Source organism: Rhipicephalus sanguineus, unplaced genomic scaffold (assembly GCF_013339695.2).
Source record: "Rhipicephalus sanguineus isolate Rsan-2018 unplaced genomic scaffold, BIME_Rsan_1.4 Seq560, whole genome shotgun sequence".
NCBI classification, from domain to species: Eukaryota; Metazoa; Arthropoda; class Arachnida; order Ixodida; family Ixodidae; genus Rhipicephalus; species Rhipicephalus sanguineus.
In genome coordinates this window covers 149856-438213 of record NW_023615514.1, presented here as the reverse complement: position 1 = coordinate 438213, position 288358 = coordinate 149856, and the positions used below count along the sequence as shown (strand labels likewise).

The 288358-nt window shown below is 48.2% G+C and overlaps 4 protein-coding genes and 2 long non-coding RNA genes across 7 annotated transcripts; 3 read left to right on the top strand and 3 right to left on the bottom strand.

The window, feature by feature from the left end:
- Positions 1 to 48613: 48613 nt before the first annotated feature.
- Positions 48614 to 49613, bottom strand: LOC125756728 (uncharacterized). The gene is made up of 3 exons (XR_007414704.1): positions 49423 to 49613; positions 48861 to 48964; positions 48614 to 48735 (listed from the first exon to the last, which is right to left on the bottom strand). It is a non-coding gene; the product is annotated as an uncharacterized LOC125756728 (long non-coding RNA).
- A 10958-nt stretch (positions 49614 to 60571) lies between these two features.
- On the bottom strand, positions 60572 to 122876 carry LOC119377737 (uncharacterized). The gene is made up of 5 exons (XM_049411641.1): positions 122144 to 122876; positions 90198 to 90404; positions 64107 to 64175; positions 62423 to 62512; positions 60572 to 60688 (listed from the first exon to the last, which is right to left on the bottom strand). The coding sequence occupies exons 1-5, from the start codon at positions 122855 to 122857 to the stop codon at positions 60572 to 60574; spliced, it is 1197 nt and encodes a 398-aa protein (XP_049267598.1). The 5' UTR covers positions 122858 to 122876.
- Positions 69376 to 155844, top strand: LOC125756725 (uncharacterized protein K02A2.6-like). 2 transcript variants are annotated; one of them, XM_049411638.1, is made up of 3 exons: positions 69376 to 71165; positions 154041 to 154796; positions 154909 to 155844. In XM_049411638.1, the coding sequence occupies exons 2-3, from the start codon at positions 154669 to 154671 to the stop codon at positions 155660 to 155662; spliced, it is 882 nt and encodes a 293-aa protein (XP_049267595.1). In that variant the 5' UTR covers positions 69376 to 71165; positions 154041 to 154668; the 3' UTR covers positions 155663 to 155844. The 2 variants fall into 2 exon arrangements, with proteins under 2 accessions (XP_049267595.1, XP_049267596.1); XM_049411639.1 differs by lacking the exon at positions 69376 to 71165 and having other exon boundaries at positions 153988 to 154796.
- Positions 71210 to 73020, top strand: LOC125756727 (uncharacterized protein K02A2.6-like). Its single transcript, XM_049411640.1, has 2 exons — positions 71210 to 71935; positions 72048 to 73020. The coding sequence occupies exons 1-2, from the start codon at positions 71808 to 71810 to the stop codon at positions 72346 to 72348; spliced, it is 429 nt and encodes a 142-aa protein (XP_049267597.1). The 5' UTR covers positions 71210 to 71807; the 3' UTR covers positions 72349 to 73020.
- A 10308-nt stretch (positions 155845 to 166152) lies between the features above and the next one.
- Positions 166153 to 172808, bottom strand: LOC119377740 (uncharacterized). The gene is made up of 3 exons (XR_005180859.2): positions 172706 to 172808; positions 168234 to 168354; positions 166153 to 166222 (listed from the first exon to the last, which is right to left on the bottom strand). It is a non-coding gene; the product is annotated as an uncharacterized LOC119377740 (long non-coding RNA).
- A 69147-nt stretch (positions 172809 to 241955) lies between these two features.
- LOC119377736 (uncharacterized) lies at positions 241956 to 247256 on the top strand. The gene is made up of 2 exons (XM_037647083.1): positions 241956 to 242055; positions 244861 to 247256. The coding sequence occupies exons 1-2, from the start codon at positions 241956 to 241958 to the stop codon at positions 247254 to 247256; spliced, it is 2496 nt and encodes an 831-aa protein (XP_037503011.1).
- The last annotated feature ends 41102 nt before the right edge of the window (positions 247257 to 288358 follow it).

Sequence of the window (288358 nt, the reverse complement as noted above, 5' to 3'; positions counted from 1 at the left end):
GTACCTTTGTTAGCTTGAGCATTCTCCGTCAGTGTTCTCGAGACCTAATAATTGGAATGGACTTTCTCAGAGAGCACGGTGCTATCATCGACACTCGACAACGCCTCGTCACATTCTCGACAAAGAGTGCCACAGCAGCGAACGACACTAGCCACCATCGAGTATGTCTGCGTGTAATAGACGACGCTGTCACGATACCACCGCGTGCAAGTGTCGTGGTTAAAGTGGCGTGCGACGGATTAGCACACGGCGAAGTGGTGGCGGAAAGCAATCTTCCCTACTCCTTCCCAAGGTGTCTGCGTAGCACGAAGCCTGGTGACCTCCGTGAAGGCCAACGCGAGGTTTTGTCACAAACTTCAGCTACGCCCACGGCACCTTTTCCCGTTACTGCATCGCCTACGCCGACCCAGTAGCCGATGTCACTGATGTTGCTTCCGAGGCGATCGACACTGCTGAAGCACCTCTCCGCGGAGTCGACATAAGTCCCACTCTTCCTGGCGAAGACAACAAAGACTACGCGACCTGTTGCTGGAGTTCCACACTTGCTTTGCACGTTCGTCGAAGATACGTCAGACATCGATTACGAAACACCGTATCATCACCTACGACGACGCGCACCCTATACGGCAGCAGCCTTACCGAGTTTCACCAACCGAACGACGCGCAATTCAAACGCAGGTGAAGGAAATGCTTCAAGACGGCGTAATACAGCCCTCAAGCAGCCCGTGGTCATCGCCTGTCGTCCTGGTGAAAAAGAAGGATGGCTCCCTTCGGTTTTTGGTCGATTATAGGAAGCTGAATAACGTCACAAAGAAAGACGTGTACCCGTTGCCTCGGGTCGACGATTCTCTAGACAGGCTCAGGCGCGCAAAGTACTTCTCCTCAATCGACCTGAAAAGTGGCTATTGGCAAATAGAGGTCGATGAGCGGGACCGCGAAAAAACTGCTTTGTAACTCCGGACGGCCTTTACGAATTTCGAGTGCTCCCTTTCGGCCTCTGTTCCGCTCCGGCCACATTCCAACGAATGATGGATACCGTTCTCGCTGACCTCAAATGGAAAAGTTGCCTTGTCTACCTGGATGATGTCGTTGTCTTTTCGGAAACGTTTGACGAGCACCTACGTCGCCTTCGGAGTGTTCTCGAAGCCATTCGATCGGCTGACCTCACCCTCAAGCCTGAGAAATGCCATTTCGGCTACGAAGAGCTAAAGTTCCTCGGCCACGTTGTGAGCGCTGCTGGTGTTCGGCCCGATCCCGAGAAGACTGCTGCCGTGGCTGCTTTTCCAGCCCCTACGGACAAGAAAAGTCTTCGACGATTTCTGGGTCTGTGTGCGTATTATCGCCGCTTTATTGAAAATTTCTCTAAGATTGCGGAGCCACTAATCAGACTTACGCGTGACGACGCACCATTTCTATGGGCTGACGAACAATCGACTGCCTTTGCGGAACTGCAACATAGATTGTCTTCTCCTCCTGTACTTGGCCATTTCGATGAGGACGCTGACACAGAGGTACGCACTGACGCCAGCAACATTGGTCTCGGAGCTATCCTGGTGCAAACTCAAGATGGGACCGAAAGAGTTATCGCCTACGCGAGCCGCACTTTGTCACGAGCCGAGATCAACTATTCAACGTCAGAGAAGGAGTGCCTCGCGGTAATATGGGCTATTACGAAGTTTAGACCTTATCTCTACGGGCGCCCATTTAAAGTTGTGACTGATCATCACTCTTTATGCTGGTTGGCTAACCTCCGAGACCCTTCTGGCCGATTAGCAAGATGGAGTCTGCGACTTCAGGAATTCGACGTCACCATCGTATACAAGTCAGGTAGAAAGCATGAAGATGCCGACACCTATCACGAGCCCCTCTCGAATCTGAAAGTGCAGCCGCAGAAGACGACAGCGCCTTCCTGGGGACTCTCAGCGGGGCGGATCTGATCGCTAAACAACGAAGGGACGCTGAGTTAAGGCTCATCATTGATCATTTAGAAGGTGGCACCGCGTCAATCCCTCGTCCTATTTCGCGAACGTTGCCGTCATTTTGCTTACGAGAGGGCATATTATACAAACTGAACACCGGTGTCGGCAGCAGATCTCATCTTCTAGTCGTGCCTCAAGGCCTTCGCGATGACATCCTGTTAGCTTGCCACGACGAGCCGACATCTGGCCATCTGGGCTACTCGAGGACTCTTGATCGGGTGCGACAACAATATTACTGGCCTAAACTGGCTGCTTGCGTCAAGCGCTACGTGAAAGGATGCCGTGAATGTCAGCGTCGCAAGTCGCCACCTTTAAAACCTGCAGGCCTCCTACAACCCATCGATCCACCACGTACGCCGTTTGACCAGGTTGGAATGGACCTCCTTGGGCCGTTTCCTTTGTCCTACTCCGGAAACAAGTGGATCATTGTCGCCACTGATTACTTGACCCGTTACGCTGAGACGAAGGCACTACCCCGCGGGACAGCATCCGAAGTCGCCCAGTTTTTCATGCATCACATTGTGCTTCGTCACGGCGCCCCGTCATTCATCATCACTGACCGAGGGACAGCGTTTACGGCAAAGCTCTTGGACGACATCTTCAAGCTCAGTTACACGAACCACCGGAAGACCACTGCGTACCACCCTCAGACTAATGGTTTGACAGAAAGGCTCAACAAAACGCTGGCGGACATGATCTCTATGTACGTGGATGCGCAGCATAAAACGTGGGACGAAATCCTACCGTACGTAACGTTTGCGTACAACACCGCAACACAGGAAACGACTCGATTCACGCCATTCCGCCTCGTTTATGGTCGAGATGTTCAATCCATGCTAGACGCCATGATTCCTTATGACGACACCTCCCAGCACGAGCAGTTAGCTCCTGACGTCGAAGATTACATTCAGCGCGCAGAGGAAGCGCGTCAACTGGCCCGCTGCACATAAGACGCAGCAGTGTGCAGATGCACGAAGGTACAACATCCACCATCGACAAGTTACCTATGAACCTGGTGACCAAGTTTGGGTTTGGACTCCCATTCGACGACGAGGTCTCAGCGAGAAACTCCTGAGCAAGTACTTCGGACCGTACAAAGTACTAAGGCGTGTGAGCGAAGTTAACTATGAAGTTATCCCAGACGGAGGCTCAGCATCGTCCCAACGCCGTGTACCGCGCACAGAGGTTGTACATGTTGTACGCCTAAAACCATATTTTACGCGGTGATTATTTTGGTGACTATTTTCGTCGTGCAGCAAACTTTCTTTTCCCTTTGCCGTTGTCGGTTAGCTCTCCAAAGAACTGTGAACTGCGTTTTTTGCTTTTATTGCGGACCCCAGACCTCATTTTCTTTCGCGTGCATCTACGCTATGTGTTATAACGTACTTCTTTCACTTTTTTTTCTCTTGTTCATTTTTTTTTCGTTATCGGCCTCTTCAGTGTATCTCCTGTGTATCAGCATCGAGTCGATGCTCCGTTGGGAGGGGGAATAATGCCACCTGGTGTTTTGAGCCAGCATGCCGTGGCAAGCCGAAAAGGCGAAGAAGACGAAGGCGAGGAGCGCTAGCCGTTGGACCGTGTCTGTCATTCGCGTCTTGCTGCTCCGGTGTTCTTGCCCTACAACGCCTATAAGTGCGTGACAATATATAATAATAAAGACGTGTATTAGCGGGCACTCGGCGATGATACACGACTGCGACAGTCAAGGCGGGGTGCCGACTCTGAGCGCGAGGAGCGTGCTGTCCGAGAAGAGCGGAATAGGACGACCCACTAGTAAGCGCTCGAGAGGGCGACCCATTACAGGCTTCCAACGCTTCGCTACAATTAGCCCGGGTACAAAAAGGAAGCCGCCTGGCCACCTAACTGCTTGTCACTATGAGCGAGTCATGGTAGGGTTTCAGGCACTCAACGTTGACGATGTCGCGCCCTCGACGGCGCATGTCCGAAGATGGTTCAAGGGGTCCGATCACGTAGTTGAACGGGGACATGCGTTCGACGAAACGGTAGGGGCCGCCGTATTTCGGCAGTAATTTTGAAGAGAGTACAGGTGCAGTGGTAGGGACCGAGAGCCATACGAGTGCTCCAGGGAGGAACGTGGGCGCAGAAGTGGTGGTGTCACCGCGAATGCTCTTCTGCCGCTCTTGGTCATGCGTAGTAAATGTCTTGGCGATCTCCCGACACTCCTCACCAAGTCTTGCTGTGGCAGAAATAGGCGCACACTCAGACGGATCCGGCTTGTATGGAAGGATTGTGTCGATTGTGTGCGACGGGTGCCTGCCGTACAATAAGAAAAAGGGCGAGAAACCAGTAGTGCTCTGAGGGGCGGTATTATAGGCGCAGGTGACGAAAGGCAGAATGGCATCCCAATTTGTGTGATCGGCGGCGACGTACATCGAGAGCATGTCGCCGAGCGTGCGGTTAAAGCGTTCGGTGAGGCCATTCGTCTGCGGGTGGTAAGCAGTCGTTTTCGGGTGAACAACGTTGCACTCTTTGAGAATGGCTTCGACTACTTCGGACAAGAAGACACGACCTCGATCGCTGAGCAGCTCCTGGGGTGGACCGTGGCGCAGCATGAATCGGTGCAGCAGGAAGGAGGCAACATCGCGCGCTGTAGCCGCTGGGAGGGCGGCAGTTTCGGCGTATCGCGTAAGGTGGTCAACAGCCACGATGGCCCAGCGGTTACCAGCCGACGTTAGAGGAAGTGGTCCATACAAATCGATGCCAACGCGCCCAAACGGCCGGTCAGGGCAAGGTAGAGGTTGCAGACCTGCCGGCGACAGGTGCATTGAAGTTTTGCGGCGCTGACAATCGATGCAGGAGCGAACGAACTTCTGCACGTGGCGGTACATCCCTCGCCAAAAGTACCATTGGCGAATGCGGTGGTAGGTTTTTGATACCCCAGAGTGTGCACACTGCGGATCAGAGTGGAACGACTCGCATATGTCAGAACGCAGACTGCGGGGTATTACGAGTAGCCACTGGCGGCCGTCGCCGTAATTGCGTCGGTGGAGGAGGTCGTCGCGAAAGGCGAAATGGTGCGCTTGACGACGCAACGCGCGAGTGGATGGTGTCGCCGATGGATCAGAAAGCAAGGCTATCAGTGAGGCAATGCAGTGATCCTTACGCTGTTCAGTAGCGATGGTGTGAATGTCGATAGAGGAAACGGCATTGTGAAACACTGAGTTGGGAGTATTGTCGTCAGGCAAGGGGGAGCACGAGAGTGCGTCGGCGTCAGCATGCTGGCGTCCGTTGCGGTACATCACGCGGATATCGTAGTCCTGTAGGCGAAGTGATCAGCGGGCGAGGCGGCCTGAGGGATCCTTCAATGACGACAACCAGCATAGTGCATGATGGTCGGTGATGACATCAAATGGGCGACCATACAAATAAGGTCGGAATTTCGTAAGGGCCCAGATGATCGCCAGGCATTCCTTTTCGTTGACGGTGTACGACTTGCATATGCTACGACATATTCAGGAAACCCTGGTTTGCGCTGCGCAAGGACAGCGCCAAGGCCAACGCCGCTAGCGTCTTTGTGCACCTCTGTAGGGGCCGTAGGGTCGTAGTGGCGTAGAATGGGAGTTGCACACCGGCGTCGCACAAACGCGTCAAAACATGCCGTAGGCATTGAAGATGCGTGGAGAAGTCCGGAGCAAACACGACGACGTCGTCGAGGTAGCACAAGCACGTCATTTTAGGTTGCGCAGAACGGTATCCATCATGCGCTCAAAGGTGGCGGGCGCATTACACGGCCCAAACGGCATGACGTTGAATTTGTACAGGCCGTCGGGCGTGACAAAGGCGGTCTTCTGTCGAATGTCATCAGCCATAGGTACTTGCCAGTACCCTGAGTGCAAATTGAGAGATGAAAAGAATTCGGCGCCTTCCAGGCTGTCAATCGCGTCGTCTTTTCGCGGCAGTGGATACACGTTCTTACGAGTGATCTTGTTGAGTCGTCTGTAGTCCACACAGAACCACACAGAACTGTCCTTCTTCGCAACAAGAACGACAGGAAACGCCCAGGGGCTGTTAGAGGGTCAAATGACATCGCGTCGAAGCATGTCGTCGACTTGCTCGATGATTACACTGCGTTCTGCGGGAGATACGCGATATGGACGTTGCCGCAGTGCCAGGTGGTCGCCAGTGTCGATGCCATGCGTAACGGCCGACGTGCGGCCGAGAGAAGTTTGAGATCGAAAGAAGGGGGAAATTCATCCAACAGGTCCAGAGGATGGGAACGCTGGACCTGCATAAGGCTGTCAGCTATGGAGTAACCAAATACGTCAGCGGGTAATGAACCAGACGTCGAAACAGCACTGAGCGTACTGGAACTTCGGCCGTGCGAGTCATCGGGCTCGTCCATAACTTGTGCGTCTTCGAGGGGTTCCACGCTGCCGAGACATTCCCCTCGCACCAACATAGCACTGTACGGGGAGGGGTTGATTACAAAAATAGAGGTGCTGCCCTGAGTGACTTGAACGGTCCCGAAAGGCACCAGCAAGCCTTTCCTTGTGCAAACACGGTCATATAGTGAGAGGAGTGCAACGGTGTCGGATAGACTGGCGCAGTACACCGCCGTTGACGAGTTTGCAGGCACTTTGATGTCGTCTTTGACGAGTACCTTGCTCGCAGCCGATGGACTGTCTGCCGGCGTCAAATTAGAGAATGGTGAGAGCTCTATTTCGGAGGCTGCGCAATGAATTACGGCGTCGTGGCGGGAGAGAAAATCCCATCCGAGGATGACGTCGTGAGAGCATGCAGGAATTATGATCAATTCGACGGCGTACATAGCGTCCTTAATCATGACGCGGGCTGTGCACACCGCTGTAGGGTGAATACTTTGGGCGCTGGCTGTACGGAGGGAGAGCCCGTAAAGTGGCGTCGTCACTTTTCGCAGTATTCGGCTAAGCTTTGCGTCCATAACGGATACGGCGGTTCCAGTGTCGATAAGGGCAGATGCACGAACACCGTCCACAAACACGTCTATCACGTTCGATAGGCTTCGCGAGGGCTTTCGCAGTTCGATAGCATCGCAGCCCTTGCCTCCTGGACTGCGACGACTAGTTTTCCTGGTCGCGTGGGAGCAGACGTGGCTGCATTGGTGACAGCGAGCGGCGTCGTGGTGACTGTGAACGGCGGGTAGATGGAGCGGGGCGAGACGTCGGCGACAGAGGCGTAGGTGGGTCGTAATATGGGCGGTTCGACAGGCTGGTGGCAGGGCGACGCGACTCTAGGCGGCTGCACACGATTGCAATAGCGCGCCACGTGGCCGGCGTAACCGCATGCGAAGCATATAGGGCGGTTGTCAGGTGTGCGCCATCGGTTCGCTGGGGCAGGGCCCGCGCATGGTGCAGGACGGGATTGACGGGGCGGCAACTGATAGGACTGGATGGTGGGCTGCAGTCGTGGCCTGTGCGTGACATCGGCGCAGGTTACCGGTACATCCGCTTCGAAAGAGTGAGGCCGAGTGGAGGCTTCGGCGTAAATGTGTGGGGCAGCCGTAGGGATTGCTGGGGGCGTTCTTGCGACCACTTGGGCGTAACTGAAGGGGTGCAGGAGCCGTATGGTGCTGGTGGTACCCGGGCATGACCTCTGCGATTTCTTGCTCAATTGCTCGACGCAACGGAGGCAGAAGTGTGGTCGAAGGGTGTTGAACGTACTGCGGGCGAGCAAAGTCCAGCAGAGAGAACTGGCGCACGATTTCCTCGCGCACGAATGTCTTCATCTCTGCGAGCAACGCGAAGTGGTCGGATATGGTCGACAAGTCAGCGAGCTCGGCGTCGCGTGATGGAGACCGACGGGTCATCGATCGCTGCCGGCGCAGCTCCTCATAGCATTGGCAGAGCGTTATGACCTCTGCCACTCTGCTGGAGTTCTTGGCTTACGAACGTTCTTGGCTTACGAGCTTACGAACGGCAGGGCGGCCAAACACATTGATAATGGCAGTCTTGAAGTCGGACCACGTCGTAAAATCTGATGCGTGGTTGTTGTACCACAAGCCCGCCACACCCGCGACGTAGAAAACCAGGTTAGTCAGTTTTCCTGCCTCGTCCCATTTATTGAGGACACTCACGCGCTCGTAAATCGCGAGCCACTCCTCTACGTCGGTGCCATCTGCGCCAATGAAGACCGGAGGGTCGCGGATACGATGGACACCTGGACATGAGGCCGGTGTAGGCGGGGGCGTTTGCTGGGAGGCGTCTTGAGGCATCGTAGGCGGCAGGGTACGGGATCGAAGAGCCAGGGGCATCGAATGAGGGCCGAAGTTGTTGTGGAAGCCCAGCACCCTCCACCAAATTATAAAGACGTTTATTAGCGGGCACTCGGCGATGATACACTACTGCGACAGTCAAGGCGGGGTGCCGACTCTGAGCGCGAGGAGCGTGCTATCCGAGAAGAGCGGAATACGACGACCCCCTAGTAAGCGCTCGAGAGGGCGACCCATTACAGGCTTCCAACGCTTCGCTACAATTATTATATATATATATATATATATATATATGAATAACGAGAACTTATTCTGGCTACCGTAATAAAAATTGTGAAAGACTTCGTACTACAATATAGGAAACAAATATTTATTTTACCCTGACAGTTTCGGCTGGAAGACCAGCCTTCTTCAAAGGATGTAAGTGAAATGAAACGGCCATTGCCGAACCCGCTGCACAAGGGCCGCCCACCCGGTTTGGGGGCCAGACAATACTTTCAAAAAAAAACAGAGAAAAAATAGAAAAAGGAAGCGAGAACTCACGAAGGAAGCAACAGTGACAAAACGAAGGAGGGAAAGAACAGCGGCAGGAGAGGCGGCGGGCTATGCCCGTCTTATCTTCGTACGGTAGATAAGAAGCGGCGTGAGCAAGGGGAAAAGACAAATGTCGCTTCTACACATCACACACGCGGCGTACAAGTTCAGATGGCTCGGCGGTTAGCTCGCGGCGCGCCGGGCCGCGTACATACATACGACCCGCTCCAGCTTTGGGAAGACTCTGGCCACGATACAAGGCTAAATATATATATATTGCCACGGGCGTTTCCTATGATCACTTTTGCTTTATTCGGTTTTCGCCCACAAAGACTGTCAGCAATGCTCAGCGCGAACCGCGCCTCATTGTTCGAGAAGCTTCCCGATCATTGTAGATCGTTTTGTTAAGATTGCGCGCAAGACGCGCACACTCGAGCTCATTCTAGAATTTGCGCGACAGCCAGCGATAACGCTGGAATATTCGACGGCACATGTTTAAATGCCGACGCGCTTGACCGCTTGTCAGTTGATCGACGGACGACGCCCTGTTCGCCGCTATCATTGTACAGCGTGTATTGCCGTAGTTCCAATTCTCAGTTTCTCGGCCACAAGTTCGGCCAAATAAACAGTTTCATCTCGGACGTGCTGACTGTTGTCTTCGTCGACGTCACGACCACGTGACATCTGGTGGAGGTGCTGCTTCTTCCATGATCCGGACGCCCCCGCGAAGCGCTGACCCAAGCCCAAGCCGCGAGGAGCACGACGGCAAAGAAAACCCGGATCGTCGAGCAAGCCGCAGGCAACAAGGTCTACCGCCAGAGCACGGGCTTCTACCTGAAAAGACCCGGCAAACAAAGATCCTGACCTCGACCACAGCGACGATGACAGATGCTGTGCCGCCCGCACCGATCCTTCTCCGGACGCCCAAGGAGCCGCCAACCTTCCGCGGATCGTCGTTCGAAGACCCGGAAAGCTGGCTCGAAGCCTACGACCGAGTCGCCGTTTTTAACGCCTGGACCAGCGAAGACAAGCTACGGCATGTCTATTTCGCTTTGGCAGACGCCGCTCGGACCTGGTTCGAGAACCAAGAGCGAAGCCTGACAACGTGGGATATCTTTCGCACCAGGTTCCTTGCGACATTCACAAGCGTCGTCAGGAAAGAGCGTGCCGAGGCTCTGCTCGAGACCCGCGTGCAGATGCCGAACGAAAACGTGGCGCTCTTCACGGAAGAGATGACAAGGCTGTTCCGTCATGCAGACCCTGTCATGCCCGAGGACAAGAAGGTCCGCTTTCTTATGCGAGGAGTCAAACAGGAGCTCTTCGCCGGGCTGATGCGGAAACCCCCTTTGACAGTGCAAGAATTCGTTTCGGAAGCAACGACCATCGAGAAGACGCTCGAGATGCGCACCCGGCAGTACAATCGCCGCGCATTTCAAGACAGCGCAGCTGTTCATGGCCTCAGCTCCGACGACTTCCGCGAAACGATCCGAGCCATCGTGCGAGAGGAGCTGCGAAAGCTTGCGCCGTTTGCACAGCCGGAAGTTACGGCGATTGCTGACGTTGTACGCGAGGAAATCACAGTCACTGGGTGTTCCTCAGCCGACACCGCCGCAGTTGCAAGCCATGAGCTATGCTGCTGCAGCCCGACGCAACGTCCCCCCTCCTCGTCCACGTCAAGACGCCGCGCCACCCCAGCAGTTCCGCCGCCAGGCACCACCGCCGCCACCACCGACATCATACCGCCCGCCAGCCGGCCAGCGATACACGCCGAGGAAGACCGACGTCTGGCGCGCCCCTGACAACCGCCCGCTCTGCTACCACTGCGGGGAGGCTGGCCACACGTACCGCCGCTGTCAGTACCGACAGATGGGGCTACGAGGATTCGCCGTCAACGCGCCGCGCCCGCAGCCAGGCGAACGGCCTCGCGACATCGATGACTACCTCACCGGAACACAGTGGCAAGAACAACGACCTTCCCGCTCGCCGTCGCCGGGCCGCTACATGTCACAGCACCGCCGGCAGAACACTGGCCCAAGCCGGGGCCGGTCGCCTAGCCCGTATCCGGGAAACTAAGGGCAGCAACCGATGGAGGTGCGGTTGCTGTACGACGAAATGCCGAAGATCCTCCGCGGCCGCCGCCGACGACAACGCGACGAGACCTTCAGAAGACGACGCGAACCAGACAGACCCCTGACGACGAACCTTCGCGGACCGAAGTAGACTTAACGACGCAATGCGGAAGCAGCGGAACAAACCGACGTAGCCGTGACCCGACGCCGCGACGTAACCGCAACGCAAGACGGCGGACTAGCGACCTCGACGTTCAGATCGACGGCCACAACGTCACCGCTCTCGTCGATACTGGAGCCGACTATTCCGTCATCAGTGGGCCGTTCGCAGCAAAGTTGAAGAAAGTTAGGACTGCTTGGGAAGGCCCCGAGATCCGGACCGCTGGAGGCCATCTCATAACGCCGATTGGTGTCTGCACGGCGAGAGTCACCATCAACAACCGGACTTATCCTGCGAGCTTAGTAATCCTACAAAACTGCTCCAGGGATGTGATACTTGGAATCGACTTCCTAAGTGACCACGGCGCCGTCATCGACTTAAGAACCAAGTCGATAACCCTATCGTCGGAGAAAGCGACACCGCCGGATACGAACCCATGCCAATATGCCCTGAATGTGCTCGAGGATCAAGTCACCATTCCACCTAGATCCAGCATCATAATTCCCGTCGGCACCGAAACGGCTGAATGCATCGAAGGTGTCATCGAGAGCGATCAGCGTTTGCTGCTAGACCGTGACATTTGCGTTGCAAGAGGCATTGCTCGGCTGTATGAAGGGAAAGGAAGCGTGATGCTAACGAATTTCAGCCAAGAATACAGACACCTGAGCAGGGGCACCACGATTGCGTACATCGAAGAAATCTTGGCTGTCAGCGATGCGTTTGCCTTTTCAGATTCTGACGAAGCTACAACGACAACCGCAATGCCTGAGCCATCCTTCGACGTAAACCCAAGCCTTCCGCCCGCCAACAACAACAGCTCCGATGCCTTCTGAAGAAATACAAGGACTGTTTCTCGTCGTCATCACGGGTCCGGCAAACGCCCCTTGCTAAACACCGTATCATAACGGAAGAAAATGCTCGACCATTCCGTCAGAGTCCCTACCGGGTTTCGACGCGAGAAAGGGACGCCGTTAAGAAGCAAGTCGACGAAATGCTACGCGACGACATCATCCAGCCGTCCAAGAGTCCGTGGGCGTCTCCCGTAGTATTAGTGAGGAAGGATGGAACCCTACGTTTCTGTGTCGATTATCGTCGCCTGAACAAAATCACGAAGAAGGACGTGTACCCTCTTCCACGGATAGACGACGCCCTGGATCGACTCCACAACGCGAAGTACTTTTCGTCGATGGACCTCAAGACCGGCTACTGGCAAATCGAAGTCGACGAGAGAGACCGAGAAAAGACGGCCTTTATACACCAGACGGCCTCTTCGAGTTCAAGGTCATGCCCTTCGGTCTTTGTTCGGCACCTGCGACATTCCAACGAGTTATGGACACAGTGCTGGCTGGCTTGAAGTGGCAGACGTGCCTCGTATACTTGGACGACGTCGTTGTGTTTGCCTCAAGCTTCGACGAACACCTCCGGCGCCTTGAAGCCGTACTTGAAGCAATCAAGACCTCCAGCCTCACCTTGAAGCCTGAAAAGTGCCGCTTCGCGTACGAGGAGCTCTTGTTCTTGGGTCACGTTATCAGCATGGATGGTGTTCGCCCAGACCCGCGGAAAACAGCTGCCATCGCTGCCTTCCCGCCCCCGACACCAAAGCCGTGCGCCGTTTTCTAGGCTTGTGCGCTACTACAGGCGCTTCGTCAAGGAATTTTCACGAATCGCCGAGCCGCTAACTCACCTTACGAAGACCGACGTGCAATTCAAGTGGGAAACGGCGCAAGTCGAAGCATTTGAAGAACTGAAACGACGCTTTCAGATGCCTCCGATACTAGCGCATTTCGATGAATACGCCGATACAGAAATCCACACCGACGCAAGCAGCGTAGGACTCGGCGCCGTCCTTGTGCAGAAGACTGCCTGGCAGGAAAGGGTCATCGGTTATGCTAGCCGGTCGCTATCAAAGGCAGAAACGAACTATTCCACAACTGAAAAGGAGTGCCTAGCGATCATCTGGGCTACATCCAAGTTTCGCCCCTACCTCTACGGCAGGCCCTTCAAAGTTGTGAGCGACCACCACGCATTGTGTTGTCTAGCTAACTTGAAGGACCCTTCAGGTCGGCTCGCACGGTGGAGCCTACGACTTCAAGAATTCGACATTACCGTCGTTTACAAGTCCGGAAGAAAACATTCCGACGCTGCTGCCTGTCTCGCGCCCCGTCGACCCACCGCCGCAGGACGACAAGGAGGACGACTGCTTCTTAGGAACCATAAGTGCCGACGACTTCGCCGAACGACAGCGAGTGGACCCAGACTCAGGGGCCTTGTGGAATACCTCGAGGGCAGGACCACCGTTGTTCCGAAGGTATTCACGCGCGGACTGACGTCGTTTTTCTTGCGCAATGGTGTTCTCCTAATGAAGAACTTCTCACCGCTTCGAGCCGATTGCCTTCTCGTGGTACCCTCGACATTGCGGCCAGAGGTCCTCCAGGCTCTGCACGACGACCCGACGTCTGGACACCTGGGTGTTTCTGGCACGCTAGCAAGAATACAGAGAAGTACTACTGGCCGCGCCTTTCCGCCGACGTCACCCGTTACGTAAAGACCTGCCGGGACTGTCAGCGACGCAAGACACCGCCCACTAGGCCAGCCGGACTTCTGCAGCCTATTGAGCCACCACGGCGGCCGTTCCAGCAAATCGGGATGGACTTACTGGGGCCGTTCCGACGTCCAATACCGGAAACAAGTGGATCGTCGTGGCAACTGACTACCTCACCCGCTACGCCGAGACAAAGGCCTTGCCCAAAGGCAGTGCCGCCGAGGTAGCCAAGTTCTTCGTGGAGCACATCGTCTTACGTCATGGCGCCCAGAGGTTCTCATCACCGACAGAGGTACGGCGTTTACGGCTGTCCTAACTCAAGCGATCTTGAAATACAGCACACAAGCCACCGCCGGACCACCGCGTACCACCCACAGACCAACGGCCTGACCGAGCGTCTCAATAAGACCATCGCCGACATGCTGGCTATGTACGTCGACGTCGAACACAACGTGGGACGCCATCCTTCCATATGTGACCTTCGCGTACAACACGGCCGTCCAAGAAACGACGCAGATGACTCCATACAAGTTGGTCTACGGACGGAGCCCGGCAACAACGCTCGACGCCATGTTACCAAACGTGACCGACGAGGAAAATATGGACGTGACCACCTACCTACAGCGCGCCGAAGAAGCACGACAGCTGGCCCGCCTGCGCATCAAAACCCAGCAGCACACCGACAGCCGTCGCTACAATCTTCGACGACGCTTCATCGAGTACCAGCCCGGCGACCGTGTCTGGGTCTGGACGCCAATACGACGACGCGGACTGAGCGAGAAGCTTCTTCGCCGATACTTCGGACCGTACAGGGTACTTCGGCGCCTGGGCGCACTCGACTACGATGTTGTCCCTGACGGCATTTCGAACTCTCAGCGGCGCCGTGCACGACCTGAAGTCGTCCATGTCGTGCGCCTCAAACCATATTACGCCCGTTAGCGAATCTGAGGACTGTCATTTTGCTTTAATATTGTACTTTTTGCTTATTCTTTTTATTTATTGTTGCATACATTGGCCTGTTCTGTTTTAAGCATCGGGACGATGCTTTTCAGAGGGGGGCATTGCCACGGGCGTTTCCTATTATCGCTTTTGCTTTATTCGGTTTTCGCCCACAAAGACTGTCAGCAACGCTCAGCGCGAACCGCGCCTCATTGTTCGAGAAGCTTCCCGATCATTGTGGATCGTTTTGTTAAGATTGCGCGCAAGACGCGCACACTCGAGCTCATTCTAGAATTTGCGCGACAGCCAGCGATAACGCTGGAATATTCGACGGCACATGTTTAAATGCCGACGCGCTTCACCGCTTGTCAGTTGATCGACGGACGACGCGTTCGCCGCTATCATTGTACAGCGTGTATTGCTGTAGTTCCAGTTCTCAGTTTCTCGGACACAAGTTCGCCAAATAAACAGTTTCATCTCGGACGTGCTGACTGTTGTCTTCGTCGACGTCACGACCACGTGACAATATATATATATATATATATATATATATAATATATATATATATATATATTATTGTAGCGAAGCGTTGGAAGCCTCTAATGGTCGCCCTCTCGAGCGCTTACTAGTGGGTCGTCCTCTTCCGCTCTTCTGGGACAGCACGCTCCTCGCGCTCAGAGTCGGCACCCCGCCTTGACTGTCGCAGTCGTTTATCGTCGCCGAGTGCCGCTAATAAACGTCTTATAATTTGGTGGACGGTGCTGGGCTTTCACAACTTCGGCCCTCATGATGCCCCTGGCTCTTCGATCCCGTACCCTGCCGCCTACGATGCCTCAAGACGCCTCCCAGCAAACGGCCCCGCCGCTACACCTCCTCCTGCCCAGGTGCCTCGTATCCGCGACCCTCCGGTCTTCACTGGCGCAGATGGCACGACGTGGAGGACTGGCTCGCGATTTACGAGCGCGTGAGTGTCCCCAATATGGGACGAGGCAGGAAAGCTGACTAACCTCGTTTTCTACGTCGCGGGTGTGGCGGGCTTGTGGTACAACAACCACGCATCAGATTTTACAACGTGGTCCTTCAAGACCGCCATTATCAATGTGTTTGGCCGCCCTGCCGTTCGTAAGCTGCAGGCCGAACAGCGCTTACGTCGCGCTCAGCAGGCGGTGAATCATTCACCAGTTACATTGAAGACGTCCTCGATTTCTGTAAGAAAGCCGACGCCACCATGTCCGAATCAGACAAGATCCGGCACATCATCCGCCAAGAACCCCAGCAGTGGCTGAGGTCATAACGCTCTGCCAAAGCTATGAGGAGCTGCGCCGGCAGCGATCGATGACCCGTCGCTCTCCATCACGCGACGCCGAGCTCGCTGGCTTGCCGACCTATCCGACACTCCGCGTTGCTCGCAAGATGAAGACATTCGTGCGCGAGGAAATCCGCGCCAATTCTCTCTGCTGGACTTTGCTCGCCCGCAGTACTCCAACAGCCGTCGACCACCCTTCTGCTCCGCTCCGTCGAGCAATTGAGCAAGAAATCGCAGAGGTCATGCCCGAGTACCACCAGCACCATACGGCTCCTGCACCCTTGAGCTACGCCCAAGTGGTCGCAAGAACGCCCCAGCAATCCCTACGGCTGCCCCACATTTACGCCGAAGCCTCCGCTCGACCTCATTCTTTCGAAGCGGATGTGCCGGTAACCTGCGCCGACGTCACGCACAGGCCACGACTGCAGCCCACCGTCCAGTCCTATCAGTTGCCGCCCCGTCAATCCCGTCCTGCACCATGGGCGGGCCCTGCCCCAGCGAACCGATGGCGCACACCTGACAACCGCCCCATATGCTTCGCATGCGGTTACGCCGGCCACGTGGCGCGGTATTGCAATCGCGTGCAGCCGCCTAGAGTCGCGTCGCCTGCCACCACCCGGCGAACCGCCCATATTACGACCCACCTACGCCACTGTCGCCGACGTCTCGCCCGCTCCTCTACCCGCCGTTCCCCGTCACCACGACGCCGCTCGCTGTCACCGATGCGGCCACGTCTGGTCCCACGAGACCAGGAAACTAGTCGTCGCAGTCCACGAGGCAAGGGCTGCGATGCTGTCGAACTGCGAAAGCCCTCAGCGAAGCCCATCGAACGTGATAGACGTGTTTGGACGGTGTTCGTGCATCTGCCTTATCGACACTGGAGCCGCCGTATCCGTTATGGACGCAAAGCTCAGCCGAATACTGCGAAAAGTGACGACGCCACTTTCCGGGCTCTCCCTCCGTACAGCCAGCGCCCAAAGCATTCAGCCTACAGCGGTATGCCCGCCCCGTCATGATTAAGGACGCTATGTACGCCGTCGAATTGATCATAATTCCTGCATGCTCTCACGACGTCATCCTCGGATGGGTTTTCTCTCCCCCGACGCCGTAATTCATTGCGCACCCCCGAAATAGAGTCTCACCATTCTCTAATTTGACGCCGGCAGACAGTCCATCGGCTGCGAGCAAGATACTCGTCAAAGACGACATAAAAGTGCCTGCAAACTCGTCGTAATATATATATTATATAATATATATATATTATATATATAATTATATATATATATATCGTAGAAGAACTTCTTGTTGGGCGAGTTGGTGCATGACTTATTGCATCGTTTTTTCCTGTGTTCGTCCGAGCTTTGCGCACATACCCTACAATATAGATATCGACTAGATGTTTCGGAGCCAGCTGTGGTCACTCATGCGTCGGTGTTATAGTTTTTATCTAAAGAAATCGCTGAACGTCACTGTGAAACGTTCGCGCGAGATGCGTGCATTGCTTCAAGCCTTCACCATACAAAATCAAAACACTTTAAAACAACTCATTCTCAACTTCAGATATGTTCACGGTTCTCGGCGGTTAGGGTTCGCCCGGTTCAGAGACTTTACAAAAAGATGTGGACGAGTAGTTACATAAAATGCAACTCTTTCCGCGGCAATTGAGTGCGTGTGAACAGAGCACCCGACCGCAATTTCCCGCTTTTTCCTGATGACCCCAATATAGCGTCCACCACAATTTCGTGCTGAAGCTCCGGGTACTTAAAAGGCGTGTCTGTCATCTTGAATAATATGAGATGACCAGACGGGTAAAGCAAGCCTCTTTTGTCCCGCAGACGCGTGTAATCAGCTGCTCTGAACTGAGAATCACGTTTGTTTTCGGGCGATCGCTCGTAATATGAAATGAGGCATATATAATGTTGCACTGTTATCGTTTCATTTAGTTTGGTTTGTCTTGTTTTTTTTACGGCTGAAGCCTTAGATGCCTCATCAAGCACGAAAATTGACCGTCGGCGTCCCGCGTCGTCAACACGAGTGATGCACAAAATCATCACGCGATGACGTCACCATGACGTCACAGATCGACGAAACTTGCGACGTCACTATGACGTCTTTAACGTGACGTCATATGATGGCACCATCAGATGACATGGTCGCTTTACATTGCCTCCATGATCAGGAGCCGATCACGGAGGCAATGTAAAAACATGTGAGGTGCAGAAAGCTTGCAATGCCTTCGATCCTGTGGGCAGTCCGAAACTTATGTGCAGAAAGCTTTCGGAGAGGGGCGAAGGAGGATCAATGCATCGACTGACGAAAAAGATGGCTTTCGTTTTCGAGTCGTCTCAGGCGAATGCATATAAGGGACGGTGCTTTTTTTATGTAATTTTTTGCATACATTTTACCTATGCGGTCAGTTCTTCAAAATGTATGGGTAAGTCTTACATGTTAGCATCGATATTAGAGACCACCACGTTTTTTATCTCCTGACGGAAAGATAACGTCAGACCCCACATCGTCAGAATTATTTCTGGCTAAAGAAAGCGGGTTTGCGTGCCACACACCATATTATTATTGCTAGTCGTTACGCAAATTGCAGGCATGTCAAGTTAGTGATGAGATGACCGATAGGTCGTGTTAGGCATACGTACGTTCGTGACCCTCCGTGCCAATTTTCATGTATACCAAGTGAACGAGACGCAAGTTACGCGAGTAATTTTTTACTTTTGGTACCGCGGCCGCGCCGACTGACACATTCGGCTTCGCATGATGGCTTGAAGGAGCAGAGCGCGGGAGGCAGCCTTGTAAAACAAATCGAATGCACGAAATAAAAGATAGGATATGAACGGTGCAAACGCGTTAGCATGAGCTAGTTACTACGTGCATATCTGCTACGTCCTCCTGGTTATCTCCAGTTTATTCTCTCCTGCAGCAAGTGTACACTCGTCATTCCACACGAAAGCAAATTAAGCGCCTTCTCTCACGATGAAGTGCACGCAGAATGCGGTCCTCAAGCAGCCGCGTAAGTGTAGACCATCGCGGTGACAAACCAGTTGAAAGGAAATATACAAAATTCCCTTTCACAACGCCCAAACGCGTTCTCTGTGCGATGAGTATCTGCAGTATTATGTTGCAGTGACGCACTCTTAAGTATTGCCCAAATTCCCACAATTTTGGCTAATAGCGGCCAATAGGCCAATAGATCAGGCGCGAAGCAAACGCTCGCCACTTTGACGCGGCTTCCGCCGCAGAGAAAGCCCACGGGTCCGGCACGGCAGCGCCGCGGCGCGAAAGTTCACCGCAACAGGCCCTCGCTCGCTCCTCCCATGTATTCGCGCAGCGCTTTGGACACTCCCCCTATTCTAGGTAACTCTATTCTGCGCTTTCCAGAGGAGTGACGTCGTAGCCTTGGCAGCGTATTGACGCCGGCGCGCGCGCGGCTATTCGCCTTCGCTGTGCATTCGCCGTCTGACACTGCGCTGGAGCCGCTTGATAGCGCCTCTGACTGGCGTTTGCAGGTGGGTAACGCCATGGAGAAGGAGAGCGCAAATGCTGCTCAACGGCGCAGAAGAGCCAAGAAGCTTATCTCATCGGATCCCGTAGTTGCCTGGCAATTAGCGGTTCAGCGTACCAAGAATGAACAGAAGAAGGCGAATAATCCTAGACAATCTGGAAAGCTAAGAAGAATCAGCTGAACCTTTGCTAACGCTGCGTATATCCTGGCATAGCCGAGCTAAGCCACTGCAAATTTTTTTCACTGAGTCCACGTCGGCGTATCAGCGTCCAGACCCAGACGTGGTCGTCGAGCTGGTGTTACACGTGGCGTCGTCGAAGGTTGTAACGATGGCTGTCGATCTTTTGCTGGCTCTGGATGCGCAGACGGGCGAGTTGTCTGGCTTCTTCGGTACGCTGAAGGTAGATGGTGACGTCGAGGTTTTCTTTGTCGGTGATGTAGGGTGCGAAAACTAGAAGCAGCACGAGAAAAAAAACAGCGACAAAAAAGGAACACACACAAAAGGACTAGCGCTGTGTGTCTATTCTTTTTTTTTTCTCGAAGTTTTTCTCGCGCTGCTTCTAGTTTTCGCATCATTAACCGACTCGCCCAAACCAACAAGTTGTTGCTAACACTGACGTTGGGTAGCATGTCGTCGAGCGTCGTTGCCGGGCTGCTTCCGTAGACCAATTTGTACGGCGTCATCTGCGTCGTTTCTTGCACCGCCGTGTTGTATGTGAAGGTCACGTACGGAGTGATGGCAACCCACGTCTCGTGTTCGACGTCGACGTACATGGCCAGCATGTCGGCGACGGTCTTATTTACACGCTCGCTAAGGCCGTAGCGCACTAGCGCGGGCTACTAGAATCCGGCCAGGAAACGACGACGACGACGATGAAACAAACCTCACGAGACGGTCGCGCGTGTTCTCGTTCGCGTTTGTGTAAATGGTTCCGGACGAAATATATGTGTTGCGGTCTCACAGCATCGACATCTGTCTGCCTGTTTCCTACAAATTGGTGACCCGGACTTCGCCTGATCGCTCTCGCTTCATGATTTGCGCTCGCCTCAGCCGCTTCGCTTGGCCTGCAGCTGCCAGAAACTCGAGCACCGCAGCCCTTCCGAAGCCGACAGTCATGACCTCTGAGCAGATACCGTTATCATAGCCGCAGCCCCGCGAGCCCGAGGTTTCCGCTCTCAAGCTCCCTGAGTTCTGGTCGTCGGACTCGAAACTTTGTAACTGTTGAGGCTTGGGCTAGTTGGTTAATAATCATACTGGCAGGTTTTTGCAGCGCGCGAACATGGGAAAATTGACAGAGTAGACAGAATTAGCGCTCACTTCCAACTGATTTTATTTCGCAAAGTGGCAAAACATATATGAGCGGAAAAGGAACATAAAACGCAAACATACTAGCCTAATCAAAATATCTGTAATCGTGTGGAAATTCTTATGGCGGCTAGACCGCCAGGTGCGTAAAAGACTGCCTGCGAGAGCACCGAAATATATGTGCATAATGCGGTACAAGGGCACCTTGGCATCCATTGGCAGTACTGCGGTTGCACTCCCCTCTTCGATCGATGCGCGATAAAGGCAAGGCACAGGGATCAGTTAACCCGCGAGATCATCGGAGCAGAAAAAATTCCCTCACTAGGTGAAAACTGCGTAAGCTCCCCATCAGTTGCATTATCACAGTTAGAATGTGAATACTTGGCCGGGCGTTAAGGCAATAGTGGATCCGTCACACGTGCTTTGATTACAGATACTTTGATTAGGCTAGTATGTTTGCGTTTTATCTTCCTTTTACGGTCATATATCTTTTGCCTCTTTGCGAAATAAAGTCAGTTGGAAGTCAGCGCTCTTTCTGTCTACTCTGTCCAATTTTACTATGTTTACGAGCTGCAAAAACCTGTCGAAACTTTGGTTCATCACCGTGGACTCATTGTTGCGTCCTCATCGGCTCACCTCGCAGTTGACGTAGCGCTTCAGCCTCATACTGCTGCGGTCTTTCGCGGCGTTCTACTCTCTCCTCCAGCCGATCATTCTTACAATCATCTTAAGGGGACCCTCATCAGGCGTACTATCGACAGCGAACAACATCGACTGCAGCAACTCCTTGCATTAGAGGAGCTCGGCGATCGTAAACCTACTGACCTACTGCATCGCATGCAAACCTTGGTGCCCGATCTCCTTGCGTCTCCGAACACCGCCCTTCTTCGGGAAATTTTTCTACAGCGCCTTCCAACACAGATCCCCGTGATTTTGAGCGTCTTCAGCATCCACACTGGAATCTCTAGCTCAGTTGGCTGACAAGATTATGGATGTTGGTTTTCCCTCCGTGGCCACGCTTGGTCACCCTCAAGACCCTTCGCCCAACAGCACAGCTAGTGGCGACAGTTATGCGCCTCTCCTCACGGCTAATGAGGAGCTCACCCGAACAGTAGAACGACTAACAGCTCAAGTCGCCGCCTTCTGCACAAACCAGCCGCGTCCTTCATAACGAACTCACCGCCCAGACCTAATCACTCCGGCCGCCGTTCTACTAGCCCCGATGGCCTTTGCTTGTAGCACCGTCGCTGCGGGACGCGTGCAAACAACTGTCGCCAGCCTTGTTCGTACGTGGGAAGCGACCGGGCCGAACAGTGACGGCGACATGTGTTCCCGGCCCTAGGCACAGTCGCCTCTTCCACGTTACCGACCGTCGCACCAAGGTCCGCTACCTCGTCGATACTGGCGCTGAAATCTGCGTCTTTCCTCCTACATTGACTGAAAGACGCCATCCTCCCGACTCCCCTCCTCTAAACGCGGTCAACGGATCGACTATCAGGGCTTACGGCCAAAAGTCAGTGACTCTTGACATTGGCCTCAGACGTACGTTTCGCTGGCTCTTTGTCATCGCGGACGTGCGCCAACCAATAATCGGAGCCGACTTCCTATGGCATTACAAGCTCATCGTGGACATGCAGCATAGCCGCATCCTGGACTCTGAGACAAGCTTAGCCATCGAAGGCGCTTCCTGTCGCGTTTCACCACTTCGGCTTCTTCAGGCACACACAACCGTTCCCGACCCTTGGTCAAGTGTCATTGCCGAGTTTCCGGATGTCTTCCGACCACCCTCCTTTCAGTCCTCGGCCGCCCACAGCGTGACACATCACATCGTCACGAAGGGCCCTCTTGTGTTTGCCCGGGCTCGTCGGCTCGCACCTGATCGTCTCGCTGTTGCCAATACTGCCATATCTCCCACTGAAGGTAACCATGTGCGGATGCGAAGCAGCCCTGGGTGTTCACTTGTGTTTCCATTGTTTCATTTGTATGCTTCCGTGTATGTTTCATTTGTGTGTGGAGTTATGTATATGTTGTGTACCGCCTGTTACCCCCCCCCCGCTCGATGTTTCCGTTGCGCTTCAGCTTCGCGTTGCCTCGCAGCTTCGAGATTCGCTTGCCGGCATTGCCGTTTACGTTTAGCTTCGCGAGCGTCCATAGCGCCGTTGCGAAGGAGAGTGCAGCGGGAACGAGCACGCGCCGCATTATATGCGAGCGCACAGCTGTGGCGGAGAGAGAGAAACGGGAGAAGAAAAATGAAGCGGAGGCAGCGCTAACGCCACCTCCTACCACCTCCTCGCGCTCACTCGAGGAGAGGGGGGAGAGTTGGCGCATGCGCAGTGGGGAGCGGACGCGCAAGGGCAGGACAGACACAGCACCGAGCAAAAGCTGCTTCGCATCTAAAATGAGTTTGAGCACATGCTTGATCTTGGATTCAGTCGTCCCACCTCCTGTCCTTGGGCCTTACCACTCCACATTTTCCCTAAAAAAACCGGTGATTGGCGCCCATGCGGTGATTACCGTGCTCTTAACAAGGCCACTGTTCCGGATCGGGGCCCGATTCCCCATATTCAGGATTTCACTTCAGCACTGCATTACTGCACCATTTTAGCAAGATCGACCTGGTCAAAGCCTATCACCAAATCCCAGCAGAACCCGCAGACATTCCGAAGACAGCCGCTATAACACCCTATGGCCTGTTCGAATATTTATATACGCATGCCATATGGTCTTCGCAACGCGGAAAAAACCTTTCAACGTTTCGTCGACCAGGTGTTACGTGGCTTGACCTGCTGCTTCGCATATCTCGACGATATACTCGTCTTCAGTACATCTACTGAAGCTCACAAGCGCCGTCTACGTCAAGTGCTTGAGAGACTGAGGAAGTTCGGCCTCGTTGTTAACGGCCCTAAGAGTGAGTGCGGGGTCACGCAGCTGGACTTCCTCGGCCATCGCGCCAATGCACACGACATTCGTCCACTACTGACTCGTGTAACTTGTCAAAATGTACTTTTGGGCTAGTTGGTTCATAATCGTAGTAGAACAGCGCCGTGTTACGTGTCCTTCTCCTCGTCTGGTCTGTTGTTTTCGCCGGCGCTGTTCTACTACGATGACTCGTGTAACTGCCATTCCTGAGTTTCCTCAGCCATCTACCACCAGGCAGCTGTGGGAATTTCTTGGCCTCTCCAACTTTTATCGTCGTTAGGAAAGAATTCAGCCCAAAATGACACAAGGACGAGAAAGGGCGACACAACACGTGCGCTAACTTTCAACAAAATGGTTTATTTGAAACGAAGCACGAATATATACAGTGGTGATGCTCAATCGCTACAGCCAGATGTCATGCGCAGAGAAGTAATTTTTGTCATTCTGATTTTAACAGGAGACGTACAGAGAAGTGATATTTTTTATCATAACCTTTTATACAAGATATGCGCACCAACCACAAAACTAATGCATGTTCAAAAAATACAATTTTTTTCTGACAGGGACCGAAACGGAGTGCTTACACAATCGCTACCCAACTTTGCGATTTTGGCGGCTTATACTGTTAGTCTTGTTATTTCATCACGGTTAGTCAATAACACCTTGGCGTTCTCAAAAACCGGGGAGAACCCACAGGCTCTGCAATGCATCGCGAGCGAGCCATCGTTACCCTTCTTTACAAGGTTGCAGTGCTCTCGTAACCTGTCATTCAGACAGCGCCCCGTCTGTCCTACGTACTGCTTTCCGCAAGAGAGGGGAACCTGATACACCACCGCCTCTCTGCAGTCCACGAACTGCGTCCTATGTCTCATCTTGCAAGGAGAGGCGTTTTGCGGTGCTGGACTACTCAGTCTGCAAAAAGAATTAAGCTTGAGCCGGCAGCTGACCAATCAATATTCCCTCGCATACTCTCTGAAGGCATCAGGTCTGCCAGAACGAGACCCTCGCTATGAATGAAGGAAAATAGACTACTTTTAAGGGCTCGTTTATCTTTGTCAGGCACAATATTAATGAGTGAAGTATGAAGGTCGCAGGTTCGGTCCCTGCCTGCGGCAAGTTATTTTTTCGTCCACTTTCTTCACATTTATATCCTAATTTCTATGATTGTGTAAGTACACCCTCTGTCGCTCTCACTGATAGGGAAAACATCTATTAAGTTTGTCCACGTGATGAATTGTAACGTCATTGTGTTCCGCGCATGGCTGGTGTAACAGTGTGTAACTGTATGAAAGCGAAGGCATTCAAAAGAAATAAACTGTTGGAAGTTCAGCGCTATGTGTCCTCTGCTGTCCCCTCCTGTCGTCTGCGCTGTTTCGCGCTCATAATCATGTTTTACCAACACGCCCAATCCTACAGTCTTCTAAATGACCACCTACACTTTCCATTGCAAAATTGTCTGTTAGTTCTCATTACTATTGTGTCTAACAAAGAAAAACGAGCCGTTAAAAGTCATCTTCTTTCCTTCATTCATAACGAGGGTCTCATTCTGGCAGACTTGATGCCTTCAGGTAGTATGCGAGGAATTATTGGTCAGCTGCCGGCTCGTAAAGAAATCACGTGCTACGTGACGCCATTAGGCAGAAAAAAAGTGTTCCATACTCGCCGCCATGGCTGCGATCAGCGCTGACTAACAGTCCTACGTTTAAAATGCACATATTATACCCTATAAAGTGGGCGAGAGGATGACCGCCGCCGTAGAAGAGTGGTAGAGCATCGGACGCGTTATTCGAAGGTCGCAGGTTCGGTCGCTGCCGGCGGGAAGTTATCGTTTCGTCCACTTTACTTTCTTCACATTTACATCCTAATTGACACATATAACACCCCCTATAGTTTCCTTGGCATTATTGTCTGTTAGTTCTCATTAATTTTGTCCCTATCGTTTGTGATACGTCGACAGGACGTCCTCGTCCCTACGTACCTCTCCCGTTCCGTCGAGCAGTCTTTGATGCCTTGCACTCCTTGGCTCACCCTGTCATCCGTGCCACACAGCGACGTATCACTTCACGTTATGTGTGGCCGAGTAATAACGTGGACGCCCATCGTTGGTCCCGTGCTTGCCTCAGGTGCCAATAGTCTAAAGTGCATCGTCACACTGTCACTCCTCTTGGTACGCTCCCTTCCCTGGACGCTCGCTTCAGCCCCTACGCGTCGACATTGTTGGTCCACTTCCTCGATGCGGGAACCATCGCTACCTGCTAACTTGCATCGACAGATTCACAAGATGGCCTGAAGCGATGCATCTTTAAAACTGCGGAGTCGACAGCCCGAACGCTCGTCGCTCTGTGCATTAGCCGCTACGGTGTCCCTTCCACCATTACGACTGACCATGGTCGACAGTTCGACTCAACATTGTTCGCCAATCTATCTGCTCATCGGTGTCAACCACATCAAGACTACCTCGTACCATGCCATCTCCAATGGAAACATCGAACGTTTTCATCGCCAACTGAAGGCGTCACTCATAGCTTCCACGTTTCCTTCATCATGGATCGAACGCCTTCCTTTCGTTATGCTCGGCGTCCGCACGTCTCTTCGTAGCGGCTCCTCCACAAGCTCCGCCGAGCTGACATTTCGCACCACTCTTCGAGTTCCTGGTGAATTCTTCGGTGACCCGCCCACGGTATCTGCAGACGTTTCCGACCATGCATACCATCTACGCAGCGCTATGCGTACCGTGGGTCCGCTTGCACAACGACGAACATATCGTAGTTTGTATGACGGTCCCGACCTCCAACACTGCACGCAAGTTTTTGTGCGACACGATGCCGTGCGACCTCCTTTGCAGCCCCCGTATGACGGCGCCTTTAAGGTCGTCAACCGCACACCTGAACACTTCCGTCTGCTCCTCAACGGCCGGGAAGATTCTGGTCGACGTCTCAGCCGGACAATTGCAATGGTCGCATCGTTACAACCACGCGTGCGTTTTGCGGCTCAACGGTCCGCCCCTGGCCACCTGCGAAAAACCCGCTACTTCCTCGCCAGAATGGGGGCCCTGTAGCGCACTAGCGCGGGCTACAAGAATCCGACCAGGCAGAGATGACGACGATAAAGCAACCAGCACGAGACGGTCGCACGTGTTCTTGTTCCCATCCGTGTAAATGGTTCCAGACGAAACATCTATTATGTGGTCTCACAGCATCGACATCTGTCTGCCAGTTTGAAAAAGGCTATTGATCTGTGGGTGGTAGGCTGTGGTCCGGCGGTGGCTTGTCTGGCAGTATTTCAAACCCGCATAATATCGATTGCGTTGGGTCTGTCGTGAATGCACTACCCCTGTCGGTGGTAAGGACTTCTGGGGTGTCATGGCGCAGTACGATATTCTTGAGGATCAACTTCGCTGCCTCAGCGGCACTTCCATTAGGCAGAGCCCTGGTTTCGGCGTAGCGCGTGAGGTAGTGCGGAGCTACGACGATCCACTTGTTGGCGGACGTCGACGTCGGATATGGCCCCAGCAAGTCCATCCCGGCCTGCTGGAAGGGTCTGCCACGTGGATCGACTGTCTGAAGAAATCCCGCTGGTCCTGTCGGCGGTGTCTTGCGTCGCTTACAGTCCTGGCATGTCCTGACGTAGCGAGCGTCGTCGGTGGTAAGGCATGCCCAATAGTACTTTTCTTGTATCCTCGAGAGAGTGCGGGAAAAGCCGAGGTGGCCACCTGTCGGGTCGTCGTGCAGGCCTTGCAGAACCTCTGGTCACAGTGCCGATGGTACAATGGCAAAGCAGCTGGCTCGGGCCGGCGAGAAGTTCTTGTTTACGAGGACGTCGTTCCGCAAGAAAAATGACGCTAATCCTCGCCTGAACACATTGGGTGCAATGGCGGTCTTGCCCTCCAAGTACCCTATCAGCTTTCTGAGTTCCGAATCGCTTCGCTGCTGTTCGGCGAAGTCATCGGCACTTATGGGACCCAAGCAGCTGTCCGCCGTGACCGTCAAACGGCGGCGGATCAACAGGTGCATTGGACAAGCAGTCGGCGTAAGAGTGCTTGCGTCCGCACTTTTAAACGATGGTAATGTCGAATTCTTGAAGTCTCAGACTCCACCGTGCGAGTTCCCCGGAAAGGTCCTTGAAGGCTGCCAGCCAACACAAGGCGTGGTGGTCAAGCACGACCTTCAAAGGCCTGCCTTATAGGTAGGGGCAAAACTTTGATGCCGCCCAAATTATGGCAAGTGTAGTGATAGATACGGCGAAGAAGATGGTTGAAAGAAACGACGAAGACGGTTGTTGTGGTTGAAGGTCGTGCTCGCGCTGGCTCCGTTTTCGAAACTGACTGCTGTCTCTTCTATAAAACGGTCACCGTACATAGACCATTAAACGTATACTATGAATGGGTGGAGGTGCGGGGTAGTGTCCGAGATCGAAGTTACAGGGTGAAGATGATGATATGTGGTGTTTAATGGCGCAAGGGCCAATGATCGCCAAAGAGCGCCAGTTCATGAGACTAAGGATATGAACAATGGTGCGGTAAGTAGCTGTATAGGGGCCTTAAAATTCCTCGCGCTAAAGGCGGGTAAAACATAATATATATATATTAAATCATGAGAGTGATGTGAAATATGTGTAGTGGAATGAATGACAAGTGGTCGCAAGAATAAAACTATGAAGATATGACATCAGCACGAATGCCTCGTCAATGCCCTTGAGTCCAAGGGCCGCGAGGCAAGTGCTGTCTTTAACGTATTCACCGCAGCAGCGACCTCTGTTTAGAGGCCGTGCTACGGATTACCTTGATATGACATGAAAAGGGTACATCGTTTAAAAAAGCAGACAGTGACTGATATGTAAAAAGCGGGTCCCTACCGATGAATATTGAAGGGTGAAGTGGAAATTGCTGTCGGTAGGGTAATGAAAAGTGCTTTTTTCTGATAGCATCGAGTTCCTTGCACTGGATGAGGACGTGAAGGACCGTGAGTGGCTGACCACATCCATCACACAAAGGTGGCTCGCCACCGGACAGAAGGTGTGTGTGTACTGTATGTGTGACCGATCCTAAGTCTGCAGAGTGTAACTTCTGTGTGGCGTGATTTTGATACTGGCGGCCAATTGCCCAGATGCGGTTTGACAACGTGTAGCTTATTTCGTGTATGCATATCCCATGTGGTTTGCCAAAAGACTCTCAGCCTTCTTTTCAGGACGTGTTTTAGGTCTAGTGGGGGAATAGCTAAGGATGTATTGTGACTGTTTTCGTGGGCGGATGCTGCTAGCTGGTCCGCCAACACGTTGCCTTGAATCTCGCGGTGCCCTGGCACCCAGCACACTACGACATGTTGTTCGAGTGCGTAGATCGTGCTTAAAAGAGAATACAGCGAGACAAAGACGGGGTTTTGTGTCTTTTCAGACTTTTTAAAGCTTTTACCACGCTTAGAGAATCTGTGTAAATAACTGCCTTTTGTAGTTTTACTTTTTGAATGTGTTTAACGGCCGCAAGTATCGCGTAAGCTTCTGCCGTGAAGATATGATTCAGGGTGTAGAGTACCGGAATCTGTAAAGGATGGCCCCACGGCTGCGTAAGACACAGAAGTATTGGACTTTGAGGCGTCCGTAAAGAATTCTGCACAAGTGTATTTGTGTTGTAGTTCAAGGAAGTATGTACGGATATGTGCAATAGGCGCGTGTTTCGTTACTTCCATGAAAGAAAGGTCGCAGTCTATAAGCTGCCACCGCCACGGCGGTAGTTGTGCAGCGGGAGCCAATAGACAGTGTTCGAAAAGTGGCACACCCGTTTCCTCAGCCAAGCCCTCACACGAAGTGAGTAGGGCTGTCGCACCGAAGGACGGTGGTCGAAAAGGGCAGAACTAGATAAATCATTTATTGTGGGGTGTGAGGGGTGTTCTTTGTCTGCGTTCACTTTGAGATAGTATAGAAACGACACGTAGGATCGCTGCAGGTGGAGCGACCACTCGTTCGATTCGACGTAGAGGCTTTGCACGGGGCTGGTGCGAAAAGCACCCGTAGAAAGACGAATGCCCGAGTGGTGGACAGGGTCAAGCATCTTCAACGCGCTTGGTGTCGCAGACTGATTATTATCGCCCCATAATCCAGGCGCGTGCGTATGAGGCTTTTATAAAGATTCATCAGACACTACTTGTCACTACCCCACGTAGTGCGTGACAACACCTTTAGAATATTCATGGTTTTTAAGCGTTTGTTCTTTATATTGCTACGTACCAGTGGCATCGTGGTCCACAAGACGAAGAAAAGGACGACAATAGGATAGACTGGCGCGAGCTGTTCCTATCGGCAGCGCTGCTCGGTGAACTACTTGAAAATACATCTGTTGCTAGTCCTTCGAGTCTCTGTTTATATTCCCCGTAACAATATACTTTATGTGTGATATGAAGCTTAGTTTCGTGTCTAGAATTACGCCGAGGAATTTATGCTCCGTTTTCACAGGCAGCCGCTGACCATGCAGATTAATGTCCGGATCGGGATGGAGGCCTCTCTTTCTTGAGAATAATACGCAAGTACTTTTTTGCGGGTTAAGGCTGAACCCGTTCTCGTCTGCCCATTTGGTTACCTTGTTTAAACCAAGTTGCACCTGCCGCTCGCACATTGAAAGGTTGCAGGATTTATAACCGATCTGCACGTCGTCGACATATGTGCAATAAAACATATTCCGTGGAATACACAGACGTAGGGAATTCATTTTTATATAAAAAGTGTGCAACTCAGGACACCACCTTGCGGCACTCCAGTTTCCTGGACAAATATTCGGGACAAGGCATTGCCCACTCGAACACGAAATGTTCGATTGGACAAGTAACTCTCTATTATATTTAACATTCTCCCGCGTACACCTAAGTGGGACAGGTCTCTTAATATTCCAAAGCGCCATGTGGTGTCGTAGGCCTTTTCCATATCGAGGAACACCGAAAGGAAGAATTGCTTGTGGACAAAAGCGTCGCGAATTTGTGCCTCGATACGGATAAGGTCGTCAGTGGTAGATCTACCCTCTCGAAAACCGCACTGGTATGGGTCAAGTGATTTGTTTGTTTCGAGGAAATGTATAAGTCGGCGGTTTATCATCTTTTCAAAAAGTTTACACAGGCAGCTCGTTAGTGCAATGGGCCTGTAGCTCGCAACGGAGGATGAGGTCCTTGCCCTGTTTTAGAATAGGAATAATAATGGCTTCTTTCCAGGCCGAGGGGATCTCGCCTGAAAACCAAACAGCATTATACAGGGAAAGGAGGGTTTTTTGTGTTTCAGATGGCAGGTGTTTCAACATTTCATATACAATACGGTCGGAGCCTGGGGCAGAATTATTGCAGCAATTAAGCGATGCTTGTAGCTCAGCTATGCCGAAAGGTTCATTGTATGCTTCGTGTTTTGTGGATTTACGCTCTAGTTTCTCTTTTTCGATTCTTGTTTTGTATCGTTGGAAAGCTTCAGAACAGTGCGACGAGCTCGAGACCTGTTCGAAGTGTGCGCCTGGGAAGTTCGCCTGGTCTTCCAAGCTGTCGCCTTGTGTGTTTACTAGAGGAAGTGAGTGTGCTTGTCGGCCTGCTACCCTACTAACCATGTTCCAGACTTTAGCCTCCTGTGTATATGAGTTAATTCCGGATAAAAATTTCTGCCAACTTTGTCTTCTTGCCTGTCGGCGTGTTCTCCTGCCTTGTGACTTTATGTTTTTAAAACTGTCCAGATTCTCGGCTGTCGGCGAGTCCCGAAGCAGCCTCCATGCTTTATTTTGTTTTTTGCGCGCGTTTCGACACTCAGTGTTCCACCATGGCACTCGTCGTTTGCCGGGCAGTCCAGCTGTTTGTGGGATACACTTCATTGCAGCATCAATCAAAAAAGCTGTAAAGTAGTCTACAGCTTCATCTATGCTTAAAGCACGCATGTTAGTCCAACTTAAGAGAGCCGTTTTACGAAACTGTTCCCAATCGGCTTTGTCAATTTGCCATTTGGCAACCTGTGGAGGACATTCATTAGCTATTGGGGTGCTCAGAACTATAGGAAAATGGTCACTTCCATAGGGATTATTAATGACTTTCCATGTTAGTAGGGGCAGAAGTGATGGAGATGTGATGCTGAGGTCTATGGACGAGTAGGTATTGTTCGCGAGGCTATAGTATGTTGGCTCTTTTTTATTCAAGAGACATGCGCCGGAAGAGAAAAGGAACTGTTCAATGAGACGTCTTCGCGCGTCGCAGCGAGGGTCACCCCTAGACCACTATGTGCATTGAAGTCCCCAAGTACCAGATAAGGATCTGGAAGTTGATCTATTAATGACTGGAATTCATGTTTTTGGAGGTGGTAGTGTGGAGGTATGTAGAGAGAGCAAATGGTGACGAGTTTGTTCGAAAGCACTGCTCGAACAGCCACTGCCTCGAGGGACGTTCGAAGTGGTAGATGTGTGCATGCTACTCCTTGATTAACTACAACAGCTACACCACCGGATGACGCCACAGCGTCATCTCGGTCCTTCCGGAAAATAATGTAGCTGCGTAGAAAGTTGGGTGTTTGGATTTTAAGTGTGTTTCCTGTACACACAGCACCTTTGGTGTATGTTTGTGTAAAAGTTCTTGGACATCGTCGAGATTTCTAAGGAGTCCTCTGACGTTCCATTGTATAATTTGTGCTTCCATATTGGAAGTTAGGTAGTGCTGTGTGTACAAAAAGGAAGTGAGTGTTGTTTAGGTCGAAAGTTAAAGCTCAAGTAGCAGGGCCGTCGTCGGGCCCCATTAGAGGCTTTTTGGTTTTCTTGGCGCGCTCCAGGGAGCTACGCCGCTCTTTCGGTGCCAAGGGCACCGGAGTTGTGTCCATTGCCTCGTGTGAGGCACTGGACGCCCGCGTACGCGAGCTGCTGGCTTGTTTTTCCGGCCTCACCTGGCGAGGCGTGGTCGTGAGACCAGACGACTCTGGAGTCGCCGGGATCTCTGGCTTGGCAGGTGGATACTTCGTCTGGTGTGACGAAGTCTTGGACGCCACCGCGCCGGAGAGCGATGTGCTCTCCTTTGTCTCACTGGTACCGGAGCTTGTAGTGGCCACCGGTGTGGTCAGATTCAAAGTAGGTGGGGCAGCCTTCGCTTCTCCCACCATAGGGGCGGGTGGCGTTTGCCTCGGCACGCTGCGCGTGGTCCGGGCAACCACGATAGGCCGTTGTGGTGCTGCCCCCCGTCGCACCACTTCGGCAAAAGATGTTCTTGGTGGAAATGATGTTGAAACTCGCTGTCGTGCTTCGCGGAACGTTATGTTTTCTTTTACTTTTACGGTGAGTACTTCTTTCTCTTTCTTCCAGGCCGGGCAGGCCCTGGAGTACGCAGGGTGATCACCTTCACAGTACGCGCAGCGAGTCTCATCGCCAGCGCAGTCATCAACAGAATGACCCGTCGTTCCGCATTTTCCACAGGTAAGCTGTCCTCGGCAGCTCTGAGACGCGTGACCAAACCTTTGGCATTTAAAGCATCGCCGCGGGTTTGGAATGAAAGGCCTTACAGGGAGTTTGACGTAGCCGGTTTCAATGTTCTCGGGTAGTGTGTTGCAGGCAAAAGTAAGGATCAAATGCTTGGTCAGTATTTCTGTGTTGTCGCGCCTTATCTTGATTCGTTGGACATGAGTGACACTTGAGTCTTTCCATCCATCTAGTAATTCTTCATCGCTGAGGCCAATCAGGTCCTCATCGGACACTACACCTTTGACAGTGTTCATACTCCGGTGTGCGCTCACAGAGATCGGGAAATTTCCGAAAGCAACAAGGTGTGCCAGTTTGTCGTACTGCTGCTTATCTCGTACTTCTAGGAGTAAATCGCCAGCTGCCATTCTTGTGACTTTGTAACCAGTTCCAATGGTTTCTTTTAGACATTTCGCAACCAGGAATGGCGACAGCCCTCGTGCTGACTTAGTTTCATGTTGACTGTGTATGACATGGTATTTGGGAAATGATTGTTTCTGTTGCTGAGGTAAGGTTAGCGTTTCATCGGTGCGCCACCGTTTGAGGGAGCGATCAGTTGGTGAAGGGACAATATGTGCCATATATGACTTGCAAATTTCGGCAGCGATGGTGGCCACCACCACCGAGCCCAACAAGGGGACGCTACAAGGTTGGATAACGCTTGGAGACGCCAGCCATGCATCGCTGCTATAACCTAATATATCTAACCAAGGTTGGTTATTTACACCAGGTTAACCCTTGCCGCCCAGAAAGATGGAAGTCAAAAGAAGTAAGGAGAAGACAGGACAGATCAAAAGTGAGAGAGAAAGACGAAGATGGGAGGAGGGAGAGAGACAGGAAAAGGCGACTGCCGATTTCCCCTGGGTGGGTCAGCCCAGGGGTGCCGTCTACGTGAAGCTGGGGCCAAAGAGGTGTGTTGCGTCTGCCGGGGGGCCTTAAAGGTCCAATCACCCGGCGTCGGCTCAACCCCCAGGATCCCCTTTTCCCCGGACACGGCAAGGCCACGCACGGCTAGGCGTGGGAGGGGGTCGAAACCTCCCCGTTAGCTCGGGTCCGTGGTGTCGCTACACACCAAACGCCTGCTTCCACAGACGCCCCTGCGGGGTTACAGGGTGAAGAAACCAGCACGCTACACAAATTGATAGTATACGCTTAACGGTCTAGGTCAGTGTTGCGGAATTAGTTCCATTCCAATTTCATTTCGGGGAATTAGAACTTACTACAATTCCATTCCTTTCAATTCGTCGGAATGAAAAAAAGTTAGCCCATTCCCACTCCGGGAATGGCCGGGCAGTTCAATTCCATTCCTATAATTCCTCAACGTAGAAAAGGCATTTTGATTGCTTTATCGAGTTAAGAATGAACACCCCATAAAACTGATGTCATCAGATGCAGTATGAACTGGAAAGTACGCAAAACACGTTACCAAGGTCGACGGATAGTAGCTTGGCAACATATCTCGTGCAGTCCGACACCCCTCCTAATTCCCATAGGGGTAGTTCTCCCGCTACCTATAGTATTTGCAAGGGCAGCATGTTTGAACGAATGGTGATGTTTTAATATTAGATGCGAAGTATCTCTTGCTCGGGGGTATGTAAGGCGGCGTGGTAATCCGCACGCAGCGTTATGTCCGCACTCACACTACGCATGCGCGACTCTCGACCTTCCCTCTCTCCAACAGCTGCGCGTTACTCTCTCCAATTCTCTACCAGCACCTGCTTGCGCTTCCCCTGCGTTCTCGCGTCTGCTCTCACGGCGCATACGCTACTCTCCTCCTCTAGTCTCCTCTCCTTCAAATAGTAGAGCGCTGCGCGCGTTCAGTCCAGCGCTTCCCTCGGTCGGCTCCTCCGAAATGTGGGCTCGACATGCCGAAAGTCTCTCCTGCGCAGCGCCGCGATGAGGTTCAGCGCATGCGCGCCCCCTCCCCCTATCTCTCTCTTCTCCTACGCTGCCTCTCTCTCGCGCGCCTGTCGACGTTCCCCGCACGCCCTGTGAGAATTAACGGCCAGGCTAGAGGGAAGACACGACGCGCGTAGTGTTCCTCTTCGCGTTCCACGACGCGAGGTCAGTAGCATGCCCAGCGAACGCCAACGGAACGCAATCGTGCAAGTGCTCCGGCTTCGCATCGCCTCATGGTCCCCTTTAGCGGGAGATGGTGTATTCTTTTTGTTTAATCTTAAATGTGTTAATGCTAAAATGAGGACATAGCGTACGTTTATGCTGACAAAAGTAGTGTTCAAGAAGACTAATTAGGACTAAGCAGTTTTGCTACGCGCCTGGAGCGGTCGTGAATATGCAGAAAACTAACATTTGGTTAATGGACAGAATTGTAGTAGGCGCGTTGCTTATAAATTCAATTCCATTCCCATTCTATTTCGGGGTTGCAAAAATGTAGAGTGATTCCGTAGTCATTCCAATTCCGGAGTGGCAACTCCGTAACACTGGTCTAGGTACGGTGAGCGTTTTATAGACGGGACAGCAACGGGACAGCAGTCAGTTGCTGTCCTTCTCTCATTCACAGTTTTCACCATCACGAACGCGCCATCTACATCACGAACCCGTTTCCTTCCCCAGCGGCCTCATTTTGCGGCGAACCTTGAGGAAATGGATTCTGTTTACTCCAGTCACCTGCCTGATGGCTCGACAACTCCTCACGTCAACAGCATTACGCGTGCTACCGCTACTATTTTATCTCTCGAGGCATATGCCTTCCATCGATTGATTATGAACTCCCCTTTGCTCTGCGTATCCAACTCCGGGCACTACTCGATCGCTTCAGGACGTCATTCGACCATCACCAATGTTCTTTGGGCCGCACGTCTGCACCCATGCACCTTTGACCGGCACCCATGCACCTTTGCGCCAGCGTCCATATCAAGTCTCTCACAGTGAACGCCGGGTCACCGAGGAGCAGGTGAACGATACGCTTCAACGTGGCGTAACACAACCTTCACACAGCCCTTGGGCCTCCCCGGTTGTACGGGTGCGCAATTTGAGCGCAATTTCGCGACAATAATCGCCCCATTAACACAGCTACTCGCCGACAACCAAGACATCTCGGCGTGGTCTTCCGCTTGCGACAAAGTGTTCGCCTTTTCACGCCATCTTCTGACATCCCCACCTATCCTACGCCACTATGATCCGGACGCTCCAACCAAAATCCACACGGACGCTAGTGGAGTAGGTCTCGGCGCTGTTCTTGCCCAGCGGAAGCCTGGCATCGACGACTATGTCGTTCCTTACGCCAGTCGCACTTTCACTAAAACGGAAAAGAACTACTCAGTCACAGAAAAAGAATGTCTGGCCATCGTTTGGGCAATCACGAAATTTCGACCGTACGTATATGGCCGCCCATTCGACGTCGTGACTGATCACGACGCTTTGTGTTAGTTGTCGTCATTAAAATACACATCTGGTTCCCTAGCTCGTTGGGCGCTATGTCTTCAAGATTATGACATCCGCGCAGTCTATCGGTCAGGCCATAAGCATTCGGATGCGACTCTCTTTCTAGTTCACCGCTCTCCACGAGTATGGTGCTGTGTCTATTTCCAGCTGCGATCGTTCATCTCTTGAACATGCCGGCGTGTCATCTGAGCAACACCAGGGTCCATGGGTAGCCTCTCTCCTAGACTACCTCTCAGGTGTCTCCACGTACAATCAACCGCTCGCTTCGACGTACTGCACACAACTTTAAAATCCGTGACGGCCCTCTGTACCGCTGAAACTATGTATCTGATGGCCGCAAATGGTTGCAGCTAATTCCTCGTCATCTACGTTCGGACATCTGTGCCTCCTTTCACGCCGATCCGCAATGCACCCATGCTGGTGTGGTGAATGTTGGGGGTGTAATGGATGGTCACCAGAGGGTGCCACGTACCCGGAAGTTCGCCGCTGCCGTTTTTCTTTTTTTTATCTCTCTGGGACGTAATAAAGAAATTGCGCTTGCCAGCGTTGTGTCGCGTCCGTGATCTTGTGTGGAAAAATTTATTCAATCAAGACGCAATCAGATGTCTTTTATGCGCCCGATTTGAATGGGAACCTACTGTCAGTTGGAAGAAGAGAAGAGCGGGGTTCCACGTGACGTTTGCTGAGGGCAAAGCCGAAGTCGCAAAGGACACTGGTGAGCATATCCTTACCGCAACTCGAGAAGGACGACTGTATTCTGTCAAAAAATTGGCCACGTACCTGCGTGCTTCGCTGCAAATGTCATCTAAAGACGATAGAAGAGGCGCTGCGTGAGGTATGAACGCCATCTGGTAATACGTCGGGAAACGTGAATGCTGTGTTGCGGGCTCGTAGTCCCGGCGCAGCAGCAGGCGAAGACCGGCGGTGACCAACGCGACCGGCGGGGACGCCAGCCAGCCCGAACACGCAGTTTGGCGCGAAGCGCCGAAGCAGAAGAAACGTCCGCACTCAACGAGTACTCTCCACACACTCATATTCACGTCGCCTGGGTAAAACAGGAATGCCAGAGCGGCGCCCCATGGCATTCGTACAGTGCAATACTGAACCGAAACCGGAACACTACAATGAGCTCGTGCAGAGGGCACGGAGGAAGCCAAGTTTCAGTCGCATTTTCAGCGCAGCTTAAGAAACTAGGGTCTCTTGAATTACGTATTCATGTATTTTCTATTAAAGGAACACACCACCTAATACTTACCTAGTGATGGTGCGCCCAGACATGCGTAATGTTTGCTTTTTGATCAACAATGTACACAAGTATGAACCTAGTCAGCCGTTCACGATGGCTGGCCCTTGGGCAAGTGGTTCAACTTTGGCCGAGTGGTTACCAAAATTTGTGCGTTTAAGTTCACTAAGAAAGACTATCGTCTTTAAAAGCAACAAAGTCGACAATGATGGCACAGACCAAAAACACAGCCTTGTTGCACAGACGACTAGGACACCTTCACTATGATGCTGTTCGTCGCCTCTGTGGAGCCAGTGACAATTCTTTGAAGGACAAGTGTGTCACATGTTGTCTGGGAAAGTTAAGACGAAACATTTTCCCGAAGGGTGAGGCAACACTGGCCAAGGTTCCACTGGAGATTGTCCATTCAGATGTGGTTGGAAAAATCACACCAGCATCCAGAGGGGGCTCCTGTTACTTTGTGATCTTCATAGATGACTGCTCAAGATACACTGTGGTGTATCCCATGAAGGCTAAAAATGAAGTGCTTCAGGACTTTGACAAGTACAGACACATGGTAGAAAATATCTACAAAGCGAAGGTGAAGACGTTGCGCAGTGACAATGGAGGCGAGTACACAAGCAAATTTTTCACCTTGGCATAAACACCAGCTGACCATTCCTGGTACACCTTAGCAAAATGAAGTTGCTGAAAGAATGAACCAAACACTGCTTGACATGACGAGGCGCCTCCTCATCGAATCTGGTGTCAACAAGGAACTTTGGGCTGATGCCATTGTCACTGCAAGCTACAATAGAAACAAGTGCCCGTCAAAGTCAGTAGGAGGAGAGTCGCCAGAAGCTCTGTGGACAGGGGGAGAAGTGAAACTGGACCACTTAAGAGTGTTCGGGTGCAAAGCATGGAGCGTTGGAGCGTGCAAAACAAAATGTGCAAGGGAGACAAGCTTAATAGTATACGTTGCTGGGCTAGTTGATTCATAATCTTCAAAATTGGCCAGCGCGAAATCGACAAGGACTAGGAAGGAACACAGTGCCTGTCCTGTATATCTGTGTTCCTTCGTACTCCTTGTCGATTTGGCGCTAGCCAATTATGAAGGGAGACAAGCTAGACGCGAAAGCGGAGGAGTGCATACTGGTCGGCCACCCAGAGGGAGTGAAGGGTAACAAGTTGTGGAACCAAAAAGAAGATCGTTTTTTTGCAAGTCGGACTGTCGTTCTTGAAGAAGACTGCTTTCCATGCAAACTTGCAAAACCTGCAAGTGGCAACATTGAAGCAGATAACATTAGTAACACAATCTTGTTTCAAGTTGGAGACAGCTTGAGCGGGCAGCATGATGTTTGCGATTCAAATCATGATACCGAGAACAACAATCCTGAAGAAACTGGCTCATCAGCTGATGAAGATGAGAGAGCGACACAGGATGAAAGAGCTGTACAACAGCTGTCCAGCGCTCCAGATCAAGGCGCACAAGCATAAGGCGGTCAGAAAGACGGCCAAATGAGAGACGACCTCAAGTTGACTGTCTAAGCTGCTGTATAGCTAAGCAAACCAACCAGACTGATCCAGAGACGCTGCATGAAGCCTGCACCAGACAAGGTGGAATGGAAGGCAGCTACACAGAGTGAACTGGATAGCCTCGAAGCGTCTAACACGTGGGAATTGGTGCAACGACCGAAAGACAGGAAGGTCAATAAATCCAAGTGGGTGTTTCGCAAGAAGTACGAAAAAATGGTCACCTACAGCGTTACAAGGCTCGGCTGGTTGCATGCGGGTACTCTCAAGTGGAAGGTACCGACTACAAAGAAACCTTCTCTCCTGTGGTGAAATTGAAATCTATCAGAACACTGTTAGCCATAGCGGTTGAGAGAAATTGGAAGATTCACCAGATCGACATCACGGCAGCGTACTTAAACGGTACGCTGAAAGAAACTATTGTCACGTGGTCGTGACGTCGATGAAAGGGTCTGCATGACGGAACAGCCTTGTCATCTCTTCCGTGAAGAGCACCACGTTTTCGTTGGGCATCTGCATGCTGGTCTTGAGCAGAGCCTCAGCCCGCTCTTTCCCGACGGCGCTCGTGAATGTCGCGACGAACCTGGTGCGAAATATGTCCCACGTTGTCAGGGTTCGCTCTTGGTTCTCTAGCAGGTACGAGCGGCGTCTTCCAAGGCAAAGTAGGCATGTCGTAGCTTGTCTTCGCTGGTCCAGCCATTGAAAAGGGCGACTCGGTCGTAGGCTTCGAGCCAACTTTCCGGGTCTTCGAATGAAGACCCGCGGAAGGTGGGCGGCTCCTTGGGCTGCCGGAGAAGGATCGGCGCAGACTGTACGGGATCGGTCATCGTCGCTGCGGTCTTCGTCGCTGTGGCTGTTGGCTTGTCCGGTAGGAGTCCAAATTGAGGGGGAAGTTCTTTTAGTGCGGCTGGCTCTACTGTCGCTGATGGTGTCAGTGTCTTCTTCGCGACATGGGCTGGGTTCACAACTTGACGGCGGCGTCCGGTACATGAAAGAAGCAGCACCTCCACGAGATGTCACGTGGTCGTGACGTCGATGAACACAGCATCCGGCGTGTTCAAGATGGAACTGTTTATTTGGCCGAACTTGTGGCCCGGGAAATGAAAAGTCAAACTTCAGCAATATACGCTGATAGCGGCGAACAGGGCGTCGGCTGTCGATAAACTGCTCATTGCTGGGATGCGCCGTTTTTTATACATCATGCATCAAACTTTTCAGTCTTATCACTGGTTGTCGCGCAAGCACTGGAATAATCTAGACTATTGGCGTCCTGTGCGTAATCTTAACAAAACGATCTACTACAACGGTGAAGCTTCTCAAACACTGCGACGCGGTCAGCTTCGAGCGTTGATAACCGTTCTTGCTTGTTAACCCGAAGACATCAAAATAAAAGAAGAAACGGGCGTGGCACTATATACATGAAACAACCGCAACCTTTTGGTGACTATGACAAGGATGAAGTTTGCCTTCTGAAGAGGAGCCTCTATGGGCTACGGCAGTCTGGAAGAGAGTAGAACTTCACTTTGGACAAATTACTGAAGTCGGAGGGGACGACAAGCGCAAAATCAGACCCCTGCGTTTATATCAGTAAGAAGAAGCTCACTGTAGGCGTCTACGTGGATGACTTGCTGATCATCGCAGAAGATGAAAAGGAGATTGCCAATTTGAAGAACCGCTTGGGGGAAAGGTTTGATGCAAAGAACTTAGGTGAGGCCAGGCACATCCTTTCAATACGACTGAAAAAGGAAAGAGCCGGAAGGCTGACGCTTGACCAGGCGGCCTATCTTGAGGATACACTGAAGACGTTTGGCATAGCAGACGCAAAAACAGCGTCATCTCCTTTGGATCCTGGACGCAAGTACCAGAGAGACAACGATGATAACCCAACAAGAGAGGACCTCCCAAGGAAGTACAGAAAGGCAATCGGTGCATTGCTTTGCCTCGTCGGAGGTACAAGTGCCGACTTGGCCTTTGCCACCACCTATATGAGCCAGTTCAATGAGCGTTCCACAGAAGAACATTGGTGTGGCGTGAAGCACAGTCTCCGCTATATAAAGCAGACGAAGAGTTTCGCACTCACAAAAGAACCGGGAAGCCCGTGGAGGCATACTGCGACGCAGACTGGGCCAGTGACAAAAATGACAGAAAGTCATTCAGCGGGTACGTATTCACACTGGCTGGTGCGGCGATCTCTTGGAGCAGCAAGAAGCAGCAAAGTACCGCGTTGTCGACAAGCAGAGTATATAGCCATGTGACACGCTGCTAAAGAAGCGTTGTGGCTCCAAAATTTCATGAAAGAGTTGCACGCGCAGGAATTTATGCACGAGCCACAGGACTTGTTGGTGGACAACCAGGGTGCCATTGCGCTAGCGAAAAATCAGATGACATCTGATAGAAGCAAGCACATTGATCTCCAATATCATTTCCTTCGAGAAGAAGTTGAGTCGTCAAGCAACTCCGCCGACCTCTTCAGCAAGCCCTTGAGTAGAAAAATGACTTTTAAGCACTGCGAGAGCTTGGCCGTCAAAAAAGTCGACAAAATGACAGTTCATTAAGGGATGGGGGTGTTGGGGGTGTAATGGATTATCACCAGATGGTCCCACGTACCCGGAAGTTCGCCGCAGCCGTTTTTCTTTTTTATCTCTCTCTGACGTAATAGAGAAATGGCGCTTGTCAGCGTTGTGTCGCGCCCGTGATCTTGAGTGAAAAAAACTACTCAATCAGCGTTTTTATGAGTTCGGTCGCGCTGCGTTTGCAACAAAAAACGCCAGGCCTGCGCTGAAACCGCAGCACAGTAACAGCGAAAGCTGGAAGAGCGGCGTTTCTAGAGCCCGTTAAGCTCTCTTGGGGTTACAATACAAGCACACTAGAAAGGTACCCACTACGCCATAAATCACAATTTTTGTGAAGTTGGGAAGCACCTACTAAGCCATTATTCGTCGTTCTGCGGAGAAGCGAGGCACCAGCTACAAGTCTGTAAGGAATTATGTGCACTTTGTTGACGCGACGACTGTTGACGATGAAGAATTATGGCTCAGCTCTTTGTAATGGGTTGGAATCTTTAAACGGCCCACCAGTTATGTAATTTGCATTGTGTGACGCCTGGTCGCTATTTCCCTCTCCCGTCATGCTGTATAACACACGATGACGTGGGAGAGAGACGGGGGGGGGGCGAAGAACTTACTGAGACCCCGAGGAAATGGATCATGCGCTTATGGTCTTCCTTGGCAACCATACAAGTGCACTTGCGAGGAAGTTCTCATTATTATTGCCACTACGCTATAAATCATTGTAATTTTTGAAAAGTAGGGCAGCAGGCACTGTGCCATTTTTCGTCATTCTACGGAGAGCCTTGGTACCTGCTATACGCATGTAAGGCATTATGCGCACTTTGTTGATGCTGTGCCTGATGACGATGAAGAATTATGGCAGATCCTTTGTAATGGGTTAGGAGCATTCAACAACCTACTCGTTGCGCAATTCGCATTGTGTGACGCCTGGTTACAGAATTCGCGTTGTGCGACGCTTGGTGCTTATTTTACTCTTCTACGACGCTATATTGCATATGCTAATGTGGTTCCTTCCCGACATGAAGCCTGTATAGGACCTTTTTGCAAAGCAGTTTCAAGCACCGGCATGGCTCAGAGGTTGAATACTGGGCTCCCACGCAGAGGGCCCAGGTTCGAACCTCGTTCCATCCTGGAATTTTTTTCTTATTTCGAGCGATACTGGTTACGGACACCGGCGGCGGCGGCGGCGGACAACTACGGCGCCAAAAACGGCCGAGAAATGATCCCATAACAGCTTTCGCTGTAAAACCAACAGTGAAGACATATCAACGCCTCCGGGTTCGATACTACTGGCGCGGAATGTACCGCTTTGTTCGGCAGTACGTCCGTTCATGCTCCAAGTACCACGCCTGAAGAGCTCTCTGAACACGTACGTAGGGCCACTCCAGCCACTGATTTGTCCCTCTCGGCCGTTCGACCGCATCGGGATCGATTTGTACGGTCCCCTACCGTAAGCATCAGATGGCAACCGCTGGGTGATCGTCGCTGTGGACCACCTCACGCGCTAGGCTGAAACTTCGGCGCTTCCAGTGGCCACAGCGCGTGAAGTCGGCTTTTCATCTTTCGAAAGCTCGTTTTTCGGCATGGTGCGGCTCGCGAGCTACTCAGTGACCGCGGACGTTCCTTCTTATCGGAAACCGTAGTAGCCCTCCTGCGCGAACGCAACATTGTCCGTCGAAATACTACCGCATATCACCCGCAAACCAACGGGATGACCGAGCGCTTCAATCGCACGCTCGGCGACATGATCTCCATGTATGTTTCCGATGACCACACTAATTGGGGCCTCCTACTGCCATTTGTTACGTATGCTTACAACAACACCATTCAGTCTACTACGGGATTCTCTCTGTTCTTCCTGCTTTATGGTCTCGTTCTTGGACACTATTTTTCTATGTCAGCCGGACCCTTCAGAATCTACGACTCTAGCCGAAGCCGCCACTTAGGCCGAAGAATGTCAGCAGCTCGCACGCTCGCTTAGCACGTACGACCAGGCCCGCCATAAACGCTCTCATGACCGAAGCTTATCTCCTTCGTCATATTGGCACACACGCTCCTTTCTTTCTATGTGTTCTGCTACCGGCCCATTGCACGTGCAGCTGCTGCCTTGCGCAAAGCGCGCCAGAGTGTCTGGGAAGATTCCAGATTGTTGTAGATCATTTTGATAAGATTGCGCACATGACGCGAATAGTCAAGATTATTCCAGAGCTTGCGCGACCACCAGTGATAAGGCTAGGAACCCTCTGGCCTTTGCTGCCCCTTTGGCCCTGGCGACGAGACGTCGTTGTTGGTCCAGGTCCTCTGAGGCGAGCTTGACCTCCCACGTTTCGAGAAGGTCCTCGTTTTCTTGAGCGGCGTTACAGGCATTCGGCGAAGGCGTTGTGGCTGTCTGTATACTGCACGGGCACGCGAGGATCATGTGGGCCAAGGTGTCAGGTACGCCACAAATTGGGCAGAGGTAGTCGTGCAACGTTGGGTACACTCTGTGCATCAGTATACCGTGGGTGTTAGTGCTGCCCTGCAGTCTTCTGAGTATGGTGCTGTACTCTTTGTTGAGCTTTGAATGTGGTGGGGGGTACTCTCTGCGTTTGAGCCTTTGATGTATAAACGTATATTTTTATCCCCGTTGATATAGCTGTCTCTCTATAGATGTCATACGTTCCATTGAGCACTGATATGTTTTATTTATTCACAGAGGGTACATCCAAACAGTGCATCAGAATACGAGCAGTACCCCAAGAGGCCCCGGAAGTGCAGTTCTGGACGCGAGAAAGCAAATGAACGCGAGCGCACCAACCAGCTAGAATCTACATCAAGGCTGGACAATTATTTTGGTTTAGCCAAAAACCGTCCAGGTCAAAAAAAGTTCGATGAGCTTCTGCAGAACTTGATTGTCAAGTCCATGTTCCCTCTGCAGTTTGTGGAGGAAGAGGCTTTTCAGCAGTTCGTCAAAGGTAGGGAAGCAGCATTCTGGCTGGAACAGTTTTTACTCTATTGGTGTGTTAGACGAACAACGCTGAAGCTGAAGCATTCGAAGAGAAACTTTGTAGCATCAGGAGTGAGCTACAAGCGACGACACATGTGTGTACCACTGCGGACGTGCGGTCTACTTCAACAAAAAGCTTCATGGGTGTAGGAGCACCCTGGGTAACTAGGCAATATTAATTATATTGTAGTTGATTAGGGTTATTACGTCTTGTATTTGAAATTGTACGCGGGTGTTTTTGCACTGCACGCGACATCGCACACGAAAGAGAAAGCATAACTTTGCAAAGAGGTTGACTGACGCGTTGACTGATCAGGGTCAATTTCTAGCTCTGAGTGATTTTGCTTGAAAGCCTTGAATTGCACTGATAAAGACAATTACCCCTAACGGCCGTGCTCGGATTGGCAACAAATTCGATGTATTATTTGCCTCAAAGATTACTCGGTGCTTTTCATACCTCAAATTACTCAGTCAGTGGATTCTGTAAATAACCCTGTGCGATTAATTTTGCCCTGCCTTTTCAGATTGGTTTCGACACGCTTGAGCGCAAATCGACAGCTCTAGCATGCAAACGCTTTCTTGGAACGCACTCGTACGACCTTGTAGCAGAGTTGCTTTTGGATGTATACGCAGACTTCAGCCTGGAAACGAAGAAAGTCCGAGGCACAGTGACCGACAACGGAAGTAACTTTGTAAAGGCTTTCAAACAATTTGGAATTGATGACACCACTGACGGTACGCTTGCATGTCTTCATTACAATATTTTTCTCTAAGCTATTTCGTTCTATCCGAGGTGGCAGAATTCGTGTTTGTTTTGGTGACAGAGGGAACGGGAATGTACTTATCCCCGCTTGTTTCTTTGCAGATCGGGAAATGGACTTACGTTTCCCCTTGAACTGGCGGGGTCATCACTTCATCATCATCTGCGGTGCGCATACCATACCAGAGAATATCTACCACTTTAGAGAACGGAAACTGTACCTTTGACTGTAGTACGGAAATAAGGGTAGCGGCGGCGTACTGAACTGTAATAGAGCGAGGCGAGATGGCGCTGCAAGTACTATCATCATCATTAGACAAACGCGTTTTTGCGGTTGGTTCGCCCTGGTCGCTCTACTGCGCGTTTTGCTCCCTATGGTATTTTGTTCTTTGTCGTTGCTAAATCGCTGCTCGCGTGTGTAATATTTATCGCCAGGTGACCAAACTGGCCTCGACTGGCAAAAACAACGTCAATCAAGTAAGGTTTGCATCGTTTATTGTGAGTGCCCAAGCTGGTACAAGCAATGTATACAGGTCAGTCCAAGCAAAACAAGTCACTCATACACGTCGAAAGCTTTCAACCCGTATGTGTGTAATCAGGCTGAAAGCTGACAAATATGTGCATATAACTGAACACCGAGATCGCTAAAAGAACGTTGCTCTCGTTGTGTAGCAGCGTCCGAGTTTTAACAGCATAGCTTTAGGACAAGGGTCTTATCCTTCCTTTAGTTACGGCGCTTGCAGGTGTGTTGATCTTTGGAGTGCATGGGGAGCGGAAACGAACGTGCGCTACGCCGACAGATAGTTGGCGCAGTGAGAGCAATGTAGTTTTGATTAATCTTTTACGTAAACAATCGCGGATGCGTACAGTTCTGCATCTTTCTCGCTCTGCGATGTCACCTTGAATGCGTTACAAATAAGGAATATCGCGTTGTGTCTACAGGGCAGGCACGAATTTCTCGGCCGTGAAGCCATACCATAGGTAGTACGTATTCAGGTAATAGGTGGAAGAAAATATTTCAGGCTCGTTTTGTTCCTCGATATAGTTCAGTTACACAGTTTCTACAGCTAGAATTTCTTGGCGCTAGTAGTAATCGGACTGCTGAGTATGCAGCGTAGATGAATGCTAAAGAAACAGAGATATAAGGCGAGTGCTTACAGATTCTAGAAGCACAATTCTAAGAAAATAAGCTTTAGGCATGCAGTGTACATCTTCGTTGGTGTTCGCACAGAACACTAAACAACTGCTCAGCCGTAAGCACAATCTCTGTATCACATAGACATGTCGATAGAACTTGAGCACTCTGTTGCAAGCAAACACTCACGAAATCAAACTGTGGGGCACGATGTGAACCTGTGCCAATGCTGGATAAATAAAGGTCATATATATATTGCATACTTGTTATTGTGTTATTTACTTTTTCAATATATTTGGGCTTGGGAGCACAAGTATGTATTCCTGCTACTTTTAGAAGCTCCAGCTTGAAATATTGTCACATGCGCTCCTTTCTTTCTATGTTTTATGTTATTGGCCAATTGCACGTGTAGTTGCATTGCACAAACCGTGCCAGAATGTCTGGGAACATTCCAGATTATTTTAGGATCTTCTGTTAGGCTGGAGCGTGCAATTGCAAACAGCTCAGTTTATTGTCGAACTAACGCAGCCACCAGTGATAATGCTCGAATGTTCGATGCCGCAGGTATAAATGCCGACGCGCCTTGCCACAGATCAGTTTATCGACGGCTGACGCCTGTTCGCCGCTATCAGTGTGCAGTGTGTATTGCTGTAGTTTGACTTTTCGTTTCCCGCCACAAGTTCGGCCGAATAAAAAGTTTCATCTTGGACACACCGACTGCTGCTTTCGTCGACGTCACGACCCCTTGACAATACGTAAAATCTTGTAGTGTGGCTGTGGATAAGTCCAAGTTCATGTATGTTTTAAATTACCTCTTCGATTTCCTAGGTTTTTTTTCGTGACAGTAGTTTACAGACTTTCACTTCATAGTGGTAGGTGCTACAACTGCGACATGTTAATTTAATCAAACAGCAGAAGTAGGTGTGTTCAAACAAATTTGGCACGTTTCTCTGCTATGCAAAAAAGAAAACACTACCATACTCACTGAACACAATCTCACTCATCACGACAACGTAAACGTGCTTGGTGAAGCTGTGCTGGAAGAAGTGCTCGTCACACTTATAATTTGTTTATTAGCTGTAAATAATTTGAAGGAGCCCATTGAACATATGTGCAAAGGCTAATGTAATTGAGCACAGCCTTGTAAAGCTTTGTCGTATCTTTTTGTAAACTTCTATGATCTAAACACAGTTAATTAAGGCAAAACAGTTTTGAGCATAGTGTGTAAACTGTCTCATAAGGCACAACTAAACGTTGCATTTACGTTGCGCGGCAGCTGTATTTTCGATGGAGGCGAAAATGTTTGAGGCCCGTGTACTTAGGTTTAGGTGCACGTCAAAGAACCCCAGGTGGTCGAAATTTGCGGAGCCCTCCACTACGGCGTATCGTGATTTTGGGACGTTAAACCCTAGATATTATTAGATGTTGGAAAGACTGTTAATTCCCTCACTGCCGTGATGTTCGTTTTGTAATGTGATTTATAATTTAAAAAAACTGACCCTACGTTTCGAGACCCGTTTGGTCTCTTAGTTTTTTTTAAATTGAAGACTAATGATTAAATGTGGCTGGAGAGCGTTTTTATTCTTATAATCTTGCCCAGCCAGACAGACTTCTATATATTTACCCTTAAATTTATAATTTCTGATGATTCACATGCAAAGCATGATATGATTATGAGTCATACAGTAGTGGGCAACTCTAGATTGATTCTAACTGACTGGAGTTAAACAAACGCAGTTGTAGCCTTGAAGAAGACAAGACTGCTTGTCGAAACATTTGCTCCAGCGACACCTCTTGTTAACAAATGCTTCGTCTCTTCAAGCTTCCGTCTTTCCCTGAACTTCAGACGCACATCTAAGCACACGAGTGTCTTTGCATTTCGCCCCCAATGAAATGTGACCACCGTGGCTGGGTATAAAACCTGCGTCGTTGAGCTCAGCAGTGCCAGGTAACGTAACTAATGCACGGAGCTAGTGCTCAATTTCAACGCTATTGCGGTGTAGATTGCATGACACAGTAGACAGCTAATACTTGTGGACGATTGTAGGCACACCTCCATGAGATGCCTGGTAAACCATTCACAAATACAGCATTGCAAGCGTGAGGTTCAAGATGACCTGTTGTAGCAGACGTTCACATGTTTCGCCGCACTTGCAGAGTGGACATTCGGGGGTAGTCATCCTGTCGTTGCCCGGCAATCCTGGAAAAACAATGACATCACCAGATATTGATAAGCATTATCAGTACATATTAAACTTTGCAAAAATAAACATATAAACATAGTGAACAAAAACAGCGGTTTGTTATACATATATGTAAACGTACCTTATAATGCATGTTGTTTCACTCGGGCTAGCTTCTTTACAGGCGTGTCATGTAACAGGTGCCTTGCTCATTGCACACAGCTGTTTCTTTGTCAGACCAGGAGGCTATGGCAGAAAAAAAAATTCTTATTATAGTGACGGTTTCTTTATCACAATAAAGTGAATGTGCACTCACAATTATGTGAAGCTTTCGTTGCACTAAATGTGTAGTAAAATAACCTAAACTGACAACAGGAGAAATGAGACCTCTAAACCTGGCTTCTCAAATGCGACTGCGGCAAAATATAACTCGTATCTTTTTTGCACTGATATGCGGGCTAGTTACGAAGATACATGCGAGACGTTGGTGATGCAGTTGCCTTTCTTTATTGCAGCGGCCTGGTTAATGTGAACCGAACGATAAACTCAGCAACTTGCTCCCACTTGAAGCCACGCCGCAAGGATCGCACGTTTTCTCATCGACAGAGTTTGACACGTTGAAATATTAATATTGCAGTGCGTCGCCTCCGTGTGACACCCACGGTCATTGGTAAAAAGCTGAAGCAGTGGGTTTTTATACTCACCGGTTCGTATATTCTCGGGCTTGAAACGAGTGTTCATCCGGTGAACGCTTCAACGGTCCCTTCGTTCTCCCGAAGTCTGCTGAATGCGTTTCGCGAAAGCATTTCAACGAGTCAAAACAAACAGAACGAAAGCGAGTGTCTCGGCCGGCAGTGGCTGGAAACTTTTACAGCGAAACGAAAGAGCGCGAGACCCATCCGAATGCACCGTGAACCGTTACCTGCCGTTACGTTGCCTCTGCCGCCGTATATTTTGAAATGAAGATAATGATGCCGATAGGCTGCTGACAACTACGAGTCTGTTGGAGCAAAAACTATTACAAAAGATTGATGACGTGGTAACTGGCAAGGCAAGGCCACTTCGTATAAACAGCAATTTGTTTATTGAAGTGTAACAGTAAGCAAACAACTAAACTTCCTTATTTCAAGAATATTTTAATTTGAAGTTTGGGCCCGACGAGGGCGCCCCTACATAAAAAGTCAAATAGCGCGAATGGCGGCAACCAGAGCCGTATATTCCTTCGGAGAGTTCGGCGGAGGGGCGGAGCCAACAACCATCCAAATTTAGCGGCGGCGCGGCGCTGTCCGCCATTTTGTGCCGCGGCACTGTAAGCTCGCGTTGGCGTGCGCCCGCAACGCTCCGTCTCTGGCGAACCCTTTCTTCAGCGACCGCGCTGCAAGCCCCCATTGCGACGTCCGTGCAGGTCCACGATGTTCCACGCAGCCGACACGTGCACGATCAGCAGCAAAGACACACCAGGTCGGTCACAGAGGAAGCATAAATGCCGACAGCGACGTCACGGGTACAGCATCACGAGAAACCTCGGCACAAAATGGCGTCGGCGGCGTGGAAGCGCGCTGTTGCCAGACTGGCGGCGAGATCAAAAGAGCGCCGAACTCTCCCAAAGGGAATATACGGCTCTGGCGGCAACCACAACGTCGCCATGTTATCCTAACGCAGAGGTTAGTAGATCCACTCCCTGTGTTTGAAGCTGGAACTCGCCGCGGTCGATTTTTTCGCCCTCTGCGGCGATCGCTGGAACTTGCGACTTTCCGGGGCCTGACCATACTTTAAGCCTCGTAGGCACGGCCGGCGCCTCCTCTATTTTTCTCTGCCTGGGCGAAGGAGCGGAGCGCAATGGGAACCGACCGTCGGCGTTAGTGCGGCGTTTAGCCGCCGGGCGCCGCCACCGTAGTAGACAAGCTGTCGCATCGTCGCTCGCGGAAACGAATGCCGTGGCTGCATTCGAAGCTGCTGTATGGTTCAGTTTTCGGCTGTATTCGCGTTGTTTAAAGTATAATGAAAACTTGTAAACTGGAATCAAGAAGCACTTGTCGTTCTGGGCAACCAGCCAATTTCGAAGGCATGTGTCTTTCGCGGTTATTTGATCGAGACGCTCGCGCGTCGTCTGCTAGCCAGAAAGCTCATGCCAGTGATGCGCGGAAAATTATTTTTAGATGCGAAGTATCTTAAGGCGGAGCTCAATCCGGTGGTGGTGGTGGTGTGCGGCGTGACCACCCTTACTGCGCATGCGCACACCCTCTCCACACACCTCTCCACTCACCCTCTCCACTTTCCCTCTCCCCTCCACTCTCCCATACCCCTCTCCCGTCCCCCTTTCCACTCTTCCTCTGAAACGCGGGCTAGACCAAAGCTAGGTGGCTTTGGCTAGACATGCCGAAATTCTCTCCTGCGCAACGCCGCGATGTGATCGAGCGTATGCGCGTCCCCTCCTCTTCTCTCTCCTCTCCTACGCTGCCCCCCTCTCGCCCGCCTGCCCTGTGAGAATTAACGGCCAGGCTAGATGGAAGATACGACGCGCGTAGCGTCCCTCTTCGCGTTCCACGACGCGAGGTCGGTAGCATGCCCAACGAACGCCAACGGAACACGATCGTGCAAGTGCTCTGGCTTCGCATCGCCTCATGATCCCCTTTAGCGGGAGATGGTGTAATTTTTCACCGTTACGTTCGCTTGACTGAGAGGCGGTTTTTGACTGTCTGAAAGTCGATTTTCGAAAGCAGCATTTGCCAAGAATACTGAAATCTTGTGCGCTTAAAGTTCTCCGATGCGTGCTACCGTCTACTGGTGTAGCACACTGCACGCAAGCTTGGAGTTCATGCGCTAAATAACATGAAATGTCACTAGACTGCTTCCAGAGATATACGTGATTGCCCGTTCCCTTCGTAAAGCTTTTGAGAATTACGTTTGTTGCCACGACAGGAGAAAGCAACAGCTGGTGCCAGAAAAAGAAGAACTATGTCAACTGATTCCACCAATTCAGAGCTTAAACCAGTTAAATCGAGGTGGTGCGAAAAACAAACAAAAACCGCTACATAAGCCGCGCGCTTCCTGCAACACTGACCGACGTGTGTGAACAGACGCTGTCGTTCAAGTACAAAGTCGTAGTGCCGACTCTCAACTTGAGCCAATATGAAAGGCGTGAAAAATGGGGCGGCCTGTTGTCAGTTGCTTGAGCTCGTCTTGGCATTTGTCGACGGATTGTTGTAGCCACAGTATCTGGCTCCTCAGCTCTCTTTATTTTCTCTTCCATTTGACCTTTTCGGTAGTGAGCAAAGTAGAGGCCCAATGGCTGTCGACCTGGACGCTTTTGTCGCGTGGAGCAGCATGCTCAGCCTCGTGCACTCATTTATTGTGACACTGTACATAATGATTGTCGGTTGTTTCGCCGGTAGCGCATGTGGTGTCCATGGGCTCCGATTCTTCAGCTTCGAACCTAATGTCAGCGCTGCATGCACATGGCGGCGATCGCGAGGCAGTGTTGCTACTGGTCTACATGCATTCGTTGACTGTTTGAACGCAACACTGTCACGTTTAGGGATACTTGCCATGCTTGGTTCAGTTGTTACCCTGGGCTACAAACGTGAATGGTAGACTGCAAAGAGTGACACTACTGCATCCTTCTTAAGCCGCCGCTTCTTATATTCTATGAAATCTTCGAGTCGTAAACGACGGCTGCATATTCTAGTGTAGTTTGAATGTGTATTAGGAGACCAATTATCCCACCTAATTACTTGAAGCCACATCTCCTGAACACCAGCGACAGCTGGAATTTCATGGAACGACAGCCGCATAGTGTATTAGGGCGAAAGCCTTATAGATGCCTCATCAAACGTGAAAATTGGCCGTCGCCGGCGTGAACGCGAGTGATGCAAAAAATAATTACGTGATGACATCATGTGACGTCACAGATAATAAAATTTTGTGATATCATCGTGACGTCACACAACGTGACGTCGTCACATTACATCTTCTCTTGGTCAAAATGGGCCGATCACGGAGGCAGCGCATGCCTCCGCTGATGTGCAGAAATCTTGCGCTGCCTCCTATCCTTGAGGCAGTAAGGAAACCGTGTTAGGCGCAGAAATATCTCGGAGGGAGGCAGGGAATGTTCAATACATTGACTGGAAGAAAAAGAAGATGGCTTTCGCCTTTCAGTCGTCTTAGATGAATGCATAAGGGACCCTGTGAGATTTTTATCAATAAAGGGAAATAAAAAAAGGCAATCGTAATTTCTTTCAGTTCCATTTGCAGAGTAGAACACAACAATATGACATACTAAGACATTGGGGCGGTTGCAATAGCCTGAAATAGAAAATAAAACGCGAATGCTATCAAACTCGAGTGCAAGTATTGAACCGGCAGCATGGCCTGACAGACTGCCTGCGGAATATGTACAGTGGGGATGGAAAGACACGCGAACGTGCGGCATCTGCATTCTTTGCTGTTTCACATCCATTTTCAAGTGGTTATAGCGTGGCTGATTGATGAAAAGTAGACGTCATCCATGAAACAATAAAAGGCCATCTAGCATCTTTTTATTGCCACGACGGTTAGAGCGTGATGAAAACAGCGCGCCGCTATGTTCGCGTTTCTTTCCGTCCCCCTGCACCTGTGAAAGCCTGCAAGAAGCACAAATGCAATTAAATTCGGATGCAAACACGAATTCGTGCGGCCGTTCAGCGCCAGCTTCGCATAGTCTACTTGCACAGCGCCACCACGCGGCAGCGGCGAGCGGACGCGGAGCGGGCTCGCGACGGGCCGAGGAGAGCGTTCGCCCAGGCACTGAAAAATAGAGGAGGCACTGGCACGGCTGACGTCAAGAAAGCGCTCAACAGAAGTCTCACGTGCAGCCGTTTCCACGACAGTGCAATGGCGAAATGCGCTCTGTATTGGGGCTCATCAAATCGGCCAAAGTCTGCAGAGATGGTGACATCAGTTTTCGGAAGACAGTTGCGAACGCCCTGCATCACGCGGTGGAGCTCTCTCTACCACGCACTGGACGTACTTCTCATGAACAAGGAGAAACTCAAGACACTCTCAGAGAAGCTCGACCTACCATATATAAGAGACGCGGAGAGTGACTTTCTGGAGGAATATCGCGGGATTCTCTACCCAATTGCTGCAGGTCAGGTACTTTTTTATATACGTTTTCAAGAGTCGTCTACGTATATTATTTAAAAGTTACATTATATCGCCATCAGTGGAAGAAATCGGGCAGCGTACTTTATAAAACCTTTTTTTTATTTTTTTCAGCAATCGATATCTTGCAGAAAAGCAGCTGCGGCTACTACGGAGAGCTTCTGCCAACGCTTCTCACGTTAGAAAGGAAGCTAATTTCGATGAAGCAAAAAATTCGTCATGGATCTATCATCTTAGAAAGCTGTCGATCCGACCTCCAAAGGCAGTTTTCTGCGCTTTTTAGGATAGAACATGATGAGGTAATACTTGCATCCTGCTCACACCCATACTTAAATATGCGGTGGACCTCAAGCGAAGTGGCTAAATCATCCGACTTTGAGAGCTTGCTCGTGCGAGCTGCTGAGGCGCATGCACCAATCCAAGCAGACACGTGCGACGAGCCGTCATCATCGGTGGTGATTAATCACGGTTTTTATGACTTTGCAGACGGGGAAACTTAGGCATCTGAACGGTGAGAACAGACCCACGTGCGGGCGGAAGTGTTCCGGTATTCAGACGACCCGAGAAGGGATATCGCCATGCTGCAGGACTATCCTGCCATGAAGGCCGTATTTATCCGCTATAACACGTATTTGTGCTCCTCTGCAGCGGTAGAGAGACTTTTCTGGTTCGCGAGTCTTGTGTTGAGGCCGAACCGACGATGTCTAGATGATGGCCTATTTGAGAAGCTCCTGTTGTTTAAGTGTAATTAACACGCCAACCGTTTCAGCAAAAACAGATCTTATGTGAAATGTATACATACATTTTCTCAATTCACTGGTCTTCATTAGTGATTCCAGCGATTTGCTTGAACTATGCTATTTCTAGCATAGCTGATATTGTTGTCACCAAGTATCTTGATTTCGGTGTACAAATCGTGTTACTCTTGCTGTGAAATAGCATTTTTATTGCAACTGATATCTGTAAATATGTGGTTATTAACAATTATGTACAGTGTAACCCTCCTTTGTACTGGCTTAATGGCGCTCAGAGCACTGTGATAAATAAAGAAATTGCAAGTTTCAATGCGCTGCAACATTTACAATATTATGCTGCACTTGATAAAAGTGTTTGCGGAGTATGAACATCCCAGAAATAAAAAAAAATTCAGTATCTGTATTGCTGAATCTATATTTCGGGATACTTTTTTCGTCATATTGCCAAAGTATCGCCGAAATATCCCGCTACGTCAAAGACAAATGAATCTCAATATCTGTATTTCAGGCTTCCAACCCAGGTATTTCGATATCTGTATTCCGGAATATTTTTTTGAGTATCTCTGCCCAGCCCTGATATAGGCACTGGTTCTTGACCTGCAGTGTAGTGCCACTGAGAGATTTCCCTTGTGCGTAGTTGATGATGAAATAAACTTTTATTTTCCGAAACAGTGTTCCCGAGAGCTCGGGGTCACCCTAGGTGGAAGGGTCGCTCAGTCCAGGAATTCTCTGTCCGCGATCGCCTCCCGGGCGCTGGCGACGAGTCCTCGTTGGTCGTGTAGGTCCCGTGCGGAGAGCTTGGCCTTCCACGTCTCGTCGAGGAGGTTGATGCGTGCAGTCGTTGCGGGTTTGTTATCGGCATCGTAGTTGAACAATAAAGATTCGCTGCGTGTACGTTAACTAAAAGCGGACTGCGGGTCTCTGTGTGAGCAAAGTGAGGTCTGTGTGTCTAATCTTCTGTGTCTCGTTGCCGATTAGCAGTGATTTTGCTGTGGGAAACATCGGCGCCCACTGCATGCTTCGCCCCTCCACAGGTTTCACGTTAGTGGAGCTGAAACACCCTGCCCTACATGCTTCGCCCCTCCCCAAATTTTTCCGAAGCAGTTTCAAGCAATAGCGTAGCTCTGTGGTAAAACATCTGCTTGCAACGTAGACGGCCTGGGTTCGATTCTCTGTCGAACCGAAGTTGTTTATTTTTTATTTTATTTGCATGTTTCTCGATTTTTCGGTCACGGACAAGGTGATTTTTCGCTCACAACCAACGACGCCGACGCCGGAAGTTATGCGAAACGAGCTCCATAACGGTATCGCGTTAAAAACAGATTCATACCTTATTGCATGTATAAATATTTCTAAGGGGGCCCTTGAATCCATCCGATATGATACATACACAACGAAAACCAATGAAAGTTTTGCCCTCCTTCTTAGAATTTCTAACCTACCATTGTTACGTGTTGCCTACTCTGATAACCACAATTCAGCGAAACGTCTACACCCCCCCCCCGCCCCTGTTCTTTTTTCAGCGACAGAGGGGCAGTGGCCTCTGTCGATGAACATTTAAAGAAGTCCGTCTTGTAATGCCCGAGCATGGTTGCAGAAAGCAATGGGAAAAAAGTGTCGTAGATATTCCTTACGTTCAGTGCGTATCTCACAGGATAAAGAAAGTGGAAGGTAAATAAGGCGGTAATGTTGTTTGTACGGATGCCGATGGGCTAGGTAAGATATGTGACGTCGTACAGGGATAGAATGAGCGGGTAATACACAAGAAGCAGACGGACATTTCTTTCGTAAAACACGGCAACTAATTCTCTGATTGCCATACGGGTGTTGTGTATAAGGTTCCTTTTAGGTGCGGGCGCTTCTGCGTAAGACAGGCGGGTGATTAATGACCCAGTATGAAGACCCTGAAGATTCCAAGAGATGGTAAACGCGTGAGGGGGAGACAGAAAATTAGATGGGTAGATGAGATTAAGAAGTTTGTAGGTATAACGTGGCAGCAGAAAGCACAGGACCGGGTTGATTGGCGGAACATGGGAGAGGCCTTTGCCCTGCAGTGGGCGTAGACAGGCTGATGATGATGAAGACCCTGAACCCAGTCAACCTAATTTCGCAAAAATAATGGGATTCAAGTAGTCGAACGTTTTGCTGAAATCAACCAAAATACCAAGAGTTAAAATCTGTCTCAAAATTCTTTTATATATATTCTTTTCGAACGAATAGCGCATGCTCCGTAGACCTGTTTTCTGTAAACTCATACTGACACTCAGTTATTATGAAATCTTTGAAGAAAAAGCTGTCGAGAGAAACTCGGATTAGTTGCTGTAAGCCCTTAGAAAAATACGGAAGAATAGACACTGGCCTGTAGTTTCCCAAAATGTTTGCGACTTCTTTTTAAAAAATCATGGTCACACTGTCTATAGCGCGTATCAGCAGTGAATTGAACTGTTGTGAGTGCGGTGTATGCTAGAAATGGCGTAATTATGTAGAGAACATAATTCACTGGCCGACTTTGAACTTCATCAAGACAGCAAGTATGGTTTAACTTTCTGCATATTGCAAAAACTTCCGTTTGATCCATTGGTACAAAAAATAGGGTTGGTATTAGTTTGTCGCCTATAAAACTACAGATGCCAGCATCGAAGTCCCCGTGACTTACCACAGAGATAAAATGATTGAATGAATTAGCAAGACGCCAGCCGGATGTTTCGTTGCCATCAATTAATAAACTTATATTCCTGTCATGCGTGTTTCTATTTAAAGGCATGTTTAGCGCCTCCATTTTTTCTTCGGGTTTCTTGAAATATTTTCATGGAATAAGTTACTGTAATAAACAGTAACTTATTCAGTAAACAGTAACAGCTACCCTAATTTATGTATTCAAGCGGCTACGTAGTGATTTGTGCTTGATAAGCACGTCTGTCTCTCGCCTGTGTGTGCGTGCGTGCGTGCGTGCGTGTTAAATGTGCCGGCGACATCAACTGTTCTCGTAAAACTTGGTCTTGCGACCTGTCCGTGTAGAAAGGCCGATTCGCCGTTTGGAAGCGTCGAGTGGGGTATTCCCGAGCTATTGGCCTGGTGTGCGACCGATGGCGGCGCTGCGAACGGCGCCTGTATGATGTCAGAGCGGGGATTCGCGCGATTTCGTCTGCTACGTAGGCCCAGCGCCGTGTTGAAACCACCGTTGTGGTAAATCTTAACAAAAAAAGCAGTTCAATTGGTTATCTTACGTATGGTGGCTACTGACGCTGTTCGAACAACCGTGGGACTGCTTTTAACGTTCATTTAGAACAACAGCTCTTTGTTTCTTAGAACTGCGGCCGCTTGTCTCCGCGGCGAGTGCTGCGCAATGGTGCAGTACTGCTCTGTGCCTCAGTATACTTCGTCCGCTCCTGAAAAAGGCGTTAGCTTTCACAACTACCCAAAGGTCCCGAAGCTGAGGAAAGAGTGGATCGTCAAGCTCAGAATGGGAATGTGCCCCACGCTTTCATCGACCGTGTGCAGCAAGCACTTCGCGGAGAGTGACTTCTGCTACCCACCGTACGCGCCACTCTTAGGTAAGCTTTCGACCGTGTTTGAGCGCCGCGCCAATACTTAAGCCGTTAATTGCACGCAGGCTGAAAGCATAGGCGACTTAACCAGGTGCGGTGCCGTCCCACAACCTGCCGCGAAGGCCCCTAGACAAGGAGCCGACGACGCGGCCTCCGAATTGCCTCGCACGTAAGTGCGCCTCGTGAGCTCAGCTGAGCGGCGCAGGATATCTGAGACTGCGGCTGCATTTGGATGGTGTACATACGTATTTAACTTAGGAAGGCAAGCGCGCGCCTAGCGGACTGCTTTTCACCTGAGGCAGTACAGACATTTTTTTAAAAGCGGAGCTCTAAGCTTTTCGTTAGGCTGCGTGGCGTGAAACTGGACCCAGCTTGCCTTTGCCACGTTAACCTCTTTCAAGGAAAGAATACTGATGCGCACACACATAAAAACACGGACTCAGGAGACTCCGACGAGCGCAAACTTTCAACTAACTTTATTTTTCGTCGTCAACAATATATGCCATCAGTCACATGGTCACACCGCTAATCGCTTTTCACTGTCAGATCACAACAAGCCACGCAAGAATCTCTTTTCACCATGCAATAAGGAAACGGTAGACTGGCTAACACACGAGTTTCCTCTAGTTGAGATAAAATAGGATTCCAAAAGTTCCCTTGCAGTGCTATCTTGGCTTCGGCCCAAAACTCTGATCGCTCGGAAATTCGGTGCGCACATGCAATGTCGGACATGCGCTGGTAAATGCGCGTTCTCTTTATTAATTATGGTCAATTCATGTTCCCTTGCACGAACGTTGATGCACCTTCCGGTCTGCCCGACATAAGACTTTCCACATGAAAGCGGAATCTCATAGACGACACCAACCGCGCAGGCTACATAAGGCATTTTGTGCTTCATGCCACACACTCCAGGACTCTTCTTAGCCAAAGAAATTTTGGGGCAGAGCTTTGCCAGCTTGCACGGGGCTGAAAAAACCATCGGCACATCGTGCCTACCCGCAACCTTCTTCAGATTGTGAGAAGTGCGGTGAATGTAGGGCAACACTACAGGGCGGCTTCTGGATTGCGGCCCTGGTGTCTAACCGGAACGGGGTGCTTTTGACTCTCGCAGGAGAGCCTCTGCGACTGCCGTAACGAGCGTGCAAGGGTATCCGGCTTCCAAGACTCGCCGTACTTGATTTCTAAAGCTGCATAGAATGTGGGCATGACTTTCCAAGCGCAGACCCCAGACAAAGCTTCACTATCGCCCGCTTAACTAGTTTCGACTGCGCTGAATCATATGGCAGCAGACCCTTCTGCGCTCGTGGGCTGTAAGACCTGCACACGTGAGTGCTTAAAATCTAAAAACTGCAACGAGTTATTGCAAGGGATTTCATGGGTAAAGGTCAAACCCTTCACGCACTGCTGAAAACGCGTCAAGGATAGAATCAACAGACTTGTCAATATTAAAATCAATGGGTTTCTTTAAAAGTATTAAAAATCGTCTACATATCTAAAAACTTTGATAACATTCGTTGTCTCTAGGATGTTAGACAAAGAACAATCCACGTCCGCTAAAAATATGTTACACAAAGCAGGTGCCACACAGGACCCGATGCAAATCCCTTGTCGCTGCAGATAAAACCGGTTCTCGTGGGCTAAAAATGTAGAGCGAAGATAAAATTCAAGTAACGACATGAAGTCATTCCCCGACATACCAGCGTTGTTTTGAAAGTCAATGGCCCCACCGGCTTCGATGCACTCACGTACCGCTACAAATAACTGGCCATGTGGAACAGAATAAAATAAGTCTTCAACATCAACAGAGAACATGTAGTCAATACGATGTTCCTCCTGCAAAAAACGCACAACATCGTCTGAGCTCTTGGTAGCAAAAGGGTCGTCGACCGTTAACACATTTAAAATTCTTAGCAGGAATTGGCTTACTAGGTGCTGCCAAGATCTCTTTTCACTTATTATTGTACGAAACGGAACTTCCGGCTTGTGCGTTTTCGCAGTGAAAAAAACACTGAGGTGTTGCCTTTGCATGCAATAACGCCTCTGGCCAATTTCTCAAGCTGAAGCTCCTTACACAAATTGGCTGCCCTTGTCTTCACACGAATAGCGCTACTTTTAACCTCCTTAAAATTCTTAGTAATGGCGTTCCTAGCCTTCTCATTGAAACTTACAGCATCTAAAACCACAAACCCACCCTCTTTATCGGCTTGAAGCAGTCGGAGGTCATTGTCCCTAAAATGCTTCACGACGAGATCTGTCGGAGCCCGGCACTGACGGAAGTCCTTCTTGGCTTTGACAGTCCTTGTCAAAGCGTCGACACCTCAAGGAGGCACCGGTCATGTTGATCCTGAGGCGCCCTACTCGCCACACGCCTATTAAACCCCAACAACTCATGAGGCGGGACGGCTGGTTCAAGACTGAACTTCGGCCCCTTCTTGAGCAGGAAGTTCTTTATCAGGAAGTTCCACGTTCTCTCCTAGCACCAGAACCTGTGACACACCTATTTCCTTGTCCTCTTTCTTGTTCAGCTGGCCAAGAACGTTAGCCAGGTAGGAACCCCACCAAAATTCGACCATGTGGGCAGTAAGGGTCCTTAATGAACGGAGATTCATTTCTGCTTTCCAGGGAGGGTCACTAATGTAGCACAGAACTCGCAAGTAATCCTGCAGAAGCCTAATCTGCCGCCAGAGCTCAGCGCGTAGTATCCGACACACCCGTCTTGCATGTCCCGGAGACGGCCACGCGAAACCGAGCAGCCCAAGAACTTCCGCAGGTACCAGTCCTTTCCGTAAACAAAATCCGAGATACCTTGCACGGCAGGTTGCCATAACAGTGTGGCTCACCAAAAGGTTGATAGTTGACGACGACGGGGAAGGAGAAACATTGAAGAAAGGGCCTGCTGTAGTTGAAATATGGTTCAATAAAAGTTGCTGCTGGGCGAGTTGGTTCATACTTGCAAGGAAAGAATACTGATGCGCACACACATAAAAACTTTTGGAAGCCTATTTTATCTCAACTAGAGGAAACGCGTGTGTTATCCAGTCTACTGTTTCCTTATTGCATGGTGAAAAGAGATTCTTGCGTGGCTTGTTGTGATCTGACAGTGAAAAGCGATTAGCGTTGTGACCACGTGACTGATGGCATATATTGTTGACGACGAAAAATAAAGTTAGTTGAAAGTTTGCGCTCGTCCGAGTCTCCTGAGTCCGTGTTTTTATGTGTGTGCGCATCAGTATTCTTTCCTTGCAAGTATGAACCAACTGGCCCAGCAGCAACTTTTGTTAATATCTTTGGCCCTGTGCGTGGTATAATCATCGTTTAACTATTTGTTATATTCTAATACCCATGCGACGGCCCTGTGCGGTATTAATATGAACTGCCACGTAATATCGTTCTCATTGAGCCAACATTACGGGACAAACTGCGATCATGGTCATCGGCAGGAGGATGTGCAACAAGGCGGCACTTGCGCACTTGTTTGCAGGACGAGAGCTGCGACGGTGATGCGATCTCTGTTGACGGCCTCGACCGCGCATTCAACAACGTGGCCTACGTCGTACACCGCGTCGCCCTCGATGAGGCACTGCGACCTTTCACAAGCTTTATTTGCATACTTGTAGATGCTGGGGAACAGCAAGCTTACTTAAATATCAAAAGAAACACTCAAACTAATTAGTATCGTACGGCGGAAACAAGATAACGAGCGAGAACACTCACACATAGTTTCACTTTCTTAGCAGCAATGCGGTCGGTGGTATCGCCGCACTCGTCGGCCATCCGGGGGATTTCTGGGCCCTGTCGATTGTGCGGCAACTAAAACAAGTTCAAGATTACACTCGAAACGTTCGTTGTAGACGTTAGTTGACCGTCGCAGGCTGTTCGTTCGATAAAGTTCCCGCCTAAAGCAGACGATCCGCATACAGGAGCAGCGGCTGCTGCAGCGCGGTTGAAAGCGGAGTCCCCGCTCTGACGTCACACGCCAGAAGGCGCCACTCCAAGATCTCGAGGCCAATACGACGTCAGTGTCGTGTGCGCACCGACGTTACTGGGGCAACAGCTGTTGGGGAAGCTTCATAGAACATATTCGGTGCATTTCTAAACAAGCTCACGAATGGGAAAGATGCGGATGGCACTCCATTCAGGAACGAGCAGAAGGCGCTCGCGCCGGTGGATGGATCTCTCAATCTGAGTTTGAAGTGCAGCTCTCATTTCTTCTGAACATGACTGTACCCATGCAAGTAGATTGATGAGCACAGCCTTACCGACACGAGGAGCGTCAGGTTGACCTTGAAGAAACCGCAGGCGCTCAAGCACATTTGATCCGAGTCCAGGCAGTCGTGGAGGAAGCGCACCTGGACGGTGATGGACACTTTGTTAATTTCGAATTTGCTGTAGGTGCATAGGCTTCGCGGCATATTATGCATTTTGCTGAGACAATCAGCAGGACTAAAAACAGTAAGAGTAAAAAACAAAAAAGAACGAAAGGCAAAAGGACACTGCAGAACTTCACTGAACTTACCTAATATGCGTTATTGTGCTGCTAGCTCATTGCTATCTTCGATGCTGCTGCTGCTCTGATCTGTTCTTGGCGTCTTCGTTCTTGCTTATTAAAGCGATGTCACGTGCGTGCGCAAATGAGCAAGTGAAATGACGCTTACGAACACTTCTCTGTGAATCTAGCTCCCGTCACCGCCGTCGTCAGCTGCCGTTCAGCGTTCCAGCGTGTGGGAACCACGCCCACCGGCTATCGCGAGATAGCGCCACGTGCTGCGCAGACGCGGTGCGCGTGGCCCATCTGCGCGGCTTAAAAGGGGCAGCCTGCGCGCCGCCCAGGGGAGACGTGCCTGGGACGCCAGGAAGGACGGATGCTGCCACCCGCGCTGGCCGATTGCTGCTGCCGCCGATCATGGTCGTCGCCTCGTCGTCTCGTGTGCCTGGACCGACCCCGCCGTATGCAGCGTAGAGTTAAATAAATTGTTGTTGTTGTTTGTTGCGAGTTGAAGCCTCCGTCTCCCTTGCTTTAACTACGGACGGGACGCAGCAAGCCCAGTACCCACAAGCGTCGCCGCTTTTCAGCGGTCATTCACTGTGGCCGTGAGCGGCTCTCCTCTAGGCGGAACCCCGGATTTGCGGGTACACGCCCCGTTCTTCCACCGCATCACTGCGCACACTGAGCTTTCCTGGCGATCACGTGACCAGGCGCGCTGATCACGTGGGCACCGGCGTCGCTGGTGAAAATGTTTCATACATATTTACTTTTTCTATGTGCGCGTATTTAGCCACACACGTAACACGCGGCCTCGGAGCCGCGTGTTACGTATGGTCGTAGGTTCGAAACTCGCCAACGTCTTCGGTTATTTCTCTTTGTTTGTTTATGGACAGCACTAACGCCGCGCGTAGCGGACACAGAGACAGAAGAACTCTGGCCCAGTCGCATGAGAGCGCCTACGCAATAAAAACAAACAAACAAAAAGCCAGCTTGTCAGGTTCCTGTAAGACAGAATCGTAATAAGTGTGCATGTCTCAGGGTCGTGATTCGGTCGGGAGCTTTGAAACTTATTAGCTTACTGCAATCACCTGAACCTGGGTGACGTGGGTCTTTGGGACTGACACAATTTTCGGATGCTCCAAGGCGGATCTAGTAAGTGCGTTGTTTTAATGAAGTGGTACGCTACCGCTTTTCCCCAAGAATGAAAAGCTTAAGCGCCCTTGAATTTTTCGGGGAGAGGATGGGCCTAATTAGCGATTATTGATGCGAAAATTGTAGCGTCAAGAACGATTTCTTTCCTGAGAATTATATCATGAAAGAAAAAAAAGCAGCATTAGACTTCGAACAACGTATATTTTGAGCTAGCGGAAATGCGGGAAGCGCAGCAAACGCTTTGATCGTTACGTACTAAAAACCACGAAGTTATTTGAAAATGAAGCTAGGGCAGCTAGACGTACCTGCTTCGAAAAGCTGTCAGGCAGCCCGAGGAAGTTCATTGACTGAAGGGTCCATTTCATCTTCGATGTCTGAAAACAGCAAAAAAGTACTTTATTTGGCCACGCGTACTCAGAAATGCGAAAAGCGACAGGACCTTAAAGCGAGCTCTTCGCAGGAAGGACGTCAACTCTCTCATTTGATTTGACCGTCTGTCTCGACTAATTAAAATGGTAATTATATTAATTTATTTATTAACTGTCGTAACTGACGTCACTAGGCGTCTTAATATACACGCCGGTAGAACAAAATTCCCCGACGATTACGATACTGCCTAATGCGAATTCCGAGCCCAGCTTCGTGTTGGGCCATCGCCAACTGCGTTTGAAGTTTTCGCCTTCCGCAGTCGTAGCAATGTAACATTCGTCACGCGTTGCCACAGAAACTGCCAGCGATCGAGTGCTACGCTGTTCACTCTCTTAAGTCCTTGTTCTACCCCACGACGGTGGTCTAGTGGTTATGGAGCTCGACTGCTGACCCGAAGGTCGCGGGATCGAATCCCGGCCGCGGCGGCTGCATTTTTGATGGAGGCCAAAATGTTTGAGGCCCGTGTACTTAGATTTAGGTGCACGTTAAAGAACCCCAGGTGGTCGAAATTTCCGGAGCCCTCCACTACGGCGCCTCTCATAATCATATCGTGCTTTGGGGCGTTACACCTTATATATATATATATATTAGTCGTCGTTCGCTCTGTCGGTTACGCCAACGGCGACGCCACTGAATGCAGGAACGGGCACCTAAGAGCTGCGCTCTAAAACGCCAGACCTGCGCGGAACGCGCAGTACAGTCCCATCGAAAGCTGGAACAACAGCCTTTCTAGAGCCCCTTCTAGACTCTCTTGGGGCAGTTAATACGAGTACACATGCAAAGTATCCACTACGCCATAAATCATATTTTGTTGTGAAGTAGGACACCACCTAACACTCCATTATTCGTCTTTCTGCGGGTAAGCGAGGTACCCGCTACACATCTGTAGGGTATTATGTGCTCTTTGTTTATGCTGCATGGGGCTGATGGTTGGTTAGTTGGTTGGTCAAGCTTTATAATACTGTCCTCAGAATGACGATGAAGAATTATGGCTGAGCAGTTTGCAGTGGATGGGAAGCATTAAACCACACATTAGCTGCACACTGTGCATTGTGTGATGACTGGTTGTTACTATACTCTTCTGCCACGCTATACTACATAGGTTATTGCGATTCCTTGCCCGACATGAAGTCTGTATAGGGTCATTTTGCAGTTTCAAACACCAGCGTGACCCTGTGGTAGAATACTCGGCTGCCACGCAGGGGGCCGGGGGTTCAAATCCCATTCGATCCTGGGCATTTTTTTCTCATTTTATTTTTTCATGTCTATCGCGGTTACTTTTTCATGTCTATCGGTTACGCCACCGATGGCAACGGCAGCACCGCTCAACGCAGGAACGGGCGCCTAAGAGCGGCGCTCTAAAAAAAAGAAAGAAAGAAAGAGGTAATTATGAATGCAGCAAGCCTATATTCCATTCCCCTTAGTTTTGAGTTTGTTCCGACACATTTTTTGAAACACCCTGTACATGCGACCTTACATTGGCGACTTGATATAAACCACAAATTAAAGCGAAATAATTCCCAATTAATATAATAATAATCTTCCGCTCCAGGTTACTGTGAAACGATGAGGAATTAGTAGAGCTCTCGCTCTAAAACGACGAGGAGCTATTTCTTTTTTCGTCGTTCTTCAGTGCTTCAGTAACTGTCTTTCTAGCACAATGCAACATGAACTTGCGCCAACAAGCTTCATTCGCTGCTTGGATAAAACCACGCATTGGACGAAATCATCAATGTTTAGCTGCATGTGCGCTGTTCGGTGGAACCTTGCTTAATTCTTATGCCTCAATTTCAGTGTATAGTTATGAAATATGCCGAATGCTCTAGTCCTTGATGGAAACGACCTTGTTGTATCTAATAAAAGCACAAAGCGCGGTGACGTCACTACTGACGCACCGCAACTTGTGTGAATATAGTGCCAAGCAAGATGCTAGGTTATCAGATTAAACTGTTCGCCACGAGACGTGTCACATCTGTCTTCTTGTTCCCGAGCCACAACAGCAAGGTTTCCCATCGTCACTTACTGCTTAAACTTTCATGCCTAAACTTAGACCCCTCCGTGCTCTACTGGATTCGCGAATTCCTAACCCATCGCAGGCAGTTTGTTGTTGCTAACTCCTGCAAATCTCCCCTCTCTCGTGTTCACTCTGGCGTTCCACAAGGTACGGTACCAGGCTCCCTCCTCTTTTCAATTTACATTAACGACTTGCCATGTAACATCAACTCTAACATTAGATTATTCGCTGATGATTGCGTGCCGTATCACCCTGTAACTAATACCTTACATTCTTCCGTTTTACAGACAGATCTTAACACTATACAGAAATGGCGTAAAGACTGATTAATGTCCCTAAATATTAACAAAACTTTTGTAATGACTTTTCATCGACGTAAAGACTACATCGCTAACACATACACTCTACACAATTACCCCGTAGCCGCTGCTAACACTACCAAATACTTAGGTGTTCATATCTCATCTGATTTAACATGGTCACAACACATCATAGGCATTACTAACTCTGCTAATCGAGTTCTCGGATACCTTCAAGCAACCTTGCCTCGGTACCTTCTTCTACTAAACTAATAGCTTATAAAACACTCGTAAGGCCTAAACTTGAGTATGCTGATGCCATTTTTGATCTTCATCAAGCTAACCTTACTACTATGCTCGAATCCATCCAGAACCGTGCTTCCAGATTCATTATCGCGAATTACTCGACTAACATAAGTGTGTCAGCAGTCAAATCTCAACTTAGCCTTTCTCATCTTGCCACTCGCCGTAAAGTTTCACGTTTGTGCCTGTATCATAAGTTATTCCATTCCTGGCCACCAGGCATGCATTCATCAGACCTGCACATCGGACATCGCGCCATTATCTAAAACAAAAACCTTCCAGAAGTCATTTTTCCTGCAGACTGCGCAAGACTGGAACGACCTTCCCGCCTACATCGCCATGTCATCTCAGTTTGCACAATATAAAACTGCAGTAAAAAGCCATATTTTATCCTTGTAAATGTGACCTACTGCTGTTTTTCTATTTTTTGTTGTTATTGTTGCTGCTGTTTTTGCTTTCTTTTTATCCATCGTGTTTTCTTGCCCACCCCTCATGTAATGTCCCTCGGGACCCTTGAGGAACTAATAAACGAATAAACGAAAACGAACTGGCGACGAAGATGCTTAAACGAATCTACGATGGGAAGGGGCGGATCCCGTGAAGGACGGAGGCAGGCCAGAGCACGGCATGGTCAAGATGTGGGAATTCGACACATTCCTGCAGGACGGCGATGAAGACTGCTTCGTACGTGGAAAGATTCGAGCACTACTGCGAAGTAGCCACCGTACAGGAGGAGAAGCTTAAGAAGTCGGCCTTCATAACGGCCATTGGCAAGAACGCGTACAAGACGGTCAGGAATTTGCTTCTACCGGCGACACCTGCGGAGAAAAGTCTCGAAGACCTGGTCAAGGTACTGAGTTACCATTACGAGCCTGCAAGCCGAATCATCGCAGAGCGATTCAGATTCAACAGGCGGTGCCAAGCGGAAGGTGAGACAGTAGCGACGTTTGCAGTTGCACTGAAGCATATGGCCGCTAAATGCAAGTATGGCACATTCCTTGACGACGCACTGCGCGACCGGTTCGTCGCTGGACTGCAAAACCCTGCCATTCAGACGGGTCTACTAAAAAAGTAGGAGCTGTCGTTTGAATCTGCTTGTGACTTTGCCAAAAGCGTTGAAATGGCGGAACAGGAGTCCAGGGGGTTTCGACATGGCAGTGGAACGGAAGCCGACGTCCATGCGATAAGGAATGCTGGTCAAGCCATGCAAGCAATACGAGGCAACCAAGACAAAGTGTCACCGTTGTGGGCAAGAGTGCGACCTTAATTCGTGTCATTATCGGAAAGCAAGGTGCTACAGCTGCAAACGCACGGGTCACTTGTCTCGAGTATGCGGACAACACCCGCCGGGTGCGGGAAAAATTCACGCCGTTGCGAACCAGCAAGAACATAATGAGATGATGCTCTACGCCGTACATCACGCCGGCCTTGCGAAGCAGCCGTATCAGGTAGAACTTGCGCTCGGAAGGAAGCGCGTGCAGATGCAGGTAGACAAAGGAGCCGCTGTTTCTCTGATATCGGAAGACCTATGGAAGCAGCTAGTGAATCCTCCGCCGCTCACACTGTCTACGGTTAAGCTGAAGACTTACGGAGAAGCAACGCTGGAAGTGAAGGGGCAAGCCGAGGTTCCGGTCGAGTACAACGGACAGCGCAATATTGTACCAGTAGTTGTGGTGCCAGGAAACAAGCCAGCGCTACTTGGACGCGATTCCATTGAGAACCTGGACGTCGACTTGAATGGCATTCGCACGGTGCAAGCGGAGCTCACGGTGGACAACATTGTGAAAAGGTTGTCGCATATCTGTACACGTGTGCTTGTGCGATACTCTGTCACGCGGCCCATATCGCAACACCCTCGCCCACGATGTGAATAAAAGCGCTTGGCGCGCGGTGGGGCGGGGGCACTTTTCCTTCGGCACTCTTGGTTATCGCTATGTTGCTGGCATGCGAATAAAGCATGTTTGAATACTGTCGGCGTCTTCATACCCGGAAGCCCTGGAACACGACATAGTTCTTGGCGACGAAGTTCTTGGGACCCTGGTGGACTGCCACAAGAAGACAAGTCAGCGAAACGATGTCGGCGCACTTGGGGCAAGTAGAACCCTTCGATGAATCTTCAGCAGATTGGGCTAGTTATGAAGAACGCCTCCAAGCATTTTTGCGTGCTAACAAAGTCTCGGAGGACCAGAAGGCTGATACCTTGATAAGCCTAGTAGGACCGAAGACATACGCATTGTTGAAGTCGTTAACGTCTCCTGAGACTCCCGCTAAGAAGTCTTTTGAAGAACTTCTAAGCTTACTGCGAAACCACTTTGTTCCTAAACTGTCCATTATCGGCGAAAGAGCCACATTTCATCGCCGCTCACAACTGCCGCAAGAGACTATTACTCAGTATGCCGCAGAGCTGCGTAGACTCGCGCAAACTTGTGAGTTCGGTACTTTTCTTGATCAAGCGTTAAGGGACAGATTTGTTTTGGTTTGCTTCGGGCTGACATACAACGAAGTTTATTTGCAGAAGACATCAGTTAAAGTTTCAGACAGCAGTTGATCGTGCGATAGCCATTGAAGCTGCGATTCAAAGCGCATCTGCTACGCGCTCAACAGCACAGCAGGAATTTCAAGTGCACAAAGTTAAAAGCACTGGGGAAGCTTCTACCTCTTGTTATCGCTGCGGATCGGTGAAACACACCGCCAGCTCTTGTCCGTATGCGAATGCCAAATGTTTTCATTGCAACAAAAAGGGCCACATCAAGAGTGCTTGCCGGAGCAAAGAGCTAAAAGAATCGAAAAGTAAAAATAAACGGCATGTTAGTACCTTGTCACTGCCACGCACCAATTTGAAGAGTGTAAAACCTGCTGCAGACGCAAGACAAAAACCAATCATGGTCGAGGTCGCTATTGACGGCGTACCAGTGAATATGGAACTCGATACAGGGGCTGCTGTATCCGTTATGTCTGTCTCACAGTTCGGTTCTTTTTCCCAGAGCTCATTTGCGCAGGACAAGTCTCACCTTGAGAACCTATACAAATGAACCCGTGAAGCCCTGCGGAGTAGCATTTGTTGCAGTCCAGTACAACGCGCAGCGCCAACAGTTGCCTTTGTACGTGCTCCGCCAGGACGGCCAGCCGCTGCTGGGGCGCAGTTGGCTACAACACCTCAAGCTGGACTGGACGCAAATACAAGGTCTTCACCACATGCAGGTGGGAAACACAAATGGCTCTGAGAGATCGCCTAAACTAGTCCTTGCTAAACCGCTATCAGGACCTGTTCAAGGACGAACTCGGCACAGTAAAGGGAGAAAAGGCTACTCTTTTCTTAAGGGGTGACGCGAAGCCAAGATTTTTCAAAGCAAGAAGCGTGCCTTTCGCTCTAAAAACTGCTGTCGAGCAGGAATTGTCGAAGCTGCAAGAGCTAGGGATTATTACACCCGTGACCACAAGCCCGTACGCAACGCCGGTCGTGCCAGTTGTTAAACGCGATGGTTCAGTCAGACTGTGCGGTGATTACAAAGTCACGCTAAACCCGATACTGGACATCGAAAGGTATCCGCTACCGAAAGCGGACGAGCTATTTGCCGCGCTGGCAGGCGGACAACATTTTTCAAAGATTGACCTAAGTAGAGCGTATCAGCAGGTCGAAATGGACGACGAATCCAAAGAATACCTTACGCTGAATACGCACAAGGGTCTGTTTCTGGTCAACCGCCTACCGTTTGGCATTTCATCGGCTCCCGCAATATTTCAGCGTATTATGGATAATGCGCTGAAAGGACTAAACGGCGTAACTTGTTATCTCGATGACATACTGATCACGGGCCACACAGAAGCAGAACACTTGCTCAACCTGGAAGCTGTGCTGAAGCGGCTATCAGAACGCGGATTTCGCGTCAAACCTTCGAAATGCGATTTTTTTCGCAATGAACTGCAGTACTTGGGTCACGTCATCACAAAAGACGGTGTTCGCCCGACGGATGAAAAGTTGGTCGCAATTGCAAATGCACCAGCTCCAACAGACAAACAGCAGCTGCAGTCAGTGTTAGGACTCATAAATTACTATGGAAAGTTTGTTCCGAATCTCTCATCCATACTCTTTCCTTTGAACAAGCTCTTGAGTAAGGACGAACCTTGGCAATGGAACGCCGCTTGTCAAAGTGCGTTTGCGCAAGTAAAAAACTGCTGTCGTCAAAGCCTATTCTGATTCACTATGATCCCAGTTTGCCATTGCAGTTGTCATGCGATGCTTCTTCCTACGGAATAGGCGCAGTTTTGTCACACGTTTTTCAAGGCCAAGTTCATCCAATAGCCTATGCTTCACGAACGTTAACAAAAGCTGAACAAGGTTACAGTCAATTGGAGAAAGCATTAGCGCTTGTTTTTGGAGTCAAGAAGTTCCATTACTACGTTTACGGACGGAAGTTTGTGTTGCTCACGGATCACAAGCCACTTGAGACGATCTTTGGCCCCAAAACAGGCATTCCTGCCATCGCAGCTGCCAGACTGCAACGCTGGGCAGTCACGCTTTCTGCATATTCTTTTTCTTTGCAGTATCGCCCTTCAGCGCAGAACGTGGGCTGATTGCTTATCGCGCCTTCCAATCCAGCAACCGGGAACAGACGGGCAACAGAAAATTTTCTGGTTTTGCGTTTAGACAGCATGCCCGTCTGCAGTAAACAGATCGCAGAGGAAACTGCACGGGATCCAGTGTTCCGTCAAGTAGTGCAGTACATCTTGTCAGGCTGGCCTGCTAACGTATCTGCGAACCTGAAACCTTTTTTCTGCAGGAAACTAGAGCTTTCTTTATATCAAGGTTGTGTCATGCTGGGAATGCGTGTGGTGGTACCAGAAAAATTCCGTAAATTTGTCCTAGATGAATTACATGAGGGGCATCCGGGAGTGGTGCGCACCAAAGAGCTTGCAAGAAGCTATGTGTGGTGGCCAAATATCGATCAGGACATAGAGAGATGTGTCGGCTCTTGTCACGCATGCGCAGAGACACGCAGTTTGCCAGTGAAAGCGCCGCTCCATCCATGGTCCTGGCCGACGCGTCCTTGGCAACGCCTACACATGGACTTTGCAGGTCCAGTAAAAGGTATATCCTACTTAGTAGTAGTCGACGCCCATTCCAAGTGGCCAGAAGTATGTCCCATGACAACCACTACATCAGAGGCAACCATTGCTTGCATTCATGAACTTTTCTGCAGATTTGGATTTCCAGAAACACTCGTGTCCGACAACGGAAGCCAGTTCATTTCTGCAGAGTTCCAAGCCTACCTCAAGCACAGGGGCATTCGGCACGTAAGAACCGCACCGTATCACCCAAGTAGCAACGGACTGGCTGAACGTTTTGTTCAGACTTTGAAGTCAGCGCTCCGCAAGACCAGTCCGAGGAGCGCCAGTGAGGAGTTAGCCGACTTCCTTCTGACGTATCGTAATACGCCTCATGCTACGACAGGGGAGGCCCCTTCCACTTTGCTCCTGCGAGACGCCTGCGGACCAGACTAGACCTCATACGACCAGCGGTCGAGAACAGAGTGCGCCAGCGCCAGTTCGACCAGACAAGGCGTCACCCGTGTCGTGACAACGTCATCGCTGTTGGTGATGCCGTTCGTGTGCGCAATTTCCGATCGGGACCAAAGTGGCTGTGTGCAACAGTTCTTGCCCGTACGGGACCAGTGTCATATCGGTTAAGTGTAGTGACTCCGCGTGGTGTGTTCCAGTGGGTGCGTCACCAAAATCACATCCGCAACGATAACACCGGCATCGCCACGGAGTTCGAACTACCCTTCAGTGAAAGGCAGCAAGAAGTTCCCGCACAGGTCCCGGCCTGCGACTCATCACATGACGTCGACAGCTCGCCCACCGCACAAAGTGAACCGGCGGACACTTCAAACGCTCCTAGCGAACGTCGCTACCCGCAGAGACAGCGTCGCCCACCTGATCGCTTTGTGCCGTGAACTTTTTGGACAATGCTTGGGGATCCAAATAAGTGTGGGGGGATGTCGCATATCTGTACACGTGTGCTTGTGCGATACTCTGTCACGCGGCCCATATCGCAACACCCTCGCCCACGATGTGAATAAAAGCGCTTGGCGCGCGGTGGGGCGGGGGCACTTTTCCTTCGGCACTCTTGGTTATCGCTATGTTGCTGGCATGCGAATAAAGCATGTTTGAATACTGTCGGCGTCTTCATACCCGGAAGCCCTGGAACACGACAAAGGTATGCCAGCGTTTTCACTCCTGGGTTAGGACTGATAAAGGGCTTTCAAGCGAAACATTCCTTAAAAGAAGGTAGCTTGCCAGTGTTCTGCAAGGCACGTCCAGTACCATATGCCATAAGGGAGCGAGTTAAAGAACAGCTAGATAAGTACTGCAGAATGGGCAAGTTGGTGCATTATGACAACGTATTGGTATAGCGCAGCTCAGTTTGAGCATAAAGAAAAGAGGCTTCAGCGAAGAAGGAAACACAGGCAACAGGATGAGCGCTAAACTTCCAACTTTTTGTTTATTGCATGACCCTACAGCACATTATATGGCTCACCCCACAGCACACGTGACGCCGCTACCTGACCAAAAACCAAACATGTGGCGCAGCACACATGACCAGAAAACGCAGTTTACACAAATATCACATTAAATACACCTCATTGCACACGCTCAAGAAAATCGATCTCTTTTTCAGATAAGGCTATAGATGGCGTACTCACACACAGCTTCACACATTTCGCAATAGAATTGGCCTCGATGATCTCACGTGTCAACTGATTACGACTGCGGCCCAAAACGACACAACGGTCAAACAATGGAGTGCATGCACACGTCTTACAATGCATAGCCAGGAAACTGCCTGAGGAAACCTTGTTTTTTACATTGCAACAATGTTCGCGTAGGCGGTCATTGATACACCTACCCGTCTGTCCTATGTAAACCGCATCGCACGACAGAGGGAACATATACACGACAGCTAGGGAACATTCCACAAACCTAGTCACATGCCTCTTTCCACAGGCGGGTTGCGACTCCTTCATAGGATTCGTCAGCTTGCATAGTCGATTTAGTTTCACTGGGGCAGAGAACACTACGCGGACGTTTTCTCTCAGGGCTATCTTCTTCAAATGGTGTGAAAATTTATGCACATAGGGTATGACACTGGTTTTTCCAGCATCTGGCACACCATTGTTCTGCAGACGTCCCCGCTTACGTGAACCTTGCAACAAGCCCTCAGCCACTGACACCTGCACCAACACTGGATAGCCCGCCAGGGATAATCGCTTGCTTTGTCCTGCAAAACTAGCGGCCATAGTGTGATGACATGACTTCATCAAGGCATTCCTAAAGCATGCTCTGGCAACCCCTCGTTTTATTAGTTTTGAATGCGCTGAATTGTACTGCAGGAGAGGCTTTTCTGAGCGCGGTTCATAGCACCAGCAAGTATGTTCTACTGCACAAAACAGACGAAGGTCTAGAAACCGGATAGTACCTTCTTGCGGTATTTCATACGTTACGTCAAGGGGAACCAGACAATCCTTAATGGTTGGCAGAATTTCTGCAACCTGACGTTCAACGTCACTTGAGGCACACTCAATAAAAAACAAGAAATCTTCAACATAACGAAAAACTTTTCGCACTTTCGTCTTAGTGAGCTTATCGGACAGAATGAAATCGCGTCGGGATAAAAAAAGGTCGCTGAGTATGGGTGCAATGCACGATCCTATACACATCCCCTTCTTCTGTAGATAAACGACATCATCCCATTTAATAAATGTTGACACGAGATAAAAGTTTAAAAGCTCTAAAAAATGGCTACCAGATATCAAGGCTTCATTTTGGAACTTGATGGCCTCATATTCGTCAATAGATTGTTCCACAACTTCTAGCAGGTCTTTGTGAGGACTGGAGTAAAAAAGATCCTTGATGTCAATGGAAAAAGCTTGGTAACCTTTGTCAGCATTAGTTTCTAAAAATTTGATTATTTCACCCGAGTTTCTTATCAAGAAGGGGTCGTTAACTGACAAACACTTAAGCTTGGCTTCTGCCAGGAGTCATATTCTGACACAATCACCCTTAGGGGAACGTCCACCCTATGGGTTTTTGCGCTGAATTGAACCAACAGGTGGTCCCTCTTGCTCCTTGCTAAGGACTTCTGTAATTTCTCAAGGTTGAACTTCTTGCAAAGCTTAACAGCTGAGGACTTTACCTTGCTCAGCGACACATCGTCCCGCCGGTTGAAGACCTTGGCAATGGCATTGCTGGCTTTTTCACAAAACACCCCTGATGAAAACACACAGAAGCCACCTTCCTTCGCAAGGGTGAGCAAGATCCTACGCGAACATTGTTGCAATGTAAAAAACAAGGTTTCCTCAGGCAGTTTCCTGGCTATGCATTGTAAGACGTGTGCATGCACTCCATTGTTTGACCGTTGTGTCGTTTTGGGCCGCAGTCGTAATCAGCTGACACGTGAGATCATCGAGGCGAATTCTATTGCGAAATGTGTGAAGCTGTGTGTGAGTACGCCATCTATAGCCTTATCTGAAAAAGAGATCGATTTTCTTGAGCGTGTGCAGTGAGGTGTAGTTAATGTGATATTTGTGTAAACTGCGTTTTCTGGTCACGTGTGCTGCGCCACATGTTTGGTTTTTGGTCAGGTAGCGGCGTCACGTGTGCTGTGGGGTGAGCCATATAATGTGCTGTAGGGTCATGCAATAAACAAAAAGTTGGAAGTTTAGCGCTCATCCTGTTGCCTGTGTTTCCTTCTTCGCTGAAGCCTCTTTTCTTTATGCTCAAACTGAGCTGCGCTATACCGATACGTTGTCATAAGAGCTAGATAGCCTACAAGCTGATGGGGTACTGGTGGGTGTAACAAAATGCGACTGGGCCACACCGCTGGTGGTAGTCGAAAAACCAGGGAACAAAGTGCGCCTTTGGGGAGACTATAAAGTGACAGTAAATCCCTGCGTTAAAACTGATCACTACCCGCTGCCAACGGTTTGTTTATTTGTTTATTTTGCCCTCAGGGTCAACAGACATTAAAGAGGGGAGTGGTAAAAATAATAACGAACAAGTTTGTAAGTACAAAGAGGCAATACAATGTTCCTGATTATGCAACAGAATATGATAGGCAAAAAATACAAAAATAGCAAATATCAAAATGGCAAATAGAAAAATAGAAAATAGAAGGATACATTCTGGTGAAAATTATGAGGAATGTTTCTCAATATACAATAATCGCTGTTATAATTCAATACAACAGGTAACAGTGCAATGTTCTTATTTATAGATGTACAAATATGGCATATCAGAGGAAAGCTACTACAAGGTATTAAAAGAATTGGCTAATACAGTCACAAATGTGTCATGATCTGAAATTGTTACAAGCGATGCGGCAAGGCAATTCCAATCATTTGATGTGCGCGGTAAGTACGATTGTCGAAATGATTCAGTTTTAGACCATGGGATGGCAACATTATGAACATGATTCAAACGGTGAGAAACATAATGCGGCGAAAGTATTAGCAAATCACGTAAGTATGAATGGTGGTAAAGTTTGTGAAAAAGGGTTAAGCGGAGCGTTGTACGACGAGAAGCAAGTGAAGGTAATTTAAGGTTAGATTTCTTTAGTGTGATGCTCGCGTTTCGATTGTAATTAGAAGTTATAAAGCGAACAGAGTTATTCTGTACCATTGCTAATGAACGCACGAAGTTATTGTGATATGGATCCCAAACCGATGCGGCATATTCATGTTAGTGCGAATGAGTGTTTTATGCAGTATTAGTTTGACAGAAGAACGTGATTTTGTGAAGTTACGACGAAGATATCCGAGCATGCGATTAGCGTTACAAACAACATAGTTAATATGAGTATGCCATGTTAGGTTGTTACTGATATGAACTCCGAGGTACTTGTATGAGGTGACACTATCTAATCGTGTGTTATCTAAGTTGTTAACAGGTAAACTAGTGATTTTCCTTGACACACGCATGAATTTACATTTTTTTACAGTTTAATTCCATGAGCCATGTGTTACACCAGTTAAGGACAGCAGTAAGGTCAGATTGAAGAAGGGCGACGTCGTTAGGTCCCGTTATTTCACGAAAAATTACACAATCATCGGCAAACAGATGAACATATGAGGAGACGCAAGATGGCAAATCGTTAATATAGATTAGAAAAAGAAGCGAACCAAGGACGGAGCCCTGTGGTAAACCAGAATGTACCGCACATTCTTCGGAATAAGTTCCATTAGCTGAGACAAATTGGGAGCGGTTAGCAAGGAAGCTTCCAATCCAGGTTACAAGGCAGGAATCAAGTTTAAGTAGTCGTAATTTTTAAATGAGCAGTTTGTGACAAACCTTGTCAAAAGCTTTAGAAAAATCGAGGAAAATACAGTCGGCTAAGGAGCTGTTGTCAAGAATGGTGTTTAGTTTATGTACGAAAAGTGTTAATTGAGTTTCGCAAGAGTATGATTTGCGAAATCCACGCTGCGAATGATTGAAAAATGAGTGCGACTCTAAAAAGTTTGCGAGGTGAGAAGCCAAAATGTGTTCTAATATTTTGCGTGGTATACTAGTGAGAGGAACGGGTCTGCAGCTTAAAGGAGAGTGCTTATTACCTGATTTATGGATTGGAACTACCTTCCCGACTTTCCACTAAGACAGGAGAACACCGTCGTTGAGAGACTGTTGAAAAATTTTGGTTTGTATTGACACATTCCATCCCGCTGTGGAACATACACGTTTGGGTGAGAAGAAGAAGAGAACGTTTTGCTACTCTGGTTCCGGGGCAGACGTCGACTCCTGGTTGTCTGTCTTGTTTCGCCCGCGACATTACTGGTGGAGGCGTTGGGTACATGTACCTTGGCTCCTAAGTGTCGGCCGTCACTTCTAGCACCTTGGAGACAGCTACATCTCGCAGAGCAAGAAGCAGCCGCCGCCTGCAAGGATTACCCCCCGAATTGGGTCCCATTTTATCTAGACTCGAAAAGATGACAACTCCGACAACAAGCCAGGCGAATCAAACTAATGATGCCCATTGTTCTCCCCTCGCGCATGTTTTTCGTGCGTTATAGACACCAAGACCATTCCATGGAGACATTTTTGAAGATGTTTATGACTGGCTCGACCACTTTGATCGGGTTGCCAGCATCAACGAATGGGACGACGTTCGCAAGCTGCGGAGAGTCTACTTCGCATTGGAAGATTCTGCGAAAACGTGGTACGAGAACCACGAGGGCTCCTTTGCAACATGGCAAGAGTTTAGTCGACAGCTCCGCGACGCGTACCGCAACGCCGAAAGGAAGGAGAGAGCTGAACAAGCCATCTCGTGCAGGAATCAGCGGCCGAACGAGCGAGTTTCAATGTTTGTCAAGGACATGCTTCGACTCTTCCGGCGCGCAGACCCTGCCATGTCAGCGGAAAAGAAGGTGCGACACTTGATGCGTGGGGTGAAAGAACAGCTTTTCGCTGGACTTGTGCGCAATCCACCGACAACTGTGGCCGAGTTCATCAGTGAGGCAACCACGATGGAGCGTACTCTCCAGCAGCGGTCGTCCCAGTACGAACGCAACGACATCACGGCCACTGCATGCTCCATCGGATCTGACAGCGAAAGGCAGGCCCTCGCAGACTTCATACGAAGTCTGCGGGACGAACTGCGACAACTCCATGCAGTAGGAGCCCAAGCACTTCTGACTGCACTCGCGGACGTAATCAGACAAGAAATAAGGCAGGCAGTCGCACCTCTTGCGCCGCTCGCACCACCCATACCTGAGGCCCCCGTTCTGACATATGCGGCGGCACTGCGATCTTCTGCGCCACCAGCAACAGTTCTCTCTATGCGGACAATGGACCAGGCTACGCACCCATTCCAGGACACCGCTTCAAGTCTGCCTCCCGGTTCAAGGTTTCCGAGCGCACAAACATATCTGCCGTCTGCATCGAGACAAAGCGCTAGCAAGGCAAGTGTGTGGCGCACGTCGGACAATCGTCCGCTCTGCTACCACTGCGGCGAAACGGGTCACGTGTATCGCAACTGTCAGTACCATCAACTAGGTCTCCGCGGCTTCCACCCTGATGCTCGATGCCCACGCTACGGTGAGCGCCCCCGCGAAATCAAGGCGTATCCACGGGCCAGCGAATTCCTGCGACTGTTGAGAGGCGCCAATCGAGATCGCCATCGACTCGCCGGTCTACATCACCTACCTTGCCCTCGTCGTCTTACGCTCCTTTCAGGAGGCGGTCACCGAGTCCTCGCAGGGGAAACTAGGAACCGCGACTTCTGGGGGTGAAGTCGCTGACCGACGAACTTTCAAAGAACCTCCCTCGACGCAGCGACGCGACGACGACCGTTCCGGTTTTTCAATGTTTTCCGACAGTAAAAAAGATCGTTTCTGCCGACATCGCCGTCTTCGTGGACAACCACGCTGTCACCGCCCTTGTTGACACCGGCGCCGACTATTCTGTTATGAGCGCCACACTGGCATCTGAACTGAGGAAAGTTACCACACCGTGGCAAGGACCCCAGTTGCGCACGGCAGGTGGCCATCTGGTGAGGCCGACTGGAATGTGCACGTCACGTATTCGAATACGTGCGCCGACATTTACAGGGTATTTCCTCGTGTTGTCTGTGTGCTCTCGGCCAGTCATCCTGGGAATGGACTTTCTTCGTGCATACGGCTCAGTCGTTGACCTCCGTGGATTACTTGTGCCATTCGAGGAACCTTTTCGTGCCGCCACTGACAGCACCGAATTGCCGAAGACAGCGTTACGTATTGCCGATGATTCTGTGACTCTGCCGTCTCGAAGCAGTCTCTTTGTCACTGTAGAATTGGGACAGGACGTGTCCAACGCTGTAATTGCGGAGGCCAATTTGTCTTTCCTTCTTTCACGACAAATCTGTGTTGCCCGAGGAATAATTCAGCCTAGCAACAGACGAGCTCACCTGCTGGTCACGAACTTCAGCGACGAATATCGTCATCTTGCCCGACGCACCGCCATTGCCTACTTTGAGGAAATTGCAGACGCCCAGAGTTCGTCAACATTGGCTTCACTTTCGTCTGGCGACCATTCTACCGAGGACTTCACGAGCACTCTCGACGCACAACGAGAAAGCCTTATGCGTATACTCGGCTCATTTCAAGACTGCTTCGCTACAACGTCGAAGGTTAAACAGACACCGCTTGCTCAGCATCGTATCATCACCGAACCCAGGAACAAGACGCTGTACGTGACCAAGTTCAGCAGATGCTAAAAGACGACGTCATCCAGCCATCGACCAGTCCCTGGGCTTCACCAATTCTGTTAGTGAAGAAGAAGGATGGTACGTTGCGCTTTTGCGCCGATTATCGGAAATTTAACAATGTCACCAAAAAAAGACGTTTATCCTCTACCCCGAATAGATGACTCCTTGGACCGTATACGCAAGGCAGATATTTTTCTTCCATGAATCTTCGCAGTGGCTACTGGCAAATCGCAGTTGACGAGCGTGACCGCGAAAAAACTGCTTTTATTACTCCTGACAGCCTCTACGAGTTTAAGGTCCTGCCTTTCGGTCTATGCTCAGCGCCAGCTACTTTTCAAAGGATGATGGATTCGCTTCTGACATGGCTCAAATGGAAATCATGTCTTCTTTACCTTGACGACGTGGTGGTCTTCGCAGACACGTTTGAAGAACACGTCCAGTGGCTGCAGACAGCCCTTCAGGCAATAAGAAGAGCTGGGCTTTCTCTCAATCCTGAGAAGTGCCATTTTGGATACGAAGAACTGAAATTCCTAGGCCACGTTGTCAGCTATACCGGCATCCGCCCTGACCCCGAGAAAACCAGCGCCGTTACCGCATTTCCCGTGCCCACAAATAAGCGCGACCTACGCCGATTTTTGGGGCTCTGTGCGTACTACAGGCGCTTCGTCAAAATTTTTTCGAAGATTGCTGAACCCCTCAATCAACTTACAAAAGACGGCGTCCCGTTTGTTTGGGGTCAGGATCAGCGCCATGCTTTCGACACCCTCCGAAACCATCTCCAGGCTCCGTCTGTACTGGGTCATTTTCACGAAAACGCTGACACATAGTTACACACAGACGCCAGCAACGCCGGCCTCGGCGCCGTATTAGTTTAGTGGCACAATGGCGTAGATCGCGTGATTGCTTATGCGAGCAGAACCTTATCACCTGCTGAGAAAACCTATTCTGCTACAGAAAAACAATGCCTAGCTGTTGTCTGGGCCATAACAAAGTTTCGGCGATACTTGTACGGCCGCCCATTCAGGGTAGTTAGCAACCTCAACCTGTTGGCAACCTGTTGGCTCGCGAATCTCAAGGATCCCTCAGGACGTCTTGCACGATGGAGCCTTCGGCTACAAGAATTCGACGTCACCATCGTACACACCGATGCTGACTGTCTTTCACGTGCGCCAGTCGGAAATGCCAACACTGACCTTGAAGACGACGACACTTTTCTTTCTGCCGTGACAGCAACCAGCTTGGCTGAGCAACAGCGTGACGTGTCGCAGCTCAGCCCGCTCATTGACTACCTGGAAGGGCGCACACCTCACCCTCCTCGAAGTTTCGCACGCTTGCTAGACTCCTTTTGTTTCAGGGATGGATTTCTTTATAAGAACTTTGAACATACGCAAGCCACATACCTGCTAGTTGTGCCAACCACGCTTCGTGACGACATTTTACGTTCTTGTCACGACGAACCATAGTCCGGACACCTTGGCTATACACGCACGTTCCAACGGATTCGCCGCTCCTACTACTGGCCACGTCTCGCGAAGACTGTGAAGCACTACGTTCGCACGTGTCGCGACTGCCAAAGGCGTAAGACTCCACCTACACGACCAGCGGGACTGCTACAACCAATAGCCACACCGAAGGCGCCTTTTCATCAGATTGGCATGGACTTGCTGGGATCATTGCCCACGTCTTCGTCTGGAAATCGGTGGATTATGGTCGCTACCGATTACTTAACACGGTACTGCGAAACTACCGCAAAAGCTACCGCAGCAGACGTTGCCCATTTTTTTGTTAACAGCGTCGTCCTCCGTCACGGAGCGCCAGCTGTCGTCGTCACTGACCGTGGGACAGCTTTCACTGCAGAGATGCTGCAAGAAGTCTTGATGTTAAGTGGCACAGAACATCGCAAAACAACGGCCTATCACCCGCAAACAAACGGGCTGACTGAACGACTCAACAAGACGATTGCAGACATGCTGTCAATGTATGTAGCCATTGACCACAAGAACTGGGACGATATCCTGCCTTACGTCACTTTTGCGTATAATACTGCAAAAAAAGAATGTACAGGTTTCACCCCTTTTCGCTTAGTCCACGGTCGAGAGGTTACCAGAATGCTCGACGCCACGATCCTCCCCGACAACCTAGGAATGTTTTCCACGGATGCTGCGATGTTCGCTCAACGCGCCGAGGAGGCCCGTCAACTCGCGCGACGCCGTATTCAATGTCGCCAAACTGCAGACGCACGCCGCTACAATCTTCGTCACCGAGAAGTTACTTTCAATCCTGGTGATGAAGTCTGGGTGTGGACCCCCATCAGACAGCGTGGCCGTTCAGAAAAGCTGCTACGCCGCTACTTTGGCCCTTACAAGATTGTACGACGTCTCAGCGACGTTACTTATGAGGTTCTCCCAGAAGGCACCTCGAGACGTTCCCGTCGCCTTCCACAAACTGAATTCATCCATGTTTCTAGGCTGAAACTGTACTTTTCTCGCTGTGACTCGACTGTGGAGTGACATTGACTTCATTGACGACTGAGCGTGTGTCCTCTTGTTTTCTCTTTTTCGTTTTGTTCTTTCGTGTTATTTGAATCATTGTTTGATAGCAGCAGCCTACGTTATTTTGTGTCGCGACACATTTATTTCGCCAGTATGGTATCCTTCTTCATTTTCTCTTTTGCCCTCATATACAGCATCGAAACGATGCTTCTTTGGGAGAGGGGGTAATGACGCATACCATCCCGCTGTGGCACATACACGTTTGGGTGAAAAGAAGAGAACGTTTTGCTTCTCTGGTTCCGGGGCAGACATCGACTCCTGGTTGTCTGTCTTGTTTCGCCCGCGATAGTATTATGGATGAATAACAGACAGTAATTTGGAGGAACTTGACGTTTATTTGATCGCTACCCGGTGCCGAGGACGGTTTTAGTCACTTAATAATGCTTGCGACACCATCGTAACTGAAAATGACAGAAACATATCGTCGTGGTAATAAGGTTGCACATGAGGAGCAGTGGCGGTGGTGGGTAAAGAAAATTTTCTTGAGAAAACATCATTAAGTATGTTGGAGCATTGGTCGGTCGGTACAGCGTCACCGTTAGGATCGTTAAGTACTATTACATCGTTGTCTTGGGGACTGATCACACGCCAAAATCTTTTAGGGTTAGTCTTCAACATCCTAGGTAAGGTATTGCCTAGAAAACTTTCTTTGAAAACTTTTAAGGCCTGCACGTATTCATCACCGTTCTGTTTCTAAGCTGACCGGCGAGCCTTGCTATTACTAAGTTTAGCCGATTTGAAGAGACGCTTCTTTTTGTTAGACAAGCGTTTTAGCTGATGATTATACCACGGATTTTTTAGGTTGGAGGAGATCGCGTAAGCAGGGATGTACTTATCTGTTAATTCCACAACCTTAGCAAGAAAGATACTCCAGTTCGACTGAACGTTGCGATAGTCGAAATCATCAAGAAATACAGCAAGTTCATTGTTGTTGGCAAGGCATTTCAGAAAAGCAAGAAAATGCTCATTCAGGGTTCAAGACATGTTCGCGGTCCTAGCAGGAGGCAAAGTGCTTACCGTTTTGGACTTGTCGTCAGCGTACCAGCAAACGGAGCTGCACCCTGACTCAAGGCCCTTGTTGACTATAAATACACACATGGGCTTATTTCAATATGTTCGAATGCCCTACGGCATTTCCAGTGCACCAGCATTATTCCAAGCAATCATGGACGAGTTGCTGAAGGGACTAAGTGGAGTAGTTTGTTACCTTGACGATGTGCCTATCACAGGTGCCGACTACAACGAATGCCTGGCACGTGTAGAAGCAGTCCTGCAGCGCTTCGCAAAGCATGGCGTCAAAGTAAGTCACGAAAAGTTGAAATTTTTTGTGAAGTGCGTAAGATATCTGGACCACGTCATTGATGAGACAGGCGTGCACCCTTGCCTTGGAAAGGTGGAAACAATTAGAAAGGCTCCAAAGCCTAAAAATTGCACGGAACTAAAGGGCTATCTTGCCACGTTGGCATTTTATTCCCGTTTCATGCGGAACATGTCATCGGAACTAAGGCCAGTATACCAACTTCTTCAAAAAGAGGAACCATGGGCATGGTCGGAGGAGACTGAAAAGGCATTTCAGAAAAGCAAGAAAATGCTCACTCAGGATTCAGTACTAACCTTCTACGACCCTAAAAAACCGCTAGGTCTGGTTTGCGACGCATCCCCTTGTGGGGTTCGAGCAGTTTTATTTCATGTTATTTGCGGCCAAGAGAAGCCGATAGCATACGCGTCGCGCGCGCTAAGCAGCGCCGAGAAAGCCTACGCGCATATCGAGAAGGAGGCGTTGGCCGTGGTGTTTGAGGTAAAGTGCTTTCATAAATGCATTTATGGGCGTGAGTTCACGATTTATTCCGATCACCTTCCTCTAGCTAGCCTATTTGGACAGACAAAGCCAATTCCACAGATGGCTGCCGCGCGCATGCGACGTTCGATGCTGTTACTGGCGCCTTATCAGTAAAAGTGGACCTATAGAAAGACTATCAGATGTTGACATTGCACCCTATTTTGTCCGGCGAAACGAACTGTCTCTACACTCTGGTTGCATCGACATACTACTACGAGAGTAGTTATTCCCGAATCTTTGCAGCCAGAAGTGCTACAGCTTTTGCACGAGCGGCCCCCTGGTACCACTCGCATGAAAATGCTATCAAGAAGTCACGTGTGGTGGCCGAAGTTAAATGAGCTGATCGAAGAAACCAGTTCCCCTTCACATACCGCTGGACCAGTTCCCCTTCACATACCGCAACACGCCATGCTCCACGACTGGTAAGACTCCTGCACAGAGTTTCCTGTCTTGGGCACCGCGCACGCGTCTCAGCATTTTGCACCCTGAATTAGCCAAGCGGTCAGAGCCTACCCCATCTAGAGATCAAGACCAGGGACATAAAAAGAATAGGAGGAAACTTGATGGAAGTGAACGGGTGCGGGTGAGAGGTATCCGACCAGGCGACCCGCACTGGTTAAAAGGAGCGATTGTTCGCCGTGTCAGCGTGACAACTTGCATAGTCAAAGTGGAAGGCCAGAAGCGATTCATGCATGCTGATGACATTGTTAATACAAGTACTCATCTTATTCTACCCAGAACAGTGCGCATCACTGGCACACCTCTAGCGCAGCCTGGTCCAGCGACCCCTGAAGAAACAGAGGAAACTCCTACCGAGGTCCAGGAACCAACGTCGGAAGCTACAGATCCCACTGCCGCTGAATAACAACCTCCTGAACCTCTGCCACGCCGAAGCACAAGGGTTCGGCGACAGCCTGAAAGATATGGATATTAAAGAAAATAAGGGAGAAGGAATGTTGTATCTAATAAAAGGACAAAGCGCGGTGACGTTGCTACTGACGCACCGCAACTTGTGTGTATTTAATGCCAAGCAAGATGCTGGGTTATCAAATTAAACTCTTCGCCACGAAACGTGTCACAGCTCTCTTCTTGTTCCAGAGCCACAACAGACATCACCTGAGTTTACCTAATTGTAGCAGTTTTTATCGGTTCTGTGGCGAAGCAATTGGTACTGTTTAACGGTTGCGCTCTCCAGCGGCTCCTAGTAAGCGTACGACTTGCGTATGCTACGACATATTCGGGGAACCCTGGTTTGCGCTGCGCAAGAACAGCGCCGAGGCCTACACCGCTCGCGTCCGTGTGTACCTCCGTTGGGGCCGTAGGGTCGTAGTGACGTAGTATGGGAGGAGACGTCAACAAACGACGGAGCTTGGCGAATGCGTCGTCGCATTCGGACGACCACGAATGTAGGGGCCCGTTACTCCCAAGGAGCTTCGTCAGCGGCGACATGATGGTGGCGAAGTTGCGTATGAAACGTCGAAAATATGAGCACAGTCCGACGAAACTGCGCAGTTCTTTGACGGACGTGGGTTTGGGAAATTCGGCCACGGCCCGAAGCTTGGCCGGATCGAGAAGGATTCCGTCCTTAGACACGACGTAGCCTAGGATTGTCAGCTGCCGTGCTGCAAATCGGCACTTCTTCAGATTCAGTTGGAGGCCGGCGTTGCTCAAACGCGTCAGAACATGCCGCAGACGCTGAAGATGCGTGGAGAAGTCCGGAGCGAAAACGACGACGTCGTCCAGGTAACATAAGCAGGTGTGCCATTTCAAGTTGCGCAGAACGGTGTCCATCATGCGCTCGAAGGTCGCGGGCGCATTGCACAGACCAAACGGCATGACGTTGAACTCGTACAAGCCGTCGGGCGTGACAAAGGCAGTCTTCGGTCGAGCATCATCAGCCATGGGTACTTGCCAGTACCCCGAGCGCAAATCGAGAGATGAAAAGTATTCTGCTCCTTGGAGGCTGTCAATCGCGTCGTCGATGCGCGGCAGCGGATAAACATCCTTCCGAGTGATCTTGTTGAGCCTTCGGTAGTCCACACAGAACCGCACAGAACCGTCCTTCTTGGACAGAGAACAACAGGAGACGCCCATGGGCTGTCCCAGGGTCGAATAACGTCGCGTCGAAGCATATCGTCGACTTGCTCATTAATTACCCGTCGTTCTGTGGGAGACACGCGATATGGACGTTGCCGCAGTGGTGGTTGGGCGCCACTGTCGATGCGATGCGTAACAGCGGACGTGCGGCCGAGAGAAGTTTGCCCGACATCGAAAGAAGAACGAAATTCTTCCAACAGGCACAGAAGCTGGGAACGCTGGACCGACGTAAGGTTGTCAGCAATCGCGGGACCAAATACATTCGCGGGTGATGAATCAGACGTGGAAACGGCACTGATGGTACGGGAACTGGTGCAGTGCGAGTCATCGGGTGCGTCCAGAACTTGTGCGTCTTCGAGGGGCTCCACTCTGCCGAGACATTCCCCTCGCACCAACGTAACAATGTGCGGGGATGGTTGGTAACAAAAATAGCGGTGCTACCCTGAGTGACTTGCACGGTCGCGAAAGGTACCAGCAACCCTTTCCTAGTGCAAACGCGGTCAGATGGCGAAAGGAGTTCAACTGTGTCGCAGAGACCAGCGCAGTAAACTGGCACGGCCGCCGACGAGTTTGGGGGAACTTTGGTATCGTCTTTGACGAGGATCTTGGCGCATGCCGATGGACTGTCTGCCGGCGTCAAATGTGAGAACGGTGAGAGTTCGAGGGCGGCTGGTGCGCAGTGAATTATGGCGTCGTGGCGGGAAAGAAAATCCCATCCCAGGATGACGTCGTGGGAGCATGCAGCAATTATGATGAACTCGACGTCGTACAGAGCGTCCTGGATGAAGACGCGAGAAGTGCATACTGCTGTAGGCCTAATACTCTGGGAGCTGGCGGTACGGAGGGACATCCCAGAAAGTGGCGTCGTCACTTTTCGGAGAAAGCGGCTAAGTTTTGCGTCCATAACGGATACGGCGGCTCCAGTGTCGATAAGGGCAGATGCGCGAACACCGTCCACAAACACGTCTATGACATTCGATGGACTTCGCTGAGGGCTTTACAGTTCGATAGCGTCGCAGCCCTTGCCTCGTGGACTGCGACGACTAGTTTTCCTGCTCTCGTGCGACAGAACGTGGTCGCATTGGTGACAGTGAGCGACGTCGTGGAGACGGAGAGCGGCGACTGGATGGAGCTGGGCGTGACGTCGGTGACATAGGCGGGTCGTAGAATGCACGGCTGGACTGGCTGGTGGTGGGTGACGCGACTCGAGGCGGCTGCACGCGACGGCAGTAACGTGCCACGTGACCGGCATAACCGCATGCAAAGCAGATGGGCCGATTGTCGGGTGTGCGCCATCGGTTCGCCGGGGCAGGTCCCGCCCATGTCGCAGGATGCGATTGACGGGGCGGCTGCTGAAACGACTGCATGGTGGGTTGCAGTCGGGGCCTAGGGATGACGGCAGCATACGGAGCCGGCACGCCCGCTTCGAAGGACGGAGGTCTAGCGGCGGCTTCGGCGTAACTCAATGGAGCAGCCGCAGGGATTGCCTGGTGCGTCCTGGCGACTACTTGAGCGTAACTCTGTGGCGCAGGAGTCGGAGGTTGCTGGTGGTACTCAGGCATCACCTCGGCAATTTCCTGCTCAATTGCTCGTCGGAGGGGAGAAGAAGGGTCGTCGACGACTGCTGAACGTGCGGCGGGTGGGCGAAGGCCAGGAGAGAGAACTGGCGTGCGATTTCCTCGCGCACGAATGCCTTCACTTCTGCCAGCAGCGTGGCCTGGTGAGGTATGGCCGCCAAGCCAGCAAGCTCGTCGTCGCGTGATGGAGAGCGACGGGTCATCGAACGTTGCCGGCGGAGCTCCTCGTAGCTCTGGCACAGTGTTATGACCTCGGCCACGGTGGAAGGGTTTTTGGCGAGCAACATGGTGAAGGCATCGTCGTCAATGCCCTTCATAATGTTCCGGATCTTGTCAGACTCGGACATGGTGCCGTTGGCTTTCTTACACAAGTCCAGGACGTCTTCAATATAACTGGTGAAAGATTCACCGGCCTGCTGAGCTCGTTCGCGTAAGCGCTGTTCTGCTTGCAGCTTACGAACTGCAGGGCGGCCAAAAACGTTGATGACGGCGGTCTTGAAATCCGACCAAGTCGCAAAATCGGACGCGTGGTTGTTGTACCACAAGCTCGCTACTCCCGCGAGGTAGAAGACCAAGTTGCTCAACTTGCCTGCTTCGTCCCATTTGCTGGGTACGCTCACGCGCTCGTAAATTGCGAGCCAGTCCTCCACGTCGGTGCCATCGGCGCCAGTGAAGATAGGTGGATCGCGGATGCGTGGGACACCGGGACATGTGGTCGGTGTGGGAGGCGGAGTTTGCTGAGCGGCGTCTTGAGGCATGGTAGACGGCAGAGTACGGGAACGAAGCTCCAGGGGCATCGAATGGGAGCACAGCACTCTCCACCAAATTGTTAAGCTGTTTATTGGACAGCACTCGGCGACAATGAGCTATGGCGACAGTCAAGGCAAAGGCACGGGCTCCGAGCGCGAGCGGCGTTTAGAAGAGGACGACCCACTAGGAGCCGCTGGAGAGCGCAACCGTTAAACAGTACCAATTGCTTCGCCACAGTTCAAAAGCTTCCTTTGTTAAAGTTTAGGGAATACTTGTTGCAAATAAAGTTTTATGAAATTCTTGAGCTGCTTGGTTGCCTTACTATTTGAAAATATTCTAATAGTATTCGATTCGTACTCGATTCGGTGTCATGCCGATTCGATTCGTATTCGATTTCGTTCTGAAATTAACTATTCGCGTGCTCCTAATGCCAGGGGGTTGTGAAAGCACATCAGGCAAACAGGTGGACTATGCATTTGGCGAACTTGTGCCCAGACGCACTCGGCAATAACAGCGAAATGAGAGCGGCGAGCGAGGTTGTTTATCGCCGGGAACCTAATGCATCGCCGTTTTTTACACGACATATTACATCGCAATTGCAGGTAGTCGTACCAGAATATGCTCCACTTGTCGCATCGTGTGTGCAATCTCGTAAAAACAATTTTAAAAATTCGAGAATGTGTCTATACAATAAGGCGGGTATAGTATAGCGCATGCATGTGAGCGCTTTAGTTGGCGAAAACCCATAGCATGAAAAAACAAAAGCATGCCAACTTGCCAGCCACAATGAGAACATACTTTGACTTAAAGGCCTAGAATGATTGCTCGTAGGAACACAGCCTCGGACAAAAATGTTTTTAGAACAATGAATAATAATAATATCTAGCGTTTTACGGGGTAGAACCACGATATGGTTATAAGACACGACGCAGTGGAGGGCCCCGGAAATTTGACCATCTGGTGTTCTTTAACGTGTAGTCACATCGCACGGGCCCCTAGCATTGCACTTCCGTTGAAATTTTGACGCCTTTATGCAAAAAGTCTTAAAATTTGCCGAATTGACGAGTATGAAAGAGTAAGCTTCTAAATACGCCAGCATATAACATAAGGAGTAGTTTCGCCCCTGAATCAAACGTCTGCTTCCGACCATGTATAGCTACCATACCCATAGCTCAATGCAGAAGCAGTCACTCAAATGGGTTGAGCCGATGCCGAATGGACTAACTTATACGCCCGACATGTGCCTGAACAGAGGAGATACCCTGTAGGGTTTCTTCCTGCCCTTTTTTTTACATTCTTACCTGCAGCTTGAGTGACTCGACGAGGAATCCGACGTCAACCATGTCGAGAGTGATGAGAAACCCGTAGCAGAAGCAGAAGATGCGCAGCGACCATGTTGACGTGGGATCAACGAGGCAGTAGGCGATGCCACACAGCATGACCAGATTTCCGCCGTAGGCCACCATGATGGCGATTCTCAGGATGCGGTTCGTGTATCGGATCATCCCCTGCAGCACAACCCCATTTTCTCTTAACTGCTACAGGCCACAAAAATGCGCGATGGGTTTTGCTTGAGAGGAAGCTCTAATTAGGCCTGCAATGCCGCAGGGCACTGGGTATTGTGCGACATAATGTCAACTTTCAGCGTTCTTGGGATGTGGCGTCAGTTCAAACTAATCAGAGGGTGTCAACGCTGTGCACTTGCACATCATGCTTAGCAGTAAAAGCACGGTTATCAATTTTACCTGTAAAAAAAGAGAAAAAGAAGGCACAAGTTGGTACAACTGCCTAGAATCTTTCTACGGCTACCTGCTAATAGGTCACTGTTAACCCTTTCCCTACCGAAGACGAGACATAGTTTGTACAGCTCCTACCGAAGACGAGCTCGGCTCGTCCACCATGAAACAAGCATTTGGGGGCGCCGCGGTTAAGCTACCCTATTTATTTCGCTGCGTTCTCTTTGGCTTCAACAGATTGTGCTGTAAAAAAGTCAAGAACGCGCTCAGAGCATGAATTTTAGTCGAAAAAGGACTTGATTCATGTAAACAGAATTAGAAAATGATGACATCCGCTGTGTGCGAGCGGTGTGCGCGTGCTGGGGCATCTCCGTTCAGGAAAATAAAAAAAAGCCCCGGTTTTCCGAAGTTTCATGAAATGAAGAATTTCCGTTCTGTCGTGTTTTAGGAATGGTCGATTAAATTTTTTAATCGATTTGCAGTTAATCGTTCGTCGATGAATCTTTTTGATCGATTAATTGCTATCGGTGTGTTGCTTTAATCGATTAATTGGCAGCCGGAATAATAATAATAATAATAATAATAATAGTAATAATAATAATAATAATAATAATAATAATAGTTGGCGTTTAACGTCCAAAACCACGATATGATTATGAGGGACGCTGTAATGAAGGGCTCCGAAAATTTTCGCCTCGATCGAAAAAGCGGCCACCGCTATTCGAGCCCGTGGCCTCCGGGTCAGCAGTCGAGCACCGTAGACAATAGACCACCGTGGAGCCCGAAATGTGAGCGCTGTCTAATGTGTCAGACATGGGAACTTATAGTATTTCGTGATTGTCTTCCCTTCGTGTCACAGCAGAAGACGGGGGCCTCTAGACTGGCTGACATGAGAGTTCAACCATTAGCTGAATGAAAGCTGCATTTCCTCCGAAATAGTCGGCCATACAGTGTTACCAAACGCTACAAGGACATTTCTGGATATTAATGGACGTTATGCTAGACGTTTGGTAAACCGATGCGTAAAGATGCGGATTAAGACAAGGGTCTGGTTGACCCTCCTCATAATCCGCGAGTGCGCTTTCTTGTGTGTGCATATTCGCCCCACTAATGGCGGCACCAGTCGTGTTTCAAGTGGAGACGAGGTCTAGTTGAACGTGCTGGGGTTTTTCTAATATGCGTGTTTATGCTCAGTGAGCTGATTTTCCCCAGTGCAGAGTAGTAGGCCGGAGGCTCAGTACACCCTCTCTGCCTTCTAATATGTTTTCTCTGTTTTTAGTAAACAATACGCTTTTATTTGCTAAGGAGTAACATACTGTCACGTGGTCGTGACGTCGACGGAGACTGCAGTCAGTCACGGTGTGTCATGGACATGAGCTAGCGCGGTGCTCTCCGAAGATGAAGACGACGAGTGAGCGAGAAGCGCTTGCGCGTGGGGTTTCTCAGCCATCTTGTTTGGCTGCCACTTCACTGTTGTAGAGATCCATGAAACCGTCATCTCGCCTCCGTCACATTTGGTGGAGGTGCTGGGTACGACACGCCTCGCAACGGAACTCCGCAGCGGCCGTCGTTTGAAAGGTCACAACAATGGCGGTAGATACGGCGTCTGCATCTGAGCCCGGTCTCTCTGCGGATGAAGAAGATGCGGTGACTGCAGCTGCACCTGCAATAACAACGGTCGTGCTCGAAGACCCACGGGATCCTGGCACTTTAGAGGTTCCGGCGATCCGAATGAAGTGGACGTTGAGGATTCGCTGGCAGAGTACGAACGCGTGAGTGCTCGCCACCGTTGGGGCCCGCCTCTTATGCTGGCCTATTTGATATTTTACCTTAAGGGAACTGCCAAAGTTTGGTATGAGAACCACGAAACTGAACTCGGGAGTCGGGCGACATGCAAAGAGAAAATGTTGGACTTGTTTGGGAAGCCCGTCGGAAGAAAGATGGCCGCGAACAAAATGCTCGCGTCTCGGGCGCAGACTTCCACGGAATCGTACGTCTCGTACATAGAAGATGTGCTAGCACTGTGTCGCAAAGCCAATGCGGAGATGCCGGAGGCCGACAAAGTTGGACACATACTTAAGGGGATCGCGGATGACGCCATCAACCTCCTAATCTGCAACAATTATTCGACAGTGGACGCCATTATAAAGGAGTGCCGGCGCTTTGAGCAAGCTAAGAGCCGGCGCATAGACAGCGTGTTTGCCCGGCTTCCGAATAGGGCTGCAACGTCGTCTTGCGAAGACCGCACAAGAACACAACCACCAGCTCCAGTTTCAGCAGACCAGGTGACTCGCATTTTCCGCCGCGAACATGAAGCCATGGCCCCTGCTCCGGCTCACACTACTGCAAATGACATCACCCCAATCACTGCTCCCATGGTTCAAGTCGTCGTGCGTGAGGAACTCGCCAGCATAGGCATTCACTATGTGTGCACTGTGACCAACCCGCAGCAAACTTCGTGGCGTCCGCCCTCGTCCTATCACGAGCAGCGGTTTCCGGCCCGATCTCGCGACCCTGCAGCTTGGAGAACCACCGACAACCGACCAATTTGTTTTCACTGCCATCATATCGGCCATGTAGCCTGTTACTGCGATACCCGCTGGTCCTCGCTACCTTGGCCATAGTCTGCCCCTTACCACCGACAGGACAGCACCCGCTTCGCACCTCCCACCCAGTCTGCTTCGCCTAACTTCTACAGAAGGTTCAACAGCCGCTCTCCGTCACCGCACGGCCACCAGTAGCGTTCGTCTCCAGGACGTCGCCAGCCGTCTCCCTCGCCGCACACTCGCCGACCGTCCTCCCCATTCAACCCTGCTTCTGCCTATCCGGAAAACTAAACAGTGCAGCGCCCGGAGGTGACGCTGCATTGTCGACTTACTCCATAAATCCTCTCTCGACGCTTTCGACGAGACGAAGCTTACTAGATGTTGACGTTGATGGTGTGACTATTTCCGCGCTTATCGATACCGGAGCGCACATTTCTGTAATGAGCGCAGACCTTCGCCGCCGACTTCACAAAGTACTCACACCTGCCGCTTTCCGTAAACTCCGAGTCGCTGATGGAGGAACTCCTGCCGTTCAAGGGATGTGCACAGCACGTGTGTCTATTGCCGGTCATCCTACATCAGTTCAATTTGCCGTCATTGAGAAGTGCCCTCACGACCTAATCCTTGGCTTGGAGTTTCTGTCACGTCATTCTGCGCTCATTGATTATGCGACTGGTGCTCTTCAGCTCGAGTTGCCGCAGCTTGCTGATTTTTCAGCCGACCTACCTCCACGTTTATGCTCTCGCCATTACGTTCGCTTGCCTCCCCAAGCTGCTACATACGTCACTTTGTCGTCTTCACGCGGTGTGCCCGATGGTGACTACCTCGTGACTCCTATTGTGGACGTACTGATGGTTCGAGACGTCGCCCTTGCTCACACTGTTGTTTCCGGGACTGATAATACAGTGACCATTCCCCTTCTCAACGTCAGTACGTTGACTCTAGTTATTCCGCAAGACATGTCTTTGGCCACCATAGAGTTTCTTCCTATAATACCTAGAGGGAAATCTGGCGCTAGTGTCTGCGCCGGCTCCTTGAGCGGCGCTTCAACCACCATGGGAATGATGGGAAGTACAGGCTTCGGATCTGCTTCGGATGGCTTTTGTTCTTGATTTCGTGACGCTTGTTTGCCGAGTGGAAAACAAAGTCATATAAAATTATTTCCAATTAAATCTTGCTTGATTATTTTGTACGTAGAACTTATTACAAAAAGTTCGCTTGACCGCGAGATGGAAGTGGAACCTTGACAAATTGAACCACCAGGGTATGCATTGCTCTGCAATTGTGTTCCAGATTTGGCATCGCTAAATAATGAATTATTTTTTTACAACACTTGAAAACAAACACATTTGTTTTTACCTCCAAAGTACGGATTATCTATTTATGAAAATAACAGTACTGTATTGAGTGAGAACGTAGCGTCTGCTGCGATGCCAGGTGCGTCTGTCCAAGTGTTCTGCCTTTAACGCATCTCTCAGTTTATTGTGAAGTCAAGTCAGAGGAGCGTGATGGTGCGTCTACTTAGCTTTGCCATCGTTTTGCTGTCGATTTGAAAGAGTTTTGACAAGTAGCGTCCATCGAAAAACGTGAACTCTATGCAGTTTCCTGCACTGGCGTGGGACGCTACATCTATGCGCTGCGGTGAGTGCACGACGCTTTACTAAACTGCCATATACACCCTGTGAAGCTGTAACGAAACAGCAAACCAAGAGATCTAGCGGTTTTCAGCCTCTTTGAAGAACAAAGGCGCTGCTTGAGTACTTTGAAACGCACCCCACTACCCGCGCCTCGCGAAGAACGGAGCTGAAACTGTAGAAAAAGATCCGTAGACGGTTCGCTAGCTAGCGCTGTCCAATCCGAAGCCTGCACTTCCCATCATTCCCATGGTGGTTGAACGATCGCAGCGCCAGTTTACTCTCTAGGTTATTGTATGAAACTCTACGTTGGCCACCATCTCTCCGCTTGACAATTGCACGGTTGCTGGTCTGGGCGCCGATATTACGTCTCCATGTCATGATGCTGATCTCACTTTGCCTCTCGATGACATTAACAAGATGATCGCTCCCGATCTCACCACAGCGCAAGCTACCGGCCTCCTGCGTCTGCTAGCATCCTATCGTGACATTTTCGACTTTGACGACCGCCCTCTGGGCCAAACATCTGTCGCGACTCACCGGAACAACACTGGTGACGCCAGTCCTATACGCCGGCGTCCATATAGTGTATCTCAACAGGAACTTCAAGTCATTCAGAGTGAAGTCGACAAAATGCTTACCAAAGACGTCATAGAACCATCTTCCAGCCCTTGGGCCTCCCCGGTCGTGCTCGTCAAAAAGAAGGATGACAGCTGGCGCTTTTGTGTCGACTGTCGCGATTTACACAAAGTAACTCATAAAGATGTCTACCCTTTGCCTCGAATCGATGACGCCCTCGATTGCCTCCATGGTGCCCAATACGTTTCATCTATGGACCGTCGGTACGGCTAATGGCAAATTTCCGTCGACCCCATGAACCGCTAAAAACCGCTTTTGTTACGTCCGATGGTCTTTGCCAGTTCAAGGCCATGTCGTTCGCACTATGCAATGCCCCGGCAACCTTCGAACGCATGATGGACTCCCTTCTCCGAGGATATAAGTAGTCTGTCTGCTTATGTTACTTAGACGATATCATCGTGTATTCACCTATGTTTGACAGCCATCTCACACGTCTGTCAGCCGTTCTGGACGTCTTTCGAAAAGCCGCTCTCCAGCTGAGTTCTGCAAAATGCCCTTTCGGAAGGCGCCAAATCACTATACTCGGTCACCTTGTGAGTGCTGCCGGTGTTCAACCGGATCCAGACAAGGTGCGAGCAGTACAAGAATTTCCTGTCTTGTGCTCAACCAAGGACGTCCGAAGTTTTGTAGGATTATGTTCCTATTTTCGTCGATTCGGCCGCAACTTCGCCGACATAGCCAGACCGCTTACTGATCTCTTAAAAGAGCACGTTCCCTTAACGTGGGGCGTCGAACAAGCATACTCCTTTCCTACCCTTATCCATCTGCTAACTACGCCACCAATACTGGCCCATTTCGACCCAGCATCGTATACAGAGCTCCGGACCGATGCCAGGGGCCATGTAATTGGGGCGGTCCTCTACCAACTACAGCACGGCAAGGATGGAGTAATTGCTTACGCCTGTCGTCTTCTTTCACCCGCCGAACGGAAGTTCTCCATCACTGAGCGTGAATGCCTAGCTTTATTGCGGGCAGTGACTGAGTTCAGGCTTTACCTGTATGGCCGAACGTTTTCCGTAGTCACAGACCATCACGCTCTCTGCTGGCTCTCATCGTTAAAGGACCCATCCGGTAGTCTCGGTCGCTGGGCCCTACGTCTGCAGGAACACTCGTTCGTGGTCCACTACAAGTCGGGACGACTGCACACACACGCAGACTGTCATGTCATCCGGTTGAAGCGCCCGACGTCAGTGACCTTGAATCAGACCCGTGCGTGCTCTCCATCCGCCCTTTGGTTGATATATCCACCGAACAACGACGGGACCCATCGTTACTTTCCATCATCGACCGTCTAACCTCTGCTTCACGAAACCCTTCCCTGTGCCTGTTCGAGTTGCATGACAGCATTCTGTACCGTTGCAGCTTCAACGCCGATGGCCCGGAACTATTTGTTGTGCTACCCCACCATCTACCTACCAGTGTGCTCGAACAACTCCACGACGTACCAACAGCCGGTGACCTTGGTGTCTCTCGTACCTATGATCACGTGCGACGTCGCTTTTTCTGGCCCGGCCTGTACCATTCTGTGGTCCGCTACGTCGCTGCTTGCGACCGCTGCCAACGCCGCAAGAGCCCCTCTGCGCTACCTTGCGGCCTTCTACAACCCATCGGCATATCTGCGGAACCATTCTTCTGTGTTGGCCTTGACCTGCTGGGCCCTTTTCCTACGTCCAGCTCGGGGAATAAATGGGGTGCAGTTGCCACAGATTACGCCACACGCTTTGCCATTACTCGAGCACTGCCAACGAGTCGCTCCACTGACGTCGCTGAGTTTCTCTTGTATGAAGTCATTGTTCGTCATGGTGCCCCTGGCAGCTGCTCACTGATCGAGGGGGGTACTTCATGTCACGTGTTGTGGATGACGTCCTGCGTTCCTGCTCCACTGAGCACAAGCTTACCACTGCTTATCGTCCACAGGCGAATGGATTGACCAAGCGTCTGAACCGAACGCTGACTCAGATGCTGTCAATGTACGTCTCCCCATATCACCGTGACTGGGATAGAGCACTTCCATTTGACACCTTTGCGTACAACTCTTCACGACATGACACCTCTGGTTATTCACCGTTTTATTTGCTATTTGGCCGACATCCAGCCTCAGGGTCTGTGCATGTCGGCATGCATCGCGCATCGTCGTCTGCTGTCGCGTGTGCCACTTGCTTGAGTGCAAGAGAGGGCGACACCGCCTCAGCGCTCGCCGTGTGGCGAGGGAGAGAGCGAAAGGTGCGCGTTGACTATGGAAACGCTCTTTCTGCGTTGAACGCTGAACTAGCAGCTCGCAAGGAACGAGAACGCGCCCTCGTCCATGAGAGACAACGCCAACGCAGGTAGAGTCTGCTAGCGAGTTTCTTGATTAAAACACTGACTGCTCGCGCAGCACAGCCGTTCACCGGCCACCGCGTATATATAACCACTGGATCTTGAACTTCAGTGTAGTGCGGGTTGGAGATTTCTCTTGTGCGTAGTTGAACAATAAAGATTCGCATCGTGCACGTTAACTAAAAGCGGACTGCGGATCTCAGTGTCTAAGCTTTCTTCTGTCTCTCACTGCCAAAATATGTACAAACGGGTCCACTGTTAAAGGAACACTTGCATGCAGGGCATGTTTCTATTTCGCTCTCTTGCAAAAACATAGTCGCTTAGATTTGCATAAAACTACTGATAGTTACCAGTTCTGCCTCTTTTTTGACAGACTCGTGCAGTGCATGAAGAATGTTTCCCTGTCCACTTGATGTTAGAGGGCCAGCAAAATGAAAGGTGCTTATTCGAGTGTCCCCTTTAACAATGGACCGCACTGTACATAGTAGACCTGTGCGTCGGACCCAAAATCACCGGCGACGGCGCGTGAACGGCGTCGGGTTCATCAGATCGGCGGCGGCGTCGCGCGAGGGAGCGGGGGAGGGGGGTGGATTCGAAAGTTGGTGGGGAGAGATATTCGTCCATCGAATTTCCAAAAAAAGATCTGTTTCAGCGAAAAAGCGAACCTGTGAATGCGATGGCAACATGTCGTAATGTTATACGAACTATGGCTAGCAGCTAACTTTTTTATCCGATCTCGCATAACCCTGCAAAACGCTGGTGTATTGGAATACGTCCGCTTCTGGGAAAGAAGCGGTTTTCGTGCAGTTTGTCGTATCAGTGGTCACAGCACGAAGCGGTGAGATCAGAGCGCGTAGAGTGGTATAGGAGAAGGTTGCTGATGACTGCCGAGATAGCTCGCGCGCCAGCGCTCCCGACCACGCATTTTTAGTGAACGTTCACAATTACTACTCGAACAACACAGCCCCTCTCTTCCCCTGACGTCCCTTAATGCTCCTTCGCCCAGCGAAAGACGGGGCGTTTCCTTTCTGGTTGAGGAGCAAGCGACCGAAGGCCTCGCCAGCTTTTACTCGCGGGTAGAAAAATACGATGCGCGGAGCCATGTTTTCGATTTGGACTTTATACAGAACATGACGGTGACGTTGAAGACCCGTCCAGAGTGTTAATATCATTACTATCGCAATAAAAAATGTAGAAAAGCCGTAGGTGCGGGCTCGCCTTTTTTCTGGAGAGCTGCATTGTCTCTGCTGTAAAGTGTTCGTCCGTTGGAAGAATAAAATAATCCGGCTCCTCTTCCATTGGTTTCGTTCTCACCTTCACTACCCTTCATACAGGCGATATCTCCTCGCCACTTATTTCTTTGAGAAGCACGCGTACAATGTCAGCACTAAGCGGTGAACCTATCAGGATTTCGCGCTTGCCGGCTACACCGTTATCTCCGCTTGCGCAGTCGGAAACGCAATTAGTTGATCGCGCACGATGGTCGTGCGGGACAAGGACGAACGGGTGGGCGACTGCATGGCAAAGCAGGGTGGGCGACAATTAACAAGTGATATTTCTCGCATATGGACCAATCGAGAGTATGTACCCCAATGATGTCATGTCAATCATCGTTCTGGCGTCACTAAGTGCGCCAAAAAGACGAGAGACGCAAAGAGAGAATAGCGCGCTCGTTCTTTAAGAGCGAAACTGTTCTAGCTCGGCGTAAAGTGTCTGAATCTGCCCGAAAACTATCATCATCATGAACCACATAATTGGCACAGAATTTGGCAGATGCCTCTGCGGCGTGGCCTGTAATAATCCTGATGGGGAGAACGACTACAGAGAGAGAGAGAGAAACAAACAGGGAGACGGAAAGACAGATATAAAGAGAAAAATTCTTCACGAGGCTGGATTCGAACCCACGTACCCTCGATGGGATGGCCATCATCCTACCACTCGGCTATTCAGGCACGCTACCAGAGCATAGCTTGTATAGTATAATGTAGCAAGGGTGGTGGGAAAAGGAAGTGAGCATGAGAAGCAGAGGTGTGATGGTGAGGAGGAAGGAAACAAGAATAAAGTGTAGCACGGAAATAATGAGAGAGAAAAATAGAGCGAAAGAAATGCAAAACGAAAAAGAAACAGAGAAAGAGAGAACATCAACGAAAGAGAAAAAAAAGCAGAGAGATAAAAAGATAGAAAGAGGAAGGAAGCATAGCGTCGTCTAGCGACGAGATACCGCACCACCTGGCCAAGCCACGCACGCGCAGTAGCTAAGCCACGCCCACCGACAGAAACACCGCGAGCAACCTCTGCTCTATATACAGTGCAAAGCCGGGCTGCGCCTTATCGTGTCCAGAGAGTCACGGGGCGTCCTAAGAAAGCGCGTACTCTCGTGGAGAAAGCCGCGCATCTCTCAAGCTAGACGGGTCGGTGAACGGGGAATACGAGCGGTGACGGACCCGTGCTTCGCTGTTCCTAGCTTTGCGCGACTTAGTGCAAGGTGCCCGCATTTTTTGCATTATCAGAGGCTGTTTTGGGGCCCTTTAAAAAGACAGGACGTGCGAATAAGACGCCATAAGCGCCGCTGATAACTGAAAAATTGTACGGTGGCGGAAAAAGTAGACACATATACTTACCTGCGCATTCCCAGGCAAGAAGCGATACCTCTCAATCAGGTCCGCGTGGCGGTCCACTTGAGAAATAACTGTTCACTCTCTCTCTTGACTTCTATCTTGTGTATGTGTTTGCACATCCTGTCTTTTCTTGCAATAACAATTATATGGACTAAGGGCCGGTTGGTACATGTTTCACGATACGAGGAACAGCGCGGAACACGGGACAGTGAAAGAGACGGACCAAGCGCTGACTTACAACCAAGGTTTTATTCCGTACATGGGGGTATATATTGTTACGGAAAAAGACACCATCTCAGAGGGACACGTATCCCTATATTGTTTACAGCTTAGGCGAGCAGCACAACCGACGCGAACAGCACGCGCCAGTCTGTCTGTTGCGTCTTTCTCTTCGTCTCCTTGGCCGCGATGCCGCTGGTACGTAGCATTACCCCCGGTGGCCGAAGCACCGTCCCGGAGCTTTAGAGGTCGTTTTCGGAAGCGGTGTTGTAGAGCTTGAGCCGTGAAACGTGAACAATATCGCTGGACCGAACAGATGGCGATGGACAGATGGGACCAATCTCATAGGTAACAGGTGTTACTTGACGCAATACACGGTAAGGTCCCGTGTAACGAGACAAAAGTTTTTCGGATAGGCCCACCCGACGATGACGGGACCAGAGTAACACAAGGGCACCGGGAACGAAACGTGCGTCTCGATGAGAAGCATCGTACCGGCGTCGGTGTTTGGTTTGCGACGCCTTCAGCCGAGCGCGGGCGAGCTGTCGGGCTCCGTCGGCTCGCGCGATTGCGTCTCGGGCATACTCGCTGGTGGACAGGTGGAGGTAGGAATGATTGTGTCCAGCGGTAAAGTCGGCTCTCTTCCGTACAGGAGATCAAAAGGGGAAAAGCCTGCCGTGTCGTGACGCGATGAATTGTACGCAAAAGTTGCGTAGGGTAGGGCAACATCCCAGTCTCGGTGGTCCGGCGACACATACATAGCGAGCATGTCCGTAAGCGTGCGATTAAAGCGTTCCGTTAGCCCATTGCATTGAGGGTGGTATGCAGTGGTCAGTTTGTGATGCGTAGGACAGGAACGTAAGATGTCGGCGATAACTAGAGACAGGAATTGACGGCCACGGTATGGGATCAGTTGTCTTGGGGCACCGTGAACCAAGATAACGTCCTGTAGCAGAAAGTCAGCAACGTCGGTTGCACAACTTGTCGGTAGAGCTCGCGTGATCGCATAGCGTGTAGCGTAATCTGTAGCCACTGCGATCCATTTGTTTCCTATGGTTTAGACGGGAAAAGGTCCAAGATCTAATCCAACGCGGTGAAAGGGTTCCGTGGGTATGTCCAGTGGTTGAAGATGGCCAGCTGGTGGCAGCAACGGTGTTTTGCGGCGTTGAAATAACTCGCACGTGGCCACATAGCGGCGTACTGAGCGAGCAAGGCCTGGCCAAACGAAACGGCTGCGTACGCGCTCGTATATGCGAGAGACGCCGAGGTGTCCAGCTGTCGGCGCATCGTGAAGTTCAGCGAGGACACTGCGTCGTAAATGCTTAGGCACGACAATTTGAAGGTCAGGTCCGTCAGGTCGGAAATTTAGATGGTAGAGGACGCCCTCTTTAAGCACAAAGTGGCGAACAGAGGCGTCGTTTGGGGAAGATTCCGTACGGGTGATGAGGTCAGGGAGCAGGGGATCCCGTTTCTGTTCTTCCCCAATGTGAACCAAGTTGGACACTGAGAATATGGAGCACATCGTGTTGGCGTCAGTGTCATCAGGATCGTCGACAGGGTACCGGGAGAGGCAGTCGGCATCCTGGTGCATGCGGCCAGATTTGTACACGACCGAGTAGGAGAACTCTTGGAGGCACAAAGCCCAGCTACCTAGCCGCCCTGAGGGGTCTTTAAAGAGTTCAGCCAGCAGAGCGCGTGGTGGTCGGTAACGACCGAAAACGGGCGCCCGTATAGGTATGGCCTGAACTTGGCGACCGCCCAAACGAGAGCCAAACACTCACGCTCTGTGACTGAATAATTGCGTTGGGGGGCGCATAAGAGGTGGCTGGCGTATGCAATAACGCAGTCGTGGCCACGTTGGCGTTGACCAAGCACGGCGCCGATGCCATGACCACTTGCATCCGTGCGGATCTCAGTAGGGGCAGCAGGGTCAAAGTGGACCAAAATTGGAGGAGTAGTGAGGAGCGCGATGAGATTGGAGAACGCAGAATCCTCTTCTGAGCCCCATGTAAACGGGACGTCTTGCTTGAGGAGCTGCGTAAGAGGTCTTGCTATATCCGCAAAATTTTTCACGAAGCGTCAAAAATACGAACATAGTCCGAGAAATCTGCGGACATCCTTCACAGATCGTGGAACGGGAAAGTTCTTGACTGCGCTGATTTTCGCCGGGTGTGGCTGTACTCCGTTAGCCTCCACTAAATGGCCAAGTACTTGTAATTTGGTCGCGGCCAAAATGACATTTTGATGAGTTCAGCTGCAGACCAGCACGACGGAAGATGGCTAAGACGGCTGAGAGGCGTTCTATATGTGTTTCAAATGTTGGGGAAAAAACAACGACATCGTCCAAGTAGCACAAACAGGTGCACCATTTAAATCCTCGGAGCAAAGAGTCCATCATTCGTTCAAAGGTGGCTGGGGCGTTACAAAGGCCGAAGGGCATGACCTTGAATTGATATAGGCCACCGGGGGTGATAAATGCCGTCTTTTCGCGATCCATATCGTCCACCTCAATCTGCCAGTACCCGGAACGGAGGTCGATGGAAGAAAATCGGCACATCCCACGCATTGTGGGAATCGATGTAATGCGAAGCAGCCAGCAAAGAGCTGCATACATCGCCTTGTTTGTCTTTGAGCCAAATGAAATCATTCATACCATGGCATGTAGTCCACCATATATCGCATGTTTTGCATGCACGCATGCATGCACAATCTAGTGTACACCATGCCAATGAAACGCATATTCTGGTATATAAATGCATGACCTGTCGCTTATGTTCATCACGCACACGTGTCATGCATACCAATTTTGGTATATCACGTTAACAAAACGGCCGGAAGCGCACCATGACAGTGGCATGTAAATCATACCGTACATGACATGCATAACATGATTCGCATGTTAAGACCTCTCATTTATGTTCGTCATACAGTCACCCACATCGCGCAATACAATTTTTTGGTGTATATCAAAGGAGCGAAATGGCCACGAGTGCACAATGAGTAGAGCATGTAAATCATGCCATACATGACATGCATATGATGGTTTTTATGCTACCACCTGTCACTAATGTTCATCATACAGTCACATCGCGCAATACCAGTTTTGGTGTATATCAAGCTATCGAAACGGCCGCCAATGCACCATAAGCGTGGCATGTAAGTCATGACATACATGGCATGCATGTCATAGTTTTCATGTTACCACCTGTTATTCATGTTCTTCATACAGTCACATCGCGCAATACCAATTTTGGTGCATATAAATTTAGCGAAACGGCCAGGAATTCACCATGAGCGCGGCATGTAAATCATGACATACATAACCTGCATGTCATGATTTCCATGTTACCGCCTCTCATTTACGTTCGTCATGCAGTCGCGTCGCGCAATACCAATTTTGGTGTATGTCAAGCAAGCGAAACGGCACGAGTGTGTCAAGAGCATGACATGTAAATCATGTCGTGCATGTCATGCATGTCATGATTTTCATGTTACCACGTCTCATTTACCTTCGTCATACAGTCGCTTAGCGCAATACCAATTTTGGTTACATCAAGCTAGCGAAGCGGCCGCGAATGCATCATGAGCGTGGCAATTAATCATGACATACATGACATGCATGTCATGGTTTTCATCTTACAAAACTGTTATTCATGTTCCATACAGTAACATCGCGCAATACCAATTTTGGTGTATATCGATCTAGTGAAACGGTCGCTAGCGCATCATGAGCGTGGCACGTAAATCAGGTCGTACATGACTTGGATGTCATGATCCGTCGGCGACCGGCTGCGCCACGTTGCTTGTCTTGGCACAAAAACAAATGAAAAAAAAACAACGTCATACCCTCTTGGAAACACGCGTCATTTCCGACAAAAAGAAAATGTAACGAGATACCCGTGTCCTGCATTGTATCGCGATACAAGCGATACATCGTAAAAGTATTTTCACTACTGAGATACAAATACATTTTTCAAATGTATCTCGATACCGAAATACAGATACTGAAAAGTATCTCTTAAATAATATCGCGATACTCTTGTATTGCGATACTGCCCAGCCCTGTTCTTGTTTTTAGCAAATTATCCGCCATGGAATCCACCTTCCGTGATATTTAGTTGACTAGCTTTAAGTGTGTGAGGTGAAAAAGACATTGTATTTACACACACATCCGCTCCTATAACTACAGGAAATTGACACGTACAGGCTGTTTCACACTTAGGGGAAAATGCGAAGCAGATTGCAATGCGCTCCGGCTTTTCCCCTAAGTGTGAAGCAGCCTGTACATACATCGCGGGGCTTTCCCCTGTCTCCTTGCCCAACCCTTTCAACTTCATGTGCATGTCCTGTAGATGAGGTGGCACCAGCTAACCATGAAAAAAGTTCCATCACATGTTGCATATCAAATTGAATCTGTGCAGGGAAACTGCTACTCTCTAGCGAGCGTGGCCATGTCCACATCAATGAAATTGGTGTACCATTTAAGGTCGTGCAAACCACGGACAAAGGCTGCCTTTTTGGGAGGGACATAAAAGGTGTCCGAGGCTTAAAGATCAGCGAGGTAAGAAATAAATTCATGAATTATGACAATGGACATGCATATCCTCAGACAATTATGTTTCATTTTAGGTGCAGTTGTCATAGGCATTCTCAATAACCTTCTTTCAACACAAGATTAAAGCATGTTGCAGGCTAAATATGTTGATTGTTCACATATCGGATATGCTTGTTTTTCATTGGCGAAAGAAATATGTGTACTGTATACCTGCTGGAAACCAAAATTGCTTTCTTCCTTATTAAATGCGAAGCATTTCTTAGCGAACCTCTGGCACTTTGAGCGTTTCTATCTACGTATCTATCTATCTATCTATCTATCGAGCCGCCTACGTCTGGGTGCTCTCATGATCGCCTCCTTAACTTGGTGTAGACCAAAACTTGCATGGGAGGGTAAGAGGATTTGACGAATATGATGCCGGGTCATGACATGAATAACGTTAAATCCTGTTGCGTACGTCATCAAACCCTTTCCACTAGACACGTGTGGCACATACCCGTTTACCACGGGCTGCGGCGTACGGGTATGCGCCACAGGTGATTGACAGTTTATATCTACCCAGGAACGGCAAGAACAGACATTGGTAACCTAAATGCTACAGCGTTAAAGAAAACCAACATCAGCAGCGTTGACTCAACGAATGGAAAGAATGCAAATTAGCATCCCAGCAGGAATCGAACCCAAGCATTCTGCGTGGCAGTCATTCTACCACTGAGCCACGCCAGGTCTATAAACTGGTTTGGAAAAAACGCCTACGCAGGCGTAATCGGTGCAACGTCAATTGTGGTTGTGGTGCTGGCTATCTAATTTTACAAGAAAGCAGTAAACACAACATGATATTCCTACGATGTGCCCTCCTACGATACAGGCGCCATATCAGATTAACGTCTGTAATTCCAGTGTTGGCTCCGCTTTCATAGCAGTCTAATAAATATTACGTTGTATTCCTATGATTCAGCAAGCTATGTTGAAGCATTGCTTGACCCCGGAGGAATACATTAACGAAAGTACATATGTTAGTACTTATGACGAAGTTACAAATTACTTCGTCCACCAGAACGACGCAGTGTCCTCTTCATTTCTTACTCGGCTGGGCGATGGCCTCATGCTGACCGAGGATGATGCCAGATTGATTGACAGCCGCGTTGTAGACTAGGCTACGTAGGCCACATACTTCCAGGTAGTCTACCAATACGACAAACACCATCCACTGATGTTGGTCTACGTAGCACTATCCAGGCCTACCAGCCTCGACGGCCTATACCTCCCCAACGCGAAGGGTGGCTTCAGGTTCCGGCACGTCGCCAGCTCTGTCGACAGACAATTTGTCGACGAAATGACCGAGGCATCCACGAATTCCAACAGCTCTACTATACCACATACTTCACTACACATGGACCCCTCGTCACCAAGATCACGACCGGCCTATAACAAGTCATGACCACACCTGGTGCTCACTGATCACGGTGATGATGCCTTGTCCAAGAACTGCCAAGAACTTCTTGCACACATGCACACGGGTTCGTGAAACGTGCGTGCGTTCTCGGGACACGTATAAGCACTACATATCGGCTTACCGCTTCTGGTGTTGGTAATACCCACGTTGCCATTGGCAGCGTTACCCAATTTATACAAATTTATACAAATCTTTAGCGTCATTTTGTAACGTGTCGCTCAGTAAAAAAAAGTTACGCCACAGTCACCTACCCGCCGCATGCTTCGCATAACATCGACTCCCACGGTACGTGGGATCTGCCGAATTTTTTGATAATATAAATGAAAATTTGCATCGAGCAAGACAATGCACCAAAACAGCTCTAAACCTAAGAAGAATAACAATTATGTGTACAAATACATCCTGGACAATGCCACGAAAGAAATACGCAACCTGTTGAAAGTACTGTGGAGATGCAACATATTAAAGTTAAAAAGTGTTCACTTTGATACAGAGGAAAAGGCAAACATCTGAGCGCATGCTGTAAAACTGCTGTGGAGATTGCAATGTAATCCAAGAAACTTCCTTTCAAGTCAGATTTAATACATGCATTTGTATGATACTCACATTTAACTACAACCTGTGTGTATGACTAAAATACGTGAAAGCAGGTAAGTAAGCCATATTAGACGTAAACGACTAAAGAAGAATCGCTCAGTGTGCTTGAGACGCACAGACACAATCAGGGGTTCACATATGTCGTTAGTGTTTGATGAAATATAATGCCTACAGTGACACTAAGAGGAACAATATACATATACATAGTTTATTGCATTTTCATTGTGCATGTTCTGTAAGCCTGCTTTTTTTTTCTGTGAACCCCTAGCTTAGAACGGGTGAGCTAGTAGGTGAGTATTCATCACGAAAGAGTGGACATGCAGACACAGACACAGCGGAAGAGAACGAGACACCCGCCGTTTTCTCTGTGTCTGTGTGTTTGCATGACCACCCTTTTTTGTAGTGAATCCCTACAATTGCTATGAAGGTACTCAAAAGAAGTTTCAAATGCGCCCCATGTGTGAAGACTCACTGTGTAAAAGAGGTTAACCGACCTGATGGCCTCTGGTGTTCTCGCAAAGCTTGTATGCACTACTGTTCAGCTGCTCTTTATTTGTGTTAGCTATGTAGTCATCTCGCTTATTATCATTGCTTGCAGTGTGAAACAGACAGCAAGAGCTATTACAAAATGTTTAAGACCTGCTGTGTCGTTACAGGAGAAAGAAACAGAGTGGTCGGCTGCCACCTTCAAGCAAAAGAAGGTTAAGCTTCAAGGAACCAAGAAAAAGGGGTGCACTGCAATGGTGCACATCAAAGAGATTGAAATTTAACCAGAATTCCAGGTAAGCACAATTGCTTCTCTGGGATGCCGTGTCGATGGAAGGACGCATCCCAACATAAAACATAACGACTGTTTATTAGCGTAGTAGCAGCAGCGGTGCGAGCATAGCGACGCTGCGCTCAGTCGGGTAGCGAAGGAAAATGATGATTTCCGAGCTTGGCAGCTTGGTTTTAAACCCACCGTCGATGACGTAAGCCTCCGGTGACGCTGCGGTGGCGCTGTCCCTTATCGGAGACGTGGTGTAGCATGCAGCCGTGTCACGCTGGGCTAGCGAGTGACGAGGCGGAGGCTGCGCCGGTTTGTGCGCAGTGTGTCTCCACATCACCCCCCCCCCCGCGGAGTGCAGAGCCCTCAGGGTTTGTAGAAATCTGGGAGGCGTTCCAGACGTCCAGAGCGTGTAGTGACTGGAGCGGGCTGCGGCGTCGGCGGCGGCTGTGGATAGATGCTTGTGGAAGGAGATGTACTGCCCGGTTCGTGCGAGGCGATGTATGCGGGATTCAGCCGGTCAATCGAGACGCAGACGTCGTTCCCGTTCAGGCGCAGAGTGAAGTTTTTGTTGTCGCGATGGACGTCCAGGTAGGGTCCGCTGTAAGGTGGCTGGAAAGGCCTGCGGACGGTGTCATCACGGAGGAAAGCGTGCGTACACGATGCTAGCTCCTTGAACACGAAAGGTGTAGGCTTGCAATGGTGGGCTGCAGGTGACGGGCGTAAGGCAGCCATGGTGCGTCGGAGTCGGGCGACGAAGTCGGTGGGATCTGACGTCGCAGCGCTGGATGGCAGTGCAGCGAGGAATTCACCTGGGAGACGGAGTGGTTCCCCGTAGCCGAGCTCTGCTGGTGTAGCGTGGATGTCCGGCTTGAAGGTGGCGCGAAGACCGAGGATGACGGCTGGGATGGCCTCGAGCCAGGTTGAGTCCGGGTGGCACATAATGGCTGCTTTGAACTGTCGGTGGAAACGCTCGATCATTCCGTTGGCGCAGGGGTGGTAACTGGTGGTCCTCAAGCGTTCGAAACCGATGGTCAGCCCGAGTAGCCTGAAAAGGTGCGACTCGAACTGTCGTCCTTGGTCGGTGGTTACGCGGCGGGGGGCGCCGAAACGAGCGATCCAGCCGGTGAAGAAGGCCGAGGCGACGTCTTCCGCAGTGATTCCCTCGAGGGGCAAGGGCCGAGTTCCCTCAGATGAAACTTTGTGGCCGAGGAAGCGGACGACGGAAGCGCCTAGCGTACTTTTTTGGGTATTGACAAGTAGACCGTGGTCGTCGAGGCGTTGAAACAGCAGACGAAGGTGCCTGTGGTGCTCCTCGGCGTCCCGGGAAAATACCAATATGTCGTCAAGGTAAACGAAGCAGAAGTCGAGGCCGCGGACGACTTCGTCGATGAAGCGCTGAAAGGTTTGTCCAGCCTTCCTCAGGCCGAAGCTCATGAACGCAAACTCGAACAAGCCAAAGGGAGTGATGATTGCCGTTTTTGGGACGTCATCCTGATGGACGGGTATCTGTGTGTACGCCTTGACCAAGTCAAGCACGGAGAATACGTGGCAGCCATGAATGCGATGGGCGAAGTCCTGTATGTGGTGGACGGGGTACCTGTCCGGGATGGTGCAGTGCGTTGAGGGCACGGTAGTCCCCACAGGGCCGCCTGCCTTCGGTCTTCTTCGGAACGAGGTGAAGTGGCGAGGCCCATGGACTGTGAGAGCGGCGGGCGATTCCTTCGCGGAGCATGGCCTCGAACTCTGCTTTGGCTGTGCGCATGCGGTGCGGGGCAAGGTGACGGGCGCGGCAGAAAACGGTGGGGCCTGAAGTAGTCCGGATGTAGTGCACGGTGGTGTGCTGCGGATTGCGTGGCAGTCCACTGGGGCGCGTCAGTCCGGGAAATTCGGCGAGGATGGCATGGTACGGCGAATGATTGTCGACACTGAGTACCTTGATGCTTGGCTGTTGGGCGGTTGTTCGCTGGCGAGGTGTGGAATGTCCCGTTGTCGCGTCGATGAGGAGGTCGTTGCGGCAGTCGGGAAGGAGGTTGTAGTGGGCCAGAAAGTCTAAGCCGATGATTGGCTCGGCGACGTCGGCGATGACAAAGTTCCAGTGAAAGTCACGGCGTAAGTTAGCTGGATGTGCAGGCGGAGCGAGCCGTACGTCTTGATTGTTGAGCGGTTTGCCGCACTGAGCTCGAAAGACGTAGGCGGACGAGGACCTTGGAGATGGGATCGCGGGTAGCAGCACATGTCGGAACCGCTGTCTAGAAGGAACCGCTGCTTCGTGATTTGGTCGGTGACGAAGATGCGACGGCCTCCGGGTTGGCAGTTTGCGGCCGTCTCTACGAGCTGCCGTTGGCGTTTTCCGCATGCCCAGCGGAACAGGGTGGTCGACATTGGCGGGCTCTGTCCCCGAAGCGTCGGTGGTAGTAACAAGGGCCGTTGTTATCGGGCTGCCGCGACGAAGTGGTGTTACAGTCGCGGCTTTGCGAGTGGTGGCGCTGATGCATCGGAAGACGTTCACCCAAGCGTTGTTGAATGCAGGTGATCTGTCGATCGATGTCGTCGATACGGCGTGCAAGCTCTCCGGTGTTCAGCGGTGCAGCGACGGCCTTGGTGGTGGGCGACAACTGTGGCAAGGAGACCTCGATGACGCCATCGGCAATCTCCGCAAGTTCGTCGAGAGGTACCCCAACCTGAGCCTGCAGAATTGCCTGTACGTGCGGCGGTACCGTCGGCCAAAGCGCTCGCAAAGAAGGAATCCTGGTCTTGTATGTTGCCCGCGGCGCACGCTGTGGCGCAGAGCTGCGAAGGTTTGCGCTCGGCAAGCTCGGCGGACTGAAGTTGGCGTACCTTCTGTCTTCGGAGAGCGACAGGCGGCGGATAAGGGTATCTTCAGGTGTTTTCGTAGAGGTTGACCGTTGGTGGGTGGCAAGAAAATCCCGGACCTCGTGGCATGAACGTGCGTCCAGGTGGGCGACGGCGTAATTGTAGCGGTCCCGGTCTTGCGTGATGTGCGCCAGGAGAACGAGCCTCGACCTGGGCGAACCAGACCTCGGGCGAGTCCGCCCAAAACGGCGGAAGCCTGACAGCGATACGCCAGGTGTCGCATGAGGCAGCGTGAGGGAGCTCTGTGGGAGCTCTGACGTCTCAGCGGAGCCGGCAGGCCACGGCCTCGGTTGTGGAGGCGTTGCGAGAGTGCGGGGTCGCTGGTCTGCAGTTCCTGTGGAGCTGTTGCACCCGCTGCGCTGATCGGTGAGGCCTCTGGGTCGGCCATGGCGGTGCGGTCTGTTCGGTTTCTGGGTCACCAGATGTGGGTGCCGTGTCGATGGAAGGACGCATCCCAACGTAAAACATAACGTAATACGCATCCCAACGTTAACGACTGTTTATTAGCGTAGTAGCAGCAGCGGTGCGAGCATAGCGACGCTGTTCTCAGTCGGGTAGCGAAGGAAAATGATGACTTCCGAACTCGGCAACTTGGTTTTAAGCCCGCCGTCGATGACGTAAGCCTCCGGTGACGCTGCGGTGGCGCTGTCCCTTATCGGAGACGTGGTGTAGCATGCAGCCGTGTCACGCTGGGCTAGCGAGTGACGAGGCGGAGGCTGCGCCGGTTTGTGCGCAGTGTGTCGCCACTTCCATAACGGTCAAACAGATTTTTAGCACTCTTGATTATTTCGGCCTTATATGCATTTCGCAAGTTCATGCTTAGATGCCAACATTGTTTAGATGAGGGCTGTAACTGGTTCGCATTCTCCATGTACTACTTATCTTTCGAATGTAGAGAGCCTGAACGAGAACTATTAAAATGTACTGTGCCTGAGTAAAGAAGCAAAATATTTCATTGGACCCATACTTCACTATCTATAGCAAGACATTATTAACTGTCATTTTTGTGGATGCAATGCATCCAGGCGAAAGAAAATCATTTTGAAGTTACAGTAACTGAAACTCAGAGGAACAGTTTATTGTACTAGAGCGTTAATTATTATTTCAAAATTTAACGACAGAATTGACATAACTATATTACGATTGGTCCTGAGTGTCACTCTAATGCGATATCCTTAATACAAATGGAGTAATTGGTGAAATTTCCTTATTTTCACAAATACAGATTAATATTCTTTAAGGGTAGCTTAGATTTCGACCACTTGGCACAGACTGATCTTGTTTCTTCTCCTTATTTGTTAATTTGCATCATGTGGCCACCATATGTAAGGCCGATGGACAGAATGAACTATACATTAGCAACATGTGCTAGTGGTAAATTCCAAAGGCAGCACAGTTGTGTACGCACGGATGAACACAAAGCAGTAATATGAGTGAACAGTGAGAAACATGCATTTGTGTGATCTTTTTGATCTAGAAGAGTTGGATTCATCTTAAAAACACAGCGCTTATTGAAACATGGACAGAAGAAACATCAAACGAGGACGGGCGCTGACTGCCAACAAGGCTTTTATTGTGCGTGCACAAATATACAGCTTATGAAAGAAAGGAAGGGGAGGGGGGGGGAGAGATAGAGAGAGGGAGATGGATGCTGATGCACGAGGTACTAAAAACAGGCGTGTAGATAGTTAAGATTGCTGTAGGAAACTGTATTCCTTGTCAGACAGGCTGAGTGACGGGGCGATAACGCACACTGAGCCTTGGCGCATCGTCGTGAAAGTCTCGAAAATTTCTCGAGCGCGATTGTCATTGTACTTGCGTAGTACCTTGGTGTCTTGAAGCAGAGGTGCGCATCCGCATTTGGCACAGTGGATCGCAAGATTACTGCCGTGCTTATTCCTCACGTTGTTCGCATGTTCCCGCAGGCGGTCGTTTAGGCATCGTCCGGTCTGGCCGACATACGTCCCGCCGCAAGTGGTGGGAATTTCATACACTACACCACTTTGGCATTCCACTAGGGGCGACACGTGGTTCTTCCTGCAGGAATCGTGGTCACAGTGGGTTCCGTTCACACGTTTGCACAAAAAAGTTTTTTTTTGTCACTCTTGCATTTGTGCTTTGTACTTCTGTCTTCCCATATCAAGGATATCTACCATCTGACTGATACTTCTGTCACCCCAGAAGCCAGCACCGTACTCTAACATTTTTGGTCTTCATTTCTTTGCTTAGACGAACCTCTCGAACCAATGTTCAAAGTGGGAGCATCAGATTGCAAGAGAAGAGGTAATCTCCAGATTTGAAATGGCACTTCAAGAGGAGACAGAAGTAAAACCTGTTTTACGGATGAGGCGGTTTTATGAAGCATGAGTGATAAAGACAGCCACTGCAACCATGATGTCGATGCATGTTGTGCAGGCTATGCACAGTCTGTCAGTGCAGACTTATCAAAGAAGGTAATCGAGTTAGTGCAGCAAGGAGTCACATCAGTGAAAAGTATGGAAAGTTGCCTAAATTTTTATGTTAAAGAAGTCTTATTTGCAAATAAAGAGAGCCCACCAATCACATGCAGACAATTTTACCCTGCCAAAAGAGACTTGGAAAATCACATTGAAAGTGCAGTTCGTAAGGATCGGGTCAGTACTCTGGACGAAGAAAATTTTGCTCATTACGTGGAACAGTTAAAGAAGAAAATGCAAACAACGAGTATTTTCTTTCGTGCCCATCAGGAAGAGTGTCCAAATTTATCAAAATATAATGAGCAAGAAGACACAGATCTTGACAGTGACATTTTGGAGACAGTGGCAAACGAGTGCAAAACAACGTTGCTTCTCTGCATCCAAACAGATTTTATGAAGAACATCATGCACAAATATGGTGAGACTGTGGTATGCTTAGATGCAACGTACAAAACAACTGACTATGCCCTGCCTCTTTTTTATCGGTAGTCAAAACTCCAAGTGGTTACGTTATAGTTGGTGCTTTTGCTGTTCAATTTGAGACTGCTGACTCGATACAAGAAGCACTATAGGTATTTTCAACGCATGGAATCCAAACCTTAAACCAAAATTTTGGATGGTGGATTATAGCTAAGCAGAAATCAATGCACTGTATGCAGCATTTCTTTCCGGCCGCACTGTATTGTGTGATTTCCACCGCGAGCAAGCTTGGCACAGGTGGCTGTCAAAAAAATAAAACAGTGTCAGTGACAACAGTGCTATCAAGAAAATGTTACGGCAAGTAGCCTACAGCAAGAATGAGGCTGAATTGAAGCTGGTTAGACGAAAATTGGAGCAATCTTCTCATTGGACACAAAACCAGAAGCTGCAAACATATATATCTCAAAAGTGGCTTGCAGTGAAGGAAATGTGGGTTAAAATGTATAGAAATGACCTTCCGTTTCACACTAACAATGGAACGGAGTGAAAAATAAAGAAGTAAAAGCTTGCCTGGCAGGAAATAGTGGTCGTCGCAGTCTCCATGGACTCATTAGAATACTCACTGAGATGTTTTTTCGCGAGAATGAGACACACTTCTTGCGAACAAACATGAGCTTTTTCCCAAGCTACCGGCTCTATCATGACACTGTACCTGATTTTCTCCATGGTAGACCTGCTGTCATAAAGCACATTGTAGAACGACTGGCAAGAGCTGCTGACTACAGTGTGCTTGATGTGAAAGCTGGCACTGTAGAAGGCACATTCTTAGTCCGTTCTCCTAATCATGAAAACGGCTTCCTTGAAGTGAAGTTTAATGCTCCAAGCTGCACCTGTTTAGATTTTTTAAAGTGACAGCTACCATCCAAGCACTTTGCAGCAGTTTTTTTTGCTCATAGATGGCTCGAACTTTTCATGCCTGCCAAATGTATATAAGAATGGTCCACATATGAGAGCTCACACCACCACAAACTGCACGCAACCAGGAACAAGCAGCTGCTCATCACAGTTTGAAGTTTGTGCTGAGGCCACAGAGATTGATGAAAAAGAGGCACCACACCAACGCGGGCGACACATGCTGTCAGAAATAAGATCCCGAGGAGAGCAGATATTTTCTTCACTTTACTATGTGCAGGATGATGCAGTGTTGGAACATGTGTTAAACATATTCAATGAGAGCAAAGCTTTAGTGGACAAAAATATGGCAACATGTAGCGGAATAGCCATCAGAGGTTCACCAACAAAGGGGATGCTCGGGAATTAAAAGGTAAGGTCCAAAAAAAGAGCACCGGCAAAAAGAAAACAGGTTGCAAGTGGTCTCGCGAAGCAAGACACTGCAAAAGAGCACTGGGTGTGTCGTGGCCGAGTCGGCCAGAAAGCTGAGACCCTTCGCCAGGCTTATAAGGCACCTGTTTATACGTATAAGGCAGACTTATAAGGCACGTGTTAGACGTATAAGGCACCTTATAAGGCACATGGTCCCAGCATTGCCTCAAAATTAAGAAAGAAAGCATGAATTTGGAGCCTTTGAATAATTATTTAAGCTTTCCAAATACTGGTTTGAAGTAACATTGTTTTAGAAGATGTTTTTATATGTATAATATTTTAATTCACTGCAGCAGCTTGTGTGGAATATTGTGCAAGGTTGACAATGTTTATTTTTTTGTTAAGCATGAACAAAGGACTACAAGACACAAGGTGTTACAAAGGCAGGCTTCCCCGACTTTATTATTTTGAGGTTTGATACTGATATGTCATGTTTGCTGAATGTTGCTATTAGGCTATTATGCATGCTAGGTGTTGCTTTCATGTGTGTTATATTTTATTTCAGCGTGATAGCTTCAGTAATACGTTCTGGCAGGATAGTTGGTTCATTGCAATAAACTTTCTTAAACTGCGCGAGAAACGAGGACACAAGTAAAGAAACATTTAGAATACCACAAGTGACCATTGGGCAAGTAATCACAGTGCCACGTACGTAATCGAACATGATTTTTCTTTTTTAGTTTAAGCAGGAAACACATAAAAATAAATAGGTATACATCAATATAAGTAAAAAACAAAAGAAAAAAGGTGCTTCACAGTAGACCGGGAACCGAACCCATGTAATCACGCCTTGAACCTTCTTCATCAGCCCGCTACGCCAGCCTACTACGCAACCAGCACACTGGTCATGCCTATTCCCTAATTTAAATTCGGATGGAAATTCACGCCTACATGTGCAACCCTGTCCTCGACCTTGATGTAGTGCGTAAGCAACATAACAACAAATACTACGTTGCGGAACGCACTTATTTATCAGCTATTTGGGAGGCAAAGGAATCGTACTGTCACGATGACCTATCAAAAATGGTTGCCAAGCTAGACCAAGCAGCTAGGCCCTGCTGTACTTTTCCCTCGCCCATCGAACCGAAAGAAGGTATATGTTCGATTCCGGCTCGGACCCATGATTTTTATTATTCACATCCATGACGATTTTTGCTCGCCATCAACGACACCAACGCCGACAGCGCAATTGCTTCGACACCTGCTCATTTACGCTATCGCGTTCAAATGGTTGGTGTGTGCGATGAGGTCAGACTCGAAGGCACGGGGACCTAACCGAAGAGCGCAGCTGTAGAGAAATTTCGTGAGTTTGACTCGTTTGAGGCCTTTTTGTGCGAAAAACTCGGCGAAGGGATTACAAGTCAGTGCAATCGTGTGGCAGCAAGACAGTGTTCTTCCGGTTTTAAGAATAACTTCATAAGTGAATGGGACATTTACGTCCCACTCTTAGATGTAAAGGAATCGCTATCTTTTTTATGCAAATTATTTCATACTATCGGTAATGCGTTATTTGGATATTCTGCAAGCATATTTTCTTTTGTGCAAAAAGGGCTACTGTATTGAGAACATCGTTTTGATGAGTGCATACTGGGTTGCACTACGAAAAGAGAAAGTTGTGTGTATCCTGCACGATGCTTGTTGTCTCGTTTCCTCACCCCCAATCTAGCAAAACAATGACTTTTACCTTAAATATGCGTTGGTTATGTTACTTATGTAGTACTACAGTACCATTTTCAAGGAATATAAGTTACGTGCCATAACAGACAGCTGAGCTAGTTGGTATGCATTTATGCTGAAAGGACTGGGCGTGCAAACACGGACACAAGATAGAGGTCGAGGCACCATAAAGGCCGACTATCAACTCAAAAAGGCGCGCAACGGTGAAAAAAAAAATGTAGACACAAACACTTACCTGCGCATGACGAGCCAAGATGCGATACCTATCAATCTGGCACGCGTGGTGGTCTGTGTAAGAGACGTTTTCAGGCATTTGATATCTTCTTTATGCAAGTTAATTGACGGTTAGCATGCGCTATTGTCGATATGCCAGGCCTTAACCATTAGATACGTTTCTTAATTCCTGTGGCTTTACAAAACTGCGCATTCATCAAATTTCGGCGTGCATTTAGACTCTCGGCAATTGCATAAAGAAGATATCAAATGATTGAACAATTATTTCTTGCATAGACCACGACGCATGCCGGATTGATAGGTATCGCCTCTAGCTTGGGCATGCGCAGATAAGTTTTTGTGTCTACTTTCTTGTCCTCCGCTGTACGCTGCATTTTTTCAGTTATTGGTCGGCGTTTATGGTGTCTTGACCTCTTTCTTTTGTCCGTGCTTGCACGCCCAGTCTTTTTAAGAGGTTCCTTCTTATCATTCCTGAACAGAAACGGTAGGTAAAAAGTATTATTGAGCGATGTTCACTTAGGTTAAGCAGACGAGAACGGAAATCTGGGCGAGTTTGTAAGAATTCATCATAGAGCAGGTAGCGCAAAAATTACAGGGACACAAGAAAGCAACATAAACACGGGGACGAGCGCTACTTCAAACTGAAATTTATTCTCAGAATCCACGCCTATTTATAAACCAGCAGAGATCGTTACCCAAAAGGTACATCGTAATCCACAATGAATAGTATTACAACATCTTGATCGGCTCTTACAACAAAAATGATACAAGCAAAACATAACGTCTCCGTGTTTATGTTGCTTTCTTGTGTCGCCGTAATTTTTGCGCTACCTGCTCTATGATGAATTCTTACAAACTCGCCCAGATTTGCGTTCTCGTAAGCCTAATTTCTAGTACACAGGGTTCTTTTTAGGGGCGAAGCTCCTTAAGCCTTGGGTCGTGCGTCCCCGATGGATGTAGTAGCCCCCTCTCATTTATTTCGTGGATTGTCCGCTAGATGGCGGTACTTGTATATGATGAAAACACGGCTCAAGGCCGGCTAGATAACTGAGGACGACGAAGTGGGAACCTCGTGCAGCTACCACGCTTTCTCTGAGGAATACGACGCTCGGGTCTTCGGTTCTTCGGACTTCAACGCCTGATGCTCACCACCTCTTCACGAAGCGGTTCTGCCAGTCCGATCCCGTAACCCGTTCCTGCAGTGGATACTCCTGTCCACCGCTACAGTCGCCGACTGCGAGGCCTTAGTCCCGAGGCCATCCCTCTGGAACTTCTCCAGCCAAGCCCTACATCAGGAGAAATGGCCACCGCCGGCGCTTCACAGGTGACTGTTGAGCAGCCGATGCGAGATGCGAGATGTTATAAAACTATACTTGTAGTATGATGAAATATGATGAAAAGATGTGATGTTATGAAAATATGAATGATGTCATATATCGTCGTACAAGAAAGGTCTCGTCAAGAAACGTAACGTCCACGAGTGGCTCAAACACCTCATTCTCCGTTGTACAAGTACCTCAAAATCATAATTGATTGGAGCCGCCTCACGAACTTGCAAGACTATGGCGACGGCGTGTTTACTTTAGTGGGGTCAATTACTCGTACTCACGGTTTACCGATGATGCCCTCCGGAGCTTCGCCCCACTCATCATCATTCACCCCGTGGATATGCTGTAATTTTTATGTTCTAACTTAGTTATCTTGAATCCCGCCAATCTTTCATCATTGATCGCAATCTACATTTGCCGCGCAAGAACGACATTTTGGTATGCGAAGGCATCGCTATGTCTGCCGGAAGTTCAAGTTTTGTGTGGTATTTTGCGTCCGTCGGCGGGTCACTCAAAAAGATTCTGCCGTCTTTTAAAAGCAGAGTTGTGGCACCAAGTTCGTTTCTTCAAGGAACGCTTGGTTGTTGCCTGCAAACTAGACGACCAGGATAGGAGCTCGCAGAAGAATTATGAAAGTTGGCTCAAGGCGGCACATCAAACTGCTGAGTGGTTGTGGTGCCATGTGCGGCGTGGTCTGCCTTCGAAGAGGAAGCCTGGTGGGACATTGGGTTCCTATCTGAACCTGAGTAACCAACCTCTTCCATCGGATAAGGAAAAGTTGCTGCGTTCCGGCCCCAAGTTCTGCTTGCCATCGCGCCTGCCTCCAGTGAACTTGTTGTCTTTGTCACGGAAGGTCGCGGCTTATGTGCCTGAGGAATCCAAGGGGACATGTGTTGGTGAATGCGTGAGTGTGGTTTCAAGGTTCGGTCTTCAGTCATCGCGCACTGGGAACACAGGTGTCTTAGTGGATTTCCTGGCTGCTTCTGGCCTCACTGCCGTCGTTTCAGACAAAGAGGGTTTCATCGTCATCATGGAAAAGGGTACCTTCTTCGAAAAAGGAGCTTCGGCCGTGGACAAAAACTTCCACAGGGTGCGTGACGAGCAAACCAAGGTGAGAGCTCGTGCTGTGGAACTGCTCAAAAAAAGTCACAGTTTCGCCGCAAGGGCGAAGCAGTGAAAGCGATAGCAAGAAACTAATACTATACGAAGTGAGGCTCGCTAATGAATACTCTCAGTTTGAACAGCGTTCCTGTTGGAAAGGCGGCCGAAGCAGCGAAGGAAACTAGCGTGCTTCAAGTGTCGAGCTCTGACACTTGATAGTTCGCGCTCATCTTCTGTTTGTTCGTTTAGCGGCGTCCCTTGAGCTCGAGTGACTTTCGTACGCTCCGTAAAATGAGCGCGGACATCACGGAAAAAGCTCGAAACATCCCTTTTCCCCTCACCACGAGAAAGCCGCGCGAGCAGACAGCGGAAGGGCAAGGTTCTCCCTGCGCAAATATACGAAGAAGCGAGCGAGCTCGCCGACGACTTTTAAATCCGCCCGTCGCGCTCGTCGCGCCATCTCGCTGGTAATGAAGAAACGCTTATATGCGCCTGCCGTCTCTGAGTCCTGCCAGCGGTAAAGGGTATGTATATAACGCTCACCGTTAGCTACCTGAAGGTTCTGCGTTTTCTGGCGTAGTGGATAGCGTCACGCGCTGCGGAACGAGAGGTCGCTGGTTCGATTCCGCGCTTCGGAAGCATTCTTCTGAATTATTTTTCTTTGGGACTTTGATATATATATACATACTTATACATATACGGTGCATGACGGCGGCGAAGGCGACGGCAAAATCCAGCCGAGACTGTCCATATCATTGCTATCGCAATAAAACTTTCACTTGACAAATTAGCGACTGGTGTGAAACAAAGCAAATGCCTGTTGAAGGAGGTGTTTTTTAGCGCTAAATCGCACAAGCCGGAGGTTCCGTTCCGATCAATAGTCTCAGAGAGGAACACTTGGTTGTTTATGGTGTCGGGGTATCTTCAGACACATTTAGATTCGTTGCATGTTAATGATCCGTTTTTCGTTTCGTGTTCCGCTTCTGTTGTAGATTTCTTGTGCAAAGAAAATCCGGTGGGTTGCGGTGCGTTTAACGTTGATGTCGAGAACATGTATTATTCAAATGCCCCAGGACGCCCTCATGCAGAGTGTAAGAGTGTATTTGTGCAGACAATGACGAGGTCGCCTTTATGACCAGATGTGGTGTTTCGGCTGAGGGTTTCTTAGAGTTGTTAAGTTTTTATTTCCGCTCCGCGATGATTTACTTGGAAGGCGGTGTGTATGCACAACGGTCCGGCGTGTGTATAGGGTGTCGTGTGGCGCCGGTCCTGAGTCACGTATTTTTGGCTAAGGTGGACAGAGCCATTAAGAGCCAGCTTTGTGTCGTGACCCATAAAATCATGAGGTACGTGGATGACTACCTCATTTTCGTTCATGCGCCAAATTTCGCCCACCAGGTAGTTGAGGTGCTTAAGGTGTTCAACGAGCATGGCCAAGGTTTATGTTTCTGGGTTGAGACACCAAAAGCCAATGTAATTCAGTTCCTGGAATTGCGCATAACGTTGGGGGGCTCGTATGTATGCTGGCAATACATGCTTCGTTCTGCGAAAGCCCTTCTCAGCTTCAATTCCTCCCATTCGAAGCTTATCAAACAAGGTATCGCTTTTTCTTGCATACACTCAGCATTGAAGAAATCCTGTGTACATTTGATAGCACAGAGTGTGAATAGGCAGGTCAGCAAGCTTCGGAAAGCTGGGTACCCAGAAGCTGTCATTACTGCTGCCAGCTTCAAATGTTTAAAGGCCGTAAAAGCAGGAGCAGTGTGTGCACCAAAGGTACGTACGTTAGGCAAAAAAACATTTCGCGGTCATACCGTAGATCCATGGGCTATCTCATCGCGTGAAAAAGGTGGCGTCGCGTCATGATGTTGACATTGTTTTCACCGCTAAAAACGAGGTGGGCGCCATTTGTCCAAGATTGCAGAGGCGCATGTGCAGTAAGCAGGACCCCAAAAGGGCTAGTTGTACCATTACGCACGGTATGCGTTTTGTTTCTTGCACCTGCAATGTTGTTTATTGCGTTCCTTTTTCATGCGGACGTAAATACATTGGCCAGACGGGCAGGTGTTTGAACATTAGGCTCAGAGAGAATTTCAGCTCTCTCAAAGGTTCACCATACTCGCATCTCGCGATGCATTGTCGGCAGTGCGGCTGTCAGCCGCTTTTAAATGACACTACAGTGGTGTACAGAAACCGTAATAAGGTGTCCAGAGAGATCGTGGAAGCGTTTTTGATTAAAAAAAAACAATCTCGACTGTGTCAGCCAGCCTTCCTTGAGCCTACACCCTCGTGAGTCAGTGTTCCTTACAGCTAACCTGGCACCTACCCTTTCCTCGCGATAAAAGTCTCCAGTTTGAGCACGCGTACTCGAATCGCTCGCGTTCAATTTTTAGCTTATCTTGGCTGCGTTACATTTTGCTTGTATCATTTTTGCTGTAAGAGCCGATCAAGATGTTGTGATACTATTCATTGTAGTTTAGGATGTACGTTCTTGGGTGACGATGTGCTGTTTTGATCTCTGCTGGTTTATAAATAGGCGTGGATTCTGAGAATAAATTTCAGTTAGCGCTCGTCTCCGTGTTTATGTCGCTTTCTTGTGTCCCCGTAATTTTTGCGCTACCTGCTCTATGATGAATAGGTTAAGCAGTCAACGTCGCTTAAGCCTTAAGACGCTGTGATTAGCTACCTGTATGTAGTTGACGTCCAGGCGGCAGGCTTCTAGCATGGTGGTGGCCGTAGAGCCGGTGACATGACGTGACGTCTTGAGCGTGTACACAGCCTTCTGGAGGTAGGCAAGGAAGATCTCGACCAGGGCCTTCAGCACGGTGCTGTACGCACCGTCGTAAACCACCAGCAGCACGCTGGCCGATCCGAGCACCAGGTTGAGCACAATCAGAAGCGGTATGCTCCGTATGTCCACCATGTACATCATGTCCATGTTGCGGATAATCACAAACACGAGGATCAGTATTCCTTGCCCCCAGATGCGCAGGGCACCCTTGCTTATAAGCCGCTTCTCTTGTGGCAGAGGCCGGAAGCTGCGCGACGTCTCAAAGTGACGTGCCTTGCCCATGAGCTTTTTGAACTTCTTCGCATTGAGAGAGAGCGAGAGGACGCTTAGGAAAGTCTTGGTTACCACCGTGCAGTGGAGGACAACATAGAGCGTGTTCAAGAACATCTTGCGCATGCCGAAGCTGAAGAGGAGAGTCCAAAAGATGAGGCCGGACTCGATGATGAACAAGGTTGACAGGCATAGGGCTGAGTACCAGGTGTAAGGACGAGTCAGCGTTCTTTTCAAAGGTGCGCGACCGGGGGAGTTCGTTGCATCTTGGATGAACCAAGCGCCGGACCACCGGAGGATGCGTGTCGAGCGTCGAAACCTATTTTCAGCAAAACTCATGGTCGAGAGCTGGCCAACTTCTACGACAGGAACGCTCTAATTGCTACAAACGCGATCGCCAACTGAAGCGCTCAGTTAACTTAGAGTATGGAGTTTTTCACTGCCAGAGATGTATCCTTTCTTTTTTTTTCTGAAGCGCTCGTTCTACTCGGTGCGTCACAAATCAGATTGAGAAATGCAGACAAGTTTATCAACGTGAATAGTGAATATCCAGGCACTAAGAGCGCTAGGCAGCCGGCAGCGGCACTGTGCTTCGAATAGTGACTGGAAGATATGCCCATCAGCGCAAGGTTGGTTGCTGCCAGTGTGCGTCAAGGCCAACCTCTTCTTTTAATAGTCGCATCTACTATGAACATTGAGGCGAACGGCAACAATAGCTGCGTCAAACACAAGCGCAGATTGAGCTGACGCCGTCATATATATCACTCTTGCAGATACCATCTGGTCGCCTGTGCTTTCTCAGTGTTTGATTTGTTCGTACGCCTAATTCGACCGCAAGCGCAAACGCCCACGGATAGGTACAGAATTATCTTGTGGAGCCGTTGGCCAATGCTGTTTGCCCGTAAGGTGATAAGAGCATAATTGCTTTGGCAGGGCATGAGTGTCTTTGTCCCACACGCCAGCGCTAATTAACGACCGCTACTTCCGCTATTACAACTAATGCGGCACTCAGTTTGTAACCTTCGACAATGCACCGATCCGCAAGCGTGCACCGGTGACACGAATTATGCACGCTGGCGGAGCTGATACATCTTGTTTCTGTGCTGACGTACAGGGACAGGCGCATTATCGTGTTGCAGCAAGGATCTCGTGAGTATAATTTCGAGATATAGCGACCGCTGTTTTGTTCGCACAGCATGCATTTACATGTTTACTGCCACGTGAAACCACACGGCGTATAGCCGCGGCGGCAGTATTAAAAACGACAGTCTTTCTTGGGATACTGGAACGCAGAAATTTTGGTCTGTCTGTCTGTCACACGATTCAGCCACCCGGCCAAACTTTAAGCATTTGCTGAACGCCCAGCCATCTTGAACTGGCACACCTCAATAAATCCTACCTACAACATCGTATCCAGAGAGTCGACAGAAACCAGGATCTCTCTAGTCCTCTCGTCGTGTCTACAGTTGTGCCACAAGGCAGCATCTTGGGCCCATTCCTTTTTAATCTCTATATTAATGATATTATCAACATACACTATTAAAAAAAAGAGAGTCAAAAGGGAGTCACGTCTGCTTGACTCTCTTTGTGGCAGCCGATGACCACCTTTTTTTCTAAGGGGAGTCACAATGCTCTGGTTGACGCTCCTGAATGAAATAGATGACTCCCTTGCTCCAAGGGAGTCAGTGATGGTTCTGCATATACAGGGTGGGGTTTTTTTTTTTAAAGAAAGCTTCACTGGCTGCGACCAAGATACAGCTCGCTGCTTTGGCTTGTGGTATACCGAAAAATTTTGGTTAGAATATATAGCATGCAACGTTGCTTGTTGGGCGAGTTGGAACGAGTCAGTCATAGCGTAGTTTAGCGCAAAAAACAGGCAACAGACGAGTGAGAGGCGAGTGTCCTTGTCCTCTCACTCGTCTGTTGCCTGTTTTTTGCGCTAAACTACGCTATATAGCATGCGATCGTAAAATGTGGAATTACGCACGTATTGTGTTATGGCTTCAGTTACGATAATGCTGAAACAGCGCGACGAAAACGTCTACAAGTAAACAGGGTTCTTAAAAAATCTTGCTCCCAAGCGATACATTGAGAGTTATGACAACGTTTGCAAACGGCAGCGCTGACAAATTTGCGAATCTTTGCATGTTTGCAAGCGAGGTTTGTAGATTCCTACGACAGCATGTATGGCAGAAAACATACGCTTATTAGTGAAATGAACGTGCATGGTGTTGAACGCACTGGCGATCGGGAACACATCTAACTCGACGGCCGTAAAAACATGTGCCGCAAAGCTGGCATGATAACAGCGCAGACCGGTTATCAAGGCGACGCTTTACCGCGTCTCCTAAAGAGCGACAATACTACCAGAATTATAGCGCGCGTTGTCATCATTTCTGCCCGCCACAGCTAAACTATATCTGCACGATAATCCGCCCGGGCCACCAAATCGATCAGCAAACGTTGAGCACTAGAACGCACACACGGCCTCACCGCACTCTCCCTAGCCCCTAGAGCAGAGGATGCACGCTCACTTGCGCCCCCTCCCACCCCAGGCAGCACAGCACATTGGTCCAATATTGTTTATACGTTGGCAAACGATGGCCCAATGATGGCCCATACAAACCACTATAAAACCAATGTTGGCAAGCCAGCCTACAAGGATGCCAATAATGGTCCATCTTTGCCAGCCAACTACAATATGGTCGTGCTATTCTTTGAGGTTGGCAACAACGGCCCATGGTTCCCGATGTAAACACGATATTGGCAGAACCAGGCCGTATGGATGGCATATTGGGCCAGCTTATCCATTGGTAAAACAATATTGGTTAAGTAATGGCAGTAGATCGGATATGTTTCCAGTCAATCTGACTGTTAAACAATATTGGACGGCCATGCTACGCGCCGGACAATTGTCCCAGAGTTACACGTTTCGCTCCAATGTCTTAAACACTGGCAAGCATATGCATGATTAATCGGCAAGAATGTTTTTTTTCCCCTTTTACCATCACTGAGGGAAGGTTAGCCCGAATCGAGCCACCACCTGCATGCACGCTTATGAAAATCAATTTGTCCGGCATCCAGCGCACCTCAAAGAAGATTTCTGGTTACTTATCACCATAGGCGCGCGCAGGGTTCCCCATTAGGGGGGCAAAGGTTCGTCGCAGCGCCCCCCACCCTACTAAGAGGTTCGTTCGAATTAACCGGGTTGCGGACAGGTATGGCCCAATTAACGAGAGTGATGCCGTTAAACAATAAACATGCTTGCAGGGACCAGAGAACGCGTCCTAATTATCCGACTTTCCGAATTAATAAGTGTGGAATTAACGAGCTTTTACTGTATAAAGATGGCAAAAACAGTCCATCGTTGTCAGCCAGCAAATAAAACTGCAAATTCCAGTCTATATAAAGGGAACAATGGCGCACACAGGGTCTTGATTTTTAGGTTGGCATTTAGTGTGGCACAAAATATATGCGAAATAGTTGGACAAAATTCGTTTTACAGATGTTGAGCAATGTAAAATAAGTACCAAGTTCTCAACTGAGTTTTGCGCGCTGTGGGAAATACATCTATGAGAAAGGAAACACAAAACAAAATCTCACTTTGCAATGCTTGTTGAAAGTTAAAGTTAATTGTGTGATACAGCCAGCGTATACATCGCAACTGTATAAAAACAACCAAAAAGCCCTACTTTTACATTGATTGAAGCTGTACATAGCGTTGACGAGTTAATGGAGTAGAATAGAAGTCATCTGCTTCGCAATGGGCCTCTGCGCTGGTGCGCCTTCTGCGCACCGCACACGCACCGAAATTATTCTCACGGCTTTATTAGCGGCAAACAATCAAAACATTTCATGTGACTTCAACCACGCTGTGTATTTTCGTGTTTGCTACACGACTGGTTGGATTACATGATTATAACTTCTTTGTGTGCGCGCTAAGACGTGCTGTCCAGACTACGGTATCGCCCGCGGAATCTTTAAATGATCGATGAGTTATGTTTGCACTTTCACGCTTCACACAACCGACGTGTTCACTTTGAATAAATGTTCTCGGTGATCGGGAGGCCGGAGAAGCAGCGCGGCGCCATGTTTTGCTCCGGAATTGCACGTCCTCTCCTCGCGGCAGTGGGGCAGCGCGGTGGTCGCTGGTCATAAAACACTTGTCACTTGACGGCTGCTCCGCCCACGACGGTTCGCTTTCAATGCCTTTGAAAACGAGGGGGGGGTGGGTGAGGGAGATGGCGGGAGACGACGGCACCTCGGAAGATGCGTACGCGTTTCGGCCCCTTCTGGCCGGCGGCTATTCTTCGTCAGTCAGTGGCGGTTACTTTCCCTCGTTCGGGCTCCCAGCATAGAGTCATCGGGAAAAAACGGAGTCGGATACCGAGACAGGATGCCACGATTCTACGGATACCGAGATTCGACGGCGATGCCACAGTGAGAAGGCAGCTGCCCTGTTCTTCATCGGACCTGACTGTTTTGACTTTTGAAGAGCGATCCGCAGATGAGCGCCGATGTGTTCTGACAACTCGCAAACTTTCCGCCGGATTTTTGTGTTCGTATCGCGTTCAGTAAGTCGTTTTTCTCCTTCGTCGCATGTTACTTTCCGTGTTGTTCGCAAGTGAAATGTGTGCTGCGTTTATTATTGTCTACATTACCGCGTAAGTTTTTTTTAAATTTGCTAGTTTGTGAATACCGATGTGGGGGGCTTTATTGTGCGCTTCGAAGTAAGTTGGTTAAGTTCTCGCCCTCAGCGATGTTGTCAGCATTTGCCTGTGCTATTTTGTTCTTTTCTCGCGTTGTAGTGCGTCAGCTTAACACCCTTTTTTCATTTGCCCTTCGCCGCTGGATTCGCGCAAAGAAATGATGGATTTGTAACACACAAATTTTATTAGTTGTGAAGTTGTCGCAGACTTTCAAGCTCTTGCCGCAGTCACCTTTTAATTAATAAATAGGCGATGAACTTTCTGGTAGTTCAAGATGGTTATAGATCTCGGCTGTATCGAATGTCTGTTCACGTGTACATGTTCATTTATTTCATTTTCTATCACGCTTCGCTTTTCACTGACTTCCTTTTGAACCTTCGGTGAACTGGCAAATTAAATAAGCGCTAACACCTAGGGAGGCGTGTGTGTTTGTGAGTGGTCCCGTTTCCCCGATTTCTAATATAAGGACGTTATTGAAGGTAATTAGTGTAGGTTCTGTGCAGCTGTTATCTGCCAGCAAGCGGTCAGCAGAACAAAGCGCGAAATGCGAAATTATTTTCAACACTTGCAGTATCTTTGCCATATGTATACATGCAGAATAAACTTGTGTGTACTCTCAGCTTTTGTACGCTGATTATCGTTGCTGCTTGCCTAAAAGCAAAAGCGTGGGCAACATACATTTATTTACGTGCACAAAAATCTACCTCACGTTAAACTACACATTCAGTGGAAAATGTTTTCATTTCCAGCGTTAAACGCTGGAAATAAAAGAACGATGGTGCAGCCAACGATAAAAGCTGGCAAAAAATATTGGAGCTGCCAATATTTATACAATGTTGGCGATACGTACGACGAACAATGTTGGCTACAGCCATCCTTGCCATTATTGGCGATATGTTGGACGGACAATGTTGGCTACAGCCATCCTTGCCATTATTGGAAAATCATTGGCATCCAATATTGGACCAATGCACATTTAGGTGTAGCAAACCCCCAAAAGCCAACGCAGGACCAATATTTCTGCCAATGTTTACCAACATTGTTCCGAGATTGGTCCAATGCCGGCGTGCTGCCTGGGACCGTACAGCCCTTACAGACACACACACAGGGCCCGCTTCGCCTCCTCCACCCTGATATTATTCAATAGAGCATTAACTATGCACGGATGTGTGTTCTATAGCACAAAAACAAAACCGAAACCATTTAGGCGTACGTGGAGGCTACTTTAATCCAAAGCCGAAGCCATCAATACGAGACAGCCATTTTGGCGTCGTTAGACGGCATTGTTTGTGATCCGTCTCGTTGTGGTCGTTCTTTAGTCTGCCAGAATAATCTGTGTCGTCAGGCGTGATTGCAAGTGATCGTTTTGCGTGACTTTCTTCGTGCTATGCATTCGTGGCGTAGTATCGTATCGTCGGCTCGCTCTTGCCGTGACTGGCTGAAGCAGTGTCACTCAGTGTTTGGGAAGAGCAGCATCCAAACGGAGAAGTCCCTGCAGTAAGCTTCGTTTCGTCGTAAACTTGCCTGAGCAAGATGGCAGCGCATGACGGATCCCAGTGGCACTGACAGACGAAGCCCGTGGACGACGCTCCTACGGTCGTTATAGATTTCAGGTGAGTTCTGCCGGCTTCCTACAACTCTTTTATTCGCTTCACACGTAGCTTTGCCACTTGTCTTTCTGATGTTCCAGTTGCACGGATTTTGCTATCGTGTTTCAATGGCTTGGCAACGACGAAAACCGCACTGGACTATCCAGTAGCGGGTAAAACGGAGTGGTGCGCGCCAATATCGAGTTTCCTTATTCCATACATGCCAGAAAAACATGAAATTGCGAGTTGAAATCTCGGTTGCAAGTCGAGTGTGGTGACACATAGAGCAACGTTGCACCGATATATATTTGAAGGGTAAGTAAGCTCAGCTGATCAAAATCAATCTAATAGCGGGTAAAACGGAGTGGTGCGCGCCAATATCGAGTTTCCTTATTCCATACATGCCAGAAAAACATGAAATTGCGAGTTGAAATCTCGGTTGCAAGTCGAGTGTGGTGACACATAGAGCAACGTTGCACCGATATATATTTGAAGGGTAAGTAAGCTCAGCTGATCAAAATCAATCTAATGCACCCGGCCCCAACATAGCGTGATTTTCAGGAAAGTTTATTTTAGTAGAGAAATGTTTAGGGGTAAAATAGACTTCAAATCTTTCCGAAAAAACTTGTGAAATTAGAGAAAATATACGATTTGGGGCATGTTTGACCGTATTTTTCCTACTGATGCGGTCCAAGTAAAAAACCTCGTCATGCGGCGTTTGATAGAATACTTCATTGTTAAGTAATGAAGAAAGTCTAATCAAATAATTTTTTGTTTTAAGGAAGAAAATAATTTTTGAATTTGGCCCTCCGAACGCGCAGTGCATTTCATTTTGTTGTCACTTCGCCGCAAAGCTCGTGGTCGCCCTTGCAGCTGACACTCGTCACAGGCAGCGGCCAGATGCGAGATGTATGTCAGTGGCTCGTGAGTGGTCGAAAGTCTTGTCACGTTGATGTCAGGGCGACGAGTAATGAATTCGCGTTACAATGTGAGCTTCCTTGGCGCGGCCAATGGGAAGTATGGACGCCCGAGAGCAGCCTATGGCATCGTTGGCACAATGTCTTAGAGGGCCGTCTGTACAACACTTATACCCTGAGAAACAAGTGTATACAGTGTGCATTATTTCTTTCAGTATGTGTATGCTAGTTGTGCAGACGTCCCTCTAGCACATTGTGCCAACGACTCCACAGGCTGCTCTCGGGCGTCCATACTTCCCATCGGGCCCGCCTAGCAAGTTCACATTGTAACGCAAATTTATTACTCGTCGCCCTGACAGCGCGACAAGACTTTATAGAGGAGTCTCAGAACAATTGCCGCTCGCGTAAAACAACAAAAATGTTTATTCTAGAAGAAAGTAAGCCATGCAACACGGAAACAGAAGAGATGCGGACAGCTCAAACGCTAGCGTTTGGTTTGTCTTTTCTTTCTCTTTCACGTCTGCATGCCTACATCCTACAATGAATTCCTATAAACAAACTGAAATTTCTGTGATTCGTAAAATTATTCTCTGGATCGGTTTTAAACACTTCATGCCATTTCATACATGTTCATATTGTAATGACAACCTCCTGTTTGATCAATAAGCACCTAAACTATAGGCACAACATCCTGAGAATAATGCGTAGTCCTTAGCCACGTCTCCACCATTGTTAAGCATTATATATATATATATATATATATATATTATATATATATATATATAATATATATATATATATATATGTGCGTGTGTGTGTGTGTGTGTCATTCTATGCCAAGTGTCCCAGACGTGGCGCTCGCACATCGCAGATTTTGCTGATAAAATTTGTGCCTTTTTCCTGTGCCACAAGGAGTTTTGTGGCAAAGCACTTTTGCTCGAAAAAAATTTTGACAATCATGGCGCCCCCTCGAAATTCGCTTCTATTTATTAAACTGTACCTAATAAAAAATGTGTATAAAATCTATTTTTGTGTGTTGAGCTACGAAACCGCGCTTGCGCTATCGCAGAGGTTCTGTTTAGTTGTCCCATTCATTATTTCCGAATTTTGTGTTTCACTACTAGCTACGTAGCTTCAAAAACTACAAAAATCTTCAAAGTTCGTGAATTTTTCTTGAGCTATCTGGAACTCACCCTAACCAATATTAATAATAGCCTGATTTCCAGGAAATTGTATTTTAGTACAGAAATGTTTAGGGGTAAAATAAGACTTCAAATCTTTCCGAAAAAAATTGTGATATTAGAGAAAATGTACGATTTGTCGCATGTTTGACCGTATTTTTCATACCGATGCGGTCCAAGTAAAAATCCTCGTCATATGGCGTTTGATAGAAGACTTCATCGTGAAGTAATGAAGAAAGTCTAATCAAATCATTTTTTTGTGTTTTAAGGAAGAAAATAATTTTTGAATTTGGCCCTCCGAACGCGCAGTGCATTTCATTTTGTTGCCACTTCGCCGCAAAGCACGTGGTCGCCCTTACAGCTGACACTCGTCACAGGCAGCGGCCAGATGCGAGATGTATGTCAGTGGCTCGTGAGTGGTCGAAAGTCTTGTCGCGCTGTCAGGGCGACGAGTAATAAATTTGCGTTACAATGTGAACTTGCTAGGCGGGCCCGATGGGAAGTATGGACGCCCGAGAGCAGCCTGTGGAGTCGTTGGCACAATGTGCTAGAGGGACGTCTGCACAACTAGCATACACATACTGAAAGAAATAATGCACACTGTATACACTTGTTTCTCAGGGTATAAGTGTTGTACAGACGGCCCTCTAAGACATTGTGCCAACGATGCCATAGCTGCTCTCGGGCGTCCATACTTCCCTTGGCCGCGCCAAGGAAGCTCACATTGTAACGCGAATTCATTACTCGTCGCCCTGACATCACGTGACAAGACTTTCGACCACTCACGAGCCACTGACATACATCTCGCATCTGGCCGCTGCCTGTGACGAGTGTCAGCTGCAAGGGCGACCACGAGCTTTGCGGCGAAGTGACAACAAAATGAATGCACTGCGCGTTCGGAGGGCCAAATTCAAAAATTATTTTCTTCCTTAAACAAAAAATTATTTGATTAGACTTTCTTCATTACTTCACGAATGAAGTCTTCTATCACACGCCATATGACGAGGATTTTTACTTGGACCGCATCGGTATGAAAAATACGGTCAAACATGCGACAAATCGTACATTTTCTCTAATATCACAATTTTTTTCGGAAAGATTTGAAGTCTTATTTTACCCCTAAACATTTCTGTACTAAAATACAATTTCCTGGAAATCAGGCTATTATTAATATTGGTTAGGGTGAGTTCCAGATAGCTCAAGAAAAATTCACGAACTTTGAAGATTTTTGTAGTTTTTGAAGCTACGTAGCTAGTAGTGAAACACAAAAATTCGGAAATAATGAATGGGACAACTAAACAGAACCTCTGCGATAGCGCAAGCGCGGTTTCGTAGCTCAACACACAAAAATAGATTTTATACACATTTTTCTATTAGGTACAGTTTAATAAATAGAAGCGAATTTCGAGGGGGCGCCATGATTGTCAAAATTTTTTTCGAGCAAAAGTGCTTTGCCACAAAACTCCTTGTGGCACAGGAAAAAGGCACAAATTTTATCAGCAAAATCTGCGATGTGCGAGCGCCACGTCTGGGACACTTGGCATAGAATGACACACACACACACACGCACGCATATAATATATATATATATATAATATATATATATATATATATATATATATATATATTAATGCTTAACAATGTGGAGACGTGGCTAAGGACTACGCATTATTCTCAGGATGTTGTGCCTATATTAGGTGCTTATTGATCAAACGGAGGTTGTCATTACAATATGAACATGTATGAAATGGCATGAAGTGTTTAAAACCGATCCAGAGAATAATTTTACGAATCACAGAAATTTCAGTTTGTTTATAGGAATTCATTGTAGGATGTAGGCATGCAGACGTGAAAGAGAAAAGACACAGACAAACCAAACGCTAGCGTTTGAGCTGTCCGCATCTCTTCTGTTTCCGTGTTGCATGGCTTACTTTCTTCTAGAATAAACATTTTTTGTTGTTTTACGCGGCGGCAATTGTTCTGAGACTCCTCTATATAAACTTCGAGTAGTATTTTATTTCCCCCAGAGGAATCGAGTGCACCACTGTAAAGTTGCTACAAAAACTTGTTGCGGCTGTCATGCATCCACCACAGTGTTCCTGTTTGAGTAAACCCGGTGGAAGTGCCTTGTTGAGTAACAAGAGGTAGCGGCACCAACTTTCGTCGATTGTCAGATAAAAACCCTAATGGTGTTCGCTCTGATTTGAAGTTCTTTGAAATTCTTGATCAATCTCTATAAAACTTGTTTAGTTTATGTGTATTTGTACGCTGATTTTGAAAATGCAAATATTTTTTTACTATTATATGTCGCGTTAAGTATATCAAACATTTCATGTGCCATGTTATGCCTGCACGAGTTACAAACCTGAACGAGTTACAAATTAAGCATATCACAATAATATGAAACGGGAACTGTATGCAACATAACCAGAATGCATGTTCTAAACCCACTTAACAATAGTTATAGTATGCTGAACATTGACCAGTAAGTGTATGTTTAGCTGGTGATTCGCTCACGAGAGTTCAATATTACGTAACTTTTAACTCAAATGGGTTTAAAACGCGGGTTCGTATGTGGGCTAGTGGGTTCATGAACATTATGCCAGAACACCGCAGTAAACCCCTTTAAAACTATTGCATACAGTTTTTATCCCCTAACTATAGCGATATGTCGATTTACTTTGTAACTCTCCAAGTTTGGAAAGGCTTGCTCATCAAGACACATGAAAGTTTTATGTGTTAAAACTGCGTTTTCTTCCAGATAATTGCATATTTGAAATCGCCACATAAGTAAACCTAAACTCAGCAAGTTTCATCAATATCGACCAAGAAGAAAAACAAACGCATTATTTGTTGCAGAGTGTCTGATTGAGTACCACGAAGTGGTCGCACTGACTCTTGCCAGGGGAGTCATGTACACCACTGTCCTTAAGGACAACGGAGTCAAAGGAACGCTCCAGTGGGGGTCAGCGTTACCATGGCAAAGGGGTCACCCTGACTACCTGGAGGTACTAGCGGGAAATAAAAGGTAGTCGCGTAGACTCCTGCGTTGGGAGTAATACATACTCTCTCTCTCTTGTGAAGAAGGGAGTCGTTGGTCTGAAGAACGAAGGGAGTCGTTTGACACCCCAAAAGGTCATCATATGTGTAGCAAGGCGATTACCACCCAAAGGTAGTCAGTACAGACACCCTTTTTTTTAAGAGTGTAAACCTTCAGGCAAAATATATAATTTACGCTGACGATACAAGCACCTTTTTAATAGGGAATTCGGTTGATGAATTAATTGATGAAGCCAACTTAACCTTACAGAAGTTACACGAATGGGTACGTCAAGACAGTTTTAAATTAAATACAAATAAAACAAAAGCTATGTTATTTCGCAGTAAAAATGAAAAGGTTAGTGTTAATAAAGGTATAACACTAAACTCCTCGCCCATTGCCCTTGTATCCAGCTTTAAACCATTAGTCGTCGTCTTTCAGGAAACATTATGCTGGGATACACATGTAGATTGCTTAGCAACAAAGCTGTCTCAGGTGACTGGTATTGTTTACCGCAATCGCCATATACTGCCACAGAATGTTATATGATGCTAATTTTTAACGGTTTGTTTCAGTCCCGACTTAATTACTGTCACTTACTTTGGGGCACCACTACTCAAGGAAATCTACACAAAATACACGTTCTACAAAAAAAGTTCCTACGCGCAATTGAAAATGTCCCAAGTCACTTCCACACACGCGAATATTTCTTAAAATATAGGGTAGTGCCAGCCACAACACTATATGATTACCGTTTGTGTAGGGCATATAAACAAGAGTTAAAAACTAGATCGGATTTTCTTAAGGACCTTTCCAGGTTACAAGAAAACACCACGGCATATGCAACACGTAAAAGGGAATACTGGAAAATACCAACAGTGCGAACAACATATGGAAAACAAACACTCGGAAATAACTTATCAAGATTATTAAACAGATTAATTTGCGAAGGGCTACAATTATAGAACATGTCCTTTAAAGCTATACGCAGTTTTTTTGAACTCAAGACAGATACTCTTGAAAAACATTCTTCTGATGGCTCTCATTTGTAAATATTTCACATGTGTATGTGTTATCTTTCTTTTTTTTGTGTTCTGCAACAACCAAGGTTACGTGTGAATAATGTTATTATCTTGCGTTTTTTTTCTTTGTCTCTTCAAAGGATTGCAATTTTGTAAAATTAGACATAATTGTACCTTTTCCTATATGTGTCTTGTGTTATATATTGCTCAATTATGTCGATATATTGTTAATATATCGCTGCTGTTTAGACTGCTGCTTTATTTCTATATGTGTCTTGTGTTATATATTGCTATATCATGTTGATATATTGTTAATATATTGCTGCTGTTAGCGCCAATGAGGGGGCCGGCGGCCTCGTCAAGCTGTCTAAACGACAGCTTTTACCGCCCGCCCCTTCGAATCAATTATTGTATTGATGCAAAAATAAAAGTCATTGTCATAATGAGCACTTATACTAGGGTTATGCAAGTGACAGGCTTCCTTATCACTTTCACAGAATTCCACAGCTGGGGGCCCTAGTCGAAATTCGGCCGCTGGGCGCCGCGAATCGCATCGCATCAAAACTGGTGAAAAACCAGTGCAACAAAACAAACCACACCTTTTTTTCTGCCTGCTGATTAGCCGATGAGGCGCAGGTAGAGTGGCGGCTACATGAATCGCACCGCTCGCCAAGGGCAGGGGCGGAAAGTAGCAGACGAACAGCGACAAACGCCGCCTTGTCGCCTTTACGCGCCGCGTTTACAAATCTCGCCGCCAGTTTGCGCCACGTGGGCCGCCGGCCACGAGATCGCGTGTTCCCACTAACAGTGGACCGCACTGTACATTTACGTAGCATGTTAATAATAATAATATCTGGGGATTAACGTCCCAAAACCACGATATGATTATGAGAGACGCCGTAGTGGAGGGCTCCGGAAATTTCGACCACCTGGGGTTCTTTAACGTGCACCTAAATCTAAGTACGCGGGCCTCAAACATTTTCGCCTCCATCGAAAATGCAGCCGCCGCGGCCTACGTAGCATGTTAAGCATTGCTGGTTTCTCCCTAGCTGTCTAAGAATATCGCAGTATTGTGAGTTGTTTGTTTGCTTTGGCTTTACCATTCTACACTGAACCACAAGATGATATTAAATCCCAATCATTGAAAAGCTGCTGGGCGCCGACACGCATACTCTTGCTCCTGTAAAATTTCTACTGTACAGCGGCAACCAAACTTATGGAGATATATTTCGCTTGGTCGTATTGAATTGATTTGTGCGGTTTTGCGAACCATGATACGCCCATAAGACGCGCTCCAGTGAGGGACTGTGGACTACTTTGAATGCCAGAGGCGTATATAAATTTAGCCCACATCGAGACACGATTTGATTCCGCGACGCCGTGTTTCACAGCGTAACACCATATCCGATACGCCACAACAGCGGGTGGCTGTAATTATATTGTTTCTTCTTACCAGCGTGAATTCGCTCGAAGTGAAAAGAAAATATTCGCATCTTTAGTTGCGCCAGCATTCTGGAACACCGTGCCCCGCTCGTGATCATCAAATTAAAAAAATGAAAGAAATTACACCATCTCCCGCTAAAGGGGACATGAGACGATGCGAAGCGGGAGCACTTGCACGATCGCGTTCCGTTGGCGTTCGTTGGGCATGCTACCGACCTCGGGCATACTACCGACCTCGGATCGTTATTAACGGTGTTATTAACGTTGTATTAACGGTATTGTTAACGTTGTGACGAAGGCGAAACGGTTAACGAAGACCTTTATTGAGCAGCGTGTAGTACTTGACGCTGAAGTGAACCGTGAGGTTCACTTCAGCGGTGCAATCGGTGGATCTTGAAATTCGCGCTGCGCTCTACCCGCTTAGAGGAGGAGAGTAGCGCTTGCGCCGCGAGAGCAGAAGCGAGAACGCAGGGGAAGCGCAAGCAGGGGCTGGTAGAGAAGTGGAGAGAGTAACACGCAGCTGTTTGAGAGAGGGAAGGAGGATAGTTGCGCATGCGTGCCGCACACGCACCCGAACGGCCGCCAGGGCTCTGACCGCCCCGAAGAACGCACCACAGCCAGGCAAAGCCAGGAAGGGTCAGGCGAGCGCCATGACAGCACTCCCCACTACACCTCCTTGATCCCTGTCAGGAAAGTCAACCCAGCAGACAACCGCGGCCATCTCGCCGGCAGCCTCGTCGCAAAGGCACCCAGAGAGCCAGAAACGCTCTCCTCAAAACCCGCTTCTGGAGCCGGAAAGCAGCAGCAACCGGGAGGAATGCTGTACACAGCAGGACAGAAAATTGGCCGCGTATCTGCGTGCTTCGCTACAAATATCGCTCAAAGACGCTAGATTAGCGCTGCGTGAGATATGGGCGCCATCTGGCAATACCTAGGGAAACATGAGTTTGTGCACATGGCCTACGAGATGGCGGGCGCGCGGCGGGTTTCGCGCATAGAGTTAATATTAACTCTAAGGTTTCGCGCCCGCCATCTCGGAGGCTATGTTGTGCAGAGGGCTCGGAAGAGGTTCTTTCCTTTCTCCGTGGCAGAGGGCTTTCGTCGGCGTGCATAGCGTGGCATTTTCAGCGCAGCCGCATTTTCAGCGCAGCTTAAGAAACTAGGGTCTTTAGAATTACGTATCTACGTATTTTCTATTAAAGGAACACACCACCTAATACTTACCTAGTGATGTTGCGCCTCAGATATGCGCAATGTTTGCTCTTTGATCGACAATGTACACAAGTATGAACCTAGCCACCAGTTCAAGATGGCTGGGCGTTCGGAAGGTAGTTCAACTTTGGCCGGGTGGCTGAATCGGGTGACAGACAGACAAAAATTTCTGCGTTTAAGTACTATCTTCTTTAAAACCCGTTCGCCCCCCACAACAGGAGAGTGAGACAACCTGCCGCGGGTCACCCCCGCCTCAGACGCCCCCCCCCCCCTGGAAGCGCACCGCGCCGCCCTCCTGCTCCTCCGCCGACTCTTCTGCGGAGGAAACCAGCTAAACCAGCTCCAGAGGAAACCAGCTAAAAATATATTAAAAAGAATATTTTAGCGCTGCAACGCTGAGGACAAGAAGAAACATTGACAACACAGACGAAGCGCATCTAACAACTGAATTTATTGGACCAAGGAGATCAAAAAAGGAATCGAGGGAGAGACGTAACATACGAAGGAAAGGGCACTGTAGGCAAACCACACATGAGCGAAGCATCGGTGCTATCTGTGCAGTAAAACACGTGCGTTAATCTAATTCAAACTCTACGTTGTTTCCGGCTTCGTATCTGTATCAAGAAGACACTTGTGCTCCGATTACATTTATATTTGTGTCGCTAAACATGCCACTTGTCTTTCTGTGAGTGCTATAGATGGGAGCTAACGCATGCGCCAAACATCCCCGACATCATACTGTAAGCTTCTATGATAGTTCTTGTGTTTTTGTCCTTGCTGTGGGCCACAACAGAAGTGTCCCTGAAATTTGGATTACATTTAAAATCAGAACAGTGCTGAGCGAGATTCCCTTCGATCGCAACCCTACTACACAAATTCTTGTGTTCCTGAAGCTTTTTGTTCAGGCACCTGCCCGTCTGCCCAATGTAAGATGCCCCGCAGGTCAAAGGAACCCTGTATACTACTCCTACCTTGCACTCAACAAATTTTTTCACGTGTCTGGCACCACATTCTGCGTCTCGGGCGTTGCCTTTACTACTCTGGGAGTTGACTTTCCTACACAAGCTTACCAGCTTTTTGGACGCCGAGAATACCACTTGCACACCATGCCGGGAAGCCGCTTTTTAATCTATGCGCGACGGTCTGCACGTACGGCAACACTACCACCGGATTCTTATTTCTTTCCTTTTCCTTCCCGCGGCTATTATTCTCTTTTAGGAAGCATTCTGCCACTGCCGACAGGACCCCGTTGGGATAACCACCCTTCTTCAAGCGCTCTATTTGCAAGCTCATGCTTTCACTCTTTCTGTGCTGACATCATTGTTTAGTTGCCTGCATCACGCACGATTTTGCAATGCCTCTTTTTATAAGTTTCGTGTGATTAGACTCAAATGGCAAGATAGGTTTACCACTGCGTGTCGTGTACATCCAACACGTGTGCTCCGACCCGGCACTGATTTCCAAATCCTGGAACTGCAGCCGGTTGTCCAACGTGACATCAAGGCCATCGTGTGCCGATTGGAAAGCAGAACAAATGTTCTGTATAGGCCTGACTGGCTGCCCAGGCGGCGCTGCGAAAACGGTGCTAAAAAGCGCCCCCTACGACAAGTTCTTTGGTTTCGAGTAGTCAGACTGGCGGCCGCATGCAGCACTAAGCTCAGATGCGCAATGGAGCCGCCGCTGTCGGTTGTGCTGCGCTTTGGATCTCGGCCAGTTTCTGGCGTGGCTGAGTTCTTCAGGTCAAGCAATCTGCGTAACCGCAAGAAGCTCGTCATCGTCAAGTATGTTTACGACGTGCAGGAGATTGAAGGAACCATTTCGGCGCGCTGCAACTCGCAAGTGCAGCGAATCTCATACGACGTTGAACTCGAGTTAAGTTTTACGAGGGATGCTCGCGCGATTAACGCCAGTGCATAAACGAAAAGATTGCTGTTAAGAAAGCCGACATGATTTGCATTACACGACGAAACGGAATCAAGAAAGGTCCAGTGACGAAGGCTAGCCGTCGGCGGCCCGAATGAGCGCATTCGCGTCGTGTGCCGTTTTCTGCCGCATTCAGTCGCAAACACACTTTTTCCCCATGCACGGTCGTAATTTTCAACATTTGCTTCTAGGGAATTCGTCAAATTCTGTCAGCGTGCGGTGGCGATCGAGAAGCGACGGCGCGCAATGTTTACAGCCGGCCGTTGGAAGCAGCCGGCTGTAAGCTGCCGGAAAAATCGTAGGCACATACGCAGGGTGACTCATGGCATCGTTTTTCTCGTTTCGCACGAAATGCCGGCTATCCTCGTGATCGCCGTCGGCAGACACGGCGTGCCGTCTGGACTGCACACAGGGAATATATACATATATAAACGCGTGCACGCGCGTACGAAAAGTAATCAGCACGTTACGTTGCAAACCACGTTTTGCTCGCGTACTCACTTCACGCGTCGGACGGCACGTATCCAGCGGTTCCGTCGCTCCACTTCGTACGGCTTTCAGGGGAACCAGTAAAACCGCACATTAGGATCCTTACCCCCATGTTCGAGGCAATTAACCACGCAACAATAACGGCGGCGACCGCGCTTCGGGACCGCGCGCTGCTCAGAGCCGTCGCCCAGACCACCTTTCGGCACGGTTTGTTGAAGCAGGGATCGCTCGTCAAACATGTCAGACTCTGCAGGCATAGCGGACAAGTTCCTGCGTACGTTTTAAGCGCTTTTTGAGCCTGAAAACGAGGCGCAAAATTAAGTAAAATGCTTAAAGCAACTGAGACCTGCGTAACTCGCCGGTCGGCGTCCATTTTTGACTACCCAAGCAACTTCGGCGCACGCCACCAGGCTCCGCCACAGTAGTCAAAACTCCAGCGCGTCAGCCCTATAACAGTATCTGTGCAAGTGTCGACAGGGATGCACACAAGGTACTCACGATAAACGGCAGCGCACACCGGGTTAAGACAGCTACACAAAACACGCAAAAAGGACGACACAAGCGCTGAACTTCAACTGATCTTTATTGACCTCCACAGTTGCTCAAATAGCATATTGTTGCGCATGCGTGTAGCATCTGGCAGAGCAAGTTCAATAGATAATCCCAAGAGCAACAAAACTCGGAAGCCGCGATCAAATGAAAAAGCAAAAGCGAAAGAATACACGATAAAAAACCCGAAAAACCAACACCAAAAACCAAACTTCCGCTCTTTTGAAGATAGAGCAACCGATGCGCATCTAATGGAGTCTTCCCTCCTTTCCAAAATTTCTGCCGCTTCTAAAATTTCACGTGGAATTTTGCCCTTTTCCCTACACACCACCCTCGTGTTGCCCAACATGGGTGCGCAGCCGCAGTCCCTGCAGTGTATGGCAAGGTGGCCTGCATCTTTCTGGGAGCAGTGATAACTGTGCTCTGTGAGCCTCGTGTTGAGGCATCTACCCGTTTGCCCAACGTACACCTTCTCACGCGTCAGCGGTATAGAATACACGACACATTCGGTGCAGGTGACGTAAGGGTTCCCGTGCTTTATCCAGCATGCTTCCCTCTGTTTGCTCTGCGAAGTGGCTTCTTTGCAAACGGCTGACAGCCGCACAGGCGCAGAGAACAACGCATCCAAACCAACCTTTCGGCCAAGTTTCCGTAGGTTGTGTGACACAGTGTGGACATAGGGAATTACAAGAACCTTTTCTGGGCGGAAGCGCGCGTCCCACAGCCGAGACCACCGTCCAGACCCACCGCATTCGTGAGTCAGGGTACCCGATGGCCCTTCTGGCGTCAGTGGCGGAAGCACTGCTTAAAGGCAGCAGGAGCGGTTCCGCCGTAGACTCTGGCGGCAACGACGCCACCAGCTCAACCAGCGCAACCAGTCTGACGCAACCAGCGTCAACATCGATAGACTGTCTGATGCAACCAGCGACAACACCAGCTGATGCAACGAGGCGGGAGTCTTACGCCATCCCCGGCAACTCCGGCGATGCGTCTGACGCAACCGACGGAAATTTCTCACGCAACGTGCGGCAAGCCCTCTCATCCGCGGATCCGATTCAAGCCAGCGACCAACGGCGGTTCCTGATTGGAGGCTTCGAAATACTGGCTGATGCAAGCGATCACCCACGGCTATAAAAAAACCAAGCTGCACGGAGAGGGAGACAGCGAACAAAGAAATCCCGGGTCGTCGTCGCACCTCTGTGCGAGCCCATAAGCTGTAGGCCCCAGTGCCGAATATGCAACGCCTCTGTTTATATGTATATAAATTTGCCTTAACTCACCGTCGCCTTGTCCGCTCCGTCTATCAGCTATGCGCAGAAGCAGCCGCAAGCTGAGACACCTGATACCCAACAACACTCTGATTACAGCGAAGTCAAGGATAGCCCAATTGAAAGCGCTATCATTGCCAAGACTAGAGCTAATGGGTGCGTTAACAGGAAGCAGACTGCTAAAATATACAGCGAAAACATGCGGCGATCTCATGCCAAGAGCGCAATGTTTTCTTTGGACTGACTCAACCATAGTGCTTGGCAGGTTACAGCGAGAGACTTCGACTTTAGACGTATTCGTCAAGAACCGAGCCAAGGAAATTCTGGATAATACGTCGGAACGCACCCGGAGCCATTGTCCAGGACAAACAAATCCTGCGGATATGATGACCCGAGGTGTATCTTAGACGCATTGGCTACCAACGTAGTCTGGTGGCAAGGACCAGCTTGGCTCAGTAAAGACTCGGCAAAGTGGCCAGCTGTGAAGCAGCCACCGCCCCAGATAAACGACATGCTAGGCATAACAGTGACAAAGCCAACGACGCTGTACTCAGCAGGCAGCGCAGTGCATTTAGCCCCACTGCTGGATGCGACGAAGTTCAGCTCACTGCACGAGCTCCTTCGGATCACAGCATGGGTGCAGCGTTTTGTGTCCAAGGTTAAGTTCAAGACTAAGGAAGATGGAGCCATATCTGCTGAAGAAATCTTGGCAGCCGAGAGATACTGGATCCGCCAAGGTCAAACTGAATCGTTTCCCGACGAGCGGAGGTGGCTAGAAGAAAGACAAGGTTCGTTGGGTTCGTACAAAGATTACGATCGAGCCAAGTGTCAGTCAACAAAGAACAAGGTTTCTTTATTTTCCCAGCTATTTATACGTTCGGTAGGATAGGGAACACAATCACGATATTCTTTTGACGCGTGTTTGTTGTTAGTGGGCATGCGCAAAACTTGTAAGCATGTTAACAGAACCGGCGCTTGTCTTTATCAAGAACCATAGATGCGATACATCTTCCTTTCTGTACAATGAATAAAAGTGAAAATATTGCCACAAGTTACGAACATTGCTGAAAATTGCCTCCATAATACAGGCGCTGTGGCGGTCTTTTTTGGCGTGTCGATCTCCTCAAACACGGACTTGCTTCATTTGAAATTCCCGGTGCGCGCTCGGTCGAAGACGCCTGTTGGCCTACACTGCCGTCGCTGTCGCTTTCGTCGTCGCTTTCATCTTCGGTGGATGACTCCCTGCTGAGCGGTTCGCTGTCGCAAGAAGGTGCTGCCGGTTTCAACGCAGCATTTTGCCGTCTTCTGTCTCCACTCGGTAATATCTTGGTTTCTCCGCTCGCATCACTCTGGCTTTGATCTCCCATCGGTCTCCGCGCACACGCACGGCTTGCCCTTGCTGCAATGGAGCCAGGGGTCGTCTTGGTTGTTCCGCCTGTCGATGCTTCCGCACAAGCGTGCTGGGAACCTCCGCGAAATCCGGCAATGGCGTTCGCAGCCGTCGGCCAAACAGCAGTTCACCTGGCGATCGGCCGTCTTCCAGGGGACAGGACCTGTAACCGAGCAATCCAAGCCAGAAGTCGTCTGTACCCTCGGTTGTTTTTTTGAGGGTTCTTTTAACCACCTGGACTCCTTTTTCGGCCAAACCATTTGAGCGTGGAAACCGCGGGCTAGAAGTGACATGCTCAAAATCGTATCTTTTTGAAAAGAGCAGGAACTCACGACTGGAGATTTGCGGTCCGTTGTCAGTGCACACTTGCACAGGTACGCCGTATCTTGCAAATATTGCACTAAGCTTGTCAATGACACCGGCTGCTGACGTGTCCTGCAGTTGCTCTACCTCTCGAAAATTAGATAAGGCATCATACGCGCAAAGATATCACTTGCCTGCATTCTGGAAGATGTCTACACCTACCCTACACCATGCGTGCGCAGGTACTGGGCGAATAAGAAGCGGTTCGCTATGTTGCTTGCATGCGTGCTTCTGGCACACTGAGCATTTTTTACCAGGTTTTCAATATCAGTGTTCATACCAGGCCAGAAAACCAAACAGCGCGCGCGTTCCTTGTTCTTATTCAGTTCCATATGGCCACCATGGATTCTTCGCAACATTTCTTGGCGCATACTGGGTGGCAACACGACTTTGCACCCTTTTAGTAGCACACCGCTCACAGTCGACAATTCACTTTCGAAATGCTTAAACTGCCCCTGCACAGGTTGGTTGTTCTGGGGGCAAGTGACGACTCTCTGCAAGAGGCTGTCATTTCGAGTTTCTTTTGATAGGCGTTCTTTATGGGCGGTAACAGCGCACACACTCACGGGACGGATAGAAGGGAACACAAACAAGCGCTGACTCTCAACTGAAGGTTTATTGCAACAAACAAATAATTTGAACACTTGCGATAAACATATAGAACATGCGCAGAGGGGCCAGCGAGGGACCGTGTCGACGTCATTAACAGACTTAAGGCTCCGAGTGACTGCGCAGGCGCGACAAAAAAATTTGCAATCAACCTTCATTGTTTGGGAAGGGAAAACGATGGTCCAAAAAGCGGGGGTCTGTATTGGGTCTAGGGTGGCACCAGTTCTCAGCGGCATTTTTCTCGGGAAAGTTGATTCCCTACTAGAAAAGAAGTTGGAGGGGAATGTGGTTCGCGTCGCCCGTTACGTGGACGATTGCCTAATAGTTGTATCCAAAAATGAAGAGCTCATGAGTGTTGAAAAGGCCCTGCAGGTTTTTCAAGAAACGGGGATGGGGCTAAAATTCACGAGCGAAATGCCTTCACAGCATGCCTTACAGTTCTTAGACATAAAGATAACTTTTGCCAACCACCATCGTTGTTGGGCGTATAACCCTAGATCAGTTAAGCCATTGCATAGTTACAAATCTGGTCATTCAAAAATAGTGAAGAAGGGCATCGCTACGTCTACCCTCGGGGCGGTGATTCAGAAATCGTGCAGGCACCAAGTGGAACAAAGCTTCTCTGAACAGGTGTGTCGCCTTCAGGCAGCCGGCTTCCCGACACATGTCATCACTTCTGTTTGCGAAGGTCTGATACGTCAGATCAAGAAGGGAGAAAAAAGTGTTGAAAAACAAGAGAGGTCAAAGAAATGTGCCACCATGCCCTACAAGCATAGATTAGCCCATGGACTAAAAAATGTGGCATCACGGTACGACGTACAGGTACTATTCTAAGCAGGAAACAAATGAGGAAAATTGTGCCCTATGGTGAACAAAAACATGATAGAAAAAGCTCTAGCCAAAATAAGTGCGGTGTGAGACACAGGGGCGCTTCAATACCCTGTGCACTAGGGGTAGTGTACAGAATTCCCTTAACATGTAAAAAAGCGTATATCGGGCAAACGGGGCGCTGTCTCTATACACGGTTAAAAGAACACTCCGGGATCTTCAAGTCCGCACGTACGCGAATCTGCCTTCGCACTGCAACACGTGTGGGTGTACGCCTTTGTACAATGAAACGACAGTGCTCTTCAAACAGAGTGATCAGATGACAAGAGAACTGGTGGAAGCCTTCTATATGAAAAAAAGAAGGGGAGTCCTGCGTTAGTCAAACATCGGTATCATTGCATGAAAAAGAAGAAATATTATTCAGTAGCATGTTTGTTTGACAAACATTTTTGTCGCGCCTGCGCAGTCACTCGCAGCCTTAAGTCTGTTAATGACGTCGACACGGTCCCTCGCTGGCCCCTCTGCGCATGTTCTATATGTTTATCGCAAGTGTTCAAATTATTTGTTTGTTGCAATAAACCTTCAGTTGAGAGTCAGCGCTTGTTTGTGTTCCCTTCTATCCGTCCCGTGAGTGTGCGCGCTGTTACCGCCCATAATGTATCACCAACTAGCCCAACTTTCAGTCTTCCTTCAGTTGATAGGCGTTCTAACGTAGCGCCGCTTACAAGTGACGACACAACACTTACGGCGTGAACTTCAACGTCTTCGTCTATTTCTTCCTTTTTCGGTTTTTTGACAGTATCACGTGACAGCAGGTCAGGCAACACGAACTGCTTTCCTGGAACAAAATGCAGTTTGAAATCGTATTTTAGCAAACGTAAAAAAGAAACGTTGCAGTCTCGGTGGCATGTCAGCGATTGCCTTTTTTGAAATATTGATCAGGGGGTGGTGGTCTGTTTCGAGTATTACCCTGCGCCCATACACGAAATGGTGAAATTTCTCGCCAGTGCCTCCTTCTCAATCTGGGAATAGGGTTTCTGGGTGTCAGAGAGTACTCGTGAAGCATACGCGACAGGTTTCCAAGCATCGCGACGTGAACAGCGCGTGTAACACGCAAGGACGAAGAACCGACGAGGACGAGCGCAGTTGTAACACACAATGACGAGGAACCGACGAGGACGAGCGCTGTCCTTGTGTGTTACACGCGCTGTTCACGTCGCTAATGAATACCAACTAGCCCGGTCACACACATTGTTCCAAGCATCCCCGTAACGCTGTAGCAACGCTGAGCCAATGCCGTTTTGCGATGCATCTGAAGAGATTTCAGTGTCCCGCATTGGGTCGAAGATAGCCAGAACAGGCTGGCTACTTAAAGTGGCACAGATATGGTTCCATTCGCTGGCATAGTTATCCGTCCAGTCAAAAATACTGTCTTTCCTGATCAGGTCTCGAAGCAACTTAGTTTTTCTGCAAGTGCTGGTACAAACTTTGCGAAATAGTTGACGCACCTAGCATTCAGTGAACTCCTTTCTTGTCGTTCGGCGGCGGCAGATGTAAAACTGATTCGACAGCATCAGGACTTGGCCGTATGCCTTTTTCGGAAATGGCATCGCCGAGAAAAGAAATTTCTGTGGCACCAATTTTGCATTTTGGAGCATTGAATGTTAATGCCGCCTTACGCGCGGACTGAAGGACTGCTCTGAGCCTTTCGTCGTGCTCTTTTCTTGAAGAGCCCCACACTAGGATGTCGTCGACATACACACTTACGCCAGGAATCCCATCAAAGATTTCGTTCATGTATCTTTGAAACACTTCGGATGCTCAGGAGATGCCGAAAGGAAGCCTGAGGAAGCAATAACGGCCAAACGGGGTCGCAAACGTACATATTCTGGACGTTTCTTCGTGCAACGGCATTTGATGAAATCCGGATTTGGCGTCTAGTCGTGAAAAGTACCGCGCTCCCGCCAGCTCGGCTTCTATATCATCGCGACGAGGCATCTGTAGGTGCTCCCGCGTCAGGCTTTCATTGATTTTTCTAGGATCCATGCATATCTGTAGTTGACCGTCCTTCTTCTTGACGATAACTAATGGACTTACTGTCGCATATCTGTACACGTGTGCTTGTGCGATACTCTGTCACGCGGCCCATATCGCAACACCCTCGCCCACGATGTGAATAAAAGCGCTTGGCGCGCGGTGGGGCGGGGGCACTTTTCCTTCGGCACTCTTGGTTATCGCTATGTTGCTGGCATGCGAATAAAGCATGTTTGAATACTGTCGGCGTCTTCATACCCGGAAGCCCTGGAACACGACATAGTTCTTGGCGACGAAGTTCTTGGGACCCTGGTGGACTGCGACAAGAAGACAAGTCAGCGAAACGATGTCGGCGCACTTGGGGCAAGTAGAACCCTTCGATGAATCTTCAGCAGATTGGGCTAGTTATGAAGAACGCCTCCAAGCATTTTTGCGTGCTAACAAAGTCTCGGAGGACCAGAAGGCTGATACCTTGATAAGCCTAGTAGGACCGAAGACATACGCATTGTTGAAGTCGTTAACGTCTCCTGAGACTCCCGCTAAGAAGTCTTTTGAAGAACTTCTAAGCTTACTGCGAAACCACTTTGTTCCTAAACTGTCCATTATCGGCGAAAGAGCCACATTTCATCGCCGCTCACAACTGCCGCAAGAGACTGTTACTCAGTATGCCGCAGAGCTGCGTAGACTCGCGCAAACTTGTGGGTTCGGTACTTTTCTTGATCAAGCGTTAAGGGACAGATTTGTTTGTGGTTTGCTTCGGGCTGACATACAACGAAGTTTATTTGCAGAAGACCATCAGTTAAAGTTTCACACAGCAGTTGATCGTGCGATAGCCATTGAAGCTGCGATTCAAAGCGCATCTGCTACGCGCTCAACAGCACATCAGGAATTTCAAGTGCACAAAGTTAAAAGCACTGGGGAAGCTTCTACCTCTTCTCAAAATGTACTTTTGGGCTAGTTGGTTCATAATCGTAGTAGAACAGCGCCGGCGAAAACAACAGACCAGACGAGGAGAAGGACACGTAACACAAGGCGCACTAACAACTGAAAGTTTATTCGGTATCTGCAGAGAATAAATACTGCCTTCACATGAATAAACAGAAGAAAGAAGGTTACAAAAGCTATGACACTGTATCACGTGGTCACTCCTACTGTGCGTGCAAAACGGTTCCTGAAAGAAATCTGACATCCTTCTCCGAAAGCAAAACAGAAGGCATGCTGACACAAGATTCCCCGAGCTTTTTAATCTCTAGGGCTTCAACAACCTCCCTTGTTAACCTGTCAGCTGACTTGTACATGACGCCAGTGCTTTCAAATCGAGGTGCGCAACCGCAGTCTCTGCAATGGATACCTAGATGCCCCGATACCACTTTCGTTGTGTTGTACTTGTGCTCTTTTAATCTATCATTTAGGCATCTTCCTGTTTGGCCTATGTATGACGCACCGCAAGACAAAGGGATTGTGTAAACCACATTATCGGTGCACTGTACAAACCTGTCGCGATGCTTCTTAGTGCACACAGGTGTCTTACTTTCTGCGTTAACCGCCCGACACAATTTTGCCAGCTTGTCGGGTGCGGTAAACACCACCTTTACTCCCGCCCTTTCCGCCACTTTCTTCAAGTTGTGCGAAACGGAATGTACGTAAGGAATAGCGGAGACATTTTTGTACCGCACAATTGTGCTGCTGCACGGTTGGCGTTAGCGCCTTGGTTCTTCACTTTTAGCATCTTTTCTGCAACGCTAGACAGAATTGCTCGCGGGTACTCCGCGTCTGTTAGACGACGAACCTGGTCGTCGAAACTACTTCGCAGGCGGTGAATGCATGATTTCTTTAGGGCATTGTCAAAGGATGAATAAACGATGCTACGCTTGACTAGCTTAGAATGCGAAGAATGAAACAACAAAACAGGTTTCTTAGCTCTTGGCTGGAAAGCCCAGCAGACGTGACGAGGTGAAAAATGAAGCCCTAAATCGAGGAAACGTAAAAAACTATCAACCGGAAGCTCGTGAGTCAAAACTAAAGGTGCCAAGCACTGACGAAAAAGTGCAAGTATATCAGAAGATTGCTTTTGCAAGTCTTCCTCGTCACAATCTAGAACAATTAAAAAGTCGTCCACGAATCTAAAAACCCGTAACACATGAGTGGGTGTCAGGCGCTGCTGCAACAGTCTGTCTAATTTCGCTAAAAAGATGTCACTTAGTATCGCAGCTATGCATGAACCTATGCACACACCATCTTTTTGTAAACAGATGTCCCCTTTCCATTCTACATAAGTAGAACCAAGGTAGGTTCTTAGCAGCTCCAGGAACGAGCCTACTGCTATACCGGAAGCATTTTGGAATGAAACCGCCCCGTAGCTGTCAATGCATTCCGCTACGCTAGTAAGAAGAGCATCTTGTGGTATCGCGTAGTACAGGTCTTTTATGTCAATTGAAAAAGCATTCAGTTGTCTTCAAGTTGTGCGAAACGGAATGTACGTAAGGAATAGCGGAGACATTCTTTGTACCGCACAATTGTGCTGCTGCACGGTTGGCGTTAGCGCCTTGGTTCTTCACTTTTAGCATCTTTTCTGCAACGCTAGACAGAATTGCTCGCGGGTACCCCGCGTCTGTTAGACTTGTGTCCTTCGTGTGTCCTTCTCCTCGTCTGGTCTGTTGTTTTCGCCGGCGCTGTTCTACTACGATTATGAACCAACTAGCCCAAAAGTACATTTTGACAAGTTACATCTCTCGTTCTCTGGGCCCTTTCCCTACATGTGCTTTTTTCAACCCGGCCTATTTCGCTTCACTGGTCGCGGTTGCCTACTGCCGTGGAAGACAGATGGGCTTTTGCATGAGACACAAGGTTCTTCCTCCTGAAGTCATGGCTCTTTTTGGCCCCGTCCCGCCTTCCACCGGACATGGAAGCAGAGTCTGCAGGATTCTGCGATCGGAATGGATGCGACAAGCTCGCCTCTACAAGGACCACCTTCAAGCATCTATTCGGTTGACTTCATCAAAGGATCGTGCTGGAAGCCTGTGCATGGATTGGATGAGTGTTGTAAACACAGCCACTGAAGTGCTGTGGCAGCAAGTACTGCCTACGCTTCGAGGTCTGCTGCCAAGGAAAGTCCCTGTAAGCGGAAGCCCCGTTCACGTCATCGGCAATGCGACGGTCCCGGAGTCGGTGCAGCAAGTGTTAAGCTGTGGGCCGAAGTTCGCCGTCGAGCCCAAGAAGAAGCCTCCGGAGCTCCTTGCAATGGTGAAGAAACTGTCGAGACGTGCGCCCGAAGCCGAGCAAGAAAGATGTGCAGCCGAAGGTGTTGATGTGCTAATCCGTTGTGATTCTTCCGAAAGGAACTTTCCGGTGCGTAAGACTGTCTCCTACCTGAAAGAACATGCGCTTTCACTGCTACCTGCGGACAAGGAAGGCGGTTTTGCCGTGATGCCTAAGTCCGTGTACCATTCGAAGGCGTCCGAAGCGTTCGCTTCAACATTTAAGCAGGTCAGTGAAGTTAGCCTGAGTAAGATAAGAACAAAAGCCTCACAATTATGTAGAAAACTAAATCTCGCAAAGCTGTCAACTGCCATTGAGTCAAACAAGACGCTAAGTCTTGATGTGTTTTTGCAGCGAAGACCCATAAACCGGAGTGTCCCCTTCGTGTAATTGTGTCAGAAAACAGAGCATGGCAGAAATGTTTGTCCTTGTACCTGCAGCAGAACTTAGACCAATTGATGGTTGATGATCCCTTCAAAGTAAAGAATTCTGAGCAGGTTGTGTGCTTTCTAGCAGAAAATGAGACTAGACAACTGAATGCTTTTTCAATTGACATCAAAGACCTGTACTACGCGATACCACAAGATGCTCTTCTTACTAGCGTAGCGGAATGCATTGACAGCTACGGGGCGGTTTCATTCCAAAATGCTTCCGGTATAGCAGTAGGCTCGTTCCTGGAGCTGCTAAGAACCTACCTTGATTTACTTATGTAGAATGGAAAGGGGACATCTGTTTACAAAAAGGGGGTGTGCATAGGTTCATGCATAGCTCCGATACTAAGTGACATCTTTTTAGCGAAATTAGACAGACTGTTGCAGCAGCGCCTGACACCCACTCATGTGTTACGTGTTTTTAGATTCGTGGACGACTTTTTAATTGTTCTAGATTGTGACGAGGAAGACTTGCAAAAGCAATCTTCTGATATACTTGCACTTTTTCGTCAGTGCTTGGCACCTTTAGTTTTGACTCACGAGCTGCCGGTTGATAGTTTTTTACGTTTCCTCGATTTAGGGCTTCATTTTTCACCTCGTCACGTCTGCTGGGCTTTCCAGCCAAGAGCTAAGAAACCTGTTTTGTTGTTTCATTCTTCGCATTCTAAGCTAGTCAAGCGTAGCATCGTTTATTCATCCTTTGACAATGCCCTAAAGAAATCATGCATTCACCGGCTGCGAAGTAGTTTCGACGACCAGGTTCGTCGTCTAACAGACGCGGAGTACCCGCGAGCAATTCTGTCTAGCGTTGCAGAAAAGATGCTAAAAGTGAAGAACCAAGGCGCTAACGCCAACCGTGCAGCAGCACAATTGTGCGGTACAAAGAATGTCTCCGCTATTCCTTACGTACATTCCGTTTCGCACAACTTGAAGAAAGTGGCGGAAAGGGCGGGAGTAAAGGTGGTGTTTACCGCACCCGACAAGCTGGCAAAATTGTGTCGGGCGGTTAACGCAGAAAGTAAGACACCTGTGTGCACTAAGAAGCATCGCGACAGGTTTGTACAGTGCACCGATAATGTGGTTTACACAATCCCTTTGTCTTGCGGTGCGTCATACATAGGCCAAACAGGAAGATGCCTAAATGATAGATTAAAAGAGCACAAGTACAACACAACGAAAGTGGTATCGGGGCATCTAGGTATCCATTGCAGAGACTGCGGTTGCGCACCTCGATTTGAAAGCACTGGCGTCATGTACAAGTCAGCTGACAGGTTAACAAGGGAGGTTGTTGAAGCCCTAGAGATTAAAAAGCTCGGGGAATCTTGTGTCAGCATGCCTTCTGTTTTGCTTTCGGAGAAGGATGTCAGATTTCTTTCAGGAACCGTTTTGCACGCACAGTAGGAGTGACCACGTGATACAGTGTCATAGCTTTTGTAACCTTTTTTCTTCTGTTTATTCATGTGAAGGCAGTATTTATTCTCTGCAGATACCGAATAAACTTTCAGTTGTTAGTGCGCCTTGTGTTACGTGTCCTTCTCCTCGTCTGGTCTGTTGTTTTCGCCGGCGCTGTTCTACTACGATTCTATCTCTTGTTATCGCTGCGGATCGGTGAAACACACCGCCAGCTCTTGTCCGTATGCGAATGCCAAATGTTTTCATTGCAACAAAAAGGGCCACATCAAGAGTGCTTGCCGGAGCAAAGAGCTAAAAGAATCGAAAAGTAAAAATAAACGGCATGTTAGTACCTTGTCACTGCCACGCACCAATTTGAGGAGTGTAAAACCTGCTGCAGACGCAAGACAAAAACCAATCATGGTCGAGGTCGCTATTGACGGCGTACCAGTGAATATGGAACTCGATACAGGGGCTGCTGTATCCGTTATGTCTGTCGCACAGTTCCGTTCTCTTTTTCCCAGATCTCATTTGCGCAGGACAAGTCTCACCTTGAGAACCTATACAAATGAACCCGTGAAGCCCTGCGGAGTAGCATTTGTTGCAGTCCAGTACAACGCGCAGCGACAACAGTTGCCTTTGTACGTCCTCCGCCAGGACGGCCAGCCGCTGCTGGGGCGCAGTTGGCTACAACACCTCAAGCTGGACTGGACGCAAATACAAGGTCTTCACCACATGCAGGTGGGAAACACAAATGGTTCTGAGAGATCGCCTAAACTAGAGTCCTTGCTAAACCGCTATCAGGACCTGTTCAAGGACGAACTCGGCACAGTAAAGGGAGAAAAGGCTACTCTTTTCTTAAGGGGTGACGCGAAGCCAAGATTTTTCAAAGCAAGAAGCGTGCCTTTCGCTCTAAAAACTGCTGTCGAGCAGGAATTGTCGAAGCTGCAAGAGCTAGGGATTATTACACCCGTGACCACAAGCCCGTACGCAACGCCGGTCGTACCAGTTGTTAAACGCGATGGTTCAGTCAGACTGTGCGGTGATTACAAAGTCACGCTAAACCCGATACTGGACATCGAAAGGTATCCGCTACCGAAAGCGGACGAGCTATTTGCCGCGCTGGCAGGCGGACAACATTTTTCAAAGATTGACCTAAGTAGAGCGTATCAGCAGGTCGAAATGGACGACGAATCCAAAGAATACCTTACGCTGAATACCCACAAGGGTCTGTTTCTGGTCAACCGCCTACCGTTTGGCATTTCATCGGCTCCCGCAATATTTCAGCGTATTATGGATAATGCGCTGAAAGGACTAAACGGCGTAACTTGTTATCTCGATGACATACTGATCACGGGCCACACAGAAGCAGAACACTTGCTCAACCTGGAAGCTGTGCTGAAGCGGCTATCAGAACGCGGATTTCGCGTCAAACCTTCGAAATGCGATTTTTTTCGCAATGAACTGCAGTACTTGGGTCACGTCATCACAAAAGACGGTGTTCGCCCGATGGATGAAAAGTTGGTCGCAATTGCAAATGCACCAGCTCCAACAGACAAACAGCAGCTGCAGTCAGTGTTAGGACTCATAAATTACTATGGAAAGTTTGTTCCGAATCTCATCCATACTCTTTCCTTTGAACAAGCTCTTGAGTAAGGACGAACCTTGGCAATGGAACGCCGCGTGTCAAAGTGCGTTTGCGCAAGTAAAAAAACTGCTGTCGTCAAAGCCTATTCTGATTCACTATGATCCCAGTTTGCCATTGCAGTTGTCATGCGATCTTCCTACGGAATAGGCGCAGTTTTGTCACACGTTTTCAAGGCCAAGTTCATCCAATAGCCTATGCTTCACGAACGTTAACAAAAGCTGAACAAGGTTACAGTCAATTGGAGAAAGAAGCATTAGCGCTTGTTTTTGGAGTCAAGAAGTTCCATTACTACGTTTACGGACGGAAGTTTGTGTTGCTCACGGATCACAAGCCACTTGAGATGATCTTTGGCCCCAAAACAGGCATTCCTGCCATCGCAGCTGCCAGACTGCAACGCTGGGCAGTCACGCTTTCTGCATATTCTTTTTCTTTGCAGTATCGCCCTTCAGCGCAGAACGTGGACGCTGATTGCTTATCGCACCTTCCAATCCAGCAACCGGGAACAGACGGGGCAACAGAAAATTTTCTGGTTTTGCGTTTAGACAGCATGCCCGTCTGCAGTAAACAGATCGCAGAGGAAACTGCACGGGATCCAGTGTTCCGTCAAGTAGTGCAGTACATCTTGTCAGGCTGGCCTGCTAACGTATCTGCGAACCTGAAACCTTTTTTCTGCAGGAAACTAGAGCTTTCTTTATATCAAGGTTGTGTCATGCTGGGAATGCGTGTGGTGGTACCAGAAAAATTCCGCAAATTTGTCCTAGATGAATTACATGAGGGGCATCCGGGAGTGGTGCGCACCAAAGAGCTTGCAAGAAGCTATGTGTGGTGGCCAAATATCGATCAGGACATAGAGAGATGTGTCGGCTCTTGTCACGCATGCGCAGAGACACGCAGTTTGCCAGTGAAAGCGCCGCTCCATCCATGGTCCTGGCCGACGCGTCCTTGGCAACGCCTACACATGGACTTTGCAGGTCCAATAAAAGGTATATCCTACTTAGTAGTAGTCGACGCCCATTCCAAGTGGCCAGAAGTATGTCCCATGACAACCACTACATCAGAGGCAACCATTGCTTGCATTCATGAACTTTTCTGCAGATTTGGATTTCCAGAAACACTCGTGTCCGACAACGGAAGCCAGTTCATTTCTGCAGAGTTCCAAGCCTACCTCAAGCACAGGGGCATTCGTCACGTAAGAACCGCACCGTATCACCCAAGTAGCAACGGAATGGCTGAACGTTTTGTTCAGACTTTGAAGTCAGCGCTCCGCAAGACCAGTCCGAGGAGCGCCAGTGAGGAGTTAGCCGACTTCCTTCTGACGTATCGTAATACGCCTCATGCTACGACAGGGGAGGCCCCTTCCACTTTGCTCCTGGGGAGACGCCTGCGGACCAGACTAGACCTCATACGACCAGCGGTCGAGAACAGAGTGCACCAGCGCCAGTTCGACCAGACAAGGCGTCACTCGTGTCGTGACAACGTCATCGCTGTTGGTGATGCCGTTCGTGTGCGCAATTTCCGATCGGGACCAAAGTGGCTGTGTGCAACAGTTCTTGCCCGTACGGGACCAGTGTCATATCGGTTAAGTGTAGTGACTCCGCGTGGTGTGTTCCAGTGGGTGCGTCACCAAAATCACATCCGCAACGATAACACCGGCATCGCCACGGAGTTCGAACTACCCTTCAGTGAAAGGCAGCAAGAAGTTCCCGCACAGGTCCCGGCCTGCGACTCATCACATGATGTCGACAGCTCGCCCACCGCACAAAGTGAACCGGCGGACACTTCAAACGCTCCTAGCGAACGTCGCTACCCGCAGAGACAGCGTCGCCCACCTGATCGCTTTGTGCCGTGAACTTTTTGGACAATGCTTGGGGATCCAAATAAGTGTGGGGGGATGTCGCATATCTGTACACGTGTGCTTGTGCGATACTCTGTCACGCGGCCCATATCGCAACACCCTCGCCCACGATGTGAATAAAAGCGCTTGGCGCGCGGTGGGGCGGGGGCACTTTTCCTTCGGCACTCTTGGTTATCGCTATGTCGCTGGCATGCGAATAAAGCATGTTTGAATAATGTCGGCGTCTTCATACCCGGAAGCCCTGGAACACGACACTTACCCAGTCCGTAGGGTCTTCCGGTCAAGTTCTGCTCGCAGTGGTTTGAGCAGGGCCAGGGGTACTCGTCTAGCCATCTGGACAGTAGGTGCGGCGTCTTGTCGCAACATCATCTTTTTCATCCGCTGAAGGCATCCGGTGCCGGTGAAGACGTCCTTGTATTCCTGCATGAATTCTGGAGGTCCCGTTGTTATTGCATTGACTGACCTGACGAAAAGTCCCAGGCGTTCGCTTGCTTCAAGACCGATAATGGCGCGTCCTTTCTTTACCAGGAAGAAGTCGACTTCAATCGCCGTCTTGCCAACGGTGACCTTCAGGCTAGCTACTCCAAAATGCTTGATGATTCCTCCCCCATATTAGCGTAGCACTGAGCTGCTTTGTGTTATTTGCGCTGCCGGCTGTAGTGTGCGGTACACACTATGCGGCAAAAGGTTGGCTTGGGCACCGGTATCCACTTTGAGCTTCATGCGCTTCCCGCCCACTTGTGCTTCCACTACCCAGTCACGATGGCATGCAACAGCATCTACAGATACGTCCAGATTCGTGAAGTCTTCATCAGTACTGACCTCATCCACTTGTCTCTTGCTCTTGCAACGCACAGCAAAGTGGTTCTTGCCTCCGTACCGCCTACAGTTGCGTCCAAACGCGGGGCAATTTGTCGAGCCGTGCTGCCGGCCATACCAACTGCATTCAAATACTGCGGACGCACCAGTTTTCTTTGGCCGGTTCTGGACCCGGTCAATTTGGCGCTGCTCGCGTGCCCAAATTTGATTTTGTGCCCCTGACAACTCGGCGGCTTTGCATACCTGCTCAGCTTTCACAAGTGTCAAGTCCTTGTCCCGTAGTAGCTTCTGGCGCACTTTGTAGTCGCTCGTTTCGAATACAATTTGGTCGCGGATCATCGAACTTTCCATAGCGCCGAAGTTGCATGATTTGGCCAGGGGCCTAAGGTCCCTTGCGAACGGTTCAAAGGGCTCACCTTCTGCTTGCACTCGTCGTCGAAATAGGTACCGCTCATGTACTTCATTCACCTGCAATAAGGTACGCATTTGGGCTGGTTGGTTCATGATTAACTGTAGAAACAGCGCTAAAAGACGGGACGAACGAGGAAAGGACACAAACAACGGCGCTGACTAACAACCAAATGTGTTTTATACTTCCAGTCTGCATTTATATACTCCGCCACAATCTCAACAAAGCAAAAGGCAAAGAAACATAGAAAAAGATGATTAGCCTGCGCAGAGGCCAAAAAATCTTCAAACAGACAGAAACGTTAACTCCTTCGGAAGGAGGGAGATCGAGGGGAGGCTGACACATGCCTCTCCGCCATTATAGATATGATACGCTTCAGAAATGACACGCGCCCGTTCATCATGGTACTTCGACAGGAAAATGGAATCTTTAAAAGATGGCTGGCAACCACATTCATTACAGTGAAGCGACAATTGACTATCTCTGGCTTGTATGGACGTTGTTTGCATGCTCGCGCATGCGGTCATTAGCGCACCGCCCCGTTTGGCCGACATAGTAACGGCCGCAAGAAAGAGGTATCTTATACACAACACTATCACAACATTCAACATACTTCTGGCGATGCTTTTTGCTGCATCTTTTCGTCTTGGTCTCTCGATTTACTTGCTGACACAGGCTACCAAGCTTATTTTTGGCAGAAAACAACAGTCTAACGCCTGCCCTGCTGACCACTTTCTTCAGATTATGTGCCCTTGTGCACATAAGGAATAACCACTACTTTCTTCTGCGGGTGTGTCACTGATTGAACAGCAGGTGAGCACTTGCTTTTAAAACCAGCACGAGGCTTTCTGCGATACTGGTCAAAAGCGTTCCTGGAAAACCTGCAAGCTTCAGGCGTGCTACTTGAGAACAAAAGATCGCTTCGACTTGGTGGTCACAGGACCTCTCAAGCGCCGCCTTCATGCAAGCCCTTGCAATACCGCGCTTGACAATTTTTGAATGCGCAGAAGAAAAAAAGGACAGATGCAAGGACAGATGAAGTTGACCGGTGTATTAGGGAAGGAGTTGACTGCCTGCCTCAGAAGGTTAAAAAAGGCAACACTGTAAAGCTCCGCTCAGCGGTTGCTGTCCTTCGAGACGCCGACCTGAAGCTGCTCCTGTCTGACAAAGAAGGAGGATTCGTGGTGGTGCCTCGTGGTCTGTACAAAGAAAAAGCTGACGCGGCCATTGAGGGCAACTTCAACGAAGTGAAAGGAGTAGTTCTTACGAAGGTGAAAACAAGGGCTGTTCAGCTATGCGAAAAAGCAGGACTTGCAAAATTGGCATCATCCGTGAAGGCGTGCAAAGGAACCAGCCTTTCAGCCTTCTTCAGCGCCAAGACTCACAAGGAACTTTGCCCGTTCCGGGCGATCGTTTCTGAGCGCGGAACGTGGCAACGAGAAGTTGGTGTGTTCCTGCAAAGGTTTTTGTGCCTCCTTGACATCGACGACCCTTTCCTCATAAGGACACCAGGTACCGTTTCTGCCTTTCTCCGGGATGACTGTCCAGTGGGTGCTTGTGCTTTTTCGGTCGATGTCAAGGACTTATATTATTCGTTACCTCAGAATGATGTGTGTGCTGAAGTTGGTAATTGCATTGACAGATACGGTGTTGTTAAGTTTCAGAACGCGTGTGGAATCACTGTAGACAAGTTTTTAGAGTTTTTAAAGTTTTACATGCAATCGACCTTCATCAGCTTCGACGATAAGCTTTTTATTCAACGGAAAGGAGTCTGCATAGGCGCATGCATCGCCCCTGTTCTCAGTGACATTCTACTAGCCAGCTATGACCGTAACCTCGAGAGCAAGCTCAGACAGACTAGCACGGTAAAGGTGATGCGATACGTGGACGACTTTTTAATTTTTTATAGCACTAACTCTCATGACGTGCAGCCTGCTGCGAAAATTTTTGACGTGTTCCTCGCGGAATTAAGTCCATTTGAATTGACAACTGAGCATCCCTCAGACAATAGGCTACGCTTCTTGGACTTGGAACTTTCGTTCTCAAACAGCCATGTATGTTGGTGTTATGCGCCTAGGTCTCAAAAGAGCCTTCTTCCCTTTTCTTCTGCGCATTCAAAAATTGTCAAGCGCGGTATTGCAAGGGCTTGCATGAAGGCGGCGCTTGAGAGGTCCTGTGACCACCAAGTCGAAGCGAGCTTTTGTTCTCAAGTAGCACGCCTGAAGCTTGCAGGTTTTCCAGGAACGCTTTTGACCAGTATCGCAGAAAGCCTCGTGTCTGGTTTTAAAAGCAAGTGCTCACCTGCTGTTCAATCAGTGACACACCCGCAGAAGAAAGTAGTGGTTATTCCTTATGTGCACAAGGTGGCACATAATCTGAAGAAAGTGGTCAGCAGGGCAGGCGTTAGACTGTTGTTTTCTGCCAAAAATAAGCTTGGTAGCCTGTGTCAGCAAGTAAATCGAGAGACGAAGACGAAAAGATGCAGCAAAAAGCATCGCCAGAAGTATGTTGAATGTTGTGATAGTGTTGTGTATAAGATACCTCTTTCTTGCGGCCGTTACTATGTCGGCCAAACGGGGCGGTGCGCTAATGACCGCATGCGCGAGCATGCAAACAACGTCCGTAAACACGCCAGAGATAGTCAATTGTCGCTTCACTGTAATGAATGTGGTTGCCAGCCATCTTTTAAAGATTCCATTTTCCTGTCGAAGTACCATGATGAACGGGCGCGTGTCATTTCTGAAGCGTATCATATCTATAATGGCGGAGAGGCATGTGTCAGCCTCCCCTCGATCTCCCTCCTTCCGAAGGAGTTAACGTTCTGTCTGTTTGAAGATTTTTTGGCCTCTGCGCAGGCTAATCATCTTTTTCTATGTTTCTTTGCCTTTTGCTTTGTTGAGATTGTGGCGGAGTATATAAATGCAGACTGGAAGAATAAAACACATTTGGTTGTTAGTCAGCGCCGTTGTTTGTGTCCTTTCCTCGTTCGTCCCGTCTTTTAGCGCTGTTTCTACAGTCATTCACCTGCGCCGCGCAATACTCGTCAAACTTCTTGATAACGGTCGCATAGTCCTGTCTTTCAGCGTCTTCATTGAAAGTAAGGTTGTTGTAGATTTCCAGTACATCGTCGCCACCCAAACTGAGCAGCAAGGCCGTCTTCGTGCTCTCATCCCGAGGCTTTTCTGTTGCTGCCGAGGCTGTTAGGAAAAGCGCAAATTTTTGCTTAAACATCTTCCATTGTTTGGCAATGTCGCCACTTAGACGTAATGGCTCAGGGGGCTTAAGAATTCCATCACATTTGCATGTGGGTGAGCCGCACTTCTGACACCATGTTTCGTTGGGTTCGTGCAAAGAACACGATCGAGCCAAGTGTCAGTCAACAAAGAACAAGGTTGCTTTATTTTCCCAGCTATTTATACGTTCGGTAGGATAGGGAACACAATCACGATAATCTTCTGACGCCTGTTTGTTGTTAGTGGGCATGCGCAAAACTTGTAAGCATGTAACAGAACCAGCGCTTGTCTTTATCAAGAACCATACATACGATACACCAGTAACTCATGGGTACCACAACTACACCCATTTATCGACGAAAGCGGGCTTCTACGCGTCGGCGGAAGGCTAGAAAATCTCAGACAGCTAGGACGTGAAGCATCCATTCCTGCTTCCAAGTCGACACCGTTTCACCGAGCTGGTATTTGCCGATACCCATTGGCGAGTCATGCACGCAGGAGTAACGGCGACAGTACACAACGTACGCGAATGCTTCTGGATCCCGAGAGCGCGACAAGCGGCAAAAAAAGGGAATCAACCGATGCCTGATATGCGTGCGCTTTCGCACGAGAACCACCGTGCCGCCCGTACCCGCCGCTTCCAGGTTGCCGTGTCGAAAAGACGAAACCTTTCGACACTACAGGAATTGATTTCGACGGACCATTGTATGCGAAGTCATCCGAGAGCTCCGATTCCATAATGTATATCGTTCTTTTCACGTGTTCAGTGACAAGAGCCTTGCACTTGGAACTGGTCTCTGATATATCGTCACCTGCTTTCATGTTGGCATTCCGCCGTTTTAGTGCAAGAAAGGGACTGCCAAGTACCATTCATTCCGACAGTGCCCTTACCTTCAAGAGGACGTCTCGGGAGCTACAAAAAATATGGAAGGTTATTCGAAAAGACGACTTCCAGGCTTATATTGCAAGCCAAAGGATACAGTGGAAGTTCATAGTCGGAGCGGCCCAATGGTGGGCAGGCTGGTGGGAACAATTGGTCGGGACTGTGAAGACGGCACTCCGAAAAGTTTTAGGCCGAAGCTGTCTGTGCGCAGAACTATCAGCCATCTTGACTGAGGTTGAAGCGGTGCTCAATTCGCGGCCACTAACGTATTGTCGTGATCAGGCCAGCGAACCTTCAGCCCTCACGCCAGCGCATTTCCTAGTCGGCCAGCAACTGACGACGTTTACCAGAAGGAAAGACATTGTCAAAACAAGTAACAAGCCACGGGGCCAAAGACTACCAGCGCCGTTTTCAACATCGACAAAAAATGGTGGAAGACTTCTGGAAGCGATGGAAACTTGAATATTTGCTGCAACTTTCATCGCTCACCCGCGCACCACTCAAGAAACTTAAAGGTCGACGGCATCGTGATTGTGGACATTCCTAACACACCCAAGTTATTCTGGCCACTAGCCAGGGTTCAAGAGTGTACCCAGAAAACGACGGAGTGGTGCGCGCCTGTTTAGTGCGATTACAGGGAGGCAAAGTAGTCAAGAGGCCAGTGCAGAAGCGACAGAGTCTAGAGCTAGATGTCACCACATTTGAGGCCCCGGAGGATGTCGGAGATCAGCAGACGACAAAGAAGAGGAATTGATAGTGGGCTGCTGTCACCGCAGATAGCGGCAAGAAGTCCCTGCACTACTATCATCATGTAGTTTTTTGTGTTCGATTGTCGCCATTAAAGGCATTTCGTTGCAGTCTCATGGATCCGTCTTTCTGGCGGCGCTACGAATAGAAGGCCGACGTTCCGCAACCAAGGGTCACGTGATGAAGCTTTCGTAAGGCGGGGGATCCGGAGAGTGCACTGAAAAGAAGGTCACACGATGAAGCTTATGATAGCCGGGCGATTCAGTTAGTATACGCTGAAAGAGGGTCACATGATGAAGCTTTCGTAAGGCGGGGGATCCGGAGAGTGCACTCAAAGGAAGGTCACGCGATGAAGCTTAGGATAGGCGGGCGATTCATTTAGTATACGCTGAAAGAGGGTCCCATGATGAAGCTTTCGTAAGGCGGGTGATCCGAAGAGTGCACTGAAAGGAAGGCCACGCGATAAAGCTTATATAAAGAGGTTTATTAGCGGCGACGATACTCGGCGATACAGCGACAGTCAAGGCGGGGCCGACTCTCAGCGCGAGCTGCGTTCACTTCTAAAAGAACCGAAGAGGGCGACCCACTAGAAGGTGCTCGAGAGGACGACCCATTACCAAGTTCGAACGCTTCGCTACAATTACCTCGGGTACGAAAAGGGAGCAGCCTGGCCACCTAGCAACTTGTCACTATGAGGGGGTCGTTGTAGGGCTGCAGGCGCTCCACGTTGAAAATGTCGCGCCCTCGACGGCGCATGTCCGAAGATGGTTCCATGGGTTCAATCAGGTAGTTGACCGGGTATATGCGTTCGACGACACGGTAGGGGCCTTCGTATTTGGGCAGTAGTTTGGAAGGGAGGCCAGTTGCAGTGGTAGGGACAGAGAGCCAAACTAGCGCTCCAGGGAGGATCGTGGGCGCAGAAGGGGTGGTGTCACCGCGAATGCTCTTCTGCCGCTCATGGTTATGCGTACAGAAGGTCTTGGAGAGCTCACGACACTCCTAGCAAGTCTGGCTGTGGCAGAAATAGGCGCACATTCAGAGCGATCCGGCTTTTAGGGAAGGATTGTGTCGATCGTGTGCGACGGGTGCCTGCCATACAATAAGAAAAAGGGAGAGAAGCCAGTAATGCTCTGAGGGGCGGTATTGTTGGCGTACATGACAAAGGGCAGAATGGCATCCCAATTTCTGTGGTCGGCGGCGACGTACATAGAGAGCATGTCGCTGAGCGCGCGGTTAAAGCGTTCGGGGAGGCGATTCGTCTGCGGGTGGCAAACAGTAGTTTTGCGGTGAAGAACGTTGCACTCTTTGAGAATGACTTCGACGACTTCCGACAAGAAGACATAGCCTCGATTACTGAGCAGCTCCTGCGGTGGACCGTGACGCAGCATGAATCGGTGGAGCAAGAAGGAGGCCACATGGTGCGCTGTAGCCGCAGGGAGGGCGGCCGTTTCAGTGTATCGCGTGGAAGTGGCCCGTACAAATCGACGCCAACGCGCCCAAACGGTCGGTCAGGGCGCAGACCTGCCGCCGACAGGTGCGTTGAAGTTTTGCGGCGGTGACAATCGCTGCAGGAGCGAACGAACTTCTGCACGTAGCGGTACATTCCTCGCCAAAAGTAACGTTGGCGAATGCGGCGGTAGGTATTCGATACCCCAGAGTGTGCACACTGCGGATCAGAGTGGAACGACTCGCATATGTGAGAACGCAGACTGCGGGGTATCACTAGTAGCCACTGGCGATCGTCGCCTTCGTAATTGCGTCGGTGGAGGAGGTCGTCGCGAACAGCGAAATGGTGGGCTTGACGACGCAATGCGCAAGAGGATGGTGTGGCCGATGGATCAATCAGCAAGTCTATCAGTGAGGCAATTCATTGACCCTTGCGCTGTTCGGTAGCGATGGTGTGAATGTCGAGGTAAGAAACGGTAAGGTGAGACACTGAGCTGTGGGCATTGTCGTCAGGCAAGGGAGAGCGCGACAGGGCGTCGGCGTCAGCATGCTGGCGTCCGTTGCGGTACAGCACGCGGATGTCGTAGTCTTGCAGGCGAAGTGCCCACCGGGCGAGACGGCCTGAGGAATCCTTCAAGGACGACAACCAGCACAGTGCATGATGGTCGGTGACGACATCAAATGGGCGACCATACAAATAAGGTCGGAACTTCGTAAGGGCCCAGATGATTGCCAGGCATTCTTTCTCCGTAACGGTATAGTTGGTCTCAGCTTTAGTAAGCGTACGACTTGCATATGCCACGACGTATTCCGGGAACCCAGGTTTGCGCTGCGCAAGGACAGCGCCGAGGCCAACACTGCTGGCGTCCGTGTGTACCTCTGTAGGGGCCGTAGCATCGTAGTGGCGTAGTATCGGAGGAGACGTCAATAAACTACGGAGCTTTGCGAAAGCGTCATCGCACTGTGACGACCATGAATTGAGGGGCCCGATGCTGCCAAGGAGCTTCGTCAGCGGCGATATGATAGTCGCGACGTTGCGGATGAAGCGCGGAAAGTAGGAGCATAGTCCTACGAAACTGCGCAGTTCTTTGACCGATGTAGGTTTGGGGAACTCTGACACGGCCCGAATCTTGGCTGGATCGGGGAGAATTCCGTCCTTGGACACGACGTAGCCCAGTATTGTCAGCTGCCGTGCGGCAAATCGGCATTTCTGTAGATTCAGTTGTAGTCCGGCGTCTCTCAAACGCGTCAACACATGCCGTAGGCGTTGAAGATGAGTGGAGAAGTCCGCGGCGAAAAGGACCACGTCGTCGAGGTAACACAGGCACGTGTGCCATTTCAACTTGCGCAGAATGGTATCCATCATGCGCTCATGGGTCGCGGGCGCATTACACAGCCCAAACGGCACGCCGTTGAATTCGTACAACTCATCCGGCGTGACAAAAACTGTCTTCGGTCGAGCTTCATCAGACATGGGGACTTGCCAGTACGCTGAGCGCAAATCGAGCGATGAAAAGAATTCTGCTCCGTGCAGGCTGTCAATGGCGTCGTCTATTCGAGGTAGGGGATAAACGTCCTTACGGGTGATCTTATTTAGTCGTCGGTAGTCCACACTGTTAAAAATTTTGCCCCTTGTTTACGTAAAAAGCTGAAGGTAAAAAGTTGCCGATCACTTTTCCGATTCCCAAATAGGGCGATTTCCGCAAACGGAGTCTCCCTAGAAATGTTGTACGTATTGTCTCCTAGACACATTGTACGTAATGTCTTTTTAGGAATGTTGTACGTATTGTCATTGTCTACTAGAAACATTGTACGCAATGTCCTCTTAGGAATGTCGTACGTTATGTCTCGAAGAAACGTACGTTGTACGTGATGTCACCTTAGGATTGTCATACGTAATGTGTCCTGGAAATATACGTAATGTCTCTGAAAATGTTGCATGTAATGACTTGGAAATTTCGCACTACTGAGGAATATGAAATGTGCCAAATAGCGCACTTTGTTGCTTTACAGTCACCAAAATGCACAACTTGACACCACACTGTACCTAAAAAGTTGTAATAATGGGTGCCGTGTGGTGAAGAAAGTTTCGGTGCTTTACGTGCATTTACCGCAATGGTTATCAACTGATGCAAGTGGCAGCTGCTACTTTGCTGCGATGAAGTTGTTAGAGAAAGGAAAAACGCATTATGCAGTGATGGAGACGAAAATTTCCACTGGATGTTGAACACAACAGTAACAAAGAGATGCATGTACATATTGCCCCTGTTGAAACAAATGCCAGGCTACAAGTGTGCTACTTCACTGAAAATTGAAGTGTTCTGGCACCACATACAAATTAATCGTACATAGTTTGGCTGTTTGAAGTCTAGGGTCTGACAACAGCTCGCCTGGTCGGGATGAAACTTTGGTGAAAACGTTGTTGGACGCCAATCACAAAAAGTCTGGCAATCCCAAGAACAGATATTGCTGTTCAACTTGAACAAGTAATTTGGCAGGGCAAATATAATGGCACTTGTAGCCTAATATATGTTACAATAGGGGCAACATGTGCATGCATGTCTTTCTCATGACTGCTGCATATACATCCTGTGGAAATTTTTTGTCATTATTACTGCTTAACCTGTGTATCCTCTCTATAACAACTTCTTCGCAGCAAAGTGGAAGCTGCCACTGGCATCAGTCAATAATCACTGCGGTAGCTGCATATAAAGCACCATAATTTTCTTCACCACAGAACACCCATTATTACAACTTTTTAAGTACAGTGTGGGGTCAACTTCTGTGCATTGGTGACTGGAAAGCAACAAAATGCACTATTTGGAACATATATTTCTCAGCAAATGCAGAATTCAGTGTTTCCCACAAAGTGTGGGACAGCACATAGCTGTGGCAGGAAGCATGCGTACATACTACTTCTTGCCAAGTAAACAGTGAACATCCACCTGCTCTGAACGCATAAAGATGGGGTTTATTCTGCCAAACTGTACGAGTATACTGTTCGCATTCCGGCTCATCTGAAAAGAGAAGAAAAAAAACACATGAGGACACTTGAACCAAAAAAGAAGGCAATCTGTGCCGAAACTGAATTTTGCATCTACCTTGCAAAAACAAATGAGCCACACAGCAGCAGGTTTTTAATTTTGATGCATCCACAGCCCGCCCAAACTCATAAAAAAAGAAAAGGGCATGTGTACCCTAAACCCCTGCATGATTGAATAAATGTTGTGTTCACAGTAAAAAATCCAAATAACTTCTGTGCAGACGACATTAAAGACATGAGGGGAGACGTTAAGTTCAGTTGAAATGCTGGATTACCTTGTTGAGATAAGACATGTGTAACTGTTCAAGCAAAGGGCGCTCTTGAAAGCAAGAAAACAAAGCAAAAGTGAAAATCAGATTTTCCGCACTAGCTGTCGGACACGTGCAATGGCCGTGAACAGATTCGAACTGAGGCCGGCTGTGAAGGAGTGTCGGTTTTTGTCAAAAATGCCAAATTAAAAGAGCTAAAGAGGAGATAAAAACACGTTTTGTGATATTTAGCCTTTCTGCGTAAAACGAGGCACATGCAACATGAAATAAGCAAATCAATCAGTTACCGCTCTCACATCACGCCAAGTAGTTTCAGGTGGACAGTGTTGCGAATTGTCCTATTGTCCTTGGCTGTGGTGTTTTCACAAGTTAACTCGAAATGTAAAATGAGTGAGTGTCATAGGCAGCATCAACAGCCCAAGGCATTCGCTCAAAGGCAGGCACATCGATGCTGCCCAACTTTCTCTCACAGCTTAATGTGTTACACAATATTAAACACTTTCCATTTGGAGTTCATAAGTAACGCACGTCCCTGCTCGTCGGGATCCAGAAACTCAACACCTGACAATGGAATCAAGGTCGCAGATGCTCCTGTTTATCATAATGGGGACGTAGCTTTGCTCTCTACTTGCTTATTCCTTGCATTGTTGCAGTATGCAGCAAAGCTAGCTACACAACCTCTCAGGAGCATTTTGCATTTTGTGGCACTGACGTTGACATTCTGTCCTGCTTCCAAGCAACAGTTTGTCTCATTCAGAGTAACTTGATCAAACCGAGCACTCGATCGAAACGACCGCTAACAAATAAACTACACCTCCAGCTTGTTCTCGCTCTCGGCTTTTTTCTGTTCCTGGCGACCCCGAGCTCGGATGCTTAGTAATGCAGCAAACGTGGCAAAGCACCTAGCACCGAGAATGAGGCAGCCTCTTACACTGCGGAAAGTATGCTGTTGCAGCAATGAGAGAAATTAATGAAGAGTGATTTGGTCAACTTAAGCAATTTTCTTTGCTAATACTGTCTGCCCTCTTGTATATTGTCTGGTTACATAGCCACAGCAAATAGCACCCTGATGTCAATATGACAACCTGCAGTCTGCTGACATACACAGAGTCATTGATGAAAGAGGGTATGCGAGAGTGTGGCCGACGCTCAGTGACAGCTGACTAGAATGCACAGTTTGCTGCATGAGAAAGCACATCTGCTCAAGCTGTCGGCTACTGGGGGTCAAAATAAGCAGGCATGGCCAGGAGGCGAATGCATGCCAGACCACCGCCTACAGCTGGTAGAACAGTCTCTAGCTAACATAGGGCTCTTATGTTCCTTTTCACAAAGCAAAGCATCCCCTCATTATGAACAATAGACGGGGTGGCACTGGTGCCCCTTGTTTATACAAAGAGATACGAGGAAGCATGCAAGCGAAAAAGAATTAGGAATAAGGAATGTAAATTTGACAACACAATTCTGCAAATATTGTTAGTATATCTGAAAATTGCTTTCACTTATCATAAAGGTTGTCTTGTTCTGTGTGAAAACAAGTGCTTCAACATTCCTTCAATAAAAATGTTTATGATGGATCTCCTCAGACTGACCATTTCAGGCTTGTTAACCTATATATTCAGCACACCTTATTGAATATCAGGCCCTACACACGCAACCAAAATATAGCAGGGATTACAAGCTCATCAGCAAGTAACACCAGCAAAAAAGTTAACTTACATCTTCAGTGATTCAGTGCAATCGCTGTATCAGTTTCATTATCTTGCTGTCTGCAGCTGTCCTTGACTTGCGTCCATTTCCACATTTGCTGCCTCGCATCGGGTTGATATTGAACATCTCCCTGGAAGGCACAAAAATATGTCGTCTGGATATTGTTTGTTCCATAATACAATTATGAAGTCATTATCACATTTGTTCCTGCTTTCGAAACATCACAAGGATGTTTTATTTATAAGGAACTTTTAATCCTCTTAAGCTGTGATTAATACAGAGCCAATTGCCATGTGGCTTCAATGTTTTTTGGTTGACCCACCAGAATTCTTGAATAAAGTAAAAGTAAACAATATGAATATTACGTCAAGGAATTCACCACGCAATTTTAAAATACAACAGTTCACTTGTGTGTACCTTTAACCTAGCTCTCATGTCTGTAGCTTTTCCAACATTTACCCTTTGCAGTTGTCGTCACTGCCATCAGCATGCACAGTGTGGTAACATATAAACATGAAAATTCAAAGATAGCACAAAGTTTATTTCACATCAGGATTAGTAAATGCAGTCACGAGAGATATTTTTCTCTTTTAGTAATCTTGCAATTTTAATACTATTCAATGAATTGCCCTTGATATCACAGTACTGAACACTGTTCATTTCCAGGCATTGATCTATCCATCTCATGCCTTTGTCTTACATGAACATAATATTTCTATGTCCCTTGTCTTGCTCTAAACAATTACATGTTACTTAATGTGCAACATAATCCGTTCATTCATGCCTGTGCAGAGACATATACGATGTTCACATATGTACAAACATCTAACTGCCATGTGGGCATAAGTCAGAATGCACTTTACATTCTGTGGTACCTTTGAAGTACTTCTGAAACCAAATGACTCATTAAAATGTGACTGAAAAACAAAAAGGAAAGCACAGAACAAATGTCCAAGTAAAACAAGAAATGTAGTGTCATGCTAACCCTAGCTATGATACAAAATGAAGGCCTGAATGCTGTCATTACACAGTAACACTCAGGCTTCTAGGAATAATGTTTTGCAGTATGCTAATGAAGACAATGGTGCTTAATGAATGCAAACCCTGGTTTCCCTGACATCTTAAAAAAGCACACAAAATCATTTGTCAAATCTGAAGCACTACTTATGTGAGGCCCTTCAAAATAAAATTGACACCTCAGAGCAGAGAAAACTGAAGATGATCTCTTTTGCATTCACCCTTGACACTTCTACGTCTTGCATATGCAGAAAAGATCACACAGTGCATAGAGGCCCTTGGCAATAAGATCTGATGATACGGAGTATTTATGTTTCACTGAATCTTATCACTAATGTTAGCTTTTCAATTAATGTAGTTCATAATTACAACTAAAGTGAGGCTTTACTTGGCCACCTACAAAGCAAAGGACTCTCCAGAAAATTAACCTTTAACCCTTTGACACGCTATGTACACAATTGTGTGCACCACTTATTTTTGCCATTGGTAACGACTAGGACTAATAGAGAGCAAGATACCTTAGAAGTAAGCAGCGCGAAAAGCAAGACAACGCACACAGGGAGGAATGACAAGAAGCGCTGATCAAGATACGTTGAACAAGATACGTTGAGCTTTGGATCAAATGAACCTGCTGCATAATAAATTTGTGTTCATTTAACTTCATTTTGCAGTGTACTGTTGTATTATCAGTTTGCTGAAGGCACTACACTGTTCAACGAGTCGTTCGAAGTGCTCCTTCCTGCGAGCCATGCCAAAAGTATAATTTTTCTTCACTCCAAATGAACATACACAAAAACAAATTTGCACTATTTTTGGCGTAAGATTTCATTCTATTAATGTAAGAACGTAGCATGAATGACTTTACAATAAACAGATATTTATTACAATTGAATTATAATTACTATAACACACATAAATTAATGCATTATGACATTATTTTTGTTGCAATAGAATATCGAGTGCCTTGAAATGATGTATCAATTTGACGCATTTACAGACAGTTTTTCATTGGTGGCGTCTGAAAGGTTTAGAGAACATGGAAATATTTCACCCTGTTTCTGTACAACACAACAATACGAATAGAACCAATGCAGTGATAAAGTTGGCTAATGAACAAAAGTTATTTGCAGTCAAAATGTTATGAACAGCACATATTTAAGACTTGGCAACTACTGAAGCTTGCAATTATGCACTACCAAGAACAAAAATCCACAGAAGTTCACATGCCCTTTTGCTTTAAACACTGTGCTTCACAGAAGGAGGGAGCTTGCATTATGTATAGTTCAGTAGAAAAGTTTTTGAAGTGCTTTATAAAGAATAGAACTGCACGCTGAAAAGAAGTTAGTTGGACGGCTTGATGGGAAAAAACATTTTAACTTGTTTCATTCGTTCTGAGCATCTTACTTCACCAAGGAAGGTGTGAAAAATATGATAAAAAAGTAAGCGAAAACGGCATCTCAATGACAGACAGTGACACAAGAAATCAGATTCTATTGAGACATTTTTTGCCCATCTTTGAGTGCCTGTTCCTCATGAAAGTGAGGTCGGCTGCAGCCATTAGCGAGACATAGCTTCAGGTATGCTTTTTCCCATTTCTCTTTACTAATGCAGCTATTGATATCATATATCCTTAGAAAAAATTGAAATGCACTATCAGCAACGTTGCTGTGTTCACGAGCTCATCAGAAGAGAAGCTGGTGTCATTCAAAGATGACAAGAGAGTGACAGGAATGGTTCAAGTGATCACAGGAGCAACTTGTAAGCAGCACAAAGCATGTGACTGGAAGTCTGAGATTTCCATTGTAGAGGCTGTAACGAAGCATAAAAGCCTTGGCTCTTTATTTGAGCTTAAGGTATCAATGGTGAGTGTCCTTCAGACGATATATTTTTGGGTACATGTCACATCACGCTGATCCAACTGTGACCCAGAACAGCAGGGTGAAGTGTGCCCAACTGCACGACTGTTTGCAAAGAGCTGTGAAGGTGCAAGCTATGCTGCAGGCAAGTTGCAACATTGTGTGTTTGAACAATATCACAAGCACTTGCTATTACATACTCTTTCCTGTCTTGGTGTTCCTCACATATAGTGTCATAAGTTTCTCAGTTGGATGAGTAAAATAGCGCACACTTAGACAGGGACAGAGTAAGCAACATGACACAAGCGCTAACAACAATTGTTTATTTGAAATAGCAGAGGAAGTCTTATGTAAAAAACAGGTGAAGTGAGTGCACGTGTCACGCAGGCATGACTGCAAGCCATCTGAAATCGGTACAAAGGAATACAAGTTCCTTTTCGGGCAAACTAATATAAGGCGTTCTAACACATCGTGTGCCTAACCACTGAGTCATTTCGGCTTCAATCATCTCACAGACTAACTTTTTACTTTTGACAATCACATGAACTTTATCGAATTCCTGCTGACATCCACATGTCGCACTGCATAGCTAGAAGACCGTCTTTGTGCTTTTCTTGATTGCCACGGTGCTCTCTGAAATTATCATTAAGGTAGAATATCTCACTTGAAAAGGATCATTACACTGCAGCAGATTTAGTTTTTCTAGCAAGGAGCTAGAAATAGATTTTTGCTATGCTGCTTTCTCAGATATATTAACACGCAGAGGGCATTCACTTTTGTGTTTTTGCGCTGAAGAACAGGTCGCTTACTGGAAGCTGGTTATCCGAGAATCAACAGGTAGCAGTGGTCGAAATTTTACTTCACGAATTATCTGCCCGCACCATCGAGTGCATTGTTGTGTAGCGCTTTACATGCATGATATTGTGCATAATCTCAAGAAGATTGCTGGTCGCGTTGATGTATCTGTTGTGTTTAGTGCCCCTCAAAAACCTTTCAGCCTTTGCAATAGTAGTGTTCCTAGGAAGGAGCTACTAGCGACATGCTCAAAGAAACATAGATGTACGTTTGTTAGATGCATTGATCATGCTGCGTATCGGATCCCACTGCATTACGGAAAGTTCTACATTAGCCAGTCCGCTAGATGCCTCAACGATCGTTTGAGAGAACACCGTTGCAATGTACAAAAGCACAAAAACGGTCACCTAGCTATGCAACTGTAGCACGTGTGAATGTCAGCCTGAATTTGATGGAGTTGACGTGATTGTGAACAGTAAAGAAAATGCAGTCCGTGAGATAATAGAAGCCAAAATGATTGAGAAGTTAGGCACACGGTGTGTTAGCATGCCTTTTGTTAGCTTGCCCGTAAAGGACTACCGATCCTTTGTGCCGATTTCAGATCGTTTGCAGTCATGCCTGTGTGACTTGCACACTCACCTGACACATTTCTGTACACAAGTCTTTCTCTGCTATTTCAAATATTCATCTGTTGATAGCGCTTGTGTCATGCTGCTTACTCTAAGTGTGCGCTATTTTACTCGCATTAGTACCAACAAGCCCAAGCTACTCTTCTCGAACTGCCCATTTGTAGAGAAGGAAACCAATGCCTACCACTTAATATGGGCTTGTCCAGACCAGAGGAAGAATGCTCCCATCTTTCACAGCAAGCTGTCCCCTGCTTCAGTTCCTTGAACAGTCAGTCGTCTATGCTGGGTACATGCATTACAGATGCCACAAAACATTCCACAACCTGCACACAATAGAGGCCTTACAGTACACAAGTAGTACATATAAAACATGATGGCTTAACACAAGTATCTGTTGATACACCAAAACTGTCCATGAATGATGAGCTTAGGATGCATTAAAGGGGCCCTGCAACACCTTTCTTAGTTATATTGGAATAGTCTCATTATTGACGTATGACTCTTCACGAGTCATATGCCGCAAAAATTTTTCGAATCCGTCAAGTCTAAGTGGTGTTACCAAATTATAGAAATCACGTTCCGCAGCTTTCTCCCTCAACTCAAAGCCGCCAGCGCGCGGAAAGCTAAGCAGGAGCGGAGGGAGGGAGCGAGGAGGTGCGAGGCCGCCCAGGCCGGCGGAATTTTTTTTCTTGGGCGAAACCACGTGGTCTGTGGCGCCACTTCCGGTCGGCTTGCGTGGTTCTCGTCGAGCGGAGCTATCGCCCTATCGCACCGTGTATCGCGCGTGCTTGAAAACTGCGAGTCGGTTATCATCGCTCTACCAACCATGGACGCAAACCTACGTGCGCGTTTGCAACGAATGACAGCCGAGATGGGTTTCGACCCATACTCCGATACACCGCCTCGTAAGACGGCACTGGCAGACGACGACTCCGAACCGCCGCCGTCACCGGACGCGGAATCGACGGTATGCAATGGTAAGTGTGATAGCTGCTCGTTCTCTTGATGGATACGCGTACTGGCCATCACGATCAAAGTCATAGTCTCAATTTGAAGTTGAACGGCAGCTGAAATGACACTGCCGACCTAGTGCTTGACGGAAAGATTCCTGTCAATCGCGGCTCGGCAACATAGAATGATACGCGCAGTCGAGCCCGGCCGTGAATCATAGAATGTAGTGCGAACGATGCAACGAGTGCTGCAGCAGCCATCGGGAGAAACCATAAATATTTAGAACTGTCGGAGTGTCGTGGTAAGCCACATCGTCGCGCTGCACTTACATAAGTGTGAAAATATAGGCCGTGCGCGTCTCCCTTTCGTGTTGATTAATATGTGTTACGTTTGGTACCGAGCTGTTGTTTGGTCGCCGGAAGAGATATGTTCCCGTACACATTTGTTTTTTCCTGCAGGTGCCTTTGTGGGCTTTGTGTGCGCAGCGCAAGAGCTGTGGAAAATGTGTGCTGTCGAGTGATTGCGCAAGTCGTTGCTAAAGGCACCGACGATTGCATAACACGGCACGCACATTTCCACAGCCTGTGTCTAAATCCCGCCGTGCTAGAAGCCATGTATGGGAACTTGAGGACCATGGCGTACCTACTCCATCCGACCTGACAAGTAATTAGGTTGCTTTCCCATTTTCCCGAAAAAAAAGGGGTGTATGGGGGGAGGAGGTAGTGTGCCAGTCTAATTGTGCATTGTGGCTAAGGCATAGGAGGCGCACGGCGGAGGGGGTGGGGGGGAGGGGAGGTAAGCCGCCCCCTAAACTACCAAGTTGGGTGTGCAAAATCTGCCCAATACTCAGTCGCACTTGTCCAGTCATTGTTTTAAGTGCAGGGTTATGGCCACGCAGGTTTTGATGATACTGGCGGCCGAAGGCCCCTGATGTTGCATTCCAAGAGCTGTTTACTTCCAATCTTTACTCCCGGAAAGTCGGAAACCATAAGTAAGACATTGTGGGAACCACGTCATCGCATCATATTCATTTTTTTCATTCAGTGTAAAGCATGTCTTTTGGACTTGGCCAACCGAGGTAGGGGGCTTTGACCCCCATGCCCCCTAATGGGCCGTGTTGCACGCCTATGGCTGTAGGAGCCAGGTCCAAGGGTTGGTGTGATTTTCTCGTAACTGGTGTCACGGACATCAGCGAAATAGCGTTGACATTTGCATCATAAAAATATGTCTTTGTGCAGGAAGTACCGCTTCACGGCTTATCGTTTATTTACACGCTGGTGCTGGGGCCGACTGGGACGACGAAACCGTGTGGTGCTGCCAGCATGTGTTGTAGGCCGTATCCGCAATGAATTTCCATCGGCCACCTATGTCGGCTTTCACTATCCAGCACTTTGATGAAAAGGTGAATCGATGGCATTGGTAAGCAGAGAGAACTGTTCACACATTCATTCACCGCATCAATATCACATGCCTTTTATTTCACCTGCAGGGTGAAAGGGCCCTACAAAAGTGGGTAGCAAAAATACAGAGGTGGCTATGGCAATACAGAAAATACTAGATGCAATGAATATCAGTGGTTAGCAATATGCAACAGGAATTCATAAATTGACAAAAGTAGAACATGACTGGAACAGAATTCTGCAGTTCTATAGTGGGGACATAAAACTGTATTTAAATGCATCAGTGCTGTAATCAAAAGGAGATGTTCAACTCGTGGGTGGTGGAGGGTTAGAGTACAGAGAAACTTCAAAGATTCGGTGTCACAACAGGAGCACGGAATTTAGCTTGTGCCACTGCTCCCTGGCCTTCTATATGGCTAGTTATGCTCATGGTATTCCACCAACCTGCTCTTTCCTCTTGCCACCTTAGTGGACAGGGCGCTGCTTCTCGGGCCACATGTGCACATTATTCTGTCCCCTCTTGAAGAGAGCGGCCATGTGCTGTTTGTCTTTGAAGTGCCGCCGAAGGAGCGTCCTTTTCCCACATATGTCCCGATTGGGGGGTCCCTTCTTATCTCCAAACCCTTCTTCCTTTGTTACCCACTTTAAACGGGCGACACGTGCGACCATCAGAGTGCAGTTCGGCGTCGTCTTTGTCGGCTCATGGAGGGAGAGAAAACGCCGCCGACAAACGAAGAAATGCAAGGTAGCGGCAGTCTCACCCCACCAGCCCGAGCAACAGCACCGCTTTTTTACGGGGACTTACCGAGTGCTTGTGAATGTTTTAAATGAAATGTAACCACCATTCCTGCTAATTAAAGTTAGTTTTGTTTAAATGTTCACAAGTGTTCGACCGTTAACTGGCTGGATAGCGGGCGCTTTGACCCGTCAAATGCGAGCTGCGACACCAGCAAAGTAAAAAAGCGAGACAACTGCCATCAGCCGCCAACTCAACGTCCGCCGGCAATGGGATACGTCGCCACGGCAAGACCCCCGGTTTGGCCCAGACATTCACCCACTGCAAGGATTACATCGCCCAGGAGTTGAGCAGCTGAAAGCACAAGGGCAGCAACAAGGTGGGCTCGTTTCATCTTTCACGCGCAGCTTAGCACCATTTGCTTCACATACGTCCGCTTCGAGACAAAACGTGAAACACGCAAGAATGGATCGGGACAGCTGATGCACGAGTGTCGAAATGTCACATCGGAGGATGAAGCTTCCACATCAAACATTCGACCGCAAAGAACAGCAACACTTTCGATGAAGGCTAAAGAAATTTATGAAACATGCCGCGAAGAGCACTGCTGCAAACTAGACGCTGTTTGGAAGAATGTGGAGATCGCTCTTCAAAGGCTGTCATGAGCCAAGGAAAGACAGTTCACCAGTGCAGCAAAGCAGCTTCGTGCAAGTTATGAGCGCTACGAGCATGTCACCGCAAGATACACTTCCTTTCTCAACAAGGCAAACACGTCTGAAGCCAGGCAGGAATTGCAGCTCCAAAAGGCAATGATGCAGACCGTGAGGCCATTGTCAACGAAAAGTTACGTGAGGCTATGCAACAAGAACACGACAACACACAGGAAACAGCGTCGCACTTCTCTCTATCGGCCCACTCAGAGCTTACTCGCGATCACGGCGATCGGGCTCCTCCACGATTAGCCTAGTCGCTGTGCAGGCACGCGCGCAAGCCGAGGCCATCAAAGCCAGAGCTGAGTTTGGTCGTAAAGAGGCCACGATGCGCCTAGAGAAGGTAAGAATTGAGTTCGAACTTGAAGTCTTACAGCATGAGAAAGAAGCAGCTGCAGCAGACGCACAGGCAAGTGCACTCGAGGCAGCCGTAGAACAGGATGGCAGGGAGTGTGTGCGCATGCCCTACCTATAGACCAAGCACAACGGGTTTCGAGCTACATCACTGAGCAAGCAACCATACGTGATGCCGAGCTTGCGTCTCTTCGGGCGACTGTTGTGCACGCAAGAGGCCAGAGCTTGGAGCATGCCGAAGCAACAAACATCCACACAGACTTGCGTGATTATCAGCAGCCGCCTGCGTACACGCCGCCACCCAACAGTTCAAGCTCGGAGCTTGTCGGCGTCCTTAAGTTCCTGTGCCGCAAGGACCTTGTCTCTACTGGACTGACGAAGTTTGATGATCGACCTGAGAACTTTCGTGCTTGGAAGTTATCTTTCAAGGGCATCATCAGAGATGTAGATCTTTCTGCGCAGGAAGAGCTCGACCTTCTTATCAAATGGCTTGGTTCTGAATCATCACGTCAGGTTCGAAGGTTGAAATCTGTGCATGTCGATGACTTTTCGAAGGGCTTAAACGTCGTGTGGAAACGGCTTGACGACACCTTCGGACGTCCCGAGGCAATTGAAGATGCGTTGCTGAAGAGGTTGGAGGACTTTCCAAAAATACCGTACCGGGATAACGTGAAGTTGCAAGAGCTCGGCGACCTCCTGCTGGAACTCGAGGCTGCAAAGACTGATCGTACCTCGCAGGCCTTAGCTATTTGGATACTGCAAGAGGTGTAAACAAAATTGTTGAAGTTACCATCCGGGCTTCAAGAGAATTGGATGTCAGTGGAAACAAAATACAAACAACAACACACACTGCATTCCCACCTTTTGTGGTTTTCTCCAAATTTGTTCAAGATCAGGCAAGCATGAGGAATGATCCTAGTTTCATCTTGCAACCGCAAAATGTGTCGTCTTCGTTCACACAACAAAAAGAAGAAATTACGACCAAGACCCCGCGGCAAAAATCATCGTATCAGCAAGGAAAACAAATGTGGATCCCGCCTTCGAACACTTTCCAGAAACCACTCCAAAGGAGCTGCCTGTGCCGAAGAGCTTTGAAAAATGGTGCCCGCATCACAAGAGACCCCACCCCCTTGAAAGGTGTCGCGCTTTTTGAGAAATAGCATTGGAAGAGTGGATAACCTTCCTCAGAGTGCAGGGTATCTGCCTGCGATGTTGTTTATCCACAAACCACACGCAGTGGCATGCAAGGTGGTCGTGAAGTGCCATGTATGCAGCAGTGGTGACCATGCTACAGCACTTCACCCATCATCTCCGTGCTCAGAGTCGCCGAAGCCTGTTGAACGTAATGACAACTCGGCACATCACTCAGAAGAAGAGTCACATCTACGCGTACCGAGGTAGCAAATGCTAACGATAGCTACAGATCATGTGCTAAAATCTGCCTCATGGATGTGATTCATCAGTCTCAGCCTGAAATGACACCCAGAGCATACGCTATACCCGATGAGCAGAGCAACCATTCGTTAATTAGGCCAGAACTTCTCGACAAGTTCAGTGTCGAGGGGACACCCACCAGGTACGCACTACGTACTTGTTCCGGCAGCGCTGAAGTTGTTGGAAGGATCGCTCACGGCTTCTTCGTACGGAGCGTATCGGGTGATGTCAAGCTTTCCCTCCCGCCTCTTCTCGAGTGCGATGAGATTCTTGACAACAGGGAAGAAATTCCAACACCAGATGTGGCACGGAACTACCCTCATTTGTCAGCCATTGCAACTCACATTCCGCCTCTTGAGGAGGCAAGAATACTGCTTCTCCTTGGCCGAGATGTACTCAGAGTTCACAAAGTTCGCCAGACCATAAACGGGCCGCTTGACGCTCCTTACGCACAGAGGCTCGATCTCGGATGGGTCATTGTCGGAGACGTTTACGTGGGTGTACACGCAAAACAGGCACTATAAATGTGTTTAAGACACACGTTCTCAACAACGGACGACCATTTCTCTTCAGCCCATGCACAAAACATTTCATCGTGAAGGAAGCGCCGGTTCTCTGCGCTACGGATAGACATCGGGCCCCGAATGATTTCTCATCAGTAACACTATCAGATGACACCCTAGCACCTAATCTGTTCGAGACAACGCGTGAATACAATGAGCATGCCCTCTCCATAGAAGACAGGGCATTCCTCAAGATAATACATAGGGAAATAAATCTAGACAAGTCAAACAACTGGGTCGCCCCTTTGCCTTTCCGCTCGCCGAGAGGTCAGCTTCCATACAACAGAGACCAAGCTCTTTCTCGACTGTACTCGCTGCGACGCACGTTGCGAAAGAACCCGGAGACAAGAGAACGCTTCGTCAACTTCATGAAAGAGCTGTTCGTCAAGGGTCATGCAGAGGAAGCTCCACCACTTAATATGAAGAAACGCAAGAAGAAAGGATGCGCATCCACAACAACTGGAGGAATAGACACGGCCAATCTCTACAAACAACACTGGCATCAAGTGCAGAACATGGCTGATCAATTTTGGAAACGCTGGCGCACAACGCACCTCGCTACTTTGCAACAACGCTGAAAATAACAAGGAATGGCACAATCAAGACATTCTGCCGACCGATATCAGAAGTGGTGCACTTGTTTTCACCTTTATTCAACAGTGGCGTTTAACAACCGCAGACACCAGGCAGGGAGTGTTCTGTCCCCTCTTGAAGAGAGCGGCCATGTTCTGTGTGTCTTTGAAGTGCCGAAGGAGCGTCCTTTCCCACATATTCCGATTGGGGGTCCCTTCTTATCTCCAAACCCTTCTTCCTTTGTTACCCACTTTAAACGGGCGACACGTGCGACCATCAGAGTGCAATTCGGCGTTGTCTTTGTCGGCTCATGGAGAGAGAGAAAACGTCACCGACGAAAGAAGAAATGCAAGGTAGCGGCAGTCTCACCCCACCAGCCCGAGCGACAGCACCGCTTTTTTTACGGGGACTAACTGAGTGCTTGTGAATGTTTTAAGTGAAATGTAACCACCATTCCTGCTAATTAAAGTTAGCTTTGTTTAAATGTTCATAAGTGTTCGACCGTTAACTGGCTGGATAGCGGACGCTTTGACCCGTCAAATGCGAGCTGCGAGACCAGCATACACGTGTTGCTTGATTGATATGGATTGTAAAATTTTTATGCAGACAATGACTCCATTGTCTTATTGCTACATTCTTGGGTGCTCTTCTCCTTCCCCTCTCTTCAGACCGCTGCCAAGGTAAATTGCTACACTTTCCCAGCCAGCCATGATGTTCCTTTCGCTGGTACAGTGGAATATGTTTTCATTTTGTATGATGCCAACATTACCCAAATATTTAGCTAGCTTAACTGTGTGATGTTTTAGTGAACTTGGATTGTACGTTTTTTCATGCAGTACATTTTTTCCCAGTTTTTTTTTTCAAGAATGCATGAAGGAGGTTGCGCTGCAGTACGATATCAAATTTCCAATTAGATGTCTTATTTTGTACTGACATATCCAACACAGAACTAGAATGAACACAAAACGGCTATTGTAAAGGCATGAGTGGTTTGATGGTATGAGTAAATGAGGATGTGACAAGACAGACACTCTCAAGAGGTTGTCATTGGAAAGTTCACGAAAGGATTTACTCATGCATGTTCGTTTAAACAAATTGTGAGTAGTAGTTATCTGAGATAGCAGGTCTGAAGGTAAGGGTTATCACTAAAAACGGTTACACCAACCGTTCATAAACACTATTTATCAGTGAGCGGTACCGAGTGGACGTTGACGCACATGGTCAAGTTTGCGCTCGTCTGCCCAGTTTCGGTAATCTCCCTTGCCAGTCAGCCTTTGGACATGCTCATGACAGCTGAACTACAAAACAGAGATGCCATGGTGGTACAGTAATTACGGTGCTCGACTGGTAACTCAAAAGTTGTAGTTTCAACCCTGGCAGCTGCAGTCTCATTTCAATGTAGGTGAAATGCTAGCAGCCCGTGTACTTAAATTTCGGTGCACGTTAAAGAACCCCAGGTAGTAAATTTTCCAGAGCCCTCCAGCACGGCGTGCCTCATAATTATATTGTGGTTTTAGCACATAAAAGCCCTGACATTATTTATTAAGTAGTACTACAAATTTGTCCTTCTTACATTTTTAAAAGCATCCCCCCCTGCCCAATTATCATATTGGCTCAGAAACCTAAGCTGGCCAAGCAGCTCACTTGGATGCTGAGTCTGTGCTTGATCCTGTATGCATTACACTTCCCTTACAAAGAATGTCATTTTGTATTCATACCACCAAACCACTTACACTTTCACAATATGTTGTAGCTACTGGACGAGCAAACGACTATCTTGAAAAAAAAAAACAGCTAGTTCTGTGTTCGATATCGGTGCCGTTGGGTCATCAGGAGCTCTTCTTTTGAAGGCCTGTCGACATAGGCATCAGTCATGTGATGGCCTTGTGAGCTGCTCTGTTGGCTAATACTTTGTCTCACTGAGACATTGCAGCGTTCCGTGACATCCTGGAGGAGGAGTCGGACATAGGCTGCAATAAGAAAAGGGCATTGTCATGGTTAGAAAACCTGCTAGTTTTGCTCTTGTTTAGGATATTACACAGGGCATCTGAATGTGAACAGAAATTTCTACTTAGTACCAACGTGCAACCAGTGACAATTTGAAATTATAGAGAAAATACCCTAAAGAAGGAACCTGACGTCCAGTTTAATTGATCTCTCATTTTTCATCGCAACACCAGGTGCCCACCTTTATTGGGCTTTGAATGCTATTCTGGTGAAAAGGTACGACTATAACTTAGCCTGTGTTTATGAGCCATTTGCCAGCTTCCTAGTGCTTAATTTATGCTATCAGACCATTGAAAAGACTGGGCAGGGATAACGGGAGAGCAGAAAACACTTGGTACACTTCTCATTTTTGGCGAGCAGTATGGGCTATATATTTATCTTCTAATTTATTTATTTATTTACAGGATACCTGCGTTGCCTCAAAGGCGTTATTGCAGGGGAGACATCTATCTGTAGGATCATATGTTACATGTTTTATAGTGAAAAGCAACACAAATATATGAAACAAGGTTAACATCAAGAAAGAAAATGAAAGGACAATAGGTTAGCATGTTAAAAGGTAACAGAAAGTTGAGACAAAAAATCTAGCACAATTATACATTATTGTAAACACAATCGGGAATAAAAATTATGATTATCAGGTACAGAAACGTACTATTCCGGTAACAGGTTCCAATCTCGTACAGTTTGTGGAAAAAAAAGACCTGGAAAAATGATTTGTGTTGCAACTTTATGCGTGTACTTTCTTGGAGTGGTCGTGCCTAGTTGAGACGTAGGATGTTGGTGACAATAATAGATGTTGGTGACATTAGTCAACATTCCCAGGATTTGGGGACATTTTTGCGTGGCGCCATCTCTTGGCGGTAGCAATGGCATCCTGCCATAACTGAATGGGAAATGGGCAAAAAAAGAAAAATCATATCTCTTTAAAAAAGCAAGCAATCAAAAACGACTCGAGGTTTTAGTAGAGACCTACTGGAACGTTTTGGTAAAATTGCAGTAGTTGTACTGCAAAGCGTGTGGATTCCCAGGAGAATTGAACACTGCCCATTATAACACATGGGGCCCTATTGTCAAATTTTAAACACTCCGGAAAGCCACGCGGTTTGTGATGTGACACTGTAATTATAACAAAATGTTCAAATAAGTCTCTGCAGTATAGAACTGGTAGTCGTTTTTACAACAAATTTTTTTCGTGAGATTATTTCCCATTCAGTTACGGCAGGCCGTCACAGTCACGGACGAGAAAAGGTGGTACGTGCATATGTCCCCAAATCCTGTTCATGCTAGAAAAGAACTTAATACCATGCGTACCAAAGGTGGGTGCGTTTTGACTGGAAAAGCAGCGAAGTGACCCTTCCTTGCCTTCGACATTTTCACTTTCCACCTTTTTGTCTCCTCGTGTTCTTGCTTGCTCCCTTGAGGCATTTTCATTAAAATGGAGTACAGCCAGCTGTGTCCTTGAAAATGGGATGTGCATTGAAAACATTTTTTTAGCTGCACTTGGGTTGATTGATTCACTGTTGATGGTTGCAGTGGGTGATCAATATGTACATACATTTTGCATTATCATAATAAAGGGCAATTGTGGTCCTTTTAGTACTTCACAACTTTGCAACATCATGCATTCTTCATGCATGCGCTGAAATAACAGTGATACGCATGCAAATTGAACATCACATCATTACCAATGACAGGCCTAAAAGGTCAGTGACAAGAGAGTTCTGGAGATGAAAAAAAACCATTGGCATGTGATCATTTCACATTTACTTGTTGGATAGGCAAGAAGCTAAATTTGATAGTGTTCTTGAAACCCAGAGTGCCTGAGCAATGTGGTTGTTAAAACGAATTGACGCTGTGTGTTCGATGCATCAGGACAGAGGAGAAAGGGGCAGTGCATATACTCTCATATCGGTCGTGCAGACGTACAATTAAAAAAAAAAACATTGTGTCTTTTGATGACAATTTATTACTAATTTGAAGATATGCAATTAATTAGTAACGTATCTAAAGTAGATTGTGCTCACTAGTTACATGGACGAATGTCGTTAGTGCAGCTGAAAGATGGCTGCAAAATTTATTTAGCAAAATAACTCGTGCATTTCACAATTTGCCTACACTTATTAAACTCGTACATGCCAAAAGATATTGCATTAATTTTTGCAGCTGACCGTGCTTGCATTCCGTCTTCAGAATATGCCACCGATTTCGGAGCAAACCGATGAGGATGTTGTTAAAGGACTCCAGCGATGACGTTTGGGCTCTGGGAGACAAGTGGCGAAGGTCAGCCAGAAGCCTAGGGTTCTCCAGGATGCCCCGCAATTTCCTGAAGGCCTGCGAGTCTTTTAACATGAAAGCAGTACAACCGTGGTAAGTGTGCAACGCACTGTGTAAGAGAGCTCACAAATATTTAAAAGGATAAACATTACTGCCCGTGCTCAAAGCACAATATAAATTTTTTGTTAGTCTATGGAAAAATGTTCCATTGAGTTTGCTGCACCAACAGCTTGTGTTGTACAAGTAGTTGCACCATACAACTGTTAGCTAAGGATCTTCGTGGCTCCTTTCACCGTAATAACAATATGCGACTAAAGCTGGAGTTTTAACATCAATTTCGCTTTGCAGTTCAGCTCTGGAGATTTGCTGGTTACAAGTGGCAGGATAGAATGCAAAAAAATGAGTAAACAGTGCAATATGAAGAAGTGGTTATATATAAAAGGACACACCTCTTGACATCCAGTCTCTGTCTTCAAGTGGTCCGTGGAGACATTCTGTATAGGGGCCTTCATGGCCATGGTGAATGTTGCAGATGTGGTTCAACAAGCTCCTCCACATGCTCAGTGTGAGCTCTTCATCACCCTGGCCCTTGCAGCTACCCAATACAGATGATTGGATGCTCTGAATCCAGGGCTTTATGGACTCGCATCCTTTACTTTTCGCTGCCGCTTTGAGCTTCTTTTTCACTCCTAAAAGAGGTTTAATCATTGTAATACATTCAGGTAAATGAACGCTAAAGGCAGTGTGAGCTATGGCATTACTGGACACTCTTACCAAAAAGTCCTCTAGCTCTCAGTATTCTCCTTATATTGTTTAAGATTTAGGAAATATATATCACACTTGATGCTGTAAGGAGAAGGGATATGTGTTCTGAAGGAGCGTGCGGTGGGGGGCTAGTTGGTAAGACATGGTAAAAAACGTAAAATTATGCTTGGGAACAAGACACAGGAAAGAAATGGACAGGACGAGCGAGACTATAACCGATTCATTAGAGTGACACCTCTTTTTTACAACAGCACCGCGCATGCGCAACAGCATTCATAGTCGTATATTCTAAGATATTTTTCAGCAGCCAAGAAAGTCAAGTTTATTTTTGTGCTGGCCTTGTTAACACACTTATCCCCATATCTTATCGTATGCGAGGCGTCAATGATTTCACTGGCTTTTTGCCTTTTTCATGGTTGATAATCTTGCCATGCCTGAAAAGTGGCATGCTTTTTCCCTTATTTTTCGTTTCACACAATTGGCAATGTCTTAGCAAGTGCATTGCACTGTGGTAACTCAGAGTTACTGTGCTCTTGAAAGAAGATTTATTATTGCACCATTCATATGCCAAAAAAATTAAACCACGGCTGAGTGGAACCTCACACAATATCGGTTTTACAGGGTGCATACTTAGTTCTGTGAGCGATTCCACAGTCTGCTTTCTTTCAATTCGAAAATCTTTGTTGTGTTTGTTAGTGAGCAAAGATGGGACAACTTACATCGCACAGAAAAGTGATCATTTAAAATTTCATTCCCACTTTCTTAGGCTGTGCGAGTACTTGTGCACACAAGGAAGAATCTTAAACTTCCACCTCTCGCTTTCCACGAGCTCTTGTTTTTTTTGCATTGATGCTAAGGGCCCTCAACGATTCCATGACAGCCATGAGAAGAGCGAGAGGAAACATGGCAAAGCGAAGCCTGTCTAGTTGACTGATAAAACTAAACTGCACCATATACCTACGGAGTTGAGAAGGGAGGATCTCACACACAAGGATGCGACTCCTCACTTGACAAGCTTAGAGTGGCATGAAAAGGGCTGCAAAAGGGCCTGTTGCAACTTCCAAGAAAGAAGTTGCTGCATTCTCGAGCGGGGCCACTCCTTGAGACATGTTCGCCTTACCTGTTTGACCAGCAGGTCAATTAGTTTTCTACCTCATTAAAGTCTTCGAGTTCTGTACCGAAGGCGTTTGTCTCTTCAGAGCCTTTTCTGATCGAAAAACAATTGCAGCTCTAAAAACTGTAAACAGGAGCTTTCAGGTGTTCATAGGTAAAATTCAAATTGGACCTTGGACCCTGTCGACTTGAAAGACTAGAAAACTTCACTGGTAACCACTTCTAGGTTATCTCATCTGGGTTAATATTTAAAATGATAGAAAAGTAATCAACTTACCCAAACGCAAGTATAATTCGGTCATCAGTAAGGATACGTAAGAGCAACACGTCAACTTCGGCTAAACAGATCTCAGTGAGAACAGGTGCGATGCTCGAACGTATACATGTGCCACATTGTTCGACACAGACCTTTACCTGAAAGCCTACATGTGACCCATCTCTGCTAACTAACGAACAACCAAAACTAAAACATAAGAAGAAGCGAGCGAGCTCGCCGACGCGCTCCTCGCACCATCTCGCTGGTAATGAAGAAACGCTTATAAGCGCCTGCCGTCTCTGAGTCGCTAAGGGTTTGTACATAACGCTCGCCGTTAGCTACGTGGAGGATCTGCGTTTCAATGCGTAGTTCATCTAATACAGGCAATAAAGAAAAAAAAACGTTTCATTGCGTATGGCTAGCGCCACTCGCTGCGGAGCCAGAGGTCCCTGGTTCGATTCCGCTCTTCGGAAGCATTTTTCTGAATCATTTTTCTTTGGGGCTTTTATATATATATATATACATATTACATATACGGCGCATGACAGCGGCGACGGCGACGGCAAAATTCAGCCGAGACTGTCCATATAATTGCTATCGCAATAAAACAAAGCATATGCCGTGGAATCCTTCACAGAATTGAGTATGTGCCTTGTGAAATGGATGTTGTCTATGAGATTTCGCTCAGCCGCAGTTTAGCATATGTTGGGCAGCCAGGACGCTGAATTATTAAGTCTTCAAGAGCACTGTAACTCTTTCAGTCCCCACAGTGCAATGCACTTGCCTAGACATTGCCAGTTGTGTGAAATAAAAGAAAATGAAAAATGCAAGCCGCTTTTCAGGCACACCAAAATTATATCGACTGTGCAAAAGGCAAAAAGCCGCATGAAATCATGTATGTCTTGCATATAATAAGAGATGGGCCTGATAAGTGTGTTTGTTTGGCATCTTTACAGCTATCTGTACAAAAAAGAACTTGACTTTCTTGGTTGTTACAATGTTATCTTAGGATGTACGGCTATGAACGACTGTTTCGCATGCGATTTGCTGTTGTGAAAAAGAAGTGTCGCTCAAATAAATCGGTTGTTAGTTAGTCTGCACTCGTCCTTTCCACTTCTTTCCTGTGTCCTGTTCCTAGGCGTAGTTTTATGTTCTTGATCAGGATGTCAGTTTTTATGCAAAAATTTTATGGTTTTACCTCAATTCTATGCACATGCTGTCTAGGAAATGTCAGGTTTGTATGAGTCATTTTGCTTAGGCTTTCTGGTGCTGAGCATGATATCATGATGAAATATGAAAGCACACAAAAACAAGGACTGCACTCATTAGTAATGTGTGCCATCTTTACTTGAGACATCTGCTGCCTTATTCCATTATAAATGGAATAAGGCAGTAGTTGTTGGAATGAAGTATGTTAGCCCATCAGTATGCCTAATCAAGGTGCAATTGAGTTTCTGCAGCAGAGCCCACGCAACAAGAAGCCATTGCATGATATCCTCTGTGAAAAAAGTGAAACAGTCAGCGTTAAAGATTCGTTTAACCAGCAAACAAAGCCCATGTAAATATGTTGTCACCTATGAAAGAGAAAATTGGCATACAGCCATTTGTAGCACAAAGCTGCCGGGTGATCCCTACAAATTTATGAGAAAGAAAAGCTTCCGGGTTTATGAATAATTCCTCCTGTTCTGGGGTTCAAACAAAGGTCCACACCTTTAAGAACGGCAGTTGATGTACCGAATGAGAAACTGTAAGGCTTGTAGTTGGAAGCAAGATCGTGAATTGACAACTGAATAGAAAAAATCAGTTCCATGAAACCCCACACAATGTGGGAGGGGTTTCAAAGAGAAATTGCTATCCAGCAACTACAAAGCATTGCTCCCTAGTAGTGTGTGTGAATTTCCTTGAACTTCTGTGGTAGCATTTGGTGGATGCCAGTGTTGTCACCTATTTCTTGGGGTTATTCAAGAAAGCATATTTCTGCTATTTCAACAACTCAATGTGGCTGCGAATGAGGGGTCATGTTTAGTTGCAGTGGCATTAGTAAGATAGTCATGTTGTCATTGCTGTGACGCAATACATATAGACAGTTGAATATCAAAAGCCTGCACAACTGTTTCTAAGAGGAGTGTAGCCAGAAATTTTTTCGAGCGTAGGGATGGGGAGCCTATGCTTTATGTATGGTCATGCATGTGTTTTGTGTGTATTTATGCACATGAAAAATTGAAAAACTTTTAGGGGGTGGGCGAGTTGAACCCCCCTCTGGTTGTGCCAATGGTTCCTAAGGAAGAAGCGCTTTACACACCTTTATTTATGTGCCAGACATCAAAGTAATGTGGCATGCCAGGCTTCTTTATGCGGCAGTAAGTCCGGATGGCTGGGTGGCGGTCTGTTGAAAATACGTACAGAAGTGTAAAAGTTTAAAGTGAGCGATTCGTTGGCAAGTTGGTGATCCATAATGTTATTAACAGCGCAAAAAAGGACGAGGGACCAGGAAGAATCACAGACAAAGTGAACATGAATTCAGATACATAAATACTCTGAAAAAACCGTAAGGCCAAATAATACATGTGCCACACGGACAGCTTTAACTCCTTTAACTGCAGTTTACAGGATTAACCACTGTTAACCTGGATGCGTTTTGTCGTGGTTACACAGGCTCAGTTAGCTCAGTTGAGCAAGACAGTGAAACCACGAGCTGATCATATGCTCGGCAAGAAGTGTGGGTACACTTTTGGAGAGTTTTGTGGTACAACACAGCCATTCCACACCTCTGCGACTGTGTATTGAATCGTTCCACCTAACGACTACATATTCAGTGCTTGTGGCTCTATGATGTGGCTAGACATGAACAACGCGAAAAGTAATTCCCCTCAAGAAAAGTGTTGCGGTAGGGCTGCACTCTCTCGCTAAGCCCACGAGGGTGGAATAATCATTTCTGCTGGCCGTTCTACGATGAACCTTGCTTTCCACAAGTTGTGCTTGACTGTTCGCCAACTCGAGTTGCGTTCCATGAAAATCCTCAGACAATGCGAACATGCCAATTAACTTCCGGTTCATGGCTTGTGCGCAGCATGTTTGCCATCTTGTTAGCTTCTCGGTTTGTGAGAGCGCACCATACTTGCCTAGCTCGGTTTGCGACAACCATGGTTAAGATACTAACTGCGATTACGCCTGCCGTGTAACTACCCTAACTGTGGTTAGCCGTAACCTTAGTCAGCTAAACCGCGGTTAAGGCTGTCCGTGTGACAGGGGGTATAAGTGAAACAACATGGCGGTTGTGGGAACCACCAGTGCATGTTTATGGCATGTGGTTATGAAAGAAGCTAAGCAAAGTTACTATCACTGTCCAGAGAAAACTATTACTTCCTGCAGAAAATTTTAACCCACCTGTTGTTAGGGACCGCACAGTAACGCCATAATGTTCCAGCTTTTCGAGGCACCGTGCCAGGCCTTCCTTTTCCATTGCGGAGCTGCTTGGTACCGCTGATGACTGCATGAAATTAATTATAGTTACAGTGGGGTATATCTAGCTTCTTTTACTTGCTCACCTCTCCTACCCTTATTTGCTCATAATGCAGGATTTGGCCAACCTCCGTCGCCAGGACAGTATACGTGCAATACTTTGCACTGTACCCTGGCGAGTCGCACCGGCCATCTCCTGCAATCTCTACACCATCCTCAGGCAGGTCCTTCAGCAGCTGGTCTTGGCGCGTCTGGAAAAGCTGGACACAGGAGTAAATGCATTAGTGTGAGACCATGAATAATCATAGACCTCGTAGGAGATGGCATGGAAGCTACCTATACAAGTAACAGTCAATATTGTACTGCATCATCATGATTATATTTTACGTTATTTTACGTCTGACAGTTCTATCAGACTTCAGAAATTTTTAATTGCTGATGCTATAACCACACATTTTTTTTAGATTCAATTACTGAGATCTCTTGTTGTACTTATTTACAGCGCGTAATCTTTATTGTTTCCCACTTTATGGTGGAGGGTGCTTAAATGGAATGTGGTCGATGCCCACATTCCATTTGGGCAGTATTGTTATGTTTTATAAAAAGTTGGTATGTAGAAAAAACACAAGAGCAAATACAGAGAGAAATTTAAGCTGCTCTGCTTGAGGCATTTGTGATATTACAGCTTTGTAAACATTTTAATATACCAGAAGGCTGATGCACAGTTTATTTTTTGTAGAACACCTCTTCTCCTGAGGTCAAGTTCATCATTAGTGTGACATCACATATGTTTTATGGTGTACCTTGCTTCCTTAGTCTGTATAAGAGATTATGTTATTGGTTGATAACCTGTGTGTCTGCAAATTTGTCGAAATTGTGCTGTAATTAAAGTTCTTTATTACCACAGTCTGTGTCACTGCAGGACATATTTTGCTTGTGTATTTACTCATTACCTCATCTTCTGTGACATTGTGACTAGGTGAGCTAGTTGGCACATCATTTGGAAGCAAACAGCACTAGAACATGACTCAGCTTGAAAACGCAAGACTGCTTAAACAACTTTCTATGACACCTTGATTATTGCTACTGGCTTATTAACGAAAGGGCCCTATGACATGATTTTACTGCAAGCCAATTTGCTTCAATGGATTGTTTTTATGGTCTTAAAATTACTATAAAATTTATAATTGGTGTGGGTAAAATCATTCACTCTCAAAATTTCTAAGAAAAGGAGAAGAGTGACATTGCACTTGCCGTCCCTGCGGTTCACTTGCTCAGTGATGCAACACATTGAATTTTAAAGAACATTTAATGTGTGCTGTTACATCGACGTGAGCTCACTGCTTGAAACACTTTGTTTCACACATATAAGTGTTTCTGAATGCTAATCTCTCAAGGTTAAGTTAAGCTGCACGCTCAAGTTATAGTTTGGGGTAGTTGGTTCGTATTGAAGTCAAACGGAGCATCAGTCCACAGGATGGGGAAGTAAAAATGCCTCGTCGTTTTTGTTTTTCCATTTCATGGTGCCGGTATTGAAAGCATTTTATCAGATTATTAGTGATATTATAGTATTTGTCATTGTTGTGATTATTAACAGAGTGTGAGTGGTTTAAGTTTGATGGGCTATAAGAATGCACCTTTTTGATGGCTGGCAGGAAGTAGCCTCTCTGGTAGTTGAAGAAGGTCCTCTCATGGACTGTCTGCACGTTGATGGACTTCAGTGCTCGCAGAAACGTAGCCACAGTGCAGCCAGAGAACAATATGGCAGCAGCCAGTAGCACATTCCCAGCTGGCTTGTTGCCGACTAGTGGCTGGCTCTGCCATGTCTCAGTGTGGTGGGGGCAGCTACTGGTGACATGCAGCATCGACCCCACCACCTTGAATTCGTTGCGGCAACGCTTGTGGCACACTCGGCAAAAAGCAAGCAGCTCCCTCAGGTTGCTTTCAAACACGAGGAACTTGCGCTCCTCGTGTGGAGCCTCTTCTGCTTGCTCACTGCGTAGTGCAAGCACCATAACATATGAAAAGTGCAACATTGTAATCAGATATCAAAATTCTGCCTCACTGATATCGCATTTTCAAACTGTTGACATGAGGCTTCGCACAATGTTTGCTCTTCATGCCCAAAAAAGGGTAGTCTTGCAATACATTCTCTTCATGAGCCATAACAGATGAGGCAGTTTTCTATTCTGTGAAAATTATAACACAGAGCAATGCAGATGTTTTGCTTGTGATGACTGCATATAGTAGTAACTGATAATGCTGTAGTCGAAGGACTCATGGTAGCTGCTGTCGCTTGGACGTTCTGGTGCATCCTCCTCATCACAAGCATTTCTTCGTCGGATGGCACAGGTGTTGATGATGAGGAGGCCGGAAGTCAGTCGGAAGTTGGGGTGGAGGTGGCTCTGTTTGTGTTGCTTTGGCAACGTGAAGCTTGATGTCTAGGTGAGCCTGTACGCCTGTAAATAAATATTATTCTGCCTGATGGTACTGGTCACAATTATAACAATGTTCTGCCTGCCTGGGATTATCACATAATCTTGGCATGTTAGCCATAATTTGAATTTTCTGGCAGAGGGCAGCATTATTAAGCAAAATAAATGGATGCTCACCAATATCCCTTGCTGCTTCCATGCCACGTGAGCACTGTGTAGCCACAGACACTCTTGCAGGATGGTGGCAGCTGCACTGGCACACTGTGGTCTGTAAATAGGGAGCATTTGAATTTACTAAAAGGATTTACGAAAATGTGTATTTCATCTGCTCAATGAACAATACTTCAGGGCTGATATTTTCCCTGCAAATAGTGAGCTAGCAATTGGAATCAATTATCATGTGTCTGGCATACTTACAAGTAGTGCTTGCAACACCTTTGTAATGCTTAGAAAAGGGGGAACTTTCATGCATACATCCTTTTCTTTGTAATGACCACTGCTCTCTGCCACATTGTCATTATTCCTGATCTTTGGCTCAATGCAAGGCATGCCAGCTCCATGTGCTTGAGATTCCACATTGGAAAACTTGCTTAATCATGTTTTGTGCTCAGCACAAGTGATGTTATACATTCTCATATGTATAACGACCCTGAAATGCAGTGCAGTACATGAAAAAAAAAGCTTTTAGGGGGAGAGGGGGCACAGCAAAAGCTTTTTTAAATAAATAACTACACTTTCTGTTAATACTTTTGCTCTTTCTTCCGTCCTTTGTCATCACTACAATGTGAAAATGGAAGAAAGGTGCCGACAACATTTGACTCCTTTTTTGCTACCGATGAGCGACGACTGCGATGAATAACACAGAAGTATAACTTACTGGAGGAACATCCACGGAGGTGCTGCTTGATGCAGCTGATGTTGCAGCCCCCGGTGATGACTGAACATCCATGGCATGTGGCTGTAGTAAAATCAAATCCGTGTCACATCTTTATGTGACAAATGCCAAGCGTAGTCACATTATTTCAGTAACATGCAACCTCTAGGTTGATGCACACTTGACTGTTGCCCGAGGATTGTGTGAAGAAGAGATGTTTGGTAAATCAACAAGGGGTGAATGAAAGCTGCCTTCGTTTTTGTCGAAAGTAACTAGTAAAATGCCCCATAACCACATTTTTTAGGGCAGGTTGTACTGACCTCTTATGCACTCAACTCGGACGGTAGATGTCTGTACCAATCATTTTAACTTATATTTTGTGAAGCATAGTGGTGCAGTAGTTGAAAGTTCAATTATAGCAATTGCACCATGATAAACAGTGCATAGGCATACTCCATCCATAGCCAGTCCTTTTTGCAGCTGATATTTGTTAATTGACAAGGAAGTTCATAGCAACGTGTGCAATGCTTCAGAAGAGCAGCTGCCAGGTGCTACTGACACAGCTGCTTGGGTTAGCAGTGAGTGGCTTGGTGCATACTTGAAATGACATTTGCTGTGAGGTGTGACTGTTAGGAATATTATTGGCGACGCCGCCAGGTTTATCACATGTAATTGTGCAGAGGAACGCTAATTTTGAAGTGTATGTTTAACTTCTTCTTTTATGCTTGTGTGCTTTATACCCTTAGGTTTTTTCTCAATAGCTCTGTGATAATTTCTATACATATAGATCATGCAAGGAGCCATTCACTACATGAACAAATATAGTTGTGGCCACTTCTTATGCAGACACGCGCCCCAATCTAACGAATAATATGCACTTCTGGAGGTACCTAATCATTTAGGAACTTTAAAGCTTGACCACATTTATCTAAATATGAGCCTTCATTTCTCAGCCTGCCTAGGTAACCAAGTTGAATTACATCCAAGTGTACTTGCACCTCCTGTGAGTTTTAGAAATCTGCACATCCTCAACAGCTTAGGGAAAGAATCCTGCTACATATGTTCAAATGAGAGAGTTGAAGTGCAGCTGCTCTATTTACTTTGGGCAAGTTTTAAAAATCAGCACAAATACACAGTAAAGAAACAGAAGAACCGTACTAGTAATAAAGCTGAAGCAGTACAACTGTGCCATATTCCTTGGGTGAACTTCTAAGAAGGCATAACACAAAAAGATATAAATAAAAAGCAATACAGCTGCTACATTATAGTGTGATATGAGAAAAAACTGTTGCATTGAAGTCAGTATATTCATGCATCACGAACTTTGACAATCTAATGGTAATTGATAGGTGGCTCAATCAAATAGGTTGAGGGAAAAGGAATTTGAAAGGTATTGCATTTAGAATGGGCATATTACTCTACCTATAGCAATCCCGCTGCTTTTAAAAAGAAATATGACTTATTGGAGGAACATCCATGAAACTGCTACTTGATGCAGCTGATGTTGCAGCCCCCTGTGATGACGTAGCATCCGTGGCATGTGGCTGAAGCAGTAAAATCAAATCTACACTTAAAGATTTGATGAATGCCAAACAAAGTCAAGCACTGTTTTGGTTAACATGCAACCTCTAGGTGACACACACGTGACTGTTGCCTGAAGATTGCGTGAAGACAAGATTGCAGGTAAATTAAGAAGGGTTGAATGAAAGTGCTTTTGTTTGTGTCGCAAGTAATAAGTGAAATGCACCATAACCACATTTTTAGGACAGGTTATACTGGCCTCTTATGCACTCAACTCGGACGTTAAATAGGAGCTGTATGTCTGTGTGGATAATCTTAACTTATATTTTGTGAAGTGCACAGGTACAGCAGCTTAATATTACATTATAGCAGTTATGTGCTCTGCATGTCACGTCGAAAACTCCAGTGGATGTGCTTTATCTGTCATACTTCACACCCAAACATTTTAATTGGGTATGTACTATAACAGGCGAATCGCATCCATCGCAGTATTCTGTATGAAATGCATCACCGTTTGATCAGAGAAAGCAACAGCACCTGCTGTACGTATGGAGTGGTCCACTACATCATGTACACTTACCGGAATGGTTGGCAGAAATAAGCTCGGTACTGCATCCGGGTTCAGACGTGCGCGTCCGGCTTGAAACGCCATGGCTTGCATCACGGCCGGGTTCCGAGTATAATCCTCGGCAGAAAAATGCCGTCCACATACGATTAAACGTGCGCGCTTTTCTGAAGCTGGCAAACCAATGCGCCGTAACCACGTTTGCCGACGCTCGGCATCTTCAGGAACCCGATGCATTTCACTACTGTCACCTTCGCAGCCAGCAACATCACATCGTTTGCGTTTCTTCCCTGACATGTTTAACGCAGTAAAGGCGTTTGCGATCGAACGAGGCAGCAGCGACGGGGCGACTGCCGTAACTTGGGCGCGGCCGCTGTTTCCAACGCACGTGCTTGGAGCGTAAACAGAGAGATCGGCTAAGGTCAGGGATGCGCTGGCTGTAACTCATGTCAGCGCTGCTCGAGTTCACCGGCCGCATTCTGCGCCAGCACAGTAAACACTACTCGATGTGAATGTGGACTCGAGCCTTGAGCACGCTCGCTCGGCGCTGTTGCTATAAACTAAAGACTAGAAGAAAGGATCGTGGGGCATCGGGCCGGCGCGGACCCATCCCCCGGCTGTCTGCAGCTACCATGAAAATGCGAGTCTGCTTGGTCGCTGTGTCGCGGTTTCTCGGGAACGAGACTACGAGGAGGAGACGCCAAGTTACGGCTCGATGACATACTGAACAAAAAGTAAACGGGACTCTCGCCATACAGCGAACACAGATATCCTAAACTAGCCGGCGCCAGCATTGTTATCGGAGAAATGCTGCGCCCCTGTCTCGGTCGGTCGTGAGAACGTGCCGACGATGCAGTTTCCAGCTGACGAGGCAACACTCGAACGACTGCCACTCTCAACGGCAACCGGCGATGGTCAAAAGCACAGAAATATTCACGATTTCGGCACTGCGCATGGTGAAGAAAACGCACCCACGCAACTACGAGCAGACGAGCTGTCGGTGAGACCGGAAGTGCTAATATTAATGTTTGTTCGGTGTTTTTAACGGCATAACACAATATAAACATACATATTATCTACTTATTGAACTCAAAATTAACAACTAAAGTAATAATGAGGGTGTTATTGTGATTATAACATCAGCCAATGGTGGAGCTGTCGACAATCGCGTCATATTTTGCCGACTAATACATCATTTGTCGAGAGAAGAGGGAGCGATTTTCAGCTGACTTTGAGAATTTATTGTAAATTCCAGGCCGTGCGCATCGCTATAATATTTGGCTCGCGTGTTCTCGGGAGCCTCGACTACCGATCGGCAGCGCTTTTTGGGCATGCTCGAAAAGTGTTGCAGGGCCCCTTTAAAGGAGTACTGACACGAATTTTTAAAAATTTCGGATTGTTGCTCTAAATAAAAATACTGGTATCGAGAAACCTAAAACGCCTATTGTGGGGCCTGGGAATGCATGGTATATATTTTAATTAGCGCCACCTTAAAAAGACATTTTCGGTTTAGTAGATATCGAGGGGGTGGCTTCTCAGTGTCGTTTCTAGTAGTGTGACGCCACGGAGATTCAGAAACTCGCGACGTACTAGCAGCAAATTCGTCATCTGCTCGTGGTGCACATAAATAACGATGAGTGAATTGTCGTCCAGTGACCCTGACAGCGATTTCTGCATATTTAGGCTGCATGCAGGACGCAGAACTCGCATACTCGGGGGAACTGTCTTGACTCGTCGGCATAATGTCCTTTCAGTGGACCTGGCTTGCAGATGCTCAGCGACGAAAACTTCAAAGTCAAATTAGAATATTTTATACATGTTCTCCGACTCCAGTGTGTGGACAGCGTTGACACTGCATACGAACGAAGCAAAATATGCCCCTTTTGCAATGTCTCAAAATCGTGTCAGTACTCCTTTAATTATTGCAAAGAAGCCAAAATTTCGCAGAGTTGCCGACCTATAGCATATACGCTTTGAAGGAACGTTTAACGCCCGAAAGATCAGTGAATGCCAGTAAGACGGGCTACTTGTGCTACGCGTGCTTTTGCTACCACTGCAATGAAAGATCTTCACGGAACGCACAGTTTAACGATGACATTCTTATGCCCCCTAAAAAAGAAATCGACGTAATTAACCAGATCACTGCGACTACCGGTGCACGTGCGTTCAAGTCACCCGAGAGGTGCTGCTGTTTTGAACTCAATCGGTCTGAGGACGCGAAAACGAGCTCTCACTGCGCCGTCTCTTACAACGAGCATCTCGGGTGCGCTCGCGCCTGCTCGGTTGCCCCGCGCTCGTGGCCGCTGCAGTGACGAAATAATTTCAAAATTAACGTGTTCAGTGCCGGCGACACCTTTTTCGGTACCTGCTGGCCTTTTGATAAGAAATTCAATCCTGTCTGCACTTTATACACTTGCTGGGCAAGAAGTCGGAATTGCCAATCCTTGCCAAGGGTCTCATTGGAGGGGTCGTAACTATTAGTGCAACGACATTATGCAACATGTTTTCAATGATTATGAAAGCTGATGTGGAGGAGAATAAGTGGACAAAGTTTAAGAAATATAAAAAAAGGGTTTTTTTTTTAAATGCCGTCAGAAGTTTCTGTTGTCCGGTGTTTTCCTTAACTTAGCCCGATCATATCTCTTTACTGAAACGTTACATAAATGTAAGATTCCGCAGTGTGGTAGATAAGCATGCGAAGAACGCAATGCGCAATTTTTGTCGCTCTGCTACAAAGATTTCTTGAGATAAAGACCTTCAAAGTAAAGAAAACAACGTTCCCTGGGCCAATTTTGAGGTTTTTTATAATAACATCTACACTACACATCAAAACTAAAGATAGCTGAGCAGAAGCAAAAACATGCATATATTTAGTTAAAGAAATTCAGCTACCTAACTTTAATACATTTTGTGCAATTCACAACGAAAGTTGGCCAAAACAGCAGAGCGGATGAACGCTTCACTCCACCTCTTCGTCATTACTGATTTCCTGTGCTTCAAAAAAAATGTTTGGCGGCAAAACAAATTGCGGATCTCTTCTTTCCACTCATCAGGCAATAATATATAAAATTTTGAAATAAATTTGAGAGGTCGACCAGCCATCGATTGTTCGATCTTACGTGGAATCACCCAGCTATATTACGCAGCACTGAGGGTGCTTACACAAATCGGCATGCACTTGGCGCATAAATAAACATCGCATACATCAAATACGGAATAAGCATTATACTTGAAATGCAGAAGTTACCTCCAAATGAAGAGAATCAGAGCTGAGGGAATCAGCATCCCTAGATCGGCGCTGATGAATCCAAGACATCGCACAGTGCCGTAATAAAACCGCTCGAACGTGCTGGTCTTGTCGCGTAACAGTTTTCACAGATTAAACACACCAAAAACAACTATTTCACACAGATTCCTCTCGGAAACTCGCTGCATTCTGCGAACACACAGAACACGCACATGCAGTAATGGCACCAAGCCTAGGCACCATGTGCTGTACGAAACTGCGACCACAAAGTGTCATAATAATTTATACTGTGTAATTGGACAGTTGCCTGTGATGCTGTTAACTGTAAATAAAAACTACAATCTTTTTTATTTAACATTTATAAAATTTCTATTCTAAAGTAGGTTATTTAACATTAGAGCCAGCAAACATCAAAAATAAAAGGTACGAGACTATCGCTACTGAGATGCAATCAAAGAGGGCGGCAATGTGGCGTTCTTCATGGCGGCGTCATAGAAAACAGAGAGAGCAACAGGGGCGTAGCCAAGGAGGGGGGGGTTGGAGGTTCAACCCCCCCCCCGAAATTTTTCAATTTTGCTTGCGTATATATGCATGCATAGCGCGCACACAGGGGGGGGCAGGGGGTCCCCCCCCTATTCACCTATGAGGGGGGCGCAAAGTCAGCCTCACACATTGACATAATAGGGAGGGGGGCGCTGCGACTCGGGGGGGGGCACCATGTCAGCGCCATATAGTGACAATTGGGAGGGGGGCGCTGCGACGAACCTTCGCCCCCCCCCTGAAGGGGAACCCTGCGCACGCCTATGTATGCATGCACACACACAAACGCACACACGAACATACATAAAGTATGGTTGAACCCCCCCCCCCTGAAAAAAGTTCTGGCTACGCCCCTGGAGAGCAAGCTATAGCAGAGTCACTGTTTTCCCATCGTGTCATACAACAGCGAATGTTGAAAGCAAAGGTACTTTTTTACAGGGAAGTAACTGTCGTGCTTTAAACACGAGTTATTTGTCCAACGGCTTAGTATGACCAAACTGAGCAAGCACCTCGGTGGAAAGTCGACGCCGTGTCGATCGGGCGCGATATACTACAAAAATCGAATGAATGTGTGTGTTTTCAGCCATATTTTGGAGTAATGGTCAATTGCAACGTGGTCAGTGATATCCCTTTTAAGTACACATGGTTTGTTTACGTGTCGCGATAGATCGCAATTAATACATTTTTGGAAATATGCACCGGCTATCTCGATCCTTTGGCCGCGGATTAAATTCTGTTCTCGCGTAGGCATATTTAACGCCTGTAAGTGAATGAACATCCTCAAATATTTTATCGACGCCCAGTATTTGATATTTAAGTACAGCCGCTTTCACCTATATCTACTGAAGTGAAAATCCGATCACTCATAGTGCTGCACTTTCCCAAATAAGTATCTTCAACTGCAGCCAGCACAATTCCAATTCCAACCAGTAGCCTTGCAGTCCCAACTGGAACCAGTTCCTACTGGGACCAGTTCAAGACAAGTGGCCTCATATTGGAACCAGTTTGATCCCAGTTCAAGACCAGTAGCATTCTACTGGAACCAGTGCAGTACCAGTTCAAGACCAGCAACTTCCTGTTGGGACCATTAGAAACCAGTAGCCGACCAGTTTAGTACCAACTGGGGCCAGATGAAACCAATAGAAACCAGTAGAAACCAGCAGAAACATTTTCACCTGGGTTTGCAGGCTTTCTGTTTCTTTAGCGCGCTCAGGGGCTTCCGCGTTGTAGCGGTGCCGCTGACTTGTTGATCTTTTGCGCGCGCTTTTCACGCCACAACAAAGGCAGGGATAAAGAAGTATGGCTCCGTGAACAAAGGAGAGCACTTTGAAGATTTCCAGCAGTGCTCCTTTAGGATGGGGCGGAAATGTGTCGCGCCGAACTGCAACAGTGGGTACGCATCCTGCAAGCAGTGGGTACGCAACCTTCAATGATCCTAGAACCCGGTGAGGTTGGAAGCGTGGGCTCGTGCCATACCAAGGAAAGATCGAGAGCTCACACCCAGGCAGCACGCCGGCATTGGACCGATCTCGGCCCAACGTCGGCAAATGACGGCAGCAATATTGGTCCCACGTCGGCAAATCACGCTCGCGCTACTTTCACCCTCATCGGCCCGATGTCGGCTAGCCGGCGTTGGGTCGATGCGGGCTTGCCGACTTTGGGCCGATATGGGCCAGCCACCCTATCGGAAAAACTACCATGGTGGATACTGGAAAAGGTGGTAGATATAGTGGAAATAATGCTGGGTATGCTGGAAATCATGGTGTCATAGTGGACAGTGGTGGGTGGCATGGTGTACGTTAGCTGGGTAAGGTGGATAGGATGGTGGACGATGGTGGAGAGTAGCAGCAAAATACTGGGTAGGGGTAGGAGACAGCGCCCACTATGGCGCGAATGGTGGAAAGCAGCGAGGGAATGGTGGGTGAGGAAAATGATGGTGTACCATGCTGCACTATGCTGGAGAAGCTGCACCAAACACCGTCATTATACTCGAAAGCAGTGGCAACTATGATGAGTATAATGTGAAATATCATTGCAGTGCAAAGGAACAGCATTTTGAGCGAGTTGGTAATGCCTATGGAGCAATGTAAAACTCAATAGACAGGATATCGAACTTGTTTTGTATTTGTAATACACCCTTGTGAGCATGCCTTTTTTTATTTTTTATTGACTGACATGAAATAAATCTATTTTGTGGTGAGTGGTCGAGCCCCTTGAGCTTTCGTTTTCAATGCACATTTGTTTGCAGTGCCTATTGTATTGATCGCGAAAAAATGCTCAAGAGTGTATTGCCTGATTATTCGTAAATTTTAATACGATTTTCTTGGCTGAGAATATATTGATTCGAGCAAGAAGAAAAAGCAAAATTAGTGATCACTGGATAGCAGTTAATTTTTGGACTTCCGCCGTGGGATGTACCTACCCGAGACTACGCCTGTTCCGCTTTAACATTCGCGCTGAATTTGCTGCTCGCTCACATTATGATCAGACTGGAAGTAAACATCAACATCATGTGCGCTACGGATGTAAATGTTGAGAAAAAGGTCCGTAAAATGCTGCTGCAACCGAATCACCTCGCGTAAACAGATTGACAATGTACTGTATTGCAAAAACAATTTGCGGCTTGCGCCGAGAACCTCATTTAGACGGGGCAAGGTGCAAAGCACAGCCGTATACTTAGATTTTGGCGCACGTAAAGAGCCCCAAGTGGTCGAAATTCCGGAGCCTCCACACTACGGCGCTCTAAAATCATATCGTGCTTTTGGGACGTCGTCAAACCCCAGCAGTTATTATTATCTGAGCCGAGCAGCTGCTTCCCAGCTCCTTCCTCGCTGCGCTGGTAGCGGCTTACAACCTAGCCTCCGAGATTAATGTCTACTGCCCGTCTCTGAGGCCGTGTTCGCCATAGGCGCTGTCTCAATGGCGGCGGTGACGTCCGTCCGACAGGTCGGAAGTGAATTCGTTTAGGCCGTGGCCACTGGCGTCGCCGCTGTCGTCCTCCCAGATTTTTCTTCCTGACATGGCGGCGCGCGGCTTACAACGTGGTCATGGCGTGGTGATTGTGTTTGTGCTGATGGGGTTGATTTTCGTGCACGTGCTTGTGTTTTATTGCGGTCATTGTAGGCGGAACATCTGAATCAGTATGATGCGCGGTACACGGCACGCTAAGTGAGCGGCAGGCGCCAGCTTCCCAAGTACGATTCCTTTGTTGGTGATCATCAGGGGCGTAGCCAAGGGGGGGGGGTTGGGGGGGTTCAAAGCCTCCCCCCCCGAAATTTTTCAGTTTTGCTTGCGTATATATACGCGCACACATACAAACGCACGCACGAACATACATAAAGTATGGTTGAACCCCCCGAAAAAATTTCTGGCTACGCCCTGGTGATCATCATCGATGAAGAGTGCCGGAATAGTTTTCGCAACGCGCGCTGTGGCATGGAGAATCGACGTGACAGTTCGTGCACATGGGAACTCACCATATTGCCTCTAGACCGACGGATGCCTGCAAACGGGGTGGTCAGCCAACGCCGACTCGTTACATCACCTGAAGACGGCGGACGTCGCAACGTGTACGCTGCCAGCTGTTCTCTGCGAAAGGTAGGTGGCTGTGAGTGCTACTGTGTGCACGTTATGCATATTATTGCTGTATGCGTATTGCCAAGGGATATTGAATACGGTGGTGCTGATGTCTTTGCAGTTGTTGAAGCTGCTCCCGCCCGACGTTTGTGAACAGCTTAATCGCTACTGTTACAAAGTGCTTGGATATGTGAGACGGGCGCACTACCCGCCGTAAAAGTGAAAGCATAGATCAAATTTTCTACAGAAAGGCTCTCGTCTTACCAGGTATTTAACAATCGTCACTGCACTTGTAATAACCAAACTAAAAAAATTATTGCTACTGCCACCGGGTTGTGCTGTGACTGGGAATCGGTGAGGCGCGATAAGTTCATTTGGCGATGCAATAAACAACACTGATTATGCTAGCACCCTGTGCACTCATAAGTTTTCGGTCGGAAATAACGGGAATTTGTTCAGAATCCGCCCCTGAAGGACGATATAATGTTGTAGGTGGGCTTCTGGGGAAGGCGGAATGGGTGGGGGTTCGGCACTGCAGCGCTAGCGTCAACTGGCCGGCTGTGTATCCCCGTTGGCTGGCCGCCGGCATCGTCCAATGTGGATTTCTTTTGCCGCTGCAACATTGAGAGTTTACGCTGTGGTTTCGGTGTGTTTTTTTTTCTCTTGCTCAACGCGGGCTAGCGAATCGCGCGTTCATTTTGCGAGGGGTAGGTTAATTGCCGCGAGAACTGACCTACTTGTGGTTTTAATAAGATTTATTTCAAGGGCTACAATCAAGTGAACGCTGCCGACCTGTTGCGAGGGCAAGTAATTGTCCCCGCACGGAATGCCGGCACTATTTCGCTTACGGCAACTCGCGAAAATAATATTAACAGCCGGTAGTACCTCACCAGCTGTAGTGATTTGTAGTGCAATTTTACTGTTAATTCAAAAGTCATTAGTCGTAAGTTCAGCAGACACGTAAAACTGCGCGAAGACGAGCGAAGTGCAGAGAACACACACCGTGCGCTTCGTGTGTGTCTGTTTATTTCTGTCTTCTAACGTGTTGTCTTCGCCCAGTTTAAAGTGTCTGCTGTATCTATGAACCAACTAGCCCAACAACATGCCATACTTGCAACAAGGACTCACTATAGTACTATTATTTGATTGAAAGGAGCAGTGTAAGACGCATCAATATATTGTACTAAACAAATCATTTATATTTTTTAATGATGCTTTTTAAATATTTTTCAGGTTGCTTGGAGAAAGCATCTCTTTGTAGCCGCTTCAATTATAGCCACCGAGGAACTACCGTGATGTCGTGGTGAGGGTTTTCTACAAGGTTTTCTGCAGAAGCTGCTCGTCGAGGCAAAGGAGTAAGCATATCGCCAAGAAAGTAGAAAAGGGAATAAACTTATTCACTGAGCCAGTGTGTCTTTTGCTTAGTGCAAACATGGTATTATTGTGCCTGTTTTGCCTGAAAGCACATTTGGAACCAAAGCTGAGAGTCACCAATTGGTTTTCTGTGTTAACCTGTATGCCTTGGGTAACAGGCAAATATGTTTTGAAGTATAACTGAAATAGCATTGAAAGGGAAATAGTTCATTGACAAATATGCCCGCCATTTCCGTACCTGCCGCGTACCTTGTACACAGCATATTTCTAGCCACCAAGGCTACCGTCCACCATCTGCCCACCTAAATTACTGTCCACTATCCACCCACCTTGTCCACCATCCACACCGCCACACCATCCACCACCGTCCACCATCCACCACCGTCCACTATCCACCCACCATCCACCACCGTCCACATCCACCACCTTCCACTATCCACCCACCATCCACCCACTACATTAATCCACTATAATGGTGGACGGTGGTTTCCACCATGTCCACCATTTGACTTTTTCCAATAGGGCAGCCAGCATTTTCCACTTAACACCAAAAGAAGCTCGCCACCACCACCACCATCTGCCACCATTTTTTCCACTCTCGCCATCATCAGCCATATGACCACCACAGTTTCCACCACATCCACTATTGTTTCCACCTTGTCCACCAAGAATTCCAGCATCCACCAACCCACGATTTTCAATAGGGAGGGACGAATAACTATCTGTTTTATTGATTTTTATCACCGGTATCTAGCACGATTCAAAGCGGCCTGCAAGCCCGCCATTTCTTAGCGCTGGCAGCCCTCCCTCGCGGTCAATTCCAGACCGCGCCCCAGTTTACCACTTGTCCACAGAAAGTATTGGAAAAAGTCAAATGGTGGACATGGTGGCAACCACCATCCACCATTATAGTGGATTAATGTAGTGGGTGGATGGTGGACGGTGGTGGATGGTGGGTGGATAGTGGACGGTGGTGGATGGTGGACAAGGTGGGTGGATAGTGGACAGTAATTTAGGTGGGCAGATGGTGGACGGTAGCCTTGGTGGGTAGAAATTATGCTGTGTACAAGGTACGTGGCAGGTACGGAGATGGCGGGCATATTTGTCAGTGAACTATCTCCCTTTCAATGCTATTTCAGTTATATTTCAAAACATATTTGCCTGTTACACAAGGCATACAGGTTAACCACAGAAAACCAAATGGTAACTCTCAGCTTTGGTTCCAAATGTGTTATCATGCAAAACAGGCACAATAATGCCATGATTGCACTAAGCAAAAAGCAGACTGGCTCAGTGAATAAGTTTATTCCCTTTTCTACATTGCTTGGCGTTATGCTTACTCCTTTGCCTCGACGAGCAGCTTCTGCAGAAAACCCTCGTAGAAAACCCTCACCACGACATCACGGTAGTTCCTCGGTGGCTATAATTGAAGCGGCTACAAAGAGATGCATTTCTCCAAGCAACCTGAAAAATATTTAAAAAGCATCATTAAAAAATATAAATGATTTGTTTAGAAATCAATATATTGATGCGTCTTACACTGCTCCTTTCAATCAAATAAATAGATACTATAGTGAGTCCTTGTTGCAAGTATGACATGTTGTTGGGCTAGTTGGTTCATAGGTACAGCAGACACCTTTAAAATGGGCGAAGACAACACGTTAGAAGACAGAAATAAACAGACACACACGAAGCGCACGGTGTGTGTGTTCCCTGCGCTTCGCTCGTCTTCGCGCAGTTTATACGTGTGTGCTGAACTTACGACTAAGTGACTTTTGAATTAATACAGTAAAATTGCACTACAAATCACTACAGCTGGTGAGGTACTACCGGCTGTTATGTTATTTTTTCGCGAGTTGCCGTAAGCGAAATAGTGCCGGCATTCCGTGCGGGGACAATTACTTGCCCTCGCAACAGGTCGGCAGCGTTCACTTGATTGTAGCCCTTGAAATAAATCTTATTAAAACCACAAGTTGGTCAGTTCTCGCGGCAATTAACCTACCCCTCGCAAAATGAACGCGCGATTCGCTAGCCCACGTTGAGCAAGAGAAAAAAACACCGAAACCACAGCCTAAACTTTCAAACGTTGCAGCGGCAAAAGAAATCCACATTGGACGATGCCGGCGCCCAGCCAACGGGGATACACACCCGGCCAGTTGACGCTAGCGCTGCAGTGCCGAACCCCACACCCATTCCGCCTCCAAGCCCACTACCACATTATATCGTCCTTCAGGGGCGGATTCTGAACAAATTCCCGTTATTTCCGACGTAAAAACTTATGAGTACACAAGGGTGCTAGCATGATCAGTGTTGTTTATTGCATCACCAAATGAAACTTATCGCGCCTCACCGATTCCCAGTCACAGCACAACCCGGTGGCAGTAGCAACAATTTTTTTAGTTTGTTTATTACAAGTGCAGTACCGATTGTTAAATACCTGTGTAAGACGAGAGCCTTTCTGTCGAAAATTTGAACTATGCTTTCAGTTTTACGGCGGGTAGTGCGCCCGTCTCACATATCCAAGCACTTTGTAACAGTATCGATTACGCTGTTCAGAAACGTCGGGCGGGAGCAGCTTCAACACAACTGCAAAGACATTCAGCACCACCGTATTCAATATCCCTTGTCAATACGCATAGAGCAATAATAATGCATAACGTGCACAGAGTAGCACTCACAGCCACCTACCTTTCGCAAGAGAACATGCTGGCAGCGTACACGTTGCGACGTCCGCCGGTCTTCAGGTGATGTAACGAGTCGGCGTTGGCTGACCACCCCGTTTGTAGGCATCCGTCGGTCTAGAGGCAATATGGTGAGTTCATATGTGCACGAACTGTCACGTCGATTCTCCATGCCACAGCGCGCGTTGCGAGAAACTATTCCGGCACTCTTCATCGATGATCACCAACAAAGGAATCGTACTTGGGAAGCTGGCGCCTGCAGCTCGCTTAGTGCGCCGTGTACCGCGCATCACACTGATTCAAGATGTTCCGCCTAAGTCAATGACCGCAACATAAAACACAAAGCACGGGCACGCACGAAAATCAACCGCATCAGCACAAACACAATCACCACGCCATTACCACGTTGTAAGCAGCGCGCCGCCATGTCAGGAAAGAAAATCTGGGAGGACGACAGCGGCGACGCCAGTGGCCACGGCCTAAACGAATTTCATTTCCGATGCTGTCGGACGTGACGTCATCGCCGCCATTGAGACAGCGCTTATGGCGAACACGGCCTCAGAGACGGGCAGTAGACATTAATCTCGGAGGCTAGGTTGTAAGGCGCTACCAGCGCAGCGAGGAGGAGGGAGCTGGGAAGCAGCTGCTCGGCTCAGATAATAATAACTGCTGGGGTTTGACGACGTCCCAAAAGCACGATATGATTTTGAGAGACGCCGTAGTGTGGGGGCTCGGGAATTTCGACCACTTGGAGCTCTTTACATGCGCCAATATCTAAGTATACGGCTGTGCTTTGCACCTTGCCCCCGTCTAAATGAGGTTCTCTGCTCAAGCCGCAAATTGTTTTTGCGATACAGTACATTGTCAATCTGTTTACGCGAGGTGATTCGGTTGCAGCTTGCATTTCACGGGCCTTTTTCTCAACTTTTACATCCGTAGCGCACATGATGTTGATGTTTACTTCCAGCCTTATCATAAATGTGAGCGAGCAGCAAATGTTAAAGCGCAACAGGCGTGGTCTCGGGTAGTTACATCCCACGGAAGTCCGAAAATTAACTGCTATCCAGTGATCACTAATTTTGCTTTTTCTTCGTGCTCGAATCAATATTCTCAGCCAAGAAAATCGTATTAAAATTTACTAATAATCAGGCAATACACTTTTGAGCATTTTTTCGCGATCAGTACAATAGGTACTGCAAACAAATGTAGCATTGAAAACGAAAGCTCAAGGGGCTCGAATTTTGGCGTGCAGCTGCATGAATGCGCAGTGTTGTACCGTCATAGAAATGAAGAAACGCGCCTGATGATTGAAGCATGGCATATCGAGAATAGTGGTAGCGCATGCGTGAGCCAACCGTCGATTAACTTGCATAAAGATGAAATCAAATGCCTTAACAGTTATCTTCAACGTAGACCGCCACGCGTGCCGGATTGATAGGTTCGCCTGTTGCATGGGCATGCGCAGATAAGTTTTCGTGCCTTCTTTCCTTTTCAGCCGTTGTGCGTCTCTTCAGTTGTTAGACGGCGTTTGTGGTGTCCTGACTTCTTTCTTGTGTCCTTGTTTGCACGCCCTGTCTTTTTAGAATGAATACTTACCAACTAGCTCAGCTCTCTGTTATTCTAAGCTACATACGTGTTACTAGTTAGCGATGATATTTATCTATAGGCTGCTCCACTTCGATAGCTTGTGGTCGTGTTGGCGTGTACCGTACGTATAATGAAACGCCACGCACTTTCCGCTTTTTCCGCGCCTCGACGAGCCGGTCCGTACTACGCAGTGGTTCCCCGACATGCTGGCACGTAGTCGCTCTGATTGATCGCACTCGCGCTGAGGATCACACGACAAATCAGTCGATACGACACGATGAATCGCAGGCACGGATCGGGACAGCGAGGAGAGCCACTGGCTGGGAGTGAGAGCCGGTGAGAGCGTCGCCTGGCGTCGGCGGCACAATAAATACACTCAGATCGTCGACGTCATTGTTACTAGCGTATCGTCACTCAGGATGGTATGGTCGGAATGTATCACACCTGTTACGTAGCTCTAGTGTCGATGTCGCAGCGTGACCAATCTCACGCTGTTTGCCCTCGAAATAAAATTACTTCCCCGCGACGGACGCCATTCAAATTCGGCCAAGAAGACCTATGCATACCGAGCAATCGAATGAAGGGCACATCTCGACTTTGAAATTTGATGTCAGTGCTCCTTTAAATACGGTAGTAGTGTACCGTCATGGTCTGTACGTAGCTAGTTCATATGGGGACACTGGCGGCAGTTGCTCCATGCGTATAGTAACTTGATCAGAAAGGCTCATACACGTGTTATAAAGTAAGACGGCTGCGTGTTGACCACGGTAGTTCAGTATTGCTGTAGTTACTTTACTGTAAGTCAGCAGTGCTAAAATAGTCTATTCGCGGCTCAACGGCACTGACCTACTACCATTGGCACCGTATTCAAATAAATGCATTTTAATTACAACGACTGCTCCACTGGGGTCTTAGTGTGTCATTGACAACCAGAATTCTGTGGAACCGTGCGAGGACGAGAAGGAAAGTCAATGTTGTATCCAACACAACTAAAAGGATGAAAGGCCTGCTCCCCAACTACGCATGCGTCCGGGTAATGAAGGAGCAACACATTTGCAAGGCGATAAACACAAATTTATTCACAAATATGAACACACTCCAGCAGTTCCGGAATAATTACGCAATAAAGGAATACCTAAACATTTGTAGATACCATAGCCAACATCTAAAACAATACCACAGCGACCGTATTCCTCAAGAAAAGCAGGAAAATGCTGATCGAGAATAGGGTGAGGCGAAAGAGTTACAATCTCTTCAATGTTGTTCACGGCACATTCACTATAAATATTTAAAGAACTAGAACGGGAAAAAATAGGAATAAGGATTAACGAAGAATATCCTAGCTACGTGCGTTCTGCGGACGATATCGCGCTTTTCAGCGATGAGGGTGACGAATCGACAAAAAAATTCTGGAGATGTAAAGGAAACGAGCGTTAAAGTAGGATTAAAGACGGACCCGAAGAAACCAAAGATAATGTTAGGCGGCCCGGCGAAAAACCAAGAATAAGAGTGGCAACCAGACTAGAGGAGTATGTGTACGCGTGAGCTAATTACTAGCAGAGAAGGACCCCCCCTCCTTCTGATGTTCATCAAATTCACCAAAGAATAAGGTTAATTTGGTTCGCAAACGTTAGGCATTCGCAACACATGACTGGCAATTAAATTACAGCTATCCTTTTAGCGAACATACAATTTTTTCAGTGATAACTTATAGACCAAAAACATGAATAAACTGCTGCATGCGACGCAAAAAACGTTGCGAGCGGTCCCACAAGATCCCATGAACTCTACATCTAAACAAGGTAGACACGCACGCACGCACTGCTAATCTCAAGGTAAGATTGTAACGGAAAGGAATCGTGCATGAAAACCACTTACGTGTGCTCGTTGGATCGCTAAAAACACGAGCGAACAAAAAATGCAAGCGCACCATGTAACAGAATACGCAAAAAACAAAGGTCAATAGCAAACGCGTGATAAGAAGAGGACGAAAATCTGATGACACGTAACACAGTCAACACGTGGGTTTTTTAGAGGCGTGCGAGTCCAATATGGAAGAGCACGGGGCCACTGGTGCTCGCTGTGGTCATCTCTGCTAAAAACAGTGCCGGAATCCTGCAGCGTATCCATCTCGCGCACGATTTTGACTTTCCGCCACACATGTTGTTATGATCGGACTTCACGGCTTCGCGCCGCTAGACCGTTGGAATGGTATGGCGGCATATGCCCTGCTTTCTTCGCCCTCAACGTTCCCCGAACGCACAGAATCAGATGCGGCGACAACCCTGCCGTAGTGTCCTGGACCTTCAAAGCGTCAAGTCCCTCGTCAATCGCCTTGGACAAGCTGGCTGAGTGACGCTTTTATGGCCTGAAGATGAACTATTTGCAGTCCAGGCTACCGAGGCAAGGAACGACTGCACCTGACAGCACACCTGACGTCACGGCCAATTTTCAGGAATGTGCATCCATTTTTTGTGGTATTGTGTCTTGTTCGCCTCCCGGGACCGTCCGTCGGTCCAGGTGCAACCGCTTCTCTCTTTCCTTGGAGTGCGAAGGAGGCGGTGCTTACTTTTCGTTTAGTGGGCGGAGATGAAGACAACGTGTTTGATTGGACTGTCCTGGACTTGATTGTTTCCCCCAGCAGGGAATTCTGGGAAGGTCCAGGCTTTATAACGCGAGCGCCGAGACTCTCCAAGCATGCTACGACAGGCTACTAGAAGCGACCACGAGGCTTCGACATGCCACGTCGAGGCTACGTCGACGCGACGCAGCGTCGCGAGACGACGCTACGACACGCTACCAACTTATTGTAAATAAACGTTCCTGTTATCAGCTCGCGCTCTACTGATGATTCTCCCTGAGGCCTGGCTGCTCCCCAGTCCTATGGGCAGACCCCCGATCACATCAATGTCCACACACCGACACTTCTTGAAGAATTCTGCTGGCCGGAGCGAAAAAACCTGCTCCCGCAGCAACAATTATCCCTCCGTCGGGACAGCTACCCTACCCTGCCTGGTCAAGCGAGTTTCGTGACAATGACGCTACTAGGGGAAGCGGGGGGGAGGTAGAGGTTAAAGAAAAAAAAAAAAAAGCAAATTCTCTCTTCTTGAAAGCACGGCTCAGCCTCCAACAATGGTGTGCGTTCCCCCCCCCCCCCCCCCCCCCCCACAGCATGTCCTCTCTGGGCATACCTTGAACATGAAACACCTCGAATTTTCCATGCATCGCTTGTTGCAACGTGTCCCTACATGAAATCTTTGCGTGCACCACGTTGGAGCCGCATTTTTAATCATATTTCACGTGCAATAATAATTTTAATGCGACTGTGTCTAAAAGCACGTAGGAAGCAATCGTTTAGCGAGATTTTAACTTAAGAAAGATAGGTATGGCACAAAAAGGACGGCGACGAAGTGCAAATACGAACTGACAAACACGTGTTTGTCATTTCGTTAAAGATGGTCAGTGGGCTAGTTAGTTGGTTTGGAAGCATTCAAACGAAAAAACGTGTCTTCACTTCGCCCGGTCTTTTTTGCGCCATACCTTTTTGCGCCTTTTTTTTTCAAGTAATGAACCAACTAGCTCAGCAACGCGCCTTGTTGAGCTTTTTACTACTTTCACAAAGTAAAATTATGTGACATCACTGACGCCAATATTCTTGCTACGCTTGACCACAACACGCGCGTGTGCAAATAAGTGTACACAGGCGTCCACTGTTAAAGGGAACATCGGAGCGTGTGGCCGCAGCTCGGCGCCACCGCCGGCAAGCGGCTGCAACGAGTTACGCGCAGGCGCAGTGCGCGCTGTGAGTCGTACTCTTTCGTCGTCTGCTGCCGTCTGCTTCCGCGCTGCGAATCGTCGCGAAGCGAACCGTTGACGCCACGAAAGAGCACCGAGCATGGTGCTCGCTGCGTCTGCGCGAATCTCGTTGCAGCCGGCGGTGGCGCCGAGCTGCCGCCACACGCTCCGATGTTCCCATTAACAGTGGACCCCTGTGTACACACACAGATAGCAGACTCTCCGTGTAGTTTATGAGCACTCGCGCCACAGAGTCAGCCGCTAAAAGGGTGTAAAGGATATAGCGCTAAAATATGATGTCAGGTTCGATTTGTGCACAGAATTAGCATTCACATAAAACTTCTTCCGCTAAAAGCATTCGTGCGGGAATGTTTGGGTGAATTCTGATGCTGCATACATTAGTGAAGTCGGCCGACCAGTGGCAAAAACATTTACGACAGAGAAGTACTTTGAATTCGGCCAATGAAGTTAATAGTATGTGTTATAAAGTTTCAACATTTTGATAGCGTTGAATAACTGGTCAACGAAGTGGCCATATAATGCGAATCAGTCATCCTTCTGAAGGCCAACTTTTGGGTAGAAAAGTGACCGTGCTACTGATAACTGTTAGTCATTGTCATAGCAGAAACTAACAAGAGAATGCCAGCTATTCAGTCGGCGATACTTCGCGCCCCGAATCGTACATGCGGCATTAACACGATACGATACATGCACTTTCTTATTTGTGCTAGTACACCGATTCATGTAGCGGCTTTCTGCAGATAAGGCGACAAACATTCAAGCGCCTGATGCACTATTGCATTAAAATTGTATCCTGTGTTTAGGGAAAAAAAGCACATAAACAAAATTACTCAGAAGCGCGCACGCGTGATGTTCCGTCAATGAAACGCGTACGTAACGCGCTCGACGTTTGATTGATACATAGAATAAATTAATGTGTGTTCGGTAATGCTTATCTCTATCAGATCTTAATTATAAGGTCGAGCGCAAACGGGCGGAAAAAAAGGGTCGACTATTCCCGAGAAAGACAGTCCCTGAGCTCTGCACTCTCTTAAAGACATCAAATTGGGCCCAATATTAGCCGCTGAAAGCGAACGTCGGCTGAATAACGGCAAAAGTGGCCCAATATTAACTGGTGAAAGCCAGCGGCTCAGCCGACACATGCTGAAGACCGGCAAAACTGGCCATATGTTTGCCGATGAAAGCCATGGCTCGGCCGATCTTGGTGGGACGGCGGCAAACCAGGCCCAATACTGCCGGTGAAAGCCCAATATTCGATGAAGGGTGGCAAAACCGGCCCCGCATTGCCGGCCATATTGAACGGCTCAGCCAATAATGGCACGATGCCGGCAACACTGGGCCGCGATTGGGCCTCGCATAGCCGCTGTAAAACCAATATCGGCCCTACGTTGTGTGCTCCTGGGCCCCTCGTTTGCGAGAAGCACTCCTCGGAGAGTAAGTCCTATCATTCGTTGAAAAAACTCACATATGGCCCCTTATGCATTAGACTAAGACGACTCGAAGGCGAAAACCATCTTCTTTGATTCAGTCGATGCGTCTGTCATGCCCCACCCCCGTGCAAATGCTTTCTGCGCCTAACGTGGTTTTGCACGGCCTCCAGCATCGGACGTGTTATAAGCTTTCTGCACCTCACCGGGTGTTGCATTGCCTCCGTGACCGGTGGTCCGATCACGGAGGCAACGTAAAGCGGCTATGTCATGTGACGACGTCACAAATTTTGGCGATCTGTGAGGTCATGATAACGTCATGTGGTGACGTCATCACGTGATGATTGTTTGCGTCACTCATGTTGACGTCGCCCCGATGCGGGACGCCGACGGTAAATTTTTGCGTTTGACGAGGCATCTAAGGCATTCGCCTCAAACATTATACTTAACCTATTGAGTTCACGTCGCCAAAAATTATAGATTTTGCGTTCTCCAATATATCTCGCTCAGGTAATTTTCCTCTATGTGACGCCATTTTGTTCGTTAATTTACCGAAAAATATGGAGCCGGCGAGAACGCACGAGCAACACACCCACTTGGGCGTAAAGCGCGAAAGGCGAATCGGCACCGAACGGCCTTGAACCGGCGAGCTTCGTCGGAGAGCGCGACGCGCGTGTCTTCCCCCCTCCGCTAGCAGAATCTCACGACAGAGGGCGCGTCAGTGATGTGCCCGATAAAGTCCCTCTTAGTGCCCGATTCCGTGACTTTATATCTTTATACTAGACGATTTTCCGCAGCAGCGCACGGGCGCTGCCATGTTCGATCACGTGATTGTAACTGGCCTTCCCCCAGCCAGTTGCCCCAGCCAACGCAATCAGGCCCCGGAAAGTCTCAAGTTCCAGCGATCGCCGCAGAGGGCGAACAAAATCAACCGCGGCGAGTTCCAGCTTCAAACACCGGGAGTGGATCTACTAACCTCTGCGTTAGGCTCGCATGGCGGCCATTGTGGTCATAGAGTTTCCTAAAGTTAACTAGAGGGTACTCTGGCGCTGCGATCGTTCAGCCACCATGGGAATGATGGGTAGTACACGGATTTGCCCACTCTTCGTACTTGCGGGCTTCGAACGCACTTGTGGCATTGTTTATTGCTGTTTTGGTTTTATTTCGGATAAACGAATGGATCGTTGAGAACTTCGTGATTTAAGTTTGTGAGCCTAAAAAGCATAAAGTGGAACTGCTCACCTTTGCTGAACTTCGTCGTGCTACAACGCAGAGGCAGGCGACGCGTAGCCAAATGGAGCCGAAAGAACGAAGTTGAGACAAATCCGTGTACTACCCATCATTCCCATGCTGGCTGAAGCGCTATGCGTTGCAGCTCCCATAGACACGATTAGGGTGTCTTGATGCCCGCGCGCTCCGCTGAGGGTGAGGACAGGCGCGTCGTCTGCTACGACGGCCGCCATTGCGAATCCCGCCGCAGCTCGGCAGCATGCGAAACGCGCTACACAAAGCGCTTGCGGTGCGCGGATACGTCCGGAAATAAGTGCACGCTAGTGAGCTTTCTCTTTTTCTTATCTTTTTTGAAGCTTGGGCAGCTTTTATTGCTGTTCTTGCCTAAATGTTTACTAAGGAAGCATGTATTTCATGTTAGCTGACGGCCTATGCATGTGTAATGCGCTATATAGGTAGACGTAGACTCTGTTATGTTGAAAACGAATCCTCTTCCTTACGCCGGAAACGACAAAGTGTAAAGCCTTGCTTAATTTTCTGGTAAGCTCTGCATTCCAAATACACAAATAATTGTTTAAAGTATTTGTATACATATTAGCAGCAGCAGTATATGTATCTGAACACACCCAATTTAGTGTTGCGAAGCTACCTAAGCGCTATTAAGGTGGCTCATTTTGCTAAGTTTGCAAACAATTTACTCGTTTATTATAAATGGCATCATACATATTGAACACAGAATAAAAGGCCGAGGGGCAGTATGGTGCGAATATACTGATAAAATGAAACGAAAAATTCTTTATCATTATTATTGCTGACATTTCTTGCTCCCAATCTGCAGCTGATACTGCATCGGCACTCGAGTTGCACCTTGAGTCCTTATCAAAACGATGAATACGTTGTTGAGTAGTATGCCGTAAAACTTTGCATGCGCGCTTATCAGTGCGTTTTTTCCTTCTTTTTGTATCTACAGTTTCTTTTTCTGTATCTGCAGGTTTTCTCGCATGCCCAAATTATTGAGTGTTTCCAATACTGTTTTACACTTTGTGCGGCAGATGCACGGCGTCGTTTACTTGTCTCTTTTATTAATAATAATATCTGGGGTTTTACTTGCCAGAACCATGATATGATTATGAGGCACGCCGTAATGGAGGGCTCCATGAACTTTGACCATCTTGTCAGGGGCGTAGCCAGAAATTTTTTCGGGGGGGAGGGGGGTTCAACCATACTTTTTGTATGGTCGTGCGTGCGTTTGTATGTATGCGTGTATATATACGCAAGCAAAATTGAAAATTTTCGGGGGGAGTTTGAACCCTCACCCCCACCCCCCTTGGCTACGCCCCTGCATCTGGTGTTATTTAACCTGCACTGACATCGCACAGTACACGGGCCTCTAGCAATTCTCCTCCACCTAAAATCGACCGCCGCGGCCGGGATCGAACCCGTGACTTTCGGGTCAGCAGCCGAGCTCCGTCTATACCACCGTGGCGGACGTATTTTTTAAGGCGAAAGCCTTAAATGCCTCATCAAACGCGAAATTTGACCGTCGGCGTCCCGCGCCTACGGCGTCAGCGTACCACGACGTTGGGGACGAGGGACGCAAAAAATCGTCACGTGATGACGTCACCATATGACGTCATCATGTCTTCACAAATGTTGACGTGACGTCATATGATGCCGCTATCACATGACATCGTAGCTTGGTCAAAAGTGGGCAGATCACGGAGGCAGTGTAAAACCAGGTAAGGTGCCTCCGATCTTGGAGGCAATGCAAAACCGCGCTCTGTGCGCAAGAAACTGAGAAGATGGCTTTCGCTTTCCAGCCGTCTTAAGCGAACGCATAAGGGAGCCTGTGAGTTTTTAATTTATTAACTGGTTTTCCATGACGTACTCATTGTACAACTTGACTTTGTTTCTTGTATTTTTTACTGACACAGCGTGTCTACTGTACACAATGCTTCCCGGTCTTCTTCTTGTTTTTATGCGTCTTCTTTGTATAGACGCTTCGCGAGAACTGTTTGTATGCGCATTCCTGTAGGAGCGTTCAGGGCTTACATTATTAATGAATAAATTATTCTTGCTCAAAGAAATAAAATACTGAATGTGTGTGTGTGCGTGTGTGTGTGGGTTTGTGTGTGTGTGTGTGTGTGTGTGTGTGTGTGTGTGTGCGTGTGTGTGTGTGTGTGTGTGTGTGCGTGCGTGCGTGCTGCGTGCGTGCGCGCGCGCGCGCGCGCGCGTTAATATCCAGTGTACAGGCTATTTATTTGTGCGCATTAATGCTGCGCTGACAGAAGCAAGTACACAAATAAAACGCAAATTACACAATAAAACACAACTGCCACTAGTCGATTCACAGCGATCGTAAATGATTTAAAAAACAGGAACTGCGTAAATATTTAAGACTGGACGAAAATGTAACCATGAAACACAGAAACAGGGAAGGATAAAAAACATTTAACTGCACACATACATACATGGGCATCAGACCAGCACAGAAGGCGTACTTAAAACATGGAAAGGAATATAAAAAACAAGAACCCGGCGTGGTTTTGGTTATGGTGCTTGACTGGTGACCCGAAGGTTGCGGGATAGAATCCCGGCCGCAGCGGCCCCATTTCGATGGAGGTGGAATGACAGAGGCCCGCGTACTTAGATTTAGGTGTACGTTAAAGAACAACAGATGGTCAAATTTTCGGGAGCCTTCCACTATATACGGCGCCTCTCATAGTCATATCGGGATTCTTGGGACGTAAATTCTCACAAATAATTATTACTAGGAAAAAAGAAGGATCTGATCTGCAGACAAACACGCATAATATATTCATGATACATTTCAAATCACAAAAAGCGAAAGCAAAAATCAATGCAGATACAGGACCAACCTAGTGCAGTAAAGAAGTGTTTGCGAAGAAAAATGCAGGATTCATGCACGTGAACCAAAGCATTTTAAGCATGTAGCTAATATCAGTGTGTCGATTTATTACGCAAGGTTAACACCGACAGGAACTATCCTTGCATGTGCATTCGAAATACCGGCCGGAAACTTACGCTGCAAGTGCATAATGTGTTCTTTGGATGCCGCTTGTCACGTTTGATTTTTACTGTCCATAGAAACCTCGTATCTTCTAAAACGATACAGCTCCCAGCGTTCCTAGAATGATTGGTGCACTGCGGCACGCAACACCCGGCCATGGTGACGGTAGCGAGCGCATAAAACTGGAGGGAAACGAGCACCGACCTAAAAACAGCACGCGCGCCACGCACAAGTGACCGGGCGAGGGATTAAAAATGGCGGCCACGCTGCCGCCCATGCCGAGAAGGCGGCACCTGCCCTTTCAAAAGCTGACAGCACTCTAAGCGGGGGCGCGCGCATGGAGGCACTCTACACACGATAGCGCCAGAGTTCCCTCTAGTATGTATTGTAGGAAACTCTGTGATTTGTGGTGGCCATTCGCGCTATTGCACTCTTCATGTAGTGGCGCCCTAGTCGGGGCCAAACTTCAAATCAAAATAATCTTGAAATAATGGAGTTTAGTAGTTTGTATAGTGTTACAATTCAATAAAACAAATTGCTGTTTATGCGAGGTGGCCTTGCCTTGCCCGGCACCGCGTCATCAATCTTTTGTAATAGTTTTTGCTCCAGCTGGCTTGTAGTTGTCAGCAGCCTATCAACATCATTATCTTCATTTCAAAATATACGGCGGCAGAGGCGGCGCAACGGCAGTTAACGGTTCGCGGTGCATTCGGATGGGTCTCGCGCTGTTTCGTTTCGCTTTAAATGTTTCGAGCCACTGCCGGCCGACACACTCGCCTTCGTTCTCTTTAATTGCGATAGCAATTATATGGACACTCTCGGCTGGAAAATGTCCGTCCCCGTCGCCGTCATTCATCGTATATGTATAAGTATGTATATATATATAGAAAAGCCGCAAGGAAAAATAATTCACGAATTCTTTCCGACGCGCGGAATCGAACGGGCGACCTCTCGATTTGCAGCCCGCCGCGTTAGACGTTAGGCCAGGCCCGAGGCATGATGGCAGTTTGGCGTCCGAGCCATGGGGCGTCGCTACCGTCGAAACGATTGCAGCGAACCTGGGTCGGCGGGGATTGAAGGCCTCAGTAAGCTTTAAAATAAAATAACGCGGCCACGGTAGTACACCAGTAGTATAAAACGTGCTTCTGCATTAAACTATAACCAGCTACGAGTATTACAAGGCAAAGTTTTAAGGAAGTTTTGTAAACATGACTGTGCTGGCTCCGCTAGGGCACCGCCGCTCACGCCTGCGCAGCGCACAAGCAGACGACGCGCAGCACGAGAGCGCATAGAACGCAAACTTTACCACCGCACGAGGAGCAGCGATGTCGCACCTTTATTGCGGCCGTGAGTGGTGCGATCCTCGGGGAATGAAGGCGAAACACTTCTTCAGAATCCCTGCTGACCACAGGTATTTATACTTTCACTATATATTTCCCAAGATGTTCGCAAAGTTTTGATTTGACTGTCGTTGACCGTTATGATTTGAAACTGCTGAATGAACAGCGAATTTTCTTGCTGCCATTCGTTGCTGCAGCTATCTGTTTGAGAAATGGTTACGATAATAAGTTAAAATTAGTGGGCGGGCTGCAGTTTGTGGCTCGACGCGCGTCACCTCTCAAAAGCGGAGCTGTTCGCTAGTTATGGTTGCTCACGTTAGTATATATGTGCGTGCCTCACTGCCTGACGTTACCTCTACTATCTCATGAAATCTAACCAATTCGGATTACCGTGTCATGCAACCGTGTCTTCAGGGTGTTTTGTTACGTGTTACTTTAACTTATGCGTGCTAGTAACATTAACGGAGTGGGATAGTTGTTGTGCTCGCTGCAGCTGTTTTTTTAAGCGCTTTAATGCGTGCGTATACATCATGTCCGTGTAGTTTATGGGTGGTGCTCGCAGCCGACGAAAGTATCGCTCGCAAAGTTATTGCGGAGGCCCCAGTAGCGAACTCGGGACACTGCCCTCAGATTCGAATGTGTGCTGCGGTGTTGCACAAGTGAAAACCACCGCGTTCCTCATCTGTGTGTCTGTTTACACACCGACCGCCTGCTCGGATTTTTGTCGCCGTAAATTGTCCGCATTCCTTCCCTTCGGCGTACCTTGCCGCGCTGCTCGACGGGGGACCTTGAACCAAGCGTGATACCCACCTGCCCCTTTTCGCTCTCGGGAAGCTACCGGAAACAGTTTCGCTTATCTCTTCATTACTCCCTCGTGATGCTTCCAACGGGCGAAGGCATGGCCAAGCTCGGTTTTGGATGTTCATGAAACAGGCCGCGCTTATCGCGCGGGGCCACTTTTTTTTTCCCTCTCTAATCTGGACCCATCCCCACCGCCACCCTTTCACTTTTCTGTATTTTTTTTTCAATGCGCTGTTTGCGCTTAGCGTTTACACACCATAATTCCTTATAAGCTTTCAATATCGTTTCGACTCGCAAAAGCAGTGGAAAAACAAGAACTCGATCGAGTTGTGTTTCATATATCAAGTTTTAATTCAGAGAATATTGTCGGGATATATGTAATTATCTGTAATTATAATTTAGTGGAGATTAAAAGCAAGCACATTTATTAAGCTTAGTGCCATGCCTTTAAAAGCTTGCAAGTGTATTTACTCTACCAGCTGTTTTTTCACCGTAGGTGACTAAGTTCGAGTACTTTAATTGCAGACAACCAGTTTACTGCAAGCGAGTTGCCGTCCCTGCTGCTGAGACTGCCCCCCTAGTGTGGAAGGTAGGTGTACCGAACAAGGATCTGTTTCACCTTTCTGCTTGGAATGAAAGGGTACAGAATATTTGGTTGGTGGTGCCACTGTAATACTGCACGAATAGCTTGCAAAAAATAAAAACAAAGAGCGGTACTATTTTGTATTCTACACCTGCACACTCGAGCAGATTGTTCTCTGAAATTAGAACAGTAGGTAGAAATGCCACAGCTGTTTTTCAATTACCAGTGCTATGAGAACAATTGCTGTACGTAAACCTTAAATGCAGGAAATGTACTCTAGGGGAAAAAAATGTTGTTTGCTTGCACTCATAGAGAAGCATTTTGCATGCTTTCCAGTAAAATGTCTGAGTGCACTGTTTACATGGTATGGATGAACTGATAGCATGCTGCACAAACGCAAAATGAAGAAACAGGGAGATAGAGCAGCGAAAATGGCTTTTGGCATCTCACAGTATAAATAGTTTGTACTCTGTCCTGTTTCCGTCCTTACTCCTCTAGTGTTTGTGGAGCTCGGTATGAGTTCACAACAAACCAACCTCCCTGCAAGAAAACTTTGTTGCGTGGTATAGATATCTTTTCTTTTTCTACATCAATGCATAGACTCAGTGCTTTCTTTGTTGAGCTCATTCCATAGAGATGAAAACACTGAGTAGTTTTCCTCAGGCACATGTGAAAATTGCTCCATAAGTCTGTTGCTCAGTATTCACACGTGCAATGCAAAGTGAGGGTATTAAAATACCTGCTTGCCAGCCTTTTATAGCATATTTATTTCTTTTTCAACAGCCGCTTCGCCAAGCACAACCACAAGAAGGCCCACACCACCGTCACAGGTTTCACCAAGTGATGGTAAGTGCAAAAAGTGAGAGAGAGAATTATTGCAAAGTACACATCCTGCATCTGCATAAGGAAGTATGGACCAGTAGTCTTGATGTTTTCCTAGTAGATATGGACACCTAAGCCTGTGTAATATTGTCACAACCTATAATGTTGACAAAACCATACATATAGTTCAGGGCCTGCAACCCGTGATTTAGTTCACGCAATTATTTATATTTCAAATATAAGGTGGGTGCAGTTGGACCTACATAGTTCACACTGAAAATTGTGCTGTCCGATTTGTTGTGATGAGGTAGCTCTGCGAGATAGGCCAGCGGAATATGATGCACAATCAAGGTGTGCATTCATGTAAATGTGGCTTATGCAGCCCAGATAGCTATTTATGAGATGAATAATTCAAAATCCTCCACTTTGTAAATGTCATTGCCTCTGTTCAGCATTTCATGAAATGTTCATTTTTGCAATGCTTTGTGATATTTCCTTAATCATGGATGATTCTTTGAAGATAAAATGCTTGGAATGTATAAATCAATTATGATTCCTGTCTCAGTCGCAGAATACACATTGCTTCCAATGAAAAATGGCATGGCAGCACATAGTGGTCCGTATATTAGTAGCCCTGTGATTGCGCCCTGATAGCTTAATCGTGATTTTTTTTTCTCTACAATGATGAAAGCCTATACCTTCGCATTCTTCCATGTCTTTTTTTTTCAGCTGAGCCTAGTCCGAGCGGCCTCCAATTTTCCAAGGAGGGCAGCAGCGCGGAGCAGATGCAAGAAACGCCAAAAAGTGGGCGAAGAAAACGCAGCTCTGTGCACACCCTTCGCACCAAAAAGAAGCTGCTAACACTTCACTCACGAAGTGAAAGGTACCGCAAGGCAGTCGGTCAGATGAAAAAAAGGGACGAGGCGAGGCGAGTAACGCAGCAGGAGGTTTTAAACAAGCTTGAACCGGATTTGTCAAAGGACCTTTTTTGAACTGCTTAAAGCACGAATCAGGCTTGGTACATTCCCCCCCAAAAAAAAACATTGGTCCAAATGGATGAAACAATTCACTCTCAATTCACGCTTCCTCAGAGAAATGCTTCACTTGCCACATGTGCGGACACTCAGGTGCTGGCTGGCAGACATCCCAATGACACCTGGTATCATTCCAGGTGCCATGGATGCAATAGAATCAATCATTAAAGCTTGGCCTCTGCAAGACAAAGCATGCTGTCTTTTATTCGATTAAATAGCCTTGAAAAGACATTTGATGTACGATCAATCAAAAGATATAGTGATTGGCTACACATATGATGGAAACACAAGGACTTCTCGTGTGGCAAATGCAGCCATTCTAATGGCTGTGTCTGGCATATCGAGAATTTGGATGCAGCCAGTAGCCTTTGCAGTGTCCCGCAATGCAACGTCAGCTCTTGCAATGCACAAGCTGCTATTAGATGTAATTATGCAGCTTGAAAAAAAAAGGTCTTTTGGTAAAAGTGGTCATCTATGATCAAGGGTCAAACAATGTCAGCCTGTCAAGAATGCTGATCCATTCTCTTCATGAACCATGTTTTACTGTCAACAACTGCAAACTATACTTCATGTTTGACATCCCACACCTGATAAAATGCACGCGGAATAATTTGAGAAAACACAAGCTCACGATTGGCTCCGAGGTTGTTGACTGGGCGTACATTGAAACCTTTTACAAAAATACTCGCAAATCACGCCTCTAACACACCAACTGAACATCTAAAAAAAAGAGATTGCTAAGGAAGCTCAAAGAGCAACATATCTACAAGATGCCCTTTGCTGACACACGGCCGCTGGATAAAAAGTGCGCTTTTTCATCCAGCGGCCGTGGCTGACATAAGAGTGAAGTATGCCACACAAGTATTCAGTGAATCTGTCTCTGTGGCACTCCCCACTCTCATTGCCATTCAAGAGCTTCCTCTTGATGCTAAATTTACAGCTCTGTTCACAGAAAGAATGGATAAGATTTTTGACAGCCAGAACAGTTCGACCCCAAAAAATCAGGATGATAAGTTGCGGTATGCAATGATTGATGGGTCGGAACACCGTGCTTCCCTTGAGTCATGCATCAGTTGGATTGCCCAATGGCACTTTGGTAGTCCTCGGGACAAGCAGCCGCGCACTGTTAAAGGTTGGCAGATTAGAATCAAAGCCTTGTTGTTGCTGTGGACTGGTTTAAAAGAGGACTTTGATTTCACTCATCTTTTCACACGTTGATTGCAGCAAGATCCCCTAGAAAACTTTTTTGGAATCATTTGTCAAAAACATGGCTGCAATGAGACACCAAATGTGTACCAATTCGTGGCGGCTCTAAAACATATTTGGATTGGCAAGCTCTTCAAGCTTTCTCAAGGAAACTGTGAGGTGACAACAATTGCTTTCCTCAACAACTTGGAGAGTGCATCTGCATTGTTGTCAACTATAGCAGCACACCAACCACAAGCCACAGCACGCAGCAGGCCTCTGATTCATCTGATGTGCAGGCATCTTCACAAGATGCGACCGACATGGTGTATGAAAATGTTGTGTACCATGTCGCTGGTACTCTTGTGAACAGCTTTCTTGAACTGAGGACTAGTGAGTGCATATGTGAGAGAACACTCCTTGAAGTGGATGGAGGCTCTCTCCATGGACGACACCAATTCTTTGCACTACTCAAGGAAAGTGGTGTACCCGAGAAACTCCTCGGTTCCATTGCAGTAACCTCTGAATCATGTCTGAATTACATAAAGGAATTAGATTCGGCCTTCAGACATGAAATCAACTATTGTGCACATTTTTCCAATGTGTGCAAAAATCTGGTGGAAAGGATGCCAATCCGGCAAGCTATTTTCTGTTCAGTTGGCTGCACTGAGAAATTTCTTAATATTCTGCCGCACAAGGCTACATTGGCACATTACATTTGTAAACAAAAACACACGAGAAACAAAGTCAAGGCACAGTGCTTCTGCCAGCAATAACGTAAAGTAGCAGGCTAAATTTATCCTGTGCCTTTCTAGAACATGATTATGTAAATTGGATTTCTAGTGCAGCCTTCTGCACCCATTTCCTATCCATTTTTTAGATGTGTTGCACTATTTCTTTTTTATGTGTATATGTACGTATTTTTATGTATATATGTATATTTTATGTAGGTATATATTTATATATGTGTATTTATAATTCTGCTGTGGTTGTATGTAATGCATTGACTACTTTTGCTCCTGCTGCGTTACTTTTGTATTATACAAGTTTAACCGACTAACTTTTTTTTTGAAGCCTTGTGTGCCCCTATCAGCATGAGTATTACAACCAGAGGTTCTGGATTGCTTTAGTATTGGGAAATGCCAACACTTCCCAAAATGCACTGGAAAACCCTGCTCGTTCTGCTTTCTTTCTGTTTGCTTGACATGGTTTGGAAGGCAATCAAACATCCAGCCTCCCAAAAAATGCCAAAATTTATATAATACTGACGACTCGTTTTACACTGAAGCAGTCTTTACAAACAGTAACAGTGTGATTAATTCACAATGAACGTTGCAAAAATAGGTTGATTAATAAAAAATGTGGAGGTTTTATGTCCAAAAACCATGATACGAATATGAGGCATGCAGTAGTGGAGCACTTCAGATATTTTGAGCACCTGGCGTTTTTTTAACGTGCACCTAAATCTAGGCAGATGGGCCTCAAGCATATTGCATCCATTGATATGCAGCCGGGATTCAATCCCACTACGTTCGGGCCAGCAGTTGAGCACCGTAACCACTAGACCACTGCGACGGGCCACGAAGGTTGCATGCATGAATTCAGGTGCTCACCAAGTCCAAAAGATTTTCAGCACCCAGGGGCTCTGTCACTTTTCAATTACAAACCTCTGGTCATGACTGTTGTGCCACTGCAAAGAACTGATGGTGTCAGCTATTCACAGGCATAAAAGATACATTGATGAAGTGCTCAGCTCTGTGAGGATTCCAGAGGGGTTTGTGCAGAAGCTGCGACTCGGTTGACATGCATGTTAGTTTGAAATAGAAGCATGCATCCATACTCACTGAAACTATTCACAACGTACTGTTTGTGTAGAGCAACTGTGTTTCTTGTTTAACTAAACTCTGCAAACTCCGACATTCCACTTCCTGAACCAACGAATGACAAGCGATGCAGTTCTAGTTAGTGACACATTATGATGAAACTGTGCAGCGTTCCCCATCTGCAATTTAAGTACTGCTCAGAAAATCTTCTGACATTGTGATGGATCCAACATGATACCTGGTAGAAAAATAATAGGGAAGCTGCGTTCAACTTTGCACTTTACTCTACTTATTTCTTTGATAAGATGCTTATCTTCGTGTATATTTCATGTTACCTTGAGTATTTCGCACACTTCGAACTTGACTAATGACCTGTGATCATTCCTGTTATCACCAGTCACAACCACAATGTTTCCACAAATTTCAAAGGTCACCTCTGCAACTGAGTCTAGACCACTCTTTGTTGCGTTTTTCTCCCTTTATTACTTGAAAATTAAAGCATGCGTGTCTGTTCACATCACGTGAGCTTGCCTACAACACATTTACCTGGAGGAAAACATGATCAGGGATAGCTGAGCCAAATGGTAGATTTGTCTCACTGCTTTTACAAAATATATGCTGTAGCACTGCAGCATATTATGACATTGATCTACTTATGCTCCATGGGTTCGTCTACATGAGCCAAAGGCTATGACTGTTAGGTGCACTTTCTGTGTACATATATGCAAAAGTATGTGTGTGTGTGTATGTGCAAAAGGGAGTGACACAACGCAGGGCAATAAAAAAAAAGTACAGGAAAGGGTGTTTTTCCTATACCCCTTGTTTTCTTCGGCTTGCGTTGCGTCATTATCTTTTGCACAGTATGCACCAACCATTCGAACAACTTGTTTTGTTATGATATATTTCAATGCGCGGGATTGTTTCGCTTCATGCTGCTAGTCATAATCTGTACAACTCGTATGTGTACACTTATTTACGCTGATGTAGCACTTTATATGCTTACCCTGCTTATGTGATTGTATTATGCTGTATTATGCGTTTTCGTATCCTATTTATATTGTACGCGTGCTCGATGTACGCATTCCTGTATTCAGGTTTTACCACAGCAGTATTTCGAATCTTTTTCGTTTTCTTTTGTTATTGTTACCGATATTATAGCCCAAATATTGCCTAAACGTGCAGCAATTTACGTTTCCTTCAATAAAATGTCATGTGAAGAAAGTTATATGCGCTTTTTGCTTCTCGAGCGAGCGCCGAAAGCGGCTGCTATGCAGCTGCGACGGCGCCGCTCGCCACCATTCGCCATGCTACCACAGAGGCTACAACGAAGCAGAAAAACAACTACACACATTACGTACGTACATCGGCAATAAAGAGAGAAGACAGTGCAGTAGCAATTAGTGCGCAAACGCTCGAACCGACGTCGCGGCCGCGGGGCCGGCGGCACCACGAGCGAGGAAGCGACCGCAAACGGGCGCGGCCATATTGGATTTTTTCCTTTCGGATTGGCTCGCCTCCAGCAGAAATCCAAAATCCAGTCAACTACCGCCCAGCCCAGGAACCGCCACCGTCGCCGGAAGCGGAAAAACGTCCCCATTGGCCCTATGGGTATGTCACTCCACTGGTTAGGCCACGACAGCACCGTCTTTCAGCCTGCTAACGGCGCGCTATTTATATACACCATGTAATTCAGCATGCTTTCTTAGTGGCTACATAGATGGCGTGACGTGCGCGCGCCGCTCCTGCTATCGCCGTTGCTCTTCGCTCTACAGGGCGTGGTCGCTTTCGTGCGCTTATCTCCAGGAAAGAAGGGGCGGCCGGTGGGGTGCTTCGCTTCGCTCGCTGCAGCGGCCGCGTTTGCGAAAGAGCGCGCTGTTCAAATAGAAATAAGTAACAACTGTGAGAATTAGTTCGCGCTCGTCTTGTGCGTACCTGTTCGTTCGTTTCGTGCGTCCTGCTTTATGTTTGAGCAGTGCGCTTCAAGTGTCGAGCTGTGACGCGTTAGTTCGCGCTCGTCCCGTGTGCGTTCTTTTCGTGCGTCCTTTGGGCTCGAGCGACGCGCTGGCAATTTCAAGCTGCTTTCCGTTCTTCGCGTTACATTACAATTTATTGCTATCGCATTCATTGCTTCGCCGTTGCGGCGAAACTGTGACTTTTTGTTTTGACTCGTTAAAATGCTTTCGCGAAGTGCATTCAGCTGACTTCGGTGGAACAAAGGGACCGTTGAAGCTTTCACCAGATGACATTCGTTTCAGGCCCGAGAATATACGGACCGGTGAGTATAACCCCATTGCTTGAGTTTTTTTACCAATGACTTTGTGTGGGTGTCACACGGAGGGGACGCACTGTAATATTCAATTTTTCAACATGTCATACGCTGTCGATAAGAAAACGTGCGTTCCTTGATGCGTCGCTTCACGTGGGAGCGAGTTGCCGAGTTTATCGTTTTGGTAACCCAAACCAGGCCGCTGCAATGTAAAAAAGGCAACTACATCACTAACGCTTCGCATGTATCTTCCTAACTTGCCCGTATATCAGTCCAAAAAACATACGAATTATAGTTTGCCCCAGTCGCATATGAGAAGCGAGGTTTAGAGGGCTCAGTTCTCCTGTTGTCAGTGTAGGTTATTTTTACTACGCATTTAGTGCAACAAAAGCTTCACATAATTATGATGTACTTTCACTTATTGTGATAAAGAAACCGTTACTATAATCAGAAATATTGTTTTTCTGCCACAGCCTCTTGGCCTGACAAGGAAACGGCTGTGTGCAATGGGAAAGGCACCTGTTACATAACACGCCTTATAAAGAATCTAGACCGAGTGATACAACATGCATTATAAGGTACGTTTGCATATATGTATAACAACCTGCTGTTTACTTGTTGACTGATTATGTTTACTTTTGCAAAATTTCATATTCATTGATTATGCTTATTAATATCTGACGTCATTGCTTGTTTTTCCAGGATGGCCAGGCAATGACAGGATGACTACCCCCGAATGTCCACTCGGCAAGTGCGGTGAAACATGTGAACGTCTGCTACAACAGGTCATCTTGAATTTCACGCTTGCAATGCTGCATTTGTGAATGGTGTACCAGACATCTCATGGAGAGGTGCTTACAATCGTCCACAAGCATTAGCTGTCTGCTGTGTCATGCAGTCTACACTGAAACACTATTGAAATTGAACACTAGCTCCGTACATTAGTTCGATTACGTGGCACTGCTGAGCTCAACGACGCAGGTTTTATTCCCAGCCACGGTGGTCACAATTCAATGGGGCGAAATGCAAGGACACTCGTGTGCTCAGATTTGCGTCTGAAGTTCAGGGAAAGACGGAAGCTTGAAGACACGAAACATTTGTGAACATGAGGGTCGCTGGAGCAAATGTTTCGACAAGCAGTCTTGTCTTCTTCAAGGCTACAAAGTTGCCCACTACTCTATGACTCATAATCATATTGTGGTGGTGGATTTGACTTAACAATATCATGGTTTGCATGTGAATCATTAGAAATTTTCAATTTGAAGGTGAACATATTCGATAGAAATCTGTCTGGCTGGGTAATATAAGAATAAAAAGACTCCCCAGCCACGTTTAGTCATTAGTTTTTTAATTAAAAAAAAAACAGACCGAACGGGTCTCGAAAAGTAGGTCAGTTTTTTTAAATTATACATTACATTGCAAAACGAACATCACGACAGTGAGGGGAATTAACAGTCTTTCTGACATTTAGTTGTGCCTTGTGAGACAGTTTACGAACTACGCTCAAAACTGTTTTGCCTTAATTCATAGAAGTTTACGAAAATATACGCCAAAGCTTTACAAGGCTGTGCTCAATTACATTAGCCTTTGCACATACGTCCAATGGGCTCCTTCACATTATTTACAGCTAATAAACAAATTGTAAATGTGACGAGCACATCCTGCACCACAGCTTCACCAAGCACATTTACGTTGTCTGTGCTCATTGAATATGGCAGTGTCTTTTTTGTTTTGTTTTTCATATAGCAGAGAAACGTCCCAAATTTATTTGAGCACACCTACTTCTGCTGTTTGATTAAATTAACATGTCACAGTTATAGTGCCTACCACCATGAAGTGAATATCTGTGAACTACCGTCACAAAAGAACCTAGGAAATCGAAGAGGTAATTGAAAACATACATGATCTATCCGCAGCCACACAGCAATATATTACGTATTTCAAGCCGGAGCTTCTAAAAGTAGCAGGGAGAATACATACTTCAGCTTCCAAGCACAGATGCATTGAAAAAAATAAATAACACAATAACAAGTATGCAAATATATATGACCTTTATTTATCCAGCATTGGCACAGGTTCACATCATGCCCCACCAGTTGATTTCGTTAGTGTTTGCTTGCAAGAGAGTGCTCAAGTTCTAGCGACATAGCTATGTGATACAGGGATTGTGCTCATGGCTGAGCAGTTGTTTAGCGTTCTGTGCGAGCACCAGCAAAGATGCACAATGCATGCCTCAAGCTTACTTTCTTAGAATTGTGCTTCTTGAATCTGTAAGCACTCTCCTATATCTGTTTCTTTAGCATTCATCTTCGCTGCATACTCAACAGCCCGATTACTACTAGCGCCAAGAAATTCTACCTGTAGAGACTGTGTAACTGAACTATAACGAGGAACAAGACGAGCCTGAAATATTTTCTTCCACCTATTATCTGAATACAAAATACCTATGGTATGGCCTCACAGCCGAGAATTTCGCCGAGAAATTCGTGCCTACCCTGTAGACACAACGCGATATTGCTTATATGTAACGCATTCAAGGTGACATCGCAGAGCGAGAAAGATGCAGAACTGTACGCATTCGCGATTGTTTACGTAACAAAATTATCAAAACTACATTGCTCTCACTGCGCCAGCTATCTGTCGATGTAGCGCACGTTTCGTTTCCGATTCCACACCATGCACTCTCTTTCAAGATCAACACAACCTGGCAAGCGCCGCATAGCTAACGACAGGATAAGACCCTCGTCCTAACGCAATGAGAGCAATGTCCTTCCAGCGATCTCGGTGTTCAGTTATTGGGGGCGAGGAGTTAAGGCCCAACCACTGGCAAGAGCCGGCACGCGCTCCACGCGCCTACACGTCAAATGCGTCGCGTCGCGCCCCGTGCAGGAGAAGGGCGCGCAACCACTGGCAAGCGTCGACCGCGTCGACGCTCGCTTTTGGCAGAAGCATAGTGTTGCTTGATCTTTTAGGGGCGAAGCTCCTTAAGGCGGCACCCGTTCGTCCCTCGTAGTCGTAATCGTAGTCGTAGTGCGTAACCAGTCTTACGCTTTGACCTCCAAGGTGGTGCCGGTGGGAGATTTTTCCTGTGCGTTGTTGAACAATAAAAATTCGCAGCGGTAGCTAAAAGCCGACTTCTTCCGTCTCTCAATACCCATTAGCAGCCATTCTTACCTCCAAGTAGTGCCTGGTGAGATTTCTCCTGTGCGTGATTAAACAATAAAAATTTTGTTCAAACGCCGTTGATTGATGAAATAAACCAACGAAAGACGCCAGATGTTTTGTAAAAGCAAAACGGAAGAACGCCAGATGTTTCTAAAGCAAAATGAAAAGACGCCAGCTGCTTAACGAAAGACGCCAGATGTTTCCTAAAGCAATGGTTTTCTAAACAATGAAAATTCACAGCGTACATGCCAAATTAAAGTGAGCTGCAAGTCGTCATAACTCATCGAACCTTTAGTATAAACGCGCCCGATCTGACGTCGCTGATGATGTACTGGGCAGAATTCACGGAAGATTCACGGTTTACCGATGAACCTCCGCAGCTTCGCCCACTCATCATTCACTCCGTGGATATGCTGTTCGTTTAAAACTGTCCATGTAGAGCCTAGAACGGTGCGTTATCAATCGAAGCGAATTAGAATATCGTTGAAATATTGATTGTGCTTCACCCACCACTGTTTTGACTATTTAAGAAGTAATTAACATCGCAATGACCAAAGTAACAACACGGTATGCACAAGTAATCGACATCGGTGCGTGCGCTGCTCCCCGAACGTAAGTTCGCGTCTGCATCACGGGACACAGCCAATGATGTTTGCGAGATCGCCAACGCTTGTGCGATCGCCTTGTTGACGCCTGTTCACGGCAATGCTATTAGTGCCCAACAGGAATATAATCATCCTGTTCATGAAAATGGTTCTGCTCCTGTTGCTGCTAAAAAGAAGCGGACGGGAGCGGCGTCGCCCGAACCGTCGGTGGGCTTGACGTCTTTTCTTGGCGCGTACTTTAGTCACGAAAAAAAAGAGAAAGAAATAGACGTTTGCTGCATTGTCCAATTGAGGTGCCCCAAAAGTTCGCCGCATAACAACTAATACTTTTCACATTAACAAAAGACGGCTTTCCCGCGTACCACGGGTGTCACTATGACTAGTATTCTAGCTACCTAATATGAGTTACAGTTTATTACATGGGCCAACATGGAGAAGTTCGAATCCTGGAGCAAGCATACACACTAAAATTTTTTCCATAGCATGGAAACAAGAAACCAACATTACTGAAAACTCACAGTTACTTATGTCCCCTCTAGCAACAAAATGCAGGTAAACTGTAGCACTGCAAGTATGCCTTACTTTCTAATAAATGAATATGCACTGTTCACCACAAAATACGCATCGAATTCATAATTAAGCAGTCTATCCCCACGCCTTATACACTTCCAGGTAGTGCAGAAAACATACTCATATACCTGCTTATTGTTTACTTGCACAGCGTGATGTTTTAAGAAAGGCATTCAGGTCTATAAAACAAAACATAATTGACCTATAATTGACTTATACAGCATTTGGTTCATGTAGGGGATGTGCAAGAGATCTTTTCTCTGAATTTCAGTGAAATGAAATGAGTGGTAGATGGTGTCTGTACATTGATTGCATAATTGTTGCTAGGAATTGCTCAGAAAGTAAATTTGCGAGCAGCGCTTTTCGTGAAGCTATCATAGGGCCCGTCCTGTTCCTGAAGCTTTTAACACCAAGAAAACTTTATAAAGGCTCTAAAAAGCAAAAAATGAAGTAGCATGAAGGTTTATAAACCACCAGGCTCATATACCTACACAACAAAATTCATTAAAATTATCATGAGTATGCTGGTGCATCCAGTGCATGTTTACACTTCATATTTTACAGCATTTATTGAAGTAATAAACCCCACCTGAAGCTTCATGATGTGATAGATATCGGTCATAAGATTGCAACCAAACACTGTGCAGAAGGCCATACGATTGCAGCTGAGCACTGTGTAGAAGGCTTTCGCACGTTCTTGGTGATCTAAATATCCGCTAACGCAACGAACCACACCTAACACTTCATGGTGCAACAGATATCGGTCATAACATTTACTTATTTATTTTCAAATACTGCAGCCCAATGCAGGGCTACTGCAGGAGTGGTGTACACAAATGCAAAACGAAAGAATGTAGACAGTAATATCGCAATAAGTGCTTCAACAAAAGCAGATATCGCCACCTGTTGAGTGCAACTGGGTAAAAAATGAGAGAAATACATTAATCGTACAAGTGCCCTCCAAAAATCAGATTCATTTCACGAACCGAACCAGGTAGATCATTCCAGTGTTCGGAAATCCCAGAAAAAGTTGTATTTGAACATGTTGGTGTGCACAAAAAATGGCTTATGTTAAGATTGTGATTGCAGCTGTGCACTGTGTAGAAGGCTTTTGGACGTTGTCTGTAGTCTAAATATCCTCTAGCGCAACCCACACCTGACACTTCATGATGCGACAGATATCGGTCATAAGGTTGGAACCGAACACTGATTTTCGCATGTTGTGTGTAGTCAAAATATGCTCTAGCCCAATAAAGCACACCTGGCACTTCATGCTGGGACGAATATCAGTCATAAGATCAAACCATGCACTCTGTAGAAGGCTTTCGCACATTCTTGGTAGTCTAAATATCTTCTAAGGCAACAAACCACACGTGACACTTCATGATGCGACAGATATTGGTCATAGGATTGCGACCAAGCACTGTGTAGAAGGCCTTTGGACGTTATCTGTAGTCAGAATATCCTCTGACGCAACAAACCACACCTGACACGTCATGATGTGACAGATATCGGTCATAAGATTTGAACCGAGTACTGGTTTTCGCACGTTGTCTGTAGTCTAAATATCCTCTAACGCAACAACCCACACCTGACACGTCATGATGTGACAGATATCGGTCATAAGATTGCAACCGAGTACTGGTTTTTGCACGTTGTCTGTAGTCTAAATATCCTCTAGCCATAGGCGTGCGCAGGGTTGCCCATCAGGGGGGGGGGGCAAAGGCTCCTCGCAGCGCCCCCCCACCCTACTAAGTCAATGTATGGGGAGATTTTGCGCCCCCCCCCCCTGTTAGGTGGCTAGAAGGGTCAATGTACGGGGCAGATTTTGCGCCCCCCCCTCTCAGGTGATTAGGGGGAGGGCGGCCGCCCCACCTGCCCTCCCTGTGCGCACGCCTATGCCTCTAGCGCAACAAACCACACCTGGCACTTCGTGATGCGATAGATATCGGTCATGAGATTGGAACCAAGCACTGTGCAGGAGGCCTTTGCACGTCGTCAGCAGTCAAAATACCCTCTAAAATAATAAATCGTGCCTGAAACTTCATGATGCGACATATATCGGTCATAGGATTGCACCAGAGTACTGTATAGAAGTATTTGGCAAGTTGTCTAACGTAGCTAAACTGAATGTCTTCATATTTCAATTATGCTTAAGTGCATGCATAGTCTAAGTTAGTGCATATACAAAGAACTGAACAGAAATGAAATAGTCCTTGCAATACATCAAAGGATTTGTCAGTTGAAACCATCAAATAATTATTTCAGCTGGAATCAGCCTGGAGGAAGAGATAAATATGTGCGCAATTTAGAATGGTCACACAAGTGTCTGAGGTTGCAGATGAGGCGCCGTTTGAATTCTTTCTAAACAAAGAGCAGCACAGTAATATTGCACTTTCATTCCTTCTGCACATACGTGTGGTGACATGCTCGTCTCTTCTTACTATCGTTTCATTGTGCACCTCAGATTTCAATGGAGGTGCTTGTCACGAGCTTTTTAGCAAATTAGCTGTCCAGCTGTAGCAAAACATGTGTATATTTAAGTAAACTGTAAAACGATGGAGAAGCGCGATTGTTCGCATTCTCCCGTCTATGAGTATCAGAGTAGACTAGGGAGAATGCGTGTCAAAATAGACAACCTGCAAAACAAGGTATGTGCAACTGGGCATATGCTAAGGTGTAGTTGCACAGCAGAGACGCAGACCAAGAGTCAAGAAGTGAAATAGCAGGAATTAAATAGTCAACTTCGCGCCAAAATCACATTCACACAGAAGAAGAAACAAGACAGGACTTTCTTCTTCTGTGTGAATGTGATTTTGGCGCGAAGTTGACTATTTAATTCAGACATGTACCAACTAGCCCGACAGCGAGTTCTACTTGAAATAGCAGGCAACACAAGCAGCACTTAATCATGCAACTTTCTTTTTTTTCGATCACCACACTCGCGCACGTTCGAGCTTTAATGTAAATGAGACCTCTGACAGCTGAATGTGTCGGCGTCGCTGGTACCCGGCACGAAATCACGTCACACTGCTACCAACAAGCGCACGCTTGTTGTTAGCTTGGCAACAGACGCAAACGATTTGCGCCGAAGCGAACCAATGTTTCAGCGTCGTAAAATACGCAATCCTCCTCATGTACGTTGTCACATCACCGAAATGCGTTGGCAAGTGCGATGTTCGCTTTCGGCAATGATGAGGCGAATGCCGATGTTGAAAACAACACACTGCGGATAAAAACTCCTGCGTAAGCGCCACGCCATGTCTCTGGCGTCATATATAGTGGCTATGTATGAACGGAAACAACTACCGTCAATTTCTTCAACTAAAGTTCCTCACATGAGCTGGTTCACACGAACTCGACGGTAGAGGCCTACGCTGAATGCAGACGACACCGCTCTGAATTGACTTCGCGGTAGGCGAGGGCTCACGCTCAGCACTTCAAACCTCCGAAGCATGTTTACACCCGTTCCGAGCGCAGATACACACAGATCAGAGCACAGGAGCAGCGACATGCTGCAGTAGTTGGTACGGTGTTTTCACTCGGTCGACGATCGCACTCAAAACCGGCGCAAGGGCAGCAGGCAGGCATTCACTGGATTGGTCGGCGTCGCTCGAACTCGGCACCAAACCGCGTCCCGCTGGTAGCACTCGTGGTCGTTCGCCGTGTCGTCGTCGTACTGGAGACGACGCCATCACTCAGGAGCGTTTGCGAACGTAGTTTCTGTGCTTGCCCAGCACTCGGAGGTGCCTTCGAAGCGACGGCCATTAGGCATAGCAGTCAGAGGTATCGCGGCCTCTGATTGGTTGGCGCCGCCGTACGCGTGTGACGTAGGCAAAAATATCAGTATTTTTTTCTGGCTGTCTGTTCTTTCTATTTTTTGTCTTTTTTTTCTCTCTGTCTCTCCTCTGTAAATTTTTTTGGAAGGTTCTCTCTTCCTCTTTCTTTCTGGCTGTCTGTTCTCTTTTTTGTCTTTCTTTCTCTCTGTTTCTCTCTTTTCTCCTATGTAAAATTTTTTGTAAGGGTTCTCTATTTCTCTTTTTTTCTGGCTGTCCTTTCTCTTTCTTGTCCTTCTTTCTCTCTGTTTTTCTCTTTCTCTCCTCTGCAAAATTTTTTGTAAGGGTTCTCTCTTTCTCGTTCTTTCTGGCTGTCCTTTTTCTTTTTGTCTTTCTTTCTCTCTGTTTCTTTTTCTCTCCTCTGTAAAATTTTTTGTAAGTGTTCTGGCTTTCTCTGTCTTTCTGGCTGTCCTTTCTCTTTTTTGTCTTTCTTTTGTCTGTTTCTCTCTTTCCTCTCTCCTCTGTAAATTTTTTTGTAAGGGTTCTCTCGCTTTCTCTTTCTTTCTGGCTGTCCTTTCTCTTTTTTTGTCTTTCTTTTTGTCTGTTTCTTTCTTTCTCCTCTGTAAAATTTTTATAAGGGTTCTCCTTTCTCCTTCGGGCTGTCCCTTCTCTTTTTGTCTTTCTTTCTCTCGTTTCTCTCTTTCCTCTCTCCTCTGTAAAACTTTTTGTAAGGGTTCTTTTCTCTTTCTTTCTGGCTGTCTGTTCCTTCTCTTTTTTGTCTTTCTTTCTCTCTGTTTATCTCTTTCTCTACTCTGTAAAGCATTTTGTAAGGGTTCTCTCTTTCATTCTGGCTATCCTTTCTCTTTTTTGTCTTTCTTTTTGTCTGGTTCTCTCTTCTCCTCTCTGTAAAATTTTTTGTAAGGGTTCTCTCTTTCTCTTTCTGGCTGTCCTTTCTCTTTTTATCTTTCTGTGTGTTTCTCTCTTTCTCTCCTCTGTAAAACTTTTTGTAAGGGTTCTCTGTCTTTCTTTCTGGCTGTCCTTTCTCTTTTTGGTCTTTCTTTTGTCTGTTTCTCTCTTTCCTCTCTCCTCTGTAAAATTTTTGTAAGGGTTCTCTCTTTCTCTTTCTTTCTAGCTGTCCTTTTCTTTTTTGTCTTTCTTTCTTCCCGTTTCTCTCTTTCCGCTCTCCTCTGTAAAATTTTTTTGTAAGGGTTCTCTGTCTTTCTTTCTGGCTGTGCTTTCTCTTTTTTGTCTTTCTTTCTGTGTGTTTCTCTTTCTCTCCTCTGTAAAGTTTTTTAAGGGTTCTCTGTCTTTCTTTCTGGCTGTGCTTTCTCTTTTTGGTCTTTCTTTTTGTCTGTTTCTCTCTTTCCTCTCTCCTCTGTAAATTTTTTGTAAGGGTTCTCTCTTTCTCTTCTGGCTGCCCTTTCTCTTTTTTGTCTTTCTGTGCGTTTCTCTCTTTCCTCCTCCCTCCTCTGCCAAATTTTTTGTAAGGGTTCTCTCTTTCCCTTTCTTTCTAGCTGTCCTTTCTCTTTTTTTGTCTTTCTTCTTCCCGTTTCTCTCTTTCCGCTCTCCTCTGTAAAATTTTTTGTAAGGGTTCTCTGTCTTTCTTTCTGGCTGTGCTTTCTCTTTTTTGTCTTTCTTTCTGTGTGTTCTCTTTCTCTCCTCTGTAAAGTTTTTGTAAGGGTTCTCTGTCTTTCTTTCTGGCTGTCCTTTCTCTTTTTGGTCTTTCTTTTTGTCTGTTTCTCTCTTTCCTCTCTCCTCTGTAAAATTTTTTGTAAGGGTTCTCTCTTTCTCTTTCTGGCTGCCCTTTCTCTTTTTTGTCTTTCTGTGCGTTTCTCTCTTTCCTCCCTCCTGCCAAATTTTTTGTAAGGGTTCTCTCTTCCCTTTCTTTCTAGCTGTCCTTTCTCTTTTTTGTCTTTCTTTCTTCCCGTTTCTCTCTTTCCGCTCTCCTCTGTAAAATTTTTTTGTAAGGGTTCTCTGTCTTTCTTTCTGGCTGTGCTTTCTCTTTTTTGTCTTTCTTTCTGTGTGTTTCTCTTTCTCTCCTCTGTAAGTTTTTTGTAAGGGTTCTCTGTCTTTCTTTCTGGCTGTGCTTCTCTTTTTGGTCTTTCGTCTGTTTCTCTCTTTCCTCTCTCCTCTGTAAAATTTTTGTAAGGGTTCTCTCTTTCTCTGGCTGCCCTTTCTCTTTTTTGTCTTTTTGTGTGTTTCTCTCTTTCTCTCCTCTGTAAAATTTTTTGTAAGGGTTCTTTCTTTTTCTTTCTGGCTGTCCTTTCTCTTTTTTGTTTTTATTTTTGTTTGTTTCTCTCTTTCTCTCCTCAGTAAAATTTTTTGTAAGGATTCTCTTTCTTTTCTGATCTTTTTTGTTTTTCTTTCTCTCTGTTTTTTTCTTCTCTGTACTCATTCTGTCGCCCATCCGAGTTATTGCATCCCACGCCAGGCAATTTGCGCACGTGTTCTGGAAGCAAGGGAGAAGGTGAAGAAGAGGACTTGCTGAAGAAGAGCGCTTGCCGTCCGAGTTATGCGTTCATGATTATGATAGTTTTTTTCGTGCCTAACGGACTTTCTACGAGCATAAACAGGTCCGCTAATAAAATTTCTGGCTACTCCACTGCTAGGAGCTGCTTGGCACATACAAGCTTCAATGGCGCATACCCACCCGATTTTTTGCGTCCCGCGCCGGAGTTGGCCCATCGTAAACAGGTCCGCTGTTAAAAAGCCAAACTCGCTTCTGTTTAAGTTTTCTCGGTTACTGTGACGTTAGATTGATAGCCTTCCGTACCTTTAGGCACAGCTCCTCCCAACCAGCGCACCCCGACTTGTGTGCAAAAGGTAATATCCATGACTATCCCATCCCTCCACAGCGGCAATAAGCACGACGCATGCTTACAAACTCTGCTGGCAGACACCGCTCAAGATTCGGGTTGTTTGCGAGGGGTCCCCTGTCTGTCTCTGACAGCCGCATTCGCAAACGTCCACGGGTTGTTCGTCTCGATTCCCGTACGTGCCTGCTTCGAGAACACTGCAAATGCAAGAACTGAAAAAAATTTGGAAATTGCATCGCCCTGAAGTGGCACAGGCAGCAGAGTGAATGAAGCGGCCGAGTAAACGAAAGGCAAAAATTGGCGTCCCTTGACGCCGATGAAAAAGAAACACGGGCGCTTTTAAATATGCCTCGACGCTCCTTTCAGGGAGTACCCGCTCTTCGATCAGCAAGATCGCGTATCTAAAAACGGGCGTTGCGGATAAATCGATGGGCACCGTTCTCAAGGTTCATTCGCCGTGTACCTTACTCGTCGGCCTGTTTGCTTACACTGACGGGCGCCTGACAGATATGGCAGGATCTTCAGTGAGTGAGTGTAACTTAGGCTGAAAGTTTCGACGTATTGCCGACTGGGGTGCAGTCGCAATCGCGTGGCAGGTGCCCGTAGTTCAATTTGGGAGACTTTGTGTGCACCTCCTTCTATCGCGTTTGCTCATTTCGAGTGCGCTCGCAGTTTCGCGATGCGTGTAAGAATTGGAAGAGACGCATTTGCAGTTCGTCACATGAAAATGCAAGACAAAACCCAGATGTAAATCGCACCTGTGACGTACGTACTGACTAGATTGCATATGTTCTATAAAATGAGAATGTTTAATAAAATAGCGAGCTCTACTTATTTTTTTTCTAGGTATTAATATAACAGAGGTAATGCAGAACGTGCGCTACATATATGAAACCAGCCTGCTTCCGAGGGTAGCATCATCACGATGACAGTGGTACATTTATTTACAGTGATGGTTCAATGTGCGCGTGATTTCAAGTAGTTCTTGCAGGTTCAATAGAACGTGTTTTGGTAGTTGGCCCTGCATAACAGGTAGCGCAAGTTCGACGTCAGAAAAACAGCGCTGTCTATCCCTGAGGTGGGAGAACGCTAGGGCGTATTGGTTGTTCATCGTTTCTTCTCCAACCATAGCGCAATGCAGAACACGGGACAAGCGCTCAATATCAACAAAAGGTTTTTTTGCAGAAATAGAGCATATATAAGCACCCTTTGAAGCTGCAGCTCTGAAATGAAAGAAGGTGAGAGACACGTGTCTATGCCAAGAATTCATGCTCTTTCACAGATAAAAGGACAGACGGAATGCTGACACACCTGTTTCTGTCTCTGACGCCTCTATTATTTCTCTAGTCGTTTTGTCACGGTGCCGATACAGAACAAACTGTCTGATTGAACAGTGGAACGCACTGTGATTCGCGTCCCACTTCTCAAAATGGGCGGCAAGGTGTCCGTCATGCGTTCCTGATTTTGTTGTTATGCTCGAGCAGGCGAACGTTGAGGCATCTGCCATCTGGCCTACGTAAAGCCTTCCACATGAAAGAGGAACTTTGTAAACAACGCGTCTTGCGCAAGACACGTAAGCGTTTTTGTGTCTGATGAGGCAAACAGGTTTCCGCTTCCTTGTCGGACAACTCAACTTACACACCAACTCAAAAGCTTGTTAGGTGCCGAAAACACAACCTTTACTCCAGAGTGAAGAGCAGAGATCTGAGTGAAGAGCATAGAGCGGACCTGAGAGAACCGCAAAAGAAAATCGAGCAAAAGAAAAGTTGGCTGTAATTCCCGTACCTTCAACAATTGTCTCAAAACTTAAAGAGGTTGGGCAGCGTTCTGGAGTAAAGGTTGTGTTTTAAGCACCTAACAACGTTTTGAGTTTGTCTAAGTTGATTGTTCGACAAGGAAGCCGACACCTGTTTGCTCCATCAGACACAAAAACGCTTACGTCCTCTTGCACAGAGGCGTTGCGTACACAAATTTCCTCTTTCCACGTGGAAGGCTTTACGTAGGCCATACTCTTTTCTTGTCCCGTGTTCTTTATGCGCTATGGTTGCTGAAGAACGTCTATCTCTGAAACGGCTTGTATATCACTTATAATCATATTCGTAACGCAAAAACAAGACGCAGACACAAGAAAGGACACAAACACAGGACGGGACGACCGTCCTGTGTATTGTTTCCTTACTTGTGTCCTGCGTCTTGTTTTTTGCGCTACGAATATTATAAGTGATTCAAACCAACTAGCCCGCATCACCGCCTTGACGCTTGTATATATTACCATGAGATGTTTTCATTGCCGGGGTCCACCAACACTTTTACTGACGTCATTTCCGTCACGGAAATGGTGTGAATAAAATGAACACGAACAGATGCCAGAGAAAAATTCCGCCGAGTGAATTGAGCCCACAACCACTTGGACTGCCACTATAGGTGCTCTATGCACTGCGCACACACTGACGGAGCTCCACAACCGCGTCTTATATCGCCTGCTCCCTCTCACTGCGCGCTTTGTTGGCAGGAGTGGTGCCGCCATCCAGGAGAGGTGAATCATTTATGACCATGGCTTACGAGATTTGGAGCGCGAAATCGCTGAGGTCATGTGATCAGACCAAGCAGCGACGCCAGAAGAGTGTTCGGTATAGAGCACTGCACGGGCCCCAGCCGTCGGAAGCGTTTTCCGGCGGCCTGGGCTTGAGGCTGCGGGCCGGGCCGGACTCGGGCCCGCTCATTAAAAGGCCTAAGTCGGGCCTTCGAGCACACGCGAACGTTATGCATTGCATGGTCGAAGGCATTCTGTGTCAAGCTGAAGTGGCACGTGCAAAGAGCTGGCTCTTAGTAAAGCTTCGCAAAGAAAATAGAAAAACAGTTGAAGTTCTGTTTTTTCCACCGGTATAGATATATCAATACTGGCGCGTTTATTTGATGCTGTAAGCTCATGAATTCAGCTGTGTGTATGTATATATATATATATATATATATATATATATATATATATATATATATATATATATATATATATTATATATATATATATTGGCGCCGTAGTTGTCCGCCGCCGCCGGTGTCCGTAACCATTATCGCTCGAAATAAGAAAAATATCCGGGATGGAACGAGGTTCGAACTTGGTTCCTTTGCGTGGGAGGCCAGTGTGCTACCTCAGAGCCATGCCGGTGCTTGAAAATGCTTCGCAAAAAGATCCTTTACAGGCTTGATGTCGGGAAGCACCACATTAACATGTAATATTGAGTGGTAGAAGAGTAAAAATACACCCAGGAGTCACACTACGCGAATTTTGTAACCAGGCGTCACACAACGCGAATTGCGCAACGAGAGGGTTGTTGAATGCTTCCAGCCCATTACAAAGGGATCTGTCATTAATTATTCATCGTCATCAGCCACAGCATCAACAAAGTGAACATAATGTATTACAGATATTTAGCGGGTACCACGGTTCTCCGCAGAATGACGAAAAATTGCATAGTGGCTGCTTCCCTTCTTCACAAAAATTATGATGATTTATAGCGTAGTGGGTTCCTCGCATTGCACTTCTATTGGTTGTCAAGGAAGCCCATAAGGCTCCCATGACCCATTTCCTCAGGGTCTCAATAAAGTTAATTCGCTCTCTCTCTCTCTTTCTCACCTAATGTTGTATTTGTCGAAGATTGTGAAGCGGCCACCCACTTCGGAGCAGCTTGGAAGGCCCCGCGGCGAAAGGGAGGAGGACGGGCAGCTCGGGGGGGACGCGTTTCGGCGTTGCGGCAGCAGCGGCCCGCTATCTGGAGGCGACAATGGGTACCGGAAAAGCGGAAAACGTCTACAGGTGACATCGTCGTTTTACGACATACGCGCCCAGCCCGTGAAAGAACACTGAAGCACATGGACCGTCTGCTTTCAAATCAGTTGCACGTGCGGGGTGCAGAGGAAACTCTTTTGACTGTGCCTGTGTTTTTGTGTTCTATTTTCCTTTTTTTTCCCTCTCTACGAGAGTCCTGTAAATAGTGGAAGAATAAACCAGTCTTCGTGATGCGTTCGAACCGAGCGGACGTCTTGATCCTCCGTCGTCGTCCACGCACTAAAGAAAGTTTGCCTCCCTGCTATTCCGCCACAATATTTTCTGGTGCCGAAACCCGGGAATATAGGGACCCAAAGATGGACATCGACAGGATCAAGCGCAAAAGGGCCGTGGTGCGGACGTCAACGACAAAGCTTCTCAACGACATAGCCACCATGGAGGACGACGCATCACTCGGTGAGCTCGAAGAAAAGATCAACCTTCTCTCACTTAAGGAAGATTCACTGAAAGAGCTAGATCGGGAAATTGAGAGTGGCGTAGAAGATTTAGAAGAGGAAATTGCATGCTCCGAGACCTACAAAGAAAGAATCAGCGTAGCAAAAACCAAAGTACAGCGCATGCTACGTGAGCGTAACTGCACTAACACCTCATCAGTGACCGCTTCGCTAGATCGCACCTCAAGCTCCTCAGATCAAAGAGAATCAGCAACATAACATACCGCAAGTAACCCCCACAGTAAAGCTGCCAAAACTAGAAATAGCAAAGTTCAACGGTGAGCTTCGACAGTGGCAAGGCTTTTGGAGCCAATTCGACTCAACAATAAACGCGAACCACCACCTGTCAAACGTGGACAAATTCAAATACCTGAACAGTTACCTCACAGGAAAAGCAGCGGCTGCTGTTGCAGGGCTTGATTTGTCTGAAGGAAACTACGAAGTTGCTCTCTCGCTGTTAAAGGAAAGGTTCGGCCGAAAAGAAGTCATTATCGAGGACCACATGTCCAGATTGCTCAATATCAGGTCAGTGCGTGACTCGCGGAACCTCAGCCAACTTCGAGGCCTTGTTGACGAAGTAGAAGGGGTGTACGAAGCCTCACTTCTCTGGGCGTAGGTGTCAGCACGTACGGAGCTTTGCTACTGACAGTTGTAAAGAAAGCGGTGCCTGCGGACCTTCATCTCGAATATGCCGAAGAAAAGACGCTACGACAGGAGGCAGTGAATTGGAGGCATTTGTGCATTTTTTGAGAAAAGAGGTTGAAGCACGGGAGATCATCAGCGGGCCGAAGCACCCAGAGGCATGAGTGTAGAGTCGTCGATAGAAAACCGCAAGAGCACCTTTAAAGCGGCGAGAATGTCTTCGGCTGCGGCATTACATACAATGACCAAGGAAAGAACAGGGTGTCTGTTTTGTTCGTCAGAGTGCCACGAAACCGGTAACTGCGACGCAGAGATGTCGGCAGCTGATAAAAGGGAAATGCTGAAGCGTGAGAACAGATGTTTCCGTTGCACAGTAAAGGGGCACACGTCAAGAGAGTGCCGTAAGGCCAAATGGCTCAGGTGTGCCAACTGTAGCGGTAAACACGCCACGGCTATGTGTGATCCTGATTTCAGAGGATACCGCGGCACTGCTGAACAGAATCCATCCTCTCGACCAGTGACTGAAGAAGCCGCAGTGCTAAAGTCTTCTCTAGGCTCAGAAGAGAAATTTATGTGCACGGAGGGGCATCAGTTGCTTCTTCAAACAGCGCGAGCTTGGACAGAGGGACCGCACAAAAGTACACTTGTCAGGCTTCTCCTAGATGGCGGCAGTCAAAGGACATTCATCCATCGCAACTTATCTGAAAGACTGCAGTTAAAGGTGCTTGGGGAAGAGGAGCTTAGAATATATGCCTTCGGCGACAAGTCGGCAGTAAACCGCACTAAAGCGCGTCGGGTCGAGCTGTGGCTCCGAAGCCAGTACGACGGGAAAAGGATACGAGTCGAAGCGCTGGAAGTTCCCTGCATCTGCGCGGATCATGTCTACACCATCAAAGTCAGTTCTGCTTGAACTTTCGAAATTTGACTTACCCGTTGCAGACGTCGCGCAGGGTGACGATGTGAAAACATTGACCTTCTAATCGGAGCTGATCACTATTGGGAAATAGTCACGGGATCCACGAAGCGCCTAACCTCCAAACTGATGGCAGTGGAGACAGTATTCGGGTGGACAGTCCAGGGTCAGGTCGGCACAAGAAGGTCAACAGGAGTCTGTTCCTCTGCTGCTGGCGTAATGCGAGTGGGAGTGAGCGAAAAAACAGACAAGGAAATATCCGCACAGTTGAGGTCCTTCTGGGAGCTCGAGCACATTGGTATCAAAGAAAATGAACCAGCTCGTCACCAAGACGCAGTCCTACAGCACTACAAAGAAACCGTCAAGTTTGAGCATGGTCGGTACAAAGTGTCATTTCCCTGGAGGCCAATGGTCAATGAGCTCGACGACAACTACGAGTGCGCCGCGAAGCGTCTTAGAGCCCAAACAACGCGCCTTTTGAAAGAAGATTCCTTGATCAGGGAATATGACGCCTGCATCCGAGAATACATCGAAAAGGGCTACGCAGAGCCAGCCAACGAGCGTTGCAGCACTTCGGAAGGTCCAGTATATTATATGCCACATCAAGCAGTTGTTCGTCAAGAAAGCCAGACAACAAAAATGAGGGTAGTATTCGATGCATCATCCAGTGCCAAAATCGCCTCTCACTGAATGATGTTTTGGAAAGTGGTCCGAAGCTTAATCCAGAGCTGATCGATTTGCTGATCAACTTCCGCACTTACAACATCGGCCTCATTGCGGATATTGAAAAGGCATTTCTTCAAATATCCTTGTCAGACGACGACCGGAACGCTGTGCGTTTTCTCTGGTATGCTACTACGCCGAAGAAAGGTGAAGAACTACCAGCGGTGGCGGCCTATCGAATGACACGCGTGCCGTTCGGTGTCACATCCAGCCCTTTCCTATTGGCCGCAACATTACAACACCATCTTGAAGGACTCCCGCAGTATGCTGAGACGGCGAGCATCCTACGCAACCATCTCTATGTTGACGACCTAGTGACTGGGGTCGACAGCCTTGAACAGGGTAAAGTGTTATGCCAGGAATCAAGCGATATATTATCACAAGCAGGAATGCGACTCCACAAGTGGATGTCTAACGACCACGATTTAGTCAACTTCATAGAGGATGGGAATGTGACAAGAAGTAATGCGAATGCTGAACCTCCTGCAGCCACCAAGGTATTGGGAGTGGCCTGGAATGCTCAGACGGATAATTTTGAGTACAATATGACCTCACTTCTTGATTTCCTCAACACAAGAGCTGACAGCAAGAGATTCGTACTGCAAGTCTCAGCCAGAATTTTCGACCCCTTTGGGTTTATTGCTCCCACAACACTGTACGTAAAGATATTGTTCCAAAGATTGTGGGAGTTGGGTGCTGGTTGGGACGATCCCTTGCCAGAAGAAATGCGGGCGGAGTGGGACTGCTGGTGTGAAGAGCTTCAATGCATCAAGGGAGTGTCCATTCCGAGAGTCATATCAAGGGATTTCCGACATGAAGAGACAGAGAAAGTGTTGCACATTTTCTGCGATGCCAGCCCGAAGGCCTACGGTGCTGTCGCATACGTTGCATGCAAGTCTCCTCTGGGAATAATCACTATAAGCCTAATTATGGCCAAATCAAGAGTAGCTCCTTTGAAGCGCCTCTCGTTACCCCGACTGGAGCTGATGGGGGCCCTCATTGGCGCTCGACTGTGCCGCTACGTTGTCAAGGCCTTGGACCTCCAGAATGCTGCTACTATTCTTTGGACTGATTCCACAGTGGCTATGCACTGGATTAAAGGAAACGCTGCCAGATGGAAGCCCTTCGTGGCAAACCGGGTGTCAGAGCTACAGGCGCTGACTGATCCTAAAGATTGGAGACACTGCCCAGGACCAGACAACCCCGCTGATCTAATCACTCGCGGTATCCTCCCGTCGGCCTTGTTGGAGAGCGAGTTGTGGTGGAAAGGACCCCATTGGCTTCACGGCGATGAGACGCATTGGCCAACGACAGGCGAGCCGAGCCCAGGGGTTGCAGAATGTCACGTAGAAGAGAGAAAAGTGACGGTGATGCCCATTGTCTCATCATCATCCGAGGCAGTGCTGAAAGTGGAAGAGTTCAGCTCATTCAGCAGAGTCGTTCGCGTAACTGCGTGGATCCACCGCTTTGTCAACAATTGCCGCAACGGGAAGGAAAGAAAAAGTGGCCCACTACGAGCTGAAGAAGTGATCGATGCTGAGAGGTACTGGTTGGCTGCAACTCAAGGAGAAGCATTCAGCGACGACATTTCCAACCTGAAAGCCCAAAGACCGCTGCGCAAAGGCTCTCCTGTTTTGCCATTCAACCCGTACCTTGACAGGGAAGGTCTCATGCGAGTTGGTGGACGCCTGCAATTCACTGACAACCACGAAGAGACCAAACATCCTATCGTTCTCCCTGGCACTCACCCCTTCACGCTGCTGCTCATAAGGAAAGAGCACGTGAGAATGCTGCACTCAGGGGTACGCGACACCCTGGCGCAGTTGCGAGAGTCGTATTGGATCATCCGAGGGCGCCAGGCCGTAAAAAAGGTTATCAAGCGGTGCCTCATTTGTCGCAAACAAAGTTGCCCTCCCGCCACGGAACCAGTAGCACCACTTCCAGCTGACAGAGTGACAAAAGGAAATCCGTTCGACACCGTTGGCATCGATTTCGCAGGACCTTTGATTTGTCAACAGTCGCGCGACGTCCGGAAATGTTACATCGCAATTTTCACCTGCGCTGTGACACGTGCCGTGCATCTTGAGCTCGTCAGCGACATGTCGACTACAGCCTTTCTCCTGGCATTCAAGCGCTTCGTGGCTCGCAGGGGAATCTGCTCGACTATTTATTCGGACAACGCGCTAACTTTCAAGAGAGCAGCAAAAGACCTGAAAGCGATGTTCGCGCTACTAAAATCACAGGAAATGCAGTCTTACTTCGCCGGAAACCAAATCAGGTGGAAGTTTATTGTTGAAAGGGCAGCTTGGTGGGGCGGATTCTGGGAGCGGTTGGTGCGATCGGTGAAGGTAGCGTTGCGCAAGGTGTTAGGTCGGAGCAGTTTAAACTTTGAAGAACTCACAACGGTCTTGTACGAAGTGGAGGCCGTGATAAACTCACGCCCATTGACTTTCACCTACGAAGATGCCCGAGAGCCAGAACCACTGTCGCCGGCGCACTTCCTCGTCGGAAGAAAGCTGACAACCCTTCCTCCACACCACCTGCCAGCCGAAATTCCGGGCGGTGACGCGCATCTCTCACGGCGCTGGAAGTACCGGTCAGCCATGGCTGAAGGATTTTGGAGACGATGGCGGAAAGAGTATTTATTGGAGCTTAGATCAGCCCATTTGTCTCACCCAACGACATCGAGTGACCTAAAGATAGGCGATTTGGTGCTTTTAAAAGAAGACCATTTGAAACGCCACATGTGGAAGATCGCCAGAATCAAAGAAACGTTCAAGGGCAGAGACGGCAGGGTGCGGGCCTGCCGGCTGGCACTAAGCGGGGGAACGGAGCTGAAACGACCAATACAGCTGCTTTATCCTCTAGAAGTCGACGAACAATGAGCTAAAGAGTTCGCTCATCCGGGGGAGGTTGTTGTATTTGTCGAAGATTGTGAAGCGGCCACCCACTTCGGAGCAGCTTGGAAGGCCCCGCGGCGAAAGGGAGGAGGACGGGCAGCTCGGGGGGGACGCGTTTCGGCGTTGCGGCAGCGCGGCCCGCTATCTGGAGGCGACAATGGGTACCGGAAAAGCGGAAAACGTCTACAGGTGACATCGTCGTTTTACGACATACGCGCCCAGCCCGTGAAAGAACACTGAAGCACATGGACCGTCTGCTTTCAAATCAGTTGCACGTGCGGGGTGCAGAGGAAACTCTTTTGACTGTGCCTGTGTTTTTGTGTTCTATTTTCCTTTTTTTTCCCTCTCTACGAGAGTCCTGTAAATAGTGGAAGAATAAACCAGTCTTCGTGATGCGTTCGAACCGAGCGGACGTCTTGATCCTCCGTCGTCGTCCACGCACTAAAGAAAGTTTGCCTCCCTGCTATTCCGCCACAATACCTAAACTATGTTATAAAGCGTGGCAGGAGAATTCAATAACGACCGGGCGTCCCACAATGCGAATTACGTAACTAGTGGGTCTATTAAAGCTTCCAACCCATTACAAAGGGCTCAGTCATAATTCTTCATCGTCATCAACCGTCGCATAAACAAAGTGCACATGATGCGTTACAGATGGTAGGTACCTCGCTTCTCTGCAGAATGACGAATAATGTCGTGGTGGGTGCTTCCCAACTTCCCAAAAATTATTATTTGTGGCGTAGTGGGTATGTTGCTAGTGTACTTGTATTAGTAGCCACAAGAGAGTTTATAACGGGCTCTAGAAATGCCACTCTTCCAGCTTTCGCTGTGACTGTGCTGCGCTATCCGCGCAGGCCTGGCATTTTTTTTAACGATGTAGATGTGACAACCGACCATGCCGCATGGGCGTTGTCATCGACGTTAGTCGCCGGGATGGAGATGTGCCACCAGGCACCAACGTGGGTGCATGCATCTCAAACGGTGCAATACCGACCCATAGAAATGTGCAAGCTTGTCCTTCTAGATGTACAATAAACATTTGGCTGCTTCTTGTAGGCACATTTCACTTTCGTATCATACCAGTTCCTATGATTGAGAGATCAACATTTTTTTACCGTCAATCCTAAACATGATTTACAGATGGATGCTCCAACTATCCACTATCTTAAGCCATTTCCAAAAGATGTGCTCAGAAACGGTGTGTGACGTATTCAAAATGGCTGGCATTTGGCATTGAATTCGTGAGAAAAGCGACAGTAACTTATGAGGGTTATTGACCAACATGACGCACAAAGCAGCGCGAAGCATCGGAGTGAGTAAAGACTAAATGTATAATTAGGGAAATTAACTCGGGCCCTGTGCTGGTACTAATTCTTCTAAACAATACTTTGATATTTTTTCGACATGAAATTAGAATAACTTCCCAACAGCATTAGGCCAGTAGAGTGTGTAGGAAATGTGTAAACTGACGCGAAAATAGGCGCCTGTCCTCGATTTCCTTCCTCGTGAAGCTGTTTTTGTCTTAAGACGACGAAAATGTTTGCACATACGTGTCAGCAAATGCATGAGGAAGTAGAGATGTTAATAATCAGATAGAGATAAAGAAATAACAGTTTCGCCGCAACGGCGAAGCAATGAATGCGATATCAAGAAATTGGAATGTAAAGCAAAGAACGGAAAGCAGCTCGAAATTTCCAGAGCGTCGCTCAAGCGCGAAGGACGCACTAAAAGGACGAGCGCGAACAATCAAGTGTCGCAGCTCACACTTAAAGCTCGCTGCTCAAACACAAAGGAGGAGGCACGAAACGAACGCACAGGTACACTCTAAGCACGGTAACGTTTACTAAAGGTGCACATTTTCACAAATTTGTGTACTTATAAAATAGAAGTTATCTAGTAACCTTTAGTACCCGTTCATAGTATCGAGCATTCTCACGTAAAAATAGAGGTTACGTTGTACAGTACATGGTATACTGTTTACACAAAACGGCTTGCAGGAGATTTTATACAGCCACATCACGTAAAAATAGAGGTTACGTTGTACAGTACACGGTATACTGTTTACACAAAACGGCTTGCAGGAGATTTTATACGGCCACCGCTCTGCGCCTCTTCTTTCCTTCGCTCTTCTTTCTTCGACGCATTCCAGGAGGTTACGCTCATCACATGCTTGGATCAGCCAGTCGTGCCACAGCAACGCAAGCACAGCCTTCCACTCTTTCGCACTTCGTGCTGCGCATGCCTCGTGTTTTTTCCGCGCTTCCTTGTGCGGTTTTAATACACCGTCTATATACGTACGCTAAGAAATGCGAACCTTTGCGGAAGGTGTCACATGGAAGGTGCTTCTCGGAAACACGCGATGGCGCATTGTAATAAATCAAGTGCATGACTGCTTATAGAACGTGACAATTGCGGTGACCGAGGCCAAACGCGTCGCCTTCGCTCATTAGAAGAGGCAGCTAACAAAACATTCGCATATTCGAGGCGACTTGGAGTTAGCATGCACTACAGTAATGATCAGCCGCGATTATTATTAAAATGTGGTCAGTCCGTCAATATCAGTGAGGACCGGAGATTTTATAACAGTACCATGATATAAGTGTCAGGCAATCCTCTCTTGGTCCAACTTCTATGCAGTTTAAGCAGGTTGGCCTGATTATAAACATCAATTATTTTTTCCTGTCCGTGCAATTTCATTGACTGTATGATTCGTGCTTATCAAACTATGTGTTATCTGATAATAAATACCAGCCGTGTCTTTGTTATAGGGCTATTTGCCATTTTGTTCACCTTCAAATATGGGATCAGCATTGGAAACGTGGATACTGACAAAATGGGAAGTTGACAAAGCAGGGAAGCTGCTGAAGGCGGTAAAGAAGTGAGCGGAGAATTAACACTGCTCCTCACGGCGTAGAGTATATTCAAAATTGATATACAGACCACTCGCCATACGCCACGTTAAGTCAGTTTTACGTACTTCTCGCAAAACCCAAATAAATGTCTGAAATCATCGCGTAATAAGTAGCTGGCTGGTACGTTTGTGCATATTATACGAATGCTGAATGATATTATCAGAAAAAACACGCAGTAAATGTAAATGTATGCATACGCAAAACATACAATAATACCAAGAGCGCATATCAAGAGCCGGAACGCGGTTTTCTCGAGAGATGCAAATTGTAATGCTTAAGCATCTGCGTAAATGGATCAAGAGAGGATACTTGTCTGATACACATGGCACGACTCATGATTAAGAATATCTGTCAATCACCTGCTCTTCTTAATTATCGTTTTAGTGGCAGACCGCATTTGAACGACGCGATGCTTGTGGGCGAAGGTGTGACGTTATGATGCATGCAAGCTCTAAGCCAACTCCAAGGGAAATTGTTTTGTGTTTTTCTTACGATTAGGGAAGCGCACATGTCTTGCCACGGACACCGAAATTGTCGTGCTCTAAGCAGACATGCATGTACCAGAATTATTGCAAAGCTCCAGCGTTTGTATTCAGGAAAGGGCAGGCCATATGACACCTCCGTGAAAGTTCTCATCACTCTGTGTACATATTTGTACGCTGCATGATAAAGCCGCAGAAAGAAGTACGAAAGATTAGGCATGCACAGAAAGAAGCATTAACGGAAGAGCCACGCTTCTCTTGCTAGACGACACTTGGCTGGGCCGATCATGCGCGTAGCGAGTAGTCCGAAATGAGTCGCAGAAAGAAGATCGAAAGAAAAAAGAGGCACATACCCTTTGTTAGGCGACACCTGGGTCGGTGGACCACGGGTAGAGCGGTCATACTGAGTGGATCCCCCTGCAAATAATACGTGATTAGCGTCGTGCTACTTCTTAAGTACACTAATGTGTGCGGCATACCATAACTGCTGGCACTTTGCACATAAGCAGGACAGATGAAACCCAGAGGGCAGCCAAAAAGAGAGGGATTGTCAGCCCTTTACTTTTCGCTCGGGTTTTGCGAGCTCACAAGAAATTTTCTGAAGAAAAAAAAAAACATGCACTAATCGAAAAGAATCCACATTTCATTGCTTTATACCTCCAAAGCAGAATACGTCAAAGTTAGCGTGACAGTCATCAATACACATAAGTTTATTGATTTATAGCTTCAGGGACTTGTCTAGCTGATAGAAGGCCGCCGGTATTCAAACGTTTCTCCTTGTTTTCGACTGTGGTTAGTACAAATTTACAGAAGCAGGTGGTCGGGATCTGCAGTCAAACCCTCTCGTGCTGCACGCACCATCATGTTTCATCAGTCAGTATGTCAGTTGCTGATTCTGCAACCTCCTTGCTGGACAGTGGGTCCTAAAAGGAGAGGACCGTTATTTCACACTATTCCAAGGGTTACTGCCACTTTGTACACAACTGCCGATAGCATGTAAAGTGAGACACATACTACACGCCCCCCCCCCCCCAAAAAAAAGGGTGTCCCTTTACCAATCCATAGGCGTTCCTCAAATCTAGTATCCTGTGCAAGACGTTTATCGGAAAACCAAAACCTTATTTGAAAACGCACGTTTATCCCAAGTGTAATTTACTTCTGTTTAGCACAAGAGTCAGCAGTACAAAAATGTACGTGACAGTTTAGTAGCAGAAACACGACAGCAGGTGATTAGAAACAGAAATATTACAATTTACATTTTTCAGTGACCATACTTGGCATTTCACGTGGAGCTTGAAAATACCCGTACCTAATTGTTTTCCTCAAGGGGCATATTCCACACTCACAGATGTAGAGGGAGTATTGCGAGGGTAGAGCGACTGTATTACTCTCGCCAGAGTTCTTTTACGCCGTGGGGGAGTAGTGGAGAGTTAGCCGCGGAACTTACTCTTTCCTTGAAGGCAGAGTAAAAGAGACCGCGAACTCTCTGCTACTCAGATAGAGGTCCCAGTCCACGGAACTCCCGCCACGACGTAGCGTGAACAGGGTCGGGAACTCCCTCCTAAGCAGGCGGAGTACAAACTAGCGCGAGCTTCTGGCCGACGCCGCACAGCGGTATATAACTGTCTTTAACCATAATCCTCCGAGCGTAAACGCCACAGGTGTCACTTTAATGTGCAAGTTAATAGGATAGTTTTCAGTAATAACAAAAGAAAGTGTTTGTGATCGTAAACATTTGGTTTCTGAAACGCCAACAGAGGCATGCTTCGAAGCCTCGAACATCGGCAACTTCTAACGCATCGCCAACAGTTTACGACACAGACTAATTGCCACTGGAATAAGGTGGACACCAAAGCATTATTGCAATAAAAAAAAGAGCCGTGAGAAAAAAGACGTCCGGCAGAAGGAATCCAACCGGCCACCATCAGATTCTCAGCCGAGGTCTCTACCACTACGCCACGCCCCAACGCAGCATTCTTGCCGTAAAAATACTAGTCAAAACAGAGCTCGCCGCTCGACTTCATCACGGGTCGAATACTGAAGACAGACGCGATCTTCCTTTTCAAATAAAATTCGCGTCTTCATAACACACAAAACAGCTGACGACCACAAATGACATTGAACAACGTGTACTTTCTCGCGCTATCGACGATACACTCGCACAGCGCCCGTGTCAGTGTACTGATTTGCATCTGAATCGATAGGTGCAACTACATACATAACCGATCGCCAAACACCAAATTGAACGTGCAAGAAAGTGTGCCATCATGTTAGTTCAACAAGGCGTACTAATTGACCAGTCTGTGTCTGCGAAGTGCCGGCGAGAGCGCCCGGCGGCTTTCGGTGGCTGCCGGGGTGCATTGGCTGAAAGCGGCGTCGTAACGATGCCCATCGCTTCTTGTACAAACACCGTACGCAAGAAAAAATCGTTCATTCAGGTTAACCGATACTAAAGCTCTACTGTACACTCATTTTTACACGTCGGAATTGCGTATCCTTAAACCCAGAAGCGCCGACATCATGTATCCACGGACTCAGCAGGTGCGCTAGGCGTATACCTTCGCTGGGAGTCGTACGGGTCATATTGAGTGCGACCGATCTCGGCGCAAGTGGCTGACGAAGGTTGAAGAATGCGCATTTTATCGTCGAAAGCTTTGCACTGTTACATTAAATGCAACCGAGGTTGTGCGAGAATCGCCAGAGATGCGCTTGCATTGTGGTTATGTTGACCGGCGTTGCTTCTCTGGCGTACGTGCCGCGCCTGCCGCGGCACCGCATGTCCGATCGGACGCCAGATCGTAACGTCATAAAGTATTCATCAGCCAGCCCTGGTAAAAGATCGCCGTAAGTGTATTCTAAGCGCGTGGCTACAACTCTCAGACTTGGGCATGAGCGGCTGTACGGCATTGAGCCGATATCATAGAGTCCCAGCTGATATTTGGAATTTACGAATGAAAACAGTGTTGAATATTATGCTGTTTTACAGTAAAAGGTCGATGTGCCAACAGTATCCCAATAGATCATTAGATATTTACACGTGTTCCGTGTATATTTGCTGTGTAAATACGCACAGCAGAGCTGTTGCCACTGGCACTGGATGGGGGGCAAAACATCATGGATATTATACCGGTTACCGGGTGTATGGTTGTGTGCAGCACCAGTAGTGCATATGTTCAGTGTTGCTGTGTTGTGTATGAATGAGTGTGCAGATGTGAGTTCTGTGTATGCGTGAGGTAAGCTTCAGGCATTTCAGCCAGGTTCACTGCTACATTGTAGAAAACGTACGAAGGATTTCTTTTTTTTCCTTTTTTTTTAAACGTTAGTGCTAGCAGCAAGAGTGATTCTACTCTTGGAGGGAGTTCATGCACTCTAGCCCAACCACCATTGTAAAGCTCTGCGAGGGAGTAGCGCGATTCCAGCCTAGAGTGTATGACTCCATTTCAAAAGCGTGACTTTACTCTGGCGAGGGAGCTTGTTCACTCTCGTTCAGCCAGAGTACCAGAACTCTGTCGAGAGAGTGTGGCTACTCTGTGCAGCAGAGAGTTCCCAGCACTCCTCAAAAGGGAGTGAAATATGGGACAAGCGTTTACTCTCGCAAAGAGAGTTGCTAGCACTCTCTTGCCGCTGTGAGTGCACTTGAAAGTTCATAACCTCGGCTGCACCAAACGTAAGGCATATCGGCGTCTGGAAGTTTCCAAGCTGCCTGATAGGAGATCCTCCCAGCATGCCTTGGGCGGGATGTATGCTGTAAACAGTTCCAACGCAACACATTGAATATGGCGGAAAAAAAAAACAAAAATTTGTGCTGTCTACGTACCTTTCAACATTCCGGCTTTGACAGTTATATCACATGCATACTGATTCTCTTTTTAACCACAATGACACGTTGCTTTCACCCTAGAACAGAACGAGAACAAAAAAAAGTTATCTTAGTGTCAGAGAACAAACTCTTATCGCCAAAGAACTAAGAACATCCAAAAGACATACCAACCACACCAATCATGTCCCCCTTTGGACTCCTACTTTGCATGATTGCTGGCATTCGTGCTATCTGAAAAATCGTTAAGCCACAGCGTATCGTTTATTGCGTAACATATCATTCACAGCTGCCCCGTTTCGATAGCGACGCAGTTAGACGTAATCGAGCGACGCAGAGCAAATACTGCCGGTAACAATGCGTAAAAACATGACGTAATTTATTTTTCTGACTCGACCCAACTCTTACAGTAGCGTAGGCATGAGCATGAATTATCTGAATTTTGATTATCGTACATTGTGATCTGTATGAGTGCAACTATGGAACGAAGATGACTTCAGCATATATTTGGTAAGGTTTAAAGTTAGATCAAGACGCAGAAGTTTGAACTCTGACGGATGCCCGCCTGGTTGGGATGATACATGGTGACGTTAGAAAACCCGAGGCACTGAGCCGACTAAAGCAAAAATCATACAAACACACACGCGCACGTACGCACGCACACATGCACACACGCACGCGCACACATACACACACGCGAGCAAACACACACACACGCACGCGCGAGTGCATACGCGAGCACACACACACACACACACGCGCGCGCACACACACACGTGCACGAGCACACAAGCGAGCAAACACACACATGCACACGCGAGCACACACACGCGCACGAGCACACACGCACGCGCCAGCACACACACACGCGCACATGCACTCACACACACAGGCTTACGTAAGAACGCACACACATACACGCGCACACACGCACGCACAAGAACGCGCCGGCTCCCACACGGGAGCCTTGTTCACAAGTAAAATGAAAACATGTGTCCGAGCAGTTCGCTTTAAATACGCTTCGACTCGAGATAAAGACGTCGTGACAGTCATTTTTCTCTAGCGGGAGCACGTGCCTTCCCCCAGCCGATTTCGTGTCCCCTGAAACGTGCTCAGCCAAAGCACTGGATTAAACAATTCATTTTTTCGCCTCATAAACGTCCTTTAGTGCGTGTGTATTAATTGTTTACTTCGGTAGGCGCAGTGCCTCGGGTTTTCTGCATTCAGTTACACACGGAAGGATGCTGTGATTCCCTTTAAGACCTTAAAACGCACTCTTAAGGCCATTTCATTGTCTTTCGTGCACTTAAACCCTCCATTCATTTCGGTAGAGCAAAAAAAAAAAAAAATTAGACACAGACACAAGAGACAGGACGGGCGCTAGACATCAACTGACTTTACTGCAAGGAAACATACCAAAACCCGTTGCACAGGCGCGCACGCGCTAGATCACTCTACGAGGGCTTTTTTATTATTGGGACTTTAATTTCCTTTGCGCTACCGAAGTGAATGCCAATGATCACAACCTACTAGCCCGCATTACCGACTTAAACCCTCACCCGTCCACTTAAAGCTACCGCAGCAGAGATTTAAGCATGGCGAAAAGTTGAATTAGCCGACACACTGCGTATAGACGCCACGAATTATCATACCGGTGACAAGGACATGACAAACAGCCCAGACTGCCATAGACAGGAGCGAGTTACTGCGCACGCAGAGCTCGTCTGGGCAAGGCTGATCTGGGGCACTTTGCTTATGCCGCCTACAGTATTTCACACCGTGATTGCAGCCTCCATCGAGCGTGTTGAAGGTACCAAGACGGCGACAGCAAGAAGGGTTAAACTTCTTTCCTTCATCGCTTCTCACATAAACGTGTATGATAACAAATGATCTTAGTCGGATGTTTGATAATATACGTTCAAATACCATCTTGTAAACTCAAACGCAGAGCAAATACTGCCAATAACAATGCACTGCATAAAAGCATGACACGATTTATTTTTCTGACACGACCCATCTCGTACAGTAGCGTAAGCATGAGCATGAATTCAGGTAAACACGTGACATAAACACATATACACAAGCAAATAACGTACTGAAGAGAGAATATTCCTTACCTGCAGATCACTTTTACTGCTGTCTTCGGCCAACGTAACAACGGATGCAACCCGCTCGACAATTGCCAGTCTCAGGCAAACGAAGAAAGCAATGCAGCTCGTTGAAACGGCCGCGTAGCCCACTGAACGTGCCCGTTGCAATGCCTCGTGGCTTATTTGCGGCTGATCGCGCACGTTGATGACTGTCCTTGCTTACTGTATCACCAGTTACACGCCACTCACGTACACAACACGATTAGACCACGCACGCCACCAAAGCGCGGAGCGTAAATCTGGTTAAATCGATAAAACAAAGAGCAGCACAAACACGACTTCAACAACCGTACCAACCGCCTCGCATTCGAATGCGCTTCCCGACATACACCTCAAGCTGTGCAAAGCCTAGGAGAGATGACGCCGTTCTGGTTCGATAAACTGAAGCGGCGCCCCGAGGACGCCACATTTGTGCCTCACCGCGAGCTCACACATCTGTCTATGCGGCTTCACTGGAGCGGCCGTCGTACGCTGTTTTGTGAACTCAGCGGCATCTTTTTCTCCCGTGTTGGAGAATTGATGAAGCTTAAGCGTGCTGAGTGCTACGTTGTCCCGTGACGTTTGCTGTAGTTTACGGTCAGTTAATTTTAACGCGAAAAAAAAAAAAAAAAACTAGACAAGACAACAGGGAAATTCGAATTATTGTATTGCGAGTCTTGGAAAATATTTTTCACGCCACGGGATGGTTCTTCGACCGCATCGTTAGTGTAATTTTGTCGTTTTTTGCGTGCTCACAGTACTTTATCGTGTCGCCATATGCGAAGCTTCCCGGGGGCAAATCAACTATTTCTGCGGCTTAAAATCAAAATAGATATAAGAGTAACATAGGAAGTTATTTAGCACAAACATTTAACCAACATACGATGGTTTTTCGTTCTTGTGCTTTTGCCGATGTCTGTGCAGATTATGTCACTTCTTAAATTAGGGGTTTTGGAAGCGGGCTTACCTTATAGAACTCCAGTTTTAATTCATACCTTATAGGGGTTACTCTGTAACGAACAGATCCGCGCGTGCGAAACTGTCCGTCTTTGGATCACACCGCGCACTAGAGGAGTGTAGTTACTCGCTACTAGTGCTACGCAGCAGCCCTAGCAGTCAGAGCTGTGACCCTATCCCGCGGTTCGCGTAAGTTGCGACCGCGGCGGGTTTCAGGCCAGTGGGGACAGAGACAAGTCTTTCAAATGAAGGTGTTTATTCACCCCAGATGCCAATTGCAACAATAAGTAGCAAGCAACAAGTTAACACTCAGAGGCGGAGCGTTCCGCACTACTGGGGGAAACAATCGTTAACAAATAGCAAGCACACGTCGAGGGAATGATAAAGGCTCATCTCACCTCGCGTGGCTGCTTTTGCACTCCGGTCCGGGGCGGTAGTTCGCACTCCATGGCCGGAGCGCTGCAGGGGTTGATGGCGGCGGTGGTGCTCACGGCTTGGGTCCGATGTGGTCAGTCACACCGCCCAAAACCGAAGACCCAGAGGCACCCAAGAAAGCTACGCGCATTCCTCGGGGTCTGGAGAGGAGTCTCTCCAGAAAAGGGCAAGGAGGGAAAACGGAACATCTCGACTTCGGCCAGGGAACAGGGCGAGAAGGCTGCGGGAGCGGCACAGTGCCCTCTCCCACGCAACCCCTCTCGCCACTGCGCGTACAAACGTAGCGCGAAGCCGAGGTGCCGCCGCGTTGAAGACAATGGGTTGCGTGTGCAACCCCACATCCCCCCCCTCCTTAATTGAACCCTTTAGCCAGAAAAAAAGAGGATCGCCATCACCTGGGGCTTAAGAGGGGGCTAGCGGCTCCACCAGGAACACGGCGAAGTTCGTGTCGATGAAGGAGCCGCACGGAGACGCAGATCACCGTTATCGCTGAAGGGGCAGTCACCTGGCGAGCCGGAAGAAGGTGTCGGTGAGTGATAATGCAAGGCAGCTTGACAGTTGAAGACAGTTGTCAGGGCAGCCGTCAGGACGGTCGTCGGGACAGTCAGGAACCCAGGCCCAGGCAGCTCGGTCGGAGTCAGCTCGGCTTGCTTCTGGCGTCGCTCGCTCGCTCGGGTTTTGCGGCCCATGGTGTTGGAAGGGGGCAACCTGGAGGGATTTCAGCGCCAGACTGCAGGCCACCTTGATATGCGTTGGTCGCATCGCCAGGAGAGCGTCATGGCGAGCAGGAGAGTTGGCTTGGGCGCTCATCAGTCGTTGCCCTCTGGTGGGGTAGATCGTTCCCCTCCTTTTCTCGTTTCTCCTAGTCTTTGCTGCTCCTCCCGCTCTTGGTTCTTTCTTTCTCTTTTTCTTCTAAGGTGTTTGGAGTCGAAATTCTGCCGACGCCTGCGGCTGGCCGGCTGCAACCCCCGTTCTACGCAGCGGGATACCACGCTCGTACCGCGGGTGCCCTCCGTAGTTCGGTCGCCGGGTCTGCAACTCTTCGCCGGGCTGTGCAGTGGTTACGCGAATTCTTCTCTGGGTCCACCGAGGCCACTCGGGACCGGAAGCTGTTTGCTGTTTTCTTTCGCCTTGACTCTGGCTGCTGCTGTAGGCTTTGGTAGAACGCTGTAACTTTGGTGTCGCCGCTCCCTGCTCTGGAATGCGTGCGTTGAAAGTACAGTTGAAAGTAACGGCTTTTGGGGCGACTGCCGGCTGTTGAAATGCTGCCGATGGGTGATCTGCGACTCGAACAACAAGTTAGCCCCTCTCTTACTCTCCGTAAAAGCAAGCGCGTGCTCGCTCTCGAAGGCTGCATGCTAGATATCAGAGGAGCGTCCCGTCCGATATCACGCACAATAAAGCCCTATACGAACCGGACAGAGTTAGTTCTGCCGATATCGCAAGTTGTAACGCTGCACTGAGCTCGTACGTCGAGCCGTGCCTTCGGATGCCACTGCCTGCGGGCGCGGGGGAGCGTTTCCCTCGGGCCACTCGTTCCCTCTGTCATAGCAGGGTTTGAGATCACAGACATGCACCGGTCAGCCGATCGGTCTTAGCGTTAAGTCCGTCAGCTTGTACACGAGTGAAGAGGCAGTCTCTCCTACCCGGTACGATCCTATCCACTGCGGTGCCAGAGAAGCTGAGAGCTTCTTGCTGGCATCGCTTAGGACATGATTGCGCTTCAACACCAGATCGCCCACTTTTTACTGACGTCCTGATGAGAGCGGTCATACTGCGCTTTCTGCTCCGCACGAGCAGTGCTCAGGTTTCGTCGTGCTTTGCACAAAGCCTTCGTCACCTTCGCGCGCAGCCCAGCTGCATAATCAGCGCGTGCTGACGAAGCAACCAGTGCCATGCTGCATTCCTGTAGAGTATGTTCTACGGCATTAGGCAGCTCCCTTCAAAGATTGAGGGTGGCGGGGTAAAGCCATTCGAGCGTGTTCACAGTAGCCCTGCGAGCAATTGTGCGTCCCCGCAATTTCAACGAGCATGTGCTTGATGTTGCGGTTCCCACGTTCAATGAGATTTGCCTGGGCACATTACGTGGTCGTTCTCCTGCGCTCAATGCCAAAGGCTACGCAGGAGTGTACGAAGATTTCGACAGAGAATCAGGACGAATTGTCCGTTATAAACTGCTTGGATATTCGAATCACGTGAACACCTCGATGAGCTTATGCAAGGAAATCACCGCTTTGAAGGACTCATGTGTATCCTTCTCCGGGGATTTATCTTAGCAAGGAGTGGTCAGTCCTCAGCGGGCAGGAATCGAAAGTAGGAGGAAACGCGCTCGCAGCGTTACTAGCTGCTTCAGAGCGCCGCGCACTAACAGCAATACCAGCTGCGTCAACATGCGCCGCGGCCGCGCCGCCGGGCTCCCGGAGCCCATCAAAGACTGACAAAAGTATTTACAAAAGAGATCCTGCCGCTGTGCCTCTGACAACTCCCTTCGGCTAAGCAAGCTTTCCACTAAACTGACGCTAGTCTTAGTGGTTAGCGTTCTCGTCCTGCGAAGGGGGTCGTCCGCCCTTCGTTTCGGACCGTCGCCGTCGAGCATTGTAACAGTTACTATATGCTCTCAGGCTGAGTTTCAAATTATCAGAATGAGTAGTAATGTTACCCCTCCTGACAACATTGAGCGTCGCAGCAGTTACGTCGCTCTCAGGCTCGGCGTCGGGCAAGGTGAGTTGAATAGTAATGTTACTCTTCTCACAGACAACGAGCGTACGCATAAGTGCGTCGCTACACGCTGTTCGTTCTCCCTCTGCAGCGAACAGTAAGTCGTATCGCTGCAGGAGGGGTGCCCATCGCGCCAGCCAGCCGCTCATACCCCTGCTCTGTGCTACTTCTACTTCCTTTGGCTAAAGTTCGCCGCAGGAATCGAAGGGTGCAGTAGCCGTTACCGCATCTTCGAACTGTTGCTTATTGGCAGCATCCGTGACAGCAATTGCAACAGCTGTAAGTCAGCCCCGTGTGCTGCCATGGTTGTTCGTGTAGTGGCAATCACTCACACAAACTGACTCGCTCTGTCGTACCACTGGCCCCACGTTGGGCGCCAAATATGGGGGTTACTCTGTAACGAACAGATCCGCGCGTGCGAAACTGTCCCGTCTTTTGATCACACCGCGCACTAGAGGAGTGTAGTTACTCGCTACTAGTGCTACGCAGCAGCCCTAACAGTCAGAGCTGTGACCCCTATCCCGCGGTTCGCGTAAGTTGCGACCGCGGCGGGTTTCAGGCCAGTGGGGACAGAGACAAGTCTTTCAACTGAAGGTGTTTATTCACCCCAGATGCCAATTGCAACAATAAGTAGCAAGCACAACAAGTTAACACCTCAGAGGCGGAGCGTTCCGCACTACTGGGGGAAACAATCGTTAACAAATAGCAAGCACACGTCGAGGGAATGATAAAGGCTCATCTCACCTCGCGTGGCTGCTTTGCACTCCGGTCCGGGGCGGTAGTTCGCACTCCATGGCCGGAGCGCTGCAGGGGTTGATGGCGGCGGTGGTGCTCACGGCTTGGGTCCGATGTGGTCAGTCACACCGCCCAAAACCGAAGACCCAGAGGCACCCAAGAAAGCTACGCGCATTCCTCGGGGTCTGGAGAGGAGTCTCTCCAGAAAAGGGCAAGGAGGGAAAACGGAACATCTCGACTTCGGCCAGGGAACAGGGCGAGAAGGCTGCGGGAGCGGCACAGTGCCCTCTCCCACGCAACCCCTCTCGCCACTGCGCGTACAAACGTAGCGCGAAGCCGAGGTGCCGCCGCGTTGAAGACAATGGGTTGCGTGTGCAACCCCACAACCTCACCATCGCTTGCCTCAGTTTGCCGCAATGTAAAATCGCTGCTTCTGTGATTTGCTTTTCTGCTGTCAAGACCCGTTCTGTGTGTACATCATCCGCTGTTCAGTTGATAAAGGCAGCCTTGAACAAGACGGATCGCGATGTGACACATTGATCAATAAACTTCCACTCCATAGTGTAGGTCCCCTGACGGATGAGTCATTGCGCTTTTATAAGTTACGATCCAAAGGTTACAATGCTCATCGCGAAGCTTTAGCTTTTAAAATGGCACGCTACTGTCGATGTAACCTCTATGGGAGAGGGAAAGCAAGAAAACACAAAGATAAAATTGCTGTAACAGCCATGTAACTTATAAATTATAATGTCCTAAATGTTACCGTGATTAGAGTGCACACACGGGACGAGCGCGAACTGTCACACTTGTTCACTTGTTACTTCTTTCTGTTTGAACAGCGCGCTCCTTTTGCAAACGCGGTCACTCTGTAACTTCAGCACGGACATCGCGGTGAAATTGCAAGACATGCAAACCGCCCCCGTCACGGGATGAGTGCGCGCGCAGGCGACCACGCCCTGTAGGGCAAAGTGCACTTTGCGTGGCAGGAGGCGCGCGCGCATCGAACGAGCGGAGCGACGATCTTTAAAGCGCGCCCCTCGCGCCACCTCGCCGGTGACTAAGAAAGCACGCTACTGTAAATGGTGTATATTGTGACGGAGGCGAGATGACGATTTAATTGATATTTACACAAGTGAAGTGGCAGCCAAACAAGATGGCTGGAAACCCCACGCGCAAGCGCTTCTCGCTCACTCGTCGTCTTCATCTTCGGAGAGCACCGCGCTAGCTCATGTCCATGACGCACCGTGAGATCACTCTCCCGCGGCCGAAGCGCCGTCACGGCGCTTGGTATGGCAGCGAGGGACTAGGAGGGCACTACGGTTTCAGTCTGGAAACGTGCACAACATTCGTCTGGTGCAGAGTGTCGGAACGGAACGAAAACCGAGAACGAGAAACGAAAAAAACGATATTTTGACCGGAACGAAAACGTAACGGAAACTTTATTTATTATTTCGTTCCGGAGTGAAACCGAAATTTTTTCAATCGTTTTCGGTTCACGAGAAAATTTCGCAATCCGGAACAACTGAGCTCATGCAATGTGAGAATATCTCAGGGTATAGTATTAGCGCGTACCTCAGACAGGAATTCCAGAGCAAAGATATGTTGAAATTGTGCGAAAGACGAAAACAGTGGCAACCAGAGATGTTTATATTAACGCAAGTGGACTTTTGCGCGCCTGTCAAGCAGGCCAAAGTGGAGAGGGCATTGTCGGCGCTGAAGTTTGTTACAGGGAAAGCTGTTATGAGATCACAACAGCCGATTTTGGCTCCATAGTTGTCCGCGGCAGCCGGTGTACGTGACCGCTATCGCGTGATAGAAGAAAAAATTAAATGAGAAACAAATTTCTAGGATCCGCGCCCTCTGCGTGGCAGTCGGGTCTTCCACCACAGTGTCACGCTGGTGCTTATAACTCCATCGCAAAATACTCTACACAGGCGTCATGTCGGGCAAGGAATCGCGTTAACATATGTAATATAGGGGTGGCAGAAGAGTAAAATAACAACCAGTCATCACACAAAGCTAATAGCGCAAAGAGTGTGTGGTTTAATGCTTCCCACCAGTGTTGCGGAGTTGCCACTTCTGAATTGGAATGACTCCGGAATCATTCCACATTTTCGCGACCCCAGAATGGAATGGGGACCACGCTTGGAGGAATGGAATGGGAATGGAATTAAGGGCCTTTTTCTCCGAATGGAATGGGAATGGAATTACGTCTTTTTCCGAAAATAGAGGACGTTTTCGTCTACGTGCTCTTTTTCAAACTTCAAACGTTAGTAAGTCAGAGCCTCGTAAAATTAACACTAAAGCAGTATTTTTAAAATGGCTTGGCTGATTACAAGCATGGTACATTTATAAGCAACGCGCCTACTACAAACAGAGACATAAGTTAGCGTACAAACAAATGCATTATCCTAGCAGATACCGAAGCATGGGCGTAGGCAGGGGGGTGCAAAAGGGGCACTTGGCCCCCTCAAGCCACACCGGCACTTGCCCCACCCAAGCTATGCCAGCTCTCTCTCTCTCTCCCCCCCCTCCCCCAGCCGCGATGTAACATGGGTTTGCACCCCCAAGGCAAAATCCTGCCGACGCTCATTTACCGAAGGGAGAAACAAATTACCCTGCGCGTTGGTTTCCATTGATACCCCCACCCGAAAGTGGCGAATACTCTGTGCACAGCCTGATCTTTATTTCACGAGCAGTTTAGTACCTGAAACACGTAACCTTTGCGACAAGGAAGACATTCCATACCTGCGCACAGGCGAACACAGAAAGTTCTTCTCACCCCATCCATGCTTGCGAGGCGCGCTTGACAAGCGTGAGTACTGACGGGCAGTGCGGCCCAGTGTTCCGTATTCGATGCAAAGGTGCTTTTGCAGCAAAAATACGCTATGTCGTCATTTTAGCATTAACAGATTTAAGCATAAACAATATAGAAATACCACCATTCGTTCAAACATGTTGACCACGCAAATACTATCGGTAGGGGGAGAACTGCCCCTATGGGAATTAGTAGGGTGGTTGTACTGCACGAGATATGTCACCAAGCTACTATTCCTCGACCTTGGCAACGTGTTTTGCGTACTTTTGCAGTTATTAGTGTATCTGATGACATCAGCATTATGGGGCGTTCATTCTTAACTCGATAAAACTATCAAGATGCCTTTCCTATGTTGAGGAATTACATGAATGGAATCGAACCGCCAGGCCATTCCCAGAGTGCGAATGGGCTAAGTTTTTTTTTCATTCCGAGGAATTGAAAGGAATGGAATTGGAATGGAATGGAGGCACCCATTCCGCTACACTCCTGCCCACCAACTGTAGTGTGCTCAGCCATAATTCTTTATCATCAGCCACAGCACAAAGTGCAGATAATGCCTTACAGATGTGTAGCGGGTACCGTGATTCTCCGAAGAATGCCGAAAAATGGCATAGTGCGAACTTCGCTACTTCAGAAAAAATACGACGATTTATGACGTAGTGGGTGCCTTGCATGTTTACTTGTATTAGTTGCCCCAAGAGATAACAACGGGCTCTACAAAGTCCGCTCTTCTAGCTTTTGCTGTGATTGTGCTGCGTGTTTCACGCAGACCTGGCAATCTTTTTATTAGAACAGCGGTCTCGCACATCAGAGAGTGTACTCAATGGCGTGCTGCTTCTGCGATCGTGCTCACTCCCTTGACTCAAAGCATTAAGCCAACTAAAAAAATTCGTATTGGTCTTGTGAGAAAATAAATGAATGAATACTGGTTTGTGCTAGTTGGTAGGAATACGTGGTACAGTTACTTCCGCTCCTCTGAAGAACGTGTTTTACCCTTGTATCACTTTCTTAAGAGGAGGGCAAGTAACTACATCACAAATCCAATGTTTTTTTATGATTGCTTTACTTTTTTCATACTTTTTTTCATACAAAAGAAAAAAAACCGTTACGAACCGTTACGGAACATTTCTTTTTTCGTTCCGGAACAGAAACGAAACGGAACATTTTGCGGTGGAACGAAACTAAAACCGAAACGAAAAACATTTCGTTCCGACACCCTGGTCTGTGTGAGGATGTCGAAGAGGCAGTGTCCAGGGGTGTGACCTCATAATTCACGTCACTGAGTTGTCGTAACACTTCATAGGGGCCATGGTAACGGGGGAGAAGCTTTTCTGATAAGCCGACCTGGCGGTGTGGTGTCTAGAGGAGGACCAGAGATCCCGGCGGGAAGTGAACATTTCGGTGGCGACTGTCATAACGGTCTTTTTAGTGTGCTTGCGACAAGGATAGTCGGTCATGGGCAAGCTGACCAGCTGCATGGGCTCGAGCAACGATATCGCTGGCGTACTCTGTAGACAAGGGTGCAGCTGAAGGAAGGAGCGCGTCCAAAGGTAACGCTGTATGTCGGCCAAATAGCAAATAAAACGGTGAATAAGCAGCGGTGTCATGTCGTGAAGAGTTGTACGCAAAAGTGACAAATGGGAGTGCTCTGTCCCAGTCGCGGCGATCAGGGGAGACGTGCATTGACAGCATCTGAGTCAGCGTTCGGTTCAGACGCTCGGCCAATCTATTCGTCTGTGGATGATAAGCGGTGGTAAGCTTGTGCTCAGTGGAGCAGGCACGCAGGATATCATCCACAACACGTGACAGGAAGTAGTTCCCTCGATCGGTAAGCAGCTGCGGGGGGCACCATGACGAAGAATGACTTCATACAAGAGAAAGTCAGCGACGTCAGTGGAGCAACTTGTTGGCAGTGCTCGTGTGATGGCAAAGCGTGTGGCGTAATCTGTGGCAACTGCAACCCATTTATTTCCCGAAGTGGATGTAGGAAAAGGGCCCAGCAGGTCAAGGCCATAGAGTTTCCTACAATACTTACTAGAGGGAACTCTGGCGCTAGTGTCTATGGGAGCCGCAACGCATGACGCTTCAGCCAGCATGGGAATGATGGGTAGTACACAAATTTGTCTAAACTTCGTTCTTTCGGCTCCGTTTGGCTCCGCGTCGGCTGCATCCGCTTTGTCGCAAAGCTAAATTCAGCAAAAGTCAGCAGTTCTACTTCACCACTTTAACTTTTTTAGGCTAACCAAATCAAACCTGGTCACTAAGTTCACAACGGTCTATTCTTTTATCCGAAACGAACGCCAAAACACGGCAATAACAAAGCCACAAGTATGTTTGAAGCCGCAAGCACGAAGACTAGGCAAATTTGTGTACTACCCATCATTCCCATGGTAGCTGAACGATCGCAGCGCCAGAGTCCCCTCTAGTTAATTTTAGGAAACTCTATGGTCAAGGCCAACATGGAAGAATGGTTCCGCAGGTATGTCGATGGGTTGTAGAAGACCGCAAGGCAGCGCAGAGGGGCGCTTGCGGCGTTGGCAGCGGTCGCAAGCAGCGACGTAGCGGACCACAGAACGGTATAGGCCGGGCCAGAAAAAGCGATGTCGCACGCGATCGTAGGTACGAGGGACACCAAGGTGACCGGCTGTCGGTACGTCGTGGAGTTGTTCGAGAACAGTGGTACGTAGATGGTGGGGTAGCACAAGAAGTAGTTCCGGGCCATCGGCGTTGAAGCTGCGACGGTACAGAATGTTGTCATGCAGAACAGGCGCACGGAAGGGTCTCGTGAAGCGGCGGTTAGACGGTCGATGATGGAAAGTAACGATGGGTCCCGTCGTTGTTCGGTGGAGATATCAACCAAAGCACGGATGGAGAGCACGCAGGAGTCTGATTCAAGGTCAGTGACGTCGGGCACTTCAACCGGATGACTTGACAAACAGTCTGCGTCTGTGTGTAGTCGTCCCGACTAGTAGTGGACCACGAATGAGTATTCCTGCAGACGTAGGGCCCAGCGACCGAGACGTCCAGATGGGTCCTTTAGCGATGAGAGCCAGCAGAGAGCGTGATGGTCTGTGACTACGGAAAAAGTTCGGCCATACAGGTAGGGCCTGAACTTGGTCACTGCCCAGTGCCCACACTAAAGCTAGGCATTCACGCTCTGTGATGGAGAACTTCCGTTCGGTGGGCGAAAGAAGACGACTGGCGTAAGCAATTACTCGATCCGTGCCGTGCTGTCGTTGGCCGAGGACCGCCCCAATTCCATGGCCACTGGCATCGGTCCGGAGCTCTGTATGCGATGCTGGGTCGAAATGGGCCAGTATTGGTGGCGTAGTTAGCAGATGAATAAGGGCAGAAAAGGAGTCTGCTTGCTCGACGCCCCACGTGAATGGAACGTCCTTTTTTTAAGGGATCAGTAAGCGGTCGGGCGATGTCGGCCAAGTTGCGGACGAATGGACGAAAATAGGAACATAATCCTACAAAACTTCGGACGTCCTTGGTTGAGCACGGGACAGGAAATTCTTGTACTGCCCGCACCTTATCTGGATCCGGTTGAACACCGGCAGCACTCGCAAGGTGACCGAGTATAGTGATTTGGCGCCGTCAGAATCGGCATTTTGCAGAATTCAGCTGGACAGCGGCTTTTCGAAAGACATCCAGAACGGCCGACAGACGCGTGAGATGGCTGTCAAACGTAGGTGAATAGACGATGACATCGTCTAAGTAACGTAAGCAGACAGACCACTTATATCCTCGGAGAAAGGAGTCCATCATGCGTTCGAAAGTTCCCGGGGCATTACGTAAACCGAACAGCATGACCTTGAACTGGTAAGGACCATCAGGCGTAACTAAAGCGGTTTTTCGCGGTCCATGTGGTCGACGGAAATTTGCCAATAGCCGGACCGAAGGTCGATAGATGAAAAGTATTGGGCACCATGGAGGCAATCGAGGGCGTCATCGATTCGAGGCAAAGGGTAGACATCTTTATGAGTTACTTTGTTTAAATTGCGATAGTCGACACAAAAGCGCCAGCTGCCATCCTTCTTTTTGACGAGCACCACCGGGGAAGCCCAAGGGCTGGAAGATGGTTCTATGACGGCTTTGGTAAGCATTTTGTCGACTTCACTCTGAATGACTTGACGTTCCTGTTGAGATACACGATATGGACGCCGGCATATAGGACTGGCGTCACCAGTGTTGATCCGGTGAGTCACGACAGATGTTTGGCCCAGAGGGCGGTCGTCAAAGTCGAAGATGTCACGATAGGATGCGAGCAGACGACGGAGGCCGGTAGCTTGCGCTGTGGTGAGATCGGGAGCGATCATCTTGTTAATGTCGTCGAGAGGAAAAGTGAGATCAGCATCATGACATGGAGACGTAACATCGGCGTCCATATCGGCAACCTTGCAATTGTCAAGCGGAGAGATGGTGGCCAAAGACATATCTTGCGGAAGAACTTGAGTCAACATACTGACGTTGAGGAGGGGAATGGTCACTGTATTATCAGTCACGGAAACAACAGTGCGAGCAAGAGCGACGTCTCGGGCCATCAGTACGTCAACTGTAGGAGTCACGAGGTAGTCACCATCGGGCACACCGCGTGAAGACGACAAAGTGACGTATGTCGCAGCTTGTGGAGGCAAGCGAACGTAATGGCGAGAGCATAAACGTGGAGGTAGGTCGGCTGGAAAATCAGCAAGCTGCGGCAACTCGAGCTGAAGAGCACCAGTCGCACAATCAATGAGCGCAGAATGACGTGACAGAAAATCCAAGCCAAGGATTAGGTCTTGAGGGCACTTCTCAATGACGGCAAATTGAACTGATGTAGGATGACCAGCAATAGAAACACGGGCGGTGCACATCCCTTGAACGGCAGGAACGGCAGGAACGGCACGAGTTCCTCCATCAGCGACTCGGAGTGTACGGGAAGCGGGAGGCGTGAGTACTTTGTGCAGTCGGCGGCGAAGGTCTGCGCTCATTACAGAAATATGCGCTCCGGTATCGATAAGCGCGGAAATAGTCATACCATCAACGTCAACGTCTAATAAGCTTCGTCTCGTCGAAAGCGTCAAAAAGGATTTATGGAGGAAGTCGACAATGCAGCGTCACCTCCGGGCGCTGCACTGTTTAGTTTTACGGATAGGCAGAAGCAGGGTTGAATGGGGAGGACGGTCGGCGAGTGTGCGGCGAGCGAGACGACTGGCGACGTCCTGGAGGCGAACGCGACTGGTGGCCGTGCGGCGACGGAGAGCGGCTGTTGAACCTTCTGTTCAAGTTCGGCGAAGCAGACTGGTGGGAGTTGCGAAGCGGGTACTGTCCTGTCGGTGGTAAGGGGCAGACGATGGCCGAGGTGGCGAGGACCAGCGGGTATCGCAGTAACGGGCTACATGGCCGATACGATGGCAGTGAAAACAAATTGGTCGATTGTCAGTGGTTCTCCAAGCAGCGGGGTCGCGAGATCGGGCCGGAAACCGCTGCTCGTGATAGGACGAGGGCGGACGCCACGAAGTTTGCTGTGGGCTGGTCACAGTGCACACAGAGTGAATGCCTATGCTGGCGAGTTCCTGACGCACGATGGCTTGAATCATGGGAGCAGTGATGGGGCTCGTGTCACTTGCAGTAGTGTGAGCCGGAGCAGGGGCCATGGCTTCAATTTCGCGGCGGACAATGCGAGTCACCTGGTCTGATGAAACTGGAGCTGGTGGTTGTGTTCTTGTACGGTCTTCGCAAGATGTTGCAGCCATATTCGGAAGCTGGGCAAACATGCTGTCTATGCGCCGGCTCTTAGCTTACTCAAAGCGCCGGCACTCCTTTGTAATGGCGTCCACTGTCGAATAATTTTTGCATATTAAGAGGTTGAAGGCGTCATCCGCGATACCCTTAAGAATATGTCCAACCTTGTCGGCCTCGGGCATCTCGGCACTGGGTTTGCGACACAGTGCTAGCACATCTTCTATGTACGAGACGTACGATTCCGTGGAAGTCTTCGCCCGAGATGCGAGCATTTTGTTCGCAGCCATCTTTCGTCCGACGGGCTTCCCAAACAAGTCCAACATTTTCTCTTTGCACGTCGCCCAACTCCCGAGTTCAGTTTCGTGGTTCTCATACCATACTTTGGCAGTTCCCTTGAGGTAAAATATCAGATAGGCCAGCACAAGAGGCGGGCCCCAACGGTTGCGAGCACTCACGCGTTCGTACTCTGCCAGCCAATCCTCAACGTCCACTTCATTAGGATCGCCGGAACCGCTAAACTTGCCAGGATCCCGTGGGTGTTCGAGCACGACCGTTGTTGTCGCAGGTGCAGCTGCAGTCGCCGCATCTTCTTCATCCGCGGGGAGACCGGGCGCAGATGCAGACGCCGTATCTTCCGCCATTGTTGTCGAGAGACCTTTCAAACGACGGTCGCTGCGGAGTTCCGTTGCGAGGCGTGTCGTACCCAGCAGCTCCACCAAACCTGACGGAGGCGAGATGACGGTTTAATGGATATTTACACAAGTGAAGTGGCAGCCAAACAAGATGGCTGAAAAACCCCACGCGCAAGCGCTTCTCTCTCACTCGTCGTCTTCATCTTCGGAGAGCACCGCGCTAGCTCATGTCCATGACGCACCGTGACAATATAAATAGCTCGCCGTTAGCATGCTGAAAGATGTACGCCTCGTGGCCTAGCCGTCTAACGCCGCGCGCTGCGGAGCGAGAGGTTGCCAGTTCGATTCGGAGCTTCTGAAAAAAAATTTCTGAATTCTTTTTATTGGTGGTGTATATATATATAATACATATATATCAACCACCAATAAAATGAATTCAGAATTTTTTTTTCAGATATATATATATATATATATATATATATATATATATATATATATATATATATATATATATATATAATAATATATATCTTTGAAGTTATGAAACATCTTATTTCTATTACCTTTCACACCTTGCTATTATAATTGACTTCACGAAGTCTACAACCCACGATGTGTTTGTCTTCAAACCGTAATCTTCTACCCAGCTGCAGGCGTCTTGTTCATCAGTGATGTTCACCCGAACCACGTATACGTCAGGCGATGAACTGTCATTGTCTTCAACGCATTCGATCGCGCGGCGCGCCGATGTCTCACATGCGCTGTTTTCCGTGGTCATAGCCGTACAACACCGGCGTTGCAGGGATGCGAAATGCATTGGCAAGAACAGCCACGAAAGAAAAATAAAAAAAAAACACAACGCACACTCGAACCCACGGCGATCACGTCTTGCGACAACGCGAGATCACAAAATACACTGGCGACAACACATATATTCACGTGAAAGCGTGTTCAGCGTCAAAAAAATAAACAAAAGCAATCAGTCCAACACAACAACGATTATGTATTGCGACAACGCGAGGGCTCAAAAGACACAGCAGACAGCACAGATATTCAAGGACAAGCGTGTTCACTGTTAAAAAAAGAAAAAAGAAACGCACAGGTAGAACACAACGGCCGATCGCGTCTTGCGGCAGCGCCAAGGCACAAAAGACAGTGGCGACAACACAAATGTTCATGGGCGAACGTGCTCCCGTTATAACAAAACAAAATACACAAAGCACAGTCGAACCCTGCGGCGACGGACGGCGTCTTCGGTCAACGCGAGAGCAGTAGCAGTTCACAAGCACAGGCGGCGATGAAAATTCCACGGGTGCCCGGCGGCCGTGTTTCACCGTTTAAAATTCCCGCGAAAGGCACCCCGAGAAGGAGAGCGCGTCGTCTCGTCATGGCGGCCGTTGCTAGGCGGAAGTGCGCAGCGGCGTCCCCGTGTACGCGCAGCCAATCCGCGATGCCCAGCGCCTATAGGGGCGCCACTGAAAGCCGCGTAGCGGCGGCCGTTGGAACCGCATGCGGGTCGCGTAGCGGACGCCTCCTTTCACTGCAAGCATGACGGAAGTGCGCGCGTGCGATTTGCCGCTTGTGCGCGTCCCTGATAATTACTTTCGGCGATAGTGTGCGCAAAGGGGCCGCGCTTTATAATAGTGGACATGTGTCCGATGTAACAGCTGTGTGGGACGACAATGTCACTATACGCGCCAAGTGTTTACCACAGACAAGCGTCAACAAGCTTCCTTACGAAGTGGAGCTCATCGTAAGTACACCGCTTTCATTACAACGTCCCGATCACTAATGCCTGCATGCGTTGACGCATGAACCAACGTTTTTTCTCGACACAGTAGCTTCGTTTACGTGCCATGTGTTTATAGTAGATTTTGAGGGAGCGCTGTCGCGCCGGCGCATGGATTTCACGGGTGCGGCCACGCGAAGGGTCAGCGTTGATAAAAATTTCAAACCAGCACGATAAACTTGCGAAAAAATATCTCGGCAGCTTGCGCTAGTGGCGCGGGACTGAGTCACTGCGGAGCTGGTGGTCACCTAGCTTGTCATAGCAGCTTGGCTACGTATTTGCTGGGTGTCTTCAGAGAAGAACGTCGGTGCATGTCCGTCGACCCCCTGTAATTTCGCTGAAAAAATATATTTTGTTGTCTTCACGAATACGTTTAGCTCTTCGACAGCAATTTGCTCGGGAAAAAAATTTTCGTCAGAATGAGATGCATCCAGAGACTCTACGGCGATCTGTTTGAAGCGGTTGAAACAGTTCTGGCACAAAATGTCGGTTTCTCTGATGGATAGGCTTCTTCTGGCATGCGCCTTCAGAGGAGTGGCGTCTTAGCCGCGCCAGACAGACTGGCGCCGGCGCGCGCGCAGACTCCGCCACTGTCGCGCGCTGCTCGCCGCTGCTGGTCTGCACGTTCGGGAGGAGTGGCGTCTAGCCTCGCCAGACACACTGGCGCCGGCGCGCGCGCAGCTCTTCGCCTTCTCACACTGCGCTGAAGCCGCTCGATAGCACCTCTGACTGGCGTTTGCAGGTGGGTAACGCCATGGAGAGCTGGGGCATAAGCTGGACTTCTCGGATCATTTGATCTTTCGCCGTTGATAAAATGCTGACTGCAGATCCTGGAGTTCTTTGTGGGTTCCCAGGGGCTCCCATCCTCTCTGAAATGTTCATAAGTTTACAGAAAAGTGGAAGAAGCAAGGAATTAATTAAAAGAATACATATTTGCAATATTCACAGTTTGAAAGCAAATGCTAAAAGTGGTCATATATATTGCTTGAAAACCAAGTGCTTTACTGAAGTCCATGCAATTTCACACAAACACAACAAAAGCAACCAGTAGCTAGCACCACTAGCAAGAATAAAAAAAAAACACGAAACTTTGAGGATCGACCCCACGCATTGGGCATGCAAAATTTTTTTCAGGTGTGATATTCTTACGGATGTGATGGGTTTATTTACAATGCGAAGTAGAAGCTGGAGAAAAAACAGGAGACGGTCGCAAACCGCCGGTCAGCAATCCCTCGTGCCAGTCCTCTTCTTCCTCCTCTTTCAGCGCCGCGTTACATTTCCCTCCGGGCAAGACGAAGCTCACCGAGCGAGTCAGAGTGATCGGTTGTTGTAGGCTTCAATCGTGCAATATGCACAACCTGCGTGTTGCGCGAACGGCGGTTCTCAGCTGTCTTTCACGACGTAAGTGACGTCACTCAAGCACTGGGTAATGACAAAGGGACCGAGTACTTGGAAAGGAGCTTCTGGCAGAGTCCCTTCTTTCGAACAGTCCATAGCCAGACAAAATCACCTTTGGCGAAGGTGACTGGCAGGTGTCTTGCGTCGTAACGGTCTTTAGCACGAGCATGGGAGGAGAGAGTTCTAAGTCGCGCAAGTCGACGCGCCTCTTCGGCGCGACACAAAGTCTGCGCAACACTGGCATTCTCGTTTGTCGAGAAAGGAAGTATGGTGTCGAGAAAGGTTTGAGGATGACGAGCATAGAGAAGGAAAAAAGGCGTATATCCTGTGACCTCGTGTTTTGCGGTATTAAGGCGTATGTAACGAAAGGTAATACAGCATCCCAGTTCTTATGGTCCGCTGAGACATACATTGAAGCATATTGATGATGGTACGATTGGTGCGCTCTGTTAGGCCGTTGGTCTGTGGATGATAAGGTGAGGAATGCCGATAGTGACACCCACAGAGCCGTAACAACTCTTCAACAACATCAGCGGTGAACTGCCGGCCGCGATCACTGATCACCACACGAGGGGCTCCGTGACGGAGGATAATCGAGTGCAGCAGAAACCACGACACATCTGATGAGGTGGCTGAAGCAACTGCCATCGTTTCAGTATACCGCGTTAGGTAATCTACGCACACGATAATCCAGCGGCGGCCGGTGGCAGACTTAGGGAAGGGGCCGAGTAAGTCTATGCCGACTTTCTCAAAAGGTGAAGTCGGTGGTTTAACAGGTTGCAGTGTGCCTGCCGGATGAGTAGTAGGTTGTTTGTGGCGCTGGCAGACATCACAACTCGCGACGTAGTGCTTGGTCGTCTTCCACAGTCGAGGCCAGTAGAAACGTTGTCGGATACGGTGAAGTTCCGGGCAAATCCAAGGTGCCCAGACGTAATGTCGTCATGCATTGCGCGGAAGACCGCAAGGCGCAGACATTCGGGGACGACGAGTAGCAGTGGGGCGCCATCGCTGGAGTAATTCTTGCGATATAGAAGGCCATCATGAACTACAAATGGCGTTGCGCGTTCAGAGCTGCGGGTCGCATCGATAATTTGTCTCACTGAAGGGTCGCGCTGTTGCTCGTGACCGAAGGCGTCCAAACTAGGGAAGTTGGAGGAAATCGCAACGAGGTAGTTGTCGAAATCGTCGTCGTCAGTAGTGTCCACATTCTGAGATGGAAGACGAGATAAGCAGTCGGCGTCTGCGTGGCAGCGACCACTCTTGTAAGCAACAGAAAAGTTGTATCTTGAAGCCGCAATGCCCAACGAGCTAATCGACCAGCTGGGTCGCGTAGTCCGACAAGCCAACACAGTGAATGGTGATCTGTGACGATCTTGAAATGTCGGCCGTACAAATAAGGTCTGAATTTTTGGACGGCGAAAACAACCGCGAGGCATTCAAGTTCCGTTACTGTATAATTGCTCTCAGCCTTCGTCAAAGTACGACTTGCGTACGCAACGACGTGTTGACGTCCGTCATGAAGCTGAACGAGCACAGCGCCAACGCCGACACCACTAGCATCTGTGTGCAGTTCCGTGAGTGCCTCCGGGTCGAAATGACGTAAAAGTGGCCCGGAAGTGAGCAAAAACTTCAGCTGCTCGAAGGCAGTCTCACATTGAACGGTCCACTGGTATGGGGTATCCTTCCGGAGCAAGTTTGTCAGTGGATGAGCAAGCTGGGCGAAGTCCTTAATAAACCTGCGAAAATAAGAACACAGGCCCAGGAAGCTACGAAGATCCTTCACCGTCGTCGGCTGCTTAAAGTTGCGGACTGCAGTAATCTTGTGGGATCTGGTCGTATGCCGTCCTTGTCGACGAGATATCCGAGAACCAGGGCTTGGCGCTCACCAAAATGGCACTTCTTTGCGTTTAAAATGAGCCCAGCTTGTTTGACGCAATCCAGAACAACGCTGAGCCGCTGATTGTGCTCGTGGAATGTCCGTCCGAATATAATCACATCATCCAGATAACACATACAAGTCTCCCATTTGAGACCGCGAAGGATGGAATCCATAAATCTCTCGAAGGTTGCTGGGGCATTACATAAGCCGAACGGCATAACGTTAAATTCAAATAACCCATCGGGCGTAACGAAAGCAGTCTTCTCTTGTCAGACGGATGCATTGGTATCTGCCAGTACCCAGACCTTAGGTCGACCGATGAAAAGTAGCGGCGGAGTGCAGGCAATCAACAGCATCGTCGATGCGTGGTAGAGGGTACACATCTTTCTTTGTGACGGCGTTAAGGCGGCGGTAGTCAACACAAAACCTCCACGAGTTGTCTTTCTTTTTCACGAGTATAACAGGAGCTGCCCAGGGGCTGCATGACTCCTGAATAACGCCCTTCTGCAGCATGTCGTTGACCTGTTCGGCGATCACTTTCCTTTCAGAAGGGGATACGCGATAGGGTTTCTGGCGTATCGGCGTAGCATCTCCCGTGTTGATTCGGTGGTGCATACGGGATTTCGGCAACGTGAGACAACGCTCGTCTTGAGCAAAATCAAAGACTGCCACATAGCGTGCAAGGACTTCTTCGAGAACATGCTGCTCGGAAGAAGGCAGCGACTTGTTAATCATGCGTCGCAATTCGGCCGAGTAGTTGGGCGTTGTCCGACTGATGCCTGAGGACTCTGCAACCGTTCTGATGTCAATTGCGGTCTGCTCTTCAAATGTTCCAGTTTAAGTCCGGCTGGGAGAGCAACAGGCTCTGGGGAGGCGTTGACCGTCCACAAAAAAGCATGTCCGTCGATGGCTCGAATACACACCGCGGAACCAACATTCTTCTTAATAGCGTTGGTGCGATCAGGCTCTACAAGTCCGGTGCAGGGTCCCAACTGGGCGCGAGAAGAGCATACGGGAACAAACACTGCTGTCCGACCAGGGATCGACACATCTTTAGAAATTGAAAGCACGTCAGCTGGGTGAGTCGGAAAGTCATCAATGGCGGCAGTTGGCAACGTGCTTTGTAGAAGAATTTCTCCGTTCCACAGTCAAGCGTTGCACCGCATTCACGAAGGAGGTCTATACCTAAAATGACGTCATGAGTTGCGTGAGCTAACACAGTGAATTCGGCTCTGAAACTTTGTCCTCCAATAGAAAGAAGAACGGAAAAATACCGACAGGGCGCAATTTCACCTCCAACTCCACGAAAAGTTTCTTGGCGGTCCCACGCGAACATAACTTTATGGCCTAAAAAACAATCTTTGAAACGAAGGCTCATTACCGAAATAGCAGCACCAGTGTCTACAAGGGCGATAGTATTTACACCGTCTATACGCACACTCACTTTGTTCTTTAGCATCACAACAGCAGGAGGAATTGGCGAATGACCGTCCCGCGACCGCACCTCCATCGGTCGCACAGCTAGTTTCCCAGCTGAGGCGGGGAAGGCGACCGACGACGCGGGACGGCGAGCGGCGTGATCGTGTCGGAGGCGGCGTAAGGCTTCGCTCGGAGGCGGGGGACTCGTTGCGGAATCTGCTAGGCCACTGCTGTCGTAGAGGGTGATGACAGGTGTAGAGGTCGAGGTTTCGTGCACACGAGCAGGGTACGTCGAAAAGCGTGGTGCTCGCGGCTGGCGGCGGCAGAAGCGCGAAATTGCCCTCGGAGGCCGCATGCGTAGCAAACAGGTAGTTCCGGCTTACATTAGTGGGAGCAGAGGTACGCGAAGTTGGGTAGTGCTCGGCAGAAGCACGTCGTGACGCCTGGTAGTAATCTTCAGGAATACGCCTTGTTGGTGCTGACTGGTATTCGCAGCAACCCGCCGGGATGGTGATGGACGGCGGCGACTGTGATCTGCAGGTAGAGACTGGAGGCTCGTGTTGAAATATGCCTCTTACCGCGCGGTCTGCACTCGACGCGACGCTCTCGCATCCAGTATGATGGTGGTTCGGGGCAATCGTCGAACGAGCATTGGTAGTGGGCATCCGCCGCTTGAAGCCGTCCTAGCTCCTCTCGAACTACCCGACGGATGATCAAGGGAATGTCTTCGCAGGAGGCGACGTCCATACTTGCAACGCTGGGAACGTTGTCCAAGCGCCCGAACTTGGGTATAATTCTTCGGGTCTTCAGAGCCTCGAATGCGCGACACTGCTGCCTAAATTCGGAAGGAGTGCTCAGGTTTTCCTTCGTGATCAGGAAATTGTACACTCGGCGATGCCTTTTAACAAATGTCCAACTTTGTCTTCGTCAGGCATGTTCGCGTTTACAATCCCGCAAAGCTTCAATACCTCTTCGATGTATGTCGTGCACGTTTCGCCGGGCAACTGAGCTCTACGCGAGAGCGTTTGCTCAGCTTTCTTTTTCTTCGAGCTCGTGTCCCCAAAGCAGGTCTTCAATTCCTGGACAAAGATTTCCCAAGTGGTGAGCACGTGTTCGTGATTCTCGAACCAAAGCAGAGCGGTGCCAGCGAGAAAAAATGCTACGTTCACGAGTTTCGCCGGCGTACTCCACTCGTGATAGCGGCTCACTCTTTCGTAGTGTTTCAGCCAATCATCCACGTCTTCATCTGTTTTACCTGAGAATGTGCGTGGTTCAGGCGCCCAGCAGTTAGGTTGTCTTGGTCTGCGGCCAGCTTGTTCCAAGGCCGTGGCACTGGTTGATGCAGCGGCGTTGCCCGTCGGCATGCCTGCTTCGGCGTCGGTCATGTCGGTATTTCCGGGGGTAGACCGGCTAGACGTCTGCTTCTTCGAAAGTCTTCTGCGAGTGGGTTGTCCAGGGCGTCGGATTACCCAGCACTCTCCACCAAAGCTGTTACGGATGTGATGGGTTTATTTACAATGCGAAGTAGAAGCTGGAGAAAAACAGGAGACGGTCGCTTTGGTTGGTTGGTTCCTGAAGGGAATAGCTCAACCCACTACGGGGGATCGGCCAGGAAGCGTGCGGCAGTAGACTTTGCGAAAAAATAAAAGGAATATGCGAAAAGATAATTTATAGTAAAAAAATAAAAAAAATTTAAAAAAATGTTGGGGCAATTTTGATTTTTTTCCTTTTTTTAAATGGAATGTTAATTAAACGAGTGTTAAATAATAGAATTAAATAAATAAGTAATTACAGAAATTTAAGTAAGGGAATGAAATGATATATCTAATTATAATATTAACATGGCAGTCTCTTTGTTTCTTTAATATAAATGAATATGGCATCATATATGCCCCTGTTGCATTGCCCTAGTGCCGACGCCCCCAGGGAGAGTAATGCCGATGTGGAAAGCTCAAGGCCAAGTTTTTGAAAAGGAGGTTTTAGAATTCTTTGCCTTATGTTTTGGTATCTTCGACATTCTGTGAAGTAGTGCTCTGTTGTTTCTGCTTGATTACATAATTACAGTTAGGGGAAGGAACGAAACCAGGCCTGTGTAAATAAAATTTAGTGACGGTATTCTGCATCGCAGTCTAGTTAACGTTACTTCAAATTGCCTTGTACTACACCATGTGCTATTCCACGAAAACCTAAGGTGCTGAAAATCTGTATTGTTTAGGACAGAAGAATTAGTACGTTCTTCTGGCATACAAAAATTTCGGAATCGTGCGATCGTGTTATTAGAAGACGGCCTCAGAATATTTACGACTGGTCCTTTGAGGGATGCTGCCGCCAGAGTGTCCGCCGCTTCATTTAATATCAGTCCAGTGTGGCCTGGTACCCAAACCACCGGACGTGCCGTACGTGATTGGGCATATATGGAAAAGTTCTGTTAGGCACCTCGACAGCTGTGGCACTGCTAATGCCGTACACACAGACAAGGAATCCGTTTATAACTGCTGAAGAGATATGTACTGGGAGTTTCCGCAAAGCAAGAATAATTGCGATTAATTCTGCCTGGAATATTGGTGTGAAGTCGGGCAAACGAAGGGAAAATGACCATTTAGTGCTGCTGAATAAATTCCCACCCCTGCCTTCTCATCAGTAACAGAAGCATCTGTGGCTATTACTGAATTTATCCGTACGTTTTTAAGGTGGTCTTCCAACAACCCATTTAAATATCTAATGGGCAATAACTTAGCATTTTTTGGAAATATGTCATCATATTCTATTACTGCTGTGTGTTTGAGTGCGTTTGGCTATATTATATCACTAAATGTCACTTGTAGTGGCTCCAGGAGCTTTTGCACGAAAATTATTTGAGGGCGATGCAGTCGAGACCATTCACTTTCAAAAAATGTAGACGGCTCCCTAAGAATACATATTGGGAGCGTCTGTGTTGGGAGGCATATATGTTTAGAAATGTTTGAACTGTTAAATTCTAAACCTAGTTTGAAGACATGGCAGGTTTGTTTCATGGTAAAGTATATTATTAGCTACAAATTTCGGAAGTCCGAGACATAAACGTAACGCCTCACGTTCTATAGTTAGAAGAGGGCGTAATTTATAAGCAGGTCCCCCACAGAACAAATGCATCCAAACTCTAATATTGGACGTACATACATGCAATAGATCATTAACATGTTTTTCTACGCATTCCAAAACGAGTGCTGCTGATTCGTCTTAATAATCCAATTGCACGTAAACCTTTAGCTGCAATGTACTCAATGTGCGAGCTCCAATTAAATTAGGCGTGTATATTATACCCAAATATTTTAATGAATCGACCTGTGGAATAAAGGCCTGGCCGTACATAAGTGCGATATGCACGGGAAAAGTCAATGGAATAGCAAGAAGAGCACTTTTGTTAACACTCAGAGACAAATTCAGGTCATTAAGCCACATTTCGATCTCATTCAAATATGACTGTAGAATGTTGTACAGCGAATGTATATCACTGGAGGATGCAAAGAATGCGTTATCATCCGCGTATACATACACTTGCACGTCGTCACGCGACGGAATCGAACTTAGTAATAGGTCGCAAACCGCCGGTCAACAATCCCTCTTCTTCCTCCTTCTTTCAGCGCCGCGTTACAATATAACTACAATGAAGCAGCACCAACATATACTCACCAATTACATGCTAAGAAAACAGCAACCAGTAGCTAGCACCACCAGTAAGAATAAAGAAAAGAAAACACGTAAGTTCCATAATCGGCTCCACTCAGGCGTGCGCAGGGTTCCCCATCAAAGGGGGGGGGGCAAGGATCATCCCAGCGCCCCCAGGCCCCACTAAGTTAATGCAAGGGGCAGATTTTGCCCCCCCCCCTCTTAGGCAAATAGGAAAGCCCCCACGCCCCGTGAGCACGCCTATGGCCCCACTCATAACACAGCTTGTGTAAAGCGAATGAGTATTAGTGGGATACATCAAGGGTGTTTTTATTAGCATGAAGTCATGTTACGAAGCATTCAAAGGGAGGTTGAATCGGTTGAATGTCCTGTCAAAAGCCTTCAGTGCGAACAGGTGCCATGTTTTACAGCCAATATGCATACAGTTGAGGCGAGCGCGCAGCGAACATTCTGCACCGGTGATCGCATTCCAGTGCCATCATTAGGTAGAATGCAGCCCATTTCGTGCAGCACACGTGTGATTCCACGGCGCTTTTGTAAAGGAGCCGCCACCTGCCCCACATTCTCTGGCATAGCGCTTCGCGCCATTCGTTTTTCAAGAGAGCCTAGGCATCGCGTTTTATCAGTGATAACAACCTCATGTGCATTGTAGCATATACAATGCAGGCGAGGCGACCAAATGTAAACGTAGTAGCGTTCGCTGAAGATAGCGACATAAATGGAGAAATAAAAACATGGTAATCGTTCTAACACTGCCTAAACAAAGCGCGATTGCTTACCTTTTGCGTCGGACAGCCGCAATCCACCGTCGCCGTCGCTCTCGCTCATGAAATAGCACCGGAAACTTGTAAAAGTGCGTTCGTGGCGAGTTTTTGTATGTGTTTGAGCAGCCGACAACGCAGCAGTTATTTTTCGACATCGCTGAAGCCCGAGAGAGTCGTTAAATCACGTTGAAAAATCCATCCGTGCTCTCGCGTAGACGCTCGCTGAAACACTGTTCGCCGGCCCCGCAGCGCTTCCGAGCCATGGCGGCAGATGGCGTGGTCGGCGCTTTGCGCATCGCATCTAGCGGCCGCCATGCGCATTTCCACCATGTTGAAGGCTATAAGCGCGCTCCGCATGTGCACACACGGAGCGCACGTATCGACGTGTGGCGCTTGATAGGAACGGCAATGCCGACATAATTTCGTGTGCCGTGTTGCTCATATTGAGGAAATTGGGGTGCTGAAAACAGGTTCACAGGAAACTAACCTGCATGTTATTAGATTTCCTCGCGGCCGACGAGCCGGCAGATCGTTCCGTTGCTCCGGCTACTGCTCACGACTAACGCCGTGTTTACGTTCACCGTTCTTAATAGATGCGGTATGTGACAGCATCGACACTCATCAGAGAGACTTTTTCGTGTCATGCCAGAACCAGATACTAGTTTTTGCGCCGTGCGCTTGCAGGCACAGACAAACCACGGCTTCGTGTACGAGCTTCAAAGCTGCATCGCGGCTACTCGCGCGTGACTGCGCTGCTGTTGACATTACTTTGTTTTTACATTGCCATAACAATTACGTGTTAGACAGGTCGGTCGAGTGCGTCATCGATTCTCAGCGAACGGACCGATTGTGCTGGAGCGTGTTGTTTGTAGTTGGTTTTCGATTGTGAAGTTTAACAAGGTAAAATTTGGTGGGATGCTTTGCGCGCGTATTGCTTCACTATGCGTACTTTTCAAGCATTTCATGTGCTATCACTACCAAATTCAAAGGGTGGCCCGGATGGCCTGACTGCCCTCCCTCAGCTTTTTTTTTAAATTTATACGTACCCCAAGAAGAGCGCATATATCAAGTTCTCTCAGAAGCTGACCCCCTTCGGAAAAATCCTGTATCCACCTTGTGTGCTATGGAATGTTAACAGATGCTTGTGTGTGGCACTTTTCGTATGAAAGTGAAAAAAAAAAATGCTGTTCCGGCAATGTGTTGCACTCGACCGTGGGTGCGTTACCATTGGTTACGCGCTGAGGTAGGTTCGCAAGCGTTCAGTGGGCGACGCAAACTGCCTTTCGGAAACGGGTTGAAATTGAAAGGCGCCAGTAGGCCCCTAAAGTGACTATTCCCGGATTTGGAGACATCTCTACGTAGCGCCATCTCTCGGCAGCAGCAACGGCGTCCTGCCATAACTGAATGAGAAATAGGCGAAAAAAATCATATCTCTTGAAAAAAGCTAGTTATCAAAACGACTCCGGGTTCTATACAGCAGACCTACTGGGACATTTTGGCAAAATTGCAGTAGCGCACTATAAGACGTGTGGCTTCCCAGGACAATTGAACACCGCCCATTGGAAACACATGGGCCCCATTGTTAATATTAAACGCTCTGGGAAGCCACGCGGTTTGTATTGTGATACTGTAACTTTCTAGAATATTCAAAACGTCTCGGCTGTATAGAACCGAGAGTTGTTTTTGATAACTAGCTTCTTTCGTCAGATATGATTTTTTCGCCTATTGCCCATTCAGTTACGGCAGGCCACGGCTGTCATCGACCAGATGGCGCTACGTGCACATGTCCCCAAATCCTGGTCATGCGATGTGAACTCGAATATTGTTAGCGTATCGTGTTCTTTACAGCACATGTCCACTTTGAAATGGAATGGGTCAGCAGTGATGTAATCGGGGTTCTGCCCAGAGGACCGGAGCCAGCCAGAGACCCGGGGAGATGTCGAGGAGAGGAGCCCGGAGCTGTTAACAGTAACGTTTATTTACAGGTAGCGTGTTGCTACATGATGGGGTTAGCATCATGGAAGCTCTCGGAGCTCGTGAGAGCTTGAGAGAACTTGTGAGAGCTCGTCGGGAGCGCATCGGCGCTCGCATTTTATGCGCTGGCCTTCCCAGGGTTCCCTGTAGGAAAAACAATGGAGGCCAGGACAGTCCAATGAAAATTTCCATCTTCACCTCCGCCCCCAAAAGGGGAAGGTGAAACGCCGCCTCCTTCCCAACCCACGAAAGGAGAAAGAGGCACGTCCAGTTCGTCTCATGGCGAGGGAAAAACACTGCCCACCGCGCACACACGGCACAGCACGAAGACGTTGAGTCTTACGTGGAAGTCAATTTCGTAGTCTGTTGCAATGATGGTTATGCGCGAGGCAGACCACGAATTATGGAAACAGCGGCAACAAGGCGCCACGGAGAACGTGGGAAATGCATCCGCAGACGGTTCCCAGACGCTGGGTCCTTTGTCCGGGGCACCTTGACGACAAAGCAAGCCGCCTCGACGGCCAACAACTCTTCCTAATCCGTCAGTCGGTCAGGCGTGCCCAAAGGGTTTTACGAGGGGCGCAGACAACCTGAGATAATGAGACGAACGACTTTCGTGTTGTCGCCGCTCTTGGGGCATCTCTGGAACTGCTGACCCGGAAGAAATCAGGGTAGTCTTAGCCGCAACGTCTCACGCGTCAAAGCGGCGCCAAGCCAGGCAGGCCGATCATAACAGCCCGTCCACCGTCACAGGAGGTCTCGAAGGGGTTGCAGCACCAAGGCACTCCGCAGAGACCGTAGATCTGCTCCCTTGTAGACGTTGACGCAGGCTGCGCCAATCTCTGGACCTGAGCCATGGCCAGCAAACGCCAGAAACGAACCACGCAAGACCCGAGGCACAACAAACATAGAGCACTCAACTGACCTCGAGAAAGGCCAGGTTACAGTTTTGGTAAAACTCCCTAGAAATTTACAATTGGTCCGCTCACTCGTGAAAATCAAGAATCAGATAACGAAGCCATAACAAACTCAGACTACTACGTGCGAAGCAAATCAACAGCCTAACGTTTTGTATCATTTCCCAGAGAGAGCCACATCCTCTAAGGCACGCAGGTGCTACGGGCGATACAATAACGAAAGGGAGTGATTTACACAATACACTAATTACATGTCACGAACTCAAAATACAAATAAAATGTGTCTGAAGCTTTGGTGTTAAACTGGAAAGGCACGGCCGGGTCAACCGCGTTACTGACACTTGCCCAACATCGTGGTCCAAACAACAAACCTCAGCTTTTGCGACGACAATTCTTACAAATAACCAAGCGACTCACGCTTCCCTATTCGCTCCTACACAGAACGCACGCGGAAAGAACAATAAACAAACAAAAATAATTTTCGCGCGGCTCTGCAAAAACTGGGACAAAGCCTAGCTTGGTCTATCCCTCTCGCAAGCTTCCAGCTTAACTCCTATGGTTCCGCTATCCAACACGTGGGACACCCTGACTTACACGCATGACAAGGAACGGAAACGCCAGAAACTCTCTTTGAAGTCAGCTGTCATAATCCTATTCAGGGCACCCATCTCTTAAGCCCTTAACTCGCTCTGATGCGTGTCACTAACCTTTGGATAGCTGACTGCAGAATGCATATCGATTAACAACAACAAAAAAAAAACCATAGAGCGCCAAAGAAAACAAAGTTCTATACTAGCTGAACTAAAGCGTCAAGAGTCGCGGACACTACAAGGAAAACTAGTTCCTAACTAAAATCAACAAACAAAAATAATCTTTTCAACTAATCCTTAGCCGACATTCCATGAAAACTAACAGCTGTCCTCAACAACTTTTCAAGCGCACTCGCGGTGGTCGCGCCCAAAAGGCTTTTCTCGTCAAGCGGGGCGTACGATACGCATGAAAGTTAATCAGCCCCTCGTCGAACCTCACTACATTCCTCGAAGCGGACATGTCTTTGTCGCCTCCTGCCACCTCGCGAAGGTCACCGACCTCGGGGTGTCGCACCTGTTTCAACGTTCTGCGAAAGGAAGAATGGAAAGCTCCTTTGCCCTCCGACCCTTTCTGCGAACCATGCGCTTCTCTTTTCTTTTTCTTTCGACGGCTCGGACGCATGCGGTAGAAACCTGTCAATGATGACAATCGCACCTTTCTCGCCTTTTTGCGCCCACGACTGAAGCCCTTTCTCGAACGCGTCGCGTTCTTCGCTGCATTTCTGCCTTTCGGACGCTTTCTCCTTTTTGCCCGCTTCTTGGTGCAAACTCTGGAGCCTTTCGTCCGACTGCGATGCTCATCAGCATCAACCTGCACGTCAGCTGTCTCGCGCTTACTGTCTCGATGATTGCGCATCAATTCATCCTTCGACCGATTCCGCGTACAATGCGCTGCGCTGTTCCTTTCAGGAGCGGACTTACGAGCCGTCGGACGCGTCAAAGCTGTCACCGTGTGGTCAACAAAACAAAGGCCCTTGCTCAAAAGCCTCTCTGAGTGACTCGAAGTCAAATAGAGATAATGCTTGGGCAGGTTTTGTGACCCGGCAGCTTCAGTCACGGGTAGCTCGAATGGTCCCGCAATCTCCACGCGGCTATCAACCTGTGGATTAGCAGCGTTTAACACTTGCGGAGTCGCGCCACGTGTCATCTCAGGAGCGAACTTACATACTGTCGCACGCGTCAGAGCTTCTACCGACTGGTCACCAAAACAAAGGCCCTTACTGAAAAGCATCTCCGAGTGACTCGAAGTCAAATAGGGACAATGCTTAGGCAGGTTTTGTGACGCGGAAGCCTTCGTTTCGAGCAGTCCGAACGCTCCTTCAACCTCCACGCGGGCTACCGGAAAACGCACACTTTCCTCTTCAACTATCGTTTCTTTCTCGCCACTCGCGCGTTGTTTGTCGCTTTCAACCCGTGGATCAGCAGCATTTACGGCTTCCTGAACCTCGCTGCTCTTCATCTCCGGAGCGGACTTACAAGCTGTGGGACTCGTCGGAGATTCAGCCGTATGGTCACCAAAACAAAGGCCCTTTCTCAGAAGCATATCCGAGTCATTCGAAGAGGGATTATGCTTGGGCAGGTTTTGTGACCCGGCAGCCTCAGTAACGGGTAGTCCGAACGATCCCACAATCTCTACCTGGCTATGGACCTGTGGATCTTTAGCGCTCTCTGCTCCTTTAATGTCGCTGCTGTCCACCAAAGAGAGAACGTTCCTAGGCTTTCGGCAGGCGAACGAAAGATGACCAGGCTCTTGGCAACGGCGGCAGACGACCGGCTTTCTAGCCTCAAACGCCTTCTACTTCTCTTTTGAGCTACTCGCTACGGCTGTGGTCTCGTCTGATTCCCTAGCTTTGCGCGTATGCCTAAAACGCTGTCGGAATGCTTTTGGTGACAAGCGACGATTGCTACACAGCGCCTCTTTGACCTTGTCATACGCTTCAGCGTCCTTTCTGCTGAGTCTAGTTATCACAGCGGCGGCTTCGCGCGGGAGAAGTGTTAGCAATTCTCGTGGCCAACTTTCGAGGGGGATTCCGGCATCCTCGCATGCCCGCTCAAAATTCACAAGAAAAAGTGCGATGTCCAAGCCGACTTCGAACGGCTGCAAAAGGTCTACCGCCTTTACCGACACCCTCCTACGTACTTCCGCGGCCCTTTTTTCGTTTTCCTCGGCCCACTTTTTGGTTCTCTCGGCCTCTTTTTGCCTTTTTTCTACTTCTTCCCAGCACTCCTCAATTTCGTCATCCTCCGCACCGCATTCCTGAATTGCCCTAATCAGCTGCGGCTCTCTCTCTTCTCTCCCAACCTTAATTCCCAGCTCTTCACACAGTAGTAAGAGGTCTGGTCTCTCTAGCTTCTTTACCAACTCCATGGTCTTCACGAGTGAGGACTTCCTACCCGCCGTGACGTTAGGTAGCGAACAAGCGAAGCCTAGACGTACGGTAAAACACTGCCAGTTTTAGAACATGAAAGCTAAAATGGTGAATAGCTGTGACGTATGGTAGCGGTACAACGAAGCCTATACGCACAGAAGATTACACACAGATTTAGAAAACTTCAAAAGCTAAAACCTGGCAAAACTCAAAGAAAGTCAAGCACTCACCATATCGTTGAGGCCCGAGTCAAGCATGGGTCATCCCGTTGCTGCTAACCAGTTTATGTGTTCCAGTTGTCAGCAGCATCACACCGCTGCCATCCAGTTGATGTAATCGGGGTTCTGCCCAGAGGACCGGAGCCAGCCAGAGACCCGGGGAGATGTCGAGGAGAGGAGCCCGGAGCTGTTAACAGTAACGTTTATTTACAGGTAGCGTGTTGATACATGATGGGGTTAGCATCATGGAAGCTCTCGGAGCTCGTGAGAGCTTGAGAGAACTTGTGAGAGCTCGTCGGGAGCGCATCGGCGCTCGCATTTTATGTTCCCTGTTCCCTGTAGGAAAAAACAATGGAGGCCAGGACAGTCCAATGAAAATTTCCATCTTCACCTCCGCCCCCAAAAGGGGAAGGTGAAACGCCGCCTCCTTCCCAACCCACGAAAGGAGAAAGAGGCACATCCAGTTCGTCCCATGGCGAGGGAAAAACACTGCCCACCGCGCACACACGGCACAGCACGGAGACGTTGAGTCTTACGTGGAAGTCAATTTCGTAGTCTGTTGCAATGATGGTTATGCGCGAGGCAGACCACGAATTGCGGAAACAGCGGCAACAAGGCGCCACGGAGAACGTGGGAAATGCATCCGCAGACGGTTCCCAGACGCTGGGTCCTTTGTCCGGGGCACCTTGACGACAAAGCAAGCCGCCTCGACGGCCAACAACTCTTCCTAATCCGT

Coding starts and splice junctions, on each gene's coding strand:
- LOC125756727 (XM_049411640.1), top strand. CDS start 71,808: ATGTGTCGGCTCTTGTCACGCATGCGCAGAGACACGCAGTTTGCCAGT. Junction 71,936..72,047: donor CTTTGCAGGTCCAGTAAAAG/GTATATCCTACT, acceptor ACTTTTCTGCAG/ATTTGGATTTCCAGAAACAC.
- LOC119377737 (XM_049411641.1), bottom strand. CDS start 122,857: ATGAGTTTTGCTGAAAATAGGTTTCGACGCTCGACACGCATCCTCCGG. Junction 62,513..64,106: donor CTGACAGCTTTTCGAAGCAG/GTACGTCTAGCT, acceptor ATCACCGTCCAG/GTGCGCTTCCTCCACGACTG. Junction 60,689..62,422: donor ACCTGACGCTCCTCGTGTCG/GTAAGGCTGTGC, acceptor GTTCTTGGCCAG/CTGAACAAGAAAGAGGACAA.
- LOC125756725 (XM_049411638.1), top strand. CDS start 154,669: ATGTGTCGGCTCTTGTCACGCATGCGCAGAGACACGCAGTTTGCCAGT. Junction 154,797..154,908: donor CTTTGCAGGTCCAATAAAAG/GTATATCCTACT, acceptor ACTTTTCTGCAG/ATTTGGATTTCCAGAAACAC.
- LOC119377736 (XM_037647083.1), top strand. CDS start 241,956: ATGGACATCGACAGGATCAAGCGCAAAAGGGCCGTGGTGCGGACGTCA. Junction 242,056..244,860: donor GGAGGACGACGCATCACTCG/GTGAGCTCGAAG, acceptor AACCTCCTGCAG/CCACCAAGGTATTGGGAGTG.